At 38.2% G+C, this 288358-nt stretch overlaps 6 protein-coding genes and 2 non-coding genes across 16 annotated transcripts in view; 3 read left to right on the forward strand and 5 right to left on the reverse strand.

Moving 5' to 3' along the window:
* Positions 1-4104: 4104 nt before the first annotated feature.
* Positions 4105-56539, reverse strand: BMAL2 (basic helix-loop-helix ARNT like 2). 5 transcript variants are annotated; one of them, XM_054590894.1, is made up of 14 exons: positions 56379-56539; positions 38726-38876; positions 35263-35420; positions 31010-31089; positions 29498-29590; positions 27516-27633; positions 16124-16361; positions 15574-15680; positions 15268-15418; positions 13752-13813; positions 12716-12824; positions 7818-7896; positions 6239-6347; positions 4105-5132 (listed from the first exon to the last, which is right to left on the reverse strand). In XM_054590894.1, exons 1-14 carry the CDS (start codon positions 56407-56409, stop codon positions 4996-4998), a joined length of 1623 nt encoding a protein of 540 aa, XP_054446869.1. In that variant the 5' UTR covers positions 56410-56539; the 3' UTR covers positions 4105-4995. The 5 variants fall into 5 exon arrangements, 4 of the variants coding, with proteins under 4 accessions (XP_054446869.1, XP_054446870.1, XP_054446871.1 ...); XM_054590895.1 differs by having other exon boundaries at positions 56353-56416; XM_054590896.1 differs by lacking the exon at positions 56379-56539 and adding an exon at positions 42481-42546.
* Positions 56540-64486: 7947 nt separating this feature from the next.
* Positions 64487-132449, reverse strand: STK38L (serine/threonine kinase 38 like). 2 transcript variants are annotated; one of them, XM_054591306.1, is made up of 15 exons: positions 132356-132449; positions 127175-127250; positions 89321-89465; positions 85482-85533; positions 80564-80686; positions 80313-80396; positions 74301-74424; positions 72596-72750; positions 72198-72300; positions 71731-71792; positions 69821-69938; positions 69254-69377; positions 68164-68259; positions 66100-66191; positions 64487-65995 (listed from the first exon to the last, which is right to left on the reverse strand). In XM_054591306.1, exons 3-15 carry the CDS (start codon positions 89452-89454, stop codon positions 65868-65870), a joined length of 1395 nt encoding a protein of 464 aa, XP_054447281.1. In that variant the 5' UTR covers positions 89455-89465; positions 127175-127250; positions 132356-132449; the 3' UTR covers positions 64487-65867. The 2 variants fall into 2 exon arrangements, with proteins under 2 accessions (XP_054447281.1, XP_054447283.1); XM_054591308.1 differs by lacking the exons at positions 127175-127250; positions 132356-132449 and adding an exon at positions 98700-98809.
* A 34586-nt stretch (positions 132450-167035) lies between these two features.
* Positions 167036-167168, forward strand: LOC129085174 (small nucleolar RNA SNORA42/SNORA80 family). The gene has a single exon (XR_008530673.1). It is a non-coding gene; the product is annotated as a small nucleolar RNA SNORA42/SNORA80 family (small nucleolar RNA).
* Positions 167169-202321: 35153 nt separating this feature from the next.
* MED21 (mediator complex subunit 21) lies at positions 202322-207879 on the reverse strand. 2 transcript variants are annotated; one of them, XM_054590898.1, is made up of 4 exons: positions 207790-207878; positions 204186-204300; positions 203326-203426; positions 202322-202785 (listed from the first exon to the last, which is right to left on the reverse strand). In XM_054590898.1, exons 1-4 carry the CDS (start codon positions 207829-207831, stop codon positions 202609-202611), a joined length of 435 nt encoding a protein of 144 aa, XP_054446873.1. In that variant the 5' UTR covers positions 207832-207878; the 3' UTR covers positions 202322-202608. The 2 variants fall into 2 exon arrangements, with proteins under 2 accessions (XP_054446873.1, XP_054446874.1); XM_054590899.1 differs by lacking the exon at positions 202322-202785 and having other exon boundaries at positions 203375-203439; positions 207790-207879.
* A 5494-nt stretch (positions 207880-213373) lies between these two features.
* On the forward strand, positions 213374-242641 carry TM7SF3 (transmembrane 7 superfamily member 3). The gene is made up of 12 exons (XM_054591309.1): positions 213374-213631; positions 219060-219214; positions 221715-221865; positions 224739-224859; positions 227622-227793; positions 231255-231432; positions 233837-233923; positions 235219-235299; positions 235939-236091; positions 238277-238374; positions 238949-239111; positions 240640-242641. Exons 1-12 carry the CDS (start codon positions 213541-213543, stop codon positions 240900-240902), a joined length of 1713 nt encoding a protein of 570 aa, XP_054447284.1. The 5' UTR covers positions 213374-213540; the 3' UTR covers positions 240903-242641.
* A 4322-nt stretch (positions 242642-246963) lies between these two features.
* On the reverse strand, positions 246964-270852 carry FGFR1OP2 (FGFR1 oncogene partner 2). Of its 2 annotated transcripts, XM_054591310.1 has the most exons (7): positions 270602-270852; positions 261447-261595; positions 258230-258347; positions 256086-256228; positions 253646-253759; positions 250828-250941; positions 246964-249760 (listed from the first exon to the last, which is right to left on the reverse strand). In XM_054591310.1, the coding sequence occupies exons 2-7, from the start codon at positions 261579-261581 to the stop codon at positions 249623-249625; spliced, it is 762 nt and encodes a 253-aa protein (XP_054447285.1). In that variant the 5' UTR covers positions 261582-261595; positions 270602-270852; the 3' UTR covers positions 246964-249622. The 2 variants fall into 2 exon arrangements, with proteins under 2 accessions (XP_054447285.1, XP_054447286.1); XM_054591311.1 differs by lacking the exon at positions 253646-253759.
* LOC129085148 (U6 spliceosomal RNA) lies at positions 266153-266259 on the reverse strand. Its single transcript, XR_008530652.1, has one exon. It is a non-coding gene; the product is annotated as a U6 spliceosomal RNA (small nuclear RNA).
* A 140-nt stretch (positions 270853-270992) lies between the features above and the next one.
* INTS13 (integrator complex subunit 13) overlaps positions 270993-288358 on the forward strand; it is a 29553-nt gene continuing 12187 nt past the window's right edge. For both annotated transcript variants that reach the window (XM_054591312.1, XM_054591313.1), the window contains exons 1-8: positions 270993-271540; positions 272516-272751; positions 274760-274834; positions 281271-281473; positions 281839-281919; positions 283285-283375; positions 284810-284938; positions 286476-286560. In XM_054591312.1, the coding sequence (XP_054447287.1) occupies positions 272527-272751; positions 274760-274834; positions 281271-281473; positions 281839-281919; positions 283285-283375; positions 284810-284938; positions 286476-286560 (889 nt within the window). In that variant the 5' untranslated portion in view covers positions 270993-271540; positions 272516-272526. The remainder of the gene's footprint in view (positions 271541-272515; positions 272752-274759; positions 274835-281270; positions 281474-281838; positions 281920-283284; positions 283376-284809; positions 284939-286475; positions 286561-288358) is intronic.

Raw genomic sequence — 288358 nt, forward strand, 5'->3', positions numbered from 1 at the left:
TAGAGACATCCTTTAAAAAAATGTATTTTATCACAATTTTAATGTATTTACCCCCAAGGTAAAATGCAACAGATACCCCCCGGGCAGGAGTACATGTGGGAAATGCTAATGACCAGCCAAGAACTAGAACTGCTTAAGAAAGTATAAATCGAATGCCAGAAACACACAGCTACACAAGGATTTAAGGCAACTCTTCATTGACCCTCTTACCGCATGCTTACCTTAAGCAATGGACAGGGTTTTTCAAAATGACTAAGCACTGAACATTACACAGAAAAGGTGGCCAAGGTTAAGAACGTGTGATATAATTTACTACTCCTCTTCGCCCTCTCCCCAAATAAAACAGTCACAAAGACTAGAGGCTCACATACCTAAACTCACAATCCCAGGAAATCATCGACTATGATGAGTTACAAGTTTCCCATTGTCCCTTCTGCAGATGTCCCCATTCCTTCCCCTGGCCCTGGACTGTAGGGCAGTTGGCTATTTTTAACACAATTTCCCTTTTGAGGAGGCCTTTACATTCAGGTTCTGGCATGTGACCAAATCCTGGCCAATCTGCGTATTCTAGCCTGTTGACCACAGGAAAGTCCATGTGAACCCAGTTAACCCAAAGGCCCAATCAATGGACATATTTGTATGAATTACTAGGAAATAAAGACCTCTTTTCACTGAGATTGCCAGGTGTAAGAACAGTTCTGTGCTGCGGGATTCTGTGTGTCATTATGGGGAAGAAGGTCCACCAGGGGATTAAATCAGCTTAGGGGAAAGTGAAGCTGAGAGATGGAAAGAGGAAGAGGCAGTGAGAGAGGAGAGATAGACATTACGGATTACATTGGGCTATCATGTCAACAGAAAGGAACCTTCACTGAGGTAAGCTGCTGATAGAGTTGTTACAGCAGTTAGCATACCCTGAGGAACACACCCAAAATAGTCTACAGTGGCGTAGTTCCCTGTACCTCTCTGCCCAGTGGTTTGAGAGTACTGGATCTTCTACCTACTGTTTCCACTTTACAAAGCAGTTAAGGAATATAGTTTTTTGGAGGAATTTTAATATATTAAACAAAAAAGTCCAAACTATTATTATAAAATATAGTTTAATTTCACTCTTTTCAATAATTACCACAAAATTTAAAAAATACCAATATACAGAGAAGTGTGAGTTAACTGGTAAAAAGCTAAACATTGTATAAAAGACAAACCTGAACTCAAGAATGTATGAGTAGTGACAAACATAACCATATACTGTCAAGTGAGTCCAGAAAGCATATTCCAGGTTGGATGGGTCCTCTTTCGAAGGCCAGCTTTTTACTAGAGCCACTTCTGGAAAGCTCCCCAAACCAAACTTCTCATATTATGTGAGAGGACCGTCTCTTAAAAAGCATTTATCATAAAATAACTCATACCGGGAAGGCAGACGAATTCTAGACACAAAAAACATAAATGCCTCTTCTAGGCCCCATGGAACTTGGGGAAAAAAAAAAAAAAATCACTTAATGAAAACAAAGCGCTAAAGAAATGGACAAGTGACACCTAGTGGCCACTTGGCAGTTTTTCTTCATGGCTTCTGATTATTCTAGATGTCAACCTTGCTCTGCCAGCAATACCCTGCTTGGCAAATCTGCATCTCCATTTCAGAGCCCAGCAATGACCCACTTGAGTGGCTGATACTCTCGAGAGCGGGATCTGAAACTGGACACCGCCAAACATGGTCTCACAACTAGATAGTGGCCATTTCATTTCCCTGTACCCCTGACTCAACAGAGATTCCTCAGGGAACATGACTCATAAGGATGGCCTTTCCCCATGGTAACACTGTAATTAAGTACTGTAACCCCATTCTGTACTTTCCTCTTTTGTTTTCTCAATGGATTTCCAAACTGAGTTACTATCATAGGGTGTCAATATATAGCTCGAGTTTTATTTGAATTCAGGCTATCATCCTATAATAAAATATCCGATCACATTTTCAAGTTTACCAGTTTTTTAAAAAAAGTTTTCAATTGATATATGAAAACAAGTATTTATACTAAATCAAGGATAAATACACAGTTGCTTTTTAAGCCACAGCATCATTGAGAAGTAAATATCATATTTATGGTATATAACCTTTGGTCTACTTCAATAAGATTCACTTAACAAAATGTTCTAGAGCAGAGATGTCAAATAGAACTATAATATGTGCCACATGTGTAATTTGAAATTTCCTAGTAGCCACATTAGAAAAGTCCAAAGCACAATTTTAATGTTTTATTCAGTATATCCAATATTATTTGAACATGGAAGCAGTAAAATTGTTAATACCTTTTATTCCTTTTTTTATACTGTATGTGAAATATGGTATGAAATTTCCATGTACAGCACTTCTCCACTTACATGAGCTACATTTCAAGTGCCCCACAGCCACAGGCAGCCAGCCCCTGTCACCTGGGCAGCCCAGTGCCGGGGTCTGACCCTGATGCTCCAGGCCTATGGATTAGAATCACAGAATCAGAACCAGAAGTAAACTCAGATCCAACCTCTTGCTGCAAATGAGGAAACTGAAGTAGAGAGAGTTTCAAATGACCTGCTTGCAGTCACACAGCTAAATTCAGGCTGAGTGGGCTCTTCTGGTTCTAGGTACTTCTTCCACCCCAATACCTGGCTGTTATAATTCTTACGGTGAAGAAAAAAAAGGAAAGAAAAGTAGAGCATTCTTTTTATGATGCTTTCATTCAATGTATAGGTATTTTTAGCCAAGATGCAAGAAGTTAATTGGTAGGAGAAAAAATAATATTGAGTAAGCTGTAAAAATATATCTGCCACTCCTAACAGCTATCAAATGCGAACAGAACACATTTTGAAGAAAACACTCAACTTGAGAGAGCTACAGTACCATATAGTGCGTGGGGTGTGTTCTGAGTCCAGGGCAGGAAGATCTACAGAAAAATATTAGAGTGGGTTATTAAGGGATCAGGCCATCGGATTGGTTATCTTTCAACTGGTCTATGGAATAACTCCTCTTGCAAAGAGAAAAAACTGCTACTGTGCAAGGCAGCAGCCGCTTGCCTCTTAACTGCCTCTCAGATCCTTGCATCATGAAGGTTTGTCCCCCCTGCTTGTAAGACCACCGAGGCCCAATGACCTATCTTGAGACCGCTGGCTTAGGTCAACTCTGGAGGCCAAGCCTCACCTGCAGTGGTTCACACCCTGAAAGTGTTAAGTCTGCAGGCAGGCCCCTCTCCTGGACTTAGAGAACAGATGTGATTATTCGTGCTTCCTCAGACTTGACTATCATGTGGAGGCTGCTGCAAACCAACCTCCCCACATCTTGTAAGGTTTCTCTGCTTTATCTTAAACCTGGATGTCTCAAGTCCTCAAGTGTCAGAACCAGAAGCGGTGCCAACTCTGACATTGCTGGAACAGTGTGTCCTCTTAAGAGGACAATGTACCGATACATCCTTGCCTGCAGAGCTACTGCAAACATCACGCCAGATGGGAACATCTGCTTTGGTCATTATCTGTTGGTTTGTTTGCCATTAATGCATCTGATGAAAGTCCTATCTATTGCTTACAGCCTAAAGAAATACGCGAGATCAAAATAATGCTTTGTTATGACGAGAGGCTGAGGACAATCAGCAGGAAAGGTGTAGAAACATCCAGAGAAGAGAACTGGATTTGAACCCCACATCTGAGCCTTAGGGTTTCCACACCAGTTTTCCCAGCCCACCTTACTTTCATTTGTGGGGCATAAAAGAGAATATATGGGAACATACTTGGTAAACTAGAAAGAGCTACTAACATAAGGTGTTATGGAAATGTGATCTTCAAAATGGTAGACATACATATGGTACTTTAAATACTCTTAATTCCTGCATTCAATTTGAGCCACCTCTGGATTAATTACTAGTTAAAAAATGTTCTCCAAATTTCTAAATTGTAGCTAGAAAATTGTTTAAAATTTTTTCTTATTGCCTCATGTTTCTAATGTATTTACCATGTATATAATGACCTTTGTTTATAGGCAATAATAACTGTAATTGCCTAATTATCTATAAGGCCATGACTAGTTCTTGGATCAGTTGATTAATCATTTAACCAATGAGACCACTGCTTTCCCAAGTGTGTAGAAAAAAACTGGTTTAGACACATTAAACAATAAAAAAATATGAATTCAATTGTGTCTTTACACAAAACATTTAATCTGCCCGGGGCCTGTTTCTCCCTCTAAGATTATCAGTTACTACATAACCATTTCAGCATCAAAAAACTGTTTTCTCTGTAAAGAAAATCTTGAGTGGTATATTAAGAGTAAATTTTATATATGTGACAGTTAATCACTAACATCTAGGGCCCAAAATCTTTCCTTTTCTGTAAGCAAAGTTGAAAGTGTCTCAACTTTTCTTTTTCTGAGTTTTAAATAAAAATCATCTCATTTAAAATCCATCCCAAAGTGCTCAACTGGGTATAAACATCCTGGCTTTCTGCTTGCCCAAGTTTACAAAGACCAAATACAGTATTCATTGTAATCATGACTATAAATTTCATTGTGCCTATGAGGAAATACACAAGAAATGGAAATGTTTCAAATTATACAAATCTACTATTATAAGTCAATTATAAATGAATCTTAGACACAAGGAAAATGCCAACATATTAAATTCCCCAAAATAAAAAAAACTGCATCAAAAAATTAAAAAACAAGATGTGAGAGTCTTGGTTAGAAATATTTTAGCAAAAAATAGCAGCTAGTGTGTTTAAAGCCAGTTCACTGAATAAAGGGGTCAGTAGGCAACTCTGAGCAGTTCTGTTTGAAGGAAAATGTCACATTTCCCCAGGCCTCTGTGAAAGTGGGTGCAAGTCTATGAAAATTGGTACACCCTTAATAAGAATAAAGGATAAAAACAGTATCCATATGGTACACAAGAATATACAGGGGTTTTTGTTTGTTTTGTTTTGCTTTTGTAAAGGAAATGCTATAAAACCGTTCCCATATTTGGAGTTAAAAATCAAATGCTATAGTGTCCAGCGGATGTCACTGAAGTCCTCAGGGTCCCCCAGGCCCCCCTCTGCTTCTAAGTAATTCATGAAGGCAGCTATGGCTGTGTCGTCATTGTCACACAAGGCATCAAAATCCAGCTGGGCCCCATCACCTACAGAATTAGAATACAGGCCCATGTAAGTACATTGGGAGGTAAAAATGATTACCACCAAAAAGACAAAGCATGGCTAGAATACCATGCAATGCATTTTTGAGGCCACACTATATATCTTAAATTGCAAAAGCCACATAAACTTTTAACAATCTGCTGTCAGATAAATTGCACTTAACTCACTTGACACATGTAACTGAGCTAGTCTATGAGTTTTCCCGATAAAAAAGAACAGCCTGAAAAGGTAGACTCTCAGACAGCTGGAAGAGAGAGAGAGAGAGAGAGAGAGAGAGAGAGAGTGTGTGTGTGTGTGTGTCCTGGAAGGAGAAAATTAACTTTAATCTGCTTTCTTTTTTTAAACAAACAACAAAATTCTATTTGTTTAACACAAAAATGAGAAGGTGCTGACAAACGTTTCTAAAACTTTAGTGTTCTTTTCAAAGGAAATAACTAGATTTTCACTGAAAAAAGGATCTAAGGAAGGACTATGGAAATGAGATTTTAAGTTAGAGATAAGGAAGAAGTTCTAGAAGTTACGGGTTAAAGCATAGCTACAGCTTAACCAAAGTTTTCTAGGTATCTTTCAAAGTACAATAGAAATTGAGGTGATTGATAAGTGGTTCTATGTACAGCAGATACCCAAATTCCTTCAAGTTCTTTGATTTTAACACAAACTTTCAGTAGATAAATGTTAGTTATGGGAGTGGGGGTATAAAACTATCATTTCAATTTACTTGATGTGAACTTTGTATAAACAGTTAAAATGAGTGATGAGATTACATCTTAAACTTTTTATCATTGGTTACCCCTTAAAAAATTCTCGACTTCCTGAGAATGGACACTTTTTCCTAGACAGAAATACCTTAGTTTTATTTAAATTGTACGTATAAACAATACCCATAACTGATTCAGTTTATAACTGAATTTTCAATGAGAGGTCTGTTAGGTAACACAAGAGCATGATTATTGCGTTTAGGACTTTGAATGGAAAAGTCTTAATTTTAACCTTGCTTGCTTCTCTAGAAATCTCCTATGCCTGCAAATATAGTGATAAGAAGGGGTTTTTGGAAACACCAAATGGTGGACTGTTGCCAAATAAAACTTACCTAGAAGTGGTTCTTGACTGGGGGGGGCAGCAGCGCTGTGGTTTTGCCTTGCAGCTTCTAGCTCCCCCGTTTCCGAAGGACTTAGCGGAATCAACTCCTTAGCTGACATCTGAAAAGACAGAATAATAAAGACTAAGGTTCCTACTTGAATTAAATATTTCTCAGCAGTTATCTGGCATGGGCCTGCTGGCTGCGCCAGCTCCGCCATCAGCAACATGGCAGCTCGCACTTACTGAGCGCTCTGCTTAAGCCCTCCTCACGCGGCCTCTCATTTCATCTTAAAAATGTTGTGAGGTAGCTGTGTTACAGGTCAGGAATCAGTGGCCCAGAGCACTACAGCCATAATTTTAACCCGTCCTCCTGACTCCAAAGCCCACATTCTTCATAACTGTAACTGTGAATGTATACACTATGAGGAAAAGTTTTGGATGATGAAGGGAAAGTTCTGACCCCAGTGCTCTGAGTCAAAGTTATTTCAGTTTTTTAAAAAAAAAAATGATGGCAAAACTATATCCCACATGAAACTACAATAGGAAGTATTGCTTTGGAGTGGAGAATGGATTAAACAAGAGGCTTTTACCAAAAAGTTATCATACTGTTCCACAGTTACAGGCCAAACAATCGAATATTCAATATAATGCATCAAAGTAGGAAGTCATTTACCTGTACTGTCCTAAGTGGAGGTGCTTTATTCATACAATGCCTATATAACATATGCTACTTGGAGATTTATGTTACAATGACTAGACCGCTGTTTCTAAAATAAAGCTTGGCACAAAATGGGTACCCAATAAACATTTGCTAAATATGTGAGTAAAATTTAAATATACTAAATTTAAGACAAAATATTTTATGTAAAAATACATTGGCAAGTTCCCTCTTGTGTCTGGTCAGATATAATTTCTCTTTTCTATTATAGTCTTACACCACCTTCATTTTTAGACCTATTTTAGAGCTTTTTGTTGTCTGGACTACATAAGAATTATATTGTATGTGAGTCTTCCAAATATTAGCATTATATTTAGTCATTTCTGTACATGTACCAATGCATTTCAAATAACTAGCTGTTGTTCAATTGCATTAAATAGTATGTGATACTTATCTTGTAGCTTACATTAAACATTTTACAAACCATAAAGTACACACTTAATCCACTGAATTGGAGTAACAACAGTAATAATAGCTACCCTTTAGTGAGCACATGCTGTGTATCAGACACTGTTATGTTTTTGTTTGTTTTCATATTTAATCATTCAATTCATACACCATTCCAAGAGATTGGTGCTATTATTGTTCCTGTTGTACAGACGAGGAAATCAAAGGACCAGGAGTTTAAATAACAAGACTGGGGTCAAGCAGTAGTCAGTGTCTGAGTCACAGCTTGGACCCAGGGAGTATGGTTCTAGCACCTTCACTCTTAACCATGTTCTCCATTGCCTATTAAAAACCACAGATAGCTAAAAAAGAGTTCATTTATTTTTTTATAGGATGGCTTCTTTTCTCAGGAGAAATAATCAACAGGGAGCAAGTTTCATTGTTCATTTATTTCATGAATATCATCATTTATAATTGTACTTACATTCCTGCAGTTTATAGTGTGAATATCTTTCATTAAATCTGTTGGACTTGAATCACCAAAGGATGAAGAAGACTGTAACCTTTAAAAAGTGATACATAAGACATTTTCTCTACTTATATTTTTAGAAGGAAATTTTCTGCTCTGAATATATCATAATCTGGTAAAAATACAGTGAAGTTATATGAGATGAAGTATCACGACAGTTTTCACAGGAGACCAACTTGTTAGGTATCAGACTTATTTTTGACTATGGAGAGCTGAAAAAGCACACAGTAGTAAACAGAAACATAAAACTCTGAGGTAAAAGCCCAAAAGTAAATCATGTTGCTTATCTTAATATAGCACATGGTGAAGTAACAATAATATAACACACTTACTTTAAAACAGGCATTCACATCAATAATCGGTTCCTTATCAAGATAAGAAATAGCAGGACTGAAAGTAAAAAAGATTTCCTAACATTCTGCAAACTTTAAGTAGAAAATGTCATACTTTTACTGTGATAGGTCATCCTCAGGGACAAAATCAATGAGACACATAATGGCAAACATACCCTTTGATCACTAATCACTTCGTAAGACTTAAATATGTAGAACTGACAGTACCATATATTATTAAATGCTCAATTATGTGAAACACATAATGGCATAAACATAATCTTGTCTTGATGTATTCTCAAGATTCTTGCTGACAAGAAATAGAGAGAGAAAATAAGACAGAAATGGAATGAATGAAGTCAGAAAACAAGAAAAGATCAGCAGCCTGCCTTGGGGATTTTTCACAGGAAACTCAATGTAAATGGCTTGGCTGGCTTCTCTTCTGTGGTCCGCGGCTTAATATCATCACCTGCTCACTTGGCTTTGGCTTAAAGATGAAAACTACCCCTTCCTCTATATCAAATTAATTTTTTGAACATGGCTTTCTTCCTGTTCAGTCCACTGGGCAGAAATCTGCTATTTAAGCTCTCCCTGCTTGACTTCACCTTCGACTCCTCACAGCTCTCAGCAGCCTGACTCCTCGCTCAGTCAAGTCCCCGTATTGTCCTCCGAAACCACCATGCTTCCTCCCACCGCTCTCCATACGTGGCAGATGCGCCTCCAGACGTGACTGCCTTTCCCACCGCATCCTGGCCGTCCTGATGGCACCCAGCTCTCAGTGTTGGGCTCACTAGCCACTCCTCTTAAAACGCCCGTCCAGCATATATGGTCAAATGATTTTCCACATGGGTGCCAAGAAAGGACAGTCTTTTCAACAAATGGTGCGGGCAAAACTGGATATTCACAAGAAGGAAGTTGGGCTACTACCTTACACCATATTCAAAACTTAACTCAAAATGTATTAAAAACCTAAATGCAAGACCTAAAACTATAAAACTCTCAGCAGAAAACACCAGGAAAAGGCTTCATGACACTGGATTTGGCAAAGATTTTTTGGATATGATACCAAAAGTGCATGTAACAGAAGAAGAGATATAGTCAAATTTATCAAAATTGAAAACTTCTGTGCACCAAAGGACACAGTCAACAGAGTGAAAAGGCAACCCAGAGACTGGGGAAAATGTTTACAAATCATATATGATAAGGGATTAATTTCCATAATAAAGAACTCCCTACAACTCAACAATAACAAAAAAATGACACAATTGGAAAACGGGCAAAGGACCTAAACAGACATTTCTTCAAACAAGATACACAAATGGCCAATAAGCACCTGAAAAGATTCCCAGCATCACTAATTAGAGCAATGTAAGCCAAAACCACAATCAGATACCACTTCAAACCCATTAGGATGACTATTATAAAAAAACAGTGAACAACAAGCAATGGTGAGAAATCGGAACCCTTGTGCACTGCTGGTGGAGAATATAAAATGGTGAACTGCTATGGAAAATATAACAACAGTTTCTCCAAAATTTACATATAATTACCCTATAATCTGGCAATTCCACTTCTGCGTATATACCACCCAAAAGAACTGAAAGCAGGGACTAGAATTTACATTGGTATACCCACATTCACAGCATCGTCATTCACAACAGCCTCACAGAGGAAGCAACCCAGGTATCTTGTCTTAGAGTGATTTTTTTTCAAATTAAACTATTTTTAATTTAAAATAAAAATTCAAACTGTACAAAAAGAAAATGAAAAGCAAAAATTTCTTCTCTTCTACATCTCCTGTCCCTCAACCCTAGTCCCAAACACGGGAGGTAAAAAATTCTGAAATGTCTGAACAAAATACTTGTATTGTTATATATTATATCATGCAGTTATTGTATAAGTTCCGTTTCTGCAATTCCAAAATCCAAAAACACCTTGAAAGCTGAGTTTCCATAATTCATTTAGCAGCAAAATCCAAATTGATCTGAACTCAGCAAAACCTGAGTATGAGGCTAACCAGTATGAGGCTAACTTATTTTTTTATCCCACTCTGTCGTACTCACTGTAAGTATTTACAAAACCTCACTCCAAAAATATATCTTTAAATCTTATTATGGAAAACGTCCTTCAAACAGACATAAAAGCAGATAATATAATGAAATCTCATAACACCAAACACCTTCAATAATTCTTTCCTGATCCTGTTTAATGGATATACCCCAAACTCTCCCCTCCCTTTTCTTCCCAGACATTTTACCATTTAATCTGTAAATACTTCATTGGAAAAAGAGATTTAATTGATTATGGGGTGCTGCCCCCGATGTTCTCTGGGGGTATTACACATAACTCTAAAAAAACTTAATTTCAAAATATTCTTTCTAAAATCTAAGATTCTGAGTTCAAAACCTATCTTGTTTCAAGTTTCAGATGAGTAATTATAGACCTGTATACACCCACATTCACATATCCACACACCTTTCTTTTTTCTTACACAAGCAGGTTATCATACATACTTTTGTTCTGTCTCTGTTCTTTTTTTCTACTAACTTTAAGTATCTTTCCATATTAGCATAAATAGAGCTACCTAGTTTTTAACAGTTGTGGAGTACTCCATTGTATGGATATGCCATAAAAAGTTATGGCTATGATAAATATTTAAATATTAAAGGCACTACTATAAAAAAAAATGCATCAATGAATAGTCTCATTCACAGGTCTTTGTACATTCATATAAGACTCTCGGCTCCTGGAGTAGAATTGGTGAGTCTGACAGGTCTAGTCAAATTGTGTTCCAGAGCAGTTGGATCAGTTTATGTTCCAACAAACAATTTAAGAGTGGCTGTTTTCTCACACTCTCACCAATATTGATCATCAATCTTTTAAATCTTTGATAACCTTTTAAAGGAAAATAGGTATCTCATTTAGTTTGTACATATCCATTTTTAACTGAGTGAGGTTGAGCAATTTTTAGTTTCTTGGCCATTCATATTGTCTTCTATTCATGTCCACTGCCCAACTTTTTATTAATAAACTGTTTTTAAAAGTTGGCTAATGACTTTACTGTTTACACTTAATACAGGTCAAGGTTAATTATAAAGTTATATAAAGTTTATTATATGTAGTTTAGTAACTTTTTTATACTATAAAACTTAATACAGTAAGATAATTAGTTCATTTTATCACATGAAACATTTTCTGAAGTTTATAATTTATCTTTTAACTTTGTTATAATGGTTATAGTTGTGCTTAAATTTTGAGTTTTTATATAATTTATCAATTTTTTCTTAATTCTGGACGTTGCCTGATGGCTCTTTTTTAATATATATTTTTAATTTTTATGTATTGATTTTTATAGAGAAGAAGGAACGGGGGAGAAGGCAGTGACAGAGAAACAGACATCAATTTGTTGTCCCACCGATTCATGCACTCATTGGTTGCTTCTGGTACGTGCCCTGACCAGAGACCAAACCTGTAACCTTGGCGTATTGGGAGGATGCTCTAACCCAGTGGTCACCGACCTTTTCGGCCCCAGGAACCAGCTTGGTGGAAGGCAATTTTTCCACAGACGGGGCAGGGGAATGGTTTCGGGATGATTCAAGCACATCACATTAAAGCTCACCTCCTGCTGTGCAGCCCAGTTCTAACAGGCCCAGACAGGTACCGGTCCCGTGGCCCAGAGGTTGGGGACCCCTGGTCTAAACAACTGAGCTAAGCGGGCAGGCCCTGTGATGATTCATGTGTGACTTTCCAAACTAAGATTATAAAAATTTGTACCTGTGTTCTTGAAATAGTGTCATAGGTTTATTTTGAACTCTTTATTTGGAATTTATTTTAGTATAAAGAATAAAGATGGGGTCTAGCTTTATTTATTTTTTTCCAAATGGTATTAGAGCTATTATAATGCTCTTAACAATTTAATCCATTTTACCCTTACTGACTTAAAATGGCCACTTCTACCATATAATAAATTTCCATGTGCACTTGAGTTTTTTTCTGAAATCTATTCTTCTTCTATTTGTACATTGTACCGAAATGTGTTAGTGGCTGTAGCTGTATAACATAATATCTGAGAGTTCTAATATATTAATTTTGTTTTTTAGCATTTTCCCGGACATCCTAATATGGTTGGGATCATTTGTTGGATTCTAAAACACAAACGCATAATGGCATTTGCACTGGATTCACACTGAATTCATAGGTTAGTTCAAGGACCACTGGCATCCTTATAATACTGAGACTTCATATTAAAGGACAACTTCGATCTGGAATGTTATTAAAGTCATCTTTGACTACCTTTGTAGCATGTTAGAGTTTCTCTTTCATATAGTTCTACATACCCCTTGTAAAATTTATACTTAAATGCCTTTTTATCTTTTTTGTCCCTACCATAAAGGTGTTCTTCTCTTCCATTATATTGTTGAACTGGTTACTATTTGCATATAAGAAACTTACTGATTTTTGAATATTGATTTTTTAAGTGTAATAATTTTACTTGTAGTATTTACAAAAATAAAACACTACCTTTGTAAGTCCAGAACTTCATTTGCAATATCTGTTCCGATACTACCAGCACCAAGTACTGTTCCAGTACACATTCCAGGCACACTAATACAAGACTTTCTAGAGGATTCTGAATAACAAGAAAAGGAAAAATTCAATTGAGGACTTTAGAAAAGTATATAGCTTTGGTTGATATATTTCTTTCAAATACTTCCATCTTTAAAAGAAACAGACCAGTCATATCCTAAAATGTTAGAGACATTCATTAGTTGCCTTTAACTTCTTTCAAAACAATTTTGTTAGATTGTATTGTGACAACTGTCATATCAGCATGCGTTTAGAAAAAACATCAATCAAAATTGGTGAATTTTTGTGTTGCCATTTTAATATTGAAGATAGATGAAGATAAGCAATATTTTTGGCATATTATGCTTCACTATTTCAAGAAAGATAAAAATGCAAGTTATGTTTTTCTTACAAACAATCATGATGGTTTAAGATGTTTATTCAAGAATGTATATAAATCCAATGTGTAGAAAGTCATTGAGGGTACATCGTGACTTGTAACCCCTGAATACAGACAGTTCCCACTTTAATACTGATACTAAAGCCAGAGCGATACTACTTTACTTTTAACATCTCCTAATATTTTTATTTATGCAAGTGATACATTATGTAAGTCCTGTGGTGAAAACTGACACAGATGAGGATAAATTCCCCCTTAGTGTTTTTTATTAATGTGTCCGACAGAATCTTGATTGAGTGCCACAAAGTACAAGGAACTACGCTAGCTGCTAGGGACGGCTGATGAACAGAACCCCGTTCCTGCTCTTAAAGAACTCACCGTCTGTGGTGAGCCAGCTGAGCGCACAGCTGATTGCAATACCATGTTAGATTATAATGAAAGTGTGACCAAAGCTCTGTGGGAATTCTGAGGGTAACCCGGAGAAGTCTTTTCAATTTTACCTTGAAACTGTTACCTCTCCAAGACAGGAAAGGAGGGTAGCAATAACAACAGTCTCAGTAATAAGTTTCCGTCATCTAAAACTAAGCTTACCTTCAAATGACTGAGAGCTGCAAGGAAGCGATGCTGCTGCTGCTTCAGTCTCGTTGTGTCCCCTAGAATTTAGAAACACCAGCAGTGACTTCTTTTAAAAAGAAGGAAATTGTTAAAGTAGCTATTTTAAGCTCTGCGTATTTCATTTGTTGCTTCTTGACCCATTGCTTTTATATACGTATATTGTTAATATCACCACCAGAGATTAAAGTATTAATGTGCTGAGTACCAAACGCCCTTTTACCCTATAAAGTATATGTTGTCATAGTTACAAACTCTCAGTTTATATGCTAATGATAAGAAGGCAAGGGTTACTGGAATGGGTAACTGGATACTGCTGGAGCTTTTGGGGCTTTTTTAAAAAGCTAATTATTGTAGATAAGAAAATAGATTTGAGAAAACAGCGTAGGAATTTCAAAAATCTTCAAGAAAAAGGCTAATATTGGGTTGGCCAAAATGTTCATTTAGTTTTTTTGGTACAATGGCTCTAGTAGTGCTTTGTTGCCTTTAACTTCTTTGAAAACAATTTTGTTAGGTTGTATTGTGACAGCTGTCATATCAGCGTGCATTTAAAAAAACTTATCAAAATTGGTTAATTTCTGTGTTGCCATTTTAATATTGAAGATGGAAGATGAGCAATATTTTTGGCATATTATGCTTCATTATTTCGAGAAAGATAAAAATGCAACTGAAATGCAAAAAAAAAGATTTGGGCAGTGCCTGGAGAAGTTGCTGTGACTGATCGAACATGTCAAAGTGGTTTGTGAAGTGTCTTCGTACTACTGACATTTTGGCCAAACAGCTCTTTGTTGTGGGGCTGTGTTACGCATTGGAAGATGTTTAGCAGCACCCCTGGCCTCTACCCACTAGAAGCCAAGCGTGGGAGTGGCCAATATACTCAAAATATCCAAATCAATAAAGTTATCGGTGAAAAGGTAAAACATGTCTTTTATTTTTATGGAAAAAACTAAATGGACTTTTTGGCCAATCCAATATTTAGAACAGAGCCGTGCTAGCATATTAGGCAAATGAGGAAAAGCTGGCTCTTCCTTCAGGCTGACAGCCAGACCAGGACTCGGCAAACAGTGCTTGGGCTGGACTCTGTTCGCCCCTCAGCCAAGCTCTCCTGCAGTCGCATGCAGTACCCAGGGCTTTGAAAATGTATATGCCAAAATTACGTGGAAGACAAAACAATTTCTCACAATGACATACAGTTTAAACCCCATCCACATCATTTATGGATGGGTAAGACAAAGCCTACCTAAGAAATGCTTGAGTAAATACCTTTACTATCACATTGTATACTAAGCAAAAGGAATAGACTTTACAAGGGCACACTTTTAGTTTAATTGTGAAAACTAATGTCAACAGAACGTGATTGAATTACTCAATATATATCTCAAGTTGTAATATAAAGACAGAGGCCATACAGTTTAATGGTTTAGCAGGATGAGAAAAGGGAAGCAAAGATATTCATTTGAAATTAATAAGTCTTACCACATTACAAATTACTTACAAAACTAAAGTGTTGACGGACACAATATATTCCAGTTCTTTGGTCCAAGGATTTGTGAAACTAAACCATTGGCTTTTTAAAGTTATAAAAGAGCCATCTTTCACTCTGAATTTGTATGAATCTGTAAATATTTTCTCTTTACTCTGTAAAACTTAACAAGAAAAAATAATAATCAGTGTAATGGTCTGCCACTATATAAATCAAACTTTTGAGGGTTAATTCAGGTTTTGGATTTCACAGGAAAGAGGATTTGAGTCGAAGCTGTCATTAAAAAAATGCCAAAACCTTACCCCACTCAACGCATACCTGCTTTGTGCTTGTCTGTCAAATTACTATGGTCATCTTGATGAAAATATTCATAACATGAAGTTCCCAAAAGTTCCTGAGGCAAATATCCTAAAATTGCTGTTGCCCTGGTTTTAAAATTAGAAATAAACTTCAGAACTGGTGAACAAACTCCCTTTGAGACTATTTCAGGTGCATCCACGGTCAGGATAGCGGGGCAGCGGCCTGGGGGGCGAGCAACCCGGGGCACCGCGGGGCTCCCTGCGGCTGCCCTCGCCCCGGCTGGAGCTGCAGATCAGCATGGCCACCCGCCCGATCCCGAGTGTGCTTTTTCTGCCCTTCGCCAACAAAACTGTGGCCAGAGGCCATGCCCAGTTTCTGTGCCACTCGCTAAGAAATATTTCAAGTTTACATTTGGACTTGAATGAATTTATGGATATATCCGTATTGTTGTTTCATTTAAACCTTATTTCCTGTTCGAAAGCCTTAAAAGTCCAACAGCGCTAAGCCACATTTTTAATAGCCTTAGATATCCCATTGAGTTCTAATCGTTAAGGCATATAAATGTTACCTTTGGTCCACGTAGACAAATTTTCCATTCACTGCAAAACGGGTTATAAATTCAGTTGGTTTCACTTTAATCTCCCCACTGTTCTGTGGGACAATATGTGGATATAATCTCCCAATGGCAACAAGGCAGGTGAAATTACTGTCTTTCTTATTGTCCCTTTCTTCTTCCATTCCAACAATATTTGGGGGCCAGCTTCTCAAGTATCCAGTACAGTGGATAGTACAGAATTTTCTGTGATCTATTTCAAAAGTTTTTAAAAAAGAGCATTTGTCAATTTTATCTCAATAAAACTAGAAATAAAGAAAAATGGCATTTGAATATTATGAATGAATTCTTACATTTCTTCATTGACATAATAGTTATATAACAACTGCTTTGAAAGATTCTTTCAATATGCTAAAATATGAAAGGGGAATAATATTCCACGGAAAAGAAATCATCAATTGTGTTTATTTAACAACTTTCTTTTTAATGGGTTATTTTTCTCAAAAACTACACTCTATGTACTATATAAAAAAAAAAAGCAGTGCTTCAACTTAGTTTTAAATAAGTCTAACCAATTCTAAGTCAATTTTTAAAAGTACAGTAATTTATGATACAGAAAGTTAAACTTCATGCTCTCTTGCTCCTAGCCATAGATATTGTTTTCAGCTTATTAAAATTTTGATATATTCAAAAGTTTAAAGGATAATTATGCACACATTCTTAAATTCCTATTTCTCTTTTTTTCTCATTATCACTGACCCTTAAATTTCTTATGTTAGTACTTATAATGGTTATAATAGATTATAAAACTACTTTAGAGAACATGTGGAGAAATTTATAATAAAAGGCATAAAAATAAAATTTGACTTAAATTTCCATTTTTTGAAAAAATTCTCAAGCAATTAACTCATAGGAAAAAGGCTGTCAAACATGTCCAACCAGAAAAATAAAAAACTGAAAATAATCCACATACTCAAATCAGGAAATGTGTAAGAAAACAATGAAATGCAACACAGGCATAAAAGATTAGTAGCATACAGATTACAGCAATCCAAAAAAAAAAAAGAAGCAACTTAAAGGGTAAATAGAAGGAAAAAAGGGCTGGGAAAAATTACTTAAACAGTTTGTGAAAACATTTTTAAAAGACCAGAACAGTCACTGTTTTAAAACGGCACTATTTGGCAAGACTGTTACTACAATTCTTTTAAAAGTATTTTTTAAATAGATGATGCGGACTGTCTTATAAAATAGCAACTAATAGTAATAGCAAATATTTATAGAGCACTTTATGTGCTATGCTCTGTTTTAAGTGCCTTAAATGTCTAATTCATTTAATCTTCTTAATAGTCCTGTGAGGTGTTCTAATGTTATCCTCATTGTGTTAGGAACAGGAGTTGCCTGAAGAATGGACAGGGCGGGGTACAAAAAAGTATTCCAGTTAGAGGGAAGAGCCATTGCAAACCGAGAGAGTCAAGAGACAGCAGTCAGATGTGGCGGAAGCATAGTTTGCGATGGGGAAATGGAGAAAAAGCAGGCAACCAGATTTGACTTCTGTAAGCCATGCATAGGGCCTTGTATTCAACACCTAACACACATCACCCTCTCCATGATCCACAGATACCTTAAATCACAAGTCATCTCTTCCAACCCTAAACCAAGTGTTATCACTTATTCCCTATTCTGTTTAATGTCACCATAAACAACGCAGGTAAATAGAGCTGTCTCCAAAGACCAGAGAAAAGAGGTCAGGCAGAGAGTCTCAGGTGCCAGACTTTGGGAACCAGATGGCAGGCCCTTGAAGGGGTACATGCTGAGAGGATATGTCATGTGGTACTGACAGCATCTGCCATACTTGCACAAGAACCCAATGGATTCTGGATGAACTGCTGTATTACTGATTTTCTGACCAAGATAAACTTAAGAAATACCTAAGAGGTTTGGAAGCAGTCATCCATCCTTCATCAGCCTTTGATTTCACAAGTTGAGATATGTGAGTAATTTTATCTCTATCTTAGAAGCTTTTTCAAAGTCTGAATCTATGACATTACTGTTAGAATCAGGGTAGAAATGTTTTTAATGTCAATCTTGCTTATTTTTAAAAAGCCTTTTATTATGAAAAATCTCAAACATACACAAAATCAGAGAATAGTACAGTTGACCCTTAAACAATGTGGAGGCACGGGGAGTTAGGGGGGGTCTAATCCCCCAGCGGTTGAAAATCGGTGTATAACTTCTGACTCCCTGAAAACCTTACTAATAGCCTACTGTTGACCAGAACCCTTACCAATGACAAGTCAGTTAACACCATATTTTGTATATTATATGTATTAGGTACCACAGTTTTGCAATAAAGTATGCCAGAGAAAATCGTAAGACATATTTATTGGGAAAAAAAATTGGCATGTCCACGTAGTTCAAACCCATGTTGTTGTGAGTGATGCATGATTAATTTTGGAAAAAGCCTTTCCATAAATCTTAAATTCAGTTTCAATTAGCATTAGAAGGACTGCTTTCTACTCTCTTCTATGTAAATGTAACTAAGGCAGAACTATGGAGACACAAGATTAGTGTTTGCAGGGTGGTGGTAGAGAAAGATGAATAGGCAGAACACAGAATTTTTATGAAGGTAAGTGAAGATAATTTGTATATTATAATGATGGAGATATGTGATTATATATTGATATTTGTCCAAACCTACAAAATGTACAACACCAAGAGTGAATGCTTGGGTGCTTATGAGGTGTCAATGTAGGTTCTATCCTTGGTCAAAAAAAACCAAAAAACCATTCTGGTGGAAGAATGGGGTTAATAATGGGGGAGGCTATACATGCGTAGGGTCAAGAATATACAGGAAATCTCTCTCCCTCCCTGTCAATTTTGTTGTAAACCTGAAACTACTCTAAAAAGTCTTAAAGTAACAAAAATTTTAATATAACATGTCATGGTTAAATGGGAAGAAAAACACCTTTATTAAATTTCATCATTAATAGGGAGTGGTCTTAAAACAGTCAATTACATTGTTTATAACTACTGGAAAGAAAAACTTAGTAGCAACTATAAGCAAAATATAATTATTTCACTGACAGACATTCTCCTTGGTTAAAGTCCAATGCAAAACAATCTCATGCGTGAGAAGTCATCCATGTGGCATCTCAGCATTCCACTCCGCAGCCACCTTATCCTGGTTCAGGCTTCTGTCTACATGTCTGTCTGCAGGCAGTTCTCAGAAACCAGACTCTGCAAGGAAAGGCCTTACTGATGGTTAACACATGCCCTTACCACTCGTTAGGCCAAATCGGCCTCATGCCTTTGGCACACACCGCTGGAGTGTCACGTGAATACCTGGGTCAAATGCTTGAGCAGATTAAAAAGTCCTTTTCTGAGAAGATATTTGAGTCTCACCGCAGGCATCTATGTAGCCCAGCTGGATGCAGGAGCAAACCTCTGTGGGTGGGCAGGAATACAGCCCTACAAGAGAAGCCAACCCACAGGTGTGTATCTACTGCAGAAACCACCTACAGTGGCTCTCTTGCATTAATAACCTTCAGCATCTAGGAAGCTACTTAAGTACGTGGCATGGCATAGTGGAAAGAATAGACGTTAATGCTGGATTTATGATTCTGCCACTTTCTATGTGACTTAAGACAAATTACATAAGCTTTTAAGGCTTCCGTTTCCTCATCTGCAAGGTGGGGGCGGTTTGCATAGTATTCTCCCATGCACCATTCTCCCATGATGATATCCATTTTTATCAGTCTGCTAGGACTGCTGTAACAATATACCACAGACTGGGTCACTTAACCAATACAAATTTAATTTTCTTACAGTTCTGGAAGTGAGAAGTCCACGTTCAAGGTGTTGGCAGTGTGGTTTCTCCTGAGGGCTCTCTCTGTGACTTGTAGACAGGAGACTTCTCACTGTGCCCTCACATGTACCTGTGCATCCAAGGGTCTCACCCTCTTCTTCTGAGACACCAGTCACACTGGATTGGGGCCCCCCTCTTAGGACCTCATTTACCCTTATTACCTCTTTGACGGTCCTATCTCACAGTACTGCTGTAGTAGGCGCTAGGGCTTCAACATGAGACTTTGGGGGAAACAACTGAGCCCAGAACCCCCTTTTCCACACATTGAAAGGAGCTTACCTGAAGTTGCACAGTTGTTAAGCAGGACACCTGACACTGAATCCCTAAGGAAGTCAGAGCCCAGGCCCTTTCTACTCTGTCCCAGTCCTCACACCTGACTATACGCATGGCTGTTCTGGGGCAGAGCTTGATGAGACCTGGAGGGACTTAAAACTATGCCAGTCCTTTAGTTCATCACAGAATTCAACTACGGATCAGTCTTAACTGACCATTTGCCAGATAGTCTTAAAATATCTGTATTTTTCCAGTAAGATTATCTATATTGATAATCTTATTTCAAAGAAAAGAAATTTTCCCTCCCTTTCCTATATATCTCTGAAATTTGTAATAAAAAACCTTTTCGGAAACCACATGGACGAACCAAAGTTTGATTATTAGTTCTTCAAGAATGATGTTTAGATTTTTTTAACTTCTAACTATACACATGTGTTTCTGCTTAATATTTACAAGGCTGCTTCCAAATACTGTAAAAGAACCATGAAGTTGCCTACAGGACATGTCACTTTTCTTTTTATATCTTTGCAAAGGGTTAGAAGACCACACGTAGAAAGTATTCTCCTTCCAAGATCATCATCAGTGACAGATGTGGGTTTCCATCTCTAAGAAAAATCCTCCAACGTGCGTATACTCAGTCATGTGCTGTCCTTAGAACTTCACAAAAACTGCAATGAAAAATCTAAGATGACAGAAAGAAAAAGCCCACACAAGGTAGAATCCTTCCTCCAGTTTGTGACTTGTAGCTCCATACTTCATGCCAAACTGTAAAATGCCCATTTAATAAAGACAGTTTCAGTAAGGACCCGATTCCCTTGGTTCCCTCCACAGAGCCTTTTGAGCTTTACTTTTGAGAACTGTGGTACAGAAAACGATCCAAGTTGTTTGCTGCCTTAGCCACAAGTCCCATAACAAAGTATCACAGACTGGGTGGCTTAAAGAACAGTTATTTATTTCTTCACAATTGTGGAGGCTGGAATTCCGGGATCAGGACGGCAGCATAGCTGAGTTCTGGTGACGGCTCTCGTCCTGGTTTGGAGGCAGCTACCATGATAGCTTAGTGCTCCCAAACAGGAAGCTTCTCATAAGGGCACGAATCACCTCAAGAGGGCGCCACTCTCATGACTTCACCTAAACTTAATTATCTCCCAAAGATCCTGTCTCTGATTTCACAAGCAAGGGCCTTCATATATTCTTTATTTTGCAAGCTATAAAAAATTTTTAACCCTTTACATGTATAAATTATATATATCTACTTCTGTACTAATATGTACAAAACTAAAGTTACAACTATAAAACTAAAATAACTAAAATTAAAAATGTAAAAGGATAAAAAATGTTTTAAGAACAAATTTTGTTAAAATTTGTAAAACTTCTTTAAAAATTATAATACACATTATTTAATAAAGCAATATAATTATGCTTTAAAAAATTTTTACTATAGTTGTCATACAATATTGTATTTGAGGTCTACAACATAATTATCACTATAATAAGTCTAATAACTATCTACCACTGTATGAAGTTATTACAATATTATTGACAATGTTCCCTGTTCTGTATATTACAGCTCCATGGCTTATTTTGTAAGTGGAAGGGTGTACCTCTCATTTCGCTTCACTTTTTAAACCTTTCCCCCTCCCACCTGACAACCATCCGTTTGTTCTCTGTATCTATGAGTCTGTTTCTGTTTGTTCTTTTGGTTTTTAAAATATTTCACGTGTAAGGGAAATCATGCCTTCTTTCTCTGTCTCACTTATTTCACTTAGCACATACCCTCTAGGTCCACCCATGTTGTCTTAAATGGCAAAATTTCATTCTGTTTTACTGCTGATGGTCCCATCATCTTTATCCACTCATCTATTGACAGACACCTAGGCTGCTTCCATACCTTGGCTATCATAAGTAGTGCTGCAATGAAAATAGGGGCGCATATATCTTTTTAAATTAGTATTTTTGTTTTCTTTGGATAAATACCCAGAAGTGAAAATGCTGCGTTGTATGGTAGTTCTATTTTTAATTTTTTGAGGAAACTCCATACAGTTTTCCATAATGGCTACACCAATTTACAACAGTTCACAAGGTTTCCTTTCTCCACGTCCTCGCCAACACTTGTTATTTGTTTTATTGGTGATAGCGATTCTGATAGGTGTGAAGTGATATCTCATTGCAGTTTTGATTTGCATATCCCTAACAATTAGTAATAGTGAGCATCTTTCCATATGCCTGTTGGCCATCTGTATGTCTTCTTTGGAGAAATGTCTATTCAGGCACTCTACCCATTTTTTAATTGATTCTTTGGTTGTTTTTTTTTTTTTTTTTTGGCTATTGTAAGAGTTCCTTATATATTTTATATAAGTTGATATATATATCAACTCCTTATCAAAAATATATCATTCGCAAATATCTCCTATCCATTGTCTCCCATTTAGGTTGTCTTCATTTTGTTGATGGCATGCTTTATTATTTTTAAAACCAAGTTTAACATATTGTGAAATAGTGATTTGAAGGTCTGGTCCTAACCTTCTTATTCTACTTTCTTTTTCTTCATAGCACTTATTATTATCAGCAAGGATTTCGTTTTGTTCGCTGTTTCCCCAGTATATAGACTAGTGTTTGGCCCATAGTGTGTACTTAATAAATACTTATTTTTAAAAATTATTTCTTTTTGAATACATATAATGTACATATAATATATATAAGGATGTGTTGTTCTTCCATATCCCTTCCCTACTCCAAGTTCAATGGCTTCATATAGGTAGCTTGAAATTAGCCAACATGTGACTATTCACACTTCAGAAATTGGCAAAACTATAAATCAGGGCTTGATTTGTTATTTGGTTTTTTCCTAATTCTCTAGAACTATGCAAGTGACAGACAAAATGTTAATATTGGATTAAACTTAAAAGTATGTTGTGTCTGTCGTTACATAATGAATGGCACCAAAAAAAAAAATAATCTTCCACTATTAAAAAAAACTACTGCCATTTTCAGCAAAGTCACTCATATCATTGAAAAGTGAGTGAAGTTCCAACGACATGTCATCATGATTTCACTTTCATCTTACTTATTACTGTAAAGGAAAATCTCAACCAACATTCTTATCAGGACTACACGCAGAAAGCTGCTGGGTAAACAGTAACCACCACTGCCCCAGCCCACGTGCGCCTACAAACCTAGTCCCAGCTGGCCCCCTCCCTAACACTGTCTGCAGCATCTAGGATCTAGTCACACTGACCTTTGTTGAGTCCCTCAAAATACTCGAGGTCTTAGCATTGGTCTTCCTGTCACGTGAAAGAACGTCCTCTGAGTATTCTAAAGCAACTACTTCTTCCTAGTGCCTGTTCTCATCATCCCATTTTACTGACTTCCCTCTACTTTCTACTACCTAAAATATTTATTAATTTACTTGTTGAATGGCTGCATCCTGTCCCTATCATGAGGTTCACTAGAGCAATGACTTGTCTGCCTGTTTCCAGTGTATCCATTGCACTCAGTATGGTGCCTGGCACATAGCAGGGACTAAATAACTGCTGGCTGACCAAAATCTATTTAATTAGATTCTAGGTAATTAGATCCCAGGTAATGATCTCAGGCGGATTGCGACCACTTTTCCTTAGGTATAGCCTACGTGTAGGGATCTTTTTTGAAGAAAGACTGCAGTAGAAGCTGTGAGAAAATGCAAGTGGGGACGAAACCTCCACCAACAGAACTTCGGCCACAGTCTCGGGCACTGCTGCCCAGGGCATGCCTGCTCCTAGAAGAGAGGGCATGCCTCTCTCTTTCTTGCTCTTCCCTTCCCTTGTGTTCCCAGAGACTTCCATGCTTAAGAGTCAAAAGCAATAGTTTTCAAAAAGAATTGAGAGGTTGAGATCAAACCTGTGAGGATGAGAGGTTTAGGAAGCAGAGAGTAAGACGGTAGGGCAAGAGGTGGAGGGTGAAATCAGGTTTTACAAAGTAAAATGGTTACACTGGGCATTAGCCACACACCAAGACACAGATGACTAAAATACTAGGACTAACATATGCACTAGTACTAAGTAAGTCCACGTGGAAATGCTTCTCTTCCAAAAGAAAGATAAATTAATCTGGCAATCTTTAAAACACACACAGAACTTGATTACTTTAGCTTCTACTCAATTTATACCTGGCATCAAACACCACAGAGATTTTAGCCACATTACGGATCTTGCATATGGATCGCTGCGTAGATGAGGTGACTCTATTGTGGTGTGTCTACTCAACATGGTATTAGTTCATCTCTAGCTAAATCCTAAGGATAAAATGTACTACAATCCAAGGTCTACATGTAGTATGACTCTTTGGACCATCCACACAGAAGGAATATTCCTGCCCTTGGAGAGTATTTCCATATTATATGGCCATGTCCCAATATCGATTGATCTGAGGCAGGCAGAGCAGGAACCCTAAAGTAGTGACAATAATGGTACTTACCATTTACTCTGCATTGTACTTTATTTGTAATAATTTTTTTAATCTGGGTTTTTTAAAGATTTTATCTTTACCTATTTTTAGAGAGGGGGAAAGGAGGGAGGAAGGGAGGGAGAGAAACATCGGTTTGTGAGAGACATCGATCGGTTGCCTCTCGAACGCCCCCAACTAGGGATCTGGCCGGCAACCTAGGCATGTGCCCCGACTGGAAATCAAACCAGCAACCTTTTGGTTTGCAGGCCAGCCCTCAATCCATTGAGCCACACCAGCCAGGGCTATTACTAATAGTATTCATAATGGCTTTCAGCATTTATCAAGTGTCACCATGCTAGGAATGACCCTAAGCACCTAACACGTATTAACTCATTTACTCCTTACAATAGCCCTGTGAGGGAGGTTCTATCATTATTTTCACTTTACAGTTGAGGAGAGTCCCAGAAGGATTTAGTCATTTATCTTAAGTTACATAGTTAATCACAAGTCAGAATTCAAATCTTAAAAGTTTGGCTCCAGAATATCTAAGTAGTTAGCCACTCCACAAAACCATTCAACCCTGTGAATGTTTTTGTTTTACAGATAAGGAAACTGAGGGCCAGATGGGTTAAGAAACTGGTTCCCAATCACAGACTAGCAAGTGGCAGAGCCAAAGTGGATCCCAATCAGCTTGATTTCACAACCTCTTCACCACCAGTCAGCTGCTAGTTCTACCACACAGGAGACTATAGACAGCTGGCTCGGAGCCCAGGGCAAGGGGGACGCAAACAGTGGTTTACAAACAGACCCACCCTCAGGACTGCTGATTCATTCTGCCTTTCTTTCTTTATGATATAACATAGGAGTAAGGGCTTTCTGTTTGAGTGTGAATTTGCCAATTTTGCTTTCTGTAAATTACTGAACCTATTCAGTCTCTCCTCCTTGATTCTAAAACAGAAGTAAGAACAGTGTTTTCATGTGAATTAAACCACTTAGTACAGTGGCTGGCACAAAGTAAGGGCTTAATAAATGAGTATTAGTGATTATCATCTTAGGTGGTTGCCAAAAAAGACTCTGGCCTTTTTTGTAAATTCCCTTTGCAAATAAACTGAATCTTGAAGTTCTATATAAACGTCCTTTCACAAGATGTCAAAGCAAATCTCAAGTTAAAATTTGCAAAGGGAATTCTATATCTCATAGGTTAATATCTTCTTAGGCAAAAACAACATGAGCCCTGGTCAGGTGGCTCAGCTGGTTGGAGCATTATCCCGTACACCAAAACGTTGTGGGTTTCATCCCCAGTCAGGGTGCATATGGGAGACAACCAATTGATGTCTCTCCCTCTCTCTAAAAAAATAAAAATAAAAATCATGAGGCATTTGGCAGTCCATTCAAAATGTAAGTATCTGCAAGGCAAGTCTATTAAAAAAAAATACAAGAACGCAGAACCAGACATATTTACCAAAGAACCACATGTCATAAAAATTAAAACTACACCTGTAATATCTTAAAAACCACACCTGTAATATCTTAAACAGTCACCAAGATTAATCAAATCAAGCTCTTGTAGTATTGCAGGTTTTTTTTAAAGACCTTTTATATTTTAAAAGAAATAATGGCATTTCATAACTAAAGTTTTATTTCCACGTCTTCCCTTTTGAGAGCCCCCAAACTGTAATTTCAACAGCACCATTAAAATCTTGAGCAATAAAGAAGATATGCAATTACCTGATAAACTTGAAAGATATCTCCTTAGGTGCTTTTGGTCTCAATTATTTGCCTTAACCATATACCTTACTTTTTTCTGTCCACTAAGTACGTAGGACATTAATTTTATTTCCATGCCTTCACAATGATGATACCTTTCTTCCTTGCGTCGGGTAAGCACTCACACTCTCCCTTGACCGAGACTTTACAACTCCTTATCCGACAGAAGAAGGATCGCCTCGAGCCGGCGCACACATGCGTCCTTCCCACATGGAAATTACTGTGGACTTGCAAACCAGCTTTCATAAGAGGAGGCAGCAAGAGAATAGGTAGAAAAGAATATTTTCAAATAATTTTGAAATGTATCTAACATTTTTCTGATCATCTATTACATTTTTTGTAAGTTAAAAAAGAGAAATGGTTATTTAAAACAACACCATTGTACAGTAAGCCAGAAAGTGAAACGTACCAAAAAATGTATTTGTCAAGCAATTATTATTTTTGATAACGTATAAACGTGCAACTTACCTCTATTTTTTCCCCAAAGGGGTGGAGCATAAAGGTAATTTAAATGAAATGAAATAAAAAATTTTTAAAAACCCTCTAATGTAATTGTAATCAATTGCATAAAGCATCATTTTTATATTATAAATGGTCACTCAGCACTAACCAGTCTCAGAAAAGATAAGTATTTTTGGAGAAAATAAAGAATACTTACAACTCTCAAGCAAAATTATACAAGGTGTTTCACAGTGAATAGACCTAACAACCCATATAAGAGAAGAATTATCTCTGAGCATATAGCTGAATAATTAAAATTTCACCAATTTTTTTATCCCAAAAGGTATTTTCTTGTAAAGATTTTATTAGCATATGAAAAATAGCAACTATGGAGCAATCACGTTTTCCTCAAAGCATTTTCATATAAATATATTTTTATGTATATATGAATATAGGAATTCTCTACATAGTTATATTTTCTAAACTCTGAGGTCGACGATTGTAAAGTTTACTACATAATTCTCCCTTTGATAAAAGCATAATTAGCTAACTTTTCAAAAACACTGTATAGCTGTACTTTTGTGTAATAATTATATTTACATTAAAAATGGTAAGCACGCTCGAATGAGCACTTACTTTTGGCATCTATTAGCTTCTCTCTCGGTGAAATATCAGAGGAAGACAGCTGTTCCTTTACTTTGGCAACATCTTTTGGATGTAGGAAGTCAAAAAAGCTTTGTCCAGTCAAACTAGCCTATTTATAAAGTAGATGTTCATTTGTAATCAGTACTGTAGTTTTTCTACATTTCCTCATTCTACTTTATTTTGTTAAGTTGTTTTTAGTGAATCTCAGAGATACATCGACTACACTGTGACATTAACTTAGTGATAAAAGCAGGGTCATACTTGTAGACAGAAAAATCATATATACACATGGAACCACAACTGGATGCATGCAGACCATATGCAAACACCAAACCACTGATATTCTATTTACTCTTAATTACTCTTGTGAACACCCCCCCATTCATGTTACTTATAAATCATATTATGATTTACTTTAAACTTTATCTTTGTTAAAAGTAAAGCAATTATAGTATCATATGGAAGTCACAGAATAGCTGTGGTTTTATGGTATAACAGGGATTTATCGTACTGTTCTAAAAAATTACCATACTACTGAAGAACAAAGTCCAACCTGGGATACCTCCCACTTCCCATTCCACTTCTCCCAACATGCAGAGCATTCCTGGGTCTGCGCCTTTGCTCTGCGGTTTCATCACCCAGAACTCATTACTCCTTTTCTACAACCTCAGTTCCCTGGCCAGTCCACCCAATTGCTGCTGATTCCCTCTCTCGACCTAAAATCTCTTCCTCACCTCCTCTGCACATCTTAACGCATAGCAGACACTCTACTTTGCATGCGAGGTCCTTCCTGACCCACAGTGACCACTCTCCTCCTGACCTCCTTCATTACCCAGGGAGACATTCCTACAGGAGACAGAACAAATGGACCACACGGTAAAAGTGGCCTGGATTGTTAGGCAGTTAGATACCTCATTTTAAAAAGTGAGCAATCTGATCTGTACGTCAATCTATCGTGTGTACACCCAGAACTCTGCTTTATAGCAAATCAGGTTTCTGAATCTGAGAAGCTGGGACCAGACCCTGCGCTTCAGGGAACCCAAAGTCCTCCTGAGCAGTCAGGGAGTCTCTTGATTGGTCTCTGAAATGCAAAGCCAGTGCCCAGGGGGACTGGACTCCATGTCCCTATTTGGAACTTCAGTGCAACCTTGAAATGTCGATCATCTTAATGTGTGTGATGTTCTCTATTTCCAACGAGAAGACAAAAGAATCAGGTGCTCCTGCTTTTGTGTCCCCAGCTATAACCAGCTGCATGATTTACTTGGTTCTCCTTCCTCCTGAATGCAGCATCGTATCTTTGTTATTTAGCTCATTACCTATGCATGCCTTATCTCTCCAAATTTCCAAATTTGGGGGGAAGGTTGGTTGAAATTAATGGGAGTTATTTAAGATGAAATCTTTTCAGCTATGTGATTGCTAAAGGAGACCATAGGTACTAGTTTACTCACTCTGTTGGGTTATTTTCAGTGCTATAAGTTTTGGATAACTGGTTTAAATTAAATGGTTTTCAGGATGAGGACATAAAGCAATTACATAGCTAGTGAAATAACATATGCATATCAGAGTTTGTTGCTAGAGCTTAGATCAAAAGCTGTTATGCTATAAGTATAACTTAGTAAGAAATAATAATGCTCTCTTGAAGAAAACAGAAGGGAGACTAATAATTTTCAGACACTCTCAAATAGGATAGTTTATTTAGTTTTTATATCCTGAGAGACAAGTATAATCATCATTGTCACGTTTTACATACGTGGAAGCTGAGGTTCAGGAAAATGAAATAAGTTACTGAAGGTCAGGAAGTTAACATTCTTGTCAGTAATGACAACGCGTCCTCGCTGACCTATCTTTCCATCTCTCCTGGAGTTCTAACTTAGCTAATCCCACAGACCAATGGAAGAAAAGGTTCAGAAAGGGAGCTTTGAAATCTGTTCAAAAAACTAAACATAATGTGGAAAATATCCTATTTTGGATACCTGATCATAATTAAGTATTTTGGAGACTGACTTAGAAACGAAGAAAATTTTTCCTCTTTCACATCCAACCACAAACAGGAAGCCTTCTGCAGCCTAGGATATAAAAATGTAAAAGTAAATTTTAAAAATATCATCTGCTTTTCTCACACACAACATGCAATTTTGGAGGAAGTTGCTGTAGCAATAAATCTAACAAAGTGGTCACATATCTAGTAAAATTAATTATAAGATATTTTCTTAAGAGGTACATAAGTAGATTTATAAAGGACATCAAATTGGACCCATGTCTAAATTACTGTTTCTTCACATGGGTAGTTCAGCCAGCGAACACTGAGTTGAAATATTTCACAATATAAAAAGCCTACACCGCCGCATACAGAAACTCTGCAAAGACACTAAAACACGTCAATGACGAGGCCTGCCTGCGTGTGTGTAGAGATGGAAGGATGTGCAGGCTGGGAGGAGGAAGGAATGAAAATGTTACTGTACAGCTTTTTATACTTTTTAAATAATGATAAGCTACCAATCAAAACTAACTTTTAAGAATTCTAATATTATATATCAGCAACTCCCATGAGATATGCCCAGTAAATCCCCTATGGAGCAACCTATATGGAAATGGACATGTGGACACAGGGGACGAGCCTGGTACCCCCATGTGACGTTTCTTAGACTAAACTTTACCAATTGTACACAAACATGAAATGGATCGGCAGATGTTCTACAGGTGCAGAACTGGGGTTGTATTAAGTTGTGGCTCAAAACAAACCAAACGAAAATTGGCGAGAAAGCTTCTAAGTATACTATATATTTCACTGTCTTTGAAATTATTTTTGTTGCCTGCAAAAAATCCCTTATATTCCCATCAGGAATATTATATTTAAATTCAATTGTTCAAATAAAAGAGGAACTTTTTTTAAGAGGTAAAAAAAAATGGACAGAAATACAAGAATCCTTTGGCTTAATCATACTATGACGAGTAGGATGTAGTCCCAGTAGTCACAGCACAAGATCAAGACACTTCCTGCCTCCTGCGGGCAGGATGAGCCAACGACATGGTCCTATTTCCCATGTCAAATGAACGTCCACACCGGTGAGTCAGAACACCCGTGCACATGGTTTACATTTGGTAACAACTCATTACATAAGCAATGCTGGCTAAAGGGCAGAGAACAGGATCCCGAAGGAACGGCATACAAGACGGACGGCTTTGAAGGAGGTAATGATGAAGACTAGATTCTGTCATATGGGGGACAAGTGCACCAAGCAGTGTAAGGAGCTAAGAGTTTAAGATAAGCCTCGCTCCGCATTTTAGAATATGCCTCTACTATTTTAGCCCAAACTCGTAAGACATGGTTACTTGTATAAATTAAATTTTATATTAAAGGCAATTTGGTGTAATGTAGAGTCCTGTATGATTATAACAGAAAGCAAAGTACAGAAAATTTGCCTCCCGTTCAAATAAAAATGAAAGGGCAAAGACAATTCAGACAAATATATTTATTTACTTACCTTAAGGATTAAGTGTCTGAGCTCATTATCCTGAATAAATGAAGGTCGATAAATATCTCCTGTATAAGAATTTGTAATACCTAGAAATAAACAAGTCAAAAGTTACTGAAAATATAGCGGGGTCGGAAATGTAATAAGTGCTCAATGAACACTAGCAATGCTGCTGGTGAGGATGGTGATGGTATTTTCTCTTTTAGCACATTCTAAGACCTCTTCTGTAAATGTTCTCTTTCTTCATTAGATTAAAAATTCCTGCTTTTAGACTGTACATTCTTGGAACTGTCTTAGACTGTACATTCTTGGAACTGTCTATTCCTTTATATACTCGTGTGCAGATAGTAAGAGTTGTATATGTTGATTTAAAAATGAACTAATATATCTATAACAGTATAATAATATATAATATTCAAAAATCTACTTTTATATCTTAGCTTCTTAAAACTGATCATATGAATTATCCTAAATGAATTTTGCATATGATGCTCTAAAGACCACATGAACACTTCTGATAATATACAGAAAGATATAGAACATAAAATAATTCATTTTACATCCTTAGCAAAAGCTTACTGTATTAAAAAAAAAGTCTCTAAAGCAACTGAAGAGCTGATAAGGAAATACTAGGTCAAAACAAGGATGCCTTGAGGCTATCTACCAACTTGACACAGGAAAGCCCGTCCTGGCCACAAGGGGGCGCAGGAGACAGTCGACCCGGCCTAGGTGCACTGTCCCCGGATACCTCTGGGCAAGGGTGACTCAGAGGTCAATCAATTTCCCCCTCATTTATGCTTCCCACCCTCCCTAACTCCAATTCCCTCCTCCTGAACACTGCAAGGAAAGTTGCTTTTGCAAGAGAAATTTTAACCACAGACTGACTCTTGGATGGATTTACAGCCCAAACTCACCAATTACCTAAGTAGTGGCAGAAAACACAAAACCAGAAAATCAAAAACACCTCATGGTATGATTTGGTCAAGTTTTCTCAGACGGGTAGCACTCCTAAGAGTCTGGCATAAGCAAAAGAAAAATCTTCCCTTTTGGAATCTATTTTCTAGGTAGGCCTCAAAGAATTCCCTAAGTGATTTCTTCTTCTAGTTACTACTACACAGCAGCCTGGTAGCAGAGAGTTGAGAACAGGCTAAAAGATTCAGCCTCTGAGTGGTGAGCCAGGGAACAGCAAGGACTCAGCCTGAGGGAGGCAGTGACATTCCCAGGCCTGGCCCGAAGCAAGGTTGGCAGAAGTACACCAAGAAAACCCAGGTAGGGCAAACCTGTCAGAACGGGCGAGCCTCGACTAGGTGAGAGAGTAAGGATGTGTGGAGGAGGAAAAGAGGGCAGCAAGAGCGGAGCCGGGGCCATGCGTGCTGCGATACACTGTACCCCTGCCAAAGAGGAGCAGCGACCAGATTTGACTCTCAGATTTCTGATGGCAAAAAAAAAAAAAAAAAACCCCAAAAAGCAGAAACCATAAAACAAGGAAACAATCACTTTCGTTTCAATGTTCATCAGGTTAAAAAAAGTCAGTATGATAATAATCACTATAATGACAATAATGATCAAAACAACATCTATTCTTCCTCTTCCTCCATCATTAGTAAACACTGGACTCGCATTTTATGTGCATTATTCTTTACTCTTAACAACAACCCTATAAGGCAGATGCATTATCCCTATTTTACAGATATGGAAGTTGCGGATTAGAATGTTAAATACTGATAACCTAAGTCACATAGCTTTTAAGTCAGGGAGCCAGGGTTTGAACCCAGGAGGCCTGCCTCCAGGACCCATGGGTTTGCACTCCTGTCCTCAGTACTGAGACCACACACAGAACGCCCACAGGTTCTCCAAAAGCACACGCTGCACAGCCAGGCTCATCCACAGGTGGTCTGCAGACCACTGTCATCAGGCAACCGTGCTGGCACAAGTACAGAAATTAAGAACAAGCATTTAGACACTTTTACAGAAATATAATGCTGAGGCATCGCAGCCGTGAATTTTTCCAGTAACCAGCTGTATTATATTTCACAAGGGATGGGGGTGGGGAGCACTTGCCCTTCACCCAGCTAGTTTGAGAAGCACTGCTGTAAAATGTAGTAGGAAAAAAAACCCATTTCACCATCCTTCTATCTTTAAAGTAGTTTTGTATATCCCGAAATAACATGGCCCGCCTGCAGCCCTCCGATGATCCAGGGCCTCTGATGGGGAGCGAGCTGGGGGCACACTCTGATACGTGCACTGGAATGCAGACTCTGCTCTAGGTCATCTCACTGTGGTAGCACTCACCACAGCGTCTGGTCAGGGCCGTTGATGAGTAACTGACGGCCTGGCTGTGGCTCAGGAGGGCCAGTGGTGAAATCTATGCTCTGTTCCAAGAAATCCTCTCAGGACGTAAACAGGATGTAGACTCATACCTCTGCTATAACATTTATCCCACTAGGTTTTGCTGATCTCTCCATGGGTCCACCTCCGTCTAGCGGCTGTGAACCCCTAGAACCCAAAGATCTTGCCCCATTCAATTCTATATGCCCAGCACAGAACAGGAGGCTCGCGCATGCTTGTTGCATTAGTTGATTGATTCATGGCTTCTTCCTTAGGTCATCCTCCCTCAGGACATTACAAATGTGAAAAGTATTGGGTAATTTTAGGTTTGCAATCAAGTGGCCTCAGTTGAGCCTGCAAACGTTTGTTGCTGAAAAGATTTAAGGGAAATATTGCATGCAACTTATGCAAGACCTAGCAGTAGGTAAAAGAGAATCTTATTTTTGTTTTATCTTTTTCAACAATAGGCATATGAAAATAAGACTGTCATCATGCTCCCAATAGGAAGCCTGCCAGGCAGTATCCCCCGTGGCACTGAAGGGATCAAGGGCTGCCCTTTCCTCCGCTGCTGCCTCCTCTCTGCATCTGCACGGAGTCAGCGGATTGGAGTGCACACGCCATTTTTCTACCATATGTGGCGATCTAAGGAAGATGATTTCAAGTATCTATTTTTACAACTTGTACAAGTTGCTATTAAACAGGCCTTTAATAGCTGTCTGTAGTTTTACTTCCTAATTTGTATATGCTTCCCCCAGCCCCTACTTCTTTCAAACCGAACAGATTTGCCAGGATTTTTTTGTTCATTATGAAGTAAGATCTTCTGTGTCTGGGCTCGAATCTGCACGGGAAATCCCGGTTTACCCTCCTCCTCCAACCCACTGTCACTCAGCTTGGCCAAGTCCCTGTATTCTGACCGAATAGCTTCCTTTTCCCTGAAATAGATTTTCCTTTTCCTGGCATGCAGTGGAGGACAGAGGTCTAAATAAGACCCTTGGTCATTCCTTGCTTGTTCCTTTTTCATTTTTTTAAAGGGCAAATTTCACTATAATCTTTTAGATCTTTATGAATCTGAATCATCAATCTCCTCTGTGGCCTGCAGCTGACTCCTCTGCCAGTTCTTCTCAATATCAGTTGATGTTAACATTCCCATGTCGGAAACGCAATTCGGTCTCCATCATACTGCCCAAATTGGACTGGGGTTACTCCCAAACCAGATATGATTTTGACTCCACACACACACACACACACACACACACACACACACACACACTTACTTCAATTTAAAATTCAAGCTCAAGTTGGGGAACTGTTCAGGTCAGAAATGACCATGCATACCCAAGAAGCAATAGCTAGGGACCTCCTTCATCCAACGTCTAACATGTGAGAATCCCTTAGAATATAGTAAGGCAGGCTGCATTGGAAGGTACTACTACTTATAAGTCTGAATGAAGCTTTAAGAGAAATTGGCTGAATTTAAGGAGATGTCCTTCCCTACGAATGGAAACCTGCCCATGACTTAAAACCATAATAATTAATATTACATGTCAGAACTCCTAAAACACTGAGAGGTATATATGGCAGGAAACATTATCCTCATATTACACATAAGAATATGGGAAAACAAGAAGAAATGTGAACACTTTCCATATTCTTAAGAGTAAGGTTAAGATACACCTTCTGGCAGAACCAAGTTTTCCGACAGCCACATTAGTATTCTCTCCACATACAGAATACGGACAAGCATCAAGTAAATGCCTCTACAGCTGAAAGGCAACTCTGTATAGTGTTTCAACAGCCAATAACAATAAGCCAACCTCAACTACAGGGAAGACCTCCCAAAGCCACGTGTGGAGGCCATTTTCAAACTCATATTTTTTAAGAGGTGATAATTTTTTTATTGTATTTTTTGCCAATTACCATTTAGTTACACTCACCTTTTAAAGCCTTCAAGTGTTGAACGGCCATCCTTAAAACTGTGAGTTTGTCCAGTTTCCGTGCCATGGGCTTGCACTGAGGGACCATTGCAGACAGCTCTTCAATCAGGTTATTCATCCTGTCTCTCCTCCGCTTTTCGGTTTGGCTGTGAGCTTCTCTGCGAAGGAAAGAGAACCTCCTTCACATCTCCCACTTGGCAGACCTGCATGGCCCAGAGGCACTGGGGGTGGCGGGGTGGGTCAGGGGTAGGCCCGCACGCACACCTGCTCTCCCTGCCTTGGCTCTGCCCTGGCTACTCAGGGAGGAGGAAGGAGCTGTTGGGAACAGGAAGGGCACTTTTAAGTTCACAGTGCTTCCACCCCCACCCTGTGCCCTTGCTCCTTCCTTACCCTACCTTATTTCCTAAGACCTTCCAGACCTAAGACATCTGCTAGAGAGCCATGGTAGGGGGTATTTTTACATCGCTCCCATCTTAGAGAAAGAGTGGGTAGCCTTCTGTTCCAAGCTCACTCCTCTGTAGTTTTTGCTTACACAACTATCAGCATCTTAACCCCATTTTCTTTCAGAGCTCCTTCTCGTGGGTCTACACGTGTGCTCAAGTCTCCTCTGGGGGGAAAAAAATCCTTTCCCTAGTTCTAGGTTTTTTTCCCCTTGCTATTGTCTTCCTGTCAGCCAGCTTCCTGAAAGTACAGTCTCCACTCAGTCTTTCATTTGCCAGGCACTTCTCCACCTATTAAAAGTGAACCTTTCACAATCCCCTCTTCACTAAAACTATTCTAGGAAGGCTCATCCTTATCTTACACAATCCCTTGAATTTGACGATGTTGCTGTTTGTTGTTTACGTTCCTCATTCTTCACCTGGCTTCTGTGACCTCTCCTGCTCCTCCATCCTCCCTGCTCAGCTCAGTCCCCTCAGTCCCTTTACTCCGCTCTTTTATCCTTAAACACAGGGGTCTCCCAAGATTTCCTATTTGGCACAGCTCTTGCCTCACCCTATAGCTTCACCCTAAGAGATCTCATTTCCTCGTAAGGCCCCACAACTACTCATAAGCTACTTGCTGTGAAATCCCCATGCTGAACCCAGTTCTTGACTTTTGGAACTAGAATTGTGCACCTCACTGACTTCCAAATACCCTAAAACCTAAGAAATCCCAAGCTGAATGCATTCTCTTCATTTACTTCATTTGAATTCTTCTTCCTCCACTGGCCCTGATTTATTCTTCTTTCCACAGGATTTATCTTGGTTGGTGACAACACTAGACTCATTCTAGATTTTTTCTTCTTCATTTTGAGGTGTCAAATAATCACAAACTCCTGTAGATTCCAGGTCTTAAAATATTTCCTAAATGTGCTTTCTGCCCACCCACTGTGTCACCTACAGTAGCTCGTTGCACTAACCCCAAAAGCCATCTAAATTCATGTCCCTTCTTCTGGTGTCTTCCCCTTCTAGTCTCCCCTAACCAACACTTCCAGCATTATTGCTCTAAAACAAATCAGATCATCTAATCTCATTGCATAAAACTGCCAAAATGCAGTTCCATTGCCCAAGAGGAATGGCCACAGTCCCTAACGACACCCCAAGCTTCTCCATCCCTTGGCCCACCCCTGCCTCTCCCGGTTCACCTCTCCACGTCTTCTCCCTCCAGCCCCAAGTGTCACACAGCGGCAGTACCAAAGGGCCTGCTGGTCCACAAACGTACCACGTCATCACACACCTCCTCTGCGTCTTGGTCTTTACGAGGCCCAGGAATAGGAAAAAATCCTACTCCTTCCTCAAACTCCAGCTCAGGTATTCTTTGGGGAAGCTTCCTTTAACTACTGCATGATTAATCACTTCTCTCTTTAGGCTACCTCAGTACCTTTTAGGCCACTACCATATTTCGTCAAAGCTAAGCCACCATCAATTGTAAGATGTCTTATTATATGAAACGTTAAAGGGACTTATCTAAGAAAAAGGAGAAGATCAAAACTATGGACAACTTTCCTATAGTTATCATCATGAACAGAAAAATGACAACAAATACAACTATCAAAAACTGAACCTAAAACAAACAAACAAACTAAACAAACAACTAGAACAGGAGCAGAATTGCAGAAATGGAGATCATGTCGGGGTTAGTAGGGGAGAGGGGGAGGGGAGAGATGCGGAGGGGAAAGGTACAGGGAATAAGCACAAAAGGTAGGTACAAAATGGACAAGGGAAGGTTAAGAATAGTATAGAGAAACGGAGAAGTCAGAGAACTTATATGTACGACTCATGGACATGAACTAAGGGTGGGGGGAATGCTGGTGGGAGGGCGTTGCAGGGTAGAGGGGAATAAAGGGGAGGAAAAAAATGGGGCAACTGTAATAGCATAATCAATAAAATATACTTTAAAAAAAGATGCACTATTATTTAATGCATTACATGAGAGAAAAATGCCGATTACCACGAAAATGCCATGGATGGCAGAGACATTTCTCACAGGTGATAAAATGTAGGGGGAAATGTATATCTTAGATTTCAAGAACTAGGCTGTTTTACTCTTCACACTCAACTGTGAACATCTGTCTCCTCCAACACCCAGGTCATGACGACGCCATAATTTCTATACAAGAAGAGTTTAGGGGAGACAATCTGATAGGAAAGTAGGAGACCTACCTTGATCTGTTTTTATAGTAACTTTAAATTACATGCAAGAAAACGTGATTTTTCTACACAACAGTGGGGAGAAGCACTGATGGGGACGGATGGAGCTAAACATCCCCCTCCCGCGCCACCATTCACTCTTGGGCAACACGACTCCTGGAACAAAATACATATGGTACTTTTGGGTAAAATGAATGGAAGTCACATTACATGGGTGTTTACATAAAATGTAGTTATCTACTCATACTTTAGCCTGTTCATGACCCATTTTAGAGTATAACATTCTTCTAATCATACAGTTTTAATTACCCCCTTGCTAGAATGATCACCTCTTCTTTCGACCAGTGTTGCCCATTAGAACAGATGGTAGCAACAGAGAGACGCCTGATCCCAGGAAGGCAGAGCAGAGGAAGGGGCGCTGTGTGGGGGGGGGGGGGGAGGCGAGAACAAGGCGGAGTAAGGCCCCCGCAGAGAGCAAGGACTGACAAAGGCTGGACGCCAGGAGACTCCAAAAAGGCGAGATAACCAGTTTTTAATAAGGTGCTCTCCTTGGAGGTGCAACTGAAGAGATTTCCAGAGGATTTTATGGAGGAAAGGCATATTTATCCAAAAGCTAGTTCTCTGCCTAACAATTTATCAGGGCTCTGCCTCTTAACTCTGTGTACTGTTACTGCCACTTTGAATCACATCAGTGTTTGGTAGAATCCTATCAATAAAATAGCTCTGGCCATGTTACCATGTAATTAAATAGAAGTAATGATTTAAAAAATAACCTTTTCCTTTTTTTCCCCAGAGCCAAAGATTTAATGGGGTCAAAGGAACACTTCACTTACTGGGAAGGATCTGAATCACTGCCTTTTCGTTTCCTGGGGAACTCTGTCACGTGTGGGCTGAACGATCCGGGGGCTGCTGGTTTTGTCCATGGGCTCATGTGACTGGACACCATGGGAGCAATGAACTGGTTGTCTTCTATCAACACTTTACCTATGAAAGAAAAAAAATAAAGCACAATAAGGCATCTAATTTTAAACATTAACTTTTACTTCATGTATATCGCACATCTTAAATGGCCTTCCTGTCTTAAAAATACCAACTAAATAACACGGAAAGAATAATTATGTACATTCAAATATTAGTTAGAAATGTATTTGTTCATATTTTAAAGTCTATTTTACCAATCTAAATGTTAAAAAAAATGAACATTATACATAATATGGAAAACACTAAAAAAGTAGAAAAGAAGGTAGAATATCAAATTTCAAAAACCAATGTTACTATTTAGAGATATTTCCTTTTAGAATTTTCCTATGATTGTCATTAAAGTAACTGAAATCATCGTGTATATTCTGCTTTATTTACGAGTCACTGTGATAACTTCACAATGTTACTACAAACTCTTTATAAATTATTCTAATGGCTGCATAATATACCATCATGTAGACATGTCATAGTTTCTTAACCAATCTATTGTTAGAATGTAAAGCTTTTTATCTACTGGTTATTTCTTTCAAACAGCATCCCAGATATGACTTAAGGCCAAGGGACAAGAATATTTCAAACCTTGAATTAATAAATATGACAGCAAAATCCTTTTTGTCTAAAGTGTGCTTTATTACAAGTTTGATGGAATATAAAAATCAGAGTCACTAAGCTAAAAATCTATAGTCCAAATGTGAGCCTCCTCCTATTAAAATGCATATAATAAATTTAAATTCATTTGTACCTTGTAACATATAATGAAAACATATAAACAGTCTCTACAAGGACAGTGCAATAAGTCTACCATAGTGGGAGAGCTTTAACATATCTCCCTCAGGAACTGATGATAGAGTATTCAGAAATAATGATACTGAAGATCTAATCCACACAATGAACAAGCCTGATATAATGGAGACCGCTATGCCTGGCAACTTCAAAATCCAGTGTTGTTTCAGAGTGCCCAATTTATAAAAACTGACAACACAATGGACCAAAAACCGAGTAAATCTCAATTTCAAAGGATTGATATCATACATAAAACATTTTCTGACCACAGTGTAATTATTAGATACCAGTTATAGAATGAGAACCAGAAGGAAAAAAACCTGTATCTTAGGAAATTAAGAAATACACAAATAACTCATCGAACAAGAAAGAATTCAATGTAAAATTATAAAATATTTGGAATCAATAACAAAAATATTATACATGAAAACACGTAGAGACAGTGAAAGCATTACTTAAGAGAAAAATTTTAATCCTAAACATTTTTTTAAAAGAAGGTTGAAATGTAATGAAGGACTAAATATGGAGTCATAATTTTAGATACTCTAGAGAGTCAAAAGATAATAAAATCTCATGTACAACATTATTCTAAGGACTGGAAATTAATGAAAATATTCCTGTAGAATTTTAACTAAGAAAACAGAAGCAAAAAGATATAAAAACCTGAATATTCCTATATTCTTTCTTAAACAAACTATTTCAATGTGTAGGAAAAGCAGGGAATATCTTGGCCCCCAACTCTTTTGTGAGGCTTATGTAATTTTGATATTAAAACCTGACAATAGCAGTAAGGGAAAACTATAGACTTGTCTCATTCATGAACAAAAACACAAAATCTTAACAAAATGTCACCAAAATTCATAAATGTATAAAAAGAATAACGCATCATGACCAAGATAGTTTTATTCTAGAAATGCAAGTCTGGTTTAGTATTAGTAAATCAATGAATATAATTTACCACCATAACAGATTAATGGAAAAATATGATTATGTCAGCACAAAAATGTTAACAAAGAAACATTGAAAGCACTCTCTTTGCAATCAGAGACAAGAACACATTTTATCGTTACCCCTTTTCAACTCTTTTTTAGAAGACCTGCCAGTGGGGTAAGGGATGGGGGAAAAACATGTGGTATAAGAACTGGAAAGAAAGAAAATAATTTATTTTTCTATTACTGGGAGATGATATAATTGAGTATATAGGAAATCCAAATAGATAAATTACTAAGCCAACAGATAAATTACTAAAATCAGAAAGTAGAGCAATTTGGCTGTATGTAAAATCAATATACATAAATCAATTGCCTTTCTATTCACTAGTAACAAACAGTGAAAAATGACATTTAAAAAGATGCAATTTATAAAACTCAAAAAACACAGAGTACTTAAAGAATAAATCTAATAAAAATGTATAAGATCTTTAAGACCTCTATGGAGAAAGTTATTAAAAAATTACTTTTTAAATTTTATTTATTCTTAGAGAGAGGGGGAGAGAGAGAGAGAGGGAGAGAAACATCGATGCACAAGACACACACTGATTGGTTGCCTCTTCCACGCCCCCATCGGGGGACCTGGCCCAAAACCCAGGCATGAGCCCTGACCAGGAATCGAACTGGCCACCTTTCAGTTTGTGCAAGGACACCCCACCCACTGAGCCACGCCAACCAGGGCAAAGGTTATAAAAATTTATTTTAAACACTTAAAAAGCTCCAAATAAATGGAAAGGTGTGCCATGCTTGTGGACTGGAGGCCTCAATATCATAAGGATCTCAGTTCTCCTCAAGTAGATGTGCAATTCCCATCAACATAAGCATTTTTTGGTGGAACTTCACAAGTTGACTATAAAATGCTTATGGAAGTACAATGGGTTATGAATAGCCAAGGAAAACATCAGAGGACTTGCCTCATCAGATATCAAGACATTATAAAGCTAGAGTAATTGATAAGGTATTGGCTATAAGTGGTGGGGATAAAGGGAAAAGAAATACAGATGTATATATATGGACACCTGCTAAATGCAAAAAGTGAAATTTCAGATCAATGTGGAGAAACCAGCTTTTTAATAAAGGGTCTTGGGCCAACTGGTTTTCTCTGTGGAAAAGAATAAAACCAAACCCCTACCTTATACTAACTATGAAAAAACAACCCCAGTTGGATTGAAGACCTAAATGTAAAGGGCAAAAATAGAACAGAGAAGATTTAAAGGGGAGAGAATATGTTTCGTACTGGTACAGAGAGAATTTCCCAAAACATAAAAAATTAAAGCAATAAAGAAAAATATTGATCAATTTAATCCCCTTAAAATTAAGTTAATGTTGATCAAAGGATACCATAAAAAGAATGAAACTACAAGCCATATATTTGCTAAATACATGTAAACAACAAAGGGCTAATCTCTAGATCACATAAAGAATGCCTTTGCACTAATGAGATCAAAAACCCAATAGAAAACTGAGTAAAAGATTTTAACGGGCATCTCAAAAAAGAAATTCCAACTATCAATACATAAGTGAAAATATAGTCAAACCTTGGCTCTCAAACAATTCGGTTCACGACCAAATTGTTCCCAGAAAAAAAGTCTCAGCTGTCTAACAAAACTTCAGGTCCTGATTGTCTCTCCCACACCCCTTTTTTTATGCTGATACCAGTATGATCAGTCATTGTCTCTCAGGCAACAAACAAAGGAGGTTTGGTTTTCAAACAAATCGCTTCTCAAACAGTTTTCTAGAGCAAATTAAGTTCGAGAACCAAGGTTCCACTGTATACCCGATCTCACTACTAATTCAGGAAAATCCAAACTATAGTGACACTACCACTTACCTACCTGACGGCTACAACTGAAGTGTGATGATACCCAACGTGAGGATGTGGAAATGGGAATATATGTGCTTTGCTGGTTGGAATGTAAATTGCTACAACCACTTTGGAAACCATTTTTGCATTACCTAAGAAAGCTGAACATGTGCAAACAACATGTGTTGGCATTCCCTTCCTAGGTACACGGAGAAACTCCTAATGTATATTTGGGGATGTGCGCAAGAAATGCCTTAATAGCATTGCTTATAATTGCACAACAAAAATTAAAACCTGAGAAAACTGCAATTCACCAACAGATGGATAAATTGTTTATTCACTGAACAAAACACTAACAGCAATAAAAATGAATGAAGTACTGATATACTCATTCACATGGATGAATCTCAAAATAACGCTGGACAGTAAGTCATAGCCAAGGGCAAAGTATGTTTTTAAAAATTTTTAAGTTAAATCAGTGAAACTAATCAATGTGTTTTTAAGCAATATCTACCTAGATTGCCAGCCACCACAGAAAAGCAAGGGAACAGCGAATACAAAAGTCAGAATTTTTTCTGGAGAAGAAAGGACACGTGATCGGTGAGGAACACGGGGAGTTAAAAGAAATTCATGTTCTATTTCTTAGCCTGGCTGTGAGTTCACAGGTAATCATTTTGTTTTTATTCTTTAAACTACACACAATCCTCTTTTTTGTAACAACATTTTTACGGTCCTCTGTAGGAATAATAGAGCTCACAATAAATAAGTGGGAAAAATAATTTTGCAAACAATTTTTGGTCATTTGGGAATTAAGTTTCTACTTATGGTATTCCAAGACTTCTAAATGGGATCAACTTGGAATCACCAAATACCACAAGATGAATTATCGGATAAGCTCCTAGACTTCATTCTAGCTAATAGATTTTGAATGATAGAACCTCATCTGTCTCCACAAAAAAAAAAAAAAGAAAAAAAAGAATTTCTTATTGATAGTAAATCAATAGGAAAAATTCACTAACACTGAACCATAGCACACCCTGGTCTATGTAATACCAGATGCCTCGCATGCCTCCAACACTCATTCATGCAAGGACATCGTCCCCGCAGAAGTTCAAAATAGAAATGAAGTTTTGTTTTTTTTTTGCCTCTCATTTTAGGGGGCATGATATCCAAATGTTTAATCCTACTTCCTTATTAACCTCTAATATAAGAAATTGACTGTCTTTAGGCAGGCAGAATAATAATCTTCTTTTCACAAAATCAAAATCTGAAGCTCTAAGGGTCTTCATGTTCCCTAATGGGTGGAGTATTGCCCCATAATTAGCTGTGTTCCATCAAGTCTGGCTATGTCAGCACAAGTGTGTTCCACACAGAGGGCTTTCTGTAAACAAAAGGAAAATATGGGTTAGTGGGACTCATTAGTTCTGGATGAAAGGATTTGTTCTTTGGAAACAATCCAACCTTCATGGAGTAGATTTTTATTTGTAATAAGGTGACTCAACTGAAAGAGTAAAGTTTTTTTTTAAGTTCTAATTGGTACATAATGTTATTTAAGTTTCAGGTATGTAAAGATTTAATTTTTTTTTTACCTCCAGTTTACTTTTAGCCTCCACATATACTTATTTAGAAGATAAGCTCCTCCTCTGCTTTTATATAACTCAGTTTGGAGGTACTAATTTCATATTTTTATATTGTCTTTCCTCACCAAATTGGATCACTTTCTCAATGACAAATGTAATACATTGTTATTTAACACTCAGTAAAATAATTCAGAATTTAGATTGAACAAGGATACTGTGACTGTCTTCTATGAAATCTGCGGTTTTATTTAAAATGAGATTAGCATCAAATCTTGCTCCACTGGGGTGCATTTCCCTGGTGATGGTAATCAACCTAACAATATTTTAAAGGTCTACCATTCACTACCAACTCCTCAAGAATGGAAATAAATTGTGGGAAATAGCAGCTGCCTGGCAGTCATGAAGAGGGGAGATCAAGTAGCCACTTGGTCTAGGTTCATAAATACAAAGGGGTTCAAATATAGAATTTGACATTACATTTTAAAGAGAATGTACAGAGACATACACACATGCACACACACATGCACAGAAGTGCAACTGCAGGATGGAAAATATGTATATTTTAGATACCTTAAAAACTTTTTTTTCCCATTACCTATGTTCATTGCCAGTAGGGAGCTATATGTTAAAAGTTACATAAAATTTAAATTATTCTCCAAGTAACTTTTTGTTAAACACAATTTGTTCAACATAAACATTTAAGTTACTTCCTTAAAATATGAAAGTGACCTTTGCTTAACTTCTGAGAGCCCCTGCCCAGAAAATCCTTTTAGTTGGGTCTACCCCCTGTAAATTGTTGTGTTTTTTGGGACAAGTCATTTAACATATCCAAGACTGTTTCTTTAAAATGGAAGTTAATTCCCTGCAAACCCCATTTGTTTGTGTTGGGAATCAAATAAAATAATGTATATGAAATTTGTTTGAAAACCCATAGTTTAATGATGTGCAGTAACAAGTCCAGCAAAAAACAGTCCACTATGATGAGCCATTGTAGATGCTTAAGACACTGAGTTAAATGCCTTTGAGTTTTTTTTAGTTGAAAAGAGTTAAACTTTTGAATTTTGAAATAATTTCAGACTTGCAAAATTAATGCAAAGAACTCCCATATACCCTTCAATCAGGTCTCCCAAATGCTAATGTCTTACTTAACCCCACTTACAATTATCAAGACCAGGAAAGTAATGCTCATATCCAGGGTGGGCAAAGCTGAGTTTACAGCTGCGAATACGTGAAACACAGAGTATATTCCCATAACATTATTTATTAATTATTGTATTATTTTCCATACAAACTGTAAACCTACCTTTGCCCCATCCTGCAGTATTATTATCTAACTTACAGACCTTACTCAAATTTCTCCAATTGTCCCCTAACATCCTTTTGTCGGTCCAGGATCCAATCCAGGATCACACAATAGATTTAGTGTCCACTATGAGCCTTCAGTTTCCATTAATCTGTAACAGTTCCTCAGCCTGCCTTTGTCTTGGAAATTTCGAAGGGTACTGGGCCATTGTTGTACAGAATGTCCCCGGGTCTAAGTCTGCCAGACACTCCCTCGTGATTAAATTCAGGTTAAGCATGTTTGTCCAGAATACCGCAGAAGTGATGCGGAGTCCTTCTTGCCTTCATTTGTATTGTTTCTGGTACATTTTATTACCTCATTAAGATCCTGCTCTCCAAAACTCCAAATGGTGCTCAGCTCATGGAATCCGCAGAAGAGGAGGCAGAGGGAAGATTCATGAGCTCCTCTGTAAGGCTATGAACTCAAATATGGGAACGCTTGGAGGACCATGGTATTTCTTCATCCCCAGATCTTAGCCCAGTGCCTGAAAGTATGTGTGTAGGGTTTGTTAAAAGAACAAGTTCCATTTCATTTCATTTAAATACCCTGGACATTCAAAAGAGAATCTGAAAAAGGCATGAAATCAAAGCTTCCAGATTCGCCTTCCTGGGCTGCTGGGAAGGGTGAAATTCCCACAATAAGGAATATGCAATTCCCTACTGTACCTATTTCACAGCAAGTAGGCCTACTTCCCACCATCACTGCTGGGAACAAAAGGCACCCACATGTGCTGTGGGGTTTGGCAGTGTGAAGCTTTCCAGAGTGACACACAGGAATTGTGTCACAGCTTTGTGCTAATGCATTATAGTGGAAACCAAATACCGTTTCTTCCTACTCACATATCACTGTAAGATGCTGCATCACATAATAGACAGAAATGAAGTTCTACCTGGCACTTTGAAGAAAAATACCTTCCAGCGATAGTACTAGATGCAAAGTATAAAAAAGCTTTTGCTCAGCAGAAATGAAAAATATTCTGTTATTTCACGGTATTTATTAAGAGCCTAATCTAGGGGGAGGATACATTTTAAAAGGTTACAATGTAGTACTTGTTCTCAAGAAGCCTATAATCCTGTATCTGTTTATGCATATGCAGGTACACAGATATATAAACCCAATACAGAAAGAACAGACCTGGAAAGAGGTAACAAGCTTATGCCACAGGAACACAGAGGAAAGAGCACATAACTCTGTTCTGGGAGAGAGAATAACAGTTACAAGCTTCTTCTTTTTTTTTTTTTTTGGATGAGTATTTCTGGCTAAGAGAACACTGTGAACGGGAAGCAAAGCAAATGCACTCAGTAAAAGCTATGCCACCATTAAAAAATGAGATCTAGTTGTTAAATCAATGAATACATATCAATTAGGTGTGAGAAAATGCATCTCCTGCTAAAGAACCTGATCTGTAAAAATAGATTTTTTCCAAAACGTTTTACCCTCTCATACATGTATCGTATACTCAAACTTGGTTTGACAACCATAATACTCTATGATTTTCTCCTAAATTCTTCTCTCTCCTAAAACAAACCGTGTGATTCTTTCAAACTTTACCCACATAATGTTTCATTGCTACCTGGTCACTCTATTTGGCCATACCTGCGCTTAAAATTCCTTTGCTGCGTGGTATGATTGGAATACAACACCCAGGAGTTGCCGAGTCCACAGAGAGGAGAGTAGAACTTTTACTGATAATGTTTTGATTATAATTTCATTATCTGTAAGACTGTATTAGCTTTTGCTTTGGGCCTTTGCACTGTTGATTCATTCATTTATATAATTTTAGAACTAACTGACATTAGAGATGGTCTAATATAACTCCCTCTCTTTCCAAGACAGAAACAGAGTTCCACAGTTGATTAAGTCTGCATACCCTTTATCATAAAGCCAGACACTGAGGGAGGAGGGACCACTGTGGCAGCCTCCCGACTCCCAAAGAGGGCCCTTCTCGAGTAAACCCAAACCAGTCTTTTCTATAGGTTGTTGTCACTAAGCCGTATCTCTGCCACTTCATACATCTGCATTATTCTTATATGTAGGTGCTGGCCCTTTTTTTTGCTGTTAGGTTTAATCTTCTTCTATATCATCCCATCAGCATCTCCTTGCGTTCACACTATATCTAACAGACTGACGGAGCCTCCTCAAAGTATGCCATCTGCAAAATTGACCAGCACAAAGTGTACGTTTTCAAATCAAATGTCTGGCTGGCATGTTGAACAAAAAAAAAAGACAAAGAGAGAAGAGCAGGGAATTTACTCACTGTGACCAAGTAATGTGTAGGCAAAGGGAGAGCCCACATAAGAGTTACAGAGGAAAGCAAAAGGTTGCCACCAGGGGTGAGACAGGAGTGGTTAGGAAGGACACAAGCCCTCAGCACACAGGAAAACTGAACCGGTTTGGGCTGGAGCAGGTAGTAAGACTGTGGACAATGCATGGGTGTCAGAGAGCCTCGGGGATTAAACTGTGTTTTGCTGCTGCCTGGCTATTGTTATCAAGGCTTAAAAGGAGCCAGGAGGGATCTGGTTACCTGAATGACACATTCTTCCTACTGAGGAAGGAGGGGCCGGTGTTTCCCAGGCTTGCTCCCTGCAAAGCCATGTCTATCTCAGAATGTGTACAAGGTGAGAAGAGGATCTGCTTGTATCATTCCAACCAGATACGCACTAACGACGGCCTTAAAGTGGGGAGGTGCCGAATCTCCTGTACAGCCTGTACTAAGGCTCTCCGTATCTGCTCACGAGGGCATAGCATTCAGGGCAGAACACGAACCAGCTGTGTGGGCGTCGATGGGAGAAGCTGGACACAGAGACACAGGAAGTTTATGACCTCAAAACCTTGGAATGAATCAAACACCAGATCTCTAGTTTGCAGCACAACCAGGTAGAAAGGAAGTAGTCTCTGTAGTAGTCTCTTTGAGAGTAGTCTACTCTCAAAGCCAAAAGTAGGCCAGTATTCCTTACTCCCTCACTACATAAGTTCAACGGCAGACGTCAGCACTTCCCAGAAACGGCACCACATCCAAAAGTCCAGCAGACGTTAGGGGAAGACTGAAAGAATAAAAGCTCTGAAGGCCAGGCTGCCTGGGTTCAAACCCTGGTTCTGCTACTTACTATGCACCCTTTAGCTTGGGCAATGTCCTTAAATTCTCTGTGTCTCACTTTCCTCACCTGAAATGTGAAATAATGTAGTACCCACCTGATAGAGTTGTTGAGGATTGGATGAATTATACAATGTAAAGCATTTAGACCCCTAGCTCACATAAATACTCAGCAAAGGTTAAGGAGTATTACCTATTCAGCAGAGCCAAAGGGTAAGAATGACCCATGCTAGGCTTTTGAAATAGGGCAAAGAGGAAACAGAAACACCCACGATGACTACACGGAAGTGAGAGTCACGGGAAAGCAACGGTGAGGCAGGAGGTATTCAGAGCACTGGGAGAACGGAAGAGTGCTTCCCTGGCCGCACCTGCGCAGAAGGCCAGCAACCTAATCCAGGCACTACAACCGAATCCAGGGATGGGCGGACGCAAGAAACAGCAGTTCACCTGAATTTCAGTTCCACAACAAAACACAAAAGTCTCTAACTTGCTCTGGGCCTGAGCGATCCTCGTTCATTTAAAAAAAAAAAGAAAAAAAAAGGTGGGGTTTGGTATTTTTAACAACAGCAGGTGTTTTCCATAAGGCACAAAAATGCATTTAGATCTGGACGGTCTACACCCACATCATGTAACACAAGGGACAATACAATTCTTGCCGGTTATGAGTAAATGGAGGACACGATATAGGCGAATACCATGATTAGCCTTAGTCAGGCATGACTGGATGTGGCAAATTTGACTAGAGCCTAAGAAAGACACAGTGGTTCCTAACATCTGAGGTATCAGCAAAATGGGACACCTCTGTTCACTTTGAGGAAAAAAATTCATCAGTGTTCACAAAAATATGCATATCTTTTCACTGAATGGCAATTATTCCAGGTAGAAGACACTTTAAAAAGTGGGGGTGGGGGGTAGGGGCACACTGTCAGTGCACAGGCAAATGCTGAAGCTCTAGAAATAGAAACACAATAGGAGTTTTTAAAGTACTAAAACCCAAAGTGACTTTAATACTATCTAGGCATAACATGCTATAGTTATAATAACGATCAGAATCTAAAGCTTTCAGGCTCCTCCTGACAGATAGCTAGTAAAAGATTATTTTTAAACCTCTTGATAAACAATTTGTCCTAGAGGCCTTCTAAAATGTAAGGGGTGAATTTCACCATCCCTCTAAGGTCAGGCTGCTTTCCTTATGACCGCATGTCCCCAAACTAGGTAACTAAAATTATTATTGGGGAAAAAAACTTGATAACCCAAAAGTGCTTTGTTGAACTTAAGTTCAAAGGTAAAAAAAAAAGAAGAAGAAAAGAAAGAAAGAAAGGAGAATTGTCCTCAAGAAGTGACTAGCACCAGGATGCATGGAAAATTGGGTTTGGTCTCTCTTTTCTAGGTCAGTGTTGTTGCCTGGGTGACTCACTGCAGAAGAGATGGCCCAGCTAGAAATCAATAGTATTTGTCTCCACGGAAGTGGAAGCACAGCCTGCCTCAGGGTACCTCCAACCAGGCAGCTGATAAGGCAAATAAAAAGTAGAGCTGGAGATGGTGTTCAATATTTCAGTCAAACTTTTCTCTAGATCTTTGACAAAACAATGATTAATCGTCACAATCCTTTACTTATTTAAACATCTATTGATTGATATCTACTCTATAAAGTATTCAATTTCAATTCTATTATATACTGATCTATCCTTTAAAATCTGTATTTCTATAACTATACATGGTTTTGGTACTATCTAGGCTCAACTATAATCTTATATTCTCTCTCAAGAAAAGAAGATGAAGAGGTCTATTGATGGATACAGAGCCTCTGCTTTTAAGTAACTTCTAAGCCGGAGACCCTCTGTATTGGAATCAAAATAAGAAGGGCCTCTTCTGACGTTATCACACACAGGTGTTTCCACGAGTGCTCTTTTCACATTAGGGCACTAGACCACTTCTGGTTTATGTACCATCAATAGGTGTCTATACTGGAAGTCAAGGCTGAAAGTATTTTTCAGCTTTGTCCCACAGAGCAGCAGGGGAGGGTCTGAGAGCACACCTGGGGCGCCTGTCCCCCTGGAGGTTACATCAGTGACAAGGACAGAGGAACAACACAGGTCATTATGTTGAATAGATGTTGGAAGTCCAGGGTCCGACTTCCTAACAGGCTGTAATGGGAATAAATGACATAGTACTTGTGATGCTTGTCAGAAGAAAGAGTGGGAAATGGATTTAAAGATATCAGCAGTGACTTTTTCAGGGAAGAAAAGAGGATGAAAGAAAGAAGGAATTGGCCCAGACTGACTTGAGGGGGAAGGCTAAGATTTAATAGCCAATCACCAGGCAGGAACCAGGACCTCTGCTTTTATTTCTTTCCCATCAGAAATAAACCACAATTAGCCTTTCAAGGTGATGCAAAAGCTCTTCTGCTGACCAAGGACCAAAAAAGAAGATGCATATATCTTTCTTCTGGGAGACAGACAGATACCCTGCCTGCAACACTGGCTAGTGGGGACCACACGCGCCCCCTGTCCCCCCCACCAAATCACAGAGGTGGGAGCCGAACCTCCGCAGGGCTGACAGCGCAACCTCAGAGGTCTGTTCTTCCTTCTCCACTCTTCCTATCGGGAGCCAAAACAAGGCTTCCACCAGTTCTTGCCCGCACAGCACTGATGATTTCCCATGTCCATGGCCAGTCTCTGCCCTGAAAGACCCCCTCTTCGCTGCCTCCCCAAGAGCTATCCATCCATCAATGCTGAAGTTGGCATGGTCTCTGAAAGCCTTCCCTGAGTCCCTCCCTGGCTGGGGAGGCTCCTAGCCGGTACCTTACAGAAGTTAAACTAGAGATTTTGCTGGGTTCTATCTTTTAATACAAACATTTTGGCTGCTTTTCACCCAGACTAATGCATTTTATAAGCTCCTTAACCCTCTTCTTGCTTTATCCGTGTCTCTATCTCTGTTTGCCCAGTACAGTAGTAAGGAGGCATTTTATGAATAATTTATGAATGAATCAGCCCTGCCCACACCTCAAACCAACCATCAGTCATGTAAAGCTGAGTGAGAACCAACCCGGCTCTCCTAGGAATGTACAACCCAAGGGTGGAGCTAAGAAACCTACCTAAATAACTTGTGGCAAGCAAGCACAAGTGTTACATATATAATAGACACATGCACCCCTACACACACCCACACACACACACTAGTGTGTAAAAATAGGAGTGGAGAATCATTTTCAGGCGGGGAGTTCTGGGAAGGTTTCATAGAAGGGGAAAAAAAAATGAATGATGTTCATTGGTTGAAGGTCAGATTTCATTCAATAGTTTGTAATCATCTCATTTAATTCCCACTTAACCCTCCAAGGGAGGTATTTTTTTTTACCCCATTTTATAGGTAAGGAAATTGGGGATCGGAGAGGATAAATAATGTGGCCAAGGTCATACAGCGAGCAAGTCATCCAAGTGGCAGTCACACTCCCAGGGGTTTGCTCCCAAAGCTCAGGCTGCTGTTTCTACACCAGATCTCCTCCCGCCCTCCCCGCCCCCAGCAGATAAAAACACAGTGATGACACCTGAGCTCAGCCTTCACAACTACCTCAGATCCCAGGGGCCTGTCTGGAGGGTGGGCAGGGGCCTTCCAGGTGCCGGCAGCCACAGGGAGATGGGAAGTTTAAACCGAGTGGGGAAAGGCAGGCTGCCTTAACTGCGCACCGGCCATGTGCCGTGGAGAGGTTTGGGAAGAAAAAGCCAGCGAGCAGTTCTCCATCTTCCCTGTGACATGCTTGGAACAGACGGTAAAGTGCTTTTCTTACCTACTTAAATAAATGAATATTATATGTAAAACATTTTGAAGGTATTTAAAATTACTGTTTTATAACAATAACCTTGACCCTCAATTACAAATATCCAATAATGCAAACTATGTTAGTGAAAGGCTGACTCTCTCTACCTTTCCTATTCCTCCAGCCTCCTTTGTTTTTCTCTCTGTAAAGATGTGATCTGGAGATTTAAACCATAAGACTGAAGACTAGAGGAAACTAAATACCATTAATTTACTTAGATAAATAACAAATGTCCTATCATGCCAACTGACACGTAAGTCTTTTCAAATGAGAATTTTAATATTATATAACTGGGCTGACTTAAATATTTCAAGTTTAAAAATTGGGTGTGAGGTATGGTGCCAAGTGGGTACTGGAAATATCAGAGGGACCACTCGGTAAAGTACATAACTGTCTAACCGCTACATTGCACACCTGAAACTAATACAAAATAGTGATTGTAAACTGTAATTGAAAAAAAGAAAAATCCTGAGGGTGAGATAAATAAAATATTACAGCCTACAGTGATATAATAATATGTTAGGGACCAGTCACCATGACCTCACCCAAATAAAAGAAGATAAAAGGGCCCGGGCGGCGGGGGCGGGGCGGGGCACGCATAGCTAAATGTTTCATAAATTATCAATAAATATCCAGCAATACTAGTTGCTCCTACAGAAAACACCTTTCACCTGTGGTCCCGGCTGCACTAAGAGTTTAAACTGTAGGTTCTTCTACGTTGGCACAGCCTCCGGCCACAGGGAAGGAGGGAGGCTCTCTCCGGGCAAGGCAAGGGGTGCGGGACGGCTGTGATTTTCAGGGCAGCCGCAGCAGTTGTCAGACTTAAAATCACCAGGACAGAACAGCGCTGCCTCCCAAGTGTCTCATGTACAGTTGCCTCTTGCAGGGCCCCTGGCTCACTGCACCCCGGATGATGCGGGTGACAGAGCAGAGGCTGACTAATGACCCAGATCCTGGAGGTCTCTGCAACTAACTGGAACAGCTGAAATGAGGGCTACCGAAACGAAACGTTACTACCTGATTTATAATTTCCTGAGCATTATGTAGACAAGGGAGAGACTGCGGAAGGATGCTGTCATCACTGTTCACAGCACAGAAGGAGGGCTTGCTTTTTAGAACCAAGGATTCTTTCCACAAGGAAAAAAGTAAAGTGAAATCACTGTATTAACTATACTGATATTTCAGCTTCCCCTATATGTTTTTAAACATTCAATTTGATTTTTTTTCCTGGAGTCACACTTCGATGGGGAGGGCAGTCCCTCCTTCTCTTATCCCCCTACCCTCCCCCACCCCTCTTTTCCCCAGCGCTCCCTGTCTGCCACTCTCACGTTCCTACCCCTTTCCCGCCTCCCTCTTCCTTTCTTTCATCTCTTGCCCCTCCATTCCCCTCTGGCTCTTCACTCCTTTCTCCCCATCAACTACCCCCATTCTCTCCTCCTCGTTCTTTACTCCACCCTTTTTCTCCTCAACCCCTCTCCTCCCCCTTCTTCCTCCCACTGAAACATGTAAAAAGCAGTTTTAGTCCATCCTGGTTTATCTTGAGTAATGCAATCCTGGCCTCAACTTTGCCTAAGGATCCAGGCCAGGAACAGTAGCTTATGCAAAGCTGACTGGAACATGACTTTTAACTGCTGAGTCACATAACTGAATTTAACCCGCAATAATGGCAGAATGGCACCTCAAAAGAGCTGGGTCTGATCACATCCCAAGTGAGAACACGGGATAGTAAGGGAAGGAGAGCAAGATGCCCCAAAGGAGCATCGACCCAAGACCATCTCAGTCTGGAAAAGGTGCTGCTCCCCCAAGACTGCCCTCTCCAGAGCGCCGAGGATTCCGGAGTCAGTTACCAGGAGGATGCCCAGTCAGCTGGCTTAGTCTTGGACCATAAGCATGTCAGAAAACGTGAGCAGGCAATTATGTTAGGCACCAGCTGATTTTTGGTGGACAATCTTAAAAGCCAGCAGTGTGACCATCCTATGGCGGGCGGGGGTGGGGGCTCTCCCCCAATGCCACTTTGCTATTTTAATGAGAGCCTTAATATCAAATTGCCTAGCAAAAAGGAATCTGCAAGGATTTTGTGTAAGGAAAACATGGCCCTGGATTCTGATAACAGAGACCTGGTTTGGGGTTTTTTTTTTCCCCACTCTTTCCAGGGATGGGGGAAGTTGCAACATTTTTTCACCCTCTTTAGATAAAGGATGTCTGAAAGTGAGCGCTGGCACCAGCTGGTGAGAGAGGAAAGAAAGCAGCACAGGCAGTAGCCACAGGCTTTGACTCCAGTTTTGACTTTCTGGCTGTGAAACTGCGGACTAGCGCCAACTCATCAGTGAAATGGAGATATTGTGACCTACATGCTGGGGTTGCGATGGGACTAAGGAAGGTATCCCTGTGGCATGCCCGGTACGTAATAGGACCCCAATAAATGCCAGCCCTCCCAGCCCCCACCGAAACGTTGCTACTTTTACCTAAGCAGGATTAATTTTGCTCATTCCCAATTTCATAGTTGGTGTTCAGATAAACAGCAACCAACTACTTGTCCAAAAACTTGTCTAAGTCCGTAAAACTTATCTGGTGAAAGCCACTTTTTGAATTAGTAGGTGCCTTTTCATGTTTCTTTTTTTCAGTAAAGCCCATATAGTTTTTCAATTTGGCTAATTTTAACTTGTGTGGGACAATTTTGTAATGGACTAGGTAAGATTCATTAATTTCGCAAAGCAAATTGGAGCTGTAAATATACATTAAGCTAACTATATTAAGCTAATGTATACGGAGTACTATTTTCCAAGTATTGGGCTAAGCATTTTATATAAATTTAAATGCATTTCTATCTCATTTAAACCTAACAATTCTATAAGACAGATACTATAATTATCCCCATTTTACAGATGAAGAAACTAAGGCAAAGGGTAAATAACCAGGGTGACATAGTGAAGGGTAGAGCTCAGTCATAGCCAAGAACAGAGAGGGTGCCCCAGCCTTACACTATAGAAACTGCATTCTCTTTTCAAAACGGTGCTGACTCACATCTTTACATCATTCAGAAAGACTTCAAATATTCAAATGAAAGAATTTTGGCCATCTCCCCATGTTCCAAATTCCCACCACTGAATTAGATTTTCAAAAACACCTCTTCTAGTTGCTGCATTTCAGAGAAGAATCTAAACCCATCAGCATATTCCTCAAGGAAAATGGAGATTTAATCAACTGCTTCCCTGAACTTAACCGGTCCTCCTTTAGTTATTTCTGGGTTTTTCTCCTGTCTCTCGTTTGTCTTAAATAACAGATATTTTATAATCGCCTCACATTTGTGAGGAGTCCCATGGAAGAGGCCGGACTATGTTTCCAGTAAATAACTAGGGAGAAGAGAAAGACATAGCCACGCTTCCGACTCAATTCACAAAAACTCCACAAGAGGACATATAAAACAAAATACACTAATTCCATTGATAACTTTCCTAAAGTTGTAATGGTAACAGACAAGAGCCGCCTCCCCTTTACGTAGGACTGTGTGGGGAACCTGGTGAATCTGCTTGCACGCGCTCATCTGCCCACCTGCCCGCCCCTAAAAGGAGCAGTTTTTTGAAGCGGGGGAATGGAGGTGAGTATTTCCAGTTCAGAGTGGATGGGCTCGCAGAATCCGAACTCCTTCAATGGCTAATGACAACTGGTTTATACAAAAGAAAGATGAAATCTAACAAGTCAACGCAGCAGCCCCTGCTGACGGTGAGGTGGGCGCCCCGTGGTCGGCGGGTAGCGACTGCTCACCATCACAGGGCGGATAGTCCCTCGCCAACTCACCTTCGCCGAGGCGTCCAACCCGGCTGCAGGCAGACCGAAATCCGACGACAATCACGGGCGTCACTCCCCACCTCCCGCTCCTGCGAGGGCACGCGAGGCGCCGCGCCGCACCTGTGCCCCAAGGGACGACCTTGGTCCAAGAGTCTACAGGAGGCGATGAGTAGCCAGAGGAGAGCTCCCAGCTAAGTGTGCCCACCTGGTGGCGCCCCTCCGGCTAATGAGACCCCAGTCGGGCTGGGGCGCCCCCTGCGCGTCCGACTCCGCGCCCCTACCTGGGGACGCCGGTCCGCAACCTCACCTCTCGCTGCATCCTCCTCTTCCGCCGCCATGGCAAGAGCCGCTGGGCCGTCTGAGCAGCCCCAGGGCTGGCAGCATGGAGCGCCTGGAGCCCACCCTGCGCCGGCGCAGGTGGCGACCGAGAGTGCGGGCTCGGGTACCCGCGGTGCTCTGCCAGGTGCCGCGGCGGCCGCCACTGCAGCCCTGGGCGCGCAGCCAGTGCCGACTCACTCCCTCGCTGGCCGGGGCTACCGAGCATGCGGACTGAGACTCCTTCGCCCGCCAGCCGGTCTGGGCGCCGTGGGGCTCCGGCTGGAGAAAGAGACCCGGCGCGGGGCGGAGTCACCGCGGGCACCGCCCCGCCGACCCCGGGGCCGGAGGCAAAGTGTCACCAGGCTGGTGCGGTAGCACTTAAGAGTCATTCTGGAAACCAGCCTATATAAAACAGGTCTCCAAGATCACTTCAAGATTCGTTGTCTCAGTGTTCCGAAGATTTGCAGTTGTTTCCCTTGGGAGAAATGGCAAACGGTGAATGGAGATCGTTGCGTGAGGAGGAAGGGATAGGGAACGGGTGCTGGGGGGTGGGGAGACTCAGCTGTCCCTTGCTCTTTTCTGCTTAGGGAAGAAGGGCTTAACTACAGAGACGGACGTGTAATGACCGAGGAAGTTGTGATTCTGAAACGATTGGGTAAATCCAGAAGCAAGGTCCTTTGTGGGATTTCTTTGACAGCCTTTCATCCTAAGTCGAAAATGCTGGTTCTCTCCTCGCCCACCGGCACCTAAACGGGTTCCGTGGTTACAGTTTATCTGGTAGAAGTAGTGGAGAGAAGAAAGGAACAGCAGAGAAAACAGTAAAGCTTTACTTCAACCAGCCTAAATCAATTAATTAATTATCTTACCGGTACTCTTTATGATAGCGTCTTAACTAGATGTTTATGTGTCCTGAAGGCTACTTAGAGGCTGAACCTGGGCGAGCGGGTTGGAGGTGTGCTCCCGGTCAGAAGTAGTCCGTCCGTATGGGAGAAAATTGTTGCTGTCTTAAATGGGGACCGAGATTACATGCTCCTGGAGGTAGAAGAAGGTGCTAACAACGGTGCCGCCTTTAATAAAACACGCCGACACATCCTAATCAAAAACATTCTTGAAACATCTCCATCCTAGCTTTGACTTGGAATTCTATCTGAAATCCATCTATACCAACTCCTGCTGGCAGCTCAGAAAGAAACATTCCAGAGAGCCTGGCAAATAGTTCTAACATCTGGTCTAGGGTTCCTTGCACGTATTCAAACGTTGGCTTTCCAGACAAGTGTACACTGTTTTAAGATGTTCCTTTCCAAGAAGGGGGGTTACTTTTAGACCTGGGCATATGTTAAATGACACCTTAATGGTAAAGCAGAACTGCTAGGATGAGGTTAAAATGTACGGTACAGACTTGTAGACACCGGTTGCTTACAAATCACCTTTGTGAGGTGATTCTAATAATTAGGCAAAGATTCAGAGATTATGATTATTTTGGCTAGGATCACTCAGTAGCTGGTAGAAGCCAGACGATAAAAATCAAATTTCCTTCCGAGTTCTTATCGTAGTGTCTGATAAGTTTGCCATGAACCATTGCAGTCCTTATTGCTAAGAAACAATGATTCACTTCCACCCAAAAGCCTGGAAGCAGAGACAAGGAATCCAGAACTTAAATGATAGGAAGAAATCTAACGTTCAAGAAGATACCAACCAGGTTCAGCACTCTCATAGGATTCCCCTTATTGTTCAAGTTTAAATCTTACTTGCTACTTTTTCTTTATGCTCTGGAGCTTTACTTTCTACATGATTTCTTTTCTTTTCTTTTTTTTTTAAGAGTAGTTCTACTATAAAGCATATGCTAAGACAGAGACCACACAATATCTTTACAGATGGATCTCTCATTTCCAACCAGTGGTATTCTCATATTTTCTCCTTGGGCAAAACGTAACAAAAGTGATTTGAAACATAAGCAGAATGCATGCATATATAGTCCTGGTCTATGTGATTTCCTTGCCAAAAGCCCAGGAACAGCTTTGCTCTTCAGGAATCATCACCAATCCTAAAGTGAACTTAGTTTGTTCATTAATTTTTGCTTCAGAGCAAGTACTCAGGCAAGAAAAATAATGGAATTATAATACACTGCCTTGTAAACTATAGATTCCTATACTTATCAATTTCCTGCAGGGATTATAATTTTGTTTAGGGTTCCTTTAAGGCCACTTAGGTATTTTTAGTTGGCTCAGGACAAAAAAAAAAAATTCACCTGCTTCACAGTGTAGGAAGATACTATGTATTTCCAATCATGCTCAAAAATACAAATAAATAACAACTACCTGTTAATGACCTCCTAAGTGATTGGAGAAAGTAGCTAAATTATTAATATTTACACTTTCCCACTTCCCCCAACCCACCCCCAGCATTCTATGAAGGGTGAATACTGGGGAGGATTCCTGGATTTGCTGAGCAGGTTGATGACGAGGAGCGCAATTGGGAGAAACAGAGAGGCCAAATGTGTTCGAAGCGATCAGCTTGAGCTTGGCCTATGAAGGGGAAAAGCAGAGAAGGTAATTGCAGGAGGGTCTATCATGAGAGAGGAAAGGTTGTGGTGGCAGCTGCCGTCAGGGAGGTGTTTAGGGAGCTTCACTGTGTAGTAGTGCAAATCCTCTTATTTTTCTAGAAAATAACAATTTAGCAAAAGCTACATTTCTTTTCAATGCTTTTAGGCTTGATTTATATTTTTATTAAAAGTGAAAACAGTGGTGGATTGAACAGCGACCTACAGACCAAAAGGCTGCAGGGTCAATTCCCAGTCAGGGCAATGCCTGGGTTGCAGACCAGCTGCCCAGTTGGGAGTGTGTGAGAGGCAACCAATTGATAATTCTCTTACACACTGATGTTTCTCTCCCTTCCTTTATCCCTCCCTTCCCCCCTCTCTAAAAATAAATATTTTTTAAAAGGTGAAAACATTTTGAGATTGGCCTTAGATGGAACGTAGAGCCACACACACAAAATGCAGCAATTTAATTCATTTGTTCACAAATACTTGTAGAGTGTGTACAATGTGCCAGGCACTGCTCTAACCACTGATTTTCGTATTTCACTTACTCTGCTTCCCTTACTTCACATAGATGTTCTCACAATAATCGATAAGGCAGCATTACCTTGTTTGGAGAAAGTCCAGCCAGTGGGAACCTTTTCCCCTTAGCTCAGTGGTTCCCAAAGTTGCATGTGCATGAGAATGTGCAGAATTTCAGACCCCCAAGGATTATAATTTAGTACGTCTGGGCACCTACTGAATCCTTATTTCAGATAAGCACTATGGTGGGTTTTGAAACAGTTGCTCCAAGTATTCCACTTTAGGTAGTAGTGCTCCACCTTGTCAAAGGTGAATTTTCTTAAGCTTAGGTTGTGGTAGTGGGTGAGTCATGTACGTGTGCTTTTTACCAGCCAGAGGGCAGTAGTAGCAATAAACTAAAATTCTGAGAAAAATACACGGAGGTATAAAACTTAGGACAAAGGACATACATCTCTTTTTATATGGAATTATTGCTTAAAGTTATTTTTCCATCAGAGATTGTGTGTGTGTGTGTGTGTGCGCGCGCGAGAGAGAGAGAGAGAGAGAGAGAGAGAGAGAGAGAGAGAGAGAGAGAGAGAGAGCGCTGAAGTAATTTCTTTTGCAGGTTTTGGACACTCAAAGCCGGCGTGGTGTCCCAGGTCCTCCTCAGTCCTTCCTGAGTTGTACAGAATTCCACAAGAGAGTTCTTCAAGTTCTGTTCATGGTTATCTTACCTACGAGGGCAATAAAGGCAAAAAAAAAAGTTTCCCTTTCCTTTTATGGGTTTCTCCCTTTGGAAGAAAGAGATTTAAAAGCCATCCTGTTTAGGGGGTGATAAGGAAAGCTTTACCTGGACAGGAAAGGAATTCAGAGATAACTTTGTGGTAGTTAATGCAAACTCACCTGAGAAACGTTTTGATTTCTATTAGTTAGAGCCTGCCGATCTTGTCCGACCAGAGGTGTCCACTTGTGGCCCCGCCTGCAGGCCGCATGCAGCCTGGGATGGCTATGAACGTGTCTCAATATAAAATCGTAATTTTACTTAAAACATATTTTTTGTGTGATTAGTTATTGCAATATTTTAGTGTGTGACCCAAGACAACTCTTCTTCCAGTGTGGTATAGAGATGCCGAAAGATTAGCACCCTAATATTAGGCAAAGCATGTGAGTCAACAGTCCTTAGGCCACCCCACCGGTCTGGGTCTTGGGGGAAGTAAGTTGATAAGGGCCACTATTATCGATGTAAAAGCTTTAGGGAGGAGATGGATCAATACAGAGATTACTAGGAGCTGGGAGGGGTGCCAAAAGACCAGTTTCCATCCTATATGATATCCAGAGACCTGCTTCTATTTCTTGTTTTCTGAAGGACAAGTAACCCGGGATCCTAGTCACTGAGCGGTGGTGCACCAGTGGCACGCGGTCCTCCTGTTTTAGATGGGTCAGGAAAGGCCTTAGTGGACCAGCCCTTCAGTTCACACACAGGCAACGGCGGAACCAGTACCAAAACCCAGGGGCAGTGGCTTCACATAAAACCATCACGATAAGCCCGTGTGGCACCTTTCTTTTTTTCAATCTTGGAAACTGTTAAAAGAACTCCAATTTTATTCTGGCATTGGGTGGTCATGTGCTTTGGGTGAAGGTCACCCAGGTACCAGGGATGTGAATTGATTAGTTTTAAGTCAATATCCAGTTATTAGTGTAGGAATGAACGGGTGGCATAATCATGGCCCATAAAATCCGGGGATTATTTTGCTTAGAATACTTCTGGAAAAGATTTTATTTGCTCTTTAAAAGAAAGGGGTATACAAGTAGTTCCCTTTTTAAGGACTTACATGGTGCATGAGGATTTAATGCTTTATCCCTGTAGACATCTAGCCTCTTGAGAAAACAAGATCAAGGATGACCATGTGAGCAACAGAAAGAACCTGCATCCCTGATGTTTCTGAGACGCTAAATTGACTCCCCCAGAAGCTCCCTATCTTGTGTCTTAGTGTTAAGTGAGACATTCATTTTCCTTATTATTGAATGTATTTTTACTTGGTCTTCTAACATGTGCTGTCAAAAGTACCCAAAGTGACGACTGTCACTAGCTCCCTGTGTATTTTTCTGAAAAGCATGAGGTAATCTGCCAATGAAGCATGCTCTATGATTTGAGTAGGAGCCCTGGACTTGGGTTCAAGAGCAATTTATTCCCAGTGTTTGGGTAAGTCACACTCGGCCTCACATTCATCATCTGTAAAATGATAGTTTTATGTTTATTTTAGAATATTAAAAGTGAAAATAAATAATGAAAGTGAAACCATTTTGTATACAAATGTAAGTGCTTTGTACCACAAGGTGCTTTCGAAAGAAGATAGATTTAGAGTCTCCAAGTTCACCCCCGTGTCCCAATGTGGACATCTGCCGCTGGTGCTGTTTTGCCTTCACCGCAGCCTTACTGAAGTGACGTCAGCCCGGGACAGTTGGGAGCACAGGTAGGAGGAGCAGAGTCCTGACTGGCTCCTTCTGAGCTCGGCAGAGACAGTATCTTCATTCTAAGTCTCTTTCATGGGACAGAATGCAGTGGTACCAGGGTACTTAGCCACTTATTGGTTTCCTTGCTATTTTGAGGCATTTTCAATTTAATTTTGAGACATTTTCAATTTCCATTGTGCTTGCTAACTGGTTTGGGCCCAGTGGGGTAGTTGTATATAAACCTGTACAACTATCTTGATTGTTTAAACATAACACAACTAAAACTTCGACTATTTATTTTGTTCTTGAGGTAGTCTGTAAGAGTAGAAGTTAGATATATTTACAAAATAGTCTTTCTTGAGTTTCGGGTAATACCTATCTCAAAACTCAAAAATGAAACCCAAAAAACCCTCACCAACAGAAATATTATAAACATAGTTTTTATTCTTTTCCTATCTTCAATGAAAAAGGCCCCGTGCCACCAAAACATTTTTTGAAACTCAGTAACTGAACACAGAACTCAAGAGGCTGATGATTATTTTTCTAGACAATCGATGAATAATTTATAGTTTTTTTGAAAAATAACTAAGATCTTTTTTATTTCATTTCTTTTTAAAGTAGTAATATTTCTATTTCCTTGTATTTTTATCATACAAATTAAAATATCTCTAGTAGTCCCAAGTGTCTTATATTTACATTTGTTCTAAGTGTTTGTTTCATATTAAAATTTCTCAGAAATAAGTGCACTTCTAAAGAGAAAATAAAATTTAAAGACAAGAGGAAATAAATTATGGTTGTAGCAAACAGTTAATTTGAATGTTCTGAATTTTAGCAATTCAAAGAGAGAATGTGTTTCGTAGCGAGGGACCTTTCTACTGATTAAAATTTCAATTCATTCATCTGTTGATCATCAAAAGATGGGTAGCTGTTTCTCTTACCAGTAGATACTGATTGGCTTGTTATCTAAGGGTTTTCTGCGATGAAACACCAAAAATAAACGTACTTAAAAAATATTTGAAAATTTACAGATTTACACAAAGATATACGCATCTTTAAAAAAAAAAAAACAGAAAAAGTGTGCATTTATAGCTATAAATGAAACCCTATTTTAGGAATTAGCAACCAAAGAAAGTTTTCAATATTCCACTTTTGTTATTTTTCCATTCAACTAAGAGCTTAGTAAATCAGGTACATATTTAATACAGAAGAGGTTGATTTATAAGAAATTCCTTATATTTGGACAGCACTATGCTTCAATAAATTTAAAGATTTAAAGCTAGGTTGATAAGAAAAGCATAAAAGAAAAATAACATAATTTGCTTTAATACAAAGTGTTTTTTAATAAAAAAGTCAAAGTCTACATTAAGTCAGGAAATCAATAAATCTGAATTATACAAGCTTTCTATATACTTAGAAAAACCAAAACACACCGTTTATAATAAAACTCTTTAATTCAAAATAGAGTCTAATTTAAAGAAAATGTCATTATGCCCAGTTGAGTAGATAGGGTTTTCTCATTTAAATTAAATGGTTCACCTGAAATATGGGAAATGTACAATAGAGAAAATTCAATCTCAAGAGTACTTCACAAATTATCTAGATAACTTACATCATGAATCAAATTCTTAGCTTCCAAAGGGCAGACACAGTCTTTAATTGCTTTTAGATAGGCACTTAAGAAATGCTTTTGATGAGGAGGAAACCCCAAACATTGTGAATCACTCTGTTAACTCCAGGAAAATATTAGACTCTAAACAAAGTAAACTCCCACAACTGCCTTTCAAGGCCAAGGAGTCATAACTATCTCCAGGTTCCACCTGTTAAAAAGAATGAGGGAGAAGGAAACTTAAAATGCTCTATTTCTTATTCAATTAAAAAGTAAATTTAGATAATTCAGTTCCTTTATCTCTCACTGTCAACTTGGACAGATGATATTTCTCTGTACTGGAACAGTTACCATATTAGAACTAGAGAATGTTGCAATTCCTCATATATGACCCATTCACTATGACGCTAGCAAAACAGTCCTTTAAGAAGGAAGCGGGGCAGGGGTGAGGTGGGGTGAGAAAGATGTCATAAAATCAAGCAGAAGTTAGATTTTTTTTTCAAATTAGAGGCAGTTATAATTAGAAAAACCTAGTTAGTAAAACTGAGATAACCCAGAATTTTAATAGTTCTCTCTTCTATCTGGCCACATGATCTGAACAAGAAAATGGAGGCGAACTATTAGAGGAACACAGAGTGAGTATCAAATACCAGAATGAAAGAATGAAAGGGAGGGAGGAAGGGAGGAACGGGAAAGAATTTGCGGGGGGGAGGGGGAGGAGGGGGTCCCCAGGATGGCCTTACTGAAACATTGTGGAACTACCTAGCAGCAACATTTATAACAACTTTTGTAGATTTGCATAATAATCCTTTGCAATTCTTCCCAATTAGGAAGAATATTCCTAAAAATAAATCATTTCAGATTTTGTTCACAGATCATTTGTAATGGTTAAAATTGTTATATATTTTTAAAATTTTAATCAATGGTTAAGACAAACATAAGGTCATTCTTTGATAAAATATTCCTTAACTAGAACTTAAGAAATTAAAATCGTAGACAGTCATTTTAGAATTAAAATGTTGTGCTAGAAAGACTATTTAATTCTTAGGGAAGTACCCAAAGAATTTGGCATCATCTCCCTTATCCTCTAATCACAACACCTCTGGCCTACATATATGTCCTTAATTCCATTTACAGTATCCACAGTGATGTAGCTAAACATGAACAATATTGCCCTTCAATAAGCTGATTTCTAGCAAAGATCTGTCATGTCTGAATACAGCATTCTTACCAGAAAGTGAAATTCTACTTCGTTGTGAACATCCACTCTGTTCAGGATCTTTGGTACATTTGGAGTATAAGAAAATAATGGCACAATAATACAAGTACTATCAAAGGAAAATTTTTCATTAAAAAAAATAAAAGTTAACCAGCCATGATATGTAACAACTTCCTAGAAAACCAAAGTAAATAGCTCTTTGTACTCTACAAGTCCATTTACATGATCAGAAGTTTGACATTTAAAAAAATAGTTTAATAAAAATACACTAGGTTCTACAAGCAGCCTTCATGGTCATTTCTTATATTCAACTCACCATAATCAAATTAAAATAATGCCATGTCCTCTTGTTAAAAAAGAAGTCCTCTTGTCACAAGAAAAGCAACTTTACATTTTATATAATATAGTACATCTCCCCTACGAGTACACAGACTAGGTATCTAAAAGTCATCAGTATTTCTGAAAGCAAAGTAATTATATTAGTGGAGTGCTTGAGTGAAGGTGTTAAACTTCCTTCTTGTTATAAACTTGTCACTCCCTACTGCGGAGTTTATGTTATAACATGATGATAAATTCTATTTTTTAAATAACCAGTGTATTTCCTTTTTAAAATTTCTTAATACCATTATAGACATTGTCTTCATATGTATTCTACAGATGTCCAAACCAGTAGGGCAAGTGTTCTAACACCAACTATGGAAGATGGCTTTTATTGATTATCTAGACCCATAAGATTTGCAGTAAAACAGCAATACTGCAGTGTTACCTACAGGTTAGCCTATGTTGCTTTAAATGATATGTTTCTCCTGAATTGATTAAAGGTGTTACAGTACAAAGCCACAGCACACACAGGCAGAATGGACCTTAATACGCATGTAGGCAGTGCAGTTAGAAAGGGATGTACATTTCTTTTATTCCAGTACCTTCGTATAATAAAGTTAACAAAAATAATAAAATATTAAAAAAAAAAAAAAAGCCAGCTGGCACTGCCAACCAATTCCTATAGCAGTCTCAGAAATCCTAATCCTGTAGAATTTCCTCTTGTAGGCATAAGCACCACCATCTTCGGGAGTATTTCAGTGTGTTGTTTCCTATGCCAAGCAAGCCTGGTGATGCAGCTACCTGAGTTCTCTTGGTTGTGGGTGAATGTGATCTTCATTCATAATTTCCCAGGTTTCATGTAGGTGGGGATAGAGCCACGCTGAGTCAACCCTTCAAACCTTTTATATGTATAATTGAGGAAAACCCAGTCTTTGGATTTGTAGTCCGGTTCTGTGGTGTTTGGCACTAGAAAGGTAGAAAAATTATCCGAGAGCAAAAGAATTTTATTAGTGAAAATGTCATCATTTCATGGCTTTTTAATAGTGTTGCTGTGTTGTCCACTGCCTTACCTGGTTGTAAAATATCAGACTCGGGAAAGTCATCAAAATTTGAAGTATCATCAATGCTTTTGATTTCTATAGGGATTGCTGCTGGCCTTTCCCTGTAAAAAGGTATTGAGTAAGCATGGTAAATTTTCTTGAACTCTTAACTTTCCAAAAAAATAACTCTACTTTAAAATTCTTCATGCTGTTCTACATATATCAGAGGAGCCAAGGAAAGTTATTATGGATTTGAAAAGTTAAGTGGATTCATAGCTGGATATAATTTTTTATTAAAATAGTATCATTTACTTGGAATTTTTATGTCTTTGTATCAAGACTTACTCATGCTGATTTTTTTTAAATGGAAAAACTAGTATTAATGAAAAAGAGAGTAGAACAGATTTTATTTAAAAGATTTTATAATTATATAAAGTACACTGGGTGGACTGGATCCTACCTAATTAACTGAGAAATATAATTCTTCTAAGACAGGATCCAGAAATCACGTTATTTGGGAAAATAAGGGGCTCCAAGGGCAATGGGACTACACATTTGTGATGAAATCTGAATCCAAAAACTTCAGGGACATGAGGTTAAAAAGATTAGTCATGAAAATGCCTTCTTAGCAGGCTAACAGTTTTCAAGTATAGAAATAGTTAAAAGAAGCTATCAATTTGTATTGCTTCTACATTTTTAACAAATACTTATTGGATCTATTCAGGGATAAGTTTACATTATGCAAAAGCATGCACATATTTTTCCCAGGATTATTTGAAGTTATCTGTACATAATAAATTTATACTAGTTTAGTGGAAAGAACTATAGACCCTGGTACCCTCAGATCTAATCCCTTTTCATTAACTAGCAGTATGACCTTAGGCAAGCAAGTATCTACTCTTCGACTCTTTCCTTATTATTAAACCTAGACATTGGACTGGTACAATGTCTCTCAGCACCCTTGTAACTGTAAAAAGCAGGGAATCATAGTTCTGTTCACTGAGATGACCGATATATGTACAGTATAATATGACACAGCAGGATTCCAGAATAAAGTTGCTCAGGTTCAGTTCTAGTTAGTAATTCTAGCTAGATCATTTATTAGCTGTGGCACTGTAGCTAGTAACTTCTCTGTGCCTTAGTTTCCTCATTTGTAAAATGGGGAAAATAATAGTACCTATTTTCTAAGACTAATTAAGAGGATAATAAATTTACATAAAGTTCTTAGAAAAGTGCTGAACCTATAATAAATGATCAAAAAATTAGCTATTTTTATAACAGAGTGCCTAACCCACAGTAGAAGCTCTAGTGAAGGTCTACATGGTAAAAGTGATACACAAGCTGTTTTAGAAGATGGGGAGGAGCAGGCTTGGCAGTGGCAGGGGTACAGATGAGAGCAAGGAGGAGGGGAGCATTTCTGTCAGAATGAACAGCAAATGACAAAGCTGTGAGGTAGGAGGAGCAGGACAGGGCACACAAGATGCAACCTGCGGGATGAGGCGAGAGTCATTCCCCACAGTCCTGAAATGCAGTTAAGGGTCCTTAATTGTATTCTAAGTGCAAAGGGAAGGAAGAAAATGGCATGATCAGATTTGTTTCTAAACTGTTCCTATGTGGAGAACAGTCCAGAATTATTGAAGATAGTCTGGCCGGAAACTAAAGAAAAGCCAGTGCTCACAATTAACATATATAAGCAAATTCTTATGTTACTTGCATTATTTAACTTTCCTAACTGAATTGCATAAATTAATAAAGAAGACAAAGAATGGTATACTAACAAGAGGACAAAAATGAAAGGTTATAGTGTGAAATGGAAATACAACTTAGTTATGCTAACAGCCTTCATCATGTACCTCTGGATACAAAAATCTAAACAGGTGTACAATAGTGATTTTCCCTTAAAATGTACATCAGTTAAAACCAGTCATTTAGCTATAGCCACTATAGTCTCACTCACTTTATAATCCAAAAAACATTGATTTAATAATATATAACAATGTTACTTCTTATATTTAAGCTAGCAGAATCAGAGACAAATTAATCACTAAATCATTTATTACTCAGACCTTTTCCATTCAAAGCCTATGAACATACCTGATGTGCCCCCAGTCTACACCTTCAAAAAACGGATGACCTTTTATTTCTTCTACTCCACTATTTCCAATTCTATTTTCAGAATCAATACAAAATCTAGAAAATGGACACAGAGAAATAATCATATGCAAATTACATCTAAGGTTTTTCTATTTTTATTATTTCAAACATTTCACTTTTGCGTTTACTGAAGTTAACTGTTTATTGTGGGAAATGTGGGAGAAAATATAAATTATCTGTAAATGCATCATTCAGAGATAACTACTATGAACAGTTTGAAGCCATTTCCTTCTAGTATTCTATTATAATTGAAAAAACATTATGTTGATAAATTTGTTACCATTTTAGGACTTTTTTTTTGCTTAATATATTGACAAATTTCCCACAGTCATTATAAGTTTTTCTATAACTTCATTTTCTAAAATTTGTGTACAGAAATATACTTTAGCCAGTCCACTACTGTTGAACATTTAGATAAGTTTTCAATTTTTCATTACTGAAAACAGTATCACGATAAACATTGTACCTAAATCTTTACACACATCTTATTATTTGTATAAGCAAAATTCCTAAAAGTAGAATCGTTGGGTCAAAGGTCATATAGAGCTTAAAGGTTTTTCATAATACGCTGCCAATGGCTATTCCCATAGGTTGTCCGAATGTACATTCCTTCTGGCCATTCACAACAGAATCAAAACACTTCCTCTTAATTGAGAAACAGAATGGAATCCTTTGCTTAGATAAAATTTCATACTAAGACTTTTGTGATATGAACTGCTACTAATAATGTATTTTTCCTTTTCTCTTTAACGGGACAGGATCATTGCATTCTAACAGGAGTGACCTTTGAAACAATTTAAGACCTCTTCCCTCTTCTTAACTCTTAGTTTTCTTTTTCTTTCCTGCATACTTCCTTTTAAGACTTTGCATTTTTTTTTAAAAAAGCCACCTTTTCTTTATTGATCTCTTCGATTGTATATATCAGGAGTAGTCCTTTCCCTCCCACAAAAATGAACTGGCCAATTTAGTCTTTTAGGTACCTGTCAGATTTTAAGAAATGATAAATTCCCCTAGGGATTTAACCACTAACCTAAGAATTAAATCCTTGGCTTTTTCAGATATAGGCACCTCTGGAGGAAATACCAGAGTTTCTTTCCAGTTCATCACTTTTCTGTATGTTTCTTGAGGTGTTTCAGAGCAGAAAGGTGGGTACCCTACATGTCAGAAAAAACAAAAGTTTTATCAATTTTTATGATCAAATATGCTATACCTGCTACATATGTGTCACAAGAAGCAAAGTAGCCCTGAGTACTCTACTTAACCATAAAAAATGCCACTAGTCATTAATTTATAATAAAATTCCTAATGAGGTCAATAAAATAAAGGATTTAAAGCATTCCCCTCCCCCACTTTTATCTGAAAGACCATGCAGACACAATCTTGATACATGAGAGTTCAATTAAATACCCACTTCTGGAAGCTGGATCCCTAGGGAGCTCACTGGGGAAGGGGGCACTGGGGGGCGGGAAAGTGGACGTGTGTGTCAGAAATTGGTATAAAAGAGTTCTGATGTGAGCCCGTGGTACCTGCAAATGTTCAATCAGTAGCACTCAAGGAAATTTACATAGTATGCACATACATGAATGATAAAACGTACCTATTAGCATTTCATACATAATCACTCCCAAAGACCACCAGTCACACAATTTGTTGTACCCGGTCTGCATGAACACCTCTGGTGCAATGTAATCTGGCGTCCCAACTGTAGAATATGCCTGCAAAGGAGCAGCTTGTCAAACCAGCATTCTTAATATATTTTTTGAAAGATGTGAGTATGGCTCACTACTATAAAAAGCAGTATATAGAGAAGTTAATTTTCTAATGCTTTTTTTGTGTTTATTGTATAATAAGGCTTAAGTGATAGGTACAGAGTCAGGTAATGTTATTTAAGACATGATTTCTGCCCCCCAAGAAGTTCAACTATTGTAAATTATTGATACATTTAGCCCTAAATCCATTTCAAAAAGATTAAAAAAGTTGAGCCCAGTAGGCCTGGTCACTAATGCGCTCTCGGGCAGGTTATTCTACCAGCTTCTGCTTATGTAATATTGGAGGAATTATACCTGGCTGAAGAGCTGATATGAAGATAAAACAAGAAAAGGAATGTGCTTTGCAAACTAGTACAACCTACTATATACAAACATCAAGTATTTTCATTATAAGCCTAATGCCAGTCTTTTAAAAAACCTATTTATTTAAGAAAATATTTCTCCACTAAGGGTAGTACCCTAAGGACCATTTGAAAATGTGTGACAGCAGATTTTGTCATTTCAATTGGCACTGAGTAGGCAGGTGATACAGGTTCTAAAGGAATTTCTTGCCTGAAATTCAGTTGAGTTCCCTCTACTTCTCCCTTGGGAAACACCATATAAGTTATGGTGATGGCCACAAGAATAGTAAAGCATGCACATAAGTAATCATCTGTAAATATTCTGTAAATAAGGGGCTACAGAATCCCCACTGTATTTTTTAGCAGTATTCATTTTTCCCTTTTAAAGTAGGAAATACTGTCATTTTTTTTTCTCAATTGTAAAATCTGATCTAAAAGTGGCACATTTAAAAGTAGAAGGAAGTTTCTGTGGTTAATGCACAGCTCAAAACATTTTTAAAACTTAAAAACAGGGAAATGTTCTACTAGCTCAGGAAGCTTGCTGGGATAATGGGAGGGTGAGTTCAGTAACGCCAAGGTCATTTTATTTGGTGTGAGAAGGTTTCAGACTATAACCTTTCAGTTTATTTGCAGCCTTGAAGGAATGCTGAATTAATTTCACTTTCCTCACTCCGTTGAATTTAACTTACATACAGAATATCTGTATGTGCTAGGCATTGTACAAGAAATTAGGAAAACAAAGTCAAAAAGCACATATCTAACCCTGAGAATGTTCAAAGACCTAGTTAACAGGATAAAGGAAAAGAGGAAAGGGGGCAAGAGATTCTTTTCTTTGCTAAGTAATAGAGAAATTGTTTAGGGTTAAGAATAGATAGTGTTGTTGCACAATGAAGGAGTAATTCATCTGTGGTAAAGTCTGCTTTCTAATTGTATTTATTTTAAGACTGTTAACACATCAAGCTTCTTGTTTACTTTGTCTATGAAGAAGTTCTTAGAAACACACAACTCCACTGCATGTGCTGATTGATAGTTGTTGTATCAGGACAGGCATGGAAAGTGAAAAAACGGACATCACAAGGCATTCACTACAATTACACTTATGTGAGTGAGTTTTATAGAAAGTGCTAATTACTAGTAAATAGACCGATTATTTTATTACAGATATGCTTAATAAAGTACTCTAAAGTTAAATTGTAAAATAAAAATCAGCATTTCACTTTATAGGCAAGGAGATATTACAGAGAAACTAAGGAAACTGCGTGATCCCAGAATAAGCTCCATCATTGCTATGAACTAAGTAATAATCATTGTGAAAGACACAAGATAATCAAGCAAAAACCAAAGGAGACTTTAGAACCAGGGCACAAAATTGTTCCTTAAAAATGTGACTAACTCACCAGTTGTCTCCGATTCTTCTTCCATGTTTCTGCTTTCCTCTTTGAGTTCATGTTCTGAAATGCTAATTTCAACAAGACAGAACTGTAATCATGAGAGAAAAACTCTCACCCCAAAACAAATTCACACATATATGTTTAAAATGCATCAGTTGCCCTGACCAGTGTGACTTTTCTGGATGGGCATCATCCCATAAAGTCAAAGGTCAGAGGCGCGATTCCTGGGTTTCCTGGGTTCAGTTCCTTGTTGGGGCCCATACGAAGAGGCAACTGATTGATGTTTCTCTCCCACACCAATGTTTCTCTCCCTCTCCTTCTGCCTCCCCTCCCATCTCTCTAAAATAAATAAATATTTTTTTAAAAAATGCATTGGTTTAAGGAGTAAGGAGAAGGGGAGAACCTTTAGTTCTTAACAGGACTGAATTAAAACAGCCATACTACTTTAATTAAAAAGAAAAAAACAGACTTACAGAAGTCACTTGGTGGGTTGTGTGTAAGGTTTCTGTAGAACTCAGTTCTGTGAGCTTTCTTTAATCCCGTACATAAACCAAAATCAGATAATTTTACATGACCCTAAAAAAAAAAAAAAAGTGCCTAGTAAATTCAGTGGATTATATTGCTATTAACTTTGAAACAAAAGCTGTATTATAAATTTTTTAAATTCAATTATTATAAAAATTCTTAGCGTATAATTCATACAAATGAAACGTAATATTATAAATATCTGATGACTGCATCATTCTATGGAATAATGTATTGTAGTTTAGCAATAATATAAATTGAAGTTGTCAATTCCCGAACACAAAATTAGCTCCCTTGCTCCATAAAATACTTCACAACCTAAAAATTCACCAGTTTATTCACATGCCTTGGCATCCAACAAAAGGTTGTCTGGTTTAATATCCCGATGGATAAAACCCAACTGGTGGATTGCATCTATCGCCAGAACAGTCTCTGAAATATAGAACTGTGTTTCCTCTTCTGTCAAGGTGTCTTTCTTCATTAGCAATGTCATCATGTCACCTGATGGAAAATAAAGGGAAATAAGTATCATGAAGCAAAAATGCCACAAAAGCTCTCTTTGTATTTATACAATGTATGCCTGATTTTTGCATTTCCTGATCCACCCAGGATACCTTCAACCATCTTTAGGGCCAAATAAAGAATGTCATTGCATAAGCAAAAGTTTTATGATATTTAATGGGTTTAAGATAGAAAAATATCAAAGCAAAGATAAAATGAAGTTATATCCACCACTCAATATCCAGAATAAGTTGCTGAGAAAAAAGGTCAAACTGGAAAATATATTAATAAGCACACCTGGAAATGGGATATATTCTTTCAAATTCAAGTTTCAAAAACACTCAGATCTCTTTGGGCTAGCAAAAATAGAACATTATTCCACTAAGAGACTCACCTCTAGACATTCTTTTATTTTCGAGGAATTTTTTTCTTTAAAAGGAGGTAAAGAACAAACACTGGTGAACTTACAACTCAGAATTGACAACTGTCAATATATTTTCACGATGCTTCAAGACTTCTTTTAAAAAATAACAAAGAAATATTCTTTGTCCTCCATTCCCATTCTATTCCTCTTTCCCTTTTTGCTGAGTAACCATTATCATGCATTTGGTTTGATGTATCCTTCCAGCTTATTTTTAAAATGTGTTTTCATACCCAACACTTATATATTAATCTGACTTTATAGTTCTTTGTAGGTTTTTTAAAAATTACATAAATGGTATCAACTGTACATACAATCACACAGTTTGCTTTACTACTCCATTCTGTTTCTGACATCTCACTGTTGAAACAAATATATGCCCTGACTTTACTGTAAAAATTTCATCACATAATTATGCCACATCTTATTTATCGATTCTTTCATGGGTGGACATTGACCTTGCTTCCAGTTTTTCACTATTATGACAATGCTGCAATGAGCATCCTTTTACAGGTCTCTTGTACATGGGCGTCAGGGAGAATCCACAGAGAACACAGCTGGTTGTGGAACTGTGAGACTGTAGGAAACCTGCATTTTTCACTTCACTGTATGTACAGATTGTTCTCTGTAAGAATTACAGATCAATTTACATAAATGAGAGGCCAGTTACCCCACAGTCTCATCTGACTTTTAATGTTTTTACTAATCAGATGAGTGTGAAATGGTATCTCATTCTTGTTTTAATTTGCATTTCCCTGAATACAGGTGAAGTTGAACATTTTCCTATATATTTATAGACTAGCCAGAGTTCTTTTCAGTACACTATCATTTACCTACTGGGTTGTCTTTTTCTTTAGTGACTTGTTCTTCATTCTGGACTTAAAACATTCTAACTACTTCTACACAGTAAATCCTGAATTATAGTACTTAAAATGTGCCAACTTTATCATTCCTTCAAAATAATCTGATTCGTGGTCAAAATTAGCATTATTATGTGAGGGACTACTGGAAAACCATGCTGTAAAACCTCAGAGCTAGGAATATAAAAGTAAACCTAATCAATAAAAATATAATTACACATAGTGATTTGCTTGTGTCAGTCTGTCATTGCTGTTACGTTTGCTTTTACCTCCAGGGAGAAATTCCATGATTAGATAAAGGTTCCTCTTATCTTGAAAACTGTAAAACATCTTCACCACCCAGGCACCATCTGCTTCTACCAAAATATCTCTTTCTGCTCGAATATGAGCCACCTAGATGAATGTATTTTAAAAAAATAATTGTAACACATTACACATTTTTCAGGCTTACCTCTTACAATTATCCATCCATTTCCTTAGAAGTCACGAAGGAAAGCTGGAGTTTTAGAAAAGATTTGAAACATATATGCATGTTCATATTCTCATTAAATACAGAGGACCTCAGGAAATAATTTAACTTATATCTTTAGGCCTAAAAAGGTGGGATCCACAGGTATATGAGGGGAAGCTTAGGCCTCTGAGATAGAAAAATGACTAGTCTAAAATCTTTCTGACCAGATTCTCCACCTGGGCAAGGATCCTGGCTTTGTCTTATAAATTTAGGGCCCTAGTCTGACTTTAAAAAATTAATAGTAAGAAAAATCAATAAACAAAAATGAATAGTAAGAAATGCTCTATAAATTGGTAAGACAAAGTCAGGGCCCTTTAGCAAACTATTTTTAACTGTTAGTAGTCAAACAAAGGACCTGACTTGTTCTTTAACCATTTGGTTGTCGTCTTAAGAAGCAGAAATGTTTATAATAACTTTATATTATTTTGTTAAAAGATAAAACCTCTATAATATCTAGAAATATGATCTATAGCAAATTAATATAATTTTTGAGGGGTTGGCTACTGACTTTTGTCAGATACACAATTACTATGGATCCATTTTATAGGCTGTTTTATAAACTGAGTAATTTGTGGAGTTTATATTTATCAATTTTCAGATGTTTTTGCATTAATATATTTATACATTCTTTCTTGAAAGACCAACTGACAATAAGATTTGATTTTATGCTTTTGCTATTTTCACTGTGCACCGCTATGAATTCTGGCCCAAAGCATGTGAGAACACAGATTTTGTAAATCTTTTCATGTTAATAAAATATGATCTGCTTAAAATATCATATTGAGATTATTATATTCTCTAGTATGGTAAATGCTCTGAGATCAAAACACAAGAATAAAAGCTGAAAATTAACAAATTGCTTTCTGGCATCAAAAATCTTTATGATCTCTTGGGACCTGTTTCAAAATTCTTACCTATCGTCTTTTACAAAGTATTCTGAGATGGTGTTGCCTCTGGTATTGTCAGGAAAAACAACTACATTGTCTACTTGGCTTGGTTATTTTCAAGTATCTTAAAGCCAGATGACAGAATATGTTCTCAAAATGGGCCTATGTTTCCAAAAGACAGCAAGTACCATGCTCAGTAATCAGGTACCACAGCAGGGAAGATAGAAGTTGCCACTTAATTCTGTGGGGTAATTAGCATTAAAATAAATGTGGTATAAACTTAATGTATTAAAATGGAGTGGGAAAAGATTTCTAAAATGAAATTCAATGGTGACAAATGCAGATTTATTTAAATAGGAGGAAACTAACCCCGAAGTGCAAAAACAGACTTAACAGTGGATTCCACTGAAATTGCTCCTGCATAGGAACAGTGGTCAGAAGCTCTTCAAAATCTTGCAAAATATTGTAGACCAGGTCTGTCCAATAGAATATAATGCAAGTCACACATGTAATTTAAAATTTCCTATGAGTCACGTAACGCCTAAAAACAAACAGGTGAATTTTTTAAAATAGTAAAGTTTAATAATCTCCTATATCCAAAATGTCTTCATTTTAGTTTAATCAATACAAAATTATTGAAACATTTGACACGTTTTTTCATACCAAGTCTCCAAAAGTTGGTGTGTGCTTTCTATCTGTAGTATATCTCAGTTCAAACTACGTACTTTTAAGTGCCCAGTAGCCACGTGTAGCTAGTACTGAAGACTAGAGTTGGACCTACCTGCTGCCTTTTGTCCTTAAAACCCTATCCAGGATGAACCCCAGTGTAGCCTTGTGAGACTTGTTTATCTCCTTGTCTCTGAAGTCCCACACTGTGGAGCTCTAACTACAGCTTGACCCAGACACCTACTCCCCTCATTACCTGTAATTCTCTAATACAACTTGTATCTCCACCTTCTTTGCCTTCCAAACCCTCTGTAATCAGTCTGTCTTCAACAAAATCACCTGATCTCTGGATGGTTTGTATCACCTTATCATCCTAAATGAAGCCAGGCTGTCTGTCTACTGAGAGTTCTGTCTTCCTGCAGAGCGAGTTCTCGAGAATGACCTGCTTTTCTCTCACCTGTTGCCTGGTGAGGGGCTGGGGTTCCTACCCATTCTCATGGCTGCCCCTGAACCACTGTGAGCTTTCCCTTCTCTCCAGCTCCCGTGAAGCCACGCGCTTCACCCCGCATCGCCCTCCTGCACAACTCTCCCTTACAGAGCTCCTGATCAATCCCCGCCCTCATTCATGGCTTCAGCTCACAGCTCCCCGACTTCCCTAGGGATGAACCATCAAATACCCTGTCTGCACAGGGCCTCGATGTCTTCCTCGCCTCCAGTGATCTTTTCCTCACTACACCTCAGCCACCCAAGGTAACCTTCTTGTCTTTCTTGTCCCCAGTAATCGTCCCCCGTCTAAAATCTCTACTTTAGGGAACTCTGCTCTCATTTCCACCCTTAACCTTCCAGGTCTTTTATTCTTGTGCTTCATTCTGCATTCCATGGACCCTACCATTTTTTCTCTATTACTCTCCTTACAACCGCGTTTCTTTCTCTGCCAGCCTAGACTCCATCATTATGATCACTCTTTTGCAAATGCCTTGACGTCCCTTGTCCTTCCTTCCTCCATTGTATTTGCCTGGCCAAACTGCAACCCTAGTTAACCTCAATTTTCTGTCTACTGTGTCTATTCTGCCCCAGAGCAACTGATATTACTAGGGAAAACTCACCTAATTATACCGCTGGTTTCATTTGACATTCATGACTGCAAATCTCAGCGGGCATTTAACTGTACTTCCCTAGCATGCCTGCTTTCCCACACTTCCGGTCAATAGTTGTGATGATGTCACAACTTCTCTCTCCTTATACCTCCAACAAGTTACATCCCTCCTTTACAAGCTGATGACCTCACTTATTTGTACTCAGGCAGAAACCTGGCACTTTATTACACTCTCAGATCAACTACCCTGCATTTGCTCTAATTTTTGCTGCTTTTTCTTCCTGTTTTAATGAACAGGTCCCTGCTCCTATCAAAGATCAACTCCTGTTTCCCAGTGCACTCCTCTAACTATCTGCCCTCGCTCTCCTGCACTGTCAACTTTCTCTTCCTAATGGGGTCTCCCAACCAGCATGAACCATTTCCTATCATACACACACACAGCCCCCCCTTCATATATATACACATATATGTATGTACATATATACGGTCCCACACCCACCTTTTGACCCCACATCTCACTTTACCAATCTATTCTTTGTTCTGCTTCACGTGATTCATCTATACTCACTATTTTCACTTCTTGCTTCCCATTTTCTTTGCCACTCATCCAGTCAGGCTTTTGCCCTCCAGTGCATTGTAAACTGTCCTTGCCAAGTTATTAGAAACCTCCACACTGTGACATCCAGTGGCCTGTCTTCCTCTTGCTCTCTCTCTTTTATTTTAGTAGCAGTCAACATAGTTGAACGGTCACCTCCTCCTTTAAACACTTTCTTCTCTTGGCTTCCATGACACCGTGTTCTCCTAGGTCCCCCTGATCTGATGAGATGTTCTCTCTTGGTTTTAGCTGGTTTCTCCTCTGCCTAGTGTTCCCTAAGGCTTGGATCCAAGCCCCCTTTTCTTTCTCATCTATATTTGTTCCCTTGGCAATTTCATCTTGTCCTATAACTTTAAATATTATCAATATATTGAGGACTTCAAAGTTATATTTCCAGTCAAACTTCTCCCCATATTTTAGTCAATTGTCAACTTAATATCTCCACTTGGATATCTAAAAGGCAGCTCAAACTTAAACTCCTTCCTTCCCTGGTCTTTAAAGAGAGGGGAAGGGAGAGTAAAAGAGGGGGTGAGAAACATCAACTGGTTGCCTTTCATGAGCATCCCAAATGGGTATCAAACCTGCAACCTAGGCATGTGCCCTGATTAGGAATTGAACCCATGACCTTTTGGTTTGCAGAATGACACCCAACCAACTGAGCCACAACAGTCAGGGCTCCTCGGTCTTCCCCTAAATCAGAAAATGACACCATTATGCACCTCATTCCTAAGTAAAACTCTAGGTATTATCCTTGATTTTACCTTTTTTCCCCTCACTCCCCTTGCCCTTCCTCTCACCTCCCAACATAGAGTATATCACAAAAAATCCTGCTGGCTCCTTCATTGAAACACATACTTAATCTTGACTTTTCTTCAGTTTCACTGTTAAAACCCCAGTATAAGCCACATACGTATCCTGGCTAGAATTGCTCGTCTTCCAATTGGTCTCCCTGCTTCACCTCTTGTTTCTACATCAACAAGCAAAGAAATTGATTCATCTTTGTAAAACATCAATTAGACATACCACTCTCCTGTTTAAACAGAATCAGTGGTTTTCCAGTGCATTTAGAATAAAACCTGAAGTCTGTATCCTGGTCTTCAAAGCCCGACATAGTCTGGTCCGGCCTACGTCTCCCACTTCATCTCTAACCACTGTTCCCCCGACTCAATTTTAGCGATGATGGGTTCCTTCTCTTCTTTGAGCAGGCAGAGATTATTCCTGCCTCAGGGCTTCTGCATCTGCCACCTGGATATTTGTTCTGCCAGGTCTTATATATATCATTCTTTCTCATTATTCAGTTTCTCATCAAAAATTCCCTCCTCAGAGAACCTTCCCTCTAAATCCAGAGCAACCACATCACTTTATTCTTTTGTAAACACTTTCTTCATATGGCTCATAAATAATGACTGTTGAAATAGCTGTCTGCCTATTTTCCCCACTACTATAAAAGAGCAAGGATCAAGTTTGTCCTTTTAACCACTGTATTCCCCGAATCTAGAACATACACATACTTGTTGGATGAATGGAATAGAAATAAAGTAAAAGAATGGAGTGAAAATTCAAGTGGGCCAAATTTAAATAAAAGTTAATATCATATTACTGTAATGACAAAGTAAGCTTCCGGTGAGCACCAGAAGACTGAAATAAATCATTAGGTACAGGTAGGCGCCACTACCCTCTCTATCCCCGCTGTGGAGACCTTCACCAGCATATATATTCAATTAGGGCTCTACAGTGTGTCTACCCAGGCGAACACGTAAAACAATACTACTGACGCCTTCAGACTTATGGCTGCCGCATAAACTCCATCAAGTCACAGGAAACAGAGAGAGGGCCCAGGAGTATGAAATTAGAGTGATTACAGATTTTGGAAATATATAAAATCAAAATCAGCAAATTTTCAGAATGGTCTTGCTTTTTTGATATGTGACAGGGATAGAGAGTACTGTGAACTATCCTTTATTTTCACTGAAGTCTGAAAAGCAGGTATTTTATTATGGACTGAATGTTTGTGTAGTCCCCAAGTCCCCATGATAATGCCCAAATCCTGAGTATAACAGGATTTAGAGATCGGCCTCTAAGGTGGTGACTGAGGTTAAGCGAGTTCAAGGGCATGTGAGGGGAGGTTTGGGTGCCTTATAAGAAGAGACGTCAATGAGTTCTCGTTCTCTCTCCTTCTCTCTCTCTGAAAGCCAGGAAGAGAGCCCTCACCAGAAACCAAATCCTGGCAGAACCTTTATTTTATACTTCCACCCTCCAGCACTGCTAAGAAAATAAATTTCTGTTGTTTAAGTCACCCAGTCTGTGGTATTCTGTTACAGCAGCCTGAACTGCCTAATACCTATTTAAATTATAAATTTAGGAAATATGTTACTACAAGACTTGAAAAACGATGAACAGTCTATCACAAAATTAATAGATTATACAGCAAAATATGTAGATTTCTTTTTAAAAATTCCAACCTCAACACTTACTTTAACACCTCGTCATTGGCTGTTCCTTTGGTTAACATGTTAAAGAACATACCTGCTCTTTTTCAAGCATATCAGCTTTTCTCAATATCTTCATTGCATAGATATGGCCTGTATCTTTCTTCTGGACCAGCCGCACCTAGAATGTAAAAATTGATCACATTATAATTACTTACGTGGGAGCAACTGTTTTAAAGAAAACAGTGTTGAAATTTGCCATTGATGGTATCTAAGGAATTCTATTCAACTATATTTTAATACATATTAAACTATTTCAATAGCAGTGACTTTAAAAAAGAACCACACCTCTCCAAATGCTCCTCTTCCTATAACTTTCAGAGACTCAAAGTCATCCAAGCCAAGTCTGGTCCTCTTGAGCCGTAAGAACTCTGTTTCCTTGCGAGCATGTTGGGATCGGCGTAACTTTTTCTATTAAAGCAAAACAAAAAAAGAGTTTAAAAAGATTACTTTAAAATCAGATTGTTTCAAAGGAAACCTACAGTACTAAAAGGTAAGACACATAAAAATGGGGGTGAAGTATCTTATATTATTATATATTGGTGCAATAACTAATTTACCAAAATCAAATATTTATGAAGCATGGACAATCTAAAGAAAGCTTACAAATGTTTTAACAATTGATATAAATCTTTATTCTTGAGGTACACTCCATTAAATATTTCATCTTAACTAATTCATCATATTCTTTCATCTATATGCTAACTTAATTCAAAAATAAAAATTAAACTTTAGGAAATGCTAATAGTATTCTGATACTGATTTTTACTGTCAAGAAATCTACTTTGTTTCAATTCCCTAAACCCCAAGATTGCTCTGCCATAACTACTGAGACTTATGACACCAAAATAACACAACAGCGTTTCCATAGAAATTTACTTAGGGTAGAATTTACTCTTGGACAAATTTTAATAAACTGCTTGAGACTTGGCACACTTCCTGAAAATATGAAATTGTAACAAAAATAATTACACAAAGAAGTTATTAAAATATTCAAGTGAGGAATTTCATAATTCATTCTCCAGAGATCACAATAAGTAACTACCATTAATAAGAAACATGAAATACCTTCAGGTTACATTTGCAATGGGCATTTGTTTCATTCTTCTATTGGGTTGGCCAAAAAGTTCTTCCATGTTTTTTATAAGATGGCTCTAGTAGCACTTAGTTGTCTTTAACTTCATTGGAAATAGTTTTGTTAGACTGTATTGTGGCAGCTATGATATCAGTGTGCATTTAAAAAACTTATCAAAGTTGGTGAATTTTTGAGTAGTCATTTTAATATTGAAGATGGAGGAAAGTATGCAACATTTTCAGCATATTATGCTTTATTATTTCAAGACAGGTAAAAAAGCAACTGAAGTGCAAAAAAAAAAAAAAAAAAAAAAAAAAAAGGATTTGTGCAGCATATGCAGAAAGTGCTGTGACTGACCGAATGTGTCAAAAGTGGTTTGCAAAGTTTCGTGCTAGAGATTTGTCACTGGACATGCTCCATGGTCAGCAGACCAGTTGAAGTTGACAGCGACCAAATCGGGACATTTATTGAGAAGAAGCAACGTTATACCACACGAGAAATAGCTGACATACTCAAAATATATAAATCAATAAAGTTATTGGTGAAAATGAAAAGTATGTCTTTTAATTTACAGAAAAAAACAAATGGACTTTTTGGCCAATCAATATTTTTCACTTCCCCCCTCACCAAATAAAATTCTGTTTTTTGACACATCTCCTAGTACAGGTAACATAGAGTGGGAAATAAACAAAATCAATGAAAAAAATTAAAGTCTTATTAACCTTCAAAGGAACCCTATCAAGCTTTCAGTGATTCAGTTCTGAGGAGGAGACAAGTCAAAAACCGTAAGAGCTCAGAAACCTAAATGGAGTACAAGGTTTAACTATTAAATAGTCGTTCCCCACCCTCGCATGTATGTTTTCAAAAGGATGAGGTAAACTATTAATTAGAAATATGTAAATATGTATGTCAATGCAATGGAATTCTGACACTTCTAACAAGGTTAGTTTAAGAGGATAAAATTAAGAATTTATGTCTTCAATCTAAACATCTTTAAACAGCTAAATGAAGTTACACATTCAGGCACATCAATGCTGGAAACAGAAAAAGACTCTTTTTTTGATCAAAAATGCCTTTTGAATAACGGTTTCAAAAACTGAATTACTAGTAAAGCAAAAAGATCAAAAGTAGTTTTACACTTTAAGATTATAATAAAAAAGGCCACATGGTGGCACTGTAGTACTCTTTCAAAGTAGTAAAGAGCACTCCCCCTCCTTAATTACATAAATGAATAAATATAAGAATTTTGAGACATATTTATGATTTTATGGGTTAAAAAACAGTGCAGTTATAGTTTCAGAAAATTGTATGAGTAAAAAATATGACTTTATTACATACTTTCATAAATTATGCTCAAAATTGACCAAGGCAGCCAAAAGAAAAGAATGTTTATTAATACTTGGTAGGTTGTGTAATGCAGCAAGTAAACAATGTTTATGTGCAGGAGACAGCTATTTAATGGCAAAAAAGGGAGAATCCCAAGTGTAGATATATAATTTTACAAAAATCTATTCCATGATATTATTCTTAAAGTCCATAGGAAGCTGAAGAAAAATTTACATTAAAAAAATTTATGGAAAAAAATGTTGACGTATATGCTCACGACTTGTATTGATTAAGTTGCCTTGAAAAACAAGTACCATTTCTGTGGTAATCACATCATTCCTCTCCAAAGAAAACAGCAAAAGTCTGTGGACAAGGTCAATATGGCATGACTCTCTTTTGTGGTTTAAACTTGCCTATATTGGTTTTCCATTAGAGTCGGTAATATACTATGCTTAATGGGATTTTCCTAACTGCGATGAAGCTAAAAATGTATTGCTTTCTTCCATTCTCCATTTCTTCTTAAATGGGTGTTCCTCAAACTCTCAACCTGCCAAGCCATCACCAAGCCATTATTATACGAAATGTTAAATGGATTTAAGAAGATCAAAACTATGAACATTAAAATGGCAATAAGTTCACAACTATGAAAAACTGAATCTAAAAAACAAACTAAGCAAACAAGCAGAACAGGAACAGAATCATAGATATGAAGATCACCTGGAGGGTTATCAGTTGGGAGGGGAAAGGGGAATAATGGGGGGAAAGACACAAGGATTGAGAACAAATTGGTAGGAACAGAATGGACAGTGGGGTGTTAAGAACAGTATAGGAAGTGGATTAGCCAAAGAACTTACATGTATTACCCACGGACATGAACTAAGAGGGGGAATGCCAGAAAGAACGGGGGGTGCCAGGTGGAGGGAGGCAAGGGGGGGGAAATTGGGACAACTGTAATAGCATATCAATAAATTATATTAAAAAATTAAAGACGATGTAAATCATTTTCTGATCATTGGAAACTGTTACAATAATCGATCTTGGTTGTCTCTATTTCCCTATTGCCTGGAAAATAATAAAGTATGTTATTTCTTAGTAAACTATTCCAAGCCTAGCTTTTCACTATGTGCTGTCAATCTGTCTTGCTATTTCCTTTACTGCACCCTTTATTATTCATTATTCTGCATATACAGGGTCCAGCACAAGTAACACCCCTTTTTATTATACAATCTTTTATTACAAAATCATAAGCATGTAATTCTGTAACATAACAATATCGCACTGAAGCACACCATATGACATTTTCAGTGAAATATTCAAATGGCTGTCCGTCTCATGTGGGACATTCACATATCCTACCAACCACCGTCAAGCAAGCCTTGTTTCTTCTGGACCCCGTATATTCATTTTGTATATATACCTCAACTCTTAGGTAAATTCTAACTATCTTTTTAAAGGTTCAAATCAATTGTAACATCTTCCATAAAATACTTCCTGATTCCCCTAAATTTGGGGGGCGGGGGGAAATCTCTGCATTTTTAAAAATTTTGCCATAGTCTATCACGTATACATTTTACACACACACACATATGTAATTTGTCCTCCTAATCTGTAAACTCCTCAGGGAATGATCCATTATTGTTCAGCAAATGTTTATTCTAGCCTTGTGCCGGCTTTGGAGATAAAATGCTAAGTAAGTCATTGTGGAGTTTCTCCTCTGGGATGATGTCATTTTAAGGCTACCCCAGGGAAAGGTACAGTGTTATGACGGAATGTAGGAGTACCTCAAAGGATTAGGGATGATTTCTCCATGGAAATGATGCTTAAAGTGAGACCTAAAGCTTCTAGAAGAATAATGGGAGTGAGGCAGGAGTACGGAAGTCCCAAGCAGCAGAAATAACATGTAAAATGGTCCATGGGCAAGAGCATGGAAATTAAAGTATTTCAATATTGCTGGTCAGCATGGGGGTGAGGTGGCAAGAGGTGAGGCTAGAGAGAGATAAGCAAAGGCCAACAAGGGACCTTATATACCAATGGTAAAGAGCTTGCTCTTATCCTGAGCACTCAGCAGCCAATGAAGGATATTAAGCAAAAAAAAAAGAGGAATGTGATCCAGTTTGTTTTTAGACAGACAACTCTGATTGCAATGTGCAGAAAAACTAGGTGGGAGTGCAGCCAAGACTAGAGGAAGAAAGATGAATTGGGGGCAGTTATTCTTCAGGTGACATATACAATAGTATAAATTAAGGTAATGGCACTAGAGTAAAGAACTGGATGATATTTAGGAAAATTTTCTGAGAAAATTTGGTGAATGATTGGTTCTTCTTGGGAACCTCTTTTCTTGTTCCATCACCCTCAGATACTGCAGATACTATTCACTAAATCTATGTTCTTGGAATTTAAAAAAAAATGCTGCTTCCTTTAAAGGTAGCCATCATAACAACAAAGAAAGAAGCCCACATACAAACAATGAAATACACATCATCTAAGTTGTAAAATCATCTGACATCAATAAACTTTTGTAAAAGTCACTTGGGTTGCTTTTGTACAATAAATACTGATTTTCCTCCCAGTTTCATTCAGAAACGAATGACATATAACATTGTGTAAGTTTAAGGTATACAACATGATGATTTGATCTACATATAGATTGCAAAATGATTATCACAATAAGGTTAGTTAACATGTCCATCACCTCACATAACTATTATTTTTTTGTGGTGACAACATTTACGATCCGCTCTCTTAGCAACTTTCAAGTACATAACACAGTATTGTTAATTACAGTCACAGTACAGCTAACATTACCTCTTCATCTGCTAATCCTTCTTCTTCCATGGCCACTTCTAATTTCTTCTGCCTTAACAAAAAAATAATAATAATAATTTAAATTTTAAATTTATTCCTAAATATTCCCATTTTAAAAACATGTTTATTTTTTCAAGTTTACCACTTCAATTTGTTATGTTAAAAAAAATCTTTCAAGTTGAATCAAAATAATCACTAGGTACAGTTTTCTTTCTCAAAATATAAGCCCAATTCAGATTTCGCTTTCTTATACTGGCCAAATAAGATTTACTTCTAAAATTGCCTAAATGAATTGTTAGCGAAGGTGACTAATGTTCTAAGAAGGAACACTCTGTAATCTAATGTTCAATCCACCAAAATCATTAACATTTATCATGTTTATATTATATGTATATGAAGATAACTATAGTAACTAAAAGTATAAATTTTTAAGGTGGATATCCATTTAAATCCTGATTTTAATATTTATTAGGTTATCTACATCTTTCACTTACAGTCTAAGCTTAATTTCCTAATTAATCAAGGAAGGATGTTCAATGAAATTGAGTATATTTTATGCCATTATAATTCCTTATAAATTAGAAAGTCACTTATGTATACAAAATGTGACCCATTAACTACCAGAACATTTACTTTTCAAGGTATAGCCAAGTGCAGCTATTCATTATTTTTAAATGGCACCCTTGAAGTTAGTTAAGCTAATTGTTGGGGTGGGGAGGATGGAGGAGCGACAGGATACATGAACTAGTAACTAGAGAAATAGTTGTGGCAAATTTTGTAACTCATTTCCAAGTGAATATTAAGTATTTTAATTTCTATTGTATTGATTTTTCCTAAAGATAAACCTGAGAGAGCTCTTCCTAATTAATTTTAGAGTATGCTACAATGAGATTAACTTTCCAGGATTTATTCACATGGATATAGGGGTTGAGGATTGAAACTATCATACACATTGTCTGGTATCTGTTATTTATAACAGTATGTCCAAAAGTAAGTTCTTTCCTAATCCATTAAGATCTCTTTCTTTCTTTAGGAAAATTCCTAGCAGAAATGTCTGAAGCCTGTTCATAAATTAGCACTCAAATGGAGAAGATGAGACCTAACAACATATTCTTCGCCCGCTCCCTCAGCAACTGTAATAGGTACCCTGGTGCTTACTACACTGATTTTTTTCTTTTGTTTATATACTATTCCCCTAAGCCCAACCTTAGAATGGAATAAGCCCCTAGCATCATGCACCTCCGGGCACTCTGGAGCTGCTTGCTGAACAATTTTGAGCTCTCTCTGCAGAAAGAATCCAAAGAGTAAAAGAACCATTAATCTGGGAGGGACAGCAACACATAAGCAACTCTGGTCTTCTGTAAACTCTCTGCTGCCCCTTTCCTTGCCAAGACTAACACTTCATGTAGTAATCCTTCATTCAGAGGAGAGAGGAAGTAACTTTCATTTGTTTGCACCTTAACTAAGCAGGAACACCTATGACTTCTTTTACATTTTTAAAAACTTGTTTTCCTCTTAAAATGATCTGACATTTTGTTCTTTGAGTGGTACTTTATTTGGCTTATATATTTATCCATTTAGTTAAGCCTTAAAAATTCATCACATGTTTTCTTAAAGTATAAACTTTTTTACCATATGTTTTTAATATTATTATTTTAATAATGCAACAATTCTTTATCTTATTTTTTCAATTACAGTTACAATTCAATATTATTTTGTATGAGTTTCAGGTGTACGGCATGGTGCTTAGACAATGATATATGTTACAAAGTGTAGTATAAACTGTCGGTATTTCCATGGCACCACCAAGCTGAGGCTTTTTTTTTTTAAATAACAGCAGGTACTTTTATTCTTATTCTCCTTTGTTTGGAAATAGAAGGGAAAAATGAATTACTTTCAGGTTTCAGCAAGAAAAAACAATGAATCTTTAAAATTCTGACAAGTAACACAAGTGTCTGTCTCCTGAAAAAATAATAGGTCCTTCTTTCCTTGGTTCTCTTCTACTTGATGATTTGATGACTTCCAGAGACTTTCATTACATTTACAATTAGTGAAATGACTTACATATTTGGATTTATTTCTAACTTATTTTGTGGTTTCTATGTGTGCTTACTATTTGGTATTTCAGTTATTCGTCTTTGCTTGCCTTTTTTGAACTTATTTCCCCTCTTTTCCCATTTTTTTCCTTCCACAACTTTGGAAATTACAAATTTTTTTTTATTCTGTTAGTGGCTACCTAGAAATTACATGTATACTTAGTTTGCCAAAGTCTGAAATTAATCTTTATCCTATGTTGTATCTCTGTTCTAGAGACACAAAGATATCTAAAAACACTTTAATCCTACTTCCCTCTTGATAGTAGACTGTTAGAAAACATTTCAATTCTATTTTTAAAAAATGCTTAAGACATTATCATTATTATTGATGTTGTTTTTACACAGTTGATTTTTGTTGGGGTTTATCCACCCATTTACATTTAAATCTTCTGTTTGTGATCACTTCCCTTCTGCCTAAATTGAATCTTGTGAAATTTTCCCTGCTGACGAACTCTTAATTTAACTTGCCTCTGCTCCATTCTTTTCCTCTCTTCCTTTAGGAATTTTGATTAAAGGTATGTTAGCTTTTCTTTCTAGTCTCTATGTTTTTTAACTCTTTCACATTTTCTTATTCTGTCTCTCTAGTTGGGCTTCTGAGTAACTGTTTTATCTTCTAGCTCTAATTCTCTCCTCAGCTATGTCTAATCCGCAGTGAGGCCTGTTCAAAATGAAGTTCTAAACCTGATTCTTCTTCTCGAGTCCTATTTCACTAAAGTTGCACCACTCTGTTTGCCCAGGCCTGACACTTTAGAGCCAGTATTGACTTGTTCCTCTCACGTTTCGTATTTGGCTAGTTTCCATGTTTTTTTTTCAATCTTCCTCACCCGTCAATTCTTTTCTATTGTTGCTGTCACAATCCTACCTCAAGTCTCCTTTCCAAATATTTGCCTGGACTGCATCACTAGCCTTTCCTGTTTCTAATCCCTCCGCCCATAGTCCATTCTATGCATCACAATTAAAGAACTCTTCTAGAGAAACACTTGCAATCATCTGATTCTTCTGTTCAAAAATCATGCAGGCCCTCTATGCCCCTGAGAATAGCTACACTAACAAAGCATCCAAGGCTCCCAGGAAATGCTGACATCCAGCTTGAGCTAAATTCAACAGTGTCTGACCTAACACTGAAGGTGATTTCTTCTGTCTTTAATATCCTTCTTCCTGCTCTTTAACTTTTTTCTTCTCCCTTTGATGTATGTCTAAATAGGACATTTTCTTTAGAGCCTTGTTTAAACGCCACCATTTATGAAGCTCCCCTGCCCCCAGCTGCCTTAGACAAAAGGAATCGCTCGTCTTTGGTTTCTCTTAGTGACACTTTTCACTCTTTGATGTAGTATATATGTGCATTATCTCCCTTACTATATTTTCCTAACGGCAAAACAGCATGTCTTTCATTTTTAATTCTCCCATTCCTACTTATTTATACACAACACCATAGATGCTTTTGGATTATAGCATTCGATTATTCATAACATCTCTCTAAAAGCAAGTAAAAAGCGCTATCATAATTTCATGGTTGGAAACATTTTGTTTAAAACATCAACTGACATTTGAAACAAGTATATGGGTGCACAGGACAAGAACCTATTCTTCAAAAATTAAACAAAGAACTAGGTCCGTTGTCAGTATAAGAAAAAGAGCACAGGGGTCTACAATATTTATATTATCAATGAGCAACATGCTTCCACTTGCAGCATTAACAGCTTATTTAATTAAACAGAATATTTTGACCGGCTGTTACTATACCTGGTTTCTCTCTCTTCATGCTGTAAAATTAAGTTGCTGTAAAAATTCTCCAGCGTGAGCTTGGCCACAGTCACCCTCTCCCGGGTATGGTTGCTCATAGGGAAGGTGGTTGTAGTCCCTGCCGTCATTGCCATAGCAACAGAAACTGAAATGACACATAAACACAAATTATTCACTAAGAAAAAAGAACTTTTTTTCCTTTATAACAAACTCTAGAAATGGTTTGATTTCTACTGAGAAAAATTCTATCCTAACAGTTAAGATAATCCAAATCTTTCTCATTATAAATAACACAATAATGCAATACTAGTAAAGAAAGAAAGACACACTATTCCCAAAGCAATAGAAATTAGTTTTGAGCTGGCAAAATGAGGGGTGAATAATGAATGGTAAGGAAGCACCAGTGTGGGTCCACACTCAATATAAAAACATTTACATACAAAAGGCTGTATTCAACAAGCATTAAAAACAAGAAAGTTTATCTATTTTGTTGCTGTTTTACTGATTACTAAATGAAATCCACAATATTTTGCTAATACGTATGTCCCCAATAAATGCAAGTCTTCTAAGAGTTAATGTAGTTTAGATAAACAGTAAATAGCTTCTGCTATATAAATTTTATGAAACATGAAATGTTGCATCAATAAGCACACAAATATCAGTCTAAAGCAATTCTTATGGGTATATGTTTCACAGGAAAATACTTTTAGAAAAAAGCCCCTTTGGATGGAGTCCATGGCTGCCCTCTTTCATTTTGAATTCCATCATTTCAGATAGTACTATAATAAGGTCTAATACACTTCTCCAAACTATGAAGTCCATTTCATTTTCAAATGACACTCAAATGCCTGTAGAAACCAGGCAGGAAACACTAGTGTGTGAATCTAATCAGGGGACAACAGGGAAGTTTTGTGTATTTCTACTTATAGCTGTTCAAGTGCCAACTGTGAGAAACCACTGGAACAGCCAAACAAAGTACTGGTTTGAAGATAATCTGGACAATTAGCAAGATAAGGAATGTAACAAAAAGACTACTTTACAGGGGGAGAGATTAAACTCTAGTGGCTGCTTTGGTGGGCAGTGACCCTAAGAAATTTGCCTACCACAGTGTATATCTGGACAAAACAACAACAACAACAACAACAACAACAAAAAACCTAGAATGATTCCATATGTTAAAAAGACTTCTGCTTATCTGGATGGGGATTATAGCAGACCGATTTAGAGAAGATTCAGATTGCCAAGAGTGAGCATTCAACATTGCACTCCTAGCTGAAAAGTACCCCCCAAAACCTGCCACCTACTCCCCAACACTCACCTCTCCTTAGTTAGATAAAAATATCGACCCCTGTATATAGATCTGAACTGGACTAGAATCCAGGGATAACGGAATGAACCAAAAAGGCTTTCCTGTACTTCAATGTCAAGCAGAGATTGAAAGTAAACAATTTCCAGTTCCACTGTCATCTTACTGGGTTTATACCTCAATGTATTGGAGGAGCCTCAAATCCTTATGTCTAAAACACTATCATTTTAACATCATAAACTTGTTCCTCTGCTGACTACTCTAAATCTTTTTATCACAAGAAGCTGATCACATATTTAAAATCACTCACATCTCCTCATTTGCCTACAGCAATTCAGATTAGTTTAGTATGATAAAGACAACTCACATACACCGAATGCTAGTATAGATCAAGAATTTTATGCCATTTTTTATTCACTGAATTTCCCTTTTTTCTCCTGAGGATTTGAGATAGTGGCGCTTCCTATGCATGACTGCGTTTCATGTTCACAATGGCCCTGTACCGTAAGGAACTGAAGCTTAGCAAAGTCATAGCTAGTGAGCTGTGGAGTCAGGACTCCAAACCCTACCTCCAACTTGCAGTTCTAGCCTCATCTGCCGCCCTTCCTCACCACTCACTCTTCTCCCAACATACTTGGCTTTCATGCCTCCAAGCCCTCACATGACCAGTCCCTAAATCAGTTATGTCCTGACTCTCTTCACAGGAATCCTGCTGATTCTTTAAGGCACAGTCTTACTGTGAAGACTTCTCTAACATTCCGTACCAGGAGAAACATCACATTTGGCATGCTTTCATGTGTGTTCTCTAGCATTTGTACCAACAGATTTCAGGTACTGGTGCTTATCACTCCATTTCTCTATCCCACTAAACTAGGAGAACCTCTGGGTAAGAACTTTTCCTGCCTCATTCTTGACTATTTACTACAATAGCACTGTATCTGACGTATAAGTAGGCATTAATGAATGAATGGCTCAACCTATCAAATGTGGAGTGGGGAAGGGTTGAAAGAATTGGCTAACAGTAATGAACACTGGTTAATAAGCAGCTATGGAAAAAGAAATTACTGAACCTAAGAGTCAAAAATGTAGAGATCTAATCCAGATCCTGCCGCTAATTAATCATATGGCCTTATTCAAATCACCAGAACATTATGAATTTGTCACTTTTCCCCAGATAAGCATTATATTTGCTCTGCTAGTTCTCAGGTATAGTCTCAGGCCATATGAGACAGTACACAGCAAAGCTACAATGGCTTATACAAATGTATGATATTATTTTAGACAGTTAAATTTTTTAAACATGCTAAATGCTATAACAATAATAATAATGAGCATTATTTTTTTAAAACCATAAATAATAAAAATAAACTCAAGAATTATCATGGCCAAATGATTTTTAAGCATTAAGCTGTTGTTCTTGGAATGCTAAAGCAGTGCTAGCAAACCATTTTTGGAAATATCAGAATCGCCGGGTTAATGTTCTATGTTTCAGGATCAGATATGGAAAAATCAAAGAAGGAAAAGAGAACAGGGGTGGTGTTTAGCAGACATCCCAAATCATGTTTGTTAACTGGGATTTGGGGATCGGGGGTACAGGGTAGAAGGCTGAGGAAAATGGACTATAAGTGGAGGAATTCAAATCATTTGAGGAAGTCTAAAATATATGAAATTAAACATTTCTTATTGCAAGATTTCCCAGAATCTTTAATATGTTAATATGTATCTTAAATCCTCAAAAAGGTGGTAAGGTATACAATTTGCAGTAGTATTGTAGGGAGCCTTCCTTAGGACATAAAAAATTTGAGTTCATAGACAATTCTCTTCAAACTCTAATTAAAAAGTGTCTGTACTTTTTAACAAACATTTGGAGGGGAGCAAAAAAGCTTTAACAAATAGCTAGGGGCTTAAGAGTCCTTTCTAAATTATCCAGATCTCTAGCTGACAGGGAATGTTCAAACTGATCTGCCAGTTCTTAGGAAGAAAAAAAGTCAAGACCCAACTCTAGTTGTCCAAGGTCTGTATTTTCCTTTCAAAAAGTTTGTGGTGAAAAAAACAAACAAAATACTTTATAATGCCTCTAGGAAAAAAGCATGAAGAAATAACATATAAGTAAATACTTCAGAAGTCAAAAAGAAAGCTGTATAATGAATTCAGGGTGTGGCTGTGGAAGGCAGCTGACTGGCTGCCAAGGGGCCCCTTACAACAGGCTGCCCGGCTCAGTCTGCCAAGGGGCAAGGCCTGGCCTGCAGCTGGCCCGGGGCGATCAAATGCTTTATTCTAAGGGAGTTCACAAGAGACTGATAAACAAGACACGATGGCAATTCACTGATTTACCCAACAAGAAATTGAGTAACAAGGAAGAGATCCCTGCACCTTCTTGCAAATGCATTCTATCCTTGTAGGCAAGCTAGATGTGAAGCCATGAGGATCAGATTGCTTGGGGAGCCTGGCATCAGAACAAAGAGAACTAACTGTTAGTCAATGTAAAGGTTTAATGGCATCAGGATAAGGTAAAATATGGAGGGAAGGAAGGAAGGAAGGAAGGGAGGGAGGGAGGGAGGGAGGGAGAGAGGGAGGGAGGGGAAACAGGCTAACTGCTGTCTAGCCCAGGGCAATTCTGCCCACTTTAAAGCATCTGCAGATGACCAGTTTTAAGCTCTGCTGCTGACTGGGCTTTCCCAGAAGGAAACAACATTGGGGAGCTACAGGAGGACAGACATACTACTGAGCAAAACTTTGGTGAAATTTTATGAAACATAAAATGTTAGTGAATTCAAAACAATTCCAAACATCGAGGATTTGTTTGCATTAACAAATCGGAAATAAATATGAAGTGGTTTTAGATAAGAATTTGTGAACCTGAGGTCTTTATAAAAGAGGGATAAACAGAAGATCAAGTTTCTCCCATCATAAGAGTACCATGTAATGCGTTCAACTCTCAAACCCAGAAGTGGATATCAGCAAAGAAGAACTTCCAGACACTTTATAGTTCAATCATGATCACTATATTCTTTCCATTCTAATTACACATACATGTAAGTGTGTGTGCCTTGTTTAAAAACCAAATCAGAGAAAACCCTATGTCTATACATCTTTGTATGAAAGTATTATAGCATCTGAACTACGAGACACAAAGTACTGAACACACAGTGGGCATTCTATAAATAAATGATGGTAACTGAACTTAAATTCAATAGACTTTTAATAATATGTGTTTCACATATAATAATTTCCCTTGGATTATAAACTACAGAATCATTTAGTGTTATATTAACCTTCAAAAACAAATTGTACTTGAGTGATACAATTGCAGAAAAGGCCAAAAATTCTACCCTTAGTCTTGACTAAGTAGTCTCTCTTAAAAATTAGATTTAAAATTAAGAAAATGTATTTCCTTCTAACCAGACACAAATAGGCTTTAAAAATTCAAATTAAACAAAACTAAGAATAGCAGTAACCAAATTATTACAAAGAATGATCTAGATGACTGGCACTTATTACACTGCAAATGTTTTCCTCTAATGGATTTAATACTGTTCTCTGTCTTTTATTAGAGCCCTTTCTTTAGCCAGAAAAAGAACAGGATACAATTTGCAAGTCTAGAATTCCTGGACTGATAAAAACAACAGTAGGTGCCCTTGAATTTCCTGTTCACATGTTTTCTCCAGACTCCCCTATTCATTAATGGAGACACTACCAATAGTTAAGTCCAACATTCTTTCATTTATCAAGCCTGGAAAAGGGAGATAACAAATTTGGCACTCAGACCACTTATAAATAGATGCGGTGTCTCCAGCCATTTACCATCAAACTTTTAAAGAACTGCTTTACCTGATGAGTAAAACACACTATTTAACTGGTGGTTTCACCTTAGTTTTCACATACTGCATTTCAGAAGAAGGAGTATCTTTAAGGCTAGTGTATTACCTTGGATCATAAAAATTTTCCTAAATTCATCATGAGATGTAATCATTATGCCCTGGACTATAACAGGTCCTTAGGTTTGATACTGTATCCTACGCTGTATCATAATGACAGAACAGCCAGGGTTATACCTCTGAGGTATAATCCAAAGAAGAAGAAATTCAGTGAGGTGAAGGTTCAAGTCTCAGCCCTAACTTTTACTAGTTGTATTATTTTCAACCAACATTTATTGTAGATATACACTACATACTAACACTGTATGAAGTACTGAGACTGTGAAGACTGATAAAATATAGTCCTTGCCCTTAAGGAGGTTCACAATCTCATGGGAACACAAAGAAGGGAGAAATTAACTCCTCAAGGGGAAGTGTAGTCAAAGGTTTAATAGATGAGGAGATGCTTGAACTGAATCTTGAGGTGTGTAGGGGAGATGAGAGTTCACAAGTCAGGTGGACGGGACAGAGGCGGGAGGGGGTAAGAGAATGACGCAGACCGACACGAGTGGAGAGAGCAGCTTGAGTGCAGTTAGTAGAACAGCAAAGATGAAGGTGGAAGGACAGATCGGAATAAAATATCTCTTTATGATAAAATACCTTTCTTTTGCCATGTTAAAAAATTATCCTGAGCAGTAGGTGGGAGTCAGTCAAGGCTTTTCATTAAGTGAAGAACTGCCAATAAAAAGTATTTACTGAGTGCTTACCTAAGTACCAAAATGTCTTCTAAGTATGTTACATGTGTTGATGCATTTAATCCTCATAACCACCCCTCACGTCCTATCAGAATGCCACTTTGGGTAGATTATGCTAGTATAAAGCGAATGGCAAAAAGGCTGGCAGTAGACTAGACCAGAGGAACATAAATGAAGTTAGCGGGACTCAATAATGAGTAATCAGGGGTCACGCACTGGTGGCCTATAGCCATCTTTATGTTGGCTTGCACCGTGATTTAAAAACTGGAAGATTTCACATAAAAATCCAGATTTCAGGTTCCTCATAAATAATCAGACCTGTCAAATGTAAGCCCGCATTCCTGCCTGGAAATAGACTGCTGGAATAGAGAAGCGGCAGCCTCCTAGCAATACTGTTACTGTAGGTAGGTAGCTAGTTATTAATTTTTAAAAAAGCAAAGGCAAATAGACACTGAGCTTAATAGACTGGGCGGCATGAGCCTGCTTGCTTCACCAGGAAGCTGCAGCTTCACACCCCAGAGGATCAGAGCATTTCTCTGCCAAGAGGATTAACACTCCTCCCTTCCACCCTCCAGGATCGGATTGCTGGGAGACAGGGCAGGAGGTGCTAGACCATAGAGGTTTGCCAGTCTAGCTAAGGGGTACACCCATCAAAAAACCCTCCAAAACTTTGGAAGTTGATTGGTCCTTTTGAAAAGCCATCTGATCCATCCAAAGCCCAAGCTAATAATCCCAGGGAAACAAAGAGGTTTTTCTGCTCCCCACCCCCTGCAACGCCACCTGGTAATGCGCTCTCCACATGCGTTCGCAGGCTCTTTTCTAGCAACCATGTGGGTTTCGCAGCTACCAGGGCCTGCAGCAGATGGCGCCCGCTCCAAAAGGACTGTTTTAAGACAAAGCAGAAACTATGGACCCCAGCTTTTGTTCTGGCCTTACTGAAGACAAGGTTGAACTTTTTCCACGGCAGGAGAGACAGAGATGGGACACTGGAAACCCAGGGGACAGCTTCTGTTTCCACCCGATAAACCGTCCTGCCATACCACAAACCTCCTTCACGTGGGTCCTTGAAATGCTCTGTGATCCTTGGAATGCTTTCCTCACAGTCCTGCGGAAGAGCCTGACTTCCACCAACAATGATACCGTATTCCACCAGAGTTCAACAACTTTTCACTCCCTTGTGCCCAGCTTCCTTCGCCCATTGTATTACCTGTAAGCTTTATTACCTGCCTCCTGTAAGCACTTGAGATTCTAATTCTTTAAAAGATAGTAGCAGAAGAGATTAAAAGAAGGGCACAGGGCTCGGCTGGAAAGTGTAACATCTGTAATTATCTCTGGGATTTCAGATTTGGATGCCTGGGTACGTGGTCCTCTCATTTATTAGTAAGGATAGCTAGTATTGGGAGAGCTGACTAAAGATAATTCCTTCAAGGCTGATCCCGTCTGAGTTATCTAACCAGGGTGGGCATCCACATCACTGAAATGGAGAGAACACATGCCAACCTTAGAGCGTTGGTGTGATGCTCCTCCATTGGTGGTGGCAGAGCACAGTGATGAAGGGCCAGGTTGCCTGGACCTGAATTTTGGCCCAGACACTCACAAGCTGTGTGACTTTAAGCAAATTACTTAAACTTTCTGTGCTTCAGTTGCCAGTTATCAAAATAAAGGCAACAATGTCCAACTTGTGTACATGCTGATTAGGTTAATACAAGACTTTTAAGACTTAGGGAAGTTAATACTTGTAAAGGACTTAAAACTGCCTGGCACAGAGAAATGTCACGTAAGTGTTCAATAAATCAATAAACTAAGGAAGTATTTTAAAACATCTTTGAACTCATTGTAAATGTGCAAAAGTGATTAATTTTCTTCCCTTCCCTGCCTAATCTTTCTGATAACTTTTGCCTTGGGTTGCTCTCCTAAATTAGTTTGTAAATTTAGTCTCTAGTGCATATTCCCTATTTTTCCTAGACTTAAAACCTACTTGATTTGGCAAATTATATTTTTAATGTAGAGAAGAGAGAAACATATCAGAAAGCATATATCAGTTTCTTAAAAAGACTTGAAGTAAAAAAAGACGTCTTCATAGAAGTGTACTAGAAGTTAGTAGTGATTCGGGATTATAACTAGGGAAGAAAAAAGTATCCCAGGGAAGAACTAATTACTTCTCTCACAAGATGCAGTAATTCTTACGAGGCCATTAATTTATAATGTGATTACTACATTTAGGGTCAAGAGCTTTTGTTTTGTTTTTAATTATTTAATGTGACCCTCTACATTTGGTGTGTGCCCTATTCACTAGCCTAAAGGAGTGAATTCATAGATACTTGCTTTTTTTTCTTTTCTCCCTTTTTTTGGTGAATCGTAAGTCTGGTGGAGATGGCACAATGGTGCTGAAGTTAATGTTATAATTTTTATTTTCATAATTGTTTTTAGAAAGAGACAGTTTTTTCCCCTGTTGACAAAAATATCTTCAATGACTAATTTCCAAATGCTTATCTGGCTATACAGTATTGCTGTTAATGGTAGTATGTTGATCCAAATAATTACTCAAAATTCCTCTGAACTTTTTTTTTTAACTTGCAAAGGGAAGGAAAAGTGTTTATGGACCAAATATAAACTAAGAGATAAATTTGCCAAATAAAGTAGCATTTTTTCCTAAAAACTAGCCAGTTTATAGATCTTAATGTTTAGGAAAGGCAGAATCTCACTTTTCTAGAAAATAATCAGAAAGATGCCATGTCTTCTTATAATATGTATATAATTGAATTTCTCTATTGCTATATCCCTATGTAGTAATGCATTAGATTTTCTCTGCAAGACAATTAACTGAATCTATCAAGTTATAGTTAACTTAAAAAAATTAACTTCCTCAGCTTTAAGGCCAAACAACTTCAAATACTTATAATTGAGCACTACAATGGAAAAACAATATCAACTTTTAGATAGTTGAGGTGTCCCTAAAATAATTAAAACTATTTATAATAATTGGTGTATATACAAGCACACACAGGAACACACTCACCTGGATTAGGCTTAAAGAGAGAAAAATATCATAATTTGCAGGGAGGAGGTGGAGGACGCAGGGAGGGAAGGGAGAATGGGGGTGAGGGGGAAACCAAAGGATTTCAAAGCTACTAGGAAACGAAAAATTATTCAGAGGTAAAATAAAATAAAAATAATATGGAAAACAAAAATAGACTATAAATATACATAAATTGGTATATCTTTGTTCATAGATAGAATCTACATATTTGGAAATTTATAGAGTTTATGGGCATGACTTTAGTAGGCTAGGGAAATTCTTGGAAAGAACAGAGCATGGGAGAAACAGAGAGGGAGAGAGAAAATGATCTAGAGGATTCTGGTCTATCAGATTTAACCTATGACTCCGAATTGGGGGTCTGGACCTAGGAAATTAACAAAGACAGCTAATGCAACCAGAAAGGAACTACCCTTCCCTTTACCTTGTCAGCTGAGCCATGCTTCCATCTACTTCCCACAGCCCAAAATCATGTTTTCCTCTGTATTTTCGATTTTTGTTATGAAGAATATAGGTCAGCGAACATAATTGTTTTTATTCCTCGCCTGAGGATATGTTTATGAATTTTAGAAAGAGAGGAAGGGAGAGAGAAAAACATCGAAGTGAGAGAGAAACATCAATTGATTGCCTCCAGTATGCACCCTGACAGGGGATCAAACCTACAGTCTCGGGATGTGCCCTGACCAGGAATTGAGCCCACAACCTTTTGGTGTATGGAACAACCCTCCAATCAAGCCACTCAGCCAGGGCAACAAAATTATTTTTTTAAATAAAGAATTCAACTTGCCTTGGCTGGTGTGGCTCAGTGGATTGAGTGCCAGCCTGCAAACCGAAGGGTCGCCAGTTCGATTCCCAGTCAGGGCACATGCCTGGGTTGCGGGCCAGGTCCCCAGTAGGGGGGCCCACGAGAGGCAACCACACACTGATGTTTCTCTCTTTCTTCCCTTTTCTCTAAAAATAAATAAATAAAATTGTTTTAATAAAAGAAAACTATTTTTAAAAGATTAGAAAAAGAGTTCAACAAAGTTTTAAATTTATCCTTTAAAACATTAATTTTAAAGATACACATGTAAAAATGAGAAAATAATCCTGTTCACAAAAAATAGCAAAGAGGAAGAAATGGAGAACATTTATAAAATACCTAAGAATAACACTGATTTAAAAAAAAATTTTACCAGGTAATATAATCACAGATTATGAAAAGAAGAGAATTATTTAATGGTGTTGGAATAACTGGTTATCTATTTGAAAAACAAGGTCAGATATCCTTTTCAGTCCAAAGGCTAAAATAAATTTCAAATGGGTCAAAAGGGTGAACATAAAAACTAAATAAAAATAAAAAAGGAAAGAAGGGAAGGAGTAAGGCAATAAATGTAAAAAAATTAAACTTCAAAAAAATTACAAGAAAATATAGATAAATATCTAATCTTTGAAAGGGGATGGACTGTGTTAAATAGAAATCACAATGAAAATAGTGCTAGGTATCATTATTAAAAATTCGGAATACACATAAATGTATATCAAACAAGATTAAAAGATCATAATTTGGGGGGAAAGTGCAAAATAACAGTGTATATTACAAGTATATATTAAAGGTATATATTAAAAATAATAAATATTTCTTAAAATATATATAAAGCTCATAATGCAACTATTTTAATATTATTTGCAAAAGGACAACAAAGATCCTAATAAGAAGAAGATAAATAATATTGAGACAATATATAAATAAAAGTAGCTAACGAACGTGAAAAATGTTCTATTTTACCAGTAAATCAAAGACATGGGAACTTTCAAGTAATGCATTATGTTCCCTATATAAAAGTAGTCACTATTTAAGGGAAAACCCTCAGGGTCCAGTCTATAAAAGGTTCCTTTCTTATACACCATCTGTACTTGTACATGTTTTTCCCCGCCAGCTTTACTGAGATATAATTGACATATAAAATTGTGTAACTTTACGGTACACAAAGTAATGATTTGACATGTGTACATATTGTACAATGTGCCCCAGTATGGTTAGTTAATACATCCGTCACCTCATATAGTTACAATGTTTTGTATTTAGTGGTAACTTTTAAGATCTACTATCTCAGCAAATTTCAAATGCATAGTACAGTACTGTTAACAGTGTCACCATGCTGTACGTTACACCCCCAGGACTTATAACTGAAAGTTTATACACTTCGACCACCGTTACCCCTTCCTACCCACCCATCCACCCATGACAACCACTAATCTGCTCTGTCTCTGCTTTTAAGGTTCCACATGTAAGTATTGGCCTTTTTAGATTCAACCTATTTGAAGTCTGTTGGTACTCTTTAATCTGGCTTTAATCTGGCTGTCCATTTCTCTCCCCAAGTTTGGGGAGTTTCCAGCCATAACTGCTTTTAAATAGACTTTCTTTCCCCTTTTCTTTCTCTTCTCCTTCTGGGATTCCCATAATGCATATGTGTGTCTCTTGATTGTGTCCCACAAGTCTGTAGGCAGTCTCCACTTTTTTTCATTCTTTTTTTCTTTTTGCTACTCTGACTGGATAATTTCAAATGACCTATCTTATAGTTCATTCATTCTTTTTTCAGCTTGGTCAAGTCTGTTGAAGCTCTCAAATGGATTCTTCAGTTTAGTTCTATTCTTCATGTCAAGATTTCTGGTTTTTTTTTTTTTTAATAGTTTCTATTTCTTTGTTGAACTTTTCATTTTGTTTATGCATTGTTTTCGTTATGGAGTTGGCTGTGTGTTTTTGAAGTTCACTGAATTTCTTTAAGAGGATTATTTTAAACTCTTTCTCAGATAGCTTATAGATCTCCATTTCTTTAGGGTTAGTTATCGGAGCTTTATTAGCTTCCTTTATTGATGTCATGTTTACCTGATTCTTTGTGTTCTCTGATTCCTGTGCTGGTGCCTACACATCAGGTAAGAGGCCTCCTACTCCAGACTTTACAGGTTCACTTTGGCAGAGAAACACCTTCACCAGTAAGTTCAGTTTGGGGTACTAGTGGTGCCTGTGGGCAAGCAGGGCTTTCTTTTGGGGTCTCTACCTGGGTGAGGCCCAGTCCATGCTCTAAAGTCAGGGGGGGTTGCTGCTGACTGGACTCGGTGGTTGGGTGAGCCTGCTGGCTGAGCTACACATTCACACAAAGCCACTGGGAGGGCTCCCTAATTGGCTGGCACTGCTGGACGTGTTCCCAGTCAGGATGGTGCCACTGGCTCAACCTCGTGATTGGACATAGCTATAGCCTGATCTGTGTAATTGCTCCTGGTTGGGTGGGATTCTAGACTGTGATTCCTGACCAAATCGTGCTGCTAGCTGGATTCCATATTGGGGTAGGGTCACAGGCAGGGCTTTGAGGTCAGATGGGGCCTCTGGCTATGCTATGCAATCAAACAGGGCCACAGGCTGTGTCCTGAAAATGGGCAGGGCCTCAGGCTGGGCTTTGTGATCAGGTGGGCCATTGGCTATGCTCCGCTATTAAGACTACCTAGGTTCTCTGGTTGGGAGGGGCCTCCAGCTACATCCTGCATTTTGGTAAGCTAGAGACTGTGCTCCATAGATGGGCAGGGTTGCTGTCTAAGCTCCCACATCACATCAGTTACAGGCTATATTCTGCAAATGGGTGGGGACACTGGCTGGCTCCCTGCCTGGATGAAGCCACAAGCTGTGTTCAACAATTAGGCAGGGCCCTGGGCTGGGCTCTGAGGGCTAGTTCCACAGCTGGGTGGTACCATAGGCTAGACTCCAAGGCTGCTCAGGGTCACTGCCAGGCTTACTGGTTAAGTGGGTTCACAGACTATACTTAAAAGAGCTGCTTAACACTAAGCAGGGTTGCAGGAGGTCTGGGATGGAATGTACCTCAGCCTCAGCTCTGGGTTTTTAGGATTTTCAGAATGGTGTCTTGCCACAGATAGCGGCTAAGTGGTCTGTGAGGGGGGCTGAAGTTGGAAATGACCTATGTCTTCATCTTAATAATATCACTCCCTGTGCTTCTGTTAACTGGTAGAGATGTAATACTTTCTAGCAGTGACTATCACAATTGTATCAAGAACCTTAGAGATTTTTATGTCTTTTGACATAATAACTCCACCTTTAGGAATCTACCCCGAAAAATTAATCAAAATCGCAGCCCAGATTTATAGTTTTTTTAAATTAAATCAAAGCACTGTTTAAGATAGCAAACAAATGTTTAAAGTCAGGTAAAATGATTGGTGTAATGATAATAACATGAAATGCCATAGAAATAAAAATGAAGAATTTCCCCTAAAACATTTAACAGCCTGACAAATGTCAAATAAACAAGATACAAATTTCTATCTTTATGTAAAATATAAACTCTACTATATGAAGAAAAAAGGGGGGAAATTATGGATGATTTAGATTGTGTCCTTTATCATTTTTTACTTTTCTGTTTTCCATAAGAGAAAGAATCATTTGTATAGTAAGAAAAAAGTATTTAACAGCAATTGCATGTGAGTACACATGGCAGCAATAAAAGGGAATCAACTTTCTCTTTTCAGCCCAGAGAGGTGGTTTTTTCCCCCTAGGTACCACTGGGCTTGGATTCCCCCCCCCCCCAAGAACCAAATTCTGATTTAGTGGAGGATTATAAAGAACAGCAAAGAGTTTGAAGTTATGGAATAAAACTAAAGACAAACCATGAGACTAATGGGAATCTTGAAAATTTTTTCAGTCATCTCCTACACCTCTTTTTAGGGAGAGTTTTTTTGGTGGCTTTTAATTGTGCATCTTTACAAGTCCTCAAACTGTCAATCCCTCCGCAAATAGCTTTTCTACTGGTGACTCAAAAGGCCCTTATCAAAGGCAAAAAGCAGGCATCGCAAATATTATTAGCTCAGTTAACGTCAAGTCTTATTTAAGGTAAGAAAACTACTCCAAAATCATAAAAAGAGGCAAAATAAATGCTCTAGCTTTAAAGATGATCCCCACTTTCCTTCACTCCTACTTTGTCTGTTTTAAAGGAAATAATGCCTGATTCAAAACACCAGGACAACCAAAAATATCTATTTTGTGCTAAAGAGTAAAGGTCTGGTGTGACCAGAGAACAACCAATAAGTGGACAGGGCAGGAAAACGAGGAGTGGTGAGAGGTGGTGTGACCGGCTGGTAAAGGAAAGGGGAGGGGCAAGCTGTGGGCAGCAGCCTGAACACATGAATCACTAAGCAGCCCAATTACCAAAAATGTGGTCATCTTTGAATTCTTTCACTTTCTTCAGAGTAAGCTTCTAAAAGAAATGAGAGAGACAGAGACGGAGCAAAACAAAATGACATTCACACACAAAATAAAACTTGAAAATAAACGAGTTTAAGTGAGAATGTAAAATATAAATTCCTAAGATACGACTTTAAGTGAAAATATAAACTCATATTTTAATCTTCCCATTCATTCAAAATATTCAACGCTTCTTCATCCCTGAGAGCTTCAGGAGAGACCTACATGCATTCCTCCATTGTGCCAATTTCTTTTTTTAATCCTCACCTCAGGATATGTTCATTGATTTTAAAGAAAGAAGAAGAGAGAGACAGAGGGAAACATAAACATCAGAGAGGGAAACATCCATCAGTCTCATCCCACAAGTGTCCCGACAAGGGATCAAACCCGCAACCTAGGTAGGTGCCCTGACCAGGAATCGAATCTGCAACCCTTTTGTGTACGGGACTGAGCCACACAGCCAGGGCTGTACCAATTTCTTTTGTATCTCTTAATTTTAAGTTGAAAATTGCTGTGTTATTTTGTATATGGTTCTTTTTCAAATGAAAACCACTTGCTGAAAGAGATGAGACTAATTTAACAACTTAAGGGCCAGAAGCAGCAGTCCTTTTGAGGGCAAAAATTGGATTAGGCTAAAATTAAAACATGGTATCATTCAGCTTACAATTTTAAGATATAAGTAGCTATGAATTACTTTTAGTTATTTTGAGTCCACTCTCCCAAGAGACTTTTTGACCATCACAAGTGACCAACGAAATCTGTTCCCAGCTAAAAGCAGACAGACCATGTGACTTATCAGACTCAGATATTCTGTTAAACACGCTGACTACTTGACTTCTGCAACGATGAGAAAATCCAGGAGGTATCCACCTCATTAAAACCCCAGAATATAAAAAAACTTCAAGGTTAGTGACGTTTGCAATTAATACCTCAACAACTTGTTATGTAAGCATTAAACAGGGCCACACCATTTTATTGACTTCTGTCTAGAACACAACTCTGGTTCATTTGTTAAAAAGTATAAAAGAGAAAAAAAAACCCTAAAGTGGAATGAAAAGTAAATTGTATAGTTTGTGGAAATCAAGGATATCCTGTAAATCAAGTGAGTATACTGGCAAACGCTCCCATAAATCAGTTTATAAGTTCAATTCTGTTCAGCATTTTTCTAGAATCCGCCGTAAGTCTAAGATTGCAAATGTAGTTCACAAACAGGTAAGACTATTACAATTAACAGAACTTGAAAACAGCAAGTATATTATCTGGTCCATCTCCTTCATTTTCTAGAAGGGAGGCCTACAGTCACTTGGTTACCTGGTGGAAGAGCTTAGGCTAGAACACTCAACCCTCACGTCAAGCTCCCAATCTAGCCGGAGAGTCCAGGGTGCAGTGGCATCTCTAGGACACGGTACTGACCCTGCAGAGAAACTGGCTCTCAGAACCCTGACAGCCAGGCCTGAATTCCGGGCTCTGTGGTATGTGTGAGTTCTAACACGGTTGTCCCTATCTGACACTAAATACCTGCTTCCTATCTCATGATTATGGATCTATAGATCAAATAAGTGGTTGCCACCTGCTTTTTTCAGAAGACTGAAGAATGACATTTTGCTCCAAACGTCCAGAAACCAAAATATTATGACTAAAGGCTTCATAAAAGTTTTAGGATTTTAATTACAGAAACTGCTCACCATTAAGTGCTATAGATTTAGCATGGGATCCACCCGTCCATTTCTGTATCATCTATCTATCCTCACGTCGAAACCACTTTGTCTTCAGAGCTGTAAAATATATTTTGGAATCTGGTTGGGCAAGTTTCTCCTCTTTCCCTTTGTTTTTCCCCAAAAATTCTTATACTCTCTTTTATATGAATGTCAGAATCTGCTTGTAAAGTTCAACTAAAAATAATGTTGGGATTTTAATTGGGTATCATCTTTCTGAAAAGAAGAAAAAGCATGGCTTAAACAAACACAGCCTCAGACTCAGGCTTAAAATTACCATTTTGATTTTGGTTCCTCTGCCAAGGTATTTACTACCTGAGGAACAAGTATTCAGATTCAAGGTTAAGGTTTTTTAAAGTTCCTTTTAAAAGGCTGCATCCAAATTTATAGTGTCTATTATTGATTAAAGAAAAAAAAAAAAGCTATTTAGTAAACCTATCAAGTGGTATCTGCAAGACAGTTGGGGCTCTGGTCTGACCAAAGATAGAAAAATAGAAAGGAGACACTAGCTAAGCTAAGCTAATAGTTCCACTGATTCTAGGTAAGGCTGATCAAATAACTGGCATCTTTAGCACCTGTCATACACTGGACAGTACATTAGTAGGAAGAGACCCAAATAATAAGAGAGATGACATGAGCGCTCTACAATTCTATAATGTTGTGGGGAAAAAGCAAGACTAACCCACAGAAATAATTAGTACATGTGACAAATAAGCCTGGGTGGGCCCTCCGGACATAAGCAGGGCATCAGGACAGGGAAAGATCAGTGTGGGCGGCAGCGTTCAATGAAAATATGTTGGGTAGCTCAGCTCTAGTTTAACCGAATCCCTGGCAGTAATCAAAATTTAATAACAGCTATTGCGAAGCCCATGTCAAGAAAAAACAGTGATGATCTCAACTTGGTTCATAAATCCAGACTGAGGCACACTTACAGTGCCTTAATAAAAGGTCAGAGATCCTGTAAGCACGTATCTTGCAGCAGCTACTTCAGGTGGTAGATTACCCCAATGAGAAATCCCTAAATGCTTTGTGGCTTGGGGGACTATTCAATACCTGAACCTGATCCTACTTCCCCTGCACTTGGCCTGAAAAGTCCCTATTCCACTGGACTTGCATACACAAAAACTCCACCCAGCTCCCCGACATTACGGAAATTTACCAGTTCACTCAGAAGACCTAGTATGTGGGCTCATCTATTTGTGGAAAGAGATAGTTCTCTCCAAAATAACTGAGTCAGAAATTTTTAACAGCACTGGATTTGTTTTTTTTTTAAAGAAAAAAAGGAAAAAAAGAACTATCTTTTTGTCATTACAGAATAAACAGGATGAACACTGAATCCCCCTTCCAAGGAGCAAAAATAATGCTAAATATAGTTGGGAATACTGGGAGGAAATGCAATAAAAACTTTTTTAAAAATTTAAATCATATGCAAACTCCACATGTTTAATTTTTAAAGCATTATTAGAGAATACAGACTACAACATTTCAGTGACTTCTTTACCAATCTGTCACACCAGTGTTACTTAGGGAGGCTATGTTCTTTGAAGACAAGCAGAAAACTGACCTTGAAGTTAAGACTATTTAACCTCTGAGGTTCCTGCCAGTCCTATTTTGCTATTTGTATCTTTAAAGGTAATTATTAGTACTTTAAATTAAGCTAAAAAAAACCCCAGCAGGGTGTGAATAGCTTTCACACACAAGCCTGAGAACTCTATTTGTAACAAGATATACTATAGACTATAAAACAGTACTTGATGCCCTATAGCTTTTATTAAGCAAAACTGGGATAATTTGGTGGGCTATACATTTTTAGAAGTGAAGATCAAATGAAAGAGGTAAAATTGCTTTACAAAAGGCAAGGAGACACTGCTCAACATAAGTTTATACATGCACTGGGAACAATAAAAGTTCTAAATCCAGGAAAATGGTTATTTCTGGGGAGGGAGAGTGGGGGCCTAGAAAGGCATCTCGAACTCTATCTATAATGTTTTGCTACTTAAATAAAATCTGAGGCAAGTATTGCAAAAATACTAAGATTTATGTGGCAGACACATAAATATTCCTTATATTTTTCTCCGTAACTTTGTGTATGTTTATAATTTATAATACAAACTGCAACAGTAAGTTTTATAGTCTACCTTAAGAAAGTAAAATGACAAAGAGTCCAAGGAATTTTAAAGGTTTCTTGTGGATAGTTCTTTTAAAGCTACTTAAAACTTGACACATAGAGTATCTCGCTTTCTGCTATTTTCCTTATTAATATCATAACCATCTTTTTTTCCTTACACTTCCATCTAACAAAGTTTAAACAAAAAAGCACAACTCCTTCCAGAGCATACACACAAAGGAAACTCCGTGAGATGCGCTCAGCGGGAGTGGCAGTTCTGGGAGCAGCTGGGTAGAGGGAGAAGCATGCGCTGGACGGAAGACCACTGGTCAGCACAAGGGCTTCCCAGAACACCAGAGAGATCCCTTTTAAAAGCTCAAAAATATATCCCACACACACTAAAATATTTCTGGATGAGATAACAGGACACCAAGGATGTGCTACAAAATAATACAGATGAAACAAGACTGGTCACGTTTTGATAGCTATTTAAGCTGATGATGGTACATGAGAATATATTACACTCTCCTATTCACTTCCGTGTATATTTAAATTTTTCTATAATAAAGATATTTCAATCCCAAACTAAAACGAACGATTTAACCATCATCACATTAAAAATCCCATCCATTTCGATCTGCTAGGCCTATCCATGACGAGGGGGTTGGACAGCCAGGCCAGGGCTACCCCTGACGCCACCACTAGTCAGCTGTGTCCCTGGTCTTAGTTACCAGCCTCTTTGGTTTTGAGTGTATGCATCTGAAAAAATGAAAGGGTTGGATGGGATGATATCTAAGCTCCCTTTTAATTATAACATGATTATTAGAATTATAAAACACAGTTATTGTATAATACAGTTAAGAACTGCAAATGTTACTAATGATACACTATGGTCACATGGGAGTGTTTTGAATCCCTCATTTATTTATTTGACAAACATTTAGGGAATGTGTACTATTTGCCAGGCCGTGTTATATGTAGGTAGAATACAAAGTTAAATGATGCAGAATTCTGCCTTCAAGGTTCAGTCTAACCATGGAAGATACAAGTATAAACATATGAAAGCAATATAATGTTAAAGGACGATGACAGAAATAATGGAGTTGAAAATACCAAAAGACTTTCCTAGTGTGAGAGAGCAGGGAACTGCAAATGATCTCACATGCAGATGGTGAAAGAAAGTATCAGGAGATGAGACTGGAGAGGAAAGTAGGGACTGGATTGAGAAGGACCATGAATGTAATGCCAAGAAATTTGGACGATATCTTGAAAAGTGAGAAGGAAGGCATTTTAAAGATTCTAAGCCTGGAAATGAGACGATCCAATTTATGTTTTAGATGAATTACTGGAACAAGCATTTAGATTTGATGGTGGTGGTGGGGTTTGGAGGGCAGAGGAGAGAAACGAGGAAGGGAAGGGAGGTGTACCTAGCAGTTAGGAGAGAGCTAAAATGATCTAGAAGGATGTGATGAGGGCCTGAATGAAGGCAGCAGTAGTGGGGATTCCTGGGATGCTCATAAAGCAGCATGTTGGGTTTTGGAGCAGGGAAAGAAAGTACACTGAATCACATGAGTAAATGTTTGTCAATGTACAATGAAGATGATCGGTTTCTTCTTCAAAGTACAAAAGCAGATATTGTAGAAATGCAGATTTTAGGTACTCTGCTATGACATTTCTTCCCCCATTTATCAAGATAATACAGAAACTATAGCATGAAATGCTGGCATCTATTAATCATTGGTGGGTTATGGCTTCAAGCACAGTGCTCAGCACATAGTTGGTGGTTAATTAATGTGGGTTATGTGTTGAATGTGATAAATTAGTAAACAAGTGAAATAGTGCCACATGGTGCAGGGGGTTAATTCTCTGCTCACTTGATAAAAATCACAAGTAAGGAAAGATAAAAATTCTTTATCAGGTGATTTTATGTCCCTCTGTAATTTCTCCCTTAAATGTGTCCCTCCCCCTCAGCTTTTTAAATGGTATCAGCAATAATCCTCACTGTTATTTGTAAAAACAATGAAGTGGATAGTTAAATTCTCACTATCTAAGAGACTGCTTCCCCCATGTAGTATATTAAAAAAGATACTTTTTTCTAATAAATTACATAGTGCCTTTTATCTGTGCCCCAAAGGGCACTTCTAAGAGAAGGATTAGAAGTGCTCAAAAAGAAAAAAAAAAAAAGGAAGTGCTCAGTCAGTCCCAGGCACCACAAACCAAATGGACTTCTGTCTCAATTTTTATAAAACAACAGCAATGTGTTTTCCCTTAAAAACCATTAGCCGGTGGCTCAGTCAGTTGGAGCGCCGCCCCGTAACAGAAGGCTGCAGGTTTGATTCCCAGTCAGGGCATGTATAGGAGGCAACCAATCAATGTTTCTTTCTCACATCAATGCCTCTCTGTCTCTCGATGTTTCTCTCTCACATCAATCTCTCTCCATGCTTCTATTTCTCTCTCACACTGATGTCTCTCTCAGTTTGAAATTTAAAAATTCTCCCTATTTTTTAAATTCCTTACATTTTGATTTTCTCAGCAGTAAGCCTGTGACACGAAACATCAAAACCTTGAAATCTGTCGTTCTATTCCATAGACAGGTCCATACACGTAACTTTATAAAATATTAATACCACCCCAAATGTTACTGACAATAACTACAGGGTGGGCCAAAAGTAGGTTCACAGTTCAGAGTAGGCAAAGCAGTTTATTCTTCTATTATTTATTAATTATTGTACTATTTTCCATATAGCTACTTTTGTAAACCACCTTGTATATAACTCATAATAATTAACAAAACATTAATCATGTGCCAGGTAATGTGCTTAACACTTTATATATGTATTACCTCATTTGATCTAGATCTTTGCATTAATCCTTAGTAGTACATAAAGCTACTGCCATTTTATTGTGCAAAAAAAAAAATGGAGCTAATAGAAAATGTGGGTTTTATCCAATGACACGCAACCAAAACAAGCCTGTCAGACTCAGTCGCCCAGGACTCTTCCCAGCTGTGCAATACTGCCTCTCCCAAACCATGTGAGGTGTGTGGGCAGGGATTATTATCTGCGTATTAAAAACCCAAGGCTCAGAAAATTGACAAGACTAGAATATGATCACACACTTAGAAATGGAGCCAGCACTACGCTCCTAGTTCAGGGCCTCTACCACTCTACCTCTGATACTGGACCTGAGCCATGAAACAAAACATAACCAGCCCATGGGAATTAGCAAAGTATAAAATCCCCACCCCTGTTTTAAAAAAAATCAAACACCAAATGGCTTTGTCAACATAGCATAAAGGTCACAAAGTTCTAAAAAAAGAAAAGCCAATAAAGTTTCTTTTTTGAAACATCAAGGCCACCTTTTAACTCAAATCATAAAAGCAGCTAATTTAGAAAATAATGCTTTTCAGATGTCTGATGTGTGCATTTGTTTTCCCAATATTTATGTTTCTTTTACAGTCCACATTCAATCGCCATGTTCTTATCTAAGACTTGGGAAAAGGTTAAAGTGCAACTTTGTGTCCCCAACCCACAGAGAAAACAATGTCTACAATTAATCCTCCCTGACTCTACTGCCAAGTAGCAAGCAGGTGCAGTATTTCTCAGATGCATTGTGTGTGGTGGGGAAAGGGGGAGGGGTGAAAGAGGGTAGTGAGAAACATTAAAAACAAACCACATTTGAGGGGCTCATTTCTTCTAAGTGACTTACATCTTGTAAGGCATTTGGCTGTTGACAAGATGATCCTGCCTTTGAATACAAGGAAGTTGCACCCAGTCTCACAAAGCTCAGATTCAGTCACCCCAACAGATGTCTGGACTTCCCTCCAAGACAAATATGGAATTCAATCTGTGTGATGCCTTGAATTAATTTGCAATCTTTTATTATGACCATACAAGGGAGGGAAAAGAGCTACCTTGTTAGTCCCTCCTTGAGGGGGAAGCAGTAGAGGAAAAAGCATATTATTTAAATCCCATAGCAAAGTTTTCAAACTTTTCCATTAAGATACACACCCTAGTTGAGTCATCAGCATAATACTCTACAAGTGTATCACCTTAGGTATTAACTACCCTTCCTATATATGATTGTTCCAACTTTGTGCTAATTCTACTCAGAATGGTTAAGAAGCAATAATTTTTTTCATTCTTTTCATTTAGTCACTTAACCCTATAATTTTCAAAGTCAATGCACTGACCTTAATTCACTTAAGTACTTAATCTATAACGAAATGAATAAAGAAACTACAGCTGAGTAAAAATTATATCTGAAAGTAGCCAATAGCCAAAGCACTAAGAGCAACCTAAAGAAAACTGTTTCATGAACCAATGAGAATGATTTAAATCCAAAATAAAGATTACAAGAAGGAAAATTCTCTTAGTCTAACGTTAACACGTGGACATTTTGTTCCCATATGTTTAGCTACTGACCAAATAGTTGCATGAGAATTCCTATACCACAGCCTCTTAGGAGGGGTCCCTCTCAACTGGATGGTAATTACCCAAGCTTGAAAATCAACTGGAAACCTCTGGGGTATTTTAAAAACCATTCTTACTGACCACTCTCCAAATATTTGAAGATGCCTAGGGGGAACTGATGAAAGGTGATAAATATCTGGAAATCTTTCACAGGCCATGATCCACTCAAAAGATCCAAAGCTGTTCTTAACAGAAGCTTGGCACATCAGGCAACTCCAGCTCCAAACTTTCCTCTGACCTTGAAAGTACTTAATCCCATCTACCACACTGGAAATGCAATTCCCATTCTTCACCCATCACATTAAAAAAAAAAAAAAAGTTCTAGATGAATTCTTCTCTTAAAGCTAAAAGTGAATTAATACTTCTTTGGATACTAAGTTGATAAATATTTTACTAACCTGCCTCTAAGACTGCAGCTAGACTGCCTGAGTTTGAACTCCTGACGCCATCCTTGCTGGCTACATGATCTTAGAGAGGTTAAGTGATCTGTCTGAGCCTTGGTATTCTCATCGATCAAAGGGATTCTTATGAGTTAATAAAAATTTAGAACAGTACCAGACACACTGTAAGTGGTCAATTTAAAGAAATGATTATTATCATTACCATTGCTATTGTCAGTGTTGTTAACTTGAAAATTACACTGTTAACATGTCCCTTTTGCCATTTCTTCAGTATGTGGAAAAATCAATGAAAAGATAATTAGATCTCTGAACTACTACACCAAGCTAAAGAAAATAATATATTGACAGTTTGGTCAGCAAATTACATACTTTAAAGAATTTAAGTCTATGATTTAACATCATAAAAACTCAACTATAATAGTAGTTTAGGATTCATTTGGATATCTTACAGGTAACGGTTACAAATTTCTTTCCCTAAGTCATGAGTACTAAACTTTGGAAATCATGAAGCTAAAAATAATCACAATACATTTGGAAAGAACGGTGCATCTACAACTAGGCTACAACATAGAAAATAAAATTGATCTGAACAGGGGATTAAATGGGTTAATTTTTCCTGAGGTTAAAAGAAGAAGAAACATCCATAGCAACAACAACAAAATGGTAATAAAGACTGAAAAGTTACAGGTTATGAAATATAACATATGCAAAATGAATGTCATGGTTATTACTATGTTTTCAAGATTTTATACAAAACCTAATTTATATATATATTAAAATGCTAAGGTAAAAATACACAGTAGTATCATAGAAGAATATGCTGCAAAATAGCATATCTGCAACACCTAAAAACAGAGAATTAAATATAACAGTAATAGATTATAGTAATAACAGCTATTCTTATTTAATTCTTATGGTGTATCAGGCACTAAACAATAAAAAATATCTTAACTTCATAAAGAATTTCTATTAATCAATACAAAAACACAAACAAAATAGAAAATGAGCAAAAATCCCAAATAGAAATTGCATAGAAAACACAAATGACCTGTAAACAAAACTGAAGACACTCAACTATAATTCTGATCAGAGAAATGAAAATTAAAATCCTAGTGAGATGTGATTTCACACACTTAGGTAGGCTAAAACTAAAAAAGCTGTCAATATCTAGTTTTGTTGAGGAATAATGGGAACTTTTATTCACTGCTGGTGAATGTATGAATTGGTATATCTGCTTTGGAGAACAGTTTGATGCTATTCAGTAAATCCGAACATGCTCATCCCCAATGCCCAAGCAATTTCCACTCCTAGGTATTTACCATAAAGATACTGCTGCACATGTGGAAAGGGCGCAATGCTTAACGAAGTCACTGAGACATTGTTTCTACAGACAAAACAAAAAACAAACAAATAACAACAAAACCAGGAAGCAACACAAATGACCACCAACATAAATGGAATGAAAAAAAAAATACTCTTGCTCTGGCTGGGGTTGCTCAGTTGGTTGGAGCAATGTCCTGTAAACCAAAAAGGTCATGGGTTTGATTCCTGGTCAAGGTACATGCCTAGGTTGCAGGTTCACTCCCCAATTGGGGTGCATGTGAGAGGCAACCAACCAATGTTTCCCTCTCAGTCAATGTTTCTCTTCCTCTCTCTCCCTCCCTTCCCCTCTTTCTAAAATCAATAAGCATGTTCTCCAATGAGGATAAAAAAAAATTACTGTGATACATTCATACAACTGAAAACTACACAGCAGTGAAAAGAAACAAAGTACCACTACATGGATAAACTCAGAAACAAAGTTTAAACAAAAAGCATGTCATAGAACATAATATACAGTGTATGTTTCCATTTATATTAAGTTCAAAACAAGCAAAACCAAAATGTAACATTGAATCAATGGAATATATATTTTTTTCTTTTTTCTTTTCACTTTACTTACTATTAGAGAGAGGGGAAAGAGAGGGAGAGAAACATCAGTGTGTGAGATCACTGATTTTAGAGAGAGAAGAAGCAGGGTTGGTGGGGGAGAAAGAGAGAGAAACATCGATTGGTTGCCTTCCATATGCAGTCTGACCAGGGTTTAAACCCACAGCCTAGGTATGTACCCTGACTGGGAATGGAACCTTCAACTTTCTGGTGTATAAGGTGTTGCTCCAATCAATGGAGCCACCTAGCCAGGGCTGAATCAATGGGACATATTCCTAAGTGATGAAAGAAGTACAAGCAAAGCAATGGAATGCTTCCCATAAAATTAAGGACAGTTGTTACCACTGGGAGGAGGAAAGACATACAGGGACGTACAAGGAGCTGCTGGGACAGTGGTAAAGTTCTACTCCTTAGTCTCCATGGAAGATGCTTTGGTGTCTGTTTCATCATTTTCCTTTACACTGTATAGATATATTTTAAATTCTCGTATGTGACCCACGTCAAAATTTAAAGAAACAATTTAACATTTTCCTTTTAGATGAGTTAAGGGCAAGTTTACATAATGAATTCACCTCATAGAAACAATGAAGACATTTCAACCAAGAAAGTAACTATCTTAGAATAAAGAATATAATAAAAACTTAAATCCTGAAACAGAAACGTCCTGAAACTTTAAAATTGAACCGAAGTGCCCTGGCCAGGTAGCTCGGTTGGTTGGAGCGTTGTCCCATGCACCAAACAGTGGCAGATTCAATTCCCCATCAGGGCACATACCTAAGTTGTTCGATCCCCAGTCAGTGTGGGTAGAGGTAGGGGAGGCAACCAATCGACGTTTCTCTCTCACATGGATGTTTGTCTCTCACGTCAATATTTCTGTTTCTCTCACTCACTCTCCCCCCCTCTCTGTCTCTCTCTCCCTCTCCTCACCTCCAAAATCAATTAATATGTCCTTGGATGAGGATTTAAAAAACATTTTCACACACGTATTTCTCTTAGAAACTAATTTCTGGGTGGCAACATTTTTAAGAAAAAAGTTGTGAGGTACAGTTGTGAGGTACAATGTGTTTGTAACTTAAATATGATAAAATATTATTTCTAAAGAGTCAAACACCTGTCTTTCCAGGGTACCACAGGGATTCAAATTGACAAATGTGGTACTGCCACAGGTTTCAACCAGGGGAAGGCTAGAAGATGTCTTCTTTAGAGAGTCTTTGACAGAGTGGTATTCATTACCTTGGTGATTAATCACAGCCCAGGCCCAATCTACAGCCTTACAGGAATTTGATTTTATCTGCATCAATAAGGTGGCTCCACGTTTTAGAAACAAACAAAAATTAATCAAACTTCAACATCAATCAGAATAAAAATATAAGCACAGAATGACAAATGTAACTGTGACAGAAGCAAGAATGCCTTTTCATGGACATACACGGCCAATACTTCAACTCCAGCTAGATTTACATGGATAGACAAATTATAATCAGAAGGTTCTGGGTATGCATGGACTCTTAAATTATGGAACTAAGAGGAACTGACTATTTAATGGTCTTGTTTCATTCTGTCAATAACTGTTTTCTTTCAGTTAAGCTACCACCATGTCTGGGCACTCTTCTAGGTGCTAGGGATATAGAGGTCTCTGCTTTCGGAGAGCTCACGTCTCACCAACAGCTGAAGAGTATATATTTCACAGAAGTTTACTTTAATATTAAGAGCAAAAAGTTTTGGAAGCATTCTAAATGTTCAATAATAGAGCTGTGATTAAATACTGATAAATCCAAATGATAAAAAAATGCAGCTCTTTAAGAAAGGTATACTTAAGCAGTAATTGATGGGAAAATTATCATGTACAATGTTAAATGAAAAAAGCAGGCTACGAAGGTGTACATAGTACGAACATGTATGGATGTACTTCCTATCCTTTTACATGCATACAAAAAGTCACCAAAATACTGTAAATTATCTTTTTTTCTTTATATCTTTTTGAATTTTCTAATTCCTAAAATAGCATTACATGCCTTTTAGCATCAAGGGAAAAAATACCTGTTAAAATAATTTCAATCAAAACAATACTAGGAACTCTTCAGATTTATGTATTGGAAAATATCCACCAATGCGAGTCCTTGAACCTCTGCCTTTGAATTCTCAGAGAGAGCTTATCCTTCCCCAGGCCTTTAAGGGATATTCTACAAGGATAAGTGATACACCAGAGTAACACGCCCTGTGTCTTCATCCAACCTGTAGTCTCATACTTCTAGCTGCCTGCTGAACATTCCAACTTAAATGCCTTACAGATAACTCCTATTTATGTTCAAAAATAAGCACATAACTTTTCCCCACAGCCAACCTTCTAGCAACTACATTACTGTCCATGGCAATAACCTTTCTCCCAATCAGAAAGTTTGGGAAGCAGCCTTAATTCATCTCTCCCTTTCCCATTTCAAGTTCATAATAAATGGATGTCAAAATCTCTTGCCCAGCACACCTTCCTCTTCATTCTCACTTCCACCACCTTATCAGTCCAGGCCCTCACAGCGCTGTCAAGGGCATTACTGTGCCAGCACGTGGTGGGCCTTCCTGGCGCACGCTCCCCCATCTCTAAGTCGCTGCTCCTTAGACAGAACTTGTATGACATCATTTGTTGGCTCAAAAACTATTTAAAGCCTCCTCCTTCCTACCACTCCAATCTAACCCGGCTTTTATTAAACCCCGTAATTTGGACCCACCCTAACTGCTTAACTTGATTTCCGTTAATTCTCCAGTCTCCCCCCTCATCAACCAACAGACATGCCTTAATCAACCTTACCACCAAGCCTTGGGACACTTTAACTTATAAAAACAGTCCTTCCTTTCCCCTTGACTTGTATTTAAAGAACCTAATGAATTTCCCTCTTCTACAAAGCCTTTCCTTGATTACCCCATTACCATCTGATTACCATTTGTTCTACTGCTCAGAATTTGTCTAGCACTTATTATGAATCTCACCATTAGGCATTTATTTCCACACTCTCATTTTAGGTGGATTTATTGTCATATATGTGAGTCATCTATTAAATTTCATGCTTTTGGGGGACAGGAGCCATACCTTATTCTGTCCCCCAAAGTATTTAGCATGATGCAGAGCCCACGTAAAGTGCTCAATATTTGCTGACTGATCCAGCAGGAAATGATCAACTTCAGCCCCTGCCTCTCTTTAACATGCATGCAGCAGTCTGCGCAAGTCAAGCACCATCCCAAGGGATACCGCAGGAGACTCAAGCACATTCTTCTGGAGTCCTGTAAAGACTAAGAGTTATGTCAGGGGTTTTTATGCCCCATACAAAGGACAAGAAAAACAAAGTTCTAGGAAATGACACGAGGGTTCTCTAAGTATAAACAACTTCCAACCTCCATCAGAACAGACACTAGGTCCTTTGAAAGAGTACTCTGACTGGAATGAATGTCAAAGAGACCTGCATAATAAAACAAAAGACCTGAGCAGAGTCCTGCTTGTTCATAAGGTGATAATGTATAAATCACCAAATCTCACTGAGCCTCAGATTAACTCAAGAGATGCCATGCTGCTATTGGTTAAGAGATGGTAACTGCCAACTGATAAATATTCTCATATGCAGAGTTGTAAGTGCCCATATTTATGAAGTGCTCTGGAGTCTTCAAAGGGCTTTCTACATACATCTTTTATTAGCTGACCTTTCCTAAATACAGAGTGACATGGACACAAAGTGCCATTTAAAACAGAGTTCATATATAACAAATATTTTGTTTTATTCTGTATCTATTTTAAATACACTTACCTATATCATTCTAAAATTAAGAGCTACTTCAGAAACTGACTACTCAATGATTTTGAGTTTCCTTCTGTAAGTGCAATGTTTTTGAATGCTTACCCTATCAATACCCACCTTGAACACCCCTTTAGAGTTTATATGTGTTTTATTTTACAACACCCCTGAGAGGTAGTTTCGTCCCTTTATTCCTTTGCTATAGAGGAGGACTCTCAGTCCAGTGTGCATCCCACCAGCTGAACTCTACCTCTTTCCTCCGCCTAGGAGAATGAAGGCTGAAACCAAAACAGGGTGCTGGGGCATGAGATCTGGAGTGCAGTAGACAGGGGGCCAGAGAGAGCTGCCCCCAAGGCGCTGCAGACCTCTCACTTGGCCGGCTGACCAGTTCACATATCATGACCCTGCACACAAATGTTGCAGCATGCTAGAAGGACTCTTTGATGGATTATAAAGACCGGAGAGTTTTGCTGAAAGACTGGAGACAAACTACACAATCTTTCTAAATAAGGTAAGAACATGAACATTACAAAATAACATGGACATTACAAAATATTAACTGTTGTACTTATCATCCAGCCTGAGGCAAGTTCTAGAACAGATAACAAAGCCAATGGTTTTTTAATAGACCAAAGATGGGAAATCATTAAAAATCAGTATGTACTCAAGAAGAACAAGTCATGCCAAGGAATTTTATTTCTTTTTCTGGCATATCCACAGGATAAATAATCTATATGAGTCTTTGAAAGGTTATTTAATAAGCTCCACTCTCTGATACTTCTGTGTGGGAGGGGGGAGAAGGGAGGAAGATGAAGAAAAATGGGCTAATAGACGTATTTATAACTGATTAAGCAACAAAACTCAGAATGCCCATAAGTAATTCTGCAAGACTCACTGGGCTTAGGACAGTATATTACCGATGAACCATATAAAGCTTTTGACAACATCCTTAACAAAATGTGAGGATGATCAGAACCTGTAGAGAATAATCAAAAGTGGGACAGCAGAGTCAGAACTCAAAACAATTCTAACAGAAGATTAACTTTATCAAATGAAACTTAATCGGGAAGTGGTAAAGAACTATATATGTATTCAAAAAAAAAATCAAATGCTAAGTATAAATTGTGATAAACTGTTCATACATAAAGAAATACACATATCTGTATTTCTGTTGAATAAAACTTGACACAAATTAAAAGTGTAAAATGGCTGCCCCCAAACATTATGCAATCGTAATCTTAGGCTGAATTAATTGACAAGTAAAATCAGGAACAAATAAGGTAAATGTCATACTCTACACTGTATTGGTTGGCTCATACCTGGAGAAGTTTTCAATACTTGGCAATGCCTTATGGTCAGTACAAAAGGACAAAGTAAAATGCCCTCATGATTTGAAAACTGTCACCCTTAAGGAGCAATATCAGTACGAATCAAATGGAATGGAAGAAATTAGCTATCAACATAAGTAACTCCAAGAAAATGTGTGACTGAAGGTGCTCGGGAACACACGAGACCAATCAAAAGTGAGCAGGGTATAGTTTTTGAGAGGCAGGATTAAAATGTGAGTTAGGAAAACTGAAACCTCATTAATTGTGTTTTCTTCTGGGTAAAAAAGACGGTTAACAGAAGAGTGTTACATTAATCTGGGGGTGGGAGGAAGCAGGAGTTTAACAAGCAAGACTTTGCCTGCTTTCCCCGAACACCGTCCAAGGTGAAAACGGGCCGACCACATTGAGAGCAGTGCTGGGCAGGTGCAGCCTGATGCAAACGAGGCTCCCTTGGCCATTCGTGGCTTAGTGACGCCCCGCACTGAGGTTCCCCATTCTGATTAGAATGACTTGCTTCCCCTGTAGGTTGTCCTATTAGGGTGACAGTGTGCTGGCCAAATGATACAACTCTCCATTCTATTCACACTCATGTTAATAAATTTATTAACTGGCAGTCTTGTCTTTATGTCAGTCTCTTGGTCACTTGCTAAATCTAAGTCAATTCCCATAATCCTGATTTATTTCTGGACACACACACACACAACTCACATTTATGGACCTGGACAAGTGAAGCCTATACCTTAAATGTGACAATCCATATCCAGATACTACACTCCTGTAAAGTCCTGCCTCTCTTTATGACAACTGTAAATTTATCTAAAACTGAATCATACATTTTAAGAGAAAAAACTAACAGAATATGACACTTACAGAGGAAGTGATCGAGAAGGTAAAAGGTCTGAAATCCACAATATTTAAACAAATTAAATGCACATGCGTAGACTGAAACAGATGATAAGACAGCGGTCCCCAATCTTTTTAGCACCGGGGACTGGTTTCGTGGAAGACAACTGTTCCATGGATGGGGGATGGGGGGAAGAGAGGAGGGGGAGCTACGGTGGCACTGCGAGCAAAGCTTCCCTCCAGCACCTGCTGCTCACCTCCTGCTGTGCGGCCTGCTTCCTATCAGGCCACAGACTGGTACCCGCTGTAGCCCCAGGGGTTGGGGACCCCTGATATACGATAGCTGTCTTCAAAGTATCACTCTGTGTTGATAAGAAATTATCCCTAGCCCTGGCTGGTGTGGCTCAGTGGGTTGAGTGCTGGCCTATGAACCAAAAGGCCGCCGGTTCAATTCCCAGTCAGGGCACATGCCTGGATTGTGGTCCAGGTACCCAATAGGGGGCATGTAAGAGGCAACCAACTGATGTTTCTCTCGCACACTGATGTTCTCTCCCTCTCTTTCTTTCCTTTTCCCCAAAAATAAATAAATAAAATGAAGGAAGGAAGGAAGGAAGGAAGGAAGGAAGGAAGGAAGGAAGGAAGGAAGGAAGGAAAAAGAAACAAGGAAAAATTATCTCTTAATCTGTGATGAGAACCAGCTGAAACTTGCATAAGGAACAACTTTCTAATTACCACTGCTCCATGCCTGGCACATAGTAAATGCTCAGTAAGTCTTGGCACACAGTAAATATTCACAATGTTAGCTATGATTGTGTTTTAGGATATAAAAAATGTCATGAAAGAGATATATACAAGATGCTATGGGAAAGCAAAAAAGGGACACCTAAGCCAGAAAAGATGTGCAAGTGAAGCAAGGCATGCCTGAAAATGGAGATGCCTAAGCAGAGTGCTAACGAAAGCATAGGAATTACCCCAAAAAATGTGGGAAAGGGCATTCCAGGAAGTAATATGTAACACCCGAGGACAGAGAAAGCTAAGTGGTTCAGTGATTCGAAGGAGTAATGAAAAATAAGGCTAGAAAACCAAGAAGGTACCACTTCTTAAAGGGACTTAGACTTGCAGGGTTTACTAAGGAGTCTGGAAGAGGCTATGAAGAATCATTGGAATTTTTAAAATTTTATTTTACAAAGAGAGAGAGGAACGGGGACAGAAAGGGGACGGGGGGACAGGGGGAAGAGTGAGAAACACTGGTTTGTTGTTCCACTTATGCTGACCTCTGCACATGCCCTGACTAGAGATCAAACCTGCAACCTTGGCATATCGGGGTGACGCTCCAACCAATTTAGCTACTCAGCCAAGGCCACTGGAAATTTTAACCTTGGGAGCTACATGATCAGATTTATGTTTTAGGAGAACCCTTTGGCAGCCACATGGAAGACACACTGGAAGAAGAGCAATACTGGTAGAAGAAAGATGGCTTTTTCAGTAATTTAGAGCCTGAATAAAGATAGTGACACTGAAGAAAACAAAGATAGAATTCAGGAGGTAGTAAGGAGGGCTTAGTAATAACTAGATGTGAATGACAAACAATAAAGTCAAACAAGGGTTGGGCAACAAAATAGAGAATAACATCATGCATTGAGAGAGGTAAGTTGCATGAGAAAGATTCTGGGAAGAGAGAAGAAAAAGTCAGCTCTGGGCAAGTTGAATTCCTAGTTACTTACCTTTGGAACATATCAAGGTGGTGGTAATATGCACATATAGTTTTAAAAAGGTGGACAATTAAGTCTCAAGCTCAGAAGGGACTTCTAAGCAAGATACACAGATCTGGAAGTGATCATCACACAGTGTTGCTGAAGACACATCAGAGCACGTGAGATCACCCCGACCTCAGAGTGTATGGGGTGTGAAGAGAAGCATATTGGGGACAGGTTGCAAGTTAGCTATCTTGTGATCTGCTGGATTTCTTATCTTTGGGCAAGGGACTAAAATCTTTAGCAAATACTGAGCATCCACTGTCAGGGATTAGAGGGAATTCGCAGTTGAGAATTCAACTAGATGACCTCTCCAGCATCTTTCAACTCTGAAAGGGGGTCAAAGACATTAGTTCAGTACAGTATTTCTTACAATCTGAGAAGTAACTTTTGGTTACCATTCAGAAAAACTAAAAGCATACCATTTTTATTCCTTGGTTTTGTTAGTCCAATGATGAAAAAACATTTTGAAAAATTAGTTTCTTAATGTTTGATAATGCTGTTTTCTGAAAGGAAAAGAGTACTTGAATTATCTGGACAGGACAGCTCAGACTCAAGATTGAATTTCTCACCCCATTTTCCCCTCTGTGGGCCCAGTTATATGGTTGGTATGAGAATACAGTTTTAACCAAACACACGTACCTACTTATTCTTCCCTTCCCCTTCTGTAACCTTCTGCCTACCTAGGACTATACATGATTTATGGCTTTAAATCTTAAATGCTTTATATTTCAGAAACATACCTATAATTTTCACTATTTCACAGTGTGTTGGTTTCTCTTGCCCTTTCTGCTCAATTCTAAAAACACAGAAACACACGTACATACACATTTTTTTAATTAAATCCAAAAATATTTTATCAAAACAAACTATCATTTTTGGCATAATAATACACCCAGAGTACTTCTAGACAGGATTACTGGCAGCTTGACTTAATCTTAAAATATGGCACTGGTCCCACCCAGTGACACCTGGAACAGGTGTTAGAGAAACTTGACCTCTTTTAACCATATGCACCGTTTCCCCTGCCGCCACCCCATGCCTCTCCCACCGCTCTGCAAGCCTTCTTTTGCTTTTCCCGTTCTTGTCTTTCATTTTCCTTCCTGTAGTACCCATAAACTTTTATTACTACCACTAATAGCACTAAAGCTAACACAACTGCCAACCTCAAGTCTAGAAATACAGGGTCTGGCAGAAGTACAGCCTGCTTGAGTGTGGTTGGTAGGGTAATAATATGGGTGTATAATTTATAGTTTTAATTTGAACATTTCATCTAAAATGTCATATGATGTACTTGAATGTGATAGTAAGGTACACGCTTATAATTTTGTAATAAAAAAGGGGCGTTATTTGTGCTAGACCTTGTACAATGAATATAAATTCTAATTGGAGTCTTAACTTCTTGTTGTCCTCAAAAAAACAAATTAACTATATTGTTTCAGTGGCCCAATCTACAAAATGGAAAAAATAAATGACTATACAAAGTAACCTATGTGAAGAAAAAACCTAGAGTTCTCGGCTCTAGCAGTCCAACACAGGCTATACATACACAGTTCGGGACCATGATTGCAAATTGCATCTGCAAGATGCAGGTTTCTGAATGATCAGAAAAGGTCGGGGGGGGGGCGGTGGGAAACTCGAGACAATGCTTGATACCATTTGAGGTTTAGAGTCATGTTAAGTTATTAAAATATAGGAAGGGTTAAGTAAAGAAGATGAAAAGAAATCAAGATTAGGATCAAAATTAAAGAACTCCAGCACTAGGTATTACAGTTCTGGGAAATTTTTAAGGGCTCCATAAACTTTGTAGAAAAGGTAAATAATTATGTTCCTACCGCAATCCCTTCCCTCAAGTCAAGTGCTCTTGAAGTTATGCTTTGATGCTGCATTCTCTTTATACAATCCTACTTACTCTACACATTCATCAAAGAAGAGGTTTTTCATGGATTTCTTTCTCTTTTTATCTCTGTGGCTAATGGTATGCTTACCCTCTCTGTTGAATTTTACAAAGGAAGCAAGAGACAGTTTATCACTGGCAGTGCACTTGTGGGAAGGGGTGGAGCACAGCCCAGGTGCTTCCACTAGGCTGCAAGTGGCAACAGAAACACTTACAAAAGCTTGGAGTGCTAAAGCTGGATAAAATAAGTATGTTTAACATGCCACATAAACAGTTATTGTATAAAGACAAGCTCATTTTTCCTATCCAGACTCATGTCCAACACTAAAGTAATACAGGTTCCTGTGGCTGCCTAAACAGTGTTTACATCTCTATGCTGTACTGTCCTCCTACTGCTTGGTGGCCTGAAAAACTCCAACTCAGCCTTCAAGTCTCAGCTCAAACACGACCACCTCCAGGGAAAGCTTCTCTGAATCTCCCAAACCCGGGCTCCTTTCCCTTAAGTGCTCCACTCACTGCTCCTTCACTGTGACCGCAACATGCTAGTGCAATTATTTCTGTACCTGTGAGGGTGGCTCTGTGGTCACCTGCCAGCTTTCTGACGGAGCACCATCTTTGCATCACTGCACCTCCTGGCACACAGGACGAACCTCATCAGTCATTCACGGGGGGAAAGAATTCCCTAAGCCTCAACACCCATCGACCTGAGTCTCTTCTTTCCAATCTTGCCTAGTTTAGGACTTCATTATTTATTTCCTAGATTATTTAAATTGGTCTCTTCATTGGTCTTCCAATTTCTGGGCACTCTTCCCTTGAATCCAGTCCACATACACTACTGCCATTGTAATCTTACTAAATTACAACTTTAATTAAATGTGCCCGTTGAGCAGTAGATGATGCAGAGAATGAAAAGCTTAAAAACACCTGTTTTCTTAGTTCAATGAGCTCAAATCTAATAGGGCAGAGAAAGAAGTAAATAATTAAATAAATAAGTAAATAATTTATCAGGTGATATAGACGTATATCCAACTCATGCTAATTCGTTGGCCTGGCAGGTCCTTCACTCTTAAATGGTGAATTCACTTTTCACTTTATACGGTTCCTAATCTCTCCAGCCAGAAGCAATCTCTCCTTCCTCTGCTCCCCCAGTACGCTGTTACTCACTTGTCACTTTCTATTTGAGTTTGTACCCATATATTATGTCTCTTACTGGATGGAACCTTTCTACATGGAAGGACAATATATTTTACTCATCTCTATTTTGCATGATACCTAACACAGTGCCATGCAAATAGCCGATAAATGCTGAATTAGGATGGTTAACCTCACTAAAACATTATGAGTCTGTGATTCCTTTAGAATTTGCTAGTATTAAAAATACCAATGGGTCAAATACATGCAATTCAAGACTGAAATTTTTTCACTCTGGCCACTAAAATAGAAAAAGCCTACTTTGTTCGGCTAGATAATAGTGGATATATGGAGAATATCCTCAAACAGATTAGAAAGATGTGTCCAAGTGAAATGGCTCTCTACTGAAAAAACACAACAAAAGGCAACTCCCTCCTGCTCTAAACCAGGCAGCCAGCGTCTGCTAACAAGTACCGGAAAATCAGGAAGGGTAAATATGATGTGGGATTTCCATAATGGGGGCGAGTCAGTGGGCAAATGCTTCACTATGTAAAAATGTCCACAGCTTAGTAAAAATTAAATTCATTAAAATAAGACACTGGTACAAGGAAATATTTCAAAAAATGGATCATTAAATAAGCTCTTTTATTTATGATTTTCCAAGGTATATTTTACTGATTATGCTATTACAGTTGTCCCATTTTTCCCCCTTCATCCTCCTCCACTCTGCACCCCCCTCCCTTCAGCAGTCCCCACCCTTAGTTCATGTCCATAGGTCGTATATAAGTTCTTTGGCTTCTCCATTTCCCATGCTATTGTTAACCTCCCCCTGTCTATTTTGTATCTACCATTTATGCATCTTATTCCCTGTACCATTTCCCCCATTATTCCTCCTCCCCTTGTCCTCCCCGCGCAGATAACCCTCCATGGGATCTCCATTTCAGTGATTCTGTTCCTGTTCTGTTTGCTTAGTTTGTTTTTGTTTTTGTTTTCTAGGCTCAGTAGTTGATATCTGTGAGTTAAATAAAGCTCTTTACAATATAAATATTCATAATACAACTTTCCAGAGGGGAATACTTACAGCTTTTATACATAAAGCCTACACCCAATTTCCTGCAACAGTGCTACTATAAGATAACCTCAACAAGTCTTTATTAGGATCCCCAATTCTTTAATTGCACTTTTGAAATCATGTCTGTCCTCTCTCCACCTATTCCTTCATCATAATTGTTTTAGTTTTAAATGCAACAGTTGTGTGCAGAATGAGTTAGACAGTAACTTAAATATTACTCACTGAATCACAAGAATTTGAAGACTTTTAACATTTCACAAAATGCAGCACTAAAATTCCAACCTATCAATTTTGGCCAAAAACAAAACTACCTTTTAAGAAAATGCTGTGCTGTAATGATATGTATCTGCTCCTAATTGGCTAGAATGAAGTCAGAACATCTGATTATATCATTTATTTCAGCATTAAAATTGCTGAGGGCAAAAACTGTGTCTCATCAACTAACTTTGTGGAATCCTTACCAAACTGCCTGTAGCAACTTTTAATCTAAAGATCTGAGTTTAAGTTTGCTATTAGAATTAAGTAAGAAGACGTATAAAAATGCTTTATAAAACTTTAAAGCACAATAAAAATAAGGTGTTACTAGTATTATTCTTACAGTAAGCTCTCTCCAAGACCAAGTCGTCCTCTACAGGAAATTTGAATAGAGCTGAATTATTTCTGTATATTTTTCCCAAGAGAATTTATGTTTGATATGCAAAACTGTAAATAACTCCTAAAAAAAGGGCGAGAAGAGAGGGAAAAAAAGATAACTCAGGTGAGACTAAAAGAAGGAAGTATTGTAAACTAAATAGCAAAGGGGAAGTTTTTGTAATAAAATAGAGCAATACAAGAGAAGGCAAACCTAGATCTTAGGGATCAATTTCTAACTCTTCCACTTATTATCTACATATGTGACCCTCCCTGGTCACTTCACCTGGCTAGGCTCCAGGTTTCTCATTTTTAAGTAGAGATGATACCTCATAGGATCACTGTGGGGATTAAATGAAATAATATTTATATGAAGTACTTATCACTATGTCTGGTACATAGTAAGTGATACGTAAATGGTTACTGTTGTTGGTTGAATTATTATTACACCTCTACCTCTCTGGTGACATGTAGGAAGAAAAAAGAGCCAAAAACATGTCAGAGGGGAAGATGATATACAGAGAATTAAGTTTGTATATTACTGTTGAGAGACAAAGTTTGAGAAACATAGATTGCATAAAGTATTTTTCACATTAAATGTCCAAATTACTTACTGTGTCTCCAGGGTTGCTGAAGAATCTAAAGAACCGAAGCCAATATCTCCAAGTCATAAAAGCAGAATAGCAATGACTGTATGGAAGGAGAACAGAATCAAAAATTAAAATAAAATTTTAAAAATGTGCTTATTGAAGTACATAGAAGCTTCTCTGTTTCCAAACTTTCAGTTTCCTAAATTTTCATAGAACAAAAGCTAGACCCCACAGCAAAGGCACAACAACTCTGCTTGCCAAAAACAGATGGTATTAACAACCATGCACAGCCATTTATGTTTCTGCCATCTCATTCTTTAATCTGGGGAAGTTGTTGTATTTGTGGTTGATTCTGAGGTGTTAAACATTATTAACTCCATCATATTAAGTAAATCCAAAAGCAATAAAAGTGTTCCAAAATTAGGTAGAACAGAATACTCTCCTGAATTAGACGTAGAGAGAGCAAGTGAATGTAAAAGGTAAGAAAACAATGGATGCTCCTTGTGCATAAGAGATCAGAGACTTATATACAGTAACACAAAAAATTCACACCTGCGGAATCAATAAGAATCAGCAAAAGACAAAGAAAACAGGAACCTTTCTGCATGTTTGGCCAGAGAATCAACATCAGTTCTGGTTGTCAACTGGTCTAGTGTTAATTCAGTGGACATCAAGGACCTTACGTATTTAAAAGCTGAGCATAGTACAAGTGCTACTATCATAAGCTACAGATAAATTGCCAAAGTCTGATCCTTCTTGAATTTACACAACACCAATGTGAATGGTCAGCTCACCGCATGACATGTAACTAAGGTCTTCCCAACACTTGTGCAGAGACCATGTGAGGTGGGGGGCTACCTGTCTCAGTGCATTTTCATCGTAGACAAAACTGGTCTATTATGGGAAAAGATGCCTCTCAAATTTCTATCAGCAAGAGATGAGTGTATGCCCAGCTTCTTTTTTACCAAGAATTACTGTTCAAAATGAAACCTGTACTTACAGGAACACATACCTTTCTTATAACAAAGCATAGTTATAAACATTGTGAAATTACAAGCTTAGATCCTGAAAATTTCGTCAGTTGAAATAGTAAATGCAAATAAAATCCCATCACCTATTAATGCAAACTCTGTATAAAATATATTTTTAAAAATTTGTTTTGCCACTTTTATTATAATAATATAGACACATGGGCTTTATATCCTGACTCTAGTTATGCTACATTTCCTGTTAGGTTTTAAGCTCATCAACCACGAACTATCCTACTCTGGGAATTTTCTAGAACCTACCCCACTTGGACTAGGAGAGAGCACTTATATTCATTCAAGAGACTGTGCCTCTGGGATTCTACTTAAAACTGAGTCAAACAGAGCACTGATAAAGGAGCTGAAAGGTCCGATTCTTGCTCGACAGGTAAGGATGGGCAATATCCCTACCACTGCCTAGATACTTTTTCCCCTAATCTTTAAATCCACTTGAGTTTATTTTGATGCCAATACTTAGATAACCAAGAACAAATGTGAACTATTCCTGAAACTTCATCAATAAAATCAACTGAACCATTCCAACAAAGCAGCATTTACTGAGTAGGCCTATGCTAGGCACAGCGCATTTCTATAGCACCTTTTATTTCACAATCCCAAAGAGCTTTCAAGTTGCCCTAACATAAAGTATCAGCGACTGAATGTTTCTCATTTTACACATGTACAACACTCTATTCAAAACCCTGAATCAGGCATTATAAATTTAGCTGTTTGTGGAAATAACAACTAAAAGGGCTTAGACTGACATTTGATCATTAAATAAATTCCAACTTTACAATTCAATCCAAAAAAATAACCAGTATCAAGTGATTTTTAAAAATTACAAGCCAAAATATATGATTCAAAATTCCATCAGGCAAAGAAGTTAATATAGTTTTAACTTCTCATTTCTAAATCTTTATGTGTATGCTACTAAGTACTAAGTCAAATTTATCAAAGGTCTCACTCAATGGTTACCATTAATCTGCACAAAGAGCAACTTCTAAAAACTAATCAAATATCTAACATGCCGAAAACAACTTACTTACCTGGGTTTTCATTATTTTGGAGCTCTTTCTAGAAAATTGATCTCTAAATTTAGGTGCCAGGAAAAATGTATTATACCAAATCAATTAGTTGGAACTACATACCTGAGAATGATCATCAAGAATGGGAGAGAAAATGAGAATGATTAAGGACAGGGATACAGATTCAAGCCAGTATGACTTGGTTGCAATCTTTGTTCTACCATTTTCTAGTTATCTGACCTTGGTTACCTCAGGTACCCCACCTGCAAAATGGCAATAATACAAGTACCTACTTCATGTGGTTGTTGGAAGGCTTAAATACAGGTAAATTACTACATGTAAGGGTTTATCAGCAAATAGCATTATATGAAGTGTTTGCTTATTATGATTATCATATGATTAGATCATCCAAATCATCTACACAAATGCCTTTCCTTACTCACAGCCTTCCTTATTTGGTCTAGTGGAATTTAATCCCCCCCTCTTTGACTTCTCCACAAAATGCACTGTGTATTCTAGTTATTTGGATATAAATCCCTCCCAATAGATTATATCTCCTTGAAGACAGAGACCACATCTGAGTGTAATGGACAGTAAATATTGTTCATTGTTGCCTTTCATTTCTCTCTCTCTCTAAAGGTTCTGAATAATAATATCCTGTTAATTAGCAAACCTTTACCTGGAGACAGGAGCTTTATGTAACCTGTGCACCGGTCACACTTTGACAAATATTCTCTTAAGACAAACAAAAATTTGCGAGGTGAGGGGAGGAGAGGAAGAAAGAATGATTCATTTAATATTTTTAAACTACTGATCAAGAATATCTTTTAACATTAATTTATTTTTTAAGTGTCTTATGCTTTGAAAGCTTATTTTCATTATCTCATTCCAAAAGCCCATGGTGTTTTTAATATAAAAATACAGTAGCATAATTTCTGCATATGCCAATTCTAACCTAATCATAACTTGCCCATCTGCTGATTTAATGTAATCCTGAGGATGCTGGATGACAATATGCTTGCTTGATTCACCCTACACATTATTTTAGAGTTAAAATAAAATCATTTTAACTTTACGTCAAGATGTAAATCTTTCCGGCTTTGATTTGTGCCTTTTTGCTTTTAACAAAGAGCCACACACACATGCATGCACCTCCCATTTATCCAGGATTACCTGAGAAAGCACATCCTAAAGTGTTATCCAACTTCAGTAACACAATGACATTGCTCTTACTTAGAACAGAACTCCTCTGAAAACAAACTGGTATAACTGAGTCCACTGCTTTGTTACCATTTTCTACAAAGTATAACTCTTCCTTTGTATTTATAATGTACCACCTTTTGAAATTAATTTCTCAGCATAAAAGCTGTTGAAGACACCTATTTACTTACACAAATATTCCTAGTCTTAATTCTTTAACTAGGATTCTTTGAATTTGACCCTCAACTTTAAAACAAACAAAAACAAATCGCTAAAGAATAACTGCACCCATTTAACATGGTTTTTCTAATTTTTTCATTCCCCAATGGCAGGGCTTTTGAAAGGAGTACAAAAAATACACCCTATTTGTTTCTCATTCTAAACACATCCCATCCAATGGGAAATATTATCAGCCATCTTAAGGAGGAGAATGCAAAGTGCAAAAAGCTAAGACAGATCAAACCAAAAATATTTTTATTCATTGTACTTCTTTTCAGAACAGAATTTTTCACATAAAAGTACTTTGATGAACCTATGCAATAAACAAATGTCATCATAATTTAATAAGATTTTATACTACTTTCTCTCCCCTCATAAAGTCACAAGAGTGGCTAATCCACATACAATACCTCTCAGCTCCTGGGTAAAGAGTATAGTAAACTTAATTGTTTTATATATCCTGAGGTATACAAAGAAAATCAAATTAAACACTAAGAGGTTTCCATTGTCTTAAATACACATATATGATTAAGACAATGAACTTCCAAAACATTCACTGGGTAAGTAAAATGGCTTTAAATAACAGACCTTGCCTTTAAAGTAGTGACCTGACAAGTTTAAAGCCCCATCCACCCCCAACGGAAGAAAGATATGGTCTCACTTGTCAATCCCCATCTTACAACCAGGAGGCACAAATTAAAACACTTAAAGTTGTTTCCTCGAATTTTAGCCGTAGTAAGGCTAATACTCAGGCCTTTCTCGAGCAATTGGCTTCTAGCAAAAGTTACCAGAAGTTACATGAAATAGACAAGAACGCTGGTTCTGCATTTTATCAAGCGAAGAACAGAACCACACCTTTGGACAAGCCCCTACTTCCAGCACCACCAGCTCAACCCAGCCTCCGCCCCTCCCCATTTCTTTTTATATATTTCCTCTAAACTTACAACCCAAAAAGCGATCCATAAAAGTAGCATCAGTAAACGGGAGGCCACTGGTTTTGAAAATAAAGTTTGCTCTTCTGCTATCAACCTGACAACTTTCTAAAAGGTGAAATGTCTCCTACTCGATCGGGGACAACCTTTCTTATTTGCATACTAAGCAACTAGTCATTTGTTCGCGATAGTAAAGGTGCAAAAAGGGAGCGGGAGAAAACGATGTCCAAAGAAGGGTCGACGGTTCCAGTGGTAGGGACCGATTTTGAGTACTCCGTGGCTTCTGGGAGCTGGGCGGCTTTACTGTCTGAAAAATGTTTAGCAATCTGACGCATCAGTTTTTAGGAATGGTACACAAATAGCCCCCACAATTTAAGAGCCATGCCTAGAATCCTTCCTCTCGGTGACATCGGCCGGAGGGCAAGAGACGGGAGAGCGGGAGATAGCAGGAGAGAATCCACGACATTTGTTATTGTTTACCAAGCCCAGGCATGGACCTGGAGCCGGGCGCTCGAGGGCCGACGAGTGGAAGGGTGAGAAGAGCAAGGAAGGACAAAGATTTCCTCCCCAGGCTCGAGGCTACCTCTCCAGGCACACGGGGCCAATATTACCCCGGGGAACAAGAGGGCCAAGGCCGTGGCCGAAGCTTCACTAGAGATATTACCAATATCGAAATTACCCCGGCTTTCCCTGGACACCCAAAGACATAAGATCTCTTCCTTCTACTCGCAGAGTTACTGGAGGTGAGGCGAGCCCGGCCCCGCTCCTAGCCCCGGCCGCCGAGCGCTGCATCCGCGCACTCACCTGCCTCCGGTCGCGCCCGCGGCCGGCTCAGCCAACGCACGGACCACAGGCGGCCAGGCGCCCGTCCGCTCCCTTCTGTCAGCTCCGCCTTCGCCCCGCCTCCGAGAGGTGGGACTGGCGGCCGCGCCGGAATCTCGGGGTAGCTTCCGTGAACTCTCGCGATCCCTCCCTCCTCGGCTTCTCGGTGGCTGGGCCATCCGGCTAGGCCCTGACATCATACGCACCACAGCCGGAAGTAGCCTTCTGTCGTCAATGCCGACCTCCTGCCCCACCCACCTCTTTTTTGACTGGCCCTGGAAGAGTTGATTGGAGAGTCACCACTTGCCACTCTCATCAACTTCATCTCCTTTCTCTTCTTTACTCAGAGCTGGTTCTGGCCTCTGGCGAGGAGCCCAGTGTGTTGTCACATTAGTTACTTGTCCTGAATGTGGTCAGAGTTTTTTCCAAGACTTCACAATGCAGTGCAAAGTATGTTAGAAATAGGAGCTGAGAAATAAATATACATAAATCACACATTTTTCAGATTAGGAAAATATGGTCAACAAAGATGCGTTGTTTGACCAAGTTGTTTTTGGTCAGTATCTATGAGATCTAGGAGCCACCCTGGTTCCCTGACCCTTTAGCATTTCACTATGGCTCAATTCTTGAGACTCGAGAGGGCCTCACATTTGGAAAATCTGCAAAAAATGTGATGACAAACATGAAAACTTTGCCTGCGTTATCTTGGAAAATCTAAAATAACTGACAATACTGAGATACTCTTTCACTAGGCTCAGAGAACTATGAGGAAAATCGCCTCCCTGTAGTATGACGCAGAAGTGAAGGTTTTGGGAAGACGGTGCATTTGCATTGTAGGAGAAAACTTATTGGGCAAAACAAATAAGAGAGCTGTTCCCAGTTATCATGGACAAATTTTTTTATCTGAATATTGGAGATTTTATAAAGTACTCTTAGCTTTTAAACTACTAAGATAATTCACAAAGTTGGTACTATGCGTGCTGGTATTAATTTAGCAATGCTAAATTTATCTTTGGTTTCACCAAGAGCGGGGGATGTATGCCGACGACTTAGGGAAGAACCATGCTCGACATCACTTCTCTCTCTTTTTTTACACTCTGTGCTTTTCTATACCTAGCTAAGTAGAGGAAAAAGCCCTAGTCCAGTAATTAGTATATTTTCGGGGAAATCAGTTCCACATATATCATCTAATCATTTGGAAGCTAAAATGGCAATTGTCATATACAACCATAAGGAGGTCTAATTGTGATTCAACATATGCCTTTCTCTCCTGTGTGTGTGTGTGTGTGTGTGTGTGTGTGTGTGTGTGTGTGTGTACTAATTCAAGTGGGTAGGATTGAGTACAGTTTCTGGAGTGTAGCAACTTTATGTTTTCAAATGTGTCATACTTTTTTCATAGCACTAGAGTAACATGGACTAGTACAGGGTATCAAATTAGGATAATAATCTGATAGGCTAAACTTTGACCTCTAGTTTCTGAATTGAGGCCATTATAAACATATTCTCCCAGGAGGTATTGAAGGTGCCTGAACTGAAACAAATTTAGAGCTATGTGTCCAAATGGAAGCTTGTTGAAATCTATGGACCCTTTTTCAGAATAGTGTTCTTAAATGCAAAACATAAACTGCAAAGGAAATTGACTATGTTAATATACAGTTATCAATATACTAAAAGTAAACATGTGATATAGATATGCGGCAGGCAGCTTCTAAAATGACTCCCAATAATCCTCACCTTCTGGTAGTCCTGTTCTGGGTTGAGTCTATGCTGGACCTAGAGCTTGGTTCTGTTAAAGGGAATACAGCAAAGGTGATGGGTTGTCACTTACGTTATTAGGTTACAAAACCGCTAGCTTCCATGCTGTTCATCCTTTCTTGCTGTCTTACTTATTCTGACGGAAGCCAGCTGCCATGCCGTGACCTGTCTTATAGAGAGGTCCATGTGGCAGAGAACTGACAATGGTATCTAGTCAACAGTCATGAAGGAATTGAGGCACTTGGTCCAACAACCTATGAGTATCCTACCAACAACCACGTAAGTGGGCATGGAAGAAGATTTTCTACCAAGTGAGCCTTGAGATGACTGCAGCCCCAGCTCACACCTTCACTGTGGCCTGGTAAAAGACCCTGAACCAACAAACCCAGCCGAGCCATGCCAGCTTCCTGGCCCACAGAGACTGTGAGACAAATAATTGTTGTTTTAAGCCAATGATTTTGGGTATAATCTGTTACATAGCCATACAGAACTAGTAGTTATATACCTGATTCTTTATTAATGCATTTTATAACAAGACTAAGACCTACAGAAATTTTGCTGTAGTGATGCACATAAAAAGCATTATGTGCCATTTTGAGATATTTGCAACAACCTTTATGTGGTAGTAACTATATGTGATTTCTACTAGGGGCAAAGACACAGGTTGTTAATATTAGCTACATTCATAATATAAGAAATGCTAATTTTCTATTGTGGGATAGTGAAAAAAACAAATATACATATATGTTACATATAAGTATATATTATGTATATTCATATCTACATTATATGATATATATATACACTTTTTCATCAAAGTTCACAGACCCAAATTAAGAACCTTTGTCATAAATAATAGATTATTTGTAGGGCGTTCCAAAACTCTTATTAGCAACTTTTTCAGAAAAACAATTACAGTTCAGTTAATAAGCCCAGGTAACAGATCTACACCATGGCCACTGCTAACTTTATTTAACTATAGTTGAATATGAATGGTTACCCGCCATCTTTCATGTATTTTCTCTTCTTCAAATTTATGCTAACTGTAGGTTGACAAGCTAAAATTCTAAGCCAGAGAAAGTGAAAAAAAATTATGATGAAAACTTTTCAGCACTCAGAATTCATCTGATTTTTTGTCTTCCGTGAAATTGTAAGCTCCTTGACCATAGGGATTTTTAGTATTACTTTCACTCTCCTGGCCTATTAGTAAACAACCAAAAAACATTTCAATGCCAAATGACAGTATTAAATGATAGTAGAAGGAAATTGTCAATAAAAACTTTCCACCAAGTAAGTAAAGTTGCTTTTCTATATATGCCACTTTGCAACTATAGGATACAGCCAAAACAGTATTTAGAAAATAATGTATTGCTTTGAATTCATTTAACAGAATATGTGCAAATGTAAAAACAAATGAACCAAGCTCTAAACTGAAAAAACCTGAAAAAGAAAACAAAGTAAATCCAAAAAAAGTAGAAGGATATAAAGATTAGAGCAGAAGCTCCTCCCGGGGTCCATGTCCCTTAGGTATATCAAGTATTATAGATAAAGTATACAGTCACTCCTCTATATCACTATTTTTCAGATGGATGTAAAATCTATTATAATTAATAAATTCAAATTAAAATTAATTTCTACCTTTATCTTTATTCTGCAAGATAATTACTAATTTTAAAAGATAGAGAGAGAAATTAATGTAGGGAATTTTTTTAAAAAGACTCAACTTGACCAGTAACAACCAAAGGCTGATTCTTTGAAAAGTCAAGAATCAATTAGAAAAACTTCAGCAAGACTAATCCAGGAAAAAAAGAAAGAAATAATAAAAGTGATAATGGAGATGTGGAGATTATTAAAGCATTAAAATTATGATGAAAAAAAGAGAGACAACTATTGAGACAAGGTGGTTGAGCACTCCCTTTTGTGTGAATAAAAGAGTAATGTTAATCCCTGATTTACTCCATGGATAAACTAAAAAGAGTAGCCAATACTTACTGAGTTCTTTCTGTGTGCCAAGCATTGGACTCCTTGCTTGTACCATCTCATTTAATCTTTACAACAAGCCTGTGAGCTGGGTATTGTTATCCCCAGTTTCCAGACGATGAAACTGAGGTTCAGAAAGCTGTAGTAACTTACTTAAGGTCACCCCAATAGAAGTGATAAAGCCAACAATCCAGATTCCAAATAGGTAAAAGAAATACCGAACAAGCACAACTATAATAGCACTACTACAATAGTAGTAATAGGCTCTGGGGTACAGGCCAAGATCAGCCAGCCCCTACCTGTGATTTTCCTGAGGCCACCCTGCCTGAGTTATAAAGCAATCTGAGATGGTTGCAACTTGTGCTGGGCTTGGAGATTTCCTGGTAAAGCCAAGCTGTGAATCTAGGGTGGCTGCTGCTAGTGCTGGACCTGGGGCCACTTAGCAAGAGGTATGGGCTGGGGGCTCACTGAGGTTACCTGATGCTCATTTGAGAGGAAGTTGTGACAAATGAGCCAACACTAGCCATTCATATGAAAAGGTCACTGTTAACAGTTTTGGAGTGCCAGTAAGTTGAGTGGGATAGAGTCTCAGGGGATCTTCAGGGCAGAGTAAACAGTGTTAGCTAGGATAATGGAGACTCACATATGGCACCCACCTGCCAGCTCTGTAGCTCTGTGGGGGTAGAGCTCAGCAAAGGGACAGGGGCCTCTTCTTGCCTTTGTGTTGGAAGAAAGCTGCCCCCCAGCTCCCACCTTGATGTAAGACATTTCAGTTCCTCCTTGTGTACCACTGGTGCCTTTCAAGCTGCTTCCCCGGTACTGGAGCTCAGAGGGAGAGAGTCTGAGTAAGTTTATGTGTGGGTTCTTTAAGGGGAACTTCTTGGGACTCCAGAAGTTTCTTCCTGACTCTTCCCCACTGGTTTTTGCAGCCAAAAGTTATGGGGATTTATCTTCCTGGCACTAGAATCCTTGGCCGAGGGGCCTACTGTGGGGCTGGGACTCCTTGTGCCTGAGATATCTCTCCCAAATTTTTATCCACCACACAGGGAAGTGGTACCAGCCCGTCCTGCATCTCCACCCCTCCTACCAGTCTGGATGGATATGGTTTCTTTAATTCTGTAATTGTCAGAACTCTATTCAACTCAATTTCTGATGTTGTGAGTGTCGGTTTTTCTTTGTTATAGTTGTAATTTTGATGTGGCTCTGTGAGGAGGCGAGCTGTGTTTACCTATGCCTCCATCTTGACCGGAAGTCCCACCCTTAGCCATGACTTTCAAAGGGGATCTAGCCCAACCAAGCTAAATGCAATTGAGTTTATTTGTTTGAAAATAAAGCTCTAACACATGAAATTCCATTCAGAACTCTCATCAGACTGTCTGCAAAGCAGTTTATAAACTTGGAAGCAGTGACTTCTAATTGATCTCTGCTTTATTTTTAACTGACTTGACTAAACTGCTAACTATATATTTATCACCTGGAGTTTAAGGCATTTCAAGATTTAGGCTATTTCTCCCCAAAAGTGAAATATCACCTGTGGAAATCAGGAGCCTGAAGAAAATCATTAAAGAAAGGTGAAAATATATATTATGTCTAACTGCCTCTTTGCATTATGTTTATTCCTCTGCAAAGTGTAACAACTACATAGGGTTTGTATTCCAAGGACCTGGTCTGTTACCACCTTTGGACTTTACACAGATCAAAAAAAGTTCTCTAAAGTCCTATTTCCTGTGCTGTAATAGTGGAGAATATCAACCCAATGGTTGCTGCAAAGACAAAATATGGTATTGTATGGTGAAAGTACCTTGCAAACCAAAAAAACACCACTGCTATAATAGAAAGAATACTGGTTTGAAGATAGATCTGCTTGAATAATAACTACCTTTTAGGATCACTGTGAGAATTAAGTAAACTTAAATGAGGTAATATAAATTAAGCACTAGTGTAGGACCTAGAATATATTCACACTGAACTCAAGGTACTATTATTATTACCACTAATACTAATAATTAGTGATATAACAAAAGCACATTTCAGAATGGAACTCTTTTCTTTGTCAACTACAAATAGAATGGATTCTCTGCATTTAAGGAACATTTCTGTGAAATTTACATTCATGAAGAGAGAATAAGTCCCTGTCATACTTCTCTTGCTTTGATTCTTATCTACTCTACTAATTTTTTACAAATTTCTGATACTAACAGAGATACAGATAGAGGGATTTTTCCATCTGTGATAATAGGAAATATAGTCCATAAGTAAGACGAGGCTAAGTGATGCTGCAGTAACAGACCATCACAGGATATTAATGGCTTAAAATAGTGAGGATTGATTGATTTATTCTTTATGACCTTTGCAGTCAGCAATAAGGCTTTGCTCATCAGAATCACTCAGGGTTCCGGGCCAGTGGAGCAGCTGTCATCGTGAACAATTCTAATCTTCATACCAGAAGGAAAAGACAAGATTCAAGAGTCTCAAGCAGAAACTTACTTACAACCCATTGGCCAGAAGTATTTGTGTGGACCCATACAAACAGAAGGTAGCCAAGAGGTACCATTTCTGCCATTTCAGAAAAGAGAGGAAATTAGAATTATTTAGCAATAGTGATGTCTGCATATTGTAGATGTGAAAAACACTGCCAAAATGCTAGATATTATGTGATTCCCTTTGCCACCTTTTAAAGAAAAATGGATAAACTCTTTACAAAAGAAAAATGCAAAATACTATAATGCTTCATGCTAATATATGCTGTATTTGATATGGTTTTACATTTTTAAATATCAAATTTTAAAAATTTCTCTTTGGTGTTTTCAGTCCCTTAAAATTGATGTTCTTTGACATTGAAATTCACTAACATTATAGTTAATTTTTTAAAAAGACTTTTCTTTTTTAAAACTAAAAAGTGTTTCTCCTTAAATCTCATTGCTTTCCTCATTCCTATTTTAAGATTGAGTCCAAAAATTTTCTTTTCTCAAGTAAGAGAAAGAAGAGCCCCAAAAGACTGTTTTTCATCAGAATAGTGGAGTTCAACTGATGAAAATACCATTAACATTTAATGAAGGCATCCCAAGAAAAGCTAAAATGATTTGGGTACATTCTAGGAAATTATTATAGTCACTTTATTGTTGAGTATCTACTCATATCTTGTCATTCTAACACTTAAAAAAGCAATTGCTTTTTAGTTTTAAAAGGAATTTTAATGATATCTTCCTTATTTTTAATTGTGAACTGTGTGTGTGTGTGTGTTTGTGTGTGTGTAGTTTGGTTTTTGGATCTGAACTAGAGCTCCAATACTTTGTTTGGTTCTTCCTCTACAATATATTAATTGATTTAATATAGAATATGTAAATAAGTTGATTTATGTATAGGTGATTATGACTTTACTTCAAAGTCTATTTGATTTGTTAGAATTAGCTCTTTAGAGAGGGTTGCAGGTCTTAGAAAATCTATAACCTAAAAAGGTTTAGAGGGGATTTATTTTTTACCCTTCCCATCTTTGTGGGTGGGAATTTCCTTCCTTTTCTTATAGCCACCCTATTCAGTGACTCTGCTTTCAGGCCCTAATCCTTCAATTATCTATTTCTTTATTTTTTATTTTATTTTTATTTTTCAGTGTTGAAATTCCTGGGACTAGAGAAACAGGCCAGATGGAGACTGTCTCTAACTCATACTTCTATAATGGCCCCAGGTACTAAGAGATGTCTCTGCTGTGGTCTGAGCCTAAAGGGAAAGTCAACGTAGGGGCACCTAGCAGGTCTATATTTGGATTAAACACTGAATCTTTCGTCTTGTGGTCTTGGGTACATTTCTTAAACTCTCTAAACCTCAATTTACTCATCAATATAGGGAAAATTTAGGGAGTCCTCATTATCAGAAGATAATTGTTACCAGAAAAAAAATTAAATATCTGAAGAAGGGCCAGTGTTTTGTAGTAAATGCAGAAAAACTGTATGATACATGTATTTTATCATAATTTCACAAAACTGAAAAAAATTTTAGGTTGCAATCGTTGCCATGCAGTAGTTAGACTGGGCAAAAGCTAAATCACATTAGAGATTTTTTTTAGCTTAACTTTTCTGACACAACAGTATGATATGAACTGGCATCTCTCAGTTTACGTATGACATTACATCACAATCATATAGAGTGTTGCTCTTGGATTTTTCAAGAGCAACACTCTATATGATTGTTTTCTAAGGTCTATTAATGTTTATATTTTTGTGTTTTAAACCATTGTTTTCAACAGTTTTCATGACATTAAAATAGTTAAAACAATTGAACTTCCTTCTTAGCTATTTTTTCCCCACTAGATAATGTCAGCTTTGGGGAAAATTCCTAGAAGTGGGTCAAAGGGTATGCACATTTTACATTTCTAAACTTAAGGCCAAACTACCATCCAGAGGTTCATAATTTCCATTGTTACAAACAAGCAGTACAAGAAAAAAAAATTCCCATTTCTCCATATGCTTATTTAACACTAGGCTTTGTGTTTTTAACCTTGCCAAACAAAGAAAAACTGAAACCTTGGCATGATATTTACAGAAAAACCCTAGTGTTAAGCAGAATGGGCAGTTTGTATCGAGACACTTTGTAATCGATCAATTGGTTAGTAATTAATATATTTTCATGTTTTGATGACTTTCGCTTCCTTGAACAACCTTGTAATAATGGGGACTCTGGGAAAAATACCTGCATAAGGAGGTCCCTCTCCCTCCATCTGATAGAGTTGTAGAAAGTAAGTTAGATAAGGTATGTAAAATGACTGCTGCTTCATAGGCACACAGCCTAACTTCCTCTTCTTCCTTTCAGCTTTGGGGCTAAGGTTGAGGGCAAGACTGTATAGGGAAGTAAGTCACAAAACCTGTGGCTTTTTTGAACATAGAGTATTTAAGTAGGATCTGGGGCAAGCACGACAATTTTCTTTTTGCTCGGTGGTTTTATAAATCAAGAGATAGGGATTATGGGGGAGAAGTTACTGGATCTGCCTCTCAGTCAGCTATGTTTTCCAACCTCCCTCTGAGTCAGGTTGTTTTCAGAGGGTTAGCCTCATGCATTTTATGCTGACTCGGTTTCCTGGAGGAAGTAACCCAAATAGGGCTTTCAAAGTATTGATTTTTTTTTTTCTGATTAGGCCACACAGGGCCTTGTGGACAAGATTAAGGAGATTTATCTTCACTTAATAGCAATAAGAAGCTATTGAAAGGTTTTAGGCAGAGGGGTGTCATCAAATTTGCATTTAAAAAAATACTCTGCTTCTAAAGCGGAGAACTCATCTGTGGGGAACCAGAATGGATATTAGTGGACCATTAGGAGGCTGTTTTATATTTTTAAGTATTAAGTTGGATATTGTAAACTATCTGGGGCTACAAGTACCTTGGTAAGCAGAAATGAGTGTCTGATTTACTTGTAGGGATGTCTCACTGGGGCTGAATAGCGCAAAAATGATTAGATCATAATAAATCAGATAAATTAAAATTGTATAAATCATCTTATACATCAAGTAAATTTCTGATTTGGCTTCCCATGTAGATTTTCTTATGGAATAAGAGTATGCCCGTTAGCCAATAAGAATTTTTGGTTTGCTTGACAATTTCATTCCTCATTACAAATTGCTATGAGTTCTATCACTCGATGTCACCCCAATAAATTCCATTTAAAAAGAAGAAAAATTGCTACACGTTCTTTTCTGATTTAGATTATCCTTACTCTGTATTAGCCTCTCTGAGTTTGATCGCCCCTGACAAAATTAAATTTCTGGACCTGCACAGTTAAGAATCAAGCTCTGACTACCCTAAGCAATCTAGACAGTCTCTTATTAACATCTTTGTATTGTTGTTCTCTGGCTACACAGTTCTCAGGGTAGAATCATGCTGGAGTAGAATTTGTATAAGAGGATTAATTTGCATACTACTTTAATAATGTTAATATGTTTTAAGTTGACCTATTTTAATGCTTGAAACGATTATTAAAGGACTCACATCTGTAAAACGGCTCAGTTGTAGGTCCGATTTCCTGGAGAAAAAGATCTTGAAGGTCTCAGATTACTGCGCAGGAGATTACTGCCCCTGATCTCTGGAACAACTCAGGTGAGAGAGGGAAGGCAGCGAGCAAGATTAGGCAGAGCGAGAAGTTGAACTCAGATGTAGGTGCGACAGAAGCTTCAGCCTGTCCCACAGGGAGCTCTGGAGTTTGGACAGCCCTTCCCAGTTGTCCCAGCCTTTGCATGCCAACCTCGACCAGCTGCTGAATGTGGGAGAAACAGATTGCTAGGCTGAGGGAATAACTGGAGAGGGACTCAGCTACCTTAGTCAGAAGCCAATGCTCCCTGCAGCTGTGGATTTGGGTGGTGCTCCACAGCATCCACCACCTACTGAAGGCTTTGTCTTAGCCTACACTTGTTATATCACATGTACCTGTGAAACACTGCTCTTTAAAAATGTTCCATTCTGCTCTGGCTGGGTGGGGTGTCATCAAGTACACCAAAGGGTTATGGCTTCGATTCCCGGCTAGGGCACATACCTAGGTTTAGAGTGCCATCCCAGTCTAGGTGTGTGCAGAAGGCAAGCAAATTGGTGTTTCTCTCTCATTTCAATAAATTTTCCATTTTGCCTCTTGATATGATACGAGGGAGGAGTGAAAAAAAACGGGAACTTATTTATTAAAACTTGTGTATTTTTTCTTACATGTTTAAACTTCAGCTACCTTCAAAGTACTCTCCACTTGATGCAGTACACCTATGGAGACATTTTTTCCACTGCTCAGAGTGTTTGAACTCATCAGCTTTAATGTCTTTTAGTGCTCTGACCTCTTCCACATCAGCAAACTGTTTTCCTTTGAGGACTTTTTTTCATCCAAGGAAACAAACAAACGAAAAAGTCACTCAGGGTGAGATTCAGTGAATAGGGAGGGTGGGGCATGGGGGTCATAAGGTTTTTGGTCAAAAACTGCTGACCACTCAGCGCAGTGTGGGCAAGTGCACTTGTAAATCACCCATCATGAACTGGGCAAATGTGCTGAAAGAACCTTCAGAAAAAAATGCATTGCTGCCAAACGCAGCCTCTCACACCACCACCAGCTGGTACACTGACCCACATGGGTTCCTAGAGCACTCACTTAGCAGGGGAAGGCTGTACGGCAAGGGGACCACCCTCTGGAAGATAATTCTGGTTTTCTGAGGGTCCCCCTCATATGGTCACATCACTTCCATGTCAGCCTGCTCGCCCCCAATCTTTTTTGTCTGATGTTTCCTCATGGGGACAACGTCAGACTAAAAAGTGAGGGATATTGCACAAAATAACTGGCCCTCACTCTTTAAAATGTAAATGTTATATGAAAAACAGACTTAGAAATCATTTCAGAAGGCTAAAGAGATAAGCAGATAAATGTAATATTTAATCCCCAGTTTTACCTTTAACTGGAATTTTTAAATTATAATTTGCCATAAAGGACATTACTAAGACAATCGACAAAAATATGATTAAGGTCTGTAAATTAGAAAATGTTAATGTAAATTTTCCAACTTCAATAATTATTCTGTGGTTATGTAAGAGAATATCCCTGTTCCTAAGAAACACAGGAATGTGTAAGCATAAAATGATAAAATGTTCCATTTGAATGGTATCGTTTATTTTTATCTCAAATATTCCCAAATTAGCCCTAGGAAAAGCTACGGTATCTGTCAATGAGGAACAAGACATCTTCAGTAATGAGGACTAATTACATCTCACAGAAATATGTTTACCTAGAATGCATACGAGGAAAATAGAGGCTTTTTTTTTTACAGGAGCCCCTTTATATAGTTTTTTACAAAAGCCATTACAAAATGGTTTCATTTATTTCAGACTGGTGCAGTTACCTCCTTCCTGTCTGTGAATTTTTTCTTTAGGTCTGAAGTCCCTGTATCATTTACCTTCTTTCTGATATTTTTTAAAGAACAATTTGTTGTGAACTAGTTCCATATTATGTAAATATTTTTAGTGAACCTTCATGGGAATTATAGTGTCTGGATAACGGTAAAGTAATCCCTTTATGTTCAATCAGTATTTGAATCCTGCTGAATCCCTCTGAATAAAATAAGAATAATAGGGTTATAAACATATACAGTTACTTAGTGCTTTCATCAAAGGATCCCAAAGCAATTTACAGGCATTAATTGAGCAATTGAACACTCCTGTGAGCACACTGGTTATTATTCTCATTATAAAGATGACTCAAGTAAAGAAAAATTACAAGGAGATACATAAATAGATGGATAGATATGTGCAGACATACATACATATACATATATGCTGTATATACTTATTATATGGGATATAAAATTTATTAGAAAATAATGTCTACCACATAGACCTAATCCCATACACACACATGCATGCGCGCACACACACCCTAAAGGCATAAAACTCATCCTAGTTTGCCTGGGAATTTCTTGGTTTTGCCACTGAAAATCCTGTGTCCTGGGAACTCCCTCAATAGAGCAAGTGGTCATTCTAAGTATACCTTCCACTTTTCTTTCAAGATAAAGGAATTAAACTGAATATTAAAGTCAGAGATCCCACTAGTTAAGCAATAAATTATAGACTGACCTGTGGACCTATCCTATGCACTTAAAACCTCACTTTGTTCTATAATAAGAGTGACATTTGGATCAAATATGGGCTTTTGCATTCTCCATCAAATATTTTAACTTGAATTTTTTAAAGAAGTGAATATGTAAATAGTGATAAAAACAGAATGACATGTTGTTCCTAGCCTTTTGTGAGACCAATCTTAAAATGTGTAATATAAATAACACTGAGAAACAAAAGTTATTAAAGTTCTGTGGAGATTGAAGCATCCTAATAGGAAAGGTCACTAGGAAAAATGTAAAATGGCAAAAAACACATCAATAGAACTCCAAGAGATGTTGTGAGGATGTAAATGAAAGGCTTCCTACAATCATATTAGATCTTGACCCTAGCATTGGCACCACCATCATCATCAGCACCATCTCACCATAAATTAGTACTGTATAGATTTTCAAGATATCCATATTTTATATATAAAGATAAGGTTAAAGGTGAATAAAATGAATGAAACAACCATTATGTAGAGCTACGATTATATACGAGGTCTGTTTGGAAGAAGTCCAGCCATTGTTAATCTAACAAGAACGATTTGTGCGACAATGATGTAACCTGGCAACCAACAAGAGTGGACTGGGATGCACATACATGAAAAATGATGACCTCAATGTACTAGCCCATAGGTGTGGTAGACGCTGTTAAATGGGCATGTGTACTGTGTGGGCATCGCATTCAAAATGACTGAGCGAGTAGAGCAACAAATCTACATCAAATTTTGTGTTAAGCTTGAACATTCCTCCACAGAAATTAGATGATTCAGAAGGCTTTAGGAAACGATGTAATGGGTGTGGTGCGGATAAAAATCTGGCACAAACACTTCAAAGATGGTCAAGAATCTGTTGAAAGTGATCCATGTTGTGGAAGGTCTGCAACAAGCAGAACACCTGAGAACATCGAATACTGTACAGGCCGCAACCAACAAAGATCAGTGACTGACACTGTGAGAACTAGAAGCTGATCTGGGGTTTCCAAAATCTACTGGGTCCAAGATTGTGACATAGGATCTTGGCATGAAACACGTAGTGGCAAAATTCATTCCACAGCTTCTGTTACCAGAGCAGAAGGAACATTGTGCTGCAGTTGCTAATGACTTGATTCAACCACTACCAATGACCAGATTTCCTCAAGAAAGTAATAAGCAGAGATGAATCGTGGGTCTATGGCTATGGTCCGGAAATGAAGGCCCAGTTGTCCCAATGAAAGCCACCTGGCTCTCCACGCTGGAAGAAAGCATGGCAAAGTCGCAGCAAGAACAAGATTATGTTAACTGTGTTTTTTGATTGGAAAGGTGTTGTCCATTATGAGTATGCCCTTCCAGGACAAAGAGTTAATAAGGAGTACTACCTCAATGTTCTTCATTGGTTGAGAGATGCAATACAATGAAAACAGCCCCAGTTATGTGCAACTGGTGACTGGCAGCTTTATCACGACAATGCACCCGCTCATGCATTACATCTCATGTAAAGTTTTTTTGTGAGACATCAAATCACCCAGAGGACTCAGCCCCTCTACAGCCCAGATTTGGTGCCCTGTGACTTCTGGTTTTTCCCAAAACTAAAATCACCTTTGAAAGGGAAGAGATTTCAGACTGTCGATGATATTTGGGAAAATATGACAGGGCAGCTGATGGCGATTCCAATAAAGGATTTTGCAGAGTGTTTTGAACAGTGGAAGAGACTCTAGGAGAACTGTATGAGGTGTCAAGGTGCCCACTTTGAAGTGGACTGAGGCGTAATTGTCCTAAGTACAATGTCTCTTGCATATTGTATCTTCTTCAATAAATGTCTATTTTTCATAGCACATGGCTGGATACTTTCTGGACAGACCTTGTATACAAACACAGGTCAACAAAGGAATGAAAGGCAGGCATGTCTCAGACTTCTCATCAATGGTAATGCTGTCAAATCCTGAGAGAAAATGAGTTTCAACCTAAAATTCTATGTCCAGCCTAACTATCAATTAGATTAAAGGTATATTACAGACATTTTCAAATATGTAAAAATTTGGAAACATTACTCCCAGTGCATCCTTTCTGAGGAAGTCATTTGAATATAGTCTCCAGTAAAAATAGAATCAGAAAGCAATATGCCCAATGAAGGGGAGCAAGGAAGGGCAGAATACCAAAATGGCATCTGGTTAGCAGGTTTAAGAGAGAAACTCTTTCATTTATTCAGCAAATATTTATTGTGAACCTATTGTGTATGTGTGTGTTGTGTATGTGAACTTTCTTTATAGAAGCTTTTAGGATTTTATCTTTATACATTCCCAGTGAGGTATCTGGATTTTTTTTTCTCTCCACTTGTACTGTTCTGTAATGTTCAAAGGTTTTTGCACTATGAAGACAGCATGTCTCTCCATTTAGCTTTTTCTATCATGTTGCTGTCCTTTCATTCTGAGGTGCTTTCTAGCCAGTGTGGACTTTATGGAATGATTCTTTATTTCTTAACTTTCCCTCCTACTTTTTTTACCTTAGTGCCTTATTATTCTATTTGTGCCAAATGTGCTTGTGTTATATTCCAAGATATATAATTTTTTTTGTGCTAGGCACTTTTCTAGGTGCTGGGGATTCAGCCATAAATAACAAAGTCATAATAATGATTATATTCCAATAAGGGAGATAGAAGAGAAGTAAAAATATGTACATAATCTTATTGTAGGGAGTGATAAATGCTATAAAGGAAAATATAACCTGGAAAGGAGAGCTGTGCTAGTTCAGGAGAGGTGGGCAAGGAAAGACTCTCTGAGGGGGGACAAGAGGCGAAGTTTACACGAAATGAGGAACTGGGTCTTACGAAACTCTAGGGGAAGAGTATTTCAGGAAGAGGAAAGAGCGAGTGCCAGGGCCCAGAGATAGAAATGAGCTTTGTGTGTTTGAAGAGCAGGAGTGAAACAAGAGTAGTAGGAGAGGATGTCAGAGAAACAGGCAGGAGCCAGATCACGAGGGCTCTCTGTGCAGTGTTAGCTGCAATGATAAGTCATTTGGGGTTTTGAAGTGAGTAGAACGATGAAGTGATACAACAATAGGAAGATTCCATGAGCGATTGAAATGATGGAAAATATTAATTATGAAGAAAATAGGTGGTACAAGAAAACAAATGTAATTGTAGCACATTTTGTGGCCTTCCATTGAAAAATATTTAATTCAACCCAATGATATATGTAATTTTTATTGACTTTTAACTTTTAGGGTGGGTTTGGAGGAAGTGTTAAACAGAGCAAGCAGGATAGCACAGTAGTTATGAGCATGGCTTCTAGAAGCAGACTGACTGAATTTGAATCCCAGCTCTGCCACTTATTAACTATGAAACCTTTGGGAAAGTGATTTAACTTCTGTGTTCTTCAGTTTCCTTACCTATAAAATGAGAATAATAAAAGTGTCTACCTCATATGGCCATCAGGAGTACATGAATTGTCAGTGGTAGTGACACCTAAAACAGTGTTTGCACATGGTTAGCATTAAATGAGTGTTTCTTTTTATTATCAAGTATTGCATGATTAAAAGGTACTGAAAAGTGCTCAGTCCAAATCTCTCTCTCCTACACGTATGAAATTCCATATTAGAGACATTGTCAGAGACTACAACCTTTTAGAGTCTCTTACAAAGTAAAAATTCTTCTGAGAGGAATGACATCTTAAATTCTCATTTGCTCCAAACTTGTTTGAATGGATCGAATCCTTTTCAGCCTTGATCCTTGTCTGAGTGCGAAGGCACCACAGTAGGCAGTTGAGATAGGAAGAGGTGCCCAAGTGCTAGGAGAGTAAAGAGCTTCCAAAAGGGAGGTGAGAGAATAGCTGAAGAGGGAACTAACTAGGAGAGCTCCAAGACAAACAGCTTCCCAGTTTGGCCAAGAACCAGACTTCAACCCATAGAGTTTTGGCCCCTGCTCTCCATGGCCAGTCCTGCCTGTGCCACATTGACATAAGCCAGGATAGACCAAGGAACGAGTTCCAGGTTTGGCACAGGCTCATGTTATTTATCACCAGGCTGAAAAACCATGTTGTTTCTGGGGCTGCCATTGTGTCAAGTAGCAAGGACAACTTTCTTCACATTTATTTTTGTCCAAGGCTCACTGGCTCTTAGAGTGGGCCTGATCTCAAAGGGTGGTCCCCGAATGAGTCAGCCTCAAAGGCTAGGGAGGGGCTGTTTGTTCATCACTAGCGAACTGGACCCTCCTCGGGAGCGGTTGTATTGGGAGTCCTTTTGATCCACTCAGACCAAGGCCTCTGGCTGACCCAACTCTTCTACTATTTCCACAAAAACAGTGTCTGCATTTGAGTGAAAAGGACATCTGTACAAGTTAGGACTTGCTCTTTTCGAGACGAAGATTTCTGATCCATAGATGATCTTTTTGGGTAGTTGATGAAATCTGAAATGTGGCCACTTAGAGTGAGCTTTTTTTAGGCTTTTGGGTTTTACTCTGAGAAAAACATAATACAGGAGGAAACTGTACTTAGTCATCATCTGCATTTGTTTTTCAAGTATAGAAATCATAAAATTTTAGACCTAGAAGAAACTCGACATAATCTAATCTTGTTCCCCTCTTCTTGTATATATGAGGATGCTAATATAGGAAGGAGTTAAGTGTCTGAGAATGACTGAGATTAAACTCAGGTGTATTGGCTTCCAGGATAGTAATTCAGTTCATTAGACATCATTTATAACCTGGAGTTTTGGTGAAAACACTGTATTTTCTTTGTATGATATAATTATCTACAAAAATGCAAAAATTATTTCAAATGCTATATAGTCTCTAGTAGTTCTTAAATGGTTTAATTTTTGTTTAAACTGTGACAACCTAAAGCTACCTATATCTCATAAACTCCTGTAACATGTCCACTGAGAAACTTTACAAATTAACTCACCTTAAGAGTTGGTAAAGGCCTCTTAAGTACAATGTAGTTAATGTTAAACACACACACACACACACACACACACACACACACAAAGATGCATTAGATATCTCCATTGCAGGCTGACTCCCATTCAAAAGGCCAGGCTTAGTCATGGGGTGTTTGTAAGGGCAAAAGACACCTGGAAGTGTGGGGCTGGCAATGACCAGATCAGGCTAGGCCAGCCTAGCCCAGCATGTCCACTATACTATGAGCTTAGGGGTTCTGGATCCAGAGCACCCAAGAACTGGAGACAGAAGGGAAGTATGAGAGGAGACAAGGAAGTTGAGGAGCAAACAGTTAGGATCCAGACACGTAGAACTGTGTTCAGTTAAGGATGAGCCCAGCACTCTGGAACTATCTCAGCACGGTCCATCCATGGCCAAGGGTGTAAAATGTATCCACCCTGAAATACAGAAATACTAATATGAGATCATACTAATAAAATGAGCACGTGGAGAAAAACAAAGTGACCGAATGCTTAAAAGAGTAGAGGTAGGGATGGTGTGAGAAATGCAAGATGTCAGGGAAGAAAACAAACTTTCCTTCGGGTAACATTAGTGAAAACTAGCATCTGCTACTCAACATTTCTATCCCTCTCTCACCCACTCATCACTTGTACTCATCACTTTATAACAAACTTAAATTTTTTAGAGCTTTTTTTGGTTTACAACAAAATTGAGCAGAAAGCATAGAGAGTTCCCATATCTCACACATTTATAGCTCCCCCCACTATCAATATCCCAAACCAGAGTGACACATATTTATAATCAATGAACTTTCATGGACACATCATTATTACCATATCACTATGCATGTCTATAGTTTACATTAGGGTTCGCTCTTGGTGTTGTACATTCTATGGGTTTTGAAAAAAATAGTTCCAGTACCCTCAAAATCTTCCCTCTCTTCTAACCCTTGGCAACCACTGATCTCTTTATTACATTTCCAAAATGTCATTTAGGAGGAATCATACAGTATGTAGACTTTTCACGCGGGCTTCTTTATTTAATAATATACATTAAGGTTTCTCCATCTCTCTTTTGGCTTGGTAGATCATTTCTTTTTACTGATAAATAATATTCTATTATCTGGGTGTACCACAGTTTGTTTATCCATTCACCTACTAAAGGATATCTTTGTTCCTTCCAAATTTTGATACAGTAATTATGAATAAAGCTGCTCTCAATATCTGTGTGCAGGTTTTTGGATAGACATAAATTTTCAACTCCTTTGAGTAAATATCAATGAACACGATTGCTGGATCATATGGTAAATTTTTTAGTGTTGTTAGAAACAGCCAAACTCTTTTTCAAATTAGCGGCACCATTTTGCATTCCCACTGGCAATGAGTGAGAGTTTTTGTTATATGCATAAACTTATTTTTTTAAATCAATAAAATGTGTATTTAGAAACAGATTTACTTACTAATTCACTCTCACTAGCTGAAGCACAGGAAATGTACTTAAAAAAAAATTAACAACAGGTTCCCATTTTCTAAAGCCTTCTTCTCTCTTCAGTTTTGTTTGTTGGTAATTTTATGAACCAGAAAACATTTTGAGAGGTACATGAAAGCGTGAGTCAAACAAACCACTCACTCTCAAACTCTCAAGAAACCGCCAAGGCCACACTTTAATTAATTCAGGAATTTCAGCTGATCACTAGTGCACATGGTCATCTCAAAAATGACCCAATGAGGTGGGCTGCTGTTAATAAGGAGTGTTGCTTGCCTTTCCTTTTCAGGACAGTGGCTGCCTCCATGAGACTGGAATCAATTTTCATGTCCTTGGCCACATAAAGAGTTGATAGAAAAACCAGAGTTAAAGGCCACTGCTTTCCACTTCATTCCAGGGAAATGGTAGAGTTGACTTGTTGCTGCCAGTGTTCTCTTAGCACCCTTTTAGAATCACCCCGCCCCCTCCGCCTCCTCCCACAGCCTCCCACTGGCTGCCTTTTTCCTCTGACTCCAAAACTTGGGTGCCACCTAGTTCAGTCATAGTTTCTTTCCAAAATGCTCTTCCTTGGCTCCCTGACTTGAAGTTGACAACTTACTCCTGAGTAATTAAACTCCTCCCTCGGAACTGCCTCATCTTAAGTCTTCTCTTAACTTTCACTTCTGAGAGTGGAAGAAAGTAAAGGTGTGGGAGACTCACAATGTAAGTGGCGAAGGAGCACCAATATTTCCCCTCCTTGACAGCAAGGACTTTCACTCACCCTGACGTACAGACATTCTATAACCCTAGCGTGATCTACATTCACCACAGTCTTCACCTTTACTCACACTTGAGTGTGACGATTTGTCTGGGATGCTCTCCTTTAATCAGGAGGGGACAGGGCTATGGAAAGAAGAGATAGGATTCATTCATACTGTAATTCTACATGGCCAGTGACAGCAATATCGACTATAACTCAATTAAAAATTCCACATTTCACAAACATATATGGCAATATATATTTGAAAATGTGCATCAGAATCTTAAATATATCAATATTAGTCAAGAGTTTCAGTGCCCTAAAGACAGAATGCCAGCTCAAATTATTTTAAGCAAAAGGGGAATTTATTAGGTCAAGTCATTGGAAAAGCCTACGGGAACATTTTGCTTCTGGCATGGCTGAAACTGGAAACTCAAACTGTGTCATCAGAAATCCCCTTCTCTCTCTGTCTCTCAGCTCTGCTTTCTTCTGTGTGGGCACCATCGTGGCAAAGATAGCCCTCTCAGTTTTAATTTTAAATGGCCCTTGGCACCCTATAATTTCAGAAGAAATTTTTTCCAAGTATTGACCCTGTGTGGATTACATGCTCCCTCCTGGCCCAGTCACTGTGTTAATCCTGACTAATCCCAGCCACGTGAGGAGAAGTTCCACCAGGTGGGGGAGAAGTGATTCCTGAAAGGAAATGGAAACATGGCCTGGGAGGTCAGTTCTATCATCTGAAAAGGACAGGAACTCTGGGCAGGCAGGAACAAGGGATATCTGTACTCAATGTTTATCCTTTTCTATATATTTGCCCTTTGGAAATAACCAGGGATATGAGAGAGTTACAAGGTTATTCACCACAGAATTATTTATAATAATGCAAAACCAGAAGAAATTGAAATATTGAACAATAAAGGTTAGTTAAGTAAATCATGGTACATGTATTCAGTAAAGCACTATGCAGCCTTTGAGAATGTGCTGTAGAAGAAAACTTAATGACTTTAAAAAATGTTCATGGTTGAGCATAACAACAGTGTGCATAGCGTGGTCCCAAATTATACACATTTTTACACATATGCATATTTTATCTATATAAAACAATTTGTCAATGTTATGAAAGATTGAAAAATACATATAATGTTAATTACTTCTAGTTGACAGAATTAAGAGTAATTTTAATCATTTTGGTACTTTTTCCTGTTTTCCACAGTAAATATATATTTTTCAAATTTAAAAATTTTGTTGAAAACCTTTTCATTCCCCACTATCAACTTAAAATTCATCATACTATTTCTTTCTCTGAAAGAAAGAGCTGAAACGGAGATCCTAATTACTGGTAAATAGCAATCTTTGGTTAGACTTTAAGAAAACTAATTAGGAGAATAAATTATTCACCAGTTTCCTAAGATTAGCTAAGACCTAAAAGTATTCTGCATTATGTCACATTTCCATATTTTGAGGCCGTATTTGTATGCACACCGCTAAGCTTTTCAGAATTAATCAACCAGCCAGACCCATGCCCACAGCACAGGCCCAGAGAGCTGCACAGGGAGACTCGGGGTGTCTTTTCTAAACTTCATAATTACCCTTGAACATATCTAGAGAAAGTGAAATGTATTTCCTGCTACTAGAGACAGGGAATTTGCCTTGAGAGCATTAGAAATACACAGATTAGAAGAAACTACTTCAGCAAAATAGAGAGCAATAAACATCCTAAATGAATAAACCTATGGCTCTGAAATCGCTTACTCCGCTTGTTTCAATTTTCCCGGGAGAACTTTGTGAATGAGGCTTTGCATCATCCAAAGAGCCTCTGCATTATCCAGTTTCAGGAAAGAGGACTGAAATATTGGTCTCTCCTCTGTTTACCAACCAAAAATATTGATAAGCCCCATCTTTCTAAGCCCAATGGGAAAACCGTAATCATGCCAGTGACTTCAGAAGGGAGGATGAAAAGCAACGCTCATGTTTGCTTCCTTCCACCATTACCTGTGTCCATCGCTTTAGCTGCCAGCTGACCACATCCCTTCCCCTGCCCCCATTTCTTTTTGAATTACCCATCAGGGGAGGCAGCTTGATGCCACAGGAAGAGGTACTACAGGGTGCTCTCTAATGACGATGACATTTCTGTTTCTTGAGACCCTTCCATAACAAGACACAGGTTTTAAACTAAAAATCAGGAATTGCAGACTTAGTGTACTGAATAGCTTCATCAGCAAAGGTACTTTATAAAACATGCTTGTTTTACTTCCTTCACAAGGTACTATGAAAGTCCAATGAGATTACTGTCATATGATACACAAATATAAATGAATAATAATAATAACAGTAATAACAACCACCACCACCAAGGCTCTCTGCATGCTGGGCACCATGATGTATATTGTACCTTACACATTTTAAGTCATTCAACCCTCCCAACAACTCAATAATTTCATATGATATGATTTTGGGACCCAGAACACTGAGCCTCCAAATCTCCTGAGGGAAATTCTTCCTGATGTTTACGTTTTATGAGTAGCCACATTTACATGCAACAAATGTGATTCATTAGTATTTTCACATATTAATGAATAACAGGAAAGATGTTTAATTGTCATCTAGTTGAATACTGAGCTACTCCTATATCTTTGTGCTTTTAATTATTTTTAGGAGAAGAAGAAAGAAGACATGTGAGTAAGGAACGTTGTTGAAGAGGGAGGGACCTTTCTTTCATTTTTTTCCCCCCTTCATTTGCTGTAGTCCAAAGAAGAGGGAAACTCTGCTACATTTCTGTCCCCTCTCACTTCACCCCGAGTGACTGAGATGATTGGTCCGAGTTGGGGACATTTGTTGGACTAATTTTACTAGGGGGCTAGACTTGTACTGAAGGCGAAAGCTCAATGCTCATTACTGTCTTGTCCTCTCATTCACTTCTGAGCCCAATAGACTCTATCACTTCCTGTCAGAGTATCAAGTTCATGCGGTCAGGTCCTGGAGCCCACACTTTAAGAAGGGGCTTGTGGTGCTTGCCTTTTGCCTGCTGTTTGGATAGGAAGATACAGAGTCTGTTCGGAAGGTCCCAGCTGTGATTTCACAGCAGCATGCTTACATGTATCGGTACCAAGAATGACTAACCAGTGTGCAAAGTAGGAAATGCCAGTGAAGCCAGAATCAAAATTCAGTCTCGAATGCTGCAGCTTATCACAGCCTTGCATTTGGGGGATGGACCACTGTCTGGATTAAAATAGTGGTGGGTATCGTTTTCATTTGCCTAGGGGTCTTTTCATGCGTGTCCCTGGAAGACAAGAGGGCTGGTGGCACCCTAATCCTCTAAAAGAAATCCAAGCTGTAACTGAGGAAATTGATTTCCTCTGCCAGACAGAACCATCTAGCCTTCTATGTCTCCAGGTTGTGGCATAGGATTTGACTGAAGCTAGTGACTTAAAAAACACTTGTTGGATGAATTAATAAAGCATATTTAAAAAAGAAAAAGCACAATTTGAAAAAGGAAATTTGAAAAGGAGAACAGGTTTCCGGAAAGATGAGAAGGGAAACTTAGCTTAGACTGAGGAAGGAAGGATATGGACTTTCACAGTGTCAAACCGAAGTACCTAGAACTGAAAAAAAAAAAAAAAAAAAATTGGGCTTTAGAGCTAACTGAAGTATCCACACTGAAGGGCCAGAGTCCTCAGGTATTAGGAAAAAAGAAAATTAGCTGTTGGCAGGTGGGCTGCTCTGCTACACAGCTCCCCACAGATAGATCTTGAAATATCCACTATCAGATTCCCGGCAGTTAAAATATATTTGAAGGTTTGGTCAAGATATCTGTCAATACCATGTGTTGTATATGTTAAGAGGAACAAACCAGCATATGATAGTTTAAACAACTTAAAAATAGGAGAAAGGGTATAAAAGAGATGGTATGGGCAATTATCTGACTTTTTAAAAATTATTTTTTAATAAATTCATTAAATCTTTATCAAAACAATACATGTATTATTAAACCAATCAAATAGTGAAAAAAGGTTTACAATACAAAAGGAGCATTTCCTGCTTCACCATTTACCAATCCCCAATACATATCATAACAGACAACTCTTCATTCTCTATTTCTTTTGGCATATTTCTAAATAATATGACCATATGACTATTTCTTAATTAATTTTAGAAATCTATTGACTTCTGTTTGTAGAGGATAAAGCTTTAATGCTACTTTCCTTATTCGTTTTTAAAATTTTTTATTTATTGATGTCTAGAAAGAGAAGAAGGAAAGACAAAAAGAAACATCGATTGGTTGTTCCCCTTATTTATGTATTAGTTCGTTGTTTCTTGTATGTGCCTTGATCAGGGACCAAACCTGCAACGTTGGCATATGGGACAACACTCCACCCAACCTAGCCACAGGGCCAGGGCGGCTTTCCTTATTCTCACTCACTTAATATGGGGGTAAATCAATAGTATTATTATAACTATGTAATTGTTGTTTACTACTGAGATAAGTAATGCACTGTTGTTATTTTTAGTTTTACATCTTTTTATTTTACCTGGAGTTAACCCCTGCTTAATTTTTTTCATTTGTTTATTTTTCAATGTTCATAATATTTAAATTTTTCTATCTGCTGAATTTATAACAGTGGTTATTTCTCCAATCCAGGCACATCCGTCATTTAATCAAACCCATTTTTTCCTGGAGTCCCTCAGACTGGAGCCCCATCTCCTGTTGCAAGCACAGCTGGTCTTCAGGCACAGGCTAACATCCAGGGACTTGACCTTGTGACTTTGTCACTTTTTCATGTTGGATCCTCTATTTCCTAGATCTCATTTCTCAATTGTATTAAGTTGATAGCTTTACACTTTTTACAAGTATCAGCAGTTTTATTTTTCTGTTTTCTACTCACTTTTATTAAATAATAAAGGCAAGGTGCAAATAAAATATTGTAATAGCTACACAAACTACTGTTTAACAGAAATAACAGTGCCATCAAATCAGCAGGCAGTACCACCATGAAAAATTCTCCATTCCTCAGATGTGTTTAGTGTATGAAAGGAAAAGTGTTACAGAGTAATGTACAGAAAGAAATGTCTGGCTTATATTAAGGCATCTATGTGCTCCAGGTAAACTATTCATTTGGTGCTTCTTCAAGCCAATATCTTAAAGATATTATCTTAACTTTAACTTTCCTTTCTTTTCTTTTTTCTTTTTGCAGTTGAAGGGATAAACTAATTTTCTGCAAATTGAAATTGTATGACTTTTTCTTCATGTCTCTAAATCTTATGCCAGAAGTATCCTCAGCCTTTTGCTTCCCCCAAACAAAACTCCATTTAAAATAATGTTAGTGATTAAAATAGATTCTTTCTGAAAATTCCACTGGGGAATAGCACACAGCTTTTATGAAAAGAAAAAAGGAAAGGAAGAAAGGAAAAGAGTTTATTAACTGTATCTTTTAAAAAAAAATTTCTATATTTGGCCTTAAAACCATTCTTTCTCCCTCCACTGTTAAGCCTTCCTAGCAACTTCCTATGCCTTCTTGGATGGCTCCCCTCCTGCTCCCCCGGGGATGAAATGCTAGGTTTGGGTCCTCCTTCTAAAGGGGCACGTGGGTATATTAGTCAGAGCAACATAGGAGAAACTAGACAAAGCTGAAGGTCTATCAAAGAGAAAGCAAACACCAGGCACGGAAAATTGTGCCGTGAAGGAATCTCAAGGGGCACAACGGCAGGAGACCAGCGCTGGTGCCACCAGGCGTGGCCCCCAGGAGCATGGCTTCGTTCCGAGCCACCTTGGTGAAGCTACCGCTGCTGCGATAGGTCTTGAGGGAGAGACTAATTTTAGAGTGGGCACCCAGCTGTGAGGCTCTGGGAAGGCAAAGACAGAAAACAAGGGGCATGCTCATAACTACGTGTCAGATGTATCAGACTTTCCTTCTAAAGGTCCCTTGTTCCCTCCTCATGCTCTTTGTCCCAGTTCATTTTCTTACAGGCTTCTCCTGCCTACAATCCATTTCCCTCTCTCCTTGTGAGTAGATCTTACACTCTTTGACTTTTCTAAGCCAAGGAGTATTTCGTTCTCACTTACACCCCATTTTACCTCATATTCAGGTTATTGGCTTACAGATAGTTTCCACTATACTGGACCTTGGACTGTGTTTTGCATTTCTATACTTTCTCCACACTGTACAGCATAGGGCTAGTACAGTCTTTTATTAAGTGCTCATAACCTGTTCTCTTTCTTTTAGTTCAGGTGTCAGCAAACGACAGCCTGTGAGGTAACTCCAGCCTTCTACCTGTTTTTGTAAATAAAGTTTTATTGGGATAAACAGATCATGTATCACAGAAATGTACACTTGAAACCTATATGACCTTATTAACCAATATCACCTCAATGTTCATCAGTTATGTATTGCCTAGAGCTGCTTTGCTCTAAAACAGCAGTATTGGGTAGTGGAAACAGAGCTCTTACAGCCTGCAAAGCTGAAAGCATTTATAACCTGGCCCTTTATGAAAAAGGCTTGCCAACCCTTGTTCCCTTTTAGTAAGAAAAGAAGTTTGCCCCTTGGACTTAATCCATTAAACCACTCACTGCCTTACCTCTCACCTTATAAAATCTGCAAGCATTAGAATTGCGAAGTATTTTGAGAAACGTTCATCGTAAAATAGAATCTCAGTTTGGAAAGTATCAGATGTCAGTGAACGGCACTGTGGTCAGCTTTTGTACAACCAAAGAAGTGTCTGGAATCTTGTCATAAATAATTATCATTGAAAAATAGTAAGCTGACATTTTAGACTTACAGATAATTTTCTCTGAGCTCCGATAATGTAAATCTGCTGTTTGTGTTCGCCCCAGCTGGCAGCAGTCTCTCCTCTCTGGGTGCTTTCAGAATACTTCATTCTCTCTGTTAACACATCTGTGTTAATTGGCCTTGCGTTAATTAATTTTCATGAGTGTACTTCCAGACTACGTTATGAATATCTTGTGGTAAGAAACTCTTTTGTTGAACCCTGTAGCCTCCACGGGATTTTCCCAAAGCAGGCATTAATGAATGAACATTATTAATGCGAATGTGAAAAATAGGTTTACAATAACACTGATCTTAGGAACCGCAGTGGAGATTCCTCATACTGTGCTTCACACGTACACATTTTCAATCCTGTTTTTTCTGCTTATATTCCTGTTTAATTTGCTCATACATGTGTATAGAAAGTAAGTCATCTCAAGAATGCCTGCTATACAATAGTTCTCTGTTGTTTAAAACAAAACAATTCTCGTAAATGCCTTGTCTGGGGTCAAGCAATTTTCCCAGGAAATCAGCACTATTGTGAAACGGAAAACCCTTCTAGACTCTGTTTCCTTAACTATTCACTTCACTGATACACTTCAGTGGGAAATGAATGCTATTGAGCAATCCAAGAGACATGATCCAATAGACCTCTGGTTTTCATCTATGTGAACTAATAATTACAGTCCAGGCCCAGTAAAGTCTAACTGGAAAGGCAAAGCATTCATAAGGTACTTTATTTGCCTTTGTATATGCAAAGCTCTTGGTTGCAAGGTGATAGAAACACAGCTTGAATTAACCCAAGAGCGGGGGATACGAGCAGGGGATGCAGGTCCACAAAATCCAAGGAGGTGAATAACCAAATGCAGTGGGAAGGGGAATGCTGCTGGGCCTCCGGAACAATGGGAACCAGAGCCGGGGAAGCAGCCAGAATGCCCTCCTTCTGCGTTTTGAATCACTGTTTCTCCACATGCTACTCTCGCTGGGTATGGATCAACCTTCTTTACAAGGAGGATACCTAGCCACACACAACTCCTTCATTTTTCTTTTTAAAACCTTACAGCTTTATTCCTAGACAGGACCAGTGTCTCAATTTTAATTTAAAAAATTCCAGGGACAGCCTTTGGCCCCAGGTGGGATCAAACCTAACAGGAGATTTGTCATATAAAAAAGATGACTCTCCTGACATAGCCATGGTGATGAGGAGGGAGGGAAAGAGAGGGGGAGGACGGAGGAGAGATGGTTCCCAGGAGAAGGGAGCTGGAAGGGAACTGGGTTGACAGCTCCATAGATGTTCTTTGCTCTTTTTGAGGGCATGGGCTCTCCTATTCACCAAAACAAACTTCTAAACTTCTAGAAAGGGGAGAAAGGGGCTAGCGAAGAGCCATGCACCAGATACTTCACCTCGGAGAACAGTTTTTCATCAAAGTAGCAAAGGTACCTCTCAGCTAAAATGGAAAAGAGGTGAAATGCTCACATTCATTTGAAGTATAGTCAGTGAAAATAGTCTTCCCATCAGAGGGCACTGAGAGAAGCTGACAAGAAGTAACTAAAATGTGTAGCACGTGAAATGGACCCCGCCGGTAAATACTGTGTGGGGTCCGGTCTGTTCTCCTAATGCAAAAGGCCGTAACTCTGGACTGACTCATGGTTTCTCCACGTCCTGCAGCAGCCAAGGTTTCCGCCAGCCCCTAGAGCACCGTTGTGCTAATTAGAAAGGCAAGCCTTCCTCGAAGCAGACCAGCACCCCCTCACTCCCTAGCACCACGCCAGGACTGTGGCGGGAGTGGCCCATCAGCCTGCGTTCACCCCTCCGCCAGGCAGGGCCCACGCTGCTCAGGTGCCTACGGGTCAGCAGGCTCTCTTGCCTCCAAAAGCAGGGACTTCCACCATCCGAAAAAGTGAGACTTGGATAAGAGCGTGGGCCCGGTGATAGAAGACAATTGCAGGAATGGCAACAACAATGGCTGAGTTCAAAAGACTCTAGGGAAGGACAACCCACTTCCAGGGACTGGAGCCCTAGGGGCGTCTCTAGGAGTAGAGACCAATAGCCACCTCCGGGGGCTGAGCAACAGCCGAAGCAGCACTAGCTTCCGAGGCTCCTCAAAGGATTCAAGGAGCAAGAATGAGGAGGATCCTTGCTTGTCTCTCCCAATTTAAAGCAGGGCTGCTGCTTCTGTTCAATCAAAATTTATGTAACAGAACACCTTGAGATAAGTGAAACTTTTTTGGCCTTCTTTCTCTTTATTTTTGAAACACTAAAAATAACTCCCTTTTGAAGGGGATACTTGTATAAAGGTTTAAAGAAGTTATCCTTAGAACAACGTAACAAGAGGATATAGGAATGCCATTTTTTTATAAGGTTGTATTCAAACTCGTAGGGTAGCCGCTCTCAGAAAAGAAGCCATACCCCCATTGTCTCAAAAGAAAGGAATCGGTGCATTTGGGGTGAGTGCCCAAAAGATGTGCAATAGAGCCTGAAGCAGGAACAGAGGGAGGGAAAATGGTGAGGGTCTGGGGAGGGGACACCGGAATCTGGGTGTGCCTTCTGATGCCAGTTGGAGATCAGCATTTATCCTGGACGTCCCGGCCACCCTGAACCCTGGTAATTAGGTATAGTTCTCCTGTGAGTGGGCAGCATGCCAGCACCTAATGCCATGGCCAGAGTAGAGGAGCCATCCTCCCAGAGCTGCGGTCCAGGAAATAAATGCCCAGGCAGCCTGCCACTGTGCTGTTAAGTCCCCGTTTATTTCTGTGTTTCGAAGGAGCCGCCCATGATGTTCCAGTCACTGCATGAGTCAGAGCCTTGTTCCCCAAGAGCTGCTGAAACGCTCTCCCCCTACTTCCTGAACCCCATCTGAGACGCTGCTCACGATTCCCCTGGCAGGGAATGAATTGGGGGCTGGGCTGGGCCTCGCCACTCTGACACCACAACAGAGCTCCAGGTTTGCAGATGGGGAAGGGGGGGATGGGAAAGCAGGGAGTCCTAGTTATGTTTGTGACAAAAAGTGACATTCAAATCACTGGAGAAAAGACCGAATTAATCAAAAATGTTGTGAAAATTGTCTAGCAACTAGAAGGAAAATATTAGATCATTGTCTCACTAAATCTAAATAATTGTACACAGGTCAAAATAAATGTAAATATTTTTAAACACAAAAGTAAAAGAGAACAGGAAAAAATAATGATAAATAAATAATGTTGAATAAAAACAGTTGGCAACTTCTGTGGGGCAAAAAAAATAATCACATACAAGGTTGAAAGACAAACCGGGGAAAATATTAACAACAATAATACAAGGCAAAGGGTTAATAGACATAATATTAAAAGACTTTGTACAAATAAAGAAAAATAAAAACTACAAGAAAAAAATGGGCAAAAATGACAAACAGGTAATTAAAATGTAACTGGTCAATTAACACATGAAAAAATGTTCAACTACACATATTTAAAGAGGCAAACTAAAACAATGAGATGATAATCACCTATCAGATTGTCACAGATTTTTAAAAATTGCTCAAACTCACACAAGGACAAGGTTGGAAGAAATATCTACTTTGTGTTTCTTCTGGGGGCACTGTAAAATCTTACTAGTACAACTTTTCCAGTGAATAATCTGACAAGAAGTATCAAAACATAAGATGTACATACTGTTTGTTGCAACAGTTCTACAAATAGATATTACATAAATTTGCAAAGAGGTATTCATACTTGTTAATAATTTTGGAAAATAGAAAGCAATGTCCCCTAGTAAGTAGGGGTTAAATAAATATGGTATAGCAGCCATGGACTACTATGCAGCCCTTAGGAAGAATAATGTAAATCTATATTGACACAGAAAGGTGGCTTCCATTATTATTTCTTTGAAAGCTGTGCCATTCAATTGGATTTTGCCGTCTCAGCAACATTTAACTCTACGGATTAGTTTCACCTTTGAGCTTCCATGATATATAATTATGTTAGTTTTTCTTTCCGGCGACATCCCCTCAGGGTCTTCATTTATCTCTTAGATGATGCCATCCTCAGCCCTCCAACACTCTCCATCAGCAATCGCATCCCCTTGCACACTGCCAATCACCATATTAATGTCAATGACTCCTAGGGCTACAGAAATAACCCAGGTTTCTCTGCTGAACTCCAGACCTAAGTGTGTGTACATTTGCTCAATGCAGACACTCAAATCTGTCACTTTGGCCAAGTCATTAAACTTCCCTTAACCTTTGTTAAGGAGATGCGATGTTGGCAGATGCAGAAAGAATCAGAGTGATGAGACTTATCTCACAGCAATTCCAATAAAAACAATTCCCAACTGTAACAAAGAGGAAAGGCTTTCTCAGCCCAGTACCTTTTTTGGGAATCTGTCACATCACACCACATGGCCAGTTACCCACTCCACCCATCTGATGTCTGCCCGGCTCTGCCTCACATCACTGGCACACCCTGGGCTTGCTGGAGGAACCAAGGAGACCTTCTGACCTCAGCTTGTCTGCTACTCAGCTAGAGTGTGTGGTGACATCTGTCTCAAGGCTCCGGGAAAGTGGTCAGTCCTAGGGCATGATTTCAAAATTCTGCTTAATTGTAATTGTTCTTAACAGATAGGTAATAGTTCTCCTCGCTCCATAATTATGATAGTCGATAGGAGACCTCTGAAATGGAAAAGAAAAACAAAACACAGGAGAAAACAGCTAAAAAAAAAACCCTTTATAGACAATTATATATACATTCATGGCTATAAGCACACCACATAGAATACGTGTGTGGGTTTACCATCAAGTTTCTATTTCCATTAGAAGGAGAAATAAGGAAGTATTCATCCAACAGTGACTCATGTTATTATTATAATAGGTTTTAATAAGAGCAAAGGTCAAATTTGTGTTGCCTTAAATAGTGTGGTTAAAGTCTCTGAAATGAGAAACCTTAGCTTGGAATCTTTGTGTCAACAATGAGCAATTTGTGTTGTCTAGCCTGCCAGTCTCAAAGAGCAATTATTTGATTCCCAAGCCTTAAACTCACTTATCAGTTGTGGTTTATAAAGTTGGTGATGCAGTTTGTGAGCTGATGTCATGCTTCCAACAGGGTGGTTTGGAAATGATCCATATGGGAATTCATTTTCAACGGAGGACGTGAGAGGCGTCGAATTAAGGCAGCACCTGGGCTCCTTCATCAGAGGAAATTTGGGTGTTTAGAAGTACAGTATGTCTTGCACATTAAGTGGAGGACCCAATTGACCTCACATCAGAGTGTGTCTGCTTTTGAAGATCTCTTTTTGCAGAGAGCACACACACCATGATCAAGTTCAGGACAGGGATCTTGTTTTGTTCACTGGTATTTAGTCAGTGCTCAGAACAGTGCCTGGCACATGGCACTCTCAGAAAATTTTTGTTGAATAAATTGTTAATACTTAAATTGTGTGCAAAAGAGAAAGAAAAAAATTAGTAGCTATTCAATTGTTGACAATTCCAGGGCACTCTGGGTAAAAATGTCACAACTTGGACTTAGCCACAAAGCCTACTGGATCACAGCACAATGAACTAGAATGAGGGAGAAACCAGGAATCAGAAGAATAAGGACAGAGAAGACAACCAGATCAGCTCTGGGAACTATACATGGTCCAGGACCAGCTTGGTTGGGCTTGGGCAGGTTGGCCTGATCTAAAGGGTGGGGCATGACAGTGGGAGACCCGGAGACAGGCTAGAATCAATGTCAGGTGGATGGAGAGCAGTCCCATCATAGCAGAGCTCAGTCAGTGACTGAGGATAACAAGAGAAAGGATTTGGTCTCATAGGGAATGGACCAGGCAAGAATTAAGCAGGCTGAAAGGGTCTAAATACCAGCAAAGAACTAGAGGACGCTGGAACTAAGAATAAAGCCCAAGTTTACTGGACTAACATGGTAGATGACTGGGGAGGGCTGTGGTCTGGTAGGTCTACATGGGTACTCCAGGCATCCGGCATTCTACATCATTCTCAGCCAGTCTAATTCTAAGGATTCACTAACTGATGGACAAGGGCTTGTATCTTAGGCAGGGCTAAACCTATAGGTAAAGGAAATCAGATCAGCTCTCTTATTGTGTGTACCCCTGGTTTCCTTAATATGTTTTTATGGGTTAACACATCACAATTGCAATTATTCCAATGGCTTTTGTTCCTTGCTGGTGCAAAGGACTGTTTTAGTACTGATTACCACTATATCCCCAGCACTAATACTTGGAATATAGTAGGCACATAGTATAAAGGGAAAAAAGGACCAGGGACTCCCCATGGAGGAGGCTTGAGAAAGCAGAGATGGGCCCTGCGACTAACTGTGCTTGCATCCCGGCTGTATTTCTCACCCTCCTTTACCTCCTACTTCCTTGCAAAGGTCCGAACTGGCACAGAGGAGAGGAAAGGCAGACTGGGATCATGACCTGCCTTGAAGAGCAGAGCTCAGCAGGGCAGCTCTGCCATGCTGCCACTTTTACCCCTGAGCAGCACCAGATATTCTGTTGCAATTATACATTTTACTCTTTGAATAGTGTATTCTCATGCCAGCATTTTCCTCTATGTTAAAGAAGAAAGCTACTAAAACAGTATGAGTTTCAAGGAGAGGAACGATGAGGAATAGGGAAAGGGAAGAGAGGAAGGAAAAGAAGAAAAGTAAAACATTCTATTACTGTTTGCGCCAGGACAGGATTTTTGGGTTGCCAATTGCCCCACCTCCCAGCTTTTGCCCCATCCCACCCTCTCCTGACTTCCACTCTGCCACACGTGGCGGCTCTAACAAACTGCAAACCTCAGGAGAGTCTTCCTAGAAGCAGGGAGCCCGCCCGCCACAGCCCAGCACAGCAGCCACCTTGTTCTGACCTCCTGACTTCCATACCCTATAAGCTGAAATTCTGTTGGAGTTGCTCAACTTTTAGAGCTTTTTTCCTTGTAGCCTGAGCATCCCAACCAAGCTGAAAGATCTTACCATCTAGGATGCTTCTGGAGCCAAATTATTCCAATGATCTTGGAATCATTTCCAAGAAGGGTGGGTAGTAGGAGAGAAAGAAAGACTCTGTATGTGTGTGTGTGCGTATTTTTAAACTAATGGGAAAAAAACACCATAAACAGAATTCAAGTGGGACAAAGTCCTATCCAACAGGGCATTGTAAATAGGTCTAAGAAATACCAAAGAGCATGAACTGCCTACAGAAGAACCAGGGGATGACATCATCAGCTCTAAAAAGACTTGGTATCCGAGAAAAAAAATAACACAGTGGCCCATAAAGCAAACAGATGATGGGAGCATATCTGGAACATGGGATTCTTGGCCCTGTATTTTCACACCAAATAAAAATAAAGGCCTTCAAGCAAAACCCTAAGAGGGTGGGGGGGAAACAAACAAAATGCCTTGGAAATAGCAGAGGAAATTTCCAGGTAGAGCGACTCTAGCATATATGGAAAGGACAAAGAATATTAGTATGTCATTCAGATGTATCAGTTTCTTAGAAAGGAGGGGATTTTGCCTTTTCCTCTAACACCTTCTTCAGGTAAAGTTAGTGTTCCCTGAGCCCCAGATGGGAAGGGAAGCAGCTAGAACTCCCAGCCGGTCCGCTCAGTGAGCCGGGGGGCCTTGGACTCAGGCCCAGGACCCCCTTACCAGGCTCTCTCCCAGGAAGTACGATGCTAGTTGGAGGCTCTGGCAGAGAGCAGGAAAGACCAAGTACCAGTGGGCTGAAATGCATTTTAAGAACTTCATCAATACAGTAATTATCTTCATGACACTCTTTATTGGTTTGTGGTCATGCTTTCTTTTTGAATGACAAAACTAGTTCAATACAGAAATATCTAATTGTTGTGCAAAGGAGGTATGAACACTTACCCCATAAGGGCGACACAGTACAAATGCAAAATACAGTTTATTTGGAGGAACCTTACAGGCATAGAGGTAACAGAGCTCACACAGTCCTTCAAGTACTTTCCCCCAGGAAAGAATACTCAGGCTGAGGCTATACAGATCTATTCACAAGGACCTGCTATACAATGCTCTTCATACTTACAGAGAAAGGTGACTGGGTAATGATGGAAGCTTCTAGATCACCCTGTAAGGAAGGAAGCTGTCCTGAATCTCTAAGAACAGATAATAACAGAACCTATCTCATAAGCTATTAGGGAGATTAAAATAATTAATACTTATAAAGCATGAAGAACTCTACCTGGCACATAAGTAGCTTTTTATTTTTTTAATTAAAAAACATGTATTAAGTGACAACTATGAACCAAATGCTGCTGTAGGTGCTGAAAATATAATGGTGGACATGGAACTTCTACCCCAGTGAAGTGACAGATAATGAAACAATAAACAACATAATATAAACTACAATAGCAGGTAATAATAAGCACTGTAAAGACAATAAAGTGATGAGAATTTTTTTTTTTTTACATAGGGTGATAAGGAAAGGCCTTTCTGAGGAGATGATACTTGACAAAGATCTGAAAGGAGCGAGGACATGATTCACGGCAGGCCTGTCCCCCTGGGTCTCCGATAGTGTCCCATGCCAGAGCAAACCGTGGCCTGGAGCCACTGCCTGGCCTCTGTCCATAGGCTGCCGGCACTGAAGCGGGTTGCACAGTGGGGGAAAGAAATGAAAGGAGTGAGGACCCAGATCATAACGTTATCTAGCGGGAAGAGTATTCTAGGCAAAGGAAAAAGCATATACAAATGTCCTGAAGCAGAATCATGCTTGGGGTGTTCCCAAGAAAGCAAGAAGGCCACTGTGGCTCAAGAGGTGGAAGCGAATATGGTAGCAAATGAGATCGGAGAAGTAGGCAGGGGCCAGATCGCAGAGCCCTGTAGGCCACGGTTTTGTTTAAGATCCGCGGTAAGCCATTGGTGGGAACTGAACGGTGAAGTGACATTATCTGCATCATCCGTAGAGGAATGGTGAGGGTAAGAAGAAAAGTAAGGAGAGTTGCTAGGAGGCAATACTTGAGATGTGAGACACTGGAACTTGAGACTGGGTAGCAACAGCAGAGGTAGTGACAAGAAGCTGGATTTGAAGGGAGAAGTTACAAGTCTTGTTGTCAGGTTGAACACAAGGTGTTAGAAAAAAAGGGATGACTGAAGTGTTTGAACGACTCGTGAGAACAGTGTCTGTCACCACTCACTGAGATGAGCAGCGTTCAGGAAGGTGCCGTGGGGGTGGGGGTCATTAGAATTTGGTCTTGGACATGTTGGTTTTGAAGTATAAATTAGACAGCCAAGTCCACTAGACATTGGCAATGAGCATTTGTGGTGGGACAATGAATCAGAACCGTGATGCAGTAAGCGTCCCCTGAGGCGCGTTTGAGGGCCCGTAGGAGGGAGAGCAGCAGGATGGGGGACAGGAGCCACTTTGCCGAAGAAGACTGAATGCTCAGAGACTGGGGCGGGGGACTGCGTTAGTGAAGGGACGGCGGCAGCGTTTGGGCAGGTAGGGCAAAGGGGTTTCCTTCCAAGATCTAAATAGTCTCACTTGCTTTTTTTCTCTGTCTCCTGATTCTGAAGTTGAGGATATGAGGCAAAGGTAACTTCTTTAACATTTCTAAGCCTCTTGTTTTTATCAGTACAGTAAAGAAGGTAGACCAACAATACTAATAACAGTTAATAATTATTATTTTTCTATATGTCAGGCCCAGTACTCATCCCTTTATAAGGATTGTCTCATTTAACTGCCCCAACAACCATGGGAAACAGATGTCATATTACAGAGCAAACTGAGATTTAGAAGGGTCAAGTAACTTCCCCAGGGTCACATGGTTTGTAAGTGGTGAAGGAACAGAGACCAGGATTAAAATCAAGACACTGATTCTAGAGCCTGCTAAACGTTCTGCTTCCAGTTCTCACGCTCTATTACTTCAGATCAAAATTCCGCCTCAGGTAAGTACTATATTACACAGCACGCTTGAGAAGCACTGGCATGTTTGAATCTAGGGTGCCTTACGGCAATAGCAGCTGGCCAAGATCAAATGGTGTGGTAGGCTAACGGTGCCCCATTGCCCCCTCCCCATGGACATGACGATGTCCACCCTAATCTATGGGACAGTTATATTAGATGGCAAAAGAGATTTTGCAGATGTGGCTCCACTGGAAACCTTGAGATCAGAAGATTGCCCTGAATTATCCCAGGGGTTACAAGAATCACAAGGGTTCTTGTAACGAAGGAGATAATGTGAAGATGGGAGTAGAGACTGAAACTGGAAGACAGTTCGCTGGTAGCTCTGAAGACAGAAGAAAGGTCCATGAGTCAAGAAATGCAAGAAATATAGCTCTAGAAGCTTCAGGAAGAGAAACAGATTCTTCCCCAGAGCACCCAGGAAAAGGCAGTCTTGCCGACACCTTGATTTAGCCCAAGGAAATTTTGGACACCTGGCCTCCAGAACAGTAAGAGAATAAATCTGTGTTGTTTTTCAACTGTTAAATATGTGGCACGTTGTTACCGCAGCAATAGGAAACTACTACGAACGGGTTAGTGTAGCAGGCATGGATGAAGACCCGAGACAGATCTAGAATTGGTGAGGTGGAGAAAGTTGCCAGGCATCTTCAAGGGTAGAACAGTCTGTGAGAAAATGCTAAGAAGTGGCCTCAAGCAGAGGGTGACTGTAGTTTCTAACACAGCTCCTAGAAGGCCGTCCGTCCTGAAGGTCAGGGCCTGATTCCCTGTTATTCAAAGGTGTGTTGCAGCAAAGCATCTTCTGTTGGTCTGGCCAGGCTTTTTTCCAGGCTGAGGACTGGCGCACCCCTCCGAGGTGAGGTGGGTCCCAGGCCCTGGGGGTTGAGGAATGGCACCTTGGCTCAGCACCTAGCACAGTCCCTTGTACGTAACGGGGCTTCAGTAAACTTTGTCCCTTGTTTTGTCCTGGTCATGTGGCTCAGGAACAAGAAACACACGCATATCCACCCACATATATACATATCTCAGAATTGAGACAAATGTTTTCTCACTTTAGATTTTTAAATAAAATAAAGCCCTAGAAAAAAAATTTCTACCCAAACTTAAAGGATTAAGGAAAGTAATCAGACAAAGGGAGTGGCTCTGATTCTAAGGAAATTCACACCACTTTTCACAGATATCCAGATTCATGAGCACCCCACCCATAGAAATAAAAAATGTTGCCTTGGCTGGTGGGACTCAGTGGATTGAGTGCCGGTCTGCAAACAAGCTGTTCGCAGGTTCAATTCCCAGTCTGCGGCATGTGCCTGGGTTACAGGCCAGGTCCTCAGCGAAAGGCGTGTGGCGGGGCAGCCGCGCATTGATGTTTCTCTCCCTCCTTTCTCCTCTCTAAAAATAAATAAATAAAATCTTTTAAAAAAAGAAATAAAAAACGTCAGTGTTAGCAATAACATGTTACCACTGTACCTGATTTATCTCTGGTTCTGGGATAACTGCAAACATGTCATAATAATTTAGTTTTAATCAACCACTGTATATATAACTAATTGAAATACCAGTGCTCTACCATTTTTAATCAGGACAATCTAAATTTCCTGAAGTTGGCCCCTGTAAAGGCAGCTTGCTAAAAAACTCAGAGTATTGCCTGATTTGCTCTCCAGGAAAGCATTACTCACAGGACGACATTACAGCATTTCAGAGCACTGAGGGCCTATAGAGAGCTTCAAACACTATTGGTTTGAGTGACATTGAGTCAGATTTCAATGGGGTTTGGCCGATAGTCACAGAATTTACAAATAAGACACCAGATACAATGTCATTTTTTTATTATTAACATTTTTCTGACTATTGAAAACCATCTCACACGGGTTGGTGTGGCTTAGTGGACAGAGTGCTGGCCTGTGAACCAAAAGGCCACTGGTTCAATTCTCGGTCAGGGTACATGACTGGGTTGTGGGCCAGGTCCCCAGTTGGGGGTCCTCCACCCTCCACTAGCAGTTGACCCACCCAGATGACACCAAATGGAACAGAAAGGTGAGCTATGCCCACCAACTCCTGACCAAATTGCAAAATCATTAAAAAAATAAATAATTAATATTGCTTTAAGCTACAAAGATTTAGGATGGTTTATTATATGTCATTAGATAAAATAAATGACATCGTTCTGTTCATTAAAGTAAGACTCTTTGTGACTTTTCCTCCTTTGTTAATCATATTGCTTTCTTTCACTTAACTTCTTTATACTTCAATATTCCATTGTTCACTTTTTGATAATATGCCTTAGTGATCAGTTAGGATGATTTCTCAATATTAGAAAACACTATGGAAAAATACGTAGATCTGATGTATGTGGCTTCCCAGTTTTCAACAATGCAATAATCATTTTTCATTATGAAGATACAGTTTTTCAAAGAATTGTCCAAAAAACATACCAGATCGCTTTTGGAGCAATAAGCGGTAATTTATTAGAGAGAAACATAAAGGCATGTGAAAGCTCATGTGCCTCTGAACGTATCTTACTCATGTCAGGTGAAGACAGGATGTTTTCTAAGTCAATGAATGGGCTTCTTTATAAGAGGTAATCTCTCTAATGCATCCAGCCATGTCAACTAGAAGTGCCAACCATCTGTCTCTTTGAAGCACTCCAGCATGCAGAACCCTAGGAGCTGATAAGATATTCCATGCCGTAAGACACTAGCAGGATAAAAACATCCCTTTATTCAGCATTGCTTTTAAAACTCTGACCTGCCAAAACAAAAAGAAAATATCCTGAACAATACTTAGTAAATTCAACACCAGAACAGGTCCAAATGTTAATAATTCATTTTAATTATCTGCATGTATTTAGTACATCATTTGACAACTTTCACATGCCTGATATTTTAGGGACTGAACTTTAAAGTATGCATCCTTTTGCCTTAAACCCAAGATATGTTTAGATGTCTATACTCTTTGCTTTTAGGAGGAAGGAGATCCTTTAGAATCAGCCCTATTAGTCACAACATCTTGGTAGTAAGCCGTCTCTCTGAGTCTTAATTTTATAACATACTAACATAAACACCCTCCCCTTACCATTACTGTTTTTTGTTCCTAGGAGAAATGTAGAATTTCTCTCTAAAGATCTCCTTTCTAAATTTGAAATTGACATTATCACACTTTTTTGGCAATGTTAGTCACTCAGTCAGTCAGTAAGATTTTTTTGAACACTTGCTATGTTTCAGGCATGGTTCGGGGAACTATAGATTTAGCCATGAACCAAAGACAAGGTCTATTCTCATGGACCTTAAATTTTAAGGAGGAATGACTCAGTCAATTTTTAAAAAATGAGTGAACAAGATAATTTCAGGAATTGCTTGAAGAATATATAACCTAGTGATGTGCTAGAGCGTGTCTGGGGTGGGGGCTTCTCTAGATTTGATGCCACTCCTCTCCTGGCCTGACAAGGAGGGACTGAGAAACAAGTAGAACTTCCATATGTAATATGCCAAAGCCTTCTTCAATGGCAGCAGGGACAGGAAATAATCTTAGAGAGATTCTTTTGATGTGAACTTATTTTTTTTCCCATTTCTTCTGGTTGGAGCCAGGCGAGGAGATATGAGAGCCCCGGACGTCAGGAAGCAGGCAGCTGCCACAACAGATTATCACAAGCTGGGTGGCTTGAAACAGAAATTTATTCCCTCACAGTTCTAGAGGCTAGAAGAGGCTAAAAGTAGGTCGTTGGCAGCATCATGTTCCCTCTGTGCTAGGGAAGGATCCCTCTTTGTCCCTTCATAGCTCTGGTGGTTGCCAGCAATCCTTGGTGCTCCTTGACCTCTGTCAGCATAACTTAAATCTCTACCTCTTCATATGGCCTTCTTCCCTGTATTTCCTCTGTGTCTCTATGTCCAAATTTCCCTCTTTTTAGGAAGACATCTGTCATTGGATTTAGGACATACCCTATTTCAATATGACCTCATCTTAACTTGTTTACATCTGCAAAATCCCTATTCCAAATAATGTCATATAGTCACTGGTTCTGGGTAGACTTGAATTTTGTGGTGACACTATACAACCCACGAAAGACTCAGCCAACTGAACTCTCATAAGTGGGAGGAAATACACCCCAGCCACTTGCTGTCATCCAGGTGCTAAAGAGGAGATCATAGCAGCCCAGAGAAGCAATTGCTACAAACACAGCAAAGATTGATCAGCAGTCGTGATGTGAGAGGACAGCAAGAACCAGGACTACCTAGGTGTCCCCCAAAATGCCTGGAGACAGAATATTTTTTTAAAAGATTTTATTTATTTATTTTTAGATAGAGGGGGAGGGAGGGTGAATGAGAGGGAGAAAAACACCAATGTGTGGTTGTCTCTTGTGCATCCCCTACCGGGGACCTGGCCTGCTACCTAGGCATGTGCCCTGACTGGGAATTGAACTGGTAAAACTTTGGTTTGCAGGCACTCAGTCCACTGAGCCACACCAGCCAGGGCAGGAGACTGCATCTTTAATGATGCAGGGTTCATTCACTCACCCAACAGCACTCATTGAACACCTGTCATATGCTGAGTACCTTCTTAGTGTTGAGGATAAAATGCTGAACAAAAGGAGACCAGCCTCTGCTCTTGAGAATTTCATTGTCATCAAGGAGGATGAGAATGTGAAGGGTATTATTTGGATATAAAGTAAAATGTGATCCCAGAAAGCTGAGTTGAACACACATGACTTACACTGATTATAGAGTGATTGATAGTGCAACAAATGTTTGTGGATTGCCTCCCACATGTCACTGTGCTAGGTACTGGCATTCAGAAGCAGCATTCTCCTTGCTTCCTCTCCTTTAGTTTCCCCTTCCCTGTTCCATGGAATTTTTAGACACAACAAATCTACAAGATACTGATATCCCTGTTACCTTCCCAAAATAATTTCCTTGACTAATGTGCTTTATTTGGAAATAGCCCCATAATAGTATCAAATATCAGACTCCTGATTTCTCAGCAATCCAGCCTGAAACACCCAAATCAATACCTCAATGTCCTTCTCCTTGACCTTTATTTAATCCTAAACCACTACACAAAAACACACAGCACAGTGTCTGGGACAAAGTAGACATTCATTCATTGACATTTACTGTGCAACTACTATGCTCTAGGCACGCACCAAATGTTAATTTCTGTTTCTTTCCTAAATAAGTATTGCATATTTGCTTGCTGATCACAGCAATGAATTTAGTATAAAAGAAACAGAATTCTGATAAGTAATTTCATTATAATTTAGCCAAAGAAAGAATCACTATAGTTCAAAATTTCAGAAAAGTTATGCTTTCTCAAGATCTTATAAGAATCCATCTCCAGTTCTTTAATTTTGAATTTCCCTTCAGGCACAGTTCCTGTTGTCTAATGCTCCTGTCTTCTTTTCTTTCTCATATTTTCCTCTGATCACCCATCAAAATAGTCACTTATTATTAAGTTTGGTCAACCACATGTAATTTGTAATATTTACCTCTAAATAAAAGTTAGATAAGTAATTATAAGAGCTTCTAGAAATGAACTAGACATCTAGACCATGCCTTGTGAGCACACCTGCTATAAATTGGCTTACTTTTCTTTTTTTTATCCTCACCTGAGGATATATTCATTGATTCAAGAGAGAAAGAAATGAAGAGGGTTGGGGGAGAGACTGATGTGAGAGAGAAACACCTATCAGTTGCCTCCTATACATGCCCTGATCAGGGACTGAATCCACAACTTAGGTGTATGCCCTGACCGGAAATTGAACCCAAAACCTTTGGGTTTATGGGACAATGCACCGATTAACTAAGTAAGCCACACTGGCCAGGACATGGTTGACTTTTCTTTTACAATTATGACACCATGATACTTGGAGAAGACAAAATAGTGTGGTTAAAGACCTTGGCCTTTGGAAGCAGGTCTGACTTTGAGTCCCTTCTTTTCCATTTGTTGCCTGAGTGAACATGGGCAAATTACTTAATTTTTTCTTTCAGCTGAAAACCATAGCTACATTTTTGAGCTATAGTGGGAACTAGAAACAATCTTTGAAAATTGGCAAACATTAGGCACTTAACTCATGGGAGCTATTACTATTATTCTAGTTATGCCCAGTAATCTACATAATCTCTTGGATCTATTTCTGGTTGCTTCCGACACTTCCACTTTTGCCTTTTTTGTATTGGCTATTACCGTACTTATAAATTTCAACCTAATGCCTTCCAAATGCAATGGGGGAAAAACCCAATTAAGATTACAGTGCTTTAAAGTGAGTGTGCTGGAATTCAAGCTGTGAGATATTAAACAGATTAACTACCATGGGCTGTTGGTGAGGTCATTAGCCTAAAATAATTTGGCAGACCTAAACCAGACTAATGCAGACAGACTTCTGAACTGGCACACAGCACAAAAGGTAGTTCTCCTTATGCCCAAATATAGATGCTGACTCATGCAGCCTGGGTGAAACAACTGAGGAACAAAGTGCTATCAGCCAGGAAGGCAGGATGACATCATTCTGCAAATGTTTCTCGTCTGTCTGGTTTGGGGCATTATACCTTTCTGGCCCCTAATTCTCATAATTCCCATCATTTGCTCTTCAAAACTGCCCTCCTTCGGGGAGGCAACATCAACTCCTGCCTATCTTGAAATTCCCTGTGCACTATCAATAGTTTCCCATGTCTGGCAGGGGTATCTGGTTTCCACTCTGCTCATTTTATTGAAACTGGTCTCAAAAGAGTCACTAAAAATAGTCTGGTTGCCCAATCCAATAGGTTCTTTTTAGTTTCCTTGCTACTGGAACTATGTACAGTGGTTGACACTGCTCATCAATGCCTCTTCTTTGCCCATTCTTTCTTTGCTTCTTTATACGTGTCTCATGGTATTCTTTTTAAAAAAAATTATTTTATTTATTTTTAGAGAGAGAGGGAGGGAGGGAGAAAGAAAGAGAGGGAGATGAACATCAATGTGAGAGAGAAACAATGATTCGTTGCCTCTTGTATGTGCCCCAACTGGGGATCAAACCTGCAACCTAGGCATGTGCCCTGACTGGGAATCAAACCCACAACTTTTCAGGCTTTGGGGTGATGCTTCAACCAACCAAGCCACATTGGTCAGCGCTCATAATACTCTTAATTCTGAAGATCACTTCTGATAAGCCTCCTTCACTTATTTCTTTTCCACATCTCACCCTTTGATGTTCTCCAGAGCTATCATTCTAGCTTCTTCTCTGGCCACAAGCCCCTTAGCAAGCTTATCTCCTAGCTCCTCGCGGCTTCAGCAATGACCTTCTCAAAACCAGTCCTGTTCAGGTCACTACCCCAACTGAGGACCTTTCATTTTCACTTTTGCTTTCAGGATAAAAATTGCACATTCTGGGAAGACTGTTAAGCTCTCACCCTAATAACCTGGACTTCGCAAATCTTTTGTGCTTTATCTCCCAACACAAACCTTTTATTCCTCTACTCACATTGTTTTTTAAAAAATTTCTCTATTCTCAGTCTCCAAAAATCTTGGCGATCCTCTAAGTTCCAATTAAAATGTCACTTCTGAAAAAAAAAAGTCACTTCTGCAAAGTCTTTCTTAGCACCTTCCTCCCTTCCACCCTGGTGGTATTAGTGGCTTCCTCAGAGTTTATACAACATTTTTGCACTTACCGCATTTTATTACTGTCTGTTCTATAGTTACTGTCTGTTCCCGAGATGGCGAATTTTTGTGAATAGTGACAGTACCTTCTTTGTCTAATTATTTCACACCACCCAGCACAATGCCTTGCAGATAATTACATTCTCAATAAAGAGTTCTCCATTTAAACTAAATTTATTTTTCAAAGATGGTCTTATAATCAGGTTCAGTTGCTTTGCTACTTAGAGAGAGAGAGAAATTTAGGTCATATTAGGCTTTCGTGGCAAAACTCTATTTCACTCTCTCTATATAATTAAACTGTGGGCAAAAGAAAAGTGTTCCAAGTTTTATACGCACAGCCAACTCCCAGGTCTGCGGGAGTCCAATGCAGAATCATCAGAAAGAACCAGAATGTCAAATTCCACTCTATGCAAATAAAGGGGCTACTGAATCAAGTGGAGTAAGCTCTTCCAGGACACCAGGGACACATTTAGCAAAGTCCTCCTAGGAGATTAACTAAGGCCTGTTTATATGTTATAATAGATGCACATGAGCTCTAATTTTGTTCAGCAGAATAAATGGTTACTTAAAACTAAGCCTGGATCAACTCAAATGTATCACGTAGCCAACCCAGACAGGAATAAAGCTCATGATAGTGGCTGTGAAGAGCACCATTTTTCTTCTTTCACCTGCTCTTTTCAGTCAAAATCTAGTTCTCCAATGCTCTCTCAATAGAAGTGTCTAGTGGAGTTCTTTAGCTCGGGAATTCATACAGGCAACAAAAGTCTACTGTAACTGAATGGCTACTGCTCAGTAAGGGTGCATACACGTTACAATATGTATTTCTATAAAAAATAATGGACAACATATCTTGAGCAATAGCATGTATGTGTTAAGCACTGGCTCCATAACTTATATGGAATGTGTGATTTCCTCAAAATCCCCCCATGAGTTTAGAACTATTATTTTCTGCATTTTATAGATGAGGAAACTGAAGATCAAAAGGTCAAGTAACTTCCTAAAGTCACAGAGCTACTGAGCAGTGAGCTGGGAGTCAAAAACTAAGTCTGGTGCCCCTGAATGTAGAGCACATAGGATACCTTTGATGTCAGTTACTAACACCGGTTTATAAAGGGAATGGTGACAACACATAAGCAATGCAGATAAGGAAATGGGACCAGTCAGGTCTTAATCTGTATGCCCTTTCTTCCAGCCCAGTTTTAAGGACTGAGTCTCTATCAGTTATCTATACAGGAAACTTTATTTCTTTTTGAAGTAGAAAATGGAGTGGAGAACAGAGAGATGTCAAGGAAGTTAAATTATATGAATGCACAGTTTCCAGCTCAAACTTCGGCTTATCCCAGGGGGTGGATAAGTGGAGGCTGAGCTCAAAGTCCCTTAGGTCCTTCACAGTGGGTCAGAGCCGCCCTTTAGCAGAAGCCACTCTGCCCTCACGTGGGCCTCTCCTCCACCTTCCCAGGGGACTCCAGACTCCAGTACACGCTTGCCAAGCACTGTCACAAATCACTGAATTTACATGGACATGTCTTTTGTAAACTAACATTTCTCTTTCACTTTTTTCCAGTATCAACTGGAAAAAATACTCCCATATTTCTTGGGAAGTGGAAAAGCCAAAATATTAATTACTTACCAAACTTATTTCATTCTCAGCAGAAATCTTGAAAACAGTGTTGCGCCCTCCTACTTCCAAGATAGGCTGTCTGCAAATATTTCTTTCTAATTGCCAGTTCTTATGCTCCTGGCATGACCAGCCTGCTCCTGAGAAAGGTGGCTTTCTACATTGTATCTCCAGGAATAAATGTAACTGTCGCTCAAAAAAGTGACTTACAGGCTATCATTAAAAACAAACTGCAATGATTATTAAGTGTAATCAATGCATTCTAGTGGCTAAAATTGCATTTCAAAAAATCTTAGCTCTGGCTGGAATGGCTCAGTAGATTGAGCGCCAGCCTGAGAACATAAAGGTCAGTGGTTCGATTCCCAGTCAGGGCACATGCCAAGTCCCCAGGCCCCAAGGCCCCTTTTGCTTAGGGGCATGAGAGAAGCAACTGGTTGATATCTCTCCCTCTCTTTCTCCCTCCATTCCCATCTCTCTAAAAATAAATAAATAAAATCTTTAGAAAATCTTAGATGGATTATTAACAATCATTAACAATGATGGTATGGCAAAACCTAAAACATTGTATAGCACACTATATTGCTGAGGGTGTGAGAAAACAGACATTCTTATACATTGCTGATAAGAATATCAATTGATGGGACTTTTCTTAGGCAGCAATTTGGCAATAGCTATTGAAATTACAAATACATTTACAGATGATTCATAGGTGAGTCATTGTAGTATTGTATTGTAACAGCAAAAGACTGCTGTTTAAATATTCATCAATAAGATATATACAATGCAAACCTAAAAAAGATTGAAAAAGCTCTATTGGTGCTATTGAATGATATCTAAATTCTGTGTGTGTGTGTATACTGTGGTGTCCTGGTAAATGTTCAACCATCAGCTCCCCAGAATGTTGTTCTATGAACGTTTATTGACAAGTGAGATGAACGTGAAACACTAAAAATTTATTCTGGGGCTTCACTGGTTCATCAAGAAAGTGAGGAACTTCTTTGCTGAACTGGATAATGAATTCAAATACTGGAAGCGCCTTTCTTCCATTTTTTTCTAATGTTCACTAACAAACTTTTCAATAACAGTAACAGACTTTTAGGTTTAATTTGTATCATTAACATTTTTACCATTATTTTCTTGAATCTAAAAACTTAATGAAACAAAATAATTAAGTCCTGATTTGTATCAGCTGCTGATTTCTGTGGTGGAAATATGTCCACAATGGCCAATTTCAAGCAACCAAAGTGGCACCATGGAATGTAGAGTTGGGAAGAGATGCACCTGCCTGCCTGTGCAGTGTTATATATAGTACTCCCACCATATAGATACAGTAGACACGAATAATCTCAAGGTACACAGATAACACTAAAATGTGGTAAAATAAGTAGAAAATTATAAATTTTTAATATTTATTACCTTTTTCATAATTTACTTGTCAATTTGTTTAACTTACCATTTTATTTTTAATCCCCACCCAAGGATATGTTTCTTGATTTTAGAGAGCGAGGAAAGGGGAGAGGGAGAGAGAGAAACATCGATACAGGAGAGACACACTGATTGGTTGCCTCTCCGGCGCACCCCGGTTGGGGATGGAACGAACCTGCACCCTAGGTATGTGCTTTGACAGGGGATCAAAACCGCACGATTTTGGTGTACAGGATGATGTCCCAACCAACGGAGCCATCCAACGAGGGCTTCATTTACTTTTTGTTAGTGGCTGGGTTTAATAACCAGTGCACGAAATTCCTGAAAACTTAACAATTGGCTCTCATGAGTTGGTATGAACTGGCACCAGCGCACCACTATGCAGATAATCAGACAGTGTCTTACCAGGAAACAGAAAACACTTAGATGAAAATCTGATGAAAATTCAGTGAAGAGACTATTTATAAAGCTCTGGGCAAGGTTAGGGAGACACTGCTGACAAATTATTGCTGACAAACCTGTGAATGTACAAAAAGTTGTTGAATGGTACACTTGAAGTCAGTGAATTGTATGTGAATTACATCACAATAAAGCTGTTTTTTTTTTTTTAAAAAGAGAGAGACTGGGGCTCCCAGGGACTAGCAGTGGCAGGAAGCCATCACCATCCTATGCCTTATGGAACGGCAAGAGGGAACAGTGTTGCCAGCCCCGTGAGAGACAGAGGCCCAAAGGCTGGGATCCCAGCAAGAGCTGTAGATGCAGAGAGACTCAGCCAATACCCCAACTGTAGCTCTAAAGCGGAGGACGAGGCTGGGCAGTGGGGTGGGGGTGGGGGTGGGGGGGCGCGGGGCGGTTGGCGTGGGAATAGCCCAACCTTTCTCTTTTGCTGTCCTTCAGTCTCCTGGTGACGCCTCGCTTTGAGCAAATTCAGCACTCTGTGGAAGGTAAGGGAACCTGGATGACGTTCACATAGGGGTCAGCTCCCTAGGGCACAGAGCAAATCATAAGCGGTGGGCCACGAGAAGGTACCATGGGGGTTTGGATTAAAAACTGGAGATCCCGGCGACCCAGCTGATGGCGCTGGGAACCCGGAGAGGCCTGCCTCGCCGAGCTATGGCCTTCTGTTCTTTTTCTTCTGAAGGAAGGTCTCCCTGACTGGGCAGAGAGGGGGAAAGGCAGGACTGTGTGTGTTGGTGCGTGTTTTAAAGGGATTTTGAGATTTAACGAAGACTTTTAGCCATTACTCAAAACCTGTATAACTTTTGAATAAATAGTTCCTTTCCTTTTCACCAAACCCTGCCATTGAGAGCCGTAATTTATAAAGGCAGTGGGCAAAGAACCTGGAACAGGGACCCCAGGGGCAGGGGGTGTTGTTTTAGTAGCAGTATCTGGGCCCCTCCTGCAATGGGTTCATTATTCAGTAACAGTATTAAAAACAATATAATAGTTGCACCCAAGGAAATATCGTTGATTTTAATGACAGTATAAATATTGATTTATTATTATTAAGCTTAAGTTTGGCAACTTATATCAGAACCTTAAAAATGCAGATATTTCGACCGAACCATTCTACTCCTAGGAATTAATCCTAATGAGATAATCAATAGTAAAGGCTAAATTTCATGGAACAGTTATTCATCATGCATTATTCTAAGTGCTTTGCACAAATTAATTTATAATCCTCATAGCAATCCTATGATGGATGACCTATTACTATTATACTTTTACATAAGGAGACTGAGGCTTGGAGAAGTGGAGTGGCTGATTAAAACCCATGCAAACAACAGAGTAGCCAGAATTGAAATCCATCGGCCTGACTCCAGAGGATGTGCTTTCAACCACTGTGTAGACTATTACCACTTTCTTTCTTGTCAATTTTCCTCTTTCTTTCTTCTTAGACTTAGAAAATTCTTAATTTCCAAATGTATCATCTTTTTCTGGTATTTTTTTTCTAATTTTATTGAGGAATAATGGACAGATATTGTATATATTTAAAGTGTACAATGTGGTGATGTGATGACATACATGTGGAATGATTACTAAGATCAAGGTGATGGACACCTCCATCGCCTCACAGAGGCAGCCCATTTCTTTATGGTGAGAATGCTTAAGGTCTATTTTCAGCAACTTTCAAGTATATAATACTATTATTAACTATAGACACCATGCTGTACATAACACCCTCAGAATTTATTCAGCTTCTAACTGAAAGTTTGTACCCTGTGACCTATATCTCCCTATTTGTCCCTACCTGCCAGCTCCTGATAACCACTGTTTTATTGTTTCTATAAACTTGTCCTTATTTTTCCAGATTCCACATATAAGTGATATCTTACCTACTACTATTTCTTAAATGGCTTTAAGGATGTAAATCATAGCATTGCTTTAGAATAAGAAAGCTGGGAAACCAGTGTAATGTCCAAATGTGAGTGTTGAATCAATCACGGTAGCACTTAGTGATAAGATACCATGTACATGCAGTCACTTTAAAAAAAAAATCACAAAGAGGCACATGAAAAGATGCTTTCAGTATGTAGAGTAAGTAAAAATTTTAAAATGGTCCCATTTTTTTAAAGTATATCATAAACAATAGTCTAGAACAGCAATTTTCAACCTTTTTTCATCTCACAGCATGCAAAAACTAATGACTAAAATTCTGCAGCACGCCAAAAGAAATTCTATTTTTTGCCGGTCTTACAAAAAGAATAGGTATAATTTTGATTCATTCACACAAGACAGCTCTTGTTGTGTTGGCTGTTGTCACTTTTGAATTTGACGATCTAAGGGAAAAGCGGTCAGGATCCCTGACTAAATAGTCAGGTATTGCATGTCTTAAAAATTTTTGCAGCACACTGGTTGAAAATCTCTGGTCAAGAAAGCTTATGTCTGGGTAGCAGATCTTGCATGAGTTTTTCTTCTGAGACCCTACATGTATTTTCTGACTTTCTATAACAACACATATAAATTCGATATTTAATAGTGCTTCACCATGCTCAGTAGCAGATCCTGAAATAAGAACTCGCCTGCAGGCACTTGATTTTGGTAAGTGATCCTGGGGAATAGGGGTGAGAACATGGAACAATGGAACTGGGATGGAAGGAAGCCAAATCAAAGGTGGGGTTATGTTGTAAAGTTGATCACCACTGAGGGAAAGCTGGGGTGTTCTCTCTAGAAGTCACTCTAAAAAGCAGGGCAGAATGGACCTCACAACTGTCTACCTGAGGAATATAAGGCTCGAGGATTTATCCAGGCTCCCTTCCCCAATGGTCGGGGGCGGAGGTTGGGGGATGGTGTCGTAGGTCCCTCCTGTTTCCAGGTTTTCACATTTGCCAGAAGTGCTGAGAAGTTTGCTGAGGGCACCCCACTGGCTACAACAGAGAAGCCCCCAGGCAGAAAGCCACAGCTCAGCTGAGCGAGTGCTGGGATGTAAATGAAGTAAAAAAATGAAATGAGCCACTTGAGAGGGTGAGCACAGGGCCACAAGAGCTGGACCAAAATTTTATACACACACATGTATATATGTATATGTGTATATATATATATGATATATATGTATATGTATATATATGACATCTATTTCTTGCATAAAGTTTAGAGACTGAAATACCTTGTTCTTCAAGTTGTGACCCTCTTGTTCATTAGAATGTGATGAGATCCAAGTTTTTACTTTATATTTCTTTTAGAGTTAAGAGCTGTTATAGAAAAGGCCAGATGAAATCCCCCCAAACAACCTGCCTCCCGATCCAGCTGAGACAGTACATATAAAAACCACACCATGTCTCAGAGGGGCATGGCAGAGATTAGAGGGTCACTGCAAAGATTTAAAAGGTACAGGGGTGGTGGTTCTCACTTAATTTTTTTTCCAGCGTCTACAGAAATCAGATGGTGGATGGTTGGGTGCCACTTGCATTTAACAAAGAAGTAGCCCCAGTTGCAGCGGCTGGGCTGGCTGTGGTCACTTTACTAGAGCAGGTTAACAGAGACTCAGGGATGGAGCATGTACCTGCTGATCTGGTGAGTATATTCTTTTCCATATCAATCAAAAAGTAGAGTCAAAAGCTATTTTAACTCATAGGGAATGACAATAGTATATATTTCCAGGATTGCCCCAGGACTATGTTAATTCTTCCCTTTTCTGTCATAGGGACCTGTACTACCTGGACAGTTCATGAACATTATATTGGTCCAGTATTTTGAAGAAACATGTTAATGAGCAAGATGTGTCATGCACTCTAGATGCCATGATAAGATGTATATAACCCAGACGGTGAGATGTTACCCCTACAAAGACCCAGAGCCCTGCCAGATTAGTGGGGTATCCATTCAAGGGTATCCCTCCTGGTAACCCCTGAATGGTTACTGCATCTTTTACCTCCTGCCTGTAAGAAAGAAGCGCACCGCTCATCAGGCTTCTCTACATTTTGCCGAAAGACTGTTCTACACTGAGACACACTGCTTCCTCTATTCATAATGTGACTTGGGAGGCTGCAAGCTTTGGCAGGGGGCCAGAGCAAGAAGGCTCTGCAGCGGGTCCATCTTTAGTAAAAGCGGTCTTGCTGCTCGGGTCATGCGACCCAGCAGATCCCATGGGAGCAGGGGTACCTGTGGAAGAAAAGATGCCATGTGAGTTCTCGGCAGGTCCCCCCTGGGAGGCCTGCCATGCAGGTCTCCAAGGCCCTCAAAGCAGGGCCGTGCCGCCTGAGGCAGAAAACCATACTTTGTTAACAATGTGGCTCCTGGCAGGACCTGATATAGCCCTAGTACCTCACCACAGGACATCAGGTGACCCTGTGGCCAGAATGCTCACGAATCCCCAAGTTAACGATTAGGTGGGCCCAGCAGCAATCTACTGTCAGAGAGAATCGGTACACTGGAGAGTGTGCTTGAGCAGATGCAAAGGGCAGAACAAGCTGCAAGAAAGATGACTCAGGCCCCTGGGATCCCCCTGCTGTTACACTAACTGATACCGCTTTCTCAGTCCGCACCTATGACTTCACGGTGGTTTCCCTATGACCAGATAACAGGAAGAAAAACCCAGGCTTGGTTCACAGAGGGGTCAGCTTGGCAAAGCTGGTCACAAACGGAAGGGCATGTCTGACGGAAGCAGCTTCCCCCAGCAGTCACGAGGTCTGGGATCTCTCTTACCTCCGGATGTTGCTGATAGCTACTACCACCTAGCATGTTTGCTGAATGATTGATTGAATGAATAAATGAGTGGAAGGATAGTTTTACTTTTTTTTTTTTTTTACAAAGTAATAGAATAAAAGCATCTTTGAAAATATTTGTTTGGAGCCCTTCTTGAGTATCTTTCCCATACGTTGGTTTCAGTTTGCCAGTTCTCAGAAGGAGTTTTCTGTCAGCTTTCAGGCCATTCGTGCAGTCAATCTAGGCCAGTGTTCAAACTATGCTGCTTCAGCTGTCTTAAATTTAAAGAGAGAATCCTCAGACAGTGAAATGAAGCAACAACTCCACAGGTTCTCCAGGCTAAGCTCACGGTTATGTTTACCATATGATCAAACTATGTCTTTGGGCCAGCGGAAGTGAAATTAAGTTACCCACTTATGTTACCTTGATCAAGCTTAAGTCTGATTACTTAGAGGTTCCCAGCTGTCTCTTGTCACTTGGTTTCTTCTGTTAAGCTTGCTGAACTGTCTGGTTGGTTAGGGCAGCTAGGAGCACAGGGAGAAACTGCCTAGAGGGGCAGTTTTCGGTGGCAGGAGAACCCTACCCTGGCCCGGCCCGGACTCCGCCCCCTTCTCGGTGGCACAGTGGAGAACCCAGCCTCGCTGCGGCACTCTCAGCAGCAACGTGCCGTTTCACAACAGTCCTCTCGTGAGTGACAAAAGGGGAATGGGATGGGGTGTTACGGGAACGAGTCTTCCCCTAAACAAAACTTCCAATGAAATCTGGCAAAGTAATGTTTTCAGTTCAGCCAATTTAATTTTCCTGTAGTTGTCTTTGATTTAGTATTAAGTGGTCTGAACTAGCTCTAAAATATGATATAACATGATACGACTTGAAATGATACGATAGGAAATGGAATGATACGATATGAAATGAAATGATATGATATGAAATGATATGATATATGATAGGGTATGAAATACGACACGTCTTTCATCTGCTGGCCATTTATTGTTTGTGCTCCCTCGCCTGCTCCATTGCCTGGTTAAATCCCTCTCTTTCTCGTGGTTCACCACGGACTGGGTTTATTAACTTAGCAGAATTAAATTTTGCACATTGTGTTGATAGTTTCAAATAACTTTAAGAACTCTAGGCCCTATAAATGTAACAGAAAAAAAAAATCTATAGCAAACTTCCCCCCATGAAGGGAAGCCTCCGTGCAGATCAGAACAATGAGTCTTTCTTGCTACCTTTGCCTGCCACGCAATCCCAGAGACTTCCGCAGAGCTCTGTCCTCGGGGCTCTCTCGTTGCTCCTCAACTGGATTCATTGTCCCAGGCAGCTGGGTCTTTGGCTGATTTTATCTGCCTGTTTTAAGGTTGCTTTTAGGGTAGACTGCTTTTTTCCCCCCAATTACACTTTGCCTTCAATATCATTTTGCATTAATTTCAGGCGTATAGCCTAGTGTTTGGACGATCACATACTTAATGAAGTGCTCCTCCCGACATTACCAGCACCCACCTGGCATGACACATAGTTACTGCAGATTATTGACTATATTCCCTATGCTGTACTTTACATCCCTGGGACTATTTTGCCCACCCCTGTATTGAATTCCTCTGATTAAATATTAAAGTTCAAATTTAATAAGGAGGTTGTTTTCACCCCATTGCCTTGGATAGCCTAAAGCACTGAAAGGTATTTTAAACAATCTTGCATTTATTAGCTTGGATATTTTAATCATTTGTTCTCACTTTTATCTAAATGAGTTGTGGATATAACTAGTTTGATGTTGGTTGCATTTAAAAATGCAACACTAAATTTGTGAACTGAAGTAGACATTCTGTGAATAAAATAACATTAAGTTTTTTCAGTCTAGTAAAGAAGAGAAAAGTGTTCTGAAAAGTGTTAAGGCATTATTTATGAGGTGTGATAGATGACTACTTAATTGGATACATTTTCCAAGAGCTAGGGAAAAAAATTAAGTATATCATCTTACCAATACTATCATTAGGAAGATTTTACTAGATCACTTCATTTGACAGAGAAGCAAAATGGACAAAAAAAGTGCTGGTATTTTTTTTTCCACTCAGATAAATTACAGAAGCAGCAAGGAAAAAAGAAAAAAACCTCTCAAATGTATAATACTTAGATTAACAGTAGTAAATATTGACTATCAGATGAAAAGGAACACTTTTGGTGAAGAAAGAATCAAGTTGAAATTTTGCTCTGCTCACCCTCACGTTTTCTGACAGTCACCAACCAGCTGCAGCTGAGTTCCTTCGCTCTCAGTCAAACATCTTCATTTGGAGACCTGGACCCTGTCTCCTGGCAGGCAGAAGATGGTAAAGAATGAACCATGCCATGGCACTTGCCTGATTGCTGCTTGGAGAAAAGGCAACCCCTACTTGTCTTCTATTGGCCAAAGCAAGCCATATGATCAAACCTGCCATCAGTTAGACAGTCAGGAAAAAAGGTTAACCAAATCTTTTCCCTGCTGCATAGGCATTTGACCTTCAGTTAACTCACTACCTCTGTTCCCCTGGAACCAGACAAGGGTACAATGTTAATAATATTCCTCAGAAATATTGCTTACAATAAAACAATCTCTGACTGGAATTTGCATCTAGACTGGGAGGAGCTATAAATGCACTCTAAATACCAGATGGAGGCTGCGACTGTTTTAACTGGGCATGTCCGTGTCAGGTTGCCGGAAGCTATGTCTCTGAAGTTGTTACAAGAGCTATTGGCTCCTGTGGGGAATGGGACTTTAAGCCAGAGTGGTTCCAACACCTGCCCAGGTGGATCTCATCTTGCATTTGCACTGGGCAGCTGTGTTATTGGATGTCCCACAAAAGAGGGACACTTGATGCTGCCTACTGGCAAACGATGGTTTCTGTCCTATGTTCTTCTGAGTGAATCTGATGCCAAAGTGGGCAATGGTAGTTTTGTGCATCTGAATTCTAAGTTGTACCTAAGGATACCCCGTGGTGGGTATGGTAGGAAGAGATGTATACGATTCTCTCACTGGGAAGCACTGCAAGGACATGTGCTCCTCTTACTGGGGGAGGAGCTAACAATTAGGAGCAACAGTAAAATCTGAACAGAAGGATTCTCCTATAGGACTGTGGTACCTTTTGGTGCCTTTCAGTAGGTAATACATGCACAGAAAACTAATGACCAATAGAGGAAAAAATGGAAATAGGTTTGTATCTGAGAGAGACCTCAGAAGGATCTGCTGCTTACTGCTTGTAACTTGGGTGAATGAGCATCAGAATTCTTACTATTTTTCTTCAGGCCTTTTTGCTAAAAAGAAAGAAAATACCCAACTGGGACTCAATTAAACAAACAAAAAAGTGGACTTATTTGTTCATGTAATTAAAAAGGGCAAGGATGGAACTAATAGATTTTGAGTTTCCAGGACTCTGTTCCTGTCTCCAGCGTTTTCCACTTCCTGGCTTCATTCTGTCCTGCTCCAGGGTTCATTTTTCACATGACAGAGCGGCTGGCAGCTCGGGCTCACATTCTTCCAATGGGCACATATGTCCTTTTCTTTTAATTAATGATTCATATAAATATGTTAACTGGGTACTCTCATCTTACCTGTCTTAACTAGACCAAGTTCCTTATTTAGGCTGATTGTTCTGCCATTTAGAGTTTGAAGATGATATTTCCTGCAAAAAAAATAAAAAATAAAAAGCTGGGGAGAAAGTAGAAATTGAGTAAACTGATAATAGTAAAGTTCTACCTGTGGGAGGGACCATGGTGATCACCTAGCAGCCGGTGTGTCCAACCCACGCAGCCCGTGGGCTGCATTTGGCCCAGGATGGCTGTGAATGCGGCCTGACACAAAATCGTAAATTTACTTAAAACATTATAAGACTTTTTTTGTTTTCATTAGTGTTTGTGTAGTCAATGTGTGGCCCAAGACAACTCTTCTTCCAGCGTGGCCCAGCCACGCCAGAAAGTTGGATACCCCTGATTCTGGCCCATGCGTTCTGCTTTCATCTAACATCCTTCCCAGGACATTGGCCTGTTCTTCACTTGTTCTTGTTCAGATCACGGCTTAAAAGTCTTTCCATTTTTATTAAGAATATTCACACACCTATGCTTATTCTGGACTTTAATCTTGTCTTAGATTGCACTCCCTGGAAACAGTGGAGCAGTTTCGTACAGTAAGTCGTTGGAGCGCTCTTTGGAGATTCCCGCCCCCCCCCCCTCCCCCCCGTAAGGAGGTGAGGAAGGCAGGACTGGGGAGAGGGAGAGGGGCCATCTGTGTAGGATACTCTCCTGGCGCTGATCCTGCTGGAGAGTCCCGGCTATGCGGCCGGCACCTCCTCCCCCTGGGCACTTGTCCTCATGCCTCTGAAATTACGGTGCGTCTGTAGATGAAGCGACTATACTGAAGTTACCAGAATTAACTATTAATTAACCAGAAAGACTATCATTCCCTTTCAGTTTCTGCGTTGGGAAATAGAGGCAAGCAGCCCTCTATTCCTCATTTCTCCCTTGTGAGTCCCACAGAAAAGGAAGAGTTTACTGCACCAGGCTACCAAAACAATAAAAAATCATTAGAAAAATATCCAAGAAATGTAAGGATTTTTCAGTTTTATTCTTTTAGCATAATTAGTTTTCAGAATATTGGTATATTTGGATTCTTATATTACCACTTGCCCCTCTTCAGTTTTGACAATTTATATCCGGAAAGCATCCCTCATATAATCTACCTTCTCATGTCCTCATTCTATTCCAATAACAATAGCACTCCTGTTTTTCCTAGTCTGAGGTCCTATGAGATGTTCAAAATGTGTTCTGTTGGGGGCTGGGTGAATAGTCTTTAGTCATACAGAATTGAGAAGTACTACAAAAAGTTTCAATTGAAATTGAAAACGTTCAAAGCACCGAACATAGTAAAGGTTTTGGGAAATACTGAAGTAAAGAAAGGGATTTCGTTTTAACTCAGCTTAGACAGTTCTCAACAGAGTTTTGTTCTCGTTGTTGGCCTACTGGCCCTCAACTCCATACTATCCTCTTTTCTGTATCTCAGGGGCTGGAAGGCTGAAAACCATATTTCCCAGTCTCTCATCAGATTGGGTTCTGGTGCCAGAGGTCCTGACAAGAGATTAGAAAGCAAGAGAAAAGCCCCTACTTCCCTTCTTCTGCTCTGGCTGGGGCAGCATCTGTGGCAGGCCATTGCAGGCCATTGCTGTAATAGTGGCACAGTTGTAGCAATAGCAGCACAAGACAATTACCAGCTCCAGCAACAGAAACAGCAGCAAGTCCATCAGCCAAAATGGGACTATGGCTTCCAGGATCTGGAGGCATCCCTGGGATGCCTAGCTTCCTGCAGAGTAGCAGCGGAGGCGTTCCCAAGAGCAGCAGTGGTAACAGTGGTGTTCTAGAAGCCTCAGCAGCACAGCATTCATAAGAACTGGGCAACACCCCTTTCCCTTTTACTCCTCCAGCCTCAGGGGGTGGCAGGAGCTGTCATAACTGATATCTCGGTAGTGTCCTTTCACATCATGCCCCTTCAGGACTTGTAACACTTTTGCAAACAATTCTCTGTATCAAAGACTAAAGATTAGAAACACCTAGGGTTGTTTCTGATGTTCTGACTAGCCACTAGAATATGTAAACGTGGTATTCCCTATCTCCCCCCACACAGAGAAAACATAAAATCTTTTATGACTACAGTATTCCACATGACAGAGTTTATAAAATGCGAACAGCCCAAACCATATCTACCTTTCTTCTATTTTCTAGTTGTTGATTCTGTGAGTAGTTTGACTATTTACAGTACTAGTATTCCTTACATTTTATTATATATTGTGACCAAAATATTACTTAAATTCCATATCCATTTGCATGATTCACTTGGGTTCTTACCAATAGCTATAAGATCAAATATGAAGTTAATTTGTTTACCATCATTCAGTGTACTGACACAGAAATATGTATAACCTTCAACAACCTTTTTATATTGAGATAACTTGTATGTAGTAAAGTGCACAAATCTTAAGTAAACAGCTTAATGAACCCTTCATATACATGTAATATATTTTATGTATACATACATTATACCCATTGTATAAGCATCAGCTAAAGATATAGTATATTTCCAGCATCCAAGAAAGTTTCCTCAAGCCACTCTGCCAATACTCCATTAAAGGTAACGAGTATTTTTCTATTTTCTTGAGTAACTCTATTTGCTCAAAGACATATTCAGGTCTTTAATCATCTCAAATTAATTTATTAGGTAGGGATAAGGGAACAACCATTCTTTTCCCTGCTTAATTGCAGTGGCCTCTTGATTGTAAATCATGTGACTATAAATATGTAGATCTGTTCTAAGCTCAGCATTCTACTTGTCTGTTCTTGCACTAATATTTACACTGTCTTATTATTGTTGCTTTCAAGTTAGTCCTGATCTATAATAATTTAAATTAGTCTCCAGTACTTTTCTCTTCATGACTGCCTCCTTTATTCTTGGCCCTTTGCATTTCTACTCATATATATATTTTTCAAAGAGAGTCTTTAGCTCAACTTATTGTAATTATTGAAATACATGGTTTTAAGTGTACCATGTTTCTAACTGTTTTTTATTTGCCCATCTATTTTAATTCTTTTATTTCTCCTTCTTTGCCTTGTTTTGAATCACACTATTATTCCATTTTTCTCCTCTACTAGCTTTTTAAAAGCTTGAGATATAATTCACAGATACACAATTCACCCTTATAAAAGTATACAATTCACCTGTTCTTAGTATATTCAAAGAGATGTACATCTATCGCCACTCTTGGTTTTGCAACATTCTCACTACCTCAGAAACAAAAACCAAAAAAACCCCATACCTCTTAGCCATCACCCTCCAATCCCTCATATCTCTAGCACTGGGAAACCACTAATCTACTTTCTGTTTCTATATATTTGCTTATTCTGGACATATCACATAAATGTTTGGAAAAACTCACTCAGTGGGTATGAGAGTAGTATTATCTGAGTGTTTATGTGTAAGAGATCAAGAAGAAAAAGGGCAAGTTGTGAATAACACATTGCTTGAGCAGAAAATGAGAAGAAATTAAAAGTGGAGATAGAGCGAGATTTTATATTTTCTTGAGCATGGGCAATCATGTGTGCTTAAAGATCAGATTTATAAACAGGGACAATAAATTCTATGGAATAGGTCCTTGGTGAATTTTACTAAGAGAAACTAACATTGCACAGATAGACTAATGCTCCGAAGTATAGAAGTTTTAGTTCTCAAATATCTGCTGCAGAAAATTTATACATATTTTAGCACTGTAATAAGAGTCCACAAGCTGAAGCCAGTTTTTCCCTTCAAAGTACTTCAAAGGAAAGGTGTACCTCAGCCACTTCTATCCTTATTTCTAGAAGGTAAATAAAGGTGACTAATGCAATTGGTGATCCCAAGGTTGTATTTTCTTAAATGGACAAAAAAGACCTCATACAGATTTTGAGTTTCATTATTCATAATGAGTCCTTTTTATTCCTATAACATGCCAAATCTGTTCCCACCTTGGAAATTTTTTTTTTAATCCTCAACTAAGGACATGCTTATTAAAATTTTAGAGAGAGGAGAAGGGAAGGGGAGAGAGAGATAGAGAGAAACATCGATATGAAAGAGAAACATTGATCAGTTGCCTCCCCCGTGCACCCTTACCAGGATCAAACCTGCAAGGTAGGTATGTGCCCTGACTGGGAACCGAACCTTTGGTCTTTTGGTTTACAGAACAACACTCCAATGGAGCCACACCAGCCAGGGCTACCTGGGAGTTTATGAACTTGCTGTTTTCACTGCCTGAGCCCTGGCTCTTAGCTCAGCTGGTTCTAATGATCAAAGTCTCAACTCAAATGCCACAGATAGGTCTTCCCAGACAACTTATCTAAGATTTCCCATCTCTCTTCCCTGTCTCTCCCCATCAGTCTGTATCCTGCCACCCTGTTTTATTGTATTCTTAGCTCCTACTTGTGCTATCTAAAATTACATTTTTTAATGTATTTATTTGTCAATTGCTCATCTCTTCCTCCAAAATGTAATCTCTCTAAGAGCAAAGACCTTGTCTGGCTTATTCATTGCTATATTCCAGGGCAATAACTGCTTACAGTGAGGGTGTAATAAATATTTGGTGGATAAACAAACAAACAAACAAACTCCTGTAGTACACTCAGTTCAGACCACTGAGCTGCACTCCCTCCAATGAAAAGCTGGTCTCTGCCCTCTAGAACTTTAAGAAACTACCATGTCGAGTGTGAGCCAATGTTCCCATGTGTAAAAAGCCTGGCCCATAAATATTATATCTACTGAAGAAATATAGATTTTAATATCCTGTCAAGGAAATAAAACAAAATATACTCAACAGAAAATTGAATAAATCCGATAATTAAAAAATATATGCTTTGTTCACAAAAGTTCAAATTTCAAGTTTATATCTTTATCTAAACTCTATAAATCCTTTGAATTTATTAAATGAGGCCAAAGTCTATGTAAGAGATCGAACTTTTATGATTCTGATTCCTATACTTATAAAAATAATGAGTTAAATGTATAGATTCAGGATGGAGTACTGGCAAAACCCTGAGTGTGGGAACAGAGGGCCTTCCACAGGCAGCCTCTGGATGGAGGAGCAGTTCACTTCTGAGTCTCAGTTTACCCTCAGGGTTAGCAATACCTACCCCACAATAACCACAGGGATGTTGTGAGGCTCAAGAAGTAAAACCAGTTATAGGTAACGTGTATTGGTCACTTCATATCAGACTGAATATTTTACATTTATTATTCATATCAACTACATAATCCTGTGAGGTAGGTTATGATTTTTATTTTATAGATACATTATTTGAGACATGAGTGGTGATGTGACTTAACCAAGATTACATGGCTTCCAAGGGGTATAGACAGGATTCAAGCCCAGAGCTTATGCTCTAAACCATTATGTCATGTCTTCCAAATAGTAAAGAGTTATTCAAAGGTGATGCATCAATAATCTTTCAACCGAGAACTTCTCACAGCAACATTCAGGAGACTGCATAGTTCGTTCTGCAGCAATAATCAGGAAACTGCATATTAAAATTCTACCTTTCCTAAGCTCAGTTTATGCCTACTGAACCTAAAGTCAATGCATCTGGTATTCTCAGTGGTTGCATGTAGTTTCCAACAAAATTATGGGAGTAAAATTCAATGCTGAGTCACCATGTAAATCCTGGATTCTGTGTAGTGTGCTTTAGTTGGCAACTATTCCTTTGTTTTCATTTAGCCAAATTGAAAAAAAGGCTGACATCGAGTTTGCATCTCAAATCTGAAAAAGCCTTTCTGAATATCTATGTATCAACCATTGTTAGAAAGAATAAGCGCAAATTGAGGGAATTAAGTTTAATCCCTCTAATAAATTAAGAGAGCCTCAGCGAGAGTTGGAGAGAAATCTCTTCCAGCACCTTCCTGCTCTTAGGAAGGACAGGAATTTATGGTACTGTTTTGCACTATTTGCTGAAGCATTTAGAATAAGCCAGCATCTAAGAGAACACAGCATGCCAGGATGGAACTTAACTCTTCTAAAATTAAAGTGTGTATTCAATCTTTATTGGATTTCTTTTTCCTTTGGAAAAGATTTATTTTTAATAAGTTACTTCTTTACTGTGGGTTAAGGACAATAATTTCAAGGTCATAGATATGACCATAGTGTTTAAGGATTTTCTTAAATGTTTAGCGCTGGCAGGAAAAATATTTGTAATTTAAGAAAAATCTTCCAATTTTAGCCAGTCCTGGGTCAGATAAATAAGTATGATCATTGTAAACAGTCTGGATAACTGACAAGGAAATGCTTCACTTTAACAGTAGTCGGGTTATGTGACTTATAAGGGACACCTATATTGTCAGAATTCTTCTTGTCATAATAAAACAACTAAGATAAAATATGAAGCCATAACAGATCTTAACTACAAGAGCAAAGAGTAAGGAGAAAAAAAATGGAACCACTACTTGTTATACCTGCCCATCACTGATAATCAGCATCTTCTCCTGTTACCTAAACCATTAAACAATCCTAATAGGGAAAGGGATCTTATCTTTCTTTTGAAATGGCAGTTCTCAAACATTTGCCTCAAGACCCTTTATACTCTTAAAAATTATCAAGGATACCAAAGAACTTTTACTCATGTGGATTATATCTATTAAAATTAAGAAATGGGCCCTGGCTGGTGTGGCTGAGTGCATTTAAGCACCAGCCTGCAAACTGAAATGTCGTATGTTTGATTCCCAGTCAGGGCACATGTCTGGGTTGTGAGCCAGGTTTCCCGGTTGGGGTGAGGCAACTGATGAATGCATCTCTCTCCTATATTGATGGTTCTCTCCCTCCCTTTCCCTCTCTCTAAAAAAGTAAATACAATCTTTTTTAAAAATTAAGAAACTGTTAGTGTTTATTTTAAAATAGAAATAATAAAACCATTACATATAAATAATGCAGATTTTATGAAAATTATATTTTTCAAAACAAAAAACAGTGAGAACAGAAAGATTTTTACAAATGCTGGATTGTTATATCTGCTTCTTCATGTAATCTTTATATATTGTTTTGGTTGAAGTATGTGAAGAAAATCTGGATATGCAGTTTAAACAGGGAGGAGTATTTTAATAGTCTTTTCAGATAATTGTGGATATTCTTATTTGATATTCCATTAAGATATTTACTCAAGAGGAATGAAAGTACATGTTCATGTAAACCCTTGTACATAAATGTTCATAGAGGTTTTGTTTGTGTTGGACAAAAATTTGAAACAATTTACACATATATGGCCATATACTTAATAAGTGGTTGTCCTTAGGCAGGGTAGCAGACTAGCCTATGCTAATAATTATATTGCCTTTCCATATAGGGTTGCCTTTCAGCTACAAAGTAGTAGATTTCTGTTGTGTGACTTATCCAGCAAACACACACACACGTGAATGTCCACATAAAAGATAATTTACCACCCAAAAGTGCTCACTTCCTCTGTAGCCCACTAGTACTTAACAAGCTCTCTATGAAGCATCTAAGTCTCATACCGTGAAGTTGTGTCACTGCGTGTTTGTTTTCAGATGCAAATTAAGCATTTGGTCATCACCTTCAAGTTATTGGCTCCAGGATTATGTTAGTTCAAATCAGAATCATAATACTACCTTTAAGTGGATTCCAGGGGCTTCCAGGGGCAACTTGTGGCTACTGCTACCAAGCTAGCTAGTGCCCAGCTAGCCCTCTGAGCACAGAACTTCCTAAATAGAACCATAGTTCAGGGTCAAACTGCCCTCTGGTGGTGAAACGTTGATATCTGCTTGGTGTCAGAAGCTCCAACCTGCAGCAGCATCAGCGCCTCCTTAATGAAGCTTTCCTACCGCTATCTGAGGCCTTCCTTGGGGAACGAGGGAAAAAAAACCGACAACCCTAAATAGACAGGAGTGAAGGTGAGGAGTGGGGGCCCAGTAGCAAGCAATTCGTCTTTCGAAATTCTACTTACTGCCTAACTTTTCAGAAGGGGTGCAAGGGACAGTGTGGGTCAGTCACATGGAGGAATTTGAACAACTTCTTCCAGCACTGTCTACAACGGGTAATAGCAAGTCCGTTCTGCTGAATTCGGACACAGATAAAACAATATATTGTGCTCCTTAAACATGTGCTGCCTTATACCTTATCATTGAAACCATGATTTTAAATACAGTTTGCTTCATATAATGTTTCATTAAATGCATGCCTCCCTGTTCAAGAAAAATGTTATTATAATATCTTAAAAGACCCTCAGTCCCCTCCCCTGATGGCATCAGAGGTCATTGCTATCCTGAATTTTGTCTTTGGAATCTCCCTGCTTTAAGTTATATAAACGTACATGTATAGGCCTGCCCTGAACATATGCAGCCCTGGTCAACAATACATGGAAGCCATGGACCACATAGCCAAAAGTATAAAATTTGTAGATCAAGCTAGCACTGTTAATGTTTTTTAAAAAACCTGTTTTGTCCTCCTGCCTTGAAAAGTGAACCTTCCTAGAAATGTGGAAAGCCGGAGTCAAATAGCTCTGATTCCCAATGAGGTTGAGCATTTTTGCATCTTTATTGGCAATTTGTCTACTGTGGAATGATTAAGTATTTTGTGATTTTCCTCATGGGTTATCTTTTTCTTATTCTTACTGACTCACAGGAGTGTTTTACATATTCCAGAAACTAACCCTCTGTCCAATTATAAGTATTGCAAATACCCGTTCCCCGGTTGAGCTTGCATTTTTGGTGTGTTGGAGTCCTTGGATGAACAGGTCTGAATTTTAATGCAGTTGAGTTCGACTCTATTGACTTTTTCTAGATTAGTATATGTACAAGTCTGAAGCTGTGTCTGACACACATTGTTTATTGTAACTTGTATTTTTCCTTTATGATATGAACTTTGTCTCTATTTTAAAAATATCCTTTTCTACCACTTCTTTTTCCTAATACCTTCAAAAACATTTTAGTTATTTGTCCTTCACATATATTTTTAATCTACCTGGCATGGATTTTTTTTTTTTTTGCAATGGCTTTATTGCGATATAATTCATGTACTATAAAATTCACCCTTTTGAAGCACACAATGCAGTTTCAGTATATTCAGAGGTGTTTACCCCCTAATTCCAGAACATTTTCATAAACCCCCAAAAGAAACCCCAAAGACCTTGAGCTTTAAAAAAAAAGATTTATTTATTTATTTTGAGAGAGAGGGGAAGAGAGGGAGAAAGAGAGGAAGAGAAATAACATTGATCTGTTGCCTCTCACACTCCCCACTGGGGGGACCTGGCTTGCAACCCAGGCATGTGCCCTGACCTGGAATCGAGCCAGCAACCTTCCAGTTCGCAGGATGATGCCCAACCCACTGAGCCACGCCAGTCAGGGCAGCATTACCTTTACTATATGGCATGTATATAACTAGTGTTGCAGCACCATTTCTAGTCTATTCTATCCTCTGTGATATGCAGCAGCATCTCTGTTACAAAGCAAGTTTCTCTATCAGAATTGACTTCTGTTAGATCTCTTATATTCTTTTCGGTTGGTCTATTTGTTTATTTCTGCACTAATATGTGCTATCTTAATTACTATTAAAAGCAAGCTTTGTGATTCTATCTTTCATCAGGAGTATCTTGATTTCTGACACTGTACTTCCATATAAATTTTAGAAATAACTTGTAAATTTCCACATAACTCCCATTTGGAAACTTAAAATTGTGTTAAATCTATTCATCTGTTGAGGAAAATGGACATATTTAAAATATTAACTCTCTACATTGGTATTACCCTACATTTATTTAAGTTTTTAAAAAATGTTTTAACTTTATAATTAAACATTTTTTTTGTCCTGTTTCTCCCTAAATATCTAACATTTTTATTGTATTTATTCCTTAAAGCCTCATTTATTTATGCTATTAAAAATGTTCTTTTTCACGAGTATTTTTCTATCTACCATTTGTTGCTAGTGTGTGGCAATTGTTTTTACGTCCACTGGCTCTTCTAAAATTTATCTATGGAATCTTCTTTCCTCTCCTGGTAATTATTTCATCTTTAAACGTGAAATTTTTTTCCCATCTTATAGTTTTTCTTTCTCATGCTTAAATGTATTGGTTAGTATTGGCAAAAAACAAGTAGATGTGTTTAGAGCACGCATCCTTGTCATGTTGCCAAACTTAAAGGGGATGCACTTGAACTTTCAGTGTCATGTTTACTATATTTTGTAATATACCCTTCATATTCTTTTAAAACTTCATTTATTTTTAGAGAGAGAGGAAGGGAGTTGGAAAGAGAGGGAACAAAACATCATTCTGAGAAACATTGATTGGTTGCCCCGAGTACACGCCACGACCAGGACCAAACCCCCAACCTAGGTATGTGCCCTGGTGGGGTTAGAGCCAGCCACCTTTCTCGTTGCAGGACGCCACCCAACCAAATGAGCCACACTGGTCAGGGCAACCTTTCATATTTTAAAAATTATTTTCTGCTTCTTCCTTACCAAGAGTTTTTTCATCAACAGATGTTGGATTTTATCAAATGCTTTTCCTGCATCAACTTAGATGATCACGATTCTGATTTTCATCTATTAATGTGACAAACTATATTACTTAAAAAAATAAAATCAAATAATCCAACAGTTATTATACCATTCTCCTGTGCTCCAAGAAGGAAGGAAAAAACAGCTGTCTATTGAATATTCTAATTTAAAATATGGTAAAGAAAAAAAATGGGCACCTTGGAATTGATAAAAATGCAAAGTGAAGTGTAAAGGTAAAACTGCCATGTATTCCTGGGATTAAACAGATTTATTCAGCTTTTTAATAACTGCTGGCTTTAACTTGCTAATATTTTGCCTATTCGAGTGAGATTGGTTGTAACTTTCATTTTTGTACTGTCATATTTTAGTAATGATTTTTATCTATTTTGTGTAAAATTGGAATTTTTTTTTCTGAATGTTTAGTAAAACTACTAAACCTGTCTAGGTTTGGTGCTTTATTTTGGGGGAAGGATTTTGACTATTGATTGAATTTCTTAAAAGGTTAAAGGAACATGATTTATCTTCTTGAGCCTATCTGCTACTTCAAAGACTATATCCATTTCACCAAAGTTTTCAAATAATGGCAAGAATTTAATTTTCTCTTAATATTTTAAACTCAATGCATATTATGTTTATTTAATTCTTCATATTGTTTAGTTATACCATCTTCTATCCTTGATCAAGCTCATCTGTCAATTTTACTATATTTTGAATCCCCAACTTCAGGCTTTCCTAATTCTCTCATGGTATGGTTTTCTTCTGTTAGCTTTCTTTCCTTCCTTCTTTCAGTTGAAAGTTTAGCTAAATGTTCAGATTCATTTTCTCTAATATAAGCAAGTAATACTTACATTTTCTGCTAAATGCTACCTTAGCAGCATGCCATGTTTCTATATAGTGTTTTCACTATTATGCATTATATCTTGATGTCCATTTGATTCCCCTTTGATCCCTGAGTTATCTGTCTCTAAAGCGTTGGGCTTTTAATGTTCACCTTTATTAATTTTATCCTAAATGTGCACACAAGATGTTCTGAATCAGAGATTTCTCATTACTTCCAAGGGAAGTTCCTCTGCTCCCCTTGTCCCAGCCGTCGCTCTGGGGCTATGTGATGAGTCACAGGATTCCTTCCTGTACAAGTGGGAGGAGTGTCAAGTGAGAACAAGTCCAGAAGTAGATAAAAAAGACTTTTGAAAAACTACTACAATAGGGGGCAGGAAGACTATAGCAACAGGAAGAATGCTCAGACCGTAAGATCTGCAAGCATCTCAAAGAAGAGGTGCAAAGGGACATTTTTTTAAATAAAAGTAAACAGGGCTAGAAAAACCTGGGTGCAAAGGAGGTAAGTGGATGACATGATGGGACAACTAATCAGGGAATATCTGGGGTTTTTTGTGGTCAGTTTTTGGGAGGTGTCGTTGGAAAGGAACTATTCCACATTCCAGTACAAGGGCCTACGGGGGAAAGCCTAAAGTTTACCTAAAGTTAGAGGACATTTCGTTCAGACTGCTCTGTGGGGACAAATAATTTATGAGACAGAGTGAAGGGCCTGAGTCTGTAAACAAAGGGGAAATGAACAGATCTTATTTTAGTCATTTAGGGAAAGGTGGTCCTTTGCCATAAGCCATTTTCTGGAACACAGAGGTTGGAGGGGTTTCTTAACTGTTACTGTTTCCCAGAACACAGCATTCACATAAATTGTCAGTGGCCAGGCACCCCTTGGGCAATGGACAGGGAGGTGGCCTGGGGATTGTTTTACCTGTCACACTACCATCCCTCTAGATTTAGCACATCCTGAGTGGGAATACCCTCTCTGGCATTTGTGAGGGGGCGAATTACAAGTCTCCAGGATGTCTATCCCAGTAACATATGCAAGGTAGAAGCCACGACCACAGTGCATCAGGTTGGTCTCCAGGGCCCTAGCTACAATATGACATTTATCTCCCTCCCTTACAAGTTACTTTGCTCACACCTCAAACTGAAATCAGGTGCCCCTTCTCCCCACTGGACCAAATACGACAGCCACTTGGATATCTATACCCAATAGAGCCATCAAGGTTTGCATCCTGGGTTTCCCTGAGGTCTCCAAAATTTGAACAGGACAGAGAGTCTGAGGTCCTTTGGGAAGAGAGAGGAGATGGCTCCACCTCTAAGGATTTCTCTCCTTAAAAATCCTTTCAGGACATTTTGTCCTGTCCAAAAGGTTCACAGGGGCATCTGACCCATGCCAAAATGTCTTTGCTCGTGGATGTTTTCAATAGGACCAAATATCAAGGCCCTTTTGGCGTGGACCAAATGACCCCATGGGCATTTTGGACAGAACCACATGTTTGCTAATTCTCTCCCCCTAAAGCTGTTTACAAGGCACAAGATCATCATTGCCTATACATCTATTTCAGCTTTGAGACCCCCTGATCCAATAGATAAGCCCATAAAATGTCTAAGAAAAGCTATGGTCTATAACCTTAAAAAATTTTGTTATACAATTTTTATGAATACTTCAGAATGCATATTGTCTTTTTTTTCCCTACAATACCTTAAACTGGGGGGTGGGGAAGGAGAAGGCAATATCAATTATATAAAATTTCTTTCAGGTAGTAGTAGTATTTTAACAGTAGTCAATCCACTAGCTTAAGGCTACCACTTCTACATCCTGTCTCTTGAGCTAATTGTATTGAATACGGTTCAGTATTTTGAAAATTACTTTCTTTTGTGGTTCCTTATCTTTTAGAAACCTCGTGCCAGTGTTTAAAAATAAAATGCATTTTAAGTGATATCAGAGAGAATAAGCCAAACATTTTAAATATCCATTAGTTAGACATCATTTAACATAACTTTAAAAGTTAATGATTCTATGAATTATATTGTAGGAGTTAAAAAATGCCTCTAAGCCAGGAGTGTCCAACCTTTTCGTATCTCTGGGCCACACTGGAAGAGTTGTCTTGGGCCACACACTAAATGCACAAAAACTAACAAAAACTGATGAGCAAATAAATGGTTTTAAGTAAATTTATGATTTTGTGTTGGGCTGCATTCATAGCCATCCTGGGCTGCATGTGGTCCATGGGCCGCAGGTTGGACACCCCTGCTTCTAAGCAGTATTTTTGTAAGAACTGTAGAAGAGCTTTATTATGATGGGAACAATAGGCAATAGATCTCTCATTGTTGTTCTTGCTCTTTCTTAAACTCCAGGTAAGTAATGGATTGCAGGAAATACAGTTCAGGATATCCTGAAGAGTGTAGCCTTTGGAGGTAGACCCAGTTACAACACGGAACACATCTGAACTCCAGCTTTCTAGTGGAGATAATAGTGGAGATCCAAGAAGATCCGAGAGCCGGATGAGTAAGCCTACCTGATAATGCTGACTTAAGTGCTAGCAATAACAAACCAATAACAAATCAATAGAGAAAATCTTACTGAAGTAACTGATGTAGTGGAAGTATGTTCTGCTTAGATTACAATGTAGCAATTGAGGTTGAGAAGTTAACAAGATTAGAAGACAGAACATTTAGATAAATAAAAAGAATGAGAAGGAATAGATGACCCGGGAAACATACTTCACTACTGAAACTAAGGGGAAGAATGAAAAGAAGCAGGTGAAAAGTTATAGGGAAAAAATAGTTTGGAATGAAGAAAAATTCTCACAATAGCATGGAAATTCCATTGACAGAGATGAGGATTTCTTAGTAGAAAAAAGTATGGCGATGAACTAAAATGGATATAAAGTTCTGGAAAAAAGAGGAAAGTGTCCATAAAAGTGACCTAATCTCTTGTCCAACCACACTAATACTCTGTTTCTTAAAAGCAACAGGGTTTCAGAAACTTTCCTTGCTCAAGCTCCAAATTTCTACAACGTTACCGCTAAAGCAGCAGGACACCAGCCTAAGTTGAATGTCCCATATCTCTGTACTCACCACCTCTCATCTGATTTGAGAGATATTTTTTATTTGTAAAATGACTGTAGAAATATGACAAAAGTAGAGACTGAGGTTATGTCACAATAGAATTTTATAGTACATTTAATTATATTATAACCATTAATGCAATAGCTGCCTCAATTTCATTCAGATAATAAAAAATGATGTTACAATGATGATTTAAAGCTGGTTCAATCACAATTTTACAAGCTAATTTATCAAGAGTGAAAATAGAAGATTATTAAAAATAGCTAAAAAGATAACGTGTTATATAGTGCTTAATGTTTCTGTAACGGCTGATAAGGCTTACATCTAAATCTGATGCAGAATTCTTGACAGCACTGAAATAGTACTTTTCTCAGCCACATGGTGTAATGGGCACTATGAGTCTGGAAGAGACTGGCTATGTGTACCACTTCTTGTCTTCAGCTGTGACTGTGCAATGTCAGCAAGTGCACTTTGTATCTTTTCCAGAAGCATGTCCCCTCGATAAACAACATCTTCCAGACATGTAGCAGCTTCATGGTTTTCTTCTTCTAGCTTATACAAGCTAGCAGCCTTTATAAAACACAAATTTAAAAGTCTTTTGAGAAATGGAAAACCTGGAGATTAGTAACAGCTGAGAAGAAACTGCAGCAACATTTACTTTAAATCTGGAGGACTATGCAACCACTGTGATAGATCTTTCAGTAGCAAATATATTCTAAAATCAGGGAACTATTAAAAGCTTCCCCTGTATAAATTATTTAAAAAAAAGAATTTTCATTAGAGATCTGGGATGTCTATATGTGACTCCCTCCAACACTGCTTCTGGACACTATTATTCCACTCCACATCCACAATGCCGTCCTCCTCTCATTCTCTGCTCAGTAAAGAGCCAAAAGGAGAAAAATAGCAAGTGTCCTTATAACTCAAAAGTGGACAGCTATATATACAAATTCAGCACAGTCTTTAACAGAGTACACTAATTCACAATGAATGAAACTCCCATTTTAAAATTTAATCTTAAACTGTAAATGTTATAACAAATGGTAAATCTATCTCCTTTAATTCAAAATTCCCTATTAGCAAAGTACACAAAGGAAGAGAGATTTTTACCTGTAAAGCAGCTGTAGATTCTTCACTTGGCAAGGAATCTATCAAAACATCAATGTCTTTTGCTGTTCGTGCAATCAGTGCTGCAAAAAGCTGGGCGTATTCTAGAGAAAGATACTACTAATTTAGGATATTAGAGCGCAAGTTTTCAGAAACATAAATGAAACATAAAGTTAATTAAACCAGAAAACTTTATATAACTCTTTCTATACTAGACTTTTAATGATTGAAGTGTAACTTTGACACATCAATCCTACTGAGACTTTTGAGAATTACCCTTGATATTAACTCAAATTGGGAAGGAGCCATAACATGTATCACTTACTAGGACAATATGGTGGTCGTTTGAATAAAGAAATCTGTAAACGGCCCTGGCTCGTGTGGCTCAGTGGACAGAGTGCCAGCCTGTGAACCAAAGGGTCACCGGATCAATTCCCCGTCAGGGCATTGCCTGGGTTGTGGGCCAGGACCCCAGTAGGGGGTGCTCAAGAGGCAACCACACATTGATGTTTCTCTCCCTGTCTTTCTCCTTCCCTTCTGCTCTCTCTAAAAATAAATAAATAAAATCTGTTTTAAGAATAAGTTATAAAATTCCCTTTAAAAAAAATCTGTAAGTGGGATGCCTTCCTTATTGAAGTCCAAGAAGTAAAATTCAGTTAAATGCATACAAATTTTCCTCCAAAGGAGTAACAATCGGTTATTTGACATAAACAGAATTACGAAAAGTTATGCTGTGATATTCTCAAACAACAATAACATTTTTAGAAAGCCAAAACTAAGATGAATTTCTCATTAAATCTAATTTAAAAAAATCACAAGTAATATGAGAGTCAAACTAAGAGAAGCTAAGAAAATCTACTTACCTTCTGTAGGATTAGCTGGCTGGTCTTTGTTAATTGTCGTCTGAATATTACTAAACGAGGCCGGAGGGCCACACTGCTGCAGCACCCCGATGGCATTGCAAAACTGATCTGCCAGCTTGAGGCCAAAGAAAACATGTCAAAGTTAGAAAGGACTTACCGAATTTAAGGATTTTATTGGTAATGGCTACAATAAGTTTCTATAATGATGATCTCTGAGCAAGGGAATAAAACAGAAAAAAGTAATTTTTGTATAAAATTAGCCAGTTATTAACAGTGATTAAAAGTTTTAATCATGCTTAAAGAAATCAGGTCTGGTAGCAATCTGCTCGAAACAGTTGAAAAGAAATACAAAATAATCTTTCTTTTCTTCCGAAGTTAACAGAATGGTAAGAGAAATACAGGTCAATGCAGGTTGCAAGCACAAATAAGGACTTTTGGGGGTAGTAGCGGGAGAAAGCAAATTTGCCTGGCAAATATCTAAGTAAGGCTCGAGGATAAATAAAGCCTGTGCGACTCATGTACAAAGTATTGATCCCTTTTCTGAGACCAGGGTAGTTACAAATCTAAAGAAATAGTGGGAAAAAGCACAGTAAGTATTTAGAAATGTTTTTCTTCATGACTCGAATTTGCAAACTCCTGGTGCTCTAAACGTATTTCTTAAGCACTTTTGAAGATTTAGAATACTAATTCCAATGGCAACAAATTCACAACTATCAATAACTGAATCTAAAGAACAAACTAAGCAAACAATCAGAACAGAAACAGAATCATAGATTTGTAGATCATTTGGAGGATTATCAGCTGGGAGGGGGGAGGGGGAGAATTGGTGGACGGATTAAAAAGCATAAATTGGTAGGTACAAAATAGACAGGGGGATGCTAAGAATAGTATAGGAAACGGAGAAGCCAAAGAACTTACTTACAAGCACGACCCAAGGACAAGAGTAAGGGGGAACGGGGCGGGGGGCAGGTGTTGCTGGAGGGAATGGGGGTACTGGGCAGAGAGGGGCAATGGGGGAAAAGAAAAGGTGGGATGACTGTAATAGCATAATCAACAATATATTTTTTAAAAGTGCTAATTTCATACCAGCTCCAAACTTACACTCCTAGCCTCCCCATGAACTTCTATCAATAGTTCTGACCTCTCAAATCTCAATTCCTTATTTCCAATCAGTGAATAAGCATTTCCACTAAACCTCTCTGCCGTTATTTGCATGACAGAACTCAAAGTCAACTGATTCCTTTAACATCTAATTTGTATTGAGTTTCTCCTAGTCAACCACTACAACTTCAGACTCTTTCCTTTCATCTTACATCCTGCTAATACTACAAACCTTTCCCTTTTCTAACATCACTGCTGCTATGCTAGTTCTGCCAGTTATCTCACATCAGAATTTTTACAATAGCCTCCTTACTGTTTCTCGTTCACTATGTTATTTTACCCTGTTCAAAAATTTTTAGCTCACCCAGCATGTTCTCCAAGATAATTCTACAATTCTTCAGGCTGTTTCAAAGCTTTCGATAATCTAAGTCAACCCTACTTAATCATTTTCTACTGCTTCTTGGTATATATCTGATTAGTGGTAAATTAATTCCTGAATACACTACTTTTAATAAATGCTCAGAAGCTGTACAAATGTGAATTCTAATTCTGGTTCGAGTAACTTGAGAAGATATTTTATTTTTAAATTAGGGACATTCTCACAGTACAGCAAAAAATATTCACCACAGTGGCATCTGGTTTGTCCTTCAAAAGCTCTCAAGATCCATGTATTCAATAAATATTTATCGAAAATAAATTTTATGACATGCACTATATATGTATAAACATTATAGGAATGTAGTGACCCAGACAGCTTCTGCCCTTCAATAGTTCTCAGAGGGTAAAACAAATGTTATCTTGGTGGGATTATGAATAAATTTTTAAAAATAATATACTTAACACTTTTGATAAACATATACCTATGTAAAGCCCATTACTAAAAATAAATACTTTAATAATTTTATAAATAATTACACTTCAGATAAATGCTAAGACGATTCCCTTTGCTTTAGTTCCTATCGCTCTGTATTCCAACTTCAGCAATTACAGCTCAAAACACTTGGTTCATTAGAACTCCTTATGTGGTTATTCCTTAACCACATACTGCTCTTGCATTATTTAAATGTCTCTCGAGTATATGACATCTTTCTAATCAGCCTGAAAACTCCTTAAGGAGTACCTCTGTAAACATGACTAGGTAGTGCTTATATACACAGTGGGCACTCAAAATAGTAAACCTAGAGGCTTATCCCCCAAATCCAATAACCAGCATGCCTACCCCAGAGTTAAGGCCATATTCACTTTGTTTCTACTCTCTTTCTGGCTACAAGACAGGTATGAATATGCAGCCTTTCCCTAAAATAACATTTCTATCCAGCAGCATCATTAAAATTGGATTTTGTAAAACCTCAAAGGAGTATCTTCCTGAGGGAGGTTACCTGGCAGCCCAGGAAAGTCACCACAAGGTAGAATTTATCTTGGTGAATTCATCAATATTTAGGGGCTGGCCCTCTCAGCCTTAAAAGGTCTTATTTATACATACACTGAGCAGATCAGTTTCCACAAGTAGATCGACACTTCAAGTGTACAAAAATTGATGCAATAACAGGAATGTCAACTTACTAGCATCCAGTGTGAAAAAACTGGCAAGAGACCAGATACATAGATTTTCCAGTTCACATATTTTCTCTATACGCATCTTACCTGGGACATCAAATCATAAATAGAATGACGTTGAGAACTATAACTACCACTAAAAAAACTATTTAACTCGTAATGGTAGTAAGTACAGGAATCCCATGGTTTGCATATACTTTCCCCTTAGGCATCACGGCAGAAATAATCAGAAGATCAAAGTAAAAGGTGGGGGGAGCTATTTATAAGGCATGCCCTTTAATAGGAAGTAGGCCTTTGGGGAGGTATTAAAGAAGACTTAAATAAATGGAAATACGCGAGGATTAGAAAATTCACTACCATAAAGATGTCAGTTCTCCCCACACTGATTTATGCTGGGGCGTGGCCAGGAGATGAAACGAGACCCTGAACCTATAGGTATCAACTAAGATGAAACAAAACTTCTCATCCATCATCACTCTCGCCCCGACAGGAAAGTTTTGGCGAAGGATCCTCTCGGCTAACGTCTAATGACAAAGACATCAAAAGCACAGGTTCTCCCTCGCGAGTTAAAATTGATAAAGGGGAAAAGCAGCTTCTGCTGCTTCTCCCCTCCTCCAAAACCAGAGAAGATCGTCTAAGCAACACTGACGAAATAAAACTGTTCCCCGAGAACAGGTCAGGTCCGTGAAGCCTAAGACGCCGAGGAGAGGGAGCCTCCCTTCCCAGCGGAACGAGGCTGCTCCCTCCTGCAGTTGTCCGCACCGCCCGGCCGCCGGCCTCAAACCACCGAAGACGCCGCGACGCCTCTGTCGCCCCGACCGCTTTTTGCTCAAGCTCTGTTTCTGTCTGCTCTCCACTTCCGGGTTTCGTCTCTCGATCCCTTTTTCCTCCCTCGCGTTACCTCAGGAAAAAGGAAGACAGAGACTAATCGAGTGAATTTGCTCACCGAGTTCACGGCGTCCTGCAGCTGCGTGAGCCGGTCCGCCATGTTTCTCCCGTAAGCAAAAGGTCCCTAAAGCAGCTGCTAGTACAGGACTGGGCAATTCTAAAACACGTTTTGGCCAATCACAGGGCTCCGTTCTTGGAAGGGGTGGAGTCAAGCGCAACTACACGCCCACAAAGAGAGGTAGGACTTTACTGAGACTTCATTTGCTAAGACTAAGACTAGCTCCACCTGAGAAAAGTCTTCGCTGAGCCTGTTCTGAATAACTTGGGGACTGTCTGGGGTCCACCCGCTTTTGGAACTATATACTATACTGTATTCCAGGCTTCTAGGTATCAAACGCTTTACGGAGATTAAGTTCTGTGGTTTTTAAACGTTAATTTCCCCCAACCATTTATGTGTTCATTTTTTAAAAGATTTTATTTATTTTTAGAGAGAGGGGAAGGAAGAGAAAAAGAAAGGAGGAGAACATGGATGTGTGAGAGAATCATTGATCGGTTGCCTCTTGCCCCCAACGGGGGACAAGGCCCTCAACCCAGGCCTGTGCCCTGACTGGGCATCGAACAGGCAGCCTTTTGCTTTGCCTACCGATGCTCAACAAACTGAGGCATAAGGGTCAGAGCTATGTATTCATTTTTTTAACCATCTATTTAAATATTTATGTTACATTGCTTTTGCTTTCTATTTGGACCACAAAACATACACATCAAGGAACTCAAGAATACTTGGGAGTCAAGATACCAACTTTAACCTCAACAAATAAAAACTAAAAATCACCAGGCAATCAGGAAGGGCTAGGTTAGGATGTTCCCTCTGTTGCTTTTGGGTGCGAAGGGCTTTATCCAAGTGGAGACTGGGTGCATGCTTTAATTCTGAGTGTGGGTGTGCTGGGAAGCTGACCCAAACAATTAAGGACTAAACTGAGCTGTATTGCCTGTGTTGGAAGTGTACGGAGAAGGAAGGTCTCTGTGGGCAAAGGTGAGGAGAGCATTTGGAGTTAAGAGATAAGATGTGAGTGTAGGCAGCTAATAACCGTCTCTTGTTTGTGTGACAGTGTGTGGGTTAGTGGAGAGGAGAGTGGAGGTTTTACCACGTGTAGTCGGAAAAGAGTTTCCTGGAAAATAAGAGACAAGCACAGGAAGTGCGGGTTGTTTTTTAAAAGATAAGCTATGCAATTTAGACTAAGAGTTGGGATCTATTGAGAGTGTAAGTCTGAAGAGTGATAGTATAAACTTGGTATTAAGGAAAGTTAGCCTGGAAATAGTGGGAAAGAAAGTTGCCTGGCATCAGCCAATGACGGATTTGTGGACTCCACACAGACTCACACACTCTCTTTCTCAGTCAGATTATCCCTGATTACCCTCCTGGATTAGGATGAAGGCGAGGGAAACTATCCATGGGGAGTTTACCTTCTTGATTTACCCCAACCCTACCTAGGAAGCCCCATTTCTGCTTCTCCTCAGCTAGATCTTGACCCTGATACAAAAAAGATAGGCTATTTTTGAAAGAAAATTAACATGGATTTGTGACTGGTTGGATACAGATGGATGAATGACAAAACCCACTGAAAGAGAATACTAAGTTTTGTAACCTGATTGAAGAGAACTGGGTTGCCTAGGGTAGAAGAGCCATTTCATGTTACAACACAGATTTTGTTGTGTCATTCATTATCTTCTGTACAGGTTTTTAGTAGTGCCGCAGAGACCTCAGGTTGATGTCTAGCCATATCTAACTGGTTTTCAAGATTCACTGTCATCTTGGCTGAAATACTAAAAATAAACATTTGCTTTTATTATTTGCTTATTTACTTAGACTGCTTGCAATTCCTTAAACATGTTCTGCTGTTTCACACTTCTCTGCATGCTCTATAAGACACATCTAATTCTCTCTTCCATATGAAATGCCTACACTTCCATCCATACCTCCATTTCGTTCCTTTATTGATCACTCAGCTTTCAAACTTTATTTTAAATATCTCCTTTTTAATAAAACTTTTCCTGAAACTCTAGTTAATTGCCCCCAATCTATACCACAATTGTCTTTATACATCTGTTATTGTACTTGGCATACCGAAGTGTAACTATTCATACGTTACTCAAATTCACTGAGCACCATGAGATGCTTGGGAGCAGGTAACAGATTTTAACTGTTTCCATATTTCCAATACCTAGCACCAAGCTTTTAGCCTGGCACACAGAAACTTCTGAATGCATATTTTGGACTGAATGAATGAATTTCCTAATATAATGATTTCCATATAATAGTTACTAAATTTATTGAATAAAAACTGTCAAAGTAATGTATGTTGCTGCCCACAAGAAGAACATCAGTTTAAAAATACAGAGTGAAGGTGACATTAGAGTGGAATAGGCTAAATGGGCAAGTTTCACACCAGTCTTTTCCTGCCTTTCCCCTGAATCCCTGCTCTTATCTCTATCCAAGATATCTTCAGTTTTCCTCCCTCCCTCCCTCTCTCCCTCCCTCCCTCCCTTCCCTAAACCTTAAGCAGACCTTAAGGCCCCAGTTATCTATATCTTAGATTGGGGAATCTTGTCAGTTTTTGTGTTTCCTTTCAATTCACAGGAATAACAAGCCCATTTGCTCCAGTTCCCCGGGAGTTCACAGGAGCAAGGGGCCCCAGGCAATCATCTTCCTAAGCTGTCACAGTCTTTCAGAACCGAGATAATGAGACCCTCTTATTATTATTGATATGTCTGTCATCAGCTGTCCTCTGCAGGCATGGGGAACAGCTATGCAAAGGTATGGAGCGCAGAGAATGAGGTTAGTTCAGGGAACCGAAATTAATTCAGTGTGGCCAGCATAGAAGAGTTTGAGTTTAGTTGCAGCAAGAACCTGGAGAGGTGGACAGAAGCTGTATCATGAAAACATTATGCGTCATACTTGGGAAAATGGACTGTTACCCTGAATGCTTTTATAAGAAAACCTTAAAAAACATACATATCTTCTCAAAAATTATATTTTCTTATTCAAAAGCAATGTTCAAAGTAAATTTTTTACACAGAGCAGACATGTGCAAAGAAAATCATTCTTCATCCAATCACCTTTATGATTTGAAACATTTTGATACTTTTTTCAAGCTTTCTTTCTATGAATATAAACATGAATGCATATTTAAAAGAAAACAAAATAAGGCTTATACACTGAATATTTATTGCTTTGTAACTTGCCTTTTCATAAACACCTCACAATCAGTTCTCTTTAAAACATGATTTTTGGAGGGCTACACAGTATTTTATTATGTGTGTGTATCACAGGTTATTTAATTCCTTATCGTTGGGCATTTATGTTGTTTTAGTTTTTTTCTATTGCAAATAACATCTTGATGAACAGTTTTGTACACTAATTTTATACATCTATCTAATTTTTGTACATATTACATACTTAAATCTAAAAGTGGAATTATTCCAAAGCTATGACATAGATTATACTATAACAAGTCGTTTCAAGTTACACCCCCAGCCAGTCCTATCTTAGGATGTCTACTTCTCAGCTCTTTCATCTACACTCATGTTCTTACTCTTTTAAGATATTTAAAGTTAGTTTCTTGATTTTTTGTTACTAGTGAGTTTGAACTTTTTCATGTTTTTGTTAGCCATTTATATTTCTTTTTTTGTTTGTGTGTGCAATTCCCTATTTCTGTTCTTTGCTAATTTTCATTTTTTGTCATCAGCTTGACTTTTCATACTGTTTAGGTTTTTTAACTTTCATGATATTTATTCATTGACTTAGTCCTCACCTGAGGACATTTTTTCATTGCTTTCAGAGAGTGAGGAAGGGAGAGAGAGAATCATGGATTGGAGAGAGAAGCACCGATTGGTTGCCTCTTGTATTCACCTGGACCAGGGATAATACATGCCTGGACCAGGGATCAAATCAGCAACTTAGGTATGTTCTTTTCCCAGGAATCCAACCCACAGCCTTTCAGTTGCAGGATAACATTCTGACCAACTGAACCACGCCAGCCAGGACAAAATTTAACATTTTAAATAGCCAGACCTACCAATCTTTTATGGTTTCCTTCTTTGCTTTTTTGTTTACAAAATCCTCCCTGAACCCTCCTAATCACTTCTGGTTTGACACTGCCAGATTCCAACTGATTTTTGTTCTAACAAAAAATTTTAAAGATTTTATTTATTTACTTTTAAAGAGAAGGGAAGAGAGGGAGAAAGAAAGGGAGAGAAACATCAATGTGCAAGAGATACATGTATCTGTTGCCTCTTGTATGCCCCCAACTGGGGACCTGGCCAGCAACCCAGACATGTGCCCTGACTGGGAATCGAACCGACAATCTTTCAGTTCACAGGCTGGCACTCAATCCACTGAGTCACACCAGCTAGGGCCCAATTCTTAAAATTAAAAAAAAACAAAAACCATTCTAAGATCAGTTGTTTTACATAAAAGAGACATACTTGTAGCTGTTACAGTTTTATTTATTACTTTGGGATTGCATTTTGATGGTGTGGGAATTTTAATACTCTCCAGTATCAGAACACACTTTATTGAATAATCCCATCGCTGATTCAAATGCTACTCTTATCATAATTGCTTGTGTTACCTTCTTGGTATTTCATCTACTGAGAGTGACAGGAATGAGGGGCATATGGGAGAGTTAATAAACATCATAGGAATGGACAGTGTTACCAAAGGTGTGAAAATTTGTATCAGATAGGAGACCAGGAAGAGTTGTGCCTGTTAACATATGGTGATTTCCGTAGATTTTTAGCTTAATAGTGGATTAACTGGATACTGTATGTAATTTTCAAGATAGTTCATTAAAATATATAAATTAAAAATTTAAGAAGCAGGACAAGAAAAGCAGAGCACTCTTCCCCAAATACCTTTTAGTTTGTCAGTCTAATTCCACAATCATCTCATGGAGACACCTGTCACATGGACTACTGTCCTTCAAACAGCAGCACACTCAGGTAGGAGAGACGAGAGAGGAAGTTCAGAGTAAGGTCTTGAGTCTTCGAGGATATTTTGCTTAGAGAAAACGATACCTTAAAATAAAAATTAAAAAAACAATGGTGCTCACCACCAGCGCAGCGACCGTGCAGAAACAACATTACTCCCGCATTTTCATGCCAACCTCGGACTGCGGCCCTAGGGCAAGTGCTACGGAAAAACGATCATTCATTCTTGCGTTTCCACCACTAGATTTCTCCTTTTTATTTTCTTTTTGCAACTGACCGTTAAACTCGGAAACAGGAGTCTAGAGTTATTTAGGCGCAACAGAGTTATTTTTACTTTAACGGTGGTTTTCGTAAATGGGAATGATGAAAAAAGGGAGAAGTACAGGTTACACACACAGCTTCCGGGGTCTCCTCCGCCCTGAGCGTGGGGATCCCCAAACGCCGCCTGCTGAGAGCCCACCTTGCGCCACGAGGGGGCGCGCGCCGCTTGGAAACGCCCCTCTGTCGCCCCCCGCAGAGCGCTGTGGAGGGGGCGGGGCGGTGACGTAAAAGGGGCGGGGCGGAGTGGAAGCGCGGTACCGGGAGGCAGGCGGCAATTGCGGGGAGAGAGAACTCTCGGTGAGGCAGGGGAGTGCGGCGGGGGTTGCTGGCCAGCACTGCGGATCTGGCGGGTGTGCGGCGCGAGCACTTGGCGGGCGATGGCGCCGAGCGCGAACGCGAGCGGGAGCGCGAGCGCCCCGGGGTAGCGAGGGCTCGGCTGCGCGGCCCTGACCGCGCCGCTCTCCGTCCCTGGCGTTGGCTCCGCCGGGCCCGGGCAGCTATGGAACTCCTTCGGCTGATGGCGCTGGCAGCGTTGGCGTCGCAACCCGGGGTGGCTGGTGGAGCCGAGATCGTCGGGAACTCCAGCGTGGGTAAGATTGGGGGCACCTTACTTCTGCAACCCAAGTTGCTTTTGCATTTCTTGCACGGCCGAAATCCGTATCAGGGTCTGTCCGCCTGGCAAAAGAGGTTCAGAGTTCAGAACCGGCAGGAACTGATCCGGCAGGAACTGATCAGAGTCCTTTCCTGCAGAAGGCAATTACCTTTGCTAAGGAGGCCTCCTAATTTAGGCTGTGGAAATGGGAAGAGATACGTAACTCTCTTCCCCTGAGGGAAGAGCCATATTTGTGGATTTAACTTAACACTTGAAAGCACCTCTTTGCTCCCAAGGGGCGAATGTGAGCCCTTCGGACAGTAAGGCTTGGTGCAAAAGCGAGGGATTCACGATTGACGGCCATCCAGACGGTAGCAGGTTTTTACACTCCAAAATCTAGATGCTTTTCTAATTAGTAAACTCGACAGAGTTTGAGAGGAAAAAGTGAGCTCAGATTGGGCTTTTAGATTGTAGGTCATGTGCTTGGTGAATGGGTTTTAGCAGTAATGCGTGGTTTGTTAATATATAAATTGTGAAAAGCACTAATTGTGCCGGCTGATAATCATGTGAGGTCAAGCACATTCTTAGTATTATTTTGAGCGTAAGAGACTAGTTACAGTTCTGAAACATAATATTTTTTGAATAATGTGATTTTGTTCCTAAATACTTATCTTTGAAAAGCTCTTTACAAACTGAGTTCCAGAATCTTTGCATAGGACTTAAGGCCAAAGCTGAAAAGGGCAGTTATATTTTTACAGAAAAAAGAGCCTCTTTTATAATAGGGTACCAACATTCATGGCAGTGCAGAATGTGCCAGGTGCTGTTCATGGAAGTGTTACTTAATCCTCACTTGGCAGAGGGTGAAGCCCTGGCCCAAGGTGATGATGCTCACCTCACAGGCAAACAGCTAATAGGGGCGCAGACAGCACCTGAATCCAAGTATTAATGTCTCGCTGCCAATTTCATGGTCCTTCCAGCGGGTTAACAAAGTTGCCCCCAATATTTAACTTAGTATGGTGCTTTACACTTAATTCTTCTGTGAATTCTCATTTCTCAAAATAGCTTTATGACAGAGGTGGAAGTGATGATGCTACTCCATTTTAACAGGTGAAGAATTAGAGAGATCGAGCTTGTAGTTGATCCAGGCTAGACCCTGTTAGGAGGGCTGCGATCCAGAGCTTTTCATTTCTAGGACTGTGCGTTAGTGTTTTTACACAAAAGTTGAGAAATATGAGAAATTGAGAGATTAATATTTTTTTCAGATGCTATTTCTTGCCTCTTTCCTATGATTTCAGCCCTGACATTTCTTCTACCATGTTAGTATTTTTGCCTTGCGCTAGCGTTGTTTCTCTGTGCAGAAGAACATGTGGGAACTTGACCACTGAATGATAATTAAAGCTGATGTTCTCCACATTTGTCAGATAAAAATCAGTATACAAATTAAGAAAGACTTAGTTTAGTTCAAGACTTGCATTCTTTTCCTGGAAAGTGGCTAGATTTCTGTGTGTGGATTCTGATAACTGGACAAACTGAATAAATTAAGCAACTGCTGTCACTTAGGAGGATCTGCCCTTCTTTAGCAGGACAAGCTAACTTACGCCACTTCAGTAGTGGCTTGAAAGCCAAACGAATCTTTGAAGGGGGGAGATGGAGTCCCTGGAATGAGGAAGATGCTTTCTGTGACCAGCAGGGCACAAGAGGTGCATCACACATTTGAACAGTTTACCCTTGCCTTGGTGTTCCGTTCTCTGCTGCCTTTAACATCCTTCATTACTGTTTGTTGCGTATCCATTAACTCACCTGAAATTACATAGTAATCAGAGCTGTGCAGAATGTCATTTGAACCCTCTAATATTTGTGCTGTTGATAGTGCTCTAAGTAAGGTGGCAGGCCGTTTGTGTAGTTAGTTGCAAGTGGTCTCTTTCTTTTGAAAGTGTGAGAAAGGTGGTGTGTACACCTTTGTGTTTCCTTTCAGCTTTTAGAGCTAATGAAACTTTGTAAGATATAAATGAGAAATTGGGAGGGGCAGTTGAATGTAGACTAGTTCAAGTAGCTAAATGAACTGCTTCTATTTTTAGTATTTTATTTGAAGAGAATTATGAAAACTTAACTTTAACAGATCTCTCCTAGAATTTGGTTGTTGCTTGAAAACACAAACAATGGAGGTAAATTTTAGTAAAATGGTAAAAAGGAAGAGTTTAAAAATTTAAGTTTGCAAGTTTAGGATTTGATGGGGAAAGAAAAGGGATTGAGTAGTTCTTTGTTGAATGGGATTCTTGGGAAGAAAATTTGACTGGGTAGCAATGAGGACGAATGTGAAAAATAGAAGAGTCCCCCATGTTATGGGTCGGATGGCAAAAAAATATTTTTAGCTGAAAAAACAGAGGCACTGCTTTCTAAAGGGAGCTACAACATAAGGGCTCTGTCTCCATGTTAGCCAATTGCTCTGTAATATCGTTTGATATAGTTTTCCTCCCACTCCCAAAATCATAAGATCTAATTATGCCTTGTAAAATGTTTCGGATGAATCCCTTTCCAGATGGCTTAAAGGTAAATTAAGTTCCTGTTAACTTCTACAGGGTATATTTTGGTTATGTGCCTTTATTCACCATGTATGCTTTTATGAGTAGAAATTAAATGCAGATTCTGCTAGACTGTACTGTTAAAATTGTCTTGACTTTCAGTATTTTTCCTTGTCCCTCTAAGGAAGTCTCCTCAACTTGATTCTCAAGATGTATGCGCTGAGCACTTATACCTGTTACTCCTCTTCTTCCCACTTGTTTATTTGCAGAACCATACTAAATGCTTAATTTTTTGTAAAGTTAAAAATGCTTAACTTTTTTTTTTTTTTATAAATAAGAAAATGAGGCTCTGAAATGCGGGAAAGCTAATGGAGGTTAATAATATTTTATCGTGTGGTATTAGACAGTTTGCAAACTTTTCCCCATTTGTTTGATACTTTCATCAGCCAACTGATTTTTGTAGCACAGTTGCCTCCATTTTATTGTACCATGAGGGAACTCAGGCCCTGAGAAAAGAAATTACTTCCCTTAAGTCACAAAATTGAACTATCATTTATTCAGCACTTACTATGTGCCGGCTAGGTGACCAGTGCTGTACTAGGTTTTGGAATGTCAGACATGACAAAGCCCTGTATAGCCAGGAGTTAAACCATAACTGATTTTGTTACTACGCAACTTTCTGTAAAAATTGTGAAATGGCTCTCAGACTATGCAGAGGTAACACTACCAAAGGATTTTCACACAGAAGTTAGGTTAAATATAACTGGGAATAGGAAAAAAATACGCTTTTATCTTTCCCTAACTCATCAAATGTTGGGTTAGGTGTTCTCAACCCTGGCTGAACGTTAGAAATCAGCTGGAGAACTTTTTAAAAAGGCATATTGATGAAGAGATAACTAGAAGTTTAAATTTAAAAGAAAAAGTCAATTGCCTGGCTGGTATGGCTCTGTTGGCTGGATCATCCTGTACACCAAAAGGTTGAGGGTTTGATTTCCAGTCAAGGCACATGCCTAGGTTGCCGGTTCAGGCCCCTGGTGGGATGCATACAGGAGGCAACCGGTCAATGTTCTTCTCTCACATCCATGTTTCTCTCTCTTTTCCTTCCTCTCTAAAAATCAATCAACATATTTTAAAAAATTTAAAAAAATATGTTAAAAATAAAAGGTAAATTTACAATAGCATCAAAAACATTAAATAGTTATGTCTAATTATAATGGGATATATAAAGGCTACTACAGAGGAAACGCTGCAACGCTCTTGAGATAAACTGAGAAACAGTAAGTAGAAGGATATCTCAAATTCATAGATTAGAAAATTCTGTTATAAAGATATCATTTCTCCCTAAATTAATACATTTAGTGCCATCCCAGTCAAAATCCCAGCAGTTTTGTGTGTGTGTGTGTGTGTGTGTGTATGTGTATGTAAATTGACAAGCTACTTTCTAAAATTTATATGGAAGTGAAAAGGGCCAAAAATAGTCAAGACAGTCTTGAAGAGGAAGAACACATTTGGGGCAGAATGTGAGACATTGTAATACTAATGTTAACTTAGGCAAATAGACCAGTGGAACACAAGAGTCCAGGTACAAACCCTCACATATGGTTACTTGACTTATGTGAAAGATGGAATTGCAGGGCAGTAGGGAAATTATTTTTCAGTAAAGGTTTCTGTGTGAACTGGATATACAAATGGAAACATGAACCTTTTGAGTGCCATCAAGCATGAAGTTTTAAAAAAGGAACATGAATGTTTTCTCAAATTGTACAGTTTCTTTCTGATAGGAGCACCTATCACTACAGAAATTTTATGAACAATGAAACATGTAAAGAAAAGAGAAATCACTTACAATATATTCCTAGGGGTACCTACATTTAATACCCCTATTTATTTTAAGTTACTAGTTGTTTAATGACGTATTTTAGTATCTTCCTCACTGTCTTTTAAAGCAGTGAACATTTTGGCCCTCCAAATACTTCTCACTTGTGATTTGTCTTCACCCTGATTTGCCTATTTAGTGGACTATTTAAGAATTAGGTTGGACAAAGAAAGAACTGGTGTTCAGCTAGGACAGAGACACACAGAGAACCGATGGTCAGAGTGAGTGAGTTAAACAGAACCAGAAATGGAGGCAAGCAGGCAGATGGGAAGGGCCTAGATGAGGCTGGAAAACTATTGTTATAACTTCTCTTTTATGTGGACTCTGAACTTGATCCTTAAACTAACAAAAAGCTCTTTTTTCCAGAATACCTGGGGTTCATGACTATATGTGAAGTATCTGGCATGAGCATTCAAATGACATTTTTGCCAATGTTGATGGCACCTTCTTTTGCAAGCTAGGTAATACAGTCCCATTTGACAGATGAAGAAATTGAGGTTTAAGGGAGTTAAGAAACTTGCCTGAGGTCACACAGCTAGTAAATGGTGGGATAAAATCGAAGCCACCTCTGCGTCTCCAGGATAACTTCAGAATTCATTGATCATACTGTTCTTTAATACTGGTGCACTCACAGTCATTAGTAGTAGCTCCTCAGGGTTGCCATTCTTAAATTCAGGGACTCTGTTCAGAATAGAATTGTTAGAGTTGCTACCAGATGGGGAAGTTTTCTGGGCCGTGGGAGCCAGGTACTTGGAATATCCTCAGCCACTTTAAGTATTGTTTGCATCTTTTGAAGTACCTTTTTTCTGCTTAAGTTCTTAGTTCTACCACTCACTAGCCAAGTCCCCCTGGTGGGCTGTTTCATCTAAGATTGTCCTCATCAGTGAAATAGGGGCAGTAATAATATTTATCTCAACTGGTTTTTCTTTCTGATGATTAAATTAGTAGTATGTATGTGTACATATGTGATTTCTACAAATTGATATTAGCCGTGCATATATTACAATGAAACGTTTCTCTTGTTGTAGGTATTACTGAGTTTTCTGTGGGGAAATTTAGGTACTTGAAGCTCAGCAAGCCCTTTCCAGAGGAAGCTATTTTGCATAATATTTCCAGCAATGTGACTTTTCTTATTTTCCAAATACATTCACAGTATCAGAATACGACGATTTCTTTTTCTAAGGTAAGCACAAAGTATTATTTTTATTTATTTATTTTTTATTTTTGTACAAACTTCTGTGTTTTGGGGACGTGCATTTAGTGTAAGCATTAAAATTTGATGCCTCTTTATGTTTAACTTTATGTCTTAAATATTTAAAAAAATCAGACTTGGCTTCTTTTAAATTAGTGACTTAGACCAGCTTAGAAGTGAGTGTCTCAGGCCTTTCTTGAGTGTAGTGACCTCTGACTTCAAGAGGAGGTGATAGAGTGCAGAGTTCAGGGGCAGATGAGCTGTGCCAAGTGTTTCCTCTCTGAATGTAGTTAAAGTTTTTCTCATGATTTCCCTCTTTTTCTTTTTATTACTCTACTGGGTCCTTAATGATTTTTACCTGAGGATATATTTTAATGAGTTTTCATTTTTGTTTAGCCATTCAGTGTTGAAATTTTACTGTATGACATGTACATTTAATAAGACCCTTTAGGATCAGCTTTATTCTTTGGTGTCTCATGGAAACAAAAGAACCCTAACACTGAGCTCATTTTGTCCAGCGGTGGGCTTCTAGCAGCATTTCGAACTCTTGCAGAGGTCATCACTAAACCCCTTAACCTCAACCTCAGATTTGGGAAGTTTTTGAAATGCCTAGGATTAGCCTAAGCTATTAAGGACCTGCCATTTATGTTAACCTTTTACAAATCTATTTCTATTTAGCCCATATGATCCATTAGACAAATAAATTCCACTCTGTGTGATGCTATGTTTCTTCTTCTTCGTCTTAAACCTATCTTCTGGTAATTGTCTGAAATTTGCTAAACAAAACTCTCTTAGTCCAGTTCATCTATATTTTATAGGTATTGGTCATATTCCAAACTAAGTGTTTTGTGTGTATGTGGTTTTTTTTTTAATTTTTTTTTATTCTGAAGTCCTGTTCCTATCATGAAGGTTTTGAAATTGTGTGCATGTGTGTGGTAGTTTAATAGACTAGAACTGGGAAGTGTTTGATTAAGGAAAACAGGAAGGAATAGATTGTTAATTGCAAGAGATAACAAAGTCTATGATCCATACAGAAATCAAAACATGTTAAACTTTTATAACTTTCTTAGAAGGAAAAACATGTCAATTACTCGGGGGAAGCCAAGTGTTTTCTGGTACTGTATTCAAAAGGAAACCTCCTCTTCAGGCCCTTACATAGGACATAATAAAATGGCACATACATAATTTCCTTCTTAAGAAAATCACAGCACAGACAACATTTGAAGGAAGAGGAAGGGTGGAGGAAAAAAAATTTATATTTATTGCATATCTACTATGGACTAGGCTGATGGTTTTTAGTTCCCGGGGTCATAGACTTTGAATCTACTGAAATCTGTGGACTCTCTATCTGGCAAAATGTGTAGATGCATCTGTAGATTTCATGGAGACCTCTGGAAACTCTCTGGGCCTCTGGGGCTCTTAGTTAGAAACCTCGGTGTCTGGTTTTGCATATAATTAATTTAATTCTCACAACGGCTCAACAGAGTAGTTACATTGCCTGTTTTTACCTCTGAGGAAAAACAGCTTGGATAAAGGGATGTCAACATAACTAATGTAACAAAAGGCCTGGATGAACAGCATCTGAGGCCTCAATTTTCATGCAGAAAGAGTCTTAGTCATCTTTAATTATAATAATGTTACTTTATGTGCTGCTCTCCTTTAGTTCTCCCTGTAGCTGTACTGCCGAGATGATAACCAGGGCTGCACGTGGCTCTGGCAGTGAGTGGTCTGTGTGAGGAGAACTGTTTGCTTCCTTTGCTCTTCCTGATGAACTGTGGCACTTTGGACTTTTTGGGTCATCATCGTGGCTGGTTCTTTGAAACTGGCTGCTCTATAATTTGTCAATTAGTATTTGGGTCATTTTCCCTTATGCTTGTCAAATTGAAACCCATCTGTCACTTAGGGAAAACTCAATCTGCAAATCAGTCTGCACTTACAGGAAAACCTGTCAAGGAAATCTAACATATGCCAGTCACAATCCTCCAGCTCAGTTTTAACTAAAAATAGGACCTGATAGTGTTCTAAGAATTTCCTGACCTCCTAACCCCCTATGCCCTGTTTATGCATTATTGTTTTTAATGCTCTGTAAAGCTTGCTCTTGCCCCACATCCTTCAGGAACAATATTCCACAGCTTGTGAGGCACTGCACTCCCCCAACTCATGGATTGTTTTCCCCTGAATAAAGGACATTAGACTCGTTAGGAAATTTTTTTAGTTTCATCATTCAACTTGACATAGTAAATCTTAATTTGGGGCATTGAAAAGCTTGGGAATTTTATTGCATCTGATCAAACAACATGTATTTTCAACAGTTCTTTCATGTGTATGTGTGGGCACATGCACATAGAGGTAAAAAGAATTCTTTATTTATCTAAAGAAGGTCTATTTTTATTCTTTTTGTTTTGAGGTTTGGAGTAAGACACATACTAGATCAGCTCTGGAATTTAAATACTTTGCTATTCATAATGACTCTTTTTTTCCCTTATTGCAGACTCTCCTTCCCAGTACCTCGGCAACAGGCACTGGCAAAGGACTGGTTTTCAGTCTTAGGCCAGAGCAGAGCATGTGCTTTTGGTATATGGAAACTTCAGATGCAGAACCTGTCCAAAGTGTGGCCATTCCACTCTCCTACTCAGAAGGAGGTAACCTTTCTGTCTTCACCTTCCATTGCTGTCCAGAATATGAGACTTGTTCATGAAAATTTAGGGAAAACTGTAATCTTATTAAAAGTGTTTATTGTGCCCTGGCTGGTGTGGCTCAGTGGATTGAGCTCTGGCCTGCGAACCAAAGGGTTGTCAGTTCGGATTCCAGTGTAGGGCACATTTGTGGGTTGCAGGCCAGGTCCCCCGCAGGGTGCATGCAACATGCAACCATACATTGATGTTTCCCTCCCTCTCTAAAAATAAATAAATAAAATCTTTTAAAAAAAGTGTTTATTGTAAACACAATATATTTCATCAGAAAGGTTTTAATAGCAAGGAAGCCAGAGAATTAGCATGATGATTGAAAGCCTAGGTAGGGACTAGGAGAATACATTTATTCATTCGAAAAACACTTACGGAGCTCTTGGAGAAGCAGTAACAAAAAGGCAAGGCATAGTCCTTAAATCTGTAGTTGTTTATTCTCAGCAGAGGAAGGTGCGGAAGAAAAACGGAGCTTTTGGAGAGTGAAAGAAGTGGATGTGGCTGGAGGCAGAGCGTGAGCACCTTGTGTACAATTTGAGGTTTGCATTCTGTTCTGCGATCGGTTCTGAGGAAGCATAGAGTTTTTAAGCACAGGAATGTTGTGATGCCTTTCATCTCTTAGAATGTTAATTGGAGAAGCAGTGTGGGGAGTGAGTTGGAGAGGACATAGCAGAGTGAGGACTCAGCATACTTTTGAGTACTCAAAGTGAGAAATGGGAATCTTAACAGAGGCCAACAAGAGTAGAGCTAGAGAAGGGGGGCAGGAATTGAGATATTTGGAGGTAGAATTGATAAGACACAGTGACCGATGGTTATGGATTATTAAATGGGGGTAGCATAGGCTTCCCATTTGGGCCGCTGGGAGATAGTGATGCAAAATAAGTGTAGAAGTAGTGTTGTGGTGGCGCTTGATGTTTTAGGGGGATAGGATGGTAGGTGGTGACCTCAGGTCAGGACACAATGAATTTGCGACACTTGGCAGGACATCTGGATGGAAATGCACAGTAGGCAGTTTTAAAATAAGAGCCTGGAGTGGAGGAGTAAGGTTAGACATTTAACCAAATAGCTGTTCATAAAAGCCACAGAAGTGAGTGTGATTGTCCAAGCATGTACGTAGAGATTTAGGGGGGAGAATAGTAGCAGATACTTTCAGAGTGTTTCCCACATGCCAGGCACTGTTTCTGGGTGAGGCTAACTGCTAAGGAATGAGCATAAGGCCAAGGAGAGTCAGGAGAGTCCGAGAAGAGCCTGGAGGCTCTGCCTGAAGGAAGCAGTGGTAAATAGTACACATTGCAGAGAGGTCAGAGGAAGTGACTGAGAATGTCCATTTGAAAATGTAGTCAGTGGTGGCCTTGAATGAGAGTTGTTTTGGTGCTACAGTGGGGAGGAAAACTAGATTACAGTGACTGAAGAGTAAAGATTAGGCGAGGAAATTTAGATTGCCCCTCAAAGTTTGATGGTAGCGAGGAGAGGGAGCAGTAGCTAATAAAGGGGGAAGAATCCAAAAAGTGATTGAAGAAAGACAATGTTATCTGTAACAAAAGGGTAACTACATGATCAAAAACGATGGACTTCAAGCTTCCATGAAGGACAGTGTACAAAGAAAAATTAGGAACAATGGAACTTCCATTAAAATACGTGTCCTTTTCTCTGGTATGGTAAATGTTCATGGATGTAACAAAAGGAGAGTATGAAAGATCACAGAATTCTGAGAAAAATGCCACACAGTGTTGAAACATGTGCACGGGGTATCTCCATTCCAAATCTTGCACAGAGAGTCAACCACCAGAATTCCCTATGGGAATGATTAGATGAGTGTATGTAGTTGAGATCTTACCAATCTTTAACTTAGTTTGCCTTGTATTCTGTCTTATTTCAATCTCTCTGTTTGAGTCCACTATATACAATTCTTTGTATGGAGTTGAGCTCATCTCAAGTGACTGATTTAAGTTTTGTCTTGCTTAAAGGTCATAAATTGGATTTCTAATAAGAAAAGAAGAGCTGTTTTAGTCATATTATTAATAAGATGAAATATGCAAAATTTATTTTGTGTTTAATTAAGCCTTCAAATACTGTACTGATACATGTCTTGGGAGGTCTTTTGGGGTCTTTTAATTTTAGAAAACTCTTTCATATACATACAGAGACTCTTCCAAAATTGAGGATGACACTGTCTTTCTCCCTGTTGAAAAAGCATGTAAAAAGTAGACCCCCACCTTCTCGATTACTCAGGAGTTCCTTTTTCTTTGGTAGTGGTTTTTTTTCTTTCCATCCCTGGGTTCTTATGCTCTTTTTGTGGGGTCATAGACCCCAAAATCTAATAAAAACCTTTGTCCCTAGGAAATGTACATGTTCAACATTAAATTTCAGGGTGTTCATGGAGCCCCTTAAACCCATTCTTGGATCCCAGCTTAAGAATCTTGTCCCTTTTGATCATTTCAGCTCTAGAGCAGAATTTGGCAAACTACAGATTGAGGCAAATCTAGCTCACTGCCCATTTGTATATAAAGTCTTACAGGAACACAGCCATGCCTATTCACTTCTGTGTGAATATTCACTATTCTCGCCATGAGGGTAGGGTTGAGTAGTTGCCACAGAGACTGTCAGGCCTGTGAAGCTTAAAATAGGCACTGTCTGACACTTTAGAGAGAAAATATTTACTGACTCCTGTTGTAGAGCCCTTAACCTCAGTTCATTAGATAGTACAAAACAAGCAGCTCTGTATTTAACTTCTGTATGTAAAGTCCTTTTAAAAATAGAGTTCTGTTTTCTGAGTATAATATGAATACATGAAAATTCTGTGTTGCGTGACTGACTTATTTTTCATCCAGATCCTGTCCCTGGGGGCTGTAATTTGGAGTTTGATTTAGATATTGATCCCAACATTTACTTGGAGTATGATTTCTTTGAAACAACTATCAGATTTGCCCCAGCAAACCTAGGCCATGCAAGGTATGTCTGTCTCTTAGAATTCCTTTTAGAACATGCACGACTAGCTGTTCTATAGATTCAGTGAACTCTCTCAAAATTTGTTATTCTCTTTACTGAAATAAAATTTTTAATTTTTTTGAATTAAAGTAATTCATATGTTGTAACTAATACTGGAGCTGTCATTTATAGTTAATATTGCTCTGTCCATTTGTATGAAGAGCCAGATGTTGAGTCTCTATTACGAGCTTAGAAGTACATCTTAGTTTCTGTAAAGAGTTTTATTTTTTTAAGTGTATTTTATTGATTATGCTGTTACAGTTGTCCCAATTTTTACCCTTTTGCCTCCCTCCACCTGGAACCCCCTCCCCTTCAGGAATCCCCACCCCCCCTTAGTTCATGTCCATGGGTCATGGATCTAAGTTCTTTGGATTCTTCATTTCCTAAACTATTCTTAACATAGCTCTGTCTATTTTGTACCTACCAATTATGCTTCTTAATCTCAGCCCTTTACTCCCCCTCCTCCCCCATTTCTCCCATTCTACCCCTTTCCCCTCCTGGCTGATAACCCTCTAAATGAACCTCATATCTATGATTCTGTTCCTGTTCTGGTTGTTTGCTTAGGTTTTTGTTCTTGGTTTTTTAGATCCAGTTATTGATAGTTGCCAGTTTGTTGTCATTTTGATGTTCATAGTTTTGATCTTCTTTTTCTTAAGTCCCTTTAACACTCCTTGTCTGGGAAGCTCTTTATCTGCCCTTCGATTCTAAATGATATCTTTGCTGGATAGAGTAATCTAGGTTGTAGGTCCTTGCTTTTCATCACTTTGAATATGTCTTGACAGCCCCTTCTTGCCTGCATAAGTTTCTTTTGAGAAATCAGCTGAGAGTCTTATGGGAACTCCTTGTAGGTAATTTTCTGTTTTCCTCTTGCTGCTTTTAAGAGTCTTTCTTTATCTTTAATCTTTGGCATTTAAGTTATGATGTGTCTTGGTGTGATCTTCTTTGGGTCCATCTTGTGTGGGACTCTCTGTGCTTCCTGGACTTGTATGTCTATTTCCTTTGTCAAATTAGGAAAGTTTTCTTTCATTGTTTTTTGAAAATAGGTTTTCAGTTTATTGCTTTTCCTCTTCTCCTTCTGGTAGCCCTATAATTTGGATGTTGGCACATTTGGAGATGTCCCAGAGGCTCCTTATACCATCCTCACATTTTTGAATTCTTGTTTCTTCTTTCTGTTCTGATTGAATGCTTATTTCTTCCTTAGGTTCCAAATTGTTGATTTGAGTCCCAGCTTCCTTCCTTTCACTGTTGGTTCTTTGTGGATTTTTATTTATTTCACTTAGTGTAACCTTCATTTCTTCCTTTATCTTATTGCTGTACTCAATGAGTTCTCTCAGCATCCTGATCACCAGTGGTTTGAACTCTGAATTTGATAGGTTGGCTATCTCCTTTTCATTCAGTTCTTTTTCTGGGGTTCTATTCTGTTCTTACATTTGGGCCATATTTCTTTGTCTCCTCAATTTGGCAGCCTCCCTATGTTTTTTTCTGTGTTATTAGGTGGAACTGCATTGACTCCCTGTATTAACGCACCTGTTAATTAAGTTGTATGGGTTGGATCCTTAGGTATTTGCCAGGGTGGGGCAACGTGCTTTACAGCTTTATTGCTCTGTGTGCAGGGAGGGCCCAGAGAGGGGGCAGTGCGGCTTCTGGAGGTTTGCCTGGCACTTGCTCCATTTCCAGTCACTTCGCCCACTTCCTGTATGCAACTGATGCCCTTCCAGCTGTTGCCCTGGTGGTGAATCCCAGCGTGGGTGGGTTTGCATATGTTCTAAGTCTATGCGGGCCCTTTAAACAGACTCTTCTGATAAATCAGCTGTTTCTTCTGCCATCCCAACTTCCACTGGTTTTTACAGCCAGAAGTTATGGGGCTTTATCTTCTCGGCACTGGAACCATGGTCTATGTGGTCTGGCTTGGGAACACTCGCTCCCAAGGTATCCCTCCCGATTTTTATTTACCACATGTGAATGTGTGAACATCTATTCCTTTCTGCCACTTCTGCCGCTTCTCCACGTGTCCTCGCTTCTCCACCCAGCTCAGTGTCTCATCCCCACGCTCCCAACTTGTCAGGATAAATGTGGCTTCTTTAAATCCTTGGTCATCCAACTTCCATATAGTTTGATTTTCTGACAGTTCTGGGTGTTGTCTTGAGGTTTAGTTGTAGTTCTTATAGTTGCCCTAGGAGGTGAAGCATGTCTACCTATACCTTCCATCTTGACCAGTAGCCCCATAAAAAGTTTTAAATATGGAAGGCAGTTTGGAGCTGTGAAGCACAATTATTATTTTTTTTGGTAAGTATTTTATTATTTTAATTAAAACTCTGCTTTAGTTTCTACTTTAATAATAATGATAACTAACGTTTGAGTAATATTTGAATGTTCTCTGTGCATTATCTGCAGTGCTGGGTGCTCTAAGTTCTTTGTCATTTAATCCTAACAATTTTATTAAGGGGCATTTGTTCTTATTTTACAGAGAGGTTCCCTAAGGGTCATTGAGAGTAAGTGACTTGTATACTTACAGCTAACAAATGGCAAAGCTGGCACTTGACGCTAGGCCTGAGTGACATTAACACCTGGTTATTAACCATATTGCCTGTCAATGTGTTATTTTTCTTCATAATGACAACTAGAACCATTGTTTCAGACGTTTGAAATTTGAGCTTTTGGTTCCTTTTTATAGATGGGTCATCCCCCAAAAGAGACTGATGTTCAATCTTGTTGGTTGACTTTAGAGGCACAGAATCTCCGCCATGTGACATCAGGACGGGACAGGACACTAGGTGGAGGTTGTGGTATGACGTCTATCAGTATTTTCTGCCCGAGAATGACCTCACTGAAGAGGGGTTGCTGAAGCATCTGCAGAGGATGGCCGAAGTGTCTCAGGTGACGGCCAATGCTATTAAGGTAAACAATCTGATTCTCATGATATGAGTGGCCAGATTGCAACACCTTTGTACAAATTGAGTAGAGGAGAAGCTACCAGGAGCTAATTGTTTTACTATTTGCTTGGTCCTTCGGGATTCTCTCTTTATCACTTTTATTTCGTTATCATCTTGGGAGTCTTTGCTAGTGATACCTCAAAGTAATAACAGCCTTTTAAGGAGATGCTTGTAGATTATGTTACATTTTAGTTGCAGCCACATGTATGACCTGGTAATCTTGACATATGGATGGGTGAATGGTGATTTTCTATATACTCCTATACCTATTAGATTAAAACTTTTGGCAAATATAAAGGTCACAGCATTTTGGGAAAAATACGAGAAACTGTTTAAAGTTGCACTCATTGGCATGGCATTAATGTTTAAGGCCAAACTCCCAAGTTTCTAACTTAGAGAAAAAATTTCTCTGAGCTTTTGAACTCCTATAAATTCTTGCTACTCCGCATGTGAGGCATGGGCCAAAGGGATTGGCATCGCCTGGGCGTTCGTCAGAGTTGCAGACTCTTGGGCCTCACCCCAGACCTCCACAATTATAATTTGCATTTTATGAGATCCCCAGGTGATTCCTGTACACATGGAAATTTCAGATTCAGGGCAGGATTTTATCTTCATGTCTTGAAAGGTATTTGATAGCAGTCTAATATGTGAGGTCATCTTTCAGTCTCATGGTTCATTGGTAGTGTTTTTCTAGACTCTGATTCTCCCCAGAGGTCTGAGAGATTCCCAGATTTTATAGAATGAGGTGATTGAAACAGGGCTTATATGCTTAGCCTAGGAGGTCAGCCTGTTGTAGAGCAAGCTCTCATTGTGTTACTTTGTCACCTAGGATGTCTCGGCCCTATGCTAAGGGGAGCCTGATATAGGAAAACTCACTGTGCTTGTTCACAGATTGGGAGAAGTTTATTGGTTTATCCTTTTAAAATAAGACATTTTGAAGACCCTGTTTATTCTTATGAAGAATATAAGAACTCACAGAACAGGGTCTTTTTAGTTTACTTTTTAACTTTTAGTTAAGAGTTAGAATATAGTGTGCCAGAATTCAAGGAAACTTTCAGTGATGAATGAGGATATCTCAAGAAGCCTCTGGAACCTGTTTAAAGAGGCTCACACTCAGCCAACTTTGGGACAGTTCAATGATCAAAAAGAAGATGATTGATTATAAGTCTTAATAAAAATAACTTTGTACTGATATAAACAAGGAAAAGAAAAAGATGGCTCCTATTGGAAGAGACTCATATCAAATAATTCTGAAAATTTATAAAGGGGAGGAATTTGCCCTGCCTTTTTAAAGGAGGAACTGTAATTCATCCTCAGTTTATGAGAGAAAGCTCTTTACAGAATAATGCTAACTAATAAATGTAGAAGGAATAGAAAATCAGCATTTGTGACTCTCAGTGAAATAATTCGGGTGAGGATCATTAGGTGAAAGATTGTTGGGGGACAGGTCATTACCAGGATGCCTAAGTAGCACTCCCAGTTTGCCCTGACCAGCGTTGCTCGGTTGGTTGGGCTCCATCCTGCAAAGCGAAAGGTCACCAGTTCCGTTCCTGGTCAGGGAATGTGTCTGGGTTGCAGGGTCAGCCCCCAGTCAGGGCGTGTACGAGAGGTAACCAACTGATGCTTCTCTCTCTCTTCCCCTCTCTCTAAAAGAAAATAAAGCTTTTTAAAAAATAGCACCCCCTGATTAATTCTAATTGTAAAGGGAAAACCGTTTCTAGAATGGAATGATCTGATTGTTTCCTCCTTATCTGTGTGGTCAACATAGCTTCGCTGAGAGCGGGTCCACTGCATTATGTGCTCACACAGTGGCAGCCTGGCAAGTCACCATTACCATCGCCTATGGCCTGTCCTAACAAAACATGTTTAACCCGAATTCAGTCCTCAGAGTTCCTGTTTACAGGAAACAGTAAGGGATAGAAGTACAAATTGGACACCCTGAGCACAATCTGAAAAATGCAGATTGTGGAATATTCTGTAAAGTGACTGCCCTTAATCTCTTCGAGTCATTGGCTGAGTGAGAGTAGGGAGTAGGAAGGACTGTTCTAGATTACAGAGATAAATACCATGTGTGAAGCTTGGTTGGATCTTCTTGGTTAAAGGGGAGAAAAGCTATAAAAATGTTTGGAAAAATCCAAATATCAACTTTGTGTCACATGAGAAATTATTAATTTTATTAGGAGAGCTAAGGTATTATAGGTATATAGGAGAATATCCTTCGTATATCATTTCTTGCTACTCAGATGGTGGTAGATGGACCTGTAGCATTGGCATCACTGGAGAGATTGTTAGAGAAGCAAAAGGTCAGGCGCCTCATCTGACCGAGGGATTCAGAATCTGAGTTTTAACAAACTATTCGTGATTCATAGGCACATTAAGTTTCAGAAACACTGTTTTAGGACATGCACTTTGAGGTGTAATACTTAGAAGTGAAATGTCATGGTATCTGTTATTTACTTTGAAATGGTTCCACAGGAAAAAAAATAGAGGAGGGGAGGAGAAGGAGGGAAGGGTAGAAAGGCAAATATGGTAAAATGTTAACAGTGGTTAAAGCTGAGTGGTGGTATGTAGTTTATTCATTGTACTATTTCATTATTTCTGTAAGGAAAGTTGCATAATAAAAACTTGGGTGAATAGGAAGTACATTTTGTTGAACTTGACCAAATACTTTGCCCAGGAAACATTTATGAAGGCTAAACAGTATTTTTAAACCATAGAAGTCCTCTGAGAGGCTCGGAATTATTTATTCCAGAGACTATAATATTTAATATTTTCACTTATATTAATAGGAACAAAACTACGCATTATGATTACATAGGGTTTTTGTTTCTTCTGTTATATGTATTACCTATTTAAAAAACAAGCTTTAAAAAGGAAATTTTGAAGTTAAGGAATATTGCATAACACAACTACATGTAATGTTTTCTTATTTCAGAGCCCGTTAAACAGAAATAAGTGGGTACTGTCTGTGAGGTGTTAACAGACTCTGTCAGCTCTGTAACTAGTAGTAATAGATAACATTTGTTGGACGCTTACTCTGTCCTGGGCATTGTGCCAAGTACTAAGGAAAAACTAGTGAGCCACATAGGTGTGGTTCCTGCCCCTATGCTGTTTATAATCTGGCAGATGAGAAAAAATTATTTTTTGCTTTGTTCTAACTAGCCTTTACATGTATTTATATCTCATTTTACTTAATTACTAACAACACTATACAAAGCTTTGGACACATTTGTGTAAGAGCTTGTGTATAGTAGTGCATACAAACTGTATAGGACAATTTATTGACAAAGCTAAATAGGTTGGTGTATATTTTAAACAAGAATTAGATTTTAATTTTAAAATTTAATTATCACATATAAGTGGATTATAATAGAATAGCCTTTTCGAAAAAATCTCAACACTAACCATGCATTATTTTGGCTTTAGGTGGTTACCCTAACAGCTAATGATAAGACAAGTGTTTCCTTCTCTTCCCTCCGGGGACAAGGTGCCATTTATAATGTCATTGTTTGGGACCCATTTCTCAATACGTCCGCTGCTTATGTTCCAGCTCACACATATGCTTGCAGCTTTGAGGCAAAAGAGGGTAATTGCTCTTCCCTTGGTGAGTATATGGATTTAAACTTTGCAAATTCTTCTTTGGCTTTGCAGATCTCTATCAACTAATACAGAACTTAGGAATATTAAAATATGCTCTTGTATAGTATTCATTCAGTCATTCATTCATTCTACAAATGCCTTTTAAACCCCTATACTACTTCACTCTCTGCTCTCAGCCCTGGGATATAGCAATGAACAAAACAGACAAAATACTTGTCATCCTGGGACTTATACTTTAGTGGGGGAGATGAGAGAGACAAGATAATTTGTGACTTATATAATGCATGAGGGAGTTATGCCTGCTAAGCAGCAGCAGTGAAGTAGGAAAGGGATAGCAAGTGGCTGTGAGAGAAGAATTTGAGGTGGCGTGGCCAGGGGAGCCCTTGCTGGGAAGGTAATATTTGTGCACAGACCCAAAATGAGACAGGGAGCCACACGTCTGGGGGTACATGGCAGGTAGAGGGAAGGGCCAGTGTGGAGTCGCTCCGCGGGGAGCTCACGGGGTGTGTGGAAGGACTGCAGCGAGGACGGTGGCTGGGGGAGCCTGAGGAGGGCAGGCAGCGCGTGTTAAATGTGTAGCTTTTATTTGGAGTGAAATGGGAAGGCATTGGAGGGTGTGAGCAAATAGTCCCATGATTGGACTCATATTGTAATGGGATCACTCTGGCTGCTTTTCTGAGAAGAAAAGTCGGGGCAAGAGCAAACACAGATTGGTTAGCAGGCCATTGTAGTAGCCCAGGTGAGAGATGTCGGTGGTGGTTTAGGTACAATGGTGAAAGTAGGGGTGTGGCAAGATCGTTCTGTGTGTGTGTATTTAACATTTTATTTTGAAATACATAGTTTCATGGAAACATTGCAAAAATAGTACACAAATTTCTGCATAATTTTCACCCAGATTCTTCAAATGCTAGTTAACATATGCTGTTTGCTTTTTATTCTATTTATAGTTCATATAGCATTTCCCTATAAAGGAGAGCTTTCATCAACTGCGGATGAATTACAGTTCCTTTTTTAAAAGAGGCAGGCTAAATTCCTTCCCTTCGTCAATTTCCAACCACAGGTCTTAAAATAAGCAGAATGTGGTATTATCTTTCATTCCATCTTTCTTTTGGGCTCTTCATTCTCAGAAAAGCCGATATGTAGGTAGATATGTATTATCTCCTACAAATTCTGGTCTTCCATTTTGTATTTCTTATTTAAATGTAGGTCTTTATGATATCTCCATCTGAGCACTCTTACATAGTTCATGTGTGTTGATTGGTTGATTGGGCTTGTAATGTTTTTCATCTGAGTTTTGTATAAGTGTTTTGTGTTTTGGTTTTAGTTCGGGGATTACTTTCTTGTGTTTATCACAAAGGAGTCATGGTGGTGAATTCTGAGTGTATTTTTCTCTTCAGTAAGCCCTATCTTTCATTCATTGTTTTGTATTTAAGTTTGTGCCTAATAAGGATCACAGGACTTATATTCATTGGCATCATGAAGCATGTTGTGATTTATTGTTGTTATAATGCTGCATGTCTTTCCCAAAGCAATAAATATAATTGATGAGATTGGTAGTGATTTGTTCATGTATGAATTATAGTGTTATACATGTTCTTTTATATTAATGTGAGTTTTGGTTAAAGTTTTTTGTTATGGAAAACTTAAATCAATCTTCATCTACCATTATTCAGCCTAAACAATTTTGATTAATAGACCTTATCTTGTTTTAGCTATACACTCACCTATATCTCTGTCTCCTTACCTCCTTTATCACTGCACTCTTTTAGAGCAAATCACTGAATCATTTTGCTCACAGAATTACAATATTTATACTTTAAAGATAAATGCTATGTTTAAAAAATATAGCCACAGTATCATTAACACAGGTTTCAATTAAAAATAGTTATGATAATTCCTTAATGGTTTTAAGTTAACAGCCAGTGTTTATATCTCCCCAGTCATCCCAAATTGCTTTTCACAGTTTTTTGTTTGAATCAGGTTTCAGATGAGCGCTGAACATTTGATTTAGCCAATGTGTCTCTTAAATGTGTTTTAGTCCAGTTCTCCCTCCTCCCTCCCTCCTTTTCTTTCCTGAAGTTTATTTGTGAGGAAACAGAACTATCTGTTTTAGGTATACTTTCTCTCCTCCTCCTTTCCACTTCCTCCCTGTGTCCTCCACCAAGACAGAATATGTTATGTAGCTCTATCAGGAAGCACACACTTTTTTACTTCTCTTTTTGTTATACTAACAGTCATTGCCTACATACAGTAATTCATTTACGGGTAGCAAGGATATCTTTGAAATAAATTATCCATGTATGGAATAAATTATTGCCAGGACTTTGCTTTTTTTCATGAAGTTTTGTTCTATTAAATATAGAGTATCAAATTACATGTATTTTCCACTATTTTTTCTTTATTTTTAGGAAGAGTATCTACCAAAGTATTTTTCACTCTTTTTGCCCTGCTTGGTTTCTTCATTTGTTTCTTTGGACACAGATTCTGGAAAACAGGTATTACGTCTGATGTAGTTGCTGTTTACATGCCTCGTGGTCTTTTTTCTTAATTACTGTGGGGAATTTATGACCTGTAATTTATCTCCACTGTCTTCATTGGTTTGTGTCTGTGTTGTTTTAGTAAAGATTCTGAGTTGCTCTGCACTTTTTTCTCTTTTCTCAGTAATGTGTACAACCTTTTCTTGTTAAGATGGGAATAAAATTTGATCTGTGCAGCAAACTTCTTCAGTTGCTAGATTGGCTAGTTGACTAAGATAACAAGTTAGAAATCAAGACATCAGTGTGAAAAAAATATGTGTGGATTTTGGTGATGGTGATCAACATACTTTTATATAAGTCAGGCTGTGGGGCTCCATGTACCGTGGGACTGAAATACCTGCTTGGTCCTGGGAGGGGCAAGACAACAAACGGGAACTCTGACAGCTGCTCAGTGAAACCCAGTGCGGGGTAGTAGAATATAAATTATGCTCACTGAATTGACTTGAATTCTTTGGGTTGCCTTTTATATAACTAATGTTTACAATTACTAGAAAAGAAAATCCTCGTTTAATTCATTAACAGGGAGTATAAATGGAGCATCAAGGGGAGAGTGAACATCGTCCTGATCTCATAAAACTCTTTAAACTCAACTAAGCTGTTTAAAATGGGAGTTCCTTTCCCTCTATCACTGTATCTTTTTTCTTGATTGAGAGAGACTGTTGTGAAGAATATATTATTCCTCGAAGTGTAGAATGCTTCTGTAACAAAGAACTTAATTGCTGAACTGTATATAAGGTGCCAAAGATATTACTATGTATTTTAATGGATGAAGACAACAGTTGATTGTTTGCCCTAAACAGGAAAAGATGAGTTTAAAGAAGATAAAAAAGTTACATTTTGCCTTGGAATATACGTATTTTTTACCTTTTAAATTTTAGTTTTGCTCATCTAAAAAGTTGAAATTTAGTATGCAATTTCAGATTGGACACAATGATAAAAATAATATTCTTGTTTTAAGAGGGAAGTATAAATATATTAAAATGAGCTCAGAAATTAACAATTTAGGAATTGAAATTGACCTGTATACAAGAAGGTATACCCTATGGTTAATACTTTAATATTATACCCATTTAATAGTAACATTTACTCCCAATGAATTCTGAATTTTTCCTCTCTTTTAGGTCATAATTTCTTTTCTCTGAATGCCATAATGTATAAGCGTGAACTTGTACATTAGATATTTAAATTGCATTGTAAAAAGAATACCTAACCATAGTTGTGTTTTTTTTCCTTTCCTGGTGGTTTGCTACTAGAATTATTCTTCATAGGCTTTATCTTCATGGGATTCTTCTTTTATATACTGATTACGAGACTGACACCTATGAAGTATGATGGTAAGTAAAAATAATATAGTTTAATTGCATATTAAAAGAAAGATGCTATGTTTACACTCCACCTTTGCTTCTATAGTTTGGCCAGTATTGTGTATAATATGCTATTATGTGTGTAAAAGAATAGAAAACACATGTACCAAACATCTTTTCTAAACTGCTCAGTCAGACCTTCTCTTCCAAGTTTTTCGTAATTGGCAAATTAATACTTAGGGAAAGGAAGGGCCACGTGGGTTATAAATCTGTGTCCCAGCTGTGTGGTATTCAATATATTGAAATGTGAGATTTACTACAGTCAAAATGTTGATTTTCTTTACTTTAAAACAAACACAAATCCTCCTTCCTTGTCACGCTTAACAGAATACGTGTCACCCCTTCTTCCCCAGCCCCAATTTATAGGTGGTGCCAGGCCATGCCTGCCACTAGTTCTGGAAGGTTTAGCTCCCCCGCTATCATTCATGTCTCAGACTGGCCCCTCCTTAGGGCCCACTGATGGCTGGTTTCATAGCGCCACTGAAGAGCCCACCGCCCTTCTGTTGGTGCTCGGCCAACAGAAAGGCTAAGGAAGGCTAAGTAATGGTATACTGTGTCTAAAGCACACAGCCAGAGAAGCTAAACAGTTCGTCTTCTCTCTCTGTGCAGTTCGTCTGATTCTGACGGCCGTCGCTGGAAGCGTTGGTGGGATTTCCTTGGTAGCCGCCTGGTGGCGATTTGGAATCCTCATGCCCTGCATGCTGTGTGTTGGACTGGTGCTGGGCTTCCTCATCTCGTCAGCGATTTTCTTCACTCCTCTGGGTAAGAGATACGTAACTAATGTGTGTGTCCAGATCATTGTCTGAAAGGTCCTACTTGGGCTCTCTAGGTAGAGATACCGCTTCATCAGGGATTTGGAAATTTGCGCTTGATGATGTGGCGTTTTAGGGGGGGCCGGTACTAATAAGGATCCCTCTTTCCTCAAAGGCACCTGTACTGAATGACTTGTAGAATGTCTTTAGAGGTAGCTTTGTACCTATTTTTTGTGGTAAGGTATGTGTCTATGTGTGTTTCTGTTAGAATTAATGGAGGTAAAGGTCATCCTTAATATATGGCAGAACAGTGGTTTTTGTGTTTGTTTGTTTTTTTAAAGCCTTGAACTCTTTACTCAAATGACTCTTAAGCAGCAGCGGATATATCCCACAGATAAATTTGGTGCTGCTTTGATGGCAGCTGAGTTGGGGAACTGGTGCTTTGTTCTCAGTCTTCTCTTTTGACCTATAACTTCCACTCCCACCCTTTGCCAAACCTTGTGATTCTAAAGTACCTACTTGTAGACCTCCTGGGGCAGAAGCACAGAGTTGGGTTTTTGTTTTTTTTTAAATTTTTTTTAAGTAATTCAATTTCTATCAATGTAAACAAAGTTAACATGTAAGTGAGCTTTCTTTGCAGTTGTGCAATAACTTAAATTTCTGGATTGTTGTCAAAATGGAAAAGAGTATCCACATTCCAAGTACTCTATTAGGCTATACCCTTCTTGTGATAATGGTTAGTTTTTAAATTATAATGTCAGATTCAGGTTGATGGGAATGCTAGACAAAAGGATAGCTGTCTCTTGAGCTATCGACTCTTGAGAACATAGGGTATAACAGAGTGCAGTCTTAAACAAATCTTTAGAGAGCTTTAAGACCAAAGAAAATTGACAACTTTTGTGTTTACTGACCATTAAGAGGCCCTTTTGTTCCAATTTTAGCAAACCTAGAGCCAGGTTCATTCCCACAGCCCATCCTGCAGGGAGCTTTTTAAAAAATTGTTTATTCTTTAATTTGTGTGAGTGGGAATGCAAATTGGTGCAGCCATGATGGAAAACAGTACAGAGGTTCTGCCCAAAATTAAAAGTGGGCGTGCCTTATGACCCAGCAGTTCCACTTCTGGGTATATATCTGAAGAAACCCAAACACTGATTCAGAGGGATATATGCACCCCGTGCTCATTGCAGTACTATTTACAATAGCCAAGATACGGAAGCAACCCAAGTGCCCAACAATAGATGAGTGGAGAAGAAAGCTGTGGTAATACATACAATGGAATATTACTCATCCATTAAAAAGAATGCAATAGCAATAGCATTCCATTTGCAATAGCACGAATGGACCTAAGGGGTATTGTGCTGAGTGAAATAAGTCAGACAGAGAAAGACAAATGCTACATGATTTCACTTATATGTGGGATCTGTGGAACTCCCACCCTTCCGTGATACATGGGTCTCAAGATACAGGTCCCCTCCAGGTGGACTGAATGATGGTGCCAGTGTCAGTATTAAGCAATTGTCAGGCTTGTATTCTTGCTATTTAAACTTAGTTTATAAATAGGAATTCTAATATATTCCTCCTGGGTCACTCAAGGTGTGCCACATTTTGGGGAAAGTTTAGTAGGATCAGGTGAGTGGTTAGCTCCTGTCTTTCCAGATGCATTAGGAGATCACATCTTCCAGGATGCAGTGGCTGGGCAGGAAGTGCTTTGATGGTAAAAATCTACTAAATAGATTTTGCTGCTTATATTGGGTGGGAGTTCATGTAGTTAACTCTGAAGGCCATTTACCTGTATGTTTTACTTTGCAATACAAAATTGTGGAATCAAAGAAATTTAGAGTTTTAGACTGGATGACTTGGAGTTTGGAGATGAAGTGGTTCAGTCTTCTCATTTTATGGGTTGGGAAACTGAGGCGCAGCTTCACAGCTGGTGAATGGAAGAGCTTGGACTATCAGGCCTCTTCTGAATGATCCTGCTTGGTTTTACTCCTACACCTCTACCTGCTAGGACACGCCCTTCAAAGATGATTATATTAAGGGTTAAATGAATAAAATCAGAATTCATTTCTAACTGCCAACACATTCTCCGGTTGTTACATTAAACCTTCTGTGTACATCTATGTTCAGATATTGAGAAAATGAAATTTAACTTGGTGAACCTATTGTTTACTCCTGGTTTCTTTTTGCTTTTTCAGGAAACCTAACAATATTTAATAATGATGAGGTATTCTGGGTGACCTTCTCCGGTATAGCAGTTCTCATTCCAGTAATTTTGATGGCTGGCCTGAGAATAGTAAGTGTTTCATCAAAAGTTAGATTTATTTATTATATTGTCCTGGGCCTTCAGTTGTTCACTTATTGCGTCAGTTTACATGTTTTATTCACTGGGGAGAGCCTCAGATGAGTAATTTTAAATAGCCTTGTTACTATGAAAGCAAGAAAGTTCTAATTACAATTACCATACAGTGTTTTTATAATCAAGTGGAGCAGGTTATCACTGTTAACATGCTTTCAACAGTGGGAGCAGAGAAGGTAGAACTCACGGTAGTGCAACAGCCTGATGGATCATTAGCTGTCTCTCCAAAAGAAAGGTTCTTCATCTAATTAAACTTTATCGTTGAAGTTCTTCCACAGGGGAGATAATTTTGTACAAGGTAAACTGTGTTTTAAGGCGTTACTGTGGGCGTCCAAGATTATTTTCAGTTTATCTTTCCAGGTAACCTTTATTCAGCTCTAAGGCTTGGTCCCTTTTTGTGTGTCTCGCGGGAGCAGAAGTGAATCCCTGTGATTGAGGCCAGTGAGATGAGAGTTAGAAACTATTCTTGTTCTACCAGAGGTGAAGCCTAAACTTTCCCACTCTTCCGCAGCTGAACATACTGGCTTGTGGATTCGTTGGCTCCTATTCGGTGGTCTTGGCCGTTGACAGTTACATGTATACGAGCCTTTCTTACATCACTTTGAATGTACTCAAGAGAGCACTCAGCACTCATTTCCGCAGCGCTTTCACAAATGTGCCTTTTCAAACTAATGGTAAGACTCTAAGTCCACGAATCAGAGTGACAGTCCCCTCGGAATATTGGCCCACCTCTGCTATCAAAAGCAGTTGGTAATTAGATTGAAAGAAGGTTAACTGGGGGCGGGGGGGGGGGGCAGAAAGTAACTGGACACAAGAAACAAACACTATACAAATGCTAATAAAGGCCTCTGTTAATAATTTAATGATCACAGAAGGAAGAATTTAAATTTAGAAGTTCATACTTCTAAAAATCTACTAAAGGAACTTCGTTAAGAAATTTCTACATCAGGATGATTTAGGTTTACCTGGTCAGTTCCCAGTTGTGAGAAAAATGATGAGACTAAAGATGGTACCTAATTAGGGGGCTGGGCGGGGTGAGGGGTGAGTGACAGCCTGGTTTTTTAAGTTATTCCCTATTTCCCTCCTTTAAAAAAAGCGTGCAGTTTGCTCACTGAAAGTGAAAGTGAGTTGTAGTCATGAAGTGTATTATTTCCTTAGTTGTTAGATTTCTACCCATTAAAGATTTTCCATTAATTTTTTGAAGGAAAAAAGACTACTAAATTAAGTGTTAACAGAGATTATAAGATAAATTGGTTTCAGAAATGTTAAAACATGGAGGATAGAAAAGCATGTCTTAGAATCGAAAATGTACAAGCACAATGATGATTGTTATGAATATGTAAGGACAAATCTTCCCCTGTACTATCCTTAGCCTGCCCTCGTTGGATAAGAAGTTGATGGTAGAGCCCTGGCTGGTGTGGCTCGGTGGATTGGGTTTTGTCCTGAGAACCAAGAGGTCGCTGGTTTGATTCCCAGTCGGGGTTCATACCTGGGTTACAGGCCAGGTCCCCAGTTAGGGGGCATGTGAGAGGCAACCAATCCATGTTTATTTCACACATCAATGTTTCTCTTCTGCTCTTTCTCCTCCCTCCCTTTCCCTCTCCCTAAAAATAAATAAATAAAATCTTAAAAGAGGATGACGGTAGAGACCTTGAAATCCACGTGTCTTGTAAGTTTTATGTACAAGACGATATTTTGCCAAGCCTTTTCACTAGACACTGAATACAATTTGTTGAACTCTTCGTGAGTTTCTGTACCTACTCTATATGGGTGGGTGGGGGCTGGGGGAAAAGAGAGCAAGGCGGCTTCCAGTGTTCCCTGACGTACCTTCGGGAGGCATGCCTAGACTGCTGCCTTCTTCCCCCTGCCCTGCGGGGAAGAAACACGTCAGACAGCTAGTCCTGAGGGCACTGGTCATCAAATACTGGAATGTCAAGCATCCAAGCAGCTGGTTTCTTTACAACCTGTCTGGACTTTGAGACATCCGTAATAGAAAATGCCTGTTTTCAAATGTCAGACTATAGCTTTCTCATTCATTCCTTGGTTTGTAAGTAAGGAAATAATGTATGTTTGGACAAACTCACCATGAAGTCTAATATACTAAAAAAGGATGGCATAGATTTAGGCTATGAAAGGTTACATGTTATATCTGCTAGGTTTTAAAATACATAGGTTCAGACTGTGCTTTTTACTGTTTTTTAGACTTTATCATCCTGGCAGTATGGGGTATGCTGGCTGTGAGTGGAATTACATTGCAGATTCGAAGAGAAAGAGGACGACCGCGCTTCCCTCCCCATCCATACAAGCTATGGAAGCGAGAGAGGGAGCGCAGAGTAACCAACATCCTGGACCCCATCTACCACATCCCTCCACTGAGAGACAGGCTCTATGGCCGATTAACCCAGATCAGAGAGTTCTTCCAGAAGGAACAGCCAGCTGGAGAGAGAACACCCCTGCTTCTATAAATGCCAAAGGGCTTGGTCAGTGGGATCTTCCAGGCACTGCCTCGGCCTTGGCGTTGATGTCCAGCCGGCTTCAGCAACCTCCAGTGCAAGTCTAATAAGAAAATGGGCTTATGTGCTGTGTGTGGTGCCCTTCCTGATGTGTGGTAAGGCTATGCCAAGGAGATTATGATAATTCTAAGTAAGTGAAGAAGATGACCAAAAAACTGATGGTAGGGAGGCTTTTCCTTATTCCAGAATACTTAAGAAATTACCTTTTGGTTTACATGTTCAACTTAAAACTCCTTGAACAATTCTGTCACCTGAGTCTGTCTAAACCTGCAGGGCAAGGGCACAGAGGGTGGTTTGATTTAAGTGTTAGACTGAATTTTTTGCCACTTTTAAGAGGTTTAGGGATTTAATACTGGGTCTTTGAACTTCAGAGTACAAAAGAAGGAGAACTAACTTAAAAGCAGTCAGACTACTTAGTTGAATCTTTCATAGTTTCATATATTATCAAAAGGTACTGTTCTTTTGCTTATTTTTGTGATAAAAAACATTTATCGTATCATTTTAGGTGTATAGTTCAGTACCTTTTGTTTTTGACTTTTATTGCTTAAGATGGTAATTTAAATAGCTAAATTATTTCAGTTATTTGAAAATAGGTCGAATTTATATAAGTAACAGAACTTTTATATGTATGATTTATTTATATTCCATATGATGGCATATAAATGCCATTTGTTTCTTTCAGAGCCCTTTAACGTACTGTTGACAGCTGATCTGATTTTAATATTAGATGAAATACAAATTGTTTTGCTTTTTAGGATACAGATTGCTCATACCTTAATCTATAGTCCCATTAATAAGGAAATCTTTTAAAAATTTGCATTTTGTAATTCTTTCTACTAAATTAGTTATTAGCATTGATGTGAAATACAACTTCAAAAAAAATCTCTTTTGTATGAAGCCTTTGCACCATCTGTGTTTTAAAGTGACGAAGGAGTCAAAAAAAAGTCAGGTGTTTAATGGAGCTGCTTTTTGAATCAGGACATTGGCATTTTAAGGCGAGTCCCTTCGGTTTTGACCCTTTTCCCCCCCCATAAGAAAGTACCTGGATGCCCTGGGCTGTGTGCCTGCTCCTCATGGCCTTTTCTCTTATCCGCCAGAGCCTCCGCCACCGGTGGCCCTGCGCTGGACTGGAAGCTGGCGACTCTGACATGCCTGAGTGACAGGGCGTTGTGGTCATGGGCACCCTTGTAAGTTAACCACTATTTGAAATGATGCTGCTTTTAGGGGGGTTTTCAAAGCACAATAGATTTCTGAAGTTTCAGGTAACTGAAAAATTTTCAACGTTTGCTTTTAAAAGTGTTTTGGAAAGGCTGAAACAAAAGGAAAAATATAAAACTAATCATTTTTCTTTGAAAAATTATACACAAGTGTTCGTTTACTGTTTATTCCTAATCGACAGTTTATATAATTGCAGTAACACTTAAACTTGAAGAAAGAATTTTTTTTAATAACTCACTGTAAGGATTGTGGCTTCTGCCATATCTTTGTACATTCTAACAAAGTTATATGGAATATTTGTGAGTTATTTTCTAAACCACCAAAATGCACTGCCAGTGAAGACTGTAAAGATAGAACACACTGTTATGGAGGGGGATACAAATTGTTAAGGAAGTTTTATGGTAATTTGTGAATTATAAACAAATTTGTATAATTTTTTAATAATAAAATCTTATTTTGAAAAATGCTAAAAAGTCTCATTATCAAATTCTTTTAAAAATTTTTACCAAATATATTTGTACCATACTAACAAGACATAAGAAGACAGTTTCATAGCTATAAAAACAAAATTAATTAGAAAAATAATTTTTTGAAAAATCAGTTTAAGCATAAATGAAATAATAGGAAATGAAGGAAATCTGGGCAAGCTGTTGTCCTTAATGGATTAATTTGTGTTAGTATCATTAGAACTTCAGGTGTGTCAAACTGAAGACAAGTAGGGTACTATTACTGGAAAATTATACTGCTCTTTAAATGTTTTGTTTCTGATAACCTGTTACCTTCTGGCAAGCAGAGGCCTCAGTGGGAACCGACCTTGATTTTGGACCTCTAGCCTCTGGTGAGAGAAACCAATTTGTGCTAAGCCACCTAGTCTCTGTTATTCTGTGATGGCAGCCCTACCAAACTAGGACCCTTCAAAATCCTTTTACCCTGACTATTGATTGCAAGATCTCTGCACAGTTTGTCCGTTGTGTCTACAAGAACTGCCCTTTATTACATCAAGGTAGAGAGGAGTTCAAGTAAATGGGAACTTGGGCTTATGCGGGGACTACGATAGAATCATTACCCTGGGAGGGTCGGCGGGTCGGGGTCAGGCCACATCGGCACAGAGGTAAAATCCTTAGAAATTATACAGTGATCGTAGTCCTTGACCTAGATCCCATCTTCACTCATTCAGTAAATATTTTTTTGAGTTCCTAAGGATCAGGCTTTGTCTTGGGCCCTCAGAAGATGGCAAGCAATACAGGCACAGCCCCTGCCTCAGGGCATAGGGTGTGATAAGTGAGACAGATTCTAAAATAGTTGAACATTTATGGGGTTGGGGGACGGTGGTAGATGGAACGCCAGGGAAGAATTCCTTGAGAAAGTGACATTTAAGCAGGCCTGAGAATGAGGAGTAGCCAAATCACAAGGAGGCAGGTACATTCCATGTAGTGGGTGAAAAAGCATAAGCAAAAGCTTCCAGGCCTTCCTTGATGGAGAGCCCCAGTGGACTCTCACTTGGAAGCCCAGCCAGTCATCACAGCCCTTCATTTTGGTGCCCGGTGGGGTCAGCTGTCTTCCCGCTTTTGGCATTTTGAGCAGCTGATCCAGACAGGATGTTGTCAATCTTTCTTTTTTTAATTGATGCATAATTGACATATACCATTCTGTAAGTTTAAGGTGTAAATGTGTTCATTTAATACATATATGTATTATAATGACCATACCATTGGCCTCACACCTCTATCACATTTACATCATAATTTGTTTTTGTAATGAGGACAGTTAAAATTTAGTTTCTTGGCAACTTTAAAATTTATAATACAGTATTGCAGACTATAATCCTTCAGGGCGAAAAAGCCTTATTCTCTCTCCTGTGAGGTTCCTGAGGTTCATGGATGCTCCTGCTAATGGATTCCCTGTTGCCCAGACTAGCTTGAATTGCTCTTGCCTTCTGGACTCACGGTGGGTGTGCTGGCAAGAGCATGGCAATGAATGCAGCTGGAAAAGTGAGACACAGTAAGTGTCTTGGCTCCCTGGTTCTCTGTGAGCTGTTTTCAGCAGTTGAAACAGACTTCAACTCCTTTTTGTTTATTTTGCTTTATTATTTTTTAATCCTCACCTATGGATATATTTTATTGATTTGAGAGAGAAAGAATGTCGATGTGCGAGAGAAACACCAACGGGTTGCCTCCTGCATGTGTGGATGGAACATGGTACCCAGGCATGTGCCCTGACCCGGAACTGAACCTGCAGCCTTCTGGTGTACCGGGTGACGCTCCAACCAACTGAACCACCCAGCCAGGGCTCAGTGCCTTTTAGTAACAAATCACCAGTCTCAGCCCGGGATGGTGTTGCCCAGTGTATTGAGAGCTGGCCTGTGAATGGATTCCCAGTCAGTGCACATGCCTTGATTGCAGGCCAGGTCCCCAGTTTGGGGGTGTGCGAGAGGCAAACAATCGATGTATCTCTTGCACATCGATGTCTCCCTCTCTTTCTCTCTCTCTTCCCGTATCTCTGAAAATAAGTAAATAAAAATCTTCAAAACAAAATCCAGCTGTCTCATTTGGAAGAGACCATGTATCAAGTAAGATTCCTTAGAATGACTAAAATATATGTATTGTTAGGACTGGGCCTAGAGGTCTGGAGGACTAACTTCAGGACGAGATTGAAGGCTTCCTTTAGGGGTTGGGAGGGCTCTCCTCTTGCTTTATGCCTGAAGGTTTTTCAACAGAGGACAGTCTTGCATTCCACAAGTAGAGCTACTCAACTCTTCTTCCAACCAGCTCTTTTCACAGAATTCCTTTCTACCGAATAAAGAATCTATTTTGAACTTCTTGTATTCTGTGTTTAGAGTCTGCATGAACTAGGAACTAAAACTTATATTTGAGATGTCTTAATGTATTCTAGGGGGAAGTTAACATTTGAGAAATTCATTCATCTGATCTCACATCCGCCTTTGCTTTGGTAGGACTGAACACTTGAGCACTGATTGATGCTGAAATTTGCGATGTAGCTGCCAAATCCTCAACATTTTAAAGTAGCCAAAGGCCAGCCCTATTCATCTTCAACTGTATATACAAACAGAAGCAATATGCTGAGGCTTGGGGTTATGTACAATCTCAACAGGGGCAAGCATAGGGAACACTGATTCTAACCAGCTTTGTTATTTGTTAGTTTTATAGAAAGCCCAAATGTAGCCTTCCTCTCAGGTCTGATACTCAAGAAGTATATTCTGTGTTTCAAGATTAATATATTTTTTATTTTTGGGTCTAATTTTACCTATTGGTACTGATTTCAATACAGTGAATTTTCTGAAGGCTTTGGTTGCTCCAAAACAGTAAGTTTACTCTTTATTTTTGCTCATATGGAAAAACAAAACAGAACAAAAAACTTGCAATGGTAGCATTCATTGAAAGAAAACATTACAAACAATCTAAATACCCATCAATAGGGGGAATAGTTGAATAAAGTATGACACAGTTATGCAATGATAGCTACAAAAAAACTTTGGTGCGCACGCAACATAAACTAACTGGCTAATGTATATAAACAATGGAATTAGTTGCAAGTACAGCTCACCCTTGAACAATGTGGGGGCTAGGGGCACCAACCCCTCATAGTCAAAAATTCATATAAAACTTTGGACTTTAAAAGCTTAACTACGGTAGTCCTTCAGTATCCATGGGGGATTGGTTCTAGGAATCTCGTGGATACTGGACATCCATAGATACTCCAGTCTCCTATATAAAATGGTGTAGATCAATGCATACAGCTGACCTATCACATCTCTGGGCTCCCAACTGTGGATTGACTACAGTACAGGTATTTGCTGACAAAAATGCACATGCAAGTAAACCCATGCAGTTCATACCAATGAGTCAATGGACAATGAGTTGTTCAAGAGTCAGCGGTATACTGATGTTTGCTTCTAAATATTTCTCACTGCTTTTTTTTTAACATAGTTTTAATCATATGTACAATTTAGTGTTACACTTATGCAAATTTAGGTATCTTTGGGTATTTTCCTTCCTGTTGCTAGAATCTTCAAGCCATGGTATAATAATAAACTGCACTGAGTAGATACTGATAATTTAACTTTTAGATTATTTAATTAAATTTACAATTTCCCTATTATAGGATATTTAGGTTGAATCCAATTTGTTTAATACTATCATACTGTGGCTTTAACCAGGGGAAGCAGTGGAGATGGTGAGAAATGGTAGGATTCTGATATATCTGGGAGAGTCCACAGGATTTGCTGATGAACTTGGTGCAAGATATAAGAGGAAGTGGAATCAAAGATGACGTGAAGGTTTTTTGCCTTAGCAGCTAGTAAAATGTTATCAACTGAGATGGAGTGGGGCGGGGGCGGGGAGGCGGGAAGGAGTACTATGGAAAGGTCCGGGATTCAGATTAGGAGTTCAGCTGTGGACATCCTGAATTTGAGGTATCTCTCCAATTGTCACAGTTGAATGAGCCTGGAGTTAACAAGAGGTCTAATGGGAGCTGTAAATTTGGGAGTCATCCAGCATACAGGTGGTATTTAAAGTCATGGGATTGGGTGAGATCACCAAGGAGGTGAGTATAGATAAATAATAGGAGTAAGAACTGAGCCCTGGGGTTAAGTTGGAGTCCTAATTAATTGAGTCCTAATGTTCAGTTGGAGAAAAAAAGGAACAAAAGAATTAGGGGCAGTCAGTGAGGTAAAAAGAAAACGTCCCTTCAAATTTCAATTAGAAATTCTTCTCTGACAGTCAAAAGAGATAGTGGTCACCAAAAATTAAGTTCTGGATTTATGATACTAACATCATTGAGGCTCTTTAGAAATACAGAATTTGGGAAGTCACCTTGATAGTAAGTATCAAAGAATATCAATTTGAGCAGAAAGCATTTTATCTTTGAAGTTCTATATAACTGGTTTTTCAGAATTGCATTCCCTACATAGGATAAAAACTGAAGTGGGTAGATGACACATGATAGATGTGGTCGATTCCTAGGGCTGCTATACATTATCACTGGCTGTGTAGCTTAGCAGAAATTTATTCTTTCACAGTTCTGAAAATCAAAAAAGCCAGAAGTCTGAAATCAGTCAGGGTTGCTCCCTCTGGAATGTCTGAGGGAGAATTCATTCCATGCTGCTCTCCCAGCTTCTGGTGGCACCGCATAATCCTTAGGGTTCCTTGACTTCCTAACTCTCTGCATCTGGCCTCTATGGCTTTTTCCTCGTGTCCCTTCCTGTTTCAAATCTCTCTTGTAAGGACACGGGTCACTGGATTTAGGGCCCATCCCAAATCCAGAATGATCTAATACTAAGGTCCTTCAAACTCTGCAAAGACTTTATTTGCAAAAGCGGTCACATTGCTACAGAAGGTTAGTAGGACCTGAATATGCCTTTGGGGGAGACGCTCTTAAACCCACCACAGAAAATAAAAATGTTTTCAGTGTCGATAATAAGTTGCTGGCCAATTCCACAAATGTATAGATAGACGTTGTTGCTAAGTATGAGTTTTATGGTAAGAAGCAATAAAGCACCTTAAAAATGAATGGAAGTAAGCACTGTTTTCAAATTAACTTGGAGAGCATATGAATTTTAATCACTCATCTTTATTGATAAAATAGGCTCCTATGCACTACATACCTTCAGACATAAATTTAAAAAAAGTTTGGGATGGAAAACTTTCTATATAACAAAGTAAATGTCTTTAAACACCAAGATCTTAAAATTATATCCAAGTAAGAAGACTAAGAATAAATTAACTTATTTGTTTACAAAAATAATTATTTATCAAGTAATATTTTATAATAGAGCTGCCTCAATGAACTGCCTCAGACTTAATCTCAACTGTGTATCATATTTTCTTTAATTCTAACTTGGGATAAAAACTATATGAATGAATGTGCCATCAAATTAAGGGGTACTTTCCCAAAAACAAATAGAAAAGTTTAAAAATAAAAACTGTCATTTATTTATAAAACATTAAGGCCTCTGAATGAAAACAAAAATCAATTTAATGTCTGGGTCTATAGCCCTTTTCTAGTCAATCAGCCCCATCAACCCCACTTACCCCAAACTTAAGACAGAAAAATTCTGAAAAGTAGTTTTAAATTTCACCAGTCTATGAAATTATACATAAAAATCACCATGTAAATATTTAATAGATTTATACTCAAAAGTAATTTTTCTATTGTGCTAATTTTAATATGTATTTAATATAAATGAGCATAATATATTTGGTCATATCTGACAGTGTTATCCTTTTATTCTGTACTCACCCCAAAATAATAAAAATTTAGATTTCAATTGATGTTAAAGCACACTTCTATTTTTGGTGGCTTTAAAAAATCTACATATACTGGATATATATTTTATAAAAAAATAAAACAAATACTTTTAACTCCATTGATTATTTTGGTCCCTCTTTTAACTGAAAGGTTATAAAAAAAATCTTATTGGTTATGAGGACCAGATGGTGCTTAAGAACAGATCCAGAAATTTTTTTTTAAATTTTATTTTACTTTTTCTATCTCTCTTAATAGTTACTTTGTAAAAAGGGCTTTATGAGGCAGAAGATTTCCCAATATGCTATGCAATAACCATACCTAGCTTGCTTTGTCAAACATTTCAACTCTGTTAGGCAAATGAACTCCATAATATCCTTAAAGATCAACCAGAGAAGAATCTCATCTTCATTACTGATTTAGAACCAAAACTTAGTCTTTCAAAGGAGTAGTTTAACCTACTAAGTATGTCTCTTAAAAGATCTTCTTTCTTAGAAAGTAGTATTCCTTGTCTTTCATTCCTGAAACTATTTCATATGCTTAGCAGTTATGGACAATTGTTTGCTGAGTATTAATTATGGTAAATTAGCTAAAATTAAATTATCTCTTTTGTTTATGATGCATATAAAACATTCCTACAGCTTTTCAAACTGAATTTTCTTTGACAAAAATTTAAATTAATGGGAAGGTCACAGGCAATTATTAATGCTAAAGTCTCATGGTACATAAGCTATTTGTTGACTCTGACACCAAACAGGGAGGAAAAAATTTAGAATGATCTTCTATTCACCAAACTGTGGCAAAATCTGTATTTTAAAATTGGGATAATTTTATAAATTCCCAAACATTTATTGGGAATATTCCTCTTTATCCAAGTACCATCCAGAAAGCCAACAGCACTACTGAAAAATCTTGAAATGTTCAACAGTTGTGAAAATCTTCAATTTGTTCAACAATTAACAAAGTCTTAGTTTCTACTTTTCAACTGTATTTTTGAATAAAGTCTATGACCACGAACTATGCATTTTTTTTGTTGCTATCTCTTAAAAATGTCATTGCCAGTGCACTGTACACTGTACATATTATAGAAAATAAAAGGGTAGCTTGAGGTTGATTTTTCCGTAATTCATTCATTTTAGTAGGCCAGTCCCAGGGATTGTTTGGAGCCTTGTAAGAAGCCCACAGATTCTTCAGCTCTTTCTCAGGCTCAGGTCACTAGTGGTCACTAATGCTGACAAAGATGTACTTTCTGATACATCGTCTTTTCTCAGGTTCAAAAATGATTCTCGAGTTATCTGAAGGATCTCTCTTAAGCCTTTGTTTTCTTGCTATAAAAAGGCAAACAAAAACAAAGATGCAGTCACCAAGGTAGCTACAAGAGTACAAACATATCTTAAGAAAAGCCAAACATATGACAAATAAAAAGCAAGGCCTGTAAATGACAGGCACTAAATGATAAATGCAGTTGAAGATGCCAACTTGAGTCCAGAGACCACATTTTTAAAGAGGTAGGAATCATGTGTTCAAGGTCTTCCACTCCTACAGTCTTCTTATTTATGCAGCTGTAATTGTAGATGGAACCTGAGAAACTGCCTCATTTTACAATCACAGTATAGGTGAAGAAAATAACATCTAGATTTATTTTTTTTATAAACTCAGGAAGTTTGTAAATAATACCCTGGGACTATAACCTATTAGTACTTTAGTACTTTTATTACTTTCCATGATAGCATGAAATGCAAGACAAGCCAACTGGTTTGCCTTCCTTACTGGGATTCAGCAGCAGCAGGGCTGGCTGAGTAAATTGTGATGTTTTTCAAGAGAGAAAGTAAGTGACCAAATCTAGCACTGGTAAACAACCTTACCTTTTTTCTAGTTAATGGAAGAAATCTGCAGACATTTAAAAATAACCTTAACAATTTATTCCCTACCACTATACCTTTGGTTTTTCTTTCTCAGTTTCAATGGCATAAGGCAGGGATGAGCAAACTACAGCCTGGCTGGAGGTCTGTTACTGTAAATTAAATATTTCTGTAAATTCTGCATTACAATGGCCTAGTTGAGCTGTTACAACAGAGACTGTCTGGTTTATAAAACCTAAAGATTTACTATCTGGCCCTTTACTTAAAAAGTTTGCTTCTTCCTGTTGCAAAGAATGAGAGAAACTTGTAGGCTTTGAGAGGGAAGTAATCTTCGGCTTTCTATAACCAATTTCTCCAAAGAGTTTCAAAAAGAAGTTTTCAAAGCATAGAAGTCTATTCTATGGATTTGGATTATTCAACAATGATTTATGCTTTCATTGCACAAAATAAAGGACCATAATTTATGGGATATATTTTCTGGCATGAATCTTTGTATGAGCAGTTTTCACTCACATTTACAATTTAAAACTTACTTCAAGTTGAAATATTCTTTCCTGTTCCTTACAACCCTGTTGCTCATCAATTTCAATGGCTTTCCTCATTACTGCTGCCATTTCAGTTATCTGGTCAACATGCGCTTGTAATTCCTGAAAAAAAGAGTTGGGAGTTGCAAATTAGTGAAATATTGTATTATTTTTATTTTTGGATCCTCTCCTTTTTATCAAATCTGCATTGCAACTTAATATGAATGTAACACTTATACACTGCCATTTAACATGAATTAATATATCAAAACATATTTATAAAAAAGCTGACCAACCATGATCATGCTTTTGAAATCAGATTTCTGTCGGGACTAGAGTTAGGGATAAGCAGAACAATTTAATTAAACCCACTGGTAAGAAGAGTACTCATATTTCACACTCTTCTCACTACAAATGATCAGCAACTTTTTCTTTTTTTTGCAACTACCTACACTATTGATCAAAGTAATGGGAAAGATAAAAATTTATGACACATTCAATTTCTTTCTCCCAAAGATGTCATGACTTATAAATATTTTCTGTATTACTCATGCTTCAAAATTTATCTCAGCCCAATCTAGAACCCTTCTGAATTACAATCCTCTTCAACAGCAGAGACTATACTGTGCTTATATTTCCGTACTAGTGTCCAGTACATAATCTGTAATAAATACGGAGTAAAATGAACATAGTTCTGCTTTTAAGTATCAAAATAATAAATGGCCTCTTTGCAAACTGTTCAAAATATAATTTCAGTATAAAATAGACATCCACAGGTTTTTTGGTGCAACAAGTAACATAAATTTCTTCCAATCACATTCATTATTTTGCACGGCTACAATGTGTCAGGCACTGTCCTAGGCAACAGAAATATGAATTCTGTGAACACACAGTCCCTGATTTCAAGGAGCTTACAGACAAGTGAAAGATACAGACAAAACCGTTAAAATCAACATAAGCTTGAGAATAATCATTTTTTAAATGAAAAGCTTCTACAGACCATTATTCACTGTCAATTGAGGCTTATTTTACTATATTAATAAATACAAAAGTTAAATACAGAAGTTAACGACTCCCCAAATAACCATGAAGTCTCTTAAATAGTTGTTTAATTTCTATTTGTAGAAAGGATGTGAACAGGACCCCCTAAAACTTACAAAACTAGTAAACTGTGAAATGATGGAGAACAAATAGGAATATCTTTAGCAAACACATATTTAATACCTTCTTAAACAACTGAAATGCAGGTCCTTCTATTATTTTAATGGGGAAACCTGTACAATGCTAGTACACAGAAAAGGCAAAAATAAAGGACTAATCAACATTGTCTAATATGGTGTTAAATTTACATTAAATAAAATCAAATACATCTAAAGAAATTAGCAACTCAGTTCTCCAGCTGCACTCATGACACTGCAAGCAACTCAAAAGCCACAGGTGGCTGGCAGCTCCCATACTAGACGACACAGGTAAAGAGCATCTCCATTGTTTCAGAAAGTTCTACTTGACGGCCCCAGATTAGATGATGGTAGCAAGAATGACATCAAGACAAACACCTGCCATATTCTGCAAAATGATTAAAATGCCTCCCAATATAAAGGGAGCATATAGTGTCTAAAAGTAAGTTAAGGACAAATAACTACAGATGCAAACTGAATAATGATAATGAGTAAACATTTTGAATACAAACAACTTTCCCAGTTTTTGATTTTTTGTGTCCCATGTGACTGACCTGGGTTAAAAAACTACACAGGAAGTAAATAATTCTTTGCCTTTAAAATGGAAGACAACAAGATACCACCATTTTTTTTTAGGACAGAGTCTATTCTAATATAATCATTAGGAGTGGGAAAAAGCAGTTTTTTAAACAGAACAGTATTTTTACAGGTCCAGTTCATGGATGGTTCATTTATTACAATAAACTGTTTGGAGAAATATCATAGATCTTTCACTGGGCACAAAAGGTCAAGACCTGTGCTTTCAAAACTGTCCTAAAGGCAAGGAGTATCAGCAAAATAATTCTTGAACTGCCTTGACATGCCTTTTTCACTTGTAACTTTTGTTTAGGTTTATTTCAACTTTGTTCAATAAAGACCAGCTACAAGTAAGTTTGAAAAAAAAAAACCCAAACAGTTAAGACACAATGGCGTGTATGCTACTTCACTTAATAATACCTAAACAAAGGCATTTCAATTTTATTGTAAATTCACTAAAGGACCACAAACTGTCAAAATCTGAATTAAAATAGTTCATTTAATAATTTGATTGAACAACCTTGGCCGGGTAGCTCAGCTGGTTAGAGCATCAGCCCAATACACCAAGGTTGCAGGTTTGATGCCCAGTCAAGGCACATACAAGAAGCAACCAATGAATGCATGAATGAGTGGAACAGCAAATCGATATTTCTGTTTCTCTCTCTAAAATCAATAATTAAAAATAAAAAAATAATTTGAACAAAATTTTTATGAAATTCAGATTAAAATTAGTGCCAAGAACATATCTTTGATGTCCAGAAAAGAGAATAATGGTTTAAAGTTTACTAAATCTGCAGCAATAGCTAATAAGAAGGACAAAATGAAAAGCTGGCCAGAACAACTTTTAAGGCCTGTCATTATCTAACAGGATGTGTATGACACAATACACAGAGAATTAATGACAGACTTAAAGTTTCTATATTTTTTGCATGGCTATCAAAAGCACAGCATTTTAAAGTAATTTCATTTATTTGCTGATTTACTCTGGCAGGAAAACTCAATGTAAAAGAACTTTTTAAATGAATCCCCCCTTCCACCCACACCCCCAAAATTGACTGTTTTATTTAGTGTACATTCTGATTTGCTTCCAAGTGCCTCCTCTCCAGTCCATGTTGAGGTGCTTCAAGGATGTGTCGAGATGCATCAAGGAAGAATCCTTCGGAGTTGTTACGATGTACCATGTCAATCTGTAGTATAGAGTCATTATAATGTTAATACGGACATTATCCGTAATTTAAAAACTGAATGAGTGTTAGTTCATGCGTGTTAGCCAACTGTTTGAAATGTTTGCTTTTTTAAGATTTCCAAAAAGGCATCTGTTCAAAAATAATGGGGAAAAAAAATGAGTATTTGGGTGAAAATGAGTTCTCACTCTGACTCAAAAACGTTTGGGGAAGGGCAATATTCTACATTACAGTAGTCTCAAAAGGGTCTCTTATTCCAAAAATGCTGTTATATGTAACTCTGTTACCCATAAATGTGTTATAAAATTATTTTTGTGTTTAGGCATGTCAGTGCACTAGTTGCTAAACATGTTCTAAAATCTCTTATTTCTGCACCTTATTACACGAGTTTCTCTGCTCACCTACTTCTACTCGTTGACGCCCAACCCCCACTAGTTAATTCAAGGCTGAATACAGATATTCTTTTTTTCCTTAACCTTCCCCAATTCTCTTTATAAGAGCTAATCTTGCTTCCTCTAGTATTCCAGTAATAATTTCTTTTACTATTTTAGATTTCATCATATCCTGCCTTATATCAGAGTTATGTTTTTAGCTGTATCTCCCATTATACTGTAAGCTCCTGTGACAGAATAATGGAACTTATTCATTCATTCATCTTATTATTAATAACTAAGCCAGTGCAAGTGTTAATAGATGTTTGTTTAACTGAGTCAAAGTGTTTCCTTTTTGGGAAAAATCAAAATCACAAACATTAATATGTATTAGTTAGAATTAATAACGAGTAATTGAATAGCCATCATATTATGGAAGGCAAGGATCAGCACTTACGATGAATTTAATTTACATAATGAAAAAAGATGGTATACAGCTATCTTTAAAACTGTTTCATTCACATTGCTAGTTAATAAAACAACTCTGGTGAATGGTAAAATCTAAAGTGTTTTAGGAAACATTCACTTCTGTTACAGCTACTACCAGATGGGATTGGCAAGATGCAGTATCTTACTTTATGCATATTTTTGGGTCACAGTATTCTCTTTAGATCTTAAAAAAATTACTTCTTAGTGTATTAAACATAAAGACCCCTAAAATTTCTCAAGATCACATTATTTTTACCAATAATTTTAAGTCAATTCATATTTGTACCTTTAAAAAAACTCGTTACACATTTAAATATAAATATTTTTATAATAATCTCATTAACAAGAGATACATTTTATATTCAAAAGACTGCTACATAAACGGTCAATGGTTTCCTTTTGGTTAGGTGACAAATATAGCATAATTAGTTATTAAACCCATATTTATTTATTTAATTTACTACTTTACTATTTGACACAAGAGGTATCTGTTACTAACTTCTTCAAAGATCTACTTACTAGGTATTTAATGTTAATAGAATAATTAAATAATTTAAAAATACCTACAAGCACCATGATAGAATACACATTTTAAAGAATCCAAAAGATGTATCAATAATTGAGAAAGATAAAAATAAGTCTTAAAACAATCAGTATTTCTTAAATAATATTAGTTTTAACTACTAATAGTTAGCTCACCACTATCCATTACAGATAATGGCCTAGTAATTACAATCTAGTCTAATATTTTTACCTCATACCAGCAATTAAAATTCAGTTTAAAATGGAAGATAAATGGTAAAGACTATTCTACTTGTCTTCATAGCAGTTGTCAGCAAACACAAGGTCATACACAAAGGGAAGAGACACAGGGATGACAACAAGATGAAGAGAAGGAAAATACTAATTTTTAACCAGCTCAGCTATTACTGAAAATGATGTTCCTGATATGGGATTTGGGGGGAGGGGAGAAAATTTTAATATGTTGGTTCTTTTCCTCTCCTTGACCCTGTGTTTTTTCTATTACAGTCAAGATTATAATTTGAATCAGTTAGACTTATTCAGAAAATAGTTTTCAGAAAAACAAATTTACCTTTATCTGTGTTCAAATTTTTAAAGTTGTTTTCTGCATTTCAATTTTTGTTTTTGCAACAGATGTCAAAATATAAATCTATTAAAGAAATATGTTTTAAAAGCAGATGGCCTTATAAAAATAAATTTGAATTGAATACTTACCTTTATTTGCCAAATAAGGTTTACTTTTTAAATATATTAAAACTACTAGACACAAGGGAGTTAGAAGAGTAAATCTAACAAAATGATATATAAAAGGAAATGAAAAAAACAAGGAGAAATAGAAAACATTAAAAAGATAAAAATTTATCATGTGATTTAAAAAAAAATTCTGAACACAAGTTAACCAATTGTCCTTCTTTTCCATTTCAAATTATATTTATAGAATGGATTACCTTGGAGTGCTGCTCTTTCAACTTCATTATTATACCCGGATCATCTTTTTTGCTAGCCATTAGCAATCTAAACATTTGCTCGCGATACTTGCTCATTATAAGTTCCAAGGCAGACTGATGTTCTTCCAGGGATGTACGTAATTCTATCAAGAGTAACAGTACATTTTATTCAAACTTTTCTCTTTCATATTACATTTATTTTTAAAAAAGGCAACTTATAAAGAGGATATTTTAAAAAGAAAACACAATGGCTAGGAATCTAGCTTTATAGCTGTATAGAAATAAAAGATACCAAATGGAGTCCTTTATTAGTTTTTTAAATGACTATTTAAAACTCTTTTTTTGAGAATCCTTTCAATAAACATTTACTGAACAATCAGGTATCAGATGATGCTCTATTTTAGTAACACCAAAAGGCTATGGAGCTCGGAGCGTAGTGAAGAAAACAAATACGTAAATAATTATAATACTACGTGGTAAGTGCAGAGAGAAGCTCTACTCAAATATATATTAGAAATATGTGAGGAGAAATTGATGAAAGCTTCACAGAAGCTTAAGATGAACTTGCATTCTTTGAGCTGAAAAATAAAGGAAAGGACATTCTAAGTAGGCAGGCAGGAAAGTGAATGGTATGTTCAGAATCTAGTTTGAAAGGGCAAAAGCAAAGGTTTCGTGGAGAAGAGAGATGTGGGAAGACAAAAAGGATGGGAGTTGACTTTAAAGGCCAATGAAAAATGAATGTCACTGGCAGGTTCTGTGACTTTAAGCAAAATGACGTAGGAGTATAACAAAATCAATTTTACCAAAATCTAAGTGATATAAACAAGTTAAGTTCCTATGGCATCTCATCAATGTTATAACAACACTGAACAAAATGGTATTATTTGAGGACCTGCTGTATGAGGGTTCTTAAGCAAAAGAATAATATGATCAGATTTAAAAAAAAAAAAAGATTTTTATTTTTTAGAGAGACAGGAAGGGAGGGAGATGGGAAGGGAGCAAAATATCGATCAGCTGCCTCCTGCATGTCTCTTGCAAGCCCTGAACCAGGCACCATGGCCCACAACCTGGGGATGTGTCATGACCAGGAATCAAACTGGTGACCTTTTGGTCTGCAGAGCGATGCCCAATCCATTGAACCACACCAGTCAGGGCTAATCAGATATAGTTTTGAAAAATCCATCTGATGCCTGAGTTGAAGATGGACTGCAGGGGAAAAGAGAATGGAACCAGGGAGATCCATTAAGACAGTCCTGAAAGAGAGTGTAAACGCCCTAGCGGGGGAACAAAGCAGTGGGATTGCAGGGAATGAAACTGAGTTATTTCATAGGTAACAACAATGGCACAAACTGGGTGCTTGCAGTGAGGATCTAAGATGACCTCAAGCAAGGCAGATAGTCAAAGGCACGACAGGATAACGGACAATAAATATGACTCAGACATATTGGGTTGGCCAAAAAGTTCATTTGGTTTTTTCTGTAAGATGGCTCTACGTAGAGCTTAGTTGTCTTTAACTTCATTCAAAACAATTTTTTTAGGTATCATTGTGACAGCTGTCACATCAGTGTGCATTTAAAAAAAATCAAAATTGGTGAATTTCTGTGTAGCCATTTTAATACTGTAGAAGAAAATATGCAACATTTCCGGCATATTATGCTTTATTATTGCAACAAAAGTAAAAATGCAACAAAGGAAATAAAAGATTTGTACAGTGCATGGAGAAGGTACTGTGATTGATCAAACGTGTCAAAAGTTGTTTGCAAAGTTTTGTGCTGGAGATTTCTCACTGGACGATGCTCCATGGTCACGTAGACCAGCTGAAGTTGACAACAATCAAATGGAGACATTAACTGAGAACAATCCACATTATACCACACGGGAGAGAGCTGACATACTCAAAATATCCAAATCAATAAAGTTATTGGTGAAAATGAAAAATGTGTTTTTTATTTTACAGAAAAAAAACTAAATGAACTTTCTGGCCAACCCAATATGAACTCGAGAAGAGATGAAATAACATCAAAAAGTAAATTTAGTTGATTATTTCCCCATTTTTGACAATATTAATTGATCCGAAGTTGATAGTAGAACTGCAGATTAAAGTTCTCTTTTGATTTGCTATATGTAGTAGTAATATAGCTTGCCTTTGTTCTCTTGTTGCAGTTCTCTGATTTGTCTGTTTTCTTGCTGGATTCCCATAACTAATGTGGACCGTGGCCGATGTCTGGCAACTTCATTAAGTTCTTGAATTTCTTCCTGATACTAATGAAAATATTAAAAAAGGATATGTGGTAAGAAAATATTTGGAAATATAAATCTGAGACATATGTCTGGTAAGGATCTAGTATCCAGAACATAGAACTCTTACAAGTGAATGATAAGAAAAATAACCCCATTAAAACCTGAGCAGTAAGTTAAGAGATATAAGGTACGGACAGCATGGTGAGTTAACACTACTGTATTATGCACTTGAAAGCTGCTAAGAGAGTAGATGGTAAATGCTCTCACCACACACATGCAAAAGGTAATTAATTATGCGAGGAGAGGGAAATGTTAACTAACCTTATTATTGTAATCACTTCATAATATAGGATTAGCAAATCATCACATTGTATACCTTAAACTTACACAATGTTTTATGTCAATTATATCTCAGTAGAGATGGAGAAAAACCTAGCAAAGGATTTAGAGACATTGCTCTAAAGAAAATAATCAAATGGCCCACAGCACATGAAAAGATGCTTACATCATTAGTCACTAGGACAATGCAATACAATACAAGATACTACTTCACAACTGTTAGAATGACTTTAATCAAAAAGACAAGTAATAACAAATGCTGGAGAGAATGTGGAGAAATTGTAACCCTCACATGTTGTTGCTGGGAATGTAAAATGTAACTGCTCTGGAAAATAGTCTGACAGATCCTCCAAAAGTTAAACCAGAGCTATTATATGACTCATCCACTCCACTCTCAGTTATAGAGCCCAGATAACTGAAAACACGTCCACACGGAAACCTGTACATAAGTATTAGCAGCAGCATTGCTTACAATAGCCAAAATATAGAAACAGCCCAAATGTCCATCAACTGACGACTGATTGAGACAATATGACAGACCCTTACAATGGAATATTATTTGGTAATAAAATGGATGAGGTGTTGATTTCTGCTACAATATGGACGAACCTTGAAAACACAATTGAGTCACACAAAAAGTCCCATATTGCATGATTCTGTTCATATAAAATGTTCAAAATATGCAAATCTATCTAGATAGAAAGACTAATGATTGCCGGGGGCTGGGGAAAGACAGGGGCTTTGGGGTGAGACTATTCTGGAATTAATGATTATGGTTGCAAACCTGTGAATATTCTAAAACCCAATACATCATACCTCTCAAATAGTTAATTTTATATGTAAATTATATCTCCACAACATGTGCAAAAGAAATGCAATATTATTATTTCTTTTTAAAAAAATCCTCACCCAAGGAACTGCTTATTGATTTAGAGAGAGGGGAAGGGAGGCAGAAAGAGAGGGAGAGACACATTGGTCAGTTGCCTTTTGTATGTGCCCCAACCAGAGATTGAACCCACAACTCAGGCTGGTGCCCTGACAGGGAATTGAACGTGCGATGTTTGGTTTGTGGGATGATGACACCCAACCAACTGAACCATGTTGGCCAGAGCTATTTCTTTTCTTTTCTTTTTTTTAATAAGTAGGAATCTAACTTTAAAATTTTACTCCTTCATTTTAAGACATTTTGATTAGTCACTTAGTAACATAGTCCTTATTACATTCCTAGTTCTAAATTTGGTTGTCAAACTCCTTTTTTTTAAACAATCAGATGTATGAGGTCTGTCTGGAAAAAAGTCCAGCCATTGTTAATATAATGAGAATGGTTTGCACAACATCGATGTAACCTGGCAGCCAAGGCGAGTTCACTGTACTATGATGACTTCACTGTACTAGTCAGTGGGGGCAGCAGACACCATTGAGTGAGCATTATGTACTGTGTGGCCATTGCATTCAAAATGATTGAGGGAGTAGAGTGATGAATCTGCATCCAATTTTAGATTAAGCTTGAATATTCCTCCACAGAAACTATTCAAATGATTCAGAAGGTCACAGCTATGGGCAACTGGTGACTGGCAGCTTCATCATGACAATGCGCCTACTACTCATGCAGAGTGTTTTGGCAAAACATCAAATCACCCAGGTGACTCAGCCTCCCTACAGCCCAGATTGGGCGCCCTGAAACTTCTGGCTTTTCCCAGAACTAAAATCACCTTTGAAAGGGAAGAGATTTCAGACTGTCAATGAGATTCAGGAAAATACGACAGGGGAGCTGATGGCGACTGGGAGAGCTGTGGGAGGTCCCAAGGTGCCTACTTTGAAGCAGACTGAGGCATCACTGTCCTATGAACAGTGTTTCTTGTATCTTCTTCAATAAATGTCTCTATTTTTCATAGTACATGGCTGTATACTTTCTGGACAGACCTGGTATGTTCACTGGTATGCATGAGACAGCTGCACAATTAGGGAGGTATGTAATCTATTCAGGGCAACAGAGTTGCAAAACAAATGAAGTAAACTTGTTTCATTATTTTCAGTAGCTTTGATAAAAGCTTGATCCCAGAGTGCTTCCTTTTCCAAAATGAATGAGTTTCATAAAGGGTAGGCTATGAACATACATTGCCCTCCACTGATTTCAATGAGAGTATCAGATTTTACAATTCTCTTAGAGTTGAAAATTTTTATAAGAGGGCTTAAATTTTAGCTAAACTCCACAGACCACAGGAAAGTTCTTATATGCAAAACTAAGGATAACAAGAAGTGAAGCCCTTTTCACTTCTTTTTTTAACTGACAGCATTACATGTAAAATAAGGTAGCAAGTACAAATGCAGTAACTGCATGAGCTGTAAACTAGATACTGCCCTGCGTTATTTTTTTTTTTAATTTAGTGTTAAATTCACCTAAGTACTTTTAGAAAGAAAAATAAATATTTCTACATTATAAAAATGAGAGCAAAATGTCTATATTAGTAAATGACATTATCTTGTCTTTGTCAAATATATTTAGACTGAATCAATTAATATATTTTCTAAATTCAAATGTGTGTCTTTCAAAAAAGTGATCAGGTCTACAGTATTACAATATACATAATACATGTGTGAGATGACAAAATTATATTCTAAAGTAAAACTGAAACATATAATTCAAGCTACTTTTAAATTTTAGAGGGAATGTTAAAAAAATAAATACTAATGAAGTACAAGTCAGTGATTCAAGCAATACATAAATGCCAATGACTGCTTTTTTAAAAACTAGAATCAACAAAAAAGAAAAAACCAAACCTGCTTCATTGCTTCTACTCGCTTGTTGAGAGCTGTGGTCTGCTCAATCAGGGATTCTGCTGCATCGTCATGATCTCTCAGTCTTTCAACAAGAGCTTTAGCATCAGCAAGTGCCTTTTCAATTGTGCAACTCATTTCTCAAGGAATATCTATAATTAAAATTAAAATTAAGATCAAAAACAAAGCTAGTATACCATCTTATTTTAGCTTCGTGTTAACATATATATGCTTCTGGAGCTACATTTATTACAGGATTGTCCATTCTCTGGGGAGAAAAAAACATTTAAGAACAACAGTGGTGTTGCTTCTGTTAGGATGGCAGAAGCTTGAAAGTGAATTTATAGTATTTGAAAAAGTTAGACAATATATAAACAATTTGCAAACATAATCAGAATGTATGTAAAATACCCTGAATTTATAATGGGGAAAAAAGTACACATACAATTAATACATTTTATACTAAACAGAAATCGTGCTCTTCGTAAGGGCACTGCCAGTCTTGCCGTTTGTGAAAAATGTCATTTTGCTTGTCTATCCTGTAGTCAATCTGACTATAAGATCCTTCCTAGCTTCTGCTTGGTCGGGCTACCTGAGACAATGTTCACAAACACACACTACTGACCAGCTGAAATGGCACCTATGCGTCATGATAAATCAAAGTGTCAACTGTCTTCTGGTGAACTTCTGCTTCTTATATAAAGTTGCATTAATTCCACTGCCCCCCTATACCTGCCCAGCAGTCACCAGCTTTTTCTCTATATCCATGGGTCTGTCTCAATTGTTTATTCATTTGGTTTTTTTTTTTTTTTAGATTCCACGTATAAGTGAAATCATGTGATATTTGTCTTCCTCTGACTTATTTCATTCAGCATAATACATGTTACCTCAAAGGGCAAGATTTCATTTTTTTATTGTTAATATTCCATTGTGTGTACATATATACATATGTATAAAATATGTATGCATATATATGTGCATACATATATACACATGTATATAAATGCACATGTATCACATATATGCATATATGCACACCCATATATGGGGGGTGTGTGTACACACACATCCCACTTCTTTATCCATTTATCTATTGATAGACATCTAGGTTGCTTCCTTATCTTGGCTATTACTAGTAATGCTGCAATGAGCCTATGGAGGCATGTATCTTTCCCACTTAGGGTTTCGGATTTTTTGTTTTGTTTGTTTTGATAAATACTTGAGATGGAATTGCTGGATTGGATGGCTGCTCTATTTTAATTATTTAAGGAATCTCCAGACTGCTTTTCCTAGTAGCTACACTAATTTATAATCCCAGCACAGTATATGAGGGCTACTTTTTCTCTACGTCCTCATCAGCACTTACGGTTTGTTGGTTTATTGATAGCCATTCTGGCAGATGTGAAGTGGTATTTCATTGTGGTTTTTAATTTGCATTTCCCTGATGATTAGTAATGCTAAGCATCTTTTCATGTTTATTGGCTGTCTGTATGTCCTCTTAAAAGAAATATTTATTCAGGTCCTTTGCCCATGTTTTAATTGGACTGCTTTTTTTCTGTGTGTTAAGTTGTATAAGTTCCTTATATATTTTGGATATTAACCCCCTTATTGACTGTATCATCTGCAAATATCTTCTCCCATTCAGTAGATTGTCTTTAATTTTGTTAATGGCTTCCTTTGCTGTGCAAAAACTCTAGTTTGCTGTAGCCCCGTTTGTTTATATTTTCTTTTTGCTCTTGCCCGAGGAGAAATAGCCAAAAATATTGCTAAGAGCAGTAGCGAAGAGTTTACTGTCCATGTTACCTTCTAGGAGTTTTATGGTTTCAGGCCTTACACTTAAGTCTTTCATCCAGTTTATTTTTGTATATGGTGTACGAAAATGTTCCCATTTCATTTTTCTCATGTGTCTCTCCAGTTTCCCCAACACCACTTATTGAAGAGACCAAAGGATTTACCTTCTAAAATTTGAGAGGTTTAGATAAAGGTATTTGTAAATATGATAAGTGAAAGAACCATTAAAGGAGCCAATGTCCCAAACTGACTAAAACACAAAAGGACAACTATCCAAAATCTGTCCAAGACGCTGCTATAAGAGAGAACATGCAACAATGCCCTGTACTTCCTCTAAACTTCAAAGGGAATTACCTTAAAAAAAAAAAAAAAAAAAGAGGACAGTGGGTAGGGCAAATTGGGTTATAAGTAAAACATAAAATATATTTGTTTTACAATAAAAATAACTGGTTGTAACAGATGCTGGTTGTAAAGAAAATGATTAAAAAAATCTGAAAGTCTAGAGAAAGTCGTAAAAGACTTGAGGGAGATAAAGTTTATCTTGGTTTAATAGAACAACTCAAGTACTAAAAATCCCTAACAATCCCAGGTCTCAACTGTAAGTGATATTATTGGGACCACTATCAGAACAATACTTCTTTATGCTCTGTAACACAACATCTACAAATTTAGTAAAAGGACCTGTTTTCAAATAAAATTCACTAAGATTCCTATATATGATCAGATGATAGGTGATTTAGGCATGACCTATAGTATGTAAAATTCAGTAAGATGCAAAAAAAACAAAAACAAACAAAAAAACCTATGCTTCCAGAATCCTTGGGCAAAAGAGTCCACAGGCATAGATTAATTGGAACTGAGCCCTGAATCTAGATGAAGCCTTTCTAGATAATCATACATCTTTCTCCTTTTTGAAACATGAAAAGGTTATGCTGTGTTCTGGGAATATTAACTGCACAACATGGCACCTGAGGTCCACTGCCTACTAAATCCCATACCTTAATTCAGTAGCTAAGGCTCAGCCTCCTTCTCTCAGTAATAGGCCTCCACTAAACCATCTTTAGAGCTTATGTTAGGTTTTTAAACCTAATGTAATCACATGCAGCTACAGGAAGCCACCCTAAAATTTCTACTGGCTGAATAATTATGAACTATTGTTACTTTCTCCTTTTCATATTACCATCGACTGGAGTAACACTGTTACTCCAACAACACTACCTATTGAAAGAGAACCTTATGATTGTGTTTTCACAGACCAAGAAATGCCCAAACTTAAATTTTGATTTTTCTAGTACCAAATCATGAGTTTACTGTGTTAATGAATTTTATATTAAAGCAAAAAGTGATGATAGACACTTCAGTCACTCTGATAAAATTAAACTTCTTATGAGAGGCCAAATTGATCACATGATTTAACTGTGACCTTCTAAGACGGAGCAACTTGCTAAAATAAGAGTAAATTTATGTACTAATAGCTGGATCATTTTGGGAATAATTTACTTCTTTGAGATGTTACAAAGAAAAGACATTCTTCAGATAACCCTTAAAAACAACAATTATATTACTTGATGGCTTGATGCTACCTAAAACAATGGTAGAAACACACAATAAAAAAGATACTATATGAGATAATTTACTATACTATAGATACTATGAAGCTATTTTAAAATACTCTAAATAAAAAGATTGCTTTGACTAAAAGTCCTTATGCAAGGGCCTTATATAAAACAAGAACATCATAACAAATTGATGGAGAAGTTTAAAAATTCTATCAGACACACAAAATCTGACCTGACAAATTTCAAAAAGAAACTGGGGTGACCCAGTTGTAAAATCCATGAGATAAAAGCTGCCACTATCAGAATGGCTACCTGATACCACCAGATAAAAGCTCAGATGCACAAGATATTCCATGAAACCTCCCGTATTAGCAGGAAAAAAAATATGCCACAATATTAAACACTGATGGGAAAATGTGATGGATTAGCAAAGGGTGTGACCCAGTGTATACCTTATTTTTTGTGAATAAATTAATCTGAAAAAATTGTGAAGCTGAAGCAAGGACTAAAACCATTCTTAAAGAATTTTTCTAACATCTCCTACTGGATTTGATAGGGTAACCTTTCTTTATGGTTTAAGAATATGTAATGTTTCTAAATATACCGATAAACATATTAGTATGTTTCTGTTACGGTTGGGTTGAAAAAGTTCTCTGTTGAAAAGCCATAATAAAATGGGGACACCTGTAATTGAACAATAAAAAAAATTAAAAGAAAAGCCATAATACTCAAAATGGTTAAAATACTATTATACTTTGTGTCTCCTACTAAGGACATGTTAAGTTTTTGATCAATTAATATGAAAATATATTTAAGTGGTTTACGGCCATACCACCCTGAATGTGCCTGATCTTGTCTGAAAATATATTTAACTGAAAAAATTATTATTTTTCTTTTCTTTCTTTCATTTTTTAAAGCCTCATCTGAGGATATGTTTATTGATTTAAGAGAGAGAGGAAGGTGGAAAGAGAGAAACATTGATGTGAGAGACAAACACTCAACAGTTGCCCCCTGTATGTGCCAGACTGGGGATCTAACACGCAACCTAGTTGTGTGCCCTGGTTAGAAACTGAACCTGTGACCTTTTTTTTTTTTTTTAATTCAGGACAGGTAGTCTAATGGCAAACCACACACAAATCCAGAATTACAAAGAAGGGGAGTGTTTTTTTTTTGTTTTTTTGTTTTTCATTTTGTAATTATTTTTTTATTTTTATTTTTAATTTATTTACTTTTTAAATACATTTGTCTCTGCCTCCCCCCCCTTTCCCTTGCCCCCTCCCACCTTCCCTCCCTCAGCTCTTCCCCTTTGGTTTTGTCCATGAGTCCTTGCTATATGTTCCTTGCCTTTCCCCTTCCCTTAAAAATATGGAACGCTTCACGAATTTGCGTGTCATCCTTGCGCAGGGGCCATGTTAATCTTCTCTGTATCGTTCCAATTTTAGTATATGTGCTGCCGAAGCGAGCACTGAACCTGTGACTTCTTCGTGTAGAGGATGATGCTGTAACCAACTGAGCCCTCTGGCCAGAGCTGGGACAATTTTGTAATGAATTTAAATTATGCAACATTTTGCCTCTTTCTTGGGAATTTTCCTGTTTTCATTATTCCCAGACCTGAAAAAAATCCCAAAAAGGATAAATCCAAGAAGGTGCAAGCTCAGACATATCATAATCAAATTTCTGAAAACTGAATACAAATAAAAACCTTGAAAGGCAGTAGAGAGTGGAACACTTATAGTGCTGATAAAACAGCTGTCAACCTGGAATCCTATATCCAACAAAAACTGCCTTCACATAAGAAGGTGAAATAAGAATCATTCTCAGATGAAGAAAAAAGCAATTCATTTCTAGATCTGTTCTAAAAGAAATTCTTCAGAGACAAGCAAAATGGTATCAGAAGGAAACTCAGAGCATTCAAATTAAAGGAAGAGTAATAGAAATTGTTAATATCTAGATGAATATAGTAAACTAATTTCTTCATGAGTGCTTTAAAACGTAATATTTGAAAATAAGAACTGTAACTTTTGTCTCATGAAATTTCCAACTTATATAACTAAACATAAAGTTAGGAGGTTAGGTGGACCTATATAGTAATAACATTTCAACATTTTACTTGAAATTATAAAATGTCAATTATAAGTAGAATGTGAAAAAGTTACATACATGTATAGTAATTCCTAGAAAAATGTCTAAAAAACTGTAGAGATAATACCTTATTTATTAACATAATGAGGAACAGGACAATCTGGTTAATTGTACAGTATATATCATGGTATTCAACTGAATTCCCTACCCCCAGGGAAAGTCAAAAATATACAATAACCCAAAGAAAATGAAAAACAGAAACAAAGGAATAAAATATTAAAAGAACAAGCAGAAAACAAATGATACCATGGTGAACCTAAATCTAAATGTATTAATAATTACACTAACTATAAATGTTCTAAACACACTAATTAAAATACAGATTATCAGGATGAATTTAAAAAGCAGGGCCCAACTGGATATTGTCTATACAAAACTCACTTCAAATATGATGTAGGTAGGTTAAAAGTAAAAAGATGGAAAAATATACATTAATAAACACTAATCAAATGAATGATAGCACCAGGCAGCACTGAAGAAGACAGGCTAGTACAACACTGGAAATAGTTTCTGATCTCCAGTCTAGCACTCTATTCAGGAGCCAAGGTGGATCCCCAAGACACTGTTTGCTTTTACTTATATATTGTGAAAACCTCTTAGTCTCCTTAGCTGGAAAAACAAAGCAAAAAACCTGACCCTACTTCACTAAGTAGAATTCTAAAGTATTTTTAAAAAACATGTCAAGCCAGCAATAGAAAATAAATAAGAGTGTAAATGAAGAAAGGATGAAAAATAACAAAATTTCAAAAATTTTTCCTTATAACTAATAAAACCCTAGCATCCATTTTAATTAGGCATTATAGTTAATTATAAAACCAATAATAAATGTTTACAGATAGGTTTTTTGAAATTACAATTAACATTCACTTATAAAAACATTCCCTAGATTGCATAAAAGTACTACTATAAAAATAAACTATATTTAAAATGTGTTTTATAACTATAAAAATAATGCTATTCAGAAAAGTGAATTTTAAACATCAGGTAATTCAAAGCATAATTTTATTAGCATTTCAGTAAAGCAGTGACACAGAGTTTCTAAGAATCTGTATGTTCATTTCCTGTATGTGAAACCACAGAAAAGTTTAAAATATTTTATAATATGCATTTACTTTGCCACCATTTTTTGAAAAACATTGTTTTTCTCTTCTTCTTTGGTTGGCAAGTGGAGTGGGAGGAAGATTGTTTCCAAATTCTCTAACAAGTTTTAAAAATAGAATACAGTTACCAAAAAAAAAAGTATTCTTAATTTATCTGCCTATTTTTATAGTACTTATCTTAATTAATACTTACATTATCTTCTACAGGTACGCCCAAATTACAGGTGAAATTTTTCTAGAGCAGGTTTCCACCCGCATTAGCTATATTCTCACCCACTTTTCCACCCAAAGACATTCACAGTCAGGCTCTTGGCAGAGGGTTCAGAACATTCTGCTGCTAATAAAAGAGAAACCACCGCCCACCCATGACAGCAACTGACAGCTGTTTAGTTTTAGATTTTGGTTAACAAAATTTTAAAGAAATTCAAGTCACTCATTTCTTTTTTATCCACAAATCCAGTATGCTACAGCTGGGCCTACAGAAATATTGTGACTACTGATAAGCCATTCACTGAAGTGTCTTCAAATGTCAACAATCTAGTTTAGTTAAAAGCCTTTTTAGATTGCTCAGGCAGGAACCTAATGGCAATTAGTAGATAATATTAACAGACACGTACGGAAATAGAAACATAAAAAGGCATAGTATGGCTTTCTTATAAACTTTTAATTTAAAAAAATGTAGAAAGAAAGCATGTAAGTTACATGTAAAAATAATCACCTTACACAGGCACATCAGTGTATTTGAAAGCACAGAAAATTTTCAGTCCTTGAACATGATGGAATGAACACATCTGAAGTTTTACAAAGCAGCTATACGAAGAAGATAAATTTTTAAAGTTGGAAAAAACAAAATTTGAAAGTAAGGACACAGAAGAATTTTTTGAAATCACATGTTACCTTAGAATTGTGGCTAAATATAAGTTGCATTTATATATATATAAAATACGTATATAATAAACATATTATTATATAACAGATATATATTTTTTCCAAACAGTTATGACCATTCAAAAAGGAAATAATCTAACTTAAATCAGTTACTTCTAACCAATGGGCCAAGAAGTCATTGGAAGAGTTGCATGGATGTACATACACCAAAAGCACGGTATTTCTCTCACACATATAGCGCACTATTTTTCAAATACAGACACATATTCGTATTAAAAAATCAATTAAAAGTATAGTAGTTTTTTGCCATTATGCATAATTTCAATCAACAAATACTAAAAGTACAACTACTTCTGTGCTGGGGCTCCACGGTTCCTTATATTCAGAACAGGTAAGTGGTCATTCAGCTAATATTCAAGGTTCCTTCTGGCTCTAAAAATTCTGATTTTAGGGGCACTTACAACTCCAATGGTGAATCTTTATAACTATTATAAATATTTATACGTGTGTGTATATATATACATATATATACACACATATATATAAAAATGCCTATGTACCAAGGATTAGACTAGCGTTTGCTACAAAGATGACTTAGACATGATTCCAGAAACAAGCTCAAATTAGCACAAGAGACAAGTTGTATTATATGAACAAATAATACAAGCTTATAAATATCGCAGAACTGTTTCAAGTGCTTTGGGAGCACAGTAGTATTATCAATGTCACCTGGGGGATCTGAGGTGACAATGATCTATGAACTGGGTTTTGATAGGTAGTAAAAACAAAAATAAAAAGGGAAGAGTAAGCATTCTAGACAGATGGTGCAGCACATACAAAGGCACAGAGCTGTGAATGTGCATAGCATGGTTGGGGAAACCGCCAGTTGTCTCGTATGGCTGGATAGTAAGGCAGTATTTGGAGACGCAAGATGAGACTAAAAAGGTAAAACAGATTGGGACAGATAGTAAAAAGTCCTGCTTACCCATTGGGAAATAATTCTGTCAGCAATACGGTTATTGAAAAAAAGTTTAAGGAGTGATATAAACAGATCACTGTTGAATTTCAGAATGATAACTCACTGGGAAGGGTGATGGTGGGGAAACTTAGCTGGGGGAGGAACACTGCAACAATGCCGGTGAAAGAAATAATACGTTGCAGTGCGTGTGGAATTGCAGAATCAAGGACGAAAGTGTCCAGTTTGGACAGCAGGATGGATACTGGTACCATGCAAAAATGGGATGCAGAAGAAAGGGAGGAGGAACTCCAGGGAAAAAAGTAGTATTCCTCGGAGGGCAGTTTCGAGAAAAAGGGAATAGCTGTCCATGTCCTGTGCTGCAAAGAGGTAAAGTGAAAACCGAAAGGGTCCTATTTTCCTCCCTTCAAGGGTGAGCTCCCAGGTGGGTTAGGCAGGAAGAAAACCGATAAGGAAGGTGTGTCCAGAGGACCAGGGCCAAAGCTTTTCATTAAACTTTCCGCACTTTAGTCCCGGAAAGAAGAGCTCAGAGCTGATGCCGGGGAGGGGAAGTACCGCTCCCAGGAGGGGGTAACCGGCGGGGGGAAATGACTAGGGCCGGTTGGTCGGTAGTTCGAGAAGGGAAAAGCACCAGAGCGGCCCAGGGAAAGGAAGCTTGCGACTCCCTGTGCCTGTTCTTGTCCCTGGATTTATTCCACTTACTCTGGTCTCAGTCCCTCGGAGCCGTCAACTGTGGCGATAAGGACTCAAAGCCTCTGCCAACGGGGACCTATGCACCCAAGGTAAGAGAGTCCTCTTGTTTGTTCACCTGCTTCAGCGAGCAGACGCAGAACACAGCACAGGTAGTCGAGGGGTAGCTGCAGGGTCAGCGGGGATCGGCCCCATCACTGGCCCCGGGAGCCGAGACCAACTAGCGCTCCCACAGCCCTTCAGCCTCGCGAGATTTTCTTTTTTGCGTCACCGTGGGGGCAGAGCCAAGAGTTTTATTTGCACCTTTCACTGACATGCGCGAGAGATGGGGGCAGGTCCTCTCTAAGTCCCTCCCCATTAATCTACTCAGGTTTTTGCTTGGTTTCTCACAAAGTCTCGCGAGTTTTGCCGGGGAAACCGGCCTAGGTGAAGAGACCGAGACGGGGAGACCGGGTGGGAGGGCCTTTCGCTTAAGGGCCTGTGTCTGGTTTAACCGGTGCTGTGGTTGGTACTTCGCTGATGGGGAAGCGCTCAGGCCGCCCGGAACAAACTGCCCAATGGGTGATTGGGAAAATTAGCGGGTAGAAATTGTTGAGGGTCGTAGGCATTTTTTTTTTTCTTGGCTCCGCCCTCTTCCTGTTCAGCGACCTGGGCGTCTGGCCCACCGCGGGGGAAGGGCAGCTTGGCGGGGCCGTCGAGGAGTGCTTTGCGCACGCGCGAATCCTAGTGTGTGAGTGTTTGTGTTCACGCGCACGCGCGCGCGCTCCCGCATTTAGGAAGCTTGGGAAGAACCGGTGTGCTAAGAGATGAACGGAGAAAGCATAGTCCCCTGTCTTTGGTACCAGACACTCCTGACCGTGCGCTGACCCTCCCCACCCAACCAGCAGCCTTTGCCAGAGAGGCTGTGGTCCATAGCCTCTGTTCGTTTTCACTTCAGGACCAGGCACGAAAGTAAGCTAACCTCAATCCTGAGGTCTTCCTTATCCACTCACCTTGTACTTTCCACCCCGCACCCTCCAGCAGAGTGTGTCTAAATTTCTCAAAGAAGAGTTTTGCATGAAGGGGAAATGCGTTTGAAAGCAGTAAAAGAAAATAGCTGGATCGTAAAAAGTCAGTTCGTTTTGATGAACACTTTTGCTCTGCTTACCATGTGCTTTTTGAATGTCTCTTTTCTATTCAGTATCAGATTTTATTAACGAAGCAAGGGAGTTTTTATAAGAAAAAGTTTTAAAAGTTTCTCCTCCGCACCAGTGTGATGGTAGCAACTGAGTTTTTCTGTTCTACGTGATAAATTACTGTGGAGTTTCAAAAGCTAAGGGGAACAGTATGAATTTGGGGTCTTTATCCTAATGCAAAGACCAGACATGCAGTTATGTTAGATGTCTATTATGTTTTGGTCTTTCCTATTGCTGTCACTTTTATTTCCTGTTAATTCCCCCACCCCTCCCCTTTCAGGAGTCTTGAGACTTTTTGGAGGGAAGCTCAAAACTGCTGACTTAGGTTAGTTTGGGGGTTTATATGTGATTGCTGTCAAGTAGCAAGGATCATCAAAAGTGTATTTGAAAAATATTTGTCATTTATTATGTTTGGTATTATGTAAGAAAATCAAGTGCTATTATTTGTAAAAGTATTTTCTTTTGACCATTTTAAGTTTATTCAAAAAGCAAAAAAAAAGTATGGACTGTAATTTTGCCTGTTACTGATAGAATGCAGATGAATATGGTGTATTTCATATCTTGAATTGATAGCTACTTTCTGATATGGACCTCATTAAATCTCGTCCTTTGTTGGGTAAATTTCTTTGGGTACTGATTATTAATGTTCCCTACCAAATCTTCTTGAAGAAAAGACACATTAATTAGAAATAATTTAAGATATAAAATGTTAAGTATAAAACATTTGACTAACATATTTTATCTCTTACAGGTTAAATCAAAATGAAGATTTTTTCTGAATCTCATAAAACAGTATTTGTTGTGGATCACTGCCCTTACATGGCAGAATCATGCAGACAGCATGTTGAATTTGATATGCTGGTGAAGAATAGGACCCAAGGAATCATCCCATTGGCCCCCATATCTAAATCATTGTGGACCTGCTCAGTAGAATCTTCCATGGAATATTGTAGAATAATGTATGATATATTTCCTTTCAAAAAGCTGGTGAGTGTGAAGTACAAGCAAAATGATGATTTTGGGGATATACTTAATTGCCTAATACATCTCTTTATGTATGAACTTGCTGTAGATTTGACTTAGAACAGTTTGTTTACTACTTAATAATGTGATATATAGAATTCCTCTTTGGGATTAAATGTCATGTGTATTTAATTGGGACCAACAGTAACAGCTAACAGTTATGGAGCACTTGCAGGTGCCGGATATATTCTAAAGTGCTTCATATGTATTAACTCCTCTAATTCTCATAACAGTCTAATAGGGTAACTACTATAATTACTAGGATAATATTCAAAGTACATAATAACCAAAATGGAATAGGCACTGGCCATTGATGGTTGCCAGCATAAGCAGCAGGGATGCTAGCTGTAAGCAGTTTGTCAGACTGTGTTGGCATGTACCCACTGAATATCAGCTTCGTGTATTACTGCCACGATGGAGATGTAGAAACTGAGGTAAAGAAAAGAAACTTATCCTGAGTCATATAGCCAGTTAGAGGCAGAACCAGAATTCGAACCTAAGCAAGCCGGCTGCTTATGTAGTTTTAGTGAATGTGTGCTAAGTCTCTGCAGCATTTAGCCATATTAGACAGTAATGCTCTTAATGCTAAGCGGAAATTGTTTTTATCAATAGGAAGCGAAATTACATACTGATAGACATTTTCAATTATAAAAATTTTCTTTCGGTTTCAGAATCTCAACTGTTTTATTCTGGGAAAGTCATTTGGTTAGCCTTAAGCGGCTAATTTATTTTCTGTCTCATTCTGGAGCAGCCTAGGCTGGGACCTAGCCAAATCTTAGATTGGCATAGGCAGGGCAACACAGTAAGGCTGAACAGAGAGAGTGTAATATTTTACATTCGGATATATTCCAAATTCAAATATAAGTTTTAGTCCCACTGCAGATTGTGCATTATGGAGCGGGGGGGAAAAAGAAAAACATGAGAAAAGGGAAAATTTAGTGATTTAGGGCACAGACTTTGGCTCAAATTCTGTCATTCTTAGCTACCAGCAGTGTGACCTCGATCATACTGCCTAATTTCTCCAAGCCTGTTTCCTCCCACGTAAGCATAACGCCTACTTCCTATGATTATTGTAAGATTTCAAGGAGATAATACAAATAAAGTGGCTAGTAAAATATATTCCCTGTCTGATAATGCTTAGGAGGGAGGTCTACTTATCAAACTTATGGGGGAAGCAAACTAGTATTTCATGGATATTAGGAAAAAAGATCATGGACTAGATCATATAGTTCAAGGGAAAGAAATCTCACCATTTTCCCAAAAGGAACATAGACATCATTTTATATATTTTCTAATATATCCTTACTGTCATTATCTTACTTAATAGTATTTTTTGGTTTGCATCTTACTCTAAAATTTAGAATAAAGTCCAAATCCATTATTTTGGATTTCAGTGCCCTATGTGATATGGCTACCGCCTATTTTTCTGAGCTTAACTCCAGCCCTTCTATCTGCTCTGACTTTTACCCTTTCGAGGGTGCTCGGAGACTTGCATTTGCTGTTTATCTGGAATTCCTATCCCCAGCTCTTTCTGTGGCTGGTTCTTTTGGTCATTTTGGATTTCCTCCAGTTGCCACTTCTATAGAGAGCCCTTGTCTATCCAACCAACCTAAGATAGTTAATCACCTTTTTCATTACATTTACCACTCTCTGAAATTATCTCGTTTGTTTGTTTGTTCCTTGCACTGCCCTCTTATTTTACCACACCTGCCAAACTCCCGGCTCTCCCCACATTGTGACAGAACTGTTTTATTCCTCACTATAATCCCGTATCCCCAGTGCTGAGAATAGCATGTGACATGTACTAAGCATTCTGTACATTCATAAAATGGATGAATGACTCAATCAGCAAATCAGTGCTAGAGACTTCATATTATTTTAATTTTTTCTAGTAGCAAACTTTACACTTTAAATATGATGTGATCAAATGAAATTGGAGTTGAATACTAATTATTTCTTTGAAATCTATTAGGTGAATTTCATTGTAAGTGACTCTGGAGCACATGTTTTAAATTCTTGGACTCAAGAAGACCAAAATTTGCAAGAGGTATGATTAGGTTTTGAGCTGTGGATGTGATAATACTTGATTAAAAATGATTTAATTTTTTTTATCAACATAGTATTTAGACATAATTTTAAAACGCCAATAACTAAAAGAAAAACAGTTATCTTCATTCCAGTCTTTTCCCACTTCTAGAAGCAAACATTCAAATCTAGCTTATTTATTATTTATTGTACTTCTGTATTTCTAAGTAACATTTTTTTTACTGCCATTTGTATAGCTCATGGTTAAACTTTATTTATCATTGTTGTTGATGAGCATTTACCTTGTATATTCCTTCTCACCCATAAGAATATGCCTGCCCCCTTCCCTTTCTTCATTTTCACAATATTGTTATATCAGAATTTTTGGTTAATTCACGATTCATACTTTATAATGTCTGTATAAAGTGTTATTAACTGCTAAGCTCTGTGATATATATGATTATTTCCTTTTTTTAAGGTTTTATTGAGCTATGGGTGACATAACAGTATATATAATGCCATACATCGTTATATAAGTTTAAGGTGTGCAGCATAATGAGTTGACTTACGTATTATTTCCTTTCTTGTACAACTTTTTGATCCTGGAATTTATCATTTCCTTTTTTTCCCCCTAAATTTGCTTATTTTTCTGTGTATCTGTTCCTCCCTTCCCTCTATAAAACTTACCAATTTTTTAAAAATCGTAACTGTGTTAGAAATTTAGCAGTTTGATTTATTTTTCCTTTAAATCCTTGGAGTGCAGTCTTCTGCTTCAGTTTGAAGTGGCTGCTTTCTAGGCCTGGTGTAGTGTGGTCATCCTCCTCTCTCTCACTGTTTTTCAGATCCCAATTTTTTCCTCTTTTTCTTTGATCTCTTGTTTTGGTAGAGTATAATCTCCAGAGTTTCTGTAACTTACCTTACACTTCATTGATACTTGCGGTATAGACATTTCAGGTTGGAATTAAATTATTCCTCAAAATTCCGAGGGTATTACTCCACTGTTTCATAGCATCTAGTGTTGGTGTGAAGTCTAGTATCATTTTTCTTCATAATTTCTCTTTGAAATCTTTTAGAATCTTTTCTTTCTACCTTTATGTTCTGAAATTTCTTAGTGCCTTGGTGTTAGTCTTTTCTCATTTATGTGCTCGGCTTTATATTCTTCAGGAATAATTTCCCTGTATTTCTTTGATAATGTTCTTGTCTCTGTGTTCCATGTCTTTCTGGAATCCCTGTTAGTGGGATGTTGGACCTGCTGGATTAAATTCCTTATTCTTTTTCTCACTGGTCCTCTTATTGTTGCTATACTTTCTAAGCCTTTTACCTACTTCCTTTTAACCCTTATTATGGAACTTTTTATTTGATTGTATTTTTAATTTCCAAGAACTTTTAATTAGGCTTAAATTATGTCCATTTTTGTCATATACTTGTTTTATGGGTATAATTTCTAAATTTGAGGGTATTAATTATAGTTCATTTAAAGTTTTTGTTTGTTTTTTGTTTGTTTTTAAATCTGTGTTCTCACAGTTCTTTTAATGTCGGGGATTTTCTTTAATGCCTGGTGACATTTAGCTGTGCAACCTTATTCAAAGGTGAGTCCCTAAACAGCAGATAAGATCTGCGTGTTGTGAAGTAGGTAGTACTGACTGGGCTTCACTATGGGTTAATCAATTGTTTTCTCTGGGGGAGACCACCAGATGTCACAGTCAACAGACCCTCTCTTTGGGACTGTTCAGAGTCCCCAGAGAAGATCTTCACTGTCCTACCTGTATGCCATAACCTTGGTTGTCAGCCTTCTGGGAGCCATGGAGAGGGTAGATTCTACCATCTGGAAGGCAGACTTTCACACAATCTTTCTGTTTTTGGTCTAGTACCGTACTCTCTAATATAGGATTTACTAGCCATACATAGCTGCTGTTCACTATTCAATAGCTACTCTTTAAACTTAAATTAGTTAAAATTAAATACAATACAAATTCAGTTTCTCTGTAGCCCAAGCCATGCTTCAACTGCTCAGTAGTCCACGTGGATGGTGACTACTGTATTGGACATCATAGGTGTAGAACATTCCAATCATCACAGAATGTCCTGTTGGGCAATACTGGTTTAGTACCTTATCCTTACAGTCTACTGTGCTTTGTGGTATTCATGCTTGGTACCTTTCTGGTTCAGTTCTTCCAAGGAATCTGATTCTGTATTTGGAGGGATCACAGGCTCAGGGAGAGGTAGTCACTTACATGGATAAGGTGTGACGTGGCAGTGAAGTTGCTTCTTACACTTTAAGCCATTCATTGTTTCAGATATCTTGCCTCACCCCTTTTTTGTGTTCCTGAACTTCTCCTGAATTCTGAAGGGCATATCATTTTGTCTTTTTTTCCCCCTGTAGGCACTTAGATTTCAAATTATTCAGTCTTATGAAGTCCAACTCATTCCATCCATTTTGATATTCTTACTGACATCTCTTATTTGCTCTTTTCTCCTTCATTCTTTTTATCTTTGTGTGTTTATGTCCCCCCCCGCCCCCCCTTTGGTTTATGCTTTTTAAAATTCACCTATTGTTTCAGTGCAGTCTTAGGAGGGAGCAGAAATAAACCCATGCTTAATCTACCAAGTCTATGCTTTTTAAACATTATTTGTCTAAAGATGTTGAGTTTGTGGTAGCTTATGTTCTATGCTATTGTTTAGTTGGATAGAAGACTTCAGTTAACTAGGTTTCCTGATGAATATGCACATTAGAGACAGGCAATAGTGAAGTATTTGAACACATTGTTTAATTATTTCATGTTGAAATCTTTCTGTTAATAGATGCACTTCAGTGTAAATAATCCCATTCAAATGTGTTTTAGATGGAACACTTTTGAAGAAAGTGTTTTGTACAGGTTTGATCTTAAGATTGATCAGTATTTATTATATATGTATACATACCTAACCTTTCTCTTTCTTGAGGTTACTCACACCAGGGGCAGTCTTTTATTGGCTTGGCTTTGCACTCCAGAATGTACTTTATTCTTTCATTATTTGAAAAAAATATTAAGGATTCTATACATTCCCTTGTACTATCTTTTTGCAATGGCTTATATTCTGCTTTATTTCTTTTAAGAGGTAATGTGAAAAGCTTGAAGCTTCTCCAGTTGCGTATGAATAAAAATAAGTACAAATTTATATAGATTTTTCTTACTTCACCTCTGCAGTATAGTAAAAGATATGCATTTGATAATGGTAGGTATACTGATGGTAAGAGAATTACTACTTCTCTTTGCTTCCTGCAGGTGAAGTCACCTTATATCACACTCATTGCTTTAACATTTTTAAAAAAATTTATTGACTTTTAGAGAGAGAGAAGAAGGAGAAGAGAAACACTGATTTCTTGTTCCACTTAGGCATTCATTGGTTGATTCTTGTATGTGTGCTGAACAGGGATTGAACCCATCACCTTGGCATATCGGGATGATGTTCTCACTAACTGAGCTACTCAGCCAGAGCCCACACTCATTGCTTTAAATTGCGAATTAAAGTGGAAACTCCAGTTGTGAAGGCAACTATATTATATAGCAAATCACTGGTGTTTCAAGATGATATAAAGTAATTCAAATTTTATATAGATTATGTATAACCTCTCTATTAACATTTAATTCTTAGCTTTGGTTACCTATGTCACACCTTTCCCGAATTACTGTGAGTAATCATGATTAACAGGTGAAAGAGATTGAAGAATGTTTGGGCTGGAAGTATTGTAGACATCTTTTGCTTTGACTCCTTCATTGTTCAGGTGAAGGAACTGAGGCCCCCAGGAGCCAGCGGTTGTTTAGTATACATTCCTTGCTCCAGGGCTCTTTCTGTCATAGCCCATAACTATCCCATACATCTTATATTTTATTACAAAAAAATTGTCAGACTTCAGGAGTTTGGTTTTGCTTAAGTTTGAAAGTGTCATGCTGTGTGGGGCAGGTTCTATTATTATTTTCACTTTCAGGTGAGGGAAAGGGCTAGGAGAGATTGAGTAGGTTCATACAGTATTAAAAGGCAGAGCTAGAATTTCATGTCATCTCTAACTATAAAAGATAAGCTTTCTTCAGCTATGGTCCCCAGCACCATAACACCCTTCCCCTAAAATAGTACTTTTTATTGAGCTCCTTTTACATACCAGGGACTTTATATAGTTTTTATACACAACATTTTTTTTCTTTTTTGATTACTTTTTATAAATAGGTGATACATATGCAACTCTAAAATAAAATATACGAGGTCTGCCCGAAAGGTATCCAGCCATGTAATGTGAAAAGTAGAGACATTTATTGAAGAAGATACAAGATATGAGAAACACTCTACATAGGACAATGACGCCTCAATCCCCTTCAACAGAGGCACCTTGGGACCTCACACAATCCTCCTAATCACCATAAGCTTCCCCTTCTTATTTTCCTGAATCTCGTGGACAGTCTGAGTCTTTTGTCTTTCAAAGATGATTTTAATTTTGGGAAAAGCCAGAAGTTGCAGGGCAGAGTCACCTGCGTGATTTGATGTTTCGCTAAAAACCTCTGCATGAGACATGGTGCATGAGCAGGTGCATTGTCACCAGTTGCCCATAGCTGTGGTCTTCTGAATCCTCCAGATAGTTTCTGCAGAGGAGTGTTTAAGCTTAAAGCAAAATTTGATGCAGATTTGTTGCTGTACTCACTCAGTCATGTTGAATGCAATGGCCACACGGTACATATGGCTCACTTAATGGTGTCTACTACCCTCACTGACTAGTATGGTGAAGTTGTCATTGTTCATGCATGTGCATTCCAATCCACTCTCCTTGGCTGCCAGGTTACATCATTGTTGCACAAACTGTACTCATTATATTAATATGGCTGGACTTTTTCTGGAGAGATCTCATACATATGTACACACATATGTAAGTGTGTGTGTGTGTGTAAGTAAAAGGTAAACCTTGACAATTTCCCAGTCATCCCTTGTCCCAGTTAGTGATGTGCTAGAGCCTGCTCATACCAACTTGGGAAAGTTGACTGTGTGCATCTCCCACCAACTTCATATTCAGAGAAGCTTCAAATCAGCTCTCATGGGAATATTTAACCATAGATATTGGCAAACACTACAAATTAGGGTTCCCCCCGTTTTTTGGAGAATTGGTTACCAGCACATCACTTTATCCGCACTGCTATTAGGGTGTTATGAGTCTTTCCAGAGTTCTTTATGCATATACAAAGTCCTCCTACTTTGTTCTTTTCAATATTATTTTGGCTATCTGGAGTCCTTTGCAATTCATATAAATTTTAGAATCTGTTTGTCAGTTTCTATAAAAAAGTCTACTGGTCTCTGACCAGTGTGGCTCAGTTAGTTGGGCATCAACCTGTAAAACAAAAGGTGACCAGTGTGATCTTTGGTCAGGGAACATGCCTAGGTTACGGGCTTGATCCCCGGTTGGTGCACGTACAAGATGCAACAAATCAATGTATCTCTCTCGCATTGATGTTTCTTCCTCTCTTCCTTCTGTCCCCTCTCTCTTAAAAAAAAAAAAAAGAGGTCTACTGGGATTTTGCCAGGGATTATGTTTAATTTTTAGTTCAGTTTGGATAATATTGCCATTTTAACAATATTAAATTTCAAATCCATGATCATGGGATGTTTTCCACTCATTTAGATCTTTAATTTTTAGCAACAGGGTTTTGTTGTTCCTAGAGTAAGATTTGCATTTCTTTTGTTAAATGTATTCTTAACTGTTTTATTCTTTTTGTTGCTATTATGAAGGAATTGTTTTCTTAATTTCATTGTTAGATCATTTATTACATGTGTATGGCAATATAATTGATTTTTGTCTGTTAATCTTGTATCCTGTAACCTTGCTGAACTTATTATTTCTAATAATTTTTTAGAAGATTCCTTAGGACATTCTCCATACAAGATCATGCCATCTGCAACAAAGAGATATTTATTACTTCTTCCTTTGCAATATGGAACCCTTTTCTTTCTTTTTTTCCCTTTATTTTCCTGTGGTGAGACTGGACATCATCCTGTTTTGGAGGGAACACATCCAGTTTTCATCATTAGCATCATATTATCTGTAGGTTTTTCATAGACATTACCATACTGTTTATCTGCTTAAGGAAGTTTCCTTCTATTCCTAGTTTGTTGAGTGTTTTATCTTGAAAGGTCTTAGATTTTGTCATGCTTTTTCTTGTATTTTTGGAGATCATGTGATTTAAAATTTTCTGTTGATAGGATATTCACATTAATTGATTTTGGAATTTTAAATAAACTTTGCATTCTTGGGAAAGTCCCCCTTGGTCATAATGTATAATTCTTTTTATATGGTGCTCAATTCAATTTGCTAGTAATTTGTGGAGGACATTTGTGTCCATATTTATAAGGAATGCCGGTTTATAGTTTACTTTTCTTCTGTCTTTGTCTGTCTTGTGCACACTCTTGTCAACACAATTGTTTTCCCTTTTATTTAGCTCATGGCAGCATTAGCTGCTGTTGGGCCCCCTAACCCACGGGCAGATCCAGAATGCTGCAGTATTCTACATGGTCTCGTTGCAGCAGTGGAAACCCTCTGTAAAATTACAGAGTATCAACATGAGGCCCGTACTCTACTAATGGAGAATGCAGAGCGTGTTGGAAATAGAGGGCGAATAATTTGCATTACCAATGCTAAAAGGTGGGACATTAATCACTGTAATTCTTTCAAACAGGGAATTTTAATGTCCTATTACAGCTTTTATTTTAAAAATCAGGGACAACATGTTAGCACTGAAATATATCACAGTTGGCCTTTCTGATATTGAAGGTTTGTTTATTCAGTGCTAAAATAAAGACTCAATGAAAAATTTAGATTGTCATCATATAGATTAATTTGACTTCTTCACTAGTTTTATCAGCTGGTTATTTAGTGTTGTGAATGAGCATGTTAAAGACAGTCCTTGCTGAAGTAATTTTTAAATGCCTGTAGTTGAATAGTGTGTTTAATTTCTCCTCTTACTGTTTATTCCTTTAAGTATGTTATCTCTTTTTTTATGCCACTAGTGATAGTCATGTGCGAATGCTTGAGGACTGTGTTCAGGAAACGATTCATGAGCATAACAAGCTTGCTGCAAATTCAGATCAGTGAGTATAATCCATAAATGAAATAAGTATTTCATTTTGTAGTCATGTACATTTCATTCTAATTATTTCAGTAATTTTAGTAGTAATTGGTAGAATTCTCTCCTGACTCTACAAATTAGTTAAAAGATGCATTGATCAGAAACTTTTTTCCCTCATTTTCCCTTTCACTTTAAAATTTTACTTTTTACTTCATCAGAACTATAATAGATAAATTTATAATGCATATTTGCTTTGGTGGCTTGCTCTCATACTTTTTCAAATTTTTATTTATTTACTTTTTAAAAAGTTTTTATTTATTTATTTTTAGAGAGAGAGGGAAGGAGGGAGAAACAGAAGGAGAGAAACAGCAATGTGTGGTTGCCTCCCACATGTTCCCTACTGGGGATGTGCCCTGCAACAGAGGCATGTGCCCTGACTGGGAATTGAACTGGTGACCCTTTGGTTCGCAGGCTGGCGCTCAATCCACTGAGCCACACCAGCCAGGGCATTTTTCAGATTTTTAAAATGAGTAAATTGTTGGTGGTATTACTTGCTATGTACCAATCAATCAAAACACAACTAATTGTATTATATGAATTTTTTAAAAAGAAAAAAGCTATTAAAGATATGTTTTGCAGACTGTGGCAATGTGGCATCTAAATTAGATTAAGCTATTAATTTCTTTAAGTGGACTACTGGTATTATTGTTAATAAGTAGGATTATTCTCAGTGGGAGAAACATGGTGAGGTATTTAGGAATGAAGTATGATTTCCTTGGCAACTTATTCTGTAATGTCTTAATTAAAAAAAAAAAAAGAACATATATCTGCTTAGGTATATATAGAGAACAAATAGAACTGTCACTTAATGAATCTAGTTTAAGGATATATCAGTACTCATTGAACAGGACTTTTCTTTCAACCTTTCTGTAGATTTCGAAATTTTAAAATAAAAAATTGAAGGAAACTTTTTAGTATTACAAGCCCTGTATTCTTGGAATAACCAATGGTCATGGTTAGCATTGACTGATTTTTGTCCTTAAAAGCACTAGTAAAAAGGGAACCGATACAGAATATATTCGTTTTTTCTGTGGCAGTTATCTATTGAAAATTATACCTGATTATAAGAATTTTCCTTTACCTTTATCCTTTAAACATACAGAAAATTATTTTTGCACTTGAATTTAATTAATATACATAAATTATTTAATGTTCATACAAGTACAACATGTATATAGTTTTTCTAAATATTTAGCTTTTGTGTTAACAGTAATACCTAATTATAGAGATACACTCTTTTGGTATATTAAACTTGCAATAGTTTACCTGCCTATATTCTTTACATAGTGTGTTTTCTTATAGTCTAAGTGAGAAGTTTCTCTTTAAGTCTCATGCAGATTCAGAAGTGTGAACTTGTCTTGATCCATACCTACCCAGTTGGTGAAGACAGCCTTGTATCTGACCGTCCTAAAAAAGAGGTAAATGCAGAAGTAGTGAAAGAAAAGATCACTGTTAGTTATTAATAATAAATGCTAAGAAGGGTTAGCATTGTAATGATCACAGTTGCCAACATTTTCTGCCAAGAAAATGCAAGGTGAGGCAAAAGTATGTTTACAGCTGTGAGTGTGCGAAAGTTTATTCCTTTATTATTATATAGTAATTATTGTTTATTTTCCATATGAACAGTGTAAACTTACTTTTTCCCCCTTTTTCCCACCTTGTATTTAGAGATTTCAGAGCAAACTGCATAGCAAAACACCTCAGTTGGTTCTTCATGTTATAATTATACATTTTAAAGTTTTCTGTTTGTCTTGCCTGTTGATGTTTAATTAAATGTGTTGTAAAACCATACCTAGTTTGCGTTGTTTCTAAAATTTCTTCTGCTTTAGAAAAGCAATAAAGTCTTACAAAAATACATTCCAGTAACAAATTCATATTACCCATTCAGATGGAGGAAAAAAACTAATTTCTAACCTTGGTGTTACTTTTTAAATAAATTTGAACATTTTTAAAGGAAAAGATAAGTGTGTTGATTATTAAAAGGATTTGCATCACATAATGTTCTCTGTCAGTGGTCTATGTTTAGAAATATAGACATATATTTATATAATTATATTAAATGTGTATGTTCTCATGTTCAGGTTTTTCATTTAGCCTTATTTCATATAAGCATGTGAAGTATTATCTTAGTTTATGAATATTTTGTAGTTAAGTGGTATTTTTAGATCATGAGCTTTCTCACTGTGTTTTTAGGTGATTTCCAGTATAACCCCCTTTATATTAACTTTTTTCTGCCTCTTTTGATAATGTGGCAAGATGTTGGCTCTACTTCATGATAGCTAAAAAACCTTATTTACAAAAAATATTGTTACCCTGGAATGAGTGAAGTTTTGTGTTACTTTGTTATAAGTAACTTCTGGCTACCTTATCACTTTTATTAGTAATAAAATATGATGTTTGTAGTCATGTCGTAAAGTAGTTTTATCTTCAGGGGTTCATTCTCTCCACAAGATGAGTTATCTTTTTCCTATAGTCTTTGTTTGGACCACTTCAAATCCATTTTCCATATCGAGAAATAAAAATAAAATTACAAATGAAAATATATATTTAAATCAAAGACTGTTTTACTCTGAGTTTCAATAGGACAGGGAATTTTCCTCTTCATGGCTGTATCCTCCAATAGCTCACACAGTTTCTGGCATATGATGTAGTAAGTTCTGCTTTGTACCTATTTTTGAATGACTTAACATTTATCACTGAAATAATGATCATGGTTAATTTATGGGCCTTTTAATTTTTCCAAATTCTAAAAAGTAAAAGCACTTAATTTTTATGGATTGAAGTAAAATATTTAACACTCAGTTACAATGTATTAATGTTTTATGGGAGGTTTTTTTTGTACTTTTCTGTAGTTGTCCCCTGTTTTAACCAGCGAAGTTCATAGCGTTCGTGCAGGACGGCATCTTGCTACCAAATTAAATATTTTAGTACAGCAACATTTTGACTTGGCTTCAACTACTATTACAAATATTCCAATGAAGGTAGGCAGTTCTTCCTCTTGCTATTTTGAAAGGGCTGTTTTGCTTTTTGAACATTTGTTTAACATGTATTATTTATTATAATTTAACCTTACCTTTTTCTCCCCATATCGTGTTTTCTGTTTTGCTAGCCTACATTCAGTGTCTTTGACCAGGTCAGTAAATACCAAAAAGCGACAAGAAAGGATCACAGACAAAATGCTGTATTTTTCTAATAAGAACATTTTTATCAGCTTCTTGGTTTTTAATTCTTATTTTCATCAAAATGAAATCTCTATCTTAAATGATTACATTTTCTGTGATTCTTTTTCTGACAGTTGTGTTACTAGATTTTACTTACATAGTGTATTCTAGTGGGTCTTCTATTTTCTCTATTCTTGTTTTTGCCCACCAAGTATAAAGGTGTTTGTAACTAATACTCTGACTAGGGAAAAAATAGCTCATAGTTTTAAATAAGTTTATTACCCTAGCTGAAACACCAAGGGTGTAAGTCTTACGATTTTGTTAACGGATATTCTTAGGAATCTATTGCTACCTTTTTTTTCCCGTCATATTATCATTGAGTTGTCTAGAACTAGCACAATGGCTAGCTCATAGTAAGCTTTAAATGAATTTTTACCAAGTGGAATTGATTTTAATTTTATTATGTTTACAAATAAAGTAACCACCATATCTAAAAATGCAAATAGAACAATGAAATTGAGAGTTACAGGAGAGTCTACTACCATATGATGAACACTAAATTGCATGAGAAATATCTTTCATTATTAATTCCCTCCTTATACCATTAGCTGGCTTTTAAATAGAAATTGTGCTTTACCTTATAGAATGGTTTGGATGCAGAAGCTATTAACAAGTAAAGTAGCATAATAGGTGTACTTTATATAATTTTATGAGTTTTACGAAAAATACTCTTGAGTGTGACAGGTACCTTCCTCTTAGAATTTGATTATATTTGTGTGCTACTGGTGTGATTCTTTCTTTAATCTCTCTTTTTCTTGTAAATAGGTTATATTGAAGTTCCTATTTACTGTTAAGTAAAAACAAGTTACTAAACTTGTTTATTAATCAGTGTTTGCTTATTTTATATAGTATTGATGTTTGCTAATTTACTGTTGGTATTTAAAGATGCTCTTTCCTCCTTTAAACAACTATTTCGCTTTGAATTTATATAAACTGTTTCAATTACATTATATTTATTTACAGGCAATTTGTGTATATATTTGTGCAAGACAATGCATTCAGAGTAAAAAATTTCTAAAATTTTTGCATTTGTTATGTGTTAATTCTGATATAAAATAAGAAAAATAAGTAAATACTGTATTACTTATATGTACCCAGTAGTTATTAAATAGAGTTTATATTTCAGTGGAAAACTATTGCATCTTTAAATAGATTAATTATAGAGCAAACTATACTATTATTATAGCTAATTTTTGTTTGGTTTATTTGATCTCACTTTAAGCAAAAAGGAGAATTAATAGTTAATAACTTATTTATTTGGAAAACAAAACCAAGTTATTTTAAATTTTGCTTTAAGGAAGAACAACATGCTAATACATCTGCCAATTATGATGTGGAGCTGCTTCATCACAAAGATGCACATGTAGATTTCATGAAAAGTGGTGAGTAAGAGACAATGGAAAGTCCTTAATGTGTAAGATCTAACACATGAAAGCATATGAACAGCTTTGAGATGTTCTTTAGTAAACAAACTTGATTGTCTTTAGTTAATTCCCTTTCCAACTTATCTGGCAGTGGAACCTAGTATTCTTTCTGTACAATTTACTTTGGGAAAGCCTAAGGTATTGCAAAAAAAAGCCATTAAAGTCATGTTATAGTTTTTCTTTTTGTAGGCAAACCAGCTTGGGAAAGGGAAAAGAACAGGAGCTGAGTTAAAGGGTGATAGATTTACAGCTTACCTGGATAAAAATCAGTTGTCTTGAAATTTAGTGTTATTTTCTGTCCTCTAAAAAGTATTTGAATCAGTGGGTCTTTTCTCCAAAACTGTGATTTTTGCAGCTGTATTAGCATGGTTTAGGGGAAGACTCTGGAGTTAGGAGATAAGAGTTTTAGCTAAAGATAAGAGTTTTGCCACCAGCTAACAAGAACCATGTGTTTTTAGACTTTGGTTTATGTACTTATAAATTTAAAGATGCTAGATTAGATGAACTAATATTCCATCCATTCCTCAAATTCAATGTAAGTGCCTTTAAATTTGACATTTTGTTAAATATTCTAGGATGTTTTCTATGTAAGTTGATGCCACCAGAGAATTAAGTGGTTTATTTTGATTACGTTGTATACATCTTTTCAGAATTGAATACCATGAGCCAATCATAACATTTGTTACATGTATAAGGAATCTTAAAATGAATATAACATGAATTTTTAACAGGAGAAAAACTATTAAGGTTAATGCATATATTAATTTTAACTAAGGAATGTAAAGAACTTGTTTTAGAAATTGCAAAATGTAGAAATTACTAAGAACCTGTGAGGTAATAACAATTTTTAAAACTTAGAAAAATTGTAAAAATATTCTTTGTAACCTAACATTTCTCAAAAATAGTTGTTGATTGACCTATAATTTTTTTATTATACATGGACACCATGTACAAAATGCTATAGTAGCAATAGGAATAGAGTGCTGTGGGAACACAAGGGGTTGCGTGTGATTACATCTCTGAGCTGGGCAAACTTTACAGGGAGGTGACATTAGAGCTGGATTTTGATGAGTAGGCTTATACGTTAGCCCAGACATCTTCTCTGTGCTCCCGATCTGTACAGACAATCCCCAACTTGTACAGTGGTTTGACTAAGGATTTTTTAACTTTATGGTAGTGAGAAAGTGATACGCATTCAGTACAAACTGCACTTCAGACTTTGCATTTTGACCTCTTCCTGGGCTGGAGACGTGTACACTACAGCACTCTCTCGGTGCTGGGCAGCGGCAGCAAGTCGCAGCTCCCCAGTCAGCTCCATCATTGTGAGGGTAAACAACTGATACTCTAGGTGCGCTGTGTCACTAGCATTTTTTTGGTGGTTGTGTTCTGAGCACATTTAAGGTAGGCTAGACTAAGCTATGATGTTTGGTAGGTTAGGTGTAGTAAATGAATTTTTGACCTACAGTCGGTTTATCAGGACCTAACCCTGTCATAAATCAAGGAGCATCTGTATATTCTGCTGCCTAATTACAGTAAGTCCTTACTTAATGTCAATAGGCTCTGCAATTTTAAATGGAATAATGTATAATGAAAGAAGTATTACCTTAGGCTAATTGATATAAATGAGTTAAATTCCTATGGCATCTCATCAATATTAAAATGAAATGATGTTAAATCAAACAGTATTATTTGAGGGCCTGCTGTATATCTACTAGATATCTCCTAGTCCCCTAAAACTCAACATACACAAAACAAC

The sequence above is a fragment of the Pteronotus mesoamericanus genome, unplaced genomic scaffold (assembly GCF_021234165.1).
Source record: "Pteronotus mesoamericanus isolate MK-2021 breed Mesoamerican mustached bat unplaced genomic scaffold, CSHL_Meso_final scaffold_21, whole genome shotgun sequence".
In the NCBI taxonomy this organism is placed as follows: Eukaryota; Metazoa; Chordata; class Mammalia; order Chiroptera; family Mormoopidae; genus Pteronotus; species Pteronotus mesoamericanus.

Excerpts from the sequence above, each read along its gene's own strand:
- STK38L (XM_054591306.1), bottom strand. The coding sequence starts at position 89,454 with ATGGCAATGACGGCAGGGACTACAACCACCTTCCCTATGAGCAACCAT. Across the intron at positions 80,687-85,481 it reads AAGGATTAGCAGATGAAGAG|AAAAAGTTACGCCGATCCCA; the intron begins GTAATGTTAGCT and ends TTGCTTTAATAG. Across the intron at positions 69,378-69,820 it reads TATGTATGAAATGCTAATAG|GGTACCCACCTTTCTGCTCT; the intron begins GTACGTTTTATC and ends TCTGACATGTAG.
- TM7SF3 (XM_054591309.1), top strand. The coding sequence starts at position 213,541 with ATGGAACTCCTTCGGCTGATGGCGCTGGCAGCGTTGGCGTCGCAACCC. Across the intron at positions 219,215-221,714 it reads CGACGATTTCTTTTTCTAAG|ACTCTCCTTCCCAGTACCTC; the intron begins GTAAGCACAAAG and ends CCCTTATTGCAG. Across the intron at positions 233,924-235,218 it reads ACACAGATTCTGGAAAACAG|AATTATTCTTCATAGGCTTT; the intron begins GTATTACGTCTG and ends GTTTGCTACTAG.
- BMAL2 (XM_054590894.1), bottom strand. The coding sequence starts at position 56,409 with ATGGCGGCGGAAGAGGAGGATGCAGCGAGAG. Across the intron at positions 15,681-16,123 it reads TTTGTCTACGTGGACCAAAG|GGCAACAGCAATTTTAGGAT; the intron begins GTAACATTTATA and ends TTTTAAAACCAG. Across the intron at positions 15,419-15,573 it reads GACAGACAAGCACAAAGCAG|TTTTACAGAGTAAAGAGAAA; the intron begins GTATGCGTTGAG and ends TTTCTTGTTAAG.
- MED21 (XM_054590898.1), bottom strand. The coding sequence starts at position 207,831 with ATGGCGGACCGGCTCACGCAGCTGCAGGACGCCGTGAACTCG. Across the intron at positions 203,427-204,185 it reads GCCAGCTAATCCTACAGAAG|AATACGCCCAGCTTTTTGCA; the intron begins GTAAGTAGATTT and ends ATCTTTCTCTAG. Across the intron at positions 202,786-203,325 it reads AATCTACAGCTGCTTTACAG|GCTGCTAGCTTGTATAAGCT; the intron begins GTAAAAATCTCT and ends TGTTTTATAAAG.
- FGFR1OP2 (XM_054591310.1), bottom strand. The coding sequence starts at position 261,581 with ATGAGTTGCACAATTGAAAAGGCACTTGCTGATGCTAAAGCTCTTGTT. Across the intron at positions 258,348-261,446 it reads GAGTAGAAGCAATGAAGCAG|TATCAGGAAGAAATTCAAGA; the intron begins GTTTGGTTTTTT and ends TATTTTCATTAG. Across the intron at positions 249,761-250,827 it reads AAAGAATATTTCAACTTGAA|CAAGAAAACAAAGGCTTAAG; the intron begins GTAAGTTTTAAA and ends GCCTTTTTATAG.